Genomic DNA, 242,842 nt, shown 5'->3' on the forward strand with positions numbered 1-242,842 from the left:
TACTGAGGTTTATTAACATCTGGAGTTTGACCTAGACCATCAGTGTGTGGCACTGGTAGCGAACAGGATTATGATGTGGCAAGGGGACATTCTTATGTGCATAAAGAATTCTTGGACTCCTTCCTGCTAGGGATTCTTGGATCCCTCAGAGATGGGTGGGGGGGGGTTATGAGGAGGGGTTTCTTGCTGGTTTTTGAGTCTTGATGGGTAACACCCTACCCATGGGGCAAATAGCAGTCAAATCAGAACCGGGAAGTGATGTGGCACATGCACGTGAAAAATGATGGGTGGGGAATATTAACCCAACTAGAAAGGAACTTGGGAGAGGTGCCAGGTCATGTTCTGGTTCAAGCCCTTCACTTGGCACCTAGTTTGTGTCAACTCAGTGGCCCACTCGGTAAAACCCGTGCCTCTGAGAAGACCTATGGAGTTAGGGGAATGAAGGAAGTATCTCTTTATTTTTGTTTTTAAACATAATTTGGACCAGGACATGATGGGGACTGTCCCTTGGACAACTGCTTACTCATGGCTCTTGCATTGCTCAGCACTCTTCATACCCTGGATCACGCCTTTCATCTTGAAAGCAGCTGATGGTGTCAGCACATATTGCTGATGTGGTGGAAAAGGTTTCTAACATGTACTTGGTGTTTTCAGTGCAGCCTGACAGCAAGAAATGACTCCAGGAGCCAGTGCTCAGCCAGCAGCTGTAGCACTTCACCAGTTTGGAAGGAAATCTGGAAGTGCCTGGTCTTGGAAAATCACTGTGGTCACCTGCCTTCTGCGATCATTAAACTTCATGAAGGACAGCAGGTTTCTCTCAGACCTTAAACGTGCAGTTTTCAGTCCATTGTGGCTCCCTTGTATTCATAGCAGGGTAACCTTTAGACACTCGATAGCATTAGTCTTCTGTGCTAGTCTAACCACGGTCTGATGAGGATCCAAGCTTAGGGGGACAGTAGATCACAGATGTGTTTATATGCCTCTTGTTGTGAACCCTGAAATGAATCAGTGCTGGATCAGAGTTTTTCAGCTTCTTCATATGAGAAGTCCAGTTATCCCTGACATCACCCTGGAATGACCAGACCACAGCAATGGTCAAGCCCTGGGTCTTCTTCTGAGATGCTGGGATTCAGGAGGCAGAAGGGCCTGTAAGAGGTGTTGGATGGGGATTCCTGTCTGACCACAATAGCTTTATTGACCTACCATGTCATGTGAGAGGTGCACAGTGACATAAGTCGGGATTTATAGTTTGAAGGTAACTATTCCATAGAACCAAAGACCATAGATTAAAGAATGTCCTTCAAGAAACGCTGAGTATCCGAACCCAGGAAACTGTTATGTATGATTTGATGAAATAATTAAGAAAATATGCCTGGTTTCCTTCAATGAAACATGCAAGCCACCTCTAAATGTTCTCTTGTTATGTAGAGATTTTACTACTTGGATCCTAATTTTTCACAGCTGTAAACAGAAGACAAAGGGTGGTGGAAAAAAACAGTCTTAAGTAGGAAGGAAGAGGTGTGTGATCAGAAAACCTTTGGCAAGTTAAGAGGATTAAGAAAGGCCCCAATGTTCTGATTTTAAGTTCTCTGAGTTGGACTAACATCATGGATTAGATTTGGGTGGTTAAGAGGAAGAAAATACCTCATTAAAAAGAAGCAATTGGGTTTAAAGTTGTTGTAAGACAATGGCTGAAACAGCTCAACTGGAATGGTCTCGCTTGCTTAATTCTGGGGTTTTGTGTGTGTTTTAATGCCCTCTCCCACCTCTTCACTCCCAATCTAAAAGCCTGCAGGATTTGCTTTAAAATATATTACTTTTTTAACTTTTCCCCTCTTGGTTTTGCTGTATTTGGGCTGTGTCACACTCAACAGTGAAGCTGGGCTGATGTCAGGGGCCAGGAAACCTTTGTTCCAGGGAGTGTGAATGCTAAAAAGTAGTGCTGAAAAAATAAGAGGCCAGTCTTATTTTTATCCAATTATTTCAAGTCTACCTCTCTCTTCCTTTACAAAAACAATGCTGGATTTTGTACCCTTATTCTTTGTGAGGTAGTAAACTAGCAGTAACTAAGGGAACAACCATTGCAGCGACATTAAACTCTACAAGTTGAGAAGGGGACTCAGGGCTGGGCTCTGCCGCCCCTTTCTCAGCTAAAGCTTTCTGAAAACACACACCAGCAAAGTCATGGGAAGACTGGAGAGGGTCTCCATATTTTGGAGACAGTGGGATAAATACCAATCTGATAGAGCAGGAGCAAAAGCAAGAGCAGCACAGCAAGAAGGCAGCCAGGAGGTTGTAGAGTGGCAAACAGCAAAGCAAAAAAAAAAATGTTAAGCTGTCTCTGTGACCCCCTTTCCTGAGAAATCACCTGACAACCATCTAGAGCTGGTTGAAGGCTCATGTGGCAAGGTTACCCATGATTTAAAGCTCTCGTGTGGCATGTCGACAAGTGTTTAAGCCAACAGCGGAGTTGAATGTGCCATGGCTTGGGCAGGTACAAGTCCTGTTGGCATCATCCCACATGGAGTTCCATCCATGGAGCAGATTAGTCCAAGAGGATGTCAGAAGATGCCACAACATTCCTTGGTTAAGCAGGTATGGGTTTGAAAGGGATTTGTGTTCTCGATGGCAGCAATGCTGAGGACGAACCTTCGTTGACGTGTGTGGGACCTCATGCCCTTGGACCATCTCGCCATTACCTCGGCTGCCTTCTCTTGTGCCTGCCCTTCAACCAGGAAGCTTTTTTTCGTTTTCATACTGAAAGCAGAGCAGCTTCTCTGAGAGAAGCTCTCTCAGCCATAATATCTTGCCAATGGAAAAAGTGACACTAAAAATAAACTTGTTTCGGAAAGAAGCAAAAGCAGCTTCCAAAAATCCCAATCTAAAGAGAAAAAGGGAAAAATACAAACCAAAACCCGCCACCCCAGTCTAGACAGCTGCACTAGGTGGAGGCAACAACAACCAAAAGGAATAAATTAAACTGTGGTTAAGGGGAGAATTTGTCTCCCCTGATTGCAAGACAAAAGAAACCCAATTCCTTGTTTGTAGAAAGAGATGTTTGGGAATTTCTCGGGCCAGCTGAGGGCCTATTAGAGTGATGTGAACTGGAAATGGAGTTAGAGGGCTTTGGCTGTTTGCATGACCCAACTCTGGACCACACACAATATGCAAAGCTTTGACAAGGCGGCGAGAAGTGGTAGGTGGCAAAACCGCCTGTTATTCCACTGATGAACAAAATGCATTTCTGCTGTGTGACCTTGGCACCATCCGCGGTGGTGACAGAAGGAAAAACGAGTCTCTCTCCTTCCAGATGTCCACCTCTGGTTCTCAAAACTGCCCACCAGCTATAACTGTATCAGTAATTAATGGATGCATGTTGTGACCATGGTTTTAAAATCCATGAGGTGTTGGACTTCCCCTTTTTATTCTTCCATCTGTGAGCAAACCAAAGGTGGGGTCCTGCCAGTGCTCTGGGTGGGTTTTGCTGGTTTCAGCTTCATGTTATTCCTGGGTGTTGCGGCTGCACAATTCGCAAAGGGGTTTTTTGCTTTTTCTGTTTCCTCAGGCTTCCACGTACGCCTGTGTGCCACACAAACTCTGACTTGCTTGCCAGCTATTTGATTCGGTGTGGGCAGGATTTCATCCTGTGTCAGTCCTCACAGAGACTTCAATGGAAAAAATTTCCAATATTTGTTTATTTTTTAACTTCTAAAGAAGCAACTGAAAACTCATCTAAAGAAATAGCCATGGTTGTATTCTCAGTTGTCTTTGTCTTCTTAATGGAATCTGTCATTGGTCTGCGTATGATCTGTCTTGTGAAAATGAAAACATTTTCAAGAGAGGACATTTAAAACACAGGAAGGAAATTTAAATGTTTCTGGTTTGGGAACTGTACCTGGAGCCTGCCCTGGGCCTCGGTTCCTATCCTACATCACACATAGCAATGCGAGAACCTACAGGTTATCACACTTTGTGTCTTCTGTCCCAGAAATAGGCAGCTCACAGACAAAAAATGAGGCCATCTTGTCCACTTGTAGTTGTTAAGGGTCACTTGACATTTGGTAAAAGCCCCAGTGTTTGCCCCAGTGTCCAGACTGAATTCCAGTTTTGCTTATTAAGGTTTTTCCCTACACTCATCCCATAATTGCAACTGAACTCCAGATTTTTCTTCACTTTTCCTGCAGCCTCGCACTGCAGAGGGGCTGCATTTCAGTGGTAAACAGAAAGTGGGGTTTTTTGGTATGACCAGTTAGTAAAATAGCTCAAGTACATAGACAGCCAGCTGGAGGGGAAAAAAGAAAAAAAAGAGTTTGCAGTTGGATAATTTATTCACTGCTTGCAAGTTTCCTTTTTCTATTGAATTATTGTTTAAAAATTGGCTTGTTACTATTTTTTAAGGTAGTGGCCAGCTGTTTACAACCAAGCACATATAGCTGATGAAATCCCAGTACCTTGGACCAGGAGATATTTGGTTTGATATCAAACCTGGCTGAGAGTACATGGAGAGTTGTGTTATTTTCTAAGCCCCAGTGAGGGCATTGCTGGCACGATGGGCAATTGCAGAGGTTAAACTCAAGGGGTTTAATGCTCAGAGAGGTTCAGTGAAGCATCCCTATCCATGGCTTGTGGTCTGTGGCAGGCTAGGCTTGTTTGCTTGGCAAGTGGTGACACCACATAGACAGTTTGGGTTGGGTTTGGTTTGTCATCTTCCTTTGTCAGGCTGGTTTTAATAAGCCCTATTGGGGGTTTAGCTTGCTTTCCTGAGGAAATGAACCTGATGTTATCACACCATCTACATCAGTTTACATTCCTTATCCCCTATGATACTTTCTGCACATTATGGTCTGCAAAATACCTGCCAGTATTGGGAAAGCAGTGGGCTAGGAGGGGTGAGAGGTGCATGCTAGCATCCCACCGAGGGACCAGCTGGGCTGTCACTGCACCTTGGGGTGAAACACCAGGGAACAGCAAGAGAGGCAGACATTGTGGGTGCTCCAGCAAAAGATGCTTTACTTAGAATTTGCTCCTACATTGGTATGAAATGACCCAGGACACACAGCCACAGAAAATCCCTGCCTTGATGAGTGCCAGTGGTGACAGGAAAACTTGATTTAAGGTATTTATGTTTGCCTGGAAGAAGCCACGCTGCTAAGCAGCAGATGAGTTCACCTGGCAATGGTGAGAAGCTAGTTAGTGTAAAGGGGAACCCGTGAGGATCTCTGCTATAATAAATCCACCCTGTGCAAACAAAAAATGAACAGGATGATTGGAGCTGTGGTTTTTCCCAGCTGCTTTGCAAACACTGAACACCCCATGAGGTGTGGGAGCCTGACTCAACCACAGCCGGGTTTACTGTGTGAACCGCAGGGACCAGTGCAGCCCGAACAAGGATACGGGCAGATATTCAGTGAGATGTTTCTGTATGAACAGTTGATAAAAGGCATCATGCTATTTCTCCCCCACCTGATCTGCTTCCTCCTCCCCAGCTCCTTTTGATGTTTGCTTTCACAGTGATTTCTTACCGTGTGAAATTCATCCTGGTTTTAATGGTTTGGGGATGATGTGGTTTTTCAGATGAACAGAACAAGGATGTAGAGCTCTGAAAGATGCCTCTGCTCTTTATCAGTGACTTCTTTCAAGTACTAAATGCTTTTTCTTTCCCTTTTTTGTTCTGCAAAGGTGGATTCTTCCCCTGCCCTGTTTACTAATTAAAAGTTAGTTGGTAAAGAATAAGCATATTGTCCCTGCTGTGGTTTGATCTATTGTTATTAGGGCTCTGTGTTGTTACAGATGAGATCAAAGAATTTAATTTATGATAGGTGGATAGGTCAAGTTCAGTCGGCTGCAGCGAGTGCTGGGTAGAAAGCACAGTCAGACAATAATGTCTCAAGCAGTAGCTCAGGCAATAAGCTTTTCCTTATAAATAATACAGCCCCACTTTGTCCACTTGTGACTCAAGAAAGTCAAGCAGTCCTTTGGATATAAATATTTGAGGACAGCTGGATGCAGTCTATTAAAACCCCTCTTCCTTTGCTTGGTATGATATCCACAGGAGATAATATGACACCAGAAGAATCTGAGGCTTAAGATAAAGGAAAAATCCCAGGACCGTGACTTTGTGTTTCAGCCAGCCCGATTCATAGGTTTGCATCGTGTCTGCATGCATGCTGCAACTTCCTATGGTATTTTTAACAGGATTTTGAAATACCACTTGAGCTCGCAGCAAGAATCTCTAACTGAGACCTAGAGTTGATGCTGCAAAGCCTTAGTCACACCCTAATAATAAAAGGGGAATGGGGCAAGGGAGCAAATTTATTGGGTCTGCTTATAGTCTCTTGCTGCAATATTTTCCTTGAACTCTGCTCAAAGAGGAATGGGTTGGATTTTTTCCATTTCATCTTTATTTATTACGCATCAGTGTGCAGCACTGTTATGAAACCAAGAAAGACACCCACCTCTCCCCTATGTCTATGGAAACCATGAGGGCTGGTTTGACATACAAAATGAGTAACCTGGGAGCAGTTTCTGGGCTCCATTATTGGTATATTTATGAATGCATGGCTAATAGATCTGTATACGTGGTACGTGCTTTCCTTGTATTCTGCCCAGCTGGAGCCTGGAAGCTGTTTTGGGTGGGAACCACATCTCCTTGTGCCTGTCTGGAGTGCACTCAGCCCACCATGGGCTGGTGGAAGAGGCAGGGTAGCTTGGGGCTGTGACTTGGCTTATAATGGGGCAAAAAGAGCTTTACTGCCGGCTGCATCGCTGAGCTTTGCCTCTCCATGTAGGTTTTTCTGCCCCAGCAAGGGCTGTGGTTTCTTTAGGCCAGGCAAATTCATCACAAAACAGCAGAGCCATAGCTGTGGCATACATGGCAAATGCAAAATGTCCCTGCTTTAAAAACAAAATCCATTTATCCGTCTTGTTTCACAGTGGAGGAGGTAACTCGTTAGTGCTCTAATGGATGGGCTTCTATGGGTGAGCAGCCTTCATGCCCTGACGTGGCAGCTCAGCTCGCTCGCCCAGAGGGTCTGTGTTTTCTGTGCTGGTGAAGGTTTGGGTTTGATCGGCATCCCCATCTAAAGACCCCAGGGTGCTCTTTCCTGCATGGGGCTTCTGCTCCGGGTCCCTCTTATGTCTTGGCTGGATCGTTCTTGTCCGTGTTGGTGCTAGTTTTAGCTCTTCATGTTGATGCCTCCACCTTCTCTCTCTGTCTGCTCCCGCTCCCAAGCTGCAGCCTCCGTTCCTTGGATGTGCACAGCACTGCTGCCCTGAGCACAGAACATATCTGGCTTTAAAAAAAAAAAAAAGTGGAAGTTAGTCATAAATTGGGATGTTTTTGCAGGGTTATTTTGAAGTTCAGAGCATGGCTGGTGGCGCTGAGGGATGCTCAGGGAGGGGACACCTTGCACCCGTATCTCGGCTGGGCTCCCACCCGTGAGCTGGCCCCAGGAGAGCGACTGCAAACCACGCACGGGTCAGAAACAGTTTCTTCTGATGGTTGTGTTGGAACAGCCTCAGGACTGGCAGCGGTATTTCAGCTGCAGTGGCACTATCACAATATTTGCAGTTCCTAATAGCATCCTTTTTTAGGGACTTTTTTCTTTTAACATTGAGAGGTCAAACCATGTAAGGCACAGCTGCAGCTGGTACAACCCCACGCTGCTGCTTCGTCTCTGGGAAGGTTGGTCAGTGCTGTTCTCTTATCACTTTCTGACTTCTCCCTCATCCGTACCTGCAGACTGATAATCTACAGCTGTGACAGGGCAATATTAGAATATACAATGCCCTCGGGGATTTTTTTAACCCGACAAGAAGCTGTGAATATATGATACCTCAGCACATCCCTGTAAATCTCGCAAGCCAAAAGTCAGATCCAGGAAGCTCGCACAGTCCGGATAAGCCTCGGGGATGCTCACACACATTGTGTTGCTCATCCAAGCCCCAAAACTTTTAAAATTTTCCCATTACAGCTCAGTCTGCCAGTCAGCTTGGAAGCTTTAAAAGGGGAACTGGTGGGTGGTACAGTGTCTGTCTTAGAGTCTTTGTTGCATTTACTGCCTCTTCATTTTCTGGAATAAAAGCTTAAGCTTTTATTTCTGGTGGCTTTACAATGTATCATCTTGGAAATCACTCTTCCCCTTCAGTTTACTTAATAACGCTCTCTAAAGTCATCAGCTAGAAAGCATTCGGTGGCAATTACAAGAAATCTTTTCAAACCCCACTCCCCTGTATAGTGAGCAAGAGGGACAAAGAAGATCATTTACAACTTATTTTTTCTGTCTTAGTAAAATAAAAGCAGCCCCTTGAGAGGCATTAGTAACTGTTGAGAACCAGTGTTTGGATGTAGTAATTTATCTTCATGTTTATAGAAACCACAATTAAATATTTTAAAATCTCCAGAAAATTATAATTAGAGATCTCTAGCCAAATTTTTGGGAAGGGAGAATTAAAAAAAAAAAAAAAAAAATTAGGAAGACTTTTAGTGTCTAGGGATTTGTGGTGTTTGTTTCTTTTGACTAATATGTATAGAGTAAACTGCCTGAGTCCCGAGGTGACTCATGGGCTGTGCAGATGGTGAGGTTTCCTCCAGGCTCACGGAGTCAATTGAGTAGGAAGAGATGCTGCGTAACTGCTTCCTGCAGTCCTGTGTCCTCGTCCCCTGCTGCAAAAACCATAGGGTGTGTGAAAACCCCTCCTGGAGACCCAGCTGCAGGAACATTGGGTTTTCCAGGCAATTACGTTTTTTGGGAAGCTTGTGCTCTGACCTAATGTGCATGAAACGAGATTAGTTGGGGTCTTCTGCAGGCTGCCAAGGTGAAACCAAGCAGAGGATGCAAGTGTGTGGGAGGAGAGGGGCTCTTGGAGGACAAAGTACCTTCTTTCAGGGTCAAGTCTCCCAGAGCTGGTTCCTACCTGGGAGGGGTTTTGGTGTGAATAGTGCTCTGCCTTCCTTAAAACCATGACAGCTGAGCATTTGTCGTCTTCATTAAGATCTTCAAGAAGCAGGAAAACCCCAAATAAACCAACAAACAAAAAAACAATGCACAACCAAATGCTCCCTCCAGACCTTTTGTAAGTTAATCCATGGCTGCTTGAACAAGGTGCTACAGAGCTGTGGTCACTTCATCTGACCTCTTTGGACACCAAACTCACCTCTCATTTAACTGTGTGTTACCCAGCAAGCTGCAGCATCCTCTCCCTTGTTGTCCTGATGACCATTGGTTCTGAATGTAAATATCCATTCGCTGGTCTCATGCTGCGGAGTAATTCCCTTTATGCACGACGCAGGGAATGAAAGCTCCCACCTACGTGATGCTCAGCACAAGCTGTGGCTGATCAGATCCAGCCAAAGCGGACGGTCACATCACGTTAACTCTGGTTGAAGTCATCTGCTAATGGTGCCTAATTGAAAACTGAGCTCCTGCACAGACCTGGCCCTGACTCTGAGTATTGAACCTTTCTGTAAATCCTGACTCTATTATAGTATCTTTACTATGCAAAGCCTCTTCTTGGCTTGGGGATGAATGCAAGCTTGTAACAGCATGCACTTAGTTATAGATGTAATTTTATTTGCCTTTGTTAGAATCTTTAATATAAAACTCAGTAAAAAGACCTCTCTAATAAAAATGGCTCAGAGAAATAACAATAAACAGGTTTTATGATATGGAAGATGCATTTAAAAAAATGCTCCTAAGAAAAATGATCTTAAGAATCTCAAAAAAAAATATGGAATATGTGAGATATTTTTTTTTCCCAGCCCGCTACAATCAAAGATGGGTGGTCTGCATGCCATGTGAGCTTCCTCGCCCTGGCTCTTGTGGGCAGGAGAAGGGGAGCTGTGCTCTGTCTCAGTAATGAGCCCTGACTGTCCAGGAAAGCATTTATTTTTGCAAAATTAAAAAGGAGCGGGGAGGGGGGGAGTCAATGGATCTGTTTATAACTATATAAAATGGCAGAAAAGTTAACGCTAACATATGTTGCTTCATGTTCCAAGAGCAAAAACATTTGCAGGATAGTAGTCCAGAGCACAGGTGGTAAGTGATCGATACCTTTAATTATTTCTTTTTAAGGGATGGCAGGACAGCTCATGTGAGGGTGGGTGTGAACATACAGAACCCCTATAGGCGCATTACATTCATTTGTGGATACTGTAAGCATTGTATTACATAGACTTAAAGGGTCTGTACCCAGGTACCAGGATCTCTAAAGCTCCTGACCATGAGGTTTTGTTCAGTGAAAGGTGTCCACACCATGTGTGGTGGCTTGGTCCTAAAGGGATGACAGGACAACAGGGCCGTGGGGTCAGTCAGTGGAAAACTGTGCAGAGGTTCTTCTCTGAATCGTGGTCATGGTCACGTCTCCTTGGTCATGCAGAGTGAGCGATGTGACGGGTAGAGAAGCAGTGTTAGTGCCCTTGTGATTGCTGGATTTGATTTAGGCTAAATGGCACAGACCTAAACAGGCTGTATATCTTTCTTTAGGGGTACATATTGATAGAGATAAATCTTTCTTTCCTTAACCTCAAATATTTGATTTGTGATTACTTGTGTATCTTGCAGATTTTGCTGGAAGTGTCCTCTGGTGGTTTCACGACAGAACACAAACTTTTCATTTTTCTGTTGCTGTGAGTGATCAAAACTCTATTTCCTGCCTTACTGTGTCTTCTGAGGGGGTGACTGGGGGATGCTGGTGTGAGATCATCCCCTTTCAGAGGCTGAGGAACTGGGCTATGACACCACAATCTGAATACAGATGAGATAACTGGTAAGTTGTCTCTGAGATATTGCTTCAGGACCTCATTTATCCTCCTTGCCTTCAGGCTCCAGGTGTTGCAAGTTACAGAGTCCTGACATGAAACAGGATTTCCTCAATTCATAAAACCAACAGAAGGGTTGACCACAAAGATCCAGGACCTACAGGTGTTGCGATGATTTGATTTGCAGGGCATGTAGCACTGACGTGATCTTCCATGGAGAGGGAAGGTCTAAGAGCTTGTGGTATCAGGCCCATAGTTTGCTTTCGCATTCAGACCAGGGCCAGGTTCTCCATGACAGGTCAGGAACTTTAGAGCTGGGATTCACAGACTCTTTGCTTCTCTTTCTCTCCATAAGATTGTCTAGGAGATGGTCTGGTGGGACAACAGGCAGGATGCAGATCGCCGTGGCAGGATGGGCTTTACCGGGTCTCTGCCTGTTTTCCCTTGGACCATTGCTCATATTGACATTTTCGTGGAGCACTTTTGATCATGTTTTCTGCCAGAAATGTTCCACCAGAGACTTTGCAAACTGCTCTGAAGAGCAGGTTAACTAATAATTAACAATGCTTTTTCTACATGCATTCCCACAGGACCTGTTACTGGTCGTTTGATTGAAAACATGAATGAGTTAAGCTCTACCCCGTCTCTGCAAGTTAGAGAAATACATAATATTTATCTTCTTCAATAACCCTAGCAGGTTTTCAGAGCACTAGACTGGACACAACACAACAAAACTTAAGAGTTTTTTCTGTTTACCCCTAACTGTTAACAGAGTTGAACCTTGTTCCAGTGTAAATAGCAGGATCCCCCTATGCCACATATAAGGTCACCCCACATCATGTCTCATCTGTGCAAGGGGCCACCTGAAGACCAGCTGAGCAAGTCTGTCTTGGACTGGGTCTAGTAAAGAGGATTGGGGAAAATAATTTGAAGTCTTTCCTCATGTCTTTACTAGCAATATCTGTTTTAAAATCAAGTGAGCTCTGGCTTGGGTCTTTATCTCTTCCAGCTGCAGTGTTATGGCCTGGGGACAGGCACTTCTAGGTGTGAAATCCTGCAAGGAGTGAGTTCATTCTGAACACAAGGGTGGCCTGGCAGTGGGCGATACCATGGAGAGAAGTGGATATTGTAGGAAAAGAGCCTGAACGTTTCAGTTGCAAATACATTTCAAGTTCTCAAGTTTTGAGAACGTTTCCTTGGGTTTTAATTCACCGGTTTTCTTGTTTTTGTAATGGCAATTATGATGATTACCTCACTGCTCTTGGGCTTATGCTGATGGAAGGCGCTGGGGGAAGATCAATCATTGCTCTTCTCGAGGCTTCACCGATAACCCCTGCCCAGGGCTGGATGGAGCTACAAATGCTGCCTTGTCTTCTGAGATGGGAAAGCACTTTTTCCCTCCCTGCCCCCTCCTCTGTTTTATGTATTTTCTTAATGTGTGTTGATGCTATATGTAATTAAAATCCATTACCTTCTTCATTTATTTCCTTTCCTCTGGACTAAATTACTTTGCATCTTTCTTTTTTTTTTTTTTTTTGAAAAGTAGGTTGAGGCTGATATTGGAGAAATAATATCCAATCTGTATTTCTTAAGGTACAGGACCAGTCTGTCAGGCTGTTGGCACAAAATAACAGTTGTTTTATTGTTGGGGTAAGTAAATAAGAATAAGAATTCTTAAGTATTGGCATATGTTGATCCTTAGCCAAAAAGGTCTCTAAAACAATACGTTTTCTATTCATTCCAGAAACCTCATACTCCGTTATTTCTCATTTAATGCTGTTGCCATCTAATTTTGACTGTAGCTCAACTTTTTTAGTGCAAAGCTAATCCTTGTTGTAGTTGTAAACATGTGTTTCATTTGGCCTTGTGCTCATGTGCTAAAGTGACAAAGGCAATCTAGGGTTTCCATCAGAAACGGAGATGTGGAGGTAAGCATTTCGTTCAACCTATTATACTTCATCTTTTATACAGTGAAAATCAGCCCAGTTGCTTAATAGGGAAGAATGTTTTTATAAGCCTCTCTATGCTCTTGTGCTTGGCTTGGTTCCTTGGCGGGTTTTTTTTTTTTAAAGATTGGACACACCATGGAGAAAAAGAACAAGGGAATCCAGGTAAAATCATGAGAGCCATCAGGATCTTATGTAGTGGCTCCGTGTGTGTCTTCTGCAGCTTTATGTGCTCTGCACACCCCAGTTTTTAATTTTTTTTTCTATTTTATTGTGCCTCGGTTTCCCTGTAGGAGATTTACTTCAGTCTTTTGTGAGGCCCTACTCAAAGTGAATCCCCTTTAAAATGAGATTTCATGTAAGAGATCACAGATCAGCATCCCTGAAGTCACAATTCACTTTCAGGCTATTTTGTTAAAAGATTGATAGTTTTTAATGGCAAAATTCAGCCTGACTTCCCTGCCTCTGGTGGGACAAGTGACAGACTGTTTATAAAATAATTTGACTCATGGGGGCCTGGCAGTGACTAAACCCGAGGTTCAAGTGTTGTCTCCAGTCACCAAATTTCTTAAAGTACAGCACTGGAAAACCAGCAGAAACCCCTGAGCCTTCCAAAGGCAACGAGATCAGAGAATGTCAGGGATTAGAAGGGACCTCAAAAGATCGTCCAGTGCAATCCCCCCACTGGAGCAGGAACACCCACAGGAGGTTACACAGGAAGGTGTCCAGGCAGGTCTTGAATGTCTTCAGAGAAGGAGACTCCACAACCCCCCTGGGCAACCTGTTCCAGGCTTTGTCTCCCTCACTGAGAAGAAGTTTCTTCTCAGATTTAAGTGGAACCTCTTGTGTTCCAGTTTGAACCCATTACCCCTTGTCTTACCATTGGTTGTCACTGAGAAGAGCCTGGCTCCATCCTCCTGACACTCACTCTTTATATATTTGTAAACATTAATAAAATGCTGCTAACCTGAGTCAGGTGGGACCAGAAATTCCTCTGTGGTTTCTTTCATTAGGATGGGATATGATATTTTCAAATGGAAGGGATCCACAACGATGTCCAAATGCATCATCTAATCCAACAATTAACATTATTCCATCATAGTGAAGCTCCTGGTTGAAGCATAGATTCATGTTGGCTCTTTTGCTCTGTTAAAAAGTCACCCAGAAATAGGTCAAACAGAGTGAGGAGTTTGGAGGCACAAGGTGGAGTTTCATTCCTGGCTGTGGTCTGCAATGTGCTGGGGGTCAGCGTGGTGGTTGCAAACCGTCACCATGCTCCAGCAGTAATGCCAAAGTCGGAAGTCTCCTGAGGAATTCCCCGGCAGACACAGCTCATGTGCTTGGTCTGGAGTGGGTACCACAACTCCAGCAGCTGGCAGCACAGTCAGAGTTTGTCTGCGCTAAAAGAAAAATAGTTTGCCGCAAAACATTTTTTCTATATTCAAATACACACTTGAGCCACAAACATTTCTCTGTGTTTGTGTATATGCACTGAGTCACAAATTATCTTCTTGCACTTAAATAGGTCCCAAATTCAATCCATACATTTCCAGTCATTACCACCCCATTATCCTTTCTCTTTTTTTGCTATTTTTCTCACCAAGCAGTGGTAAACCCCAGGCTCATTCTCCAACATGTGGTTGATATAAGAGGAAAGGAAAGTTCTTTTCAAATATTAAAATGTTTTTAAATACTGTTTTATAGCAATCATGGTCATCTGCAAGAAATCAGTTTTCAAAGAAGCGTTTGATGGATTGACAATCATTTGAGCCTGGGATGAGATGAAATGGTCCAATTCAAGCCGGATTAGGACTCACTGTTCTGGAGAGCACATGAGTTTAGAAAAGACTGATGAAGCTGAGTTTCAAAACTACCAATTTGGCTTTTGAAGGGATTCAGGCTGGCAATAGTAAAACAGAGTTTTATACCACAAAGTGGTCACCTTGGTTTGACAATGATGGAAAATTGTGGCTGTTTGATAGTTGTTGGACAGCCTGAAGCATCTACACTACAGCGTTTGTCACCACCTTTAGCAGAACCATGATAGGAATCAGGGTGAAGAACTGAACGAGTCTTGTGGTGACCAAGACTAGAGAAGACCTTGTTAGATGGCGTCAAAGAAACCTGGACAAGCGGCACATGGAGAGCTCACCTTGGTGGGGCTGTGGGGTCAGTTCAGGGCTCTGACATCTCGGGTGGCCAATGCAGACTCATGACCACGAAGTCAGTTTCTATAGGAAAAAAAACTCCTTTCTGCCTTTAGATCAGTGCATTCTGCTTGGGAAACCTCATCATTTTGGTGGGTTTTTTTGTCTGTCTGTGTTTTAATTTTTGTTTGTTTGTTATGTTTTGTTTTTAATAAGGCAATTTTGTAGGCACTAATGAGACCTGGGACACTGGACATGAGGCTGTGTGCGTCGTGGGTGTCTGCTTCGGGAGGACCAGAGCCAGCTGACAGCTTCAGAGTATCTTCAAAGTCTGGAAGAAGGTGACATGCTTTGTACAGAGGGCGGCAGTAAGAGAAATGATAAATGCATTGGACGAGTCATCCTATCTTTCACTGGACCAAGGGACAAATCCAATCGTGACTTCGCATCCTCTTAATTAAAGGTCTGAAGTTTTTACTACTTCCACCCGGTATTTCTGGTGCATTTCTTATATACTTTCCTGTAACAACGTTTATTGCTCTCAAATGCACACAGGATGTTTGTTTCCTGCAGATTTCAATTTATGGGGGTTTTTTCCATTAAATATGGATATTGTTTTGTTTGTATATTTAGAAAACTGTCAATATTAAGTTTCAATGTGTTAAAAGGGAGAAACTGGGAAAAAAAGAAAACACCTTCGTGGCTAGAATTCATCAAGTTCTCAGCAGAATGGTTGCATTTTGAGTTGCTACAGTCGTGGTGCCACGTGGCTGGTGTACCCACAGTATGAGCTAGCTGCTGAATTTTCCATCATTTATGTTGTCTTTACTGGATGTCTGGGTTCAGAAGCAGCAATAACTTGAGGTTGTTTTGGGTTTTTTAGGTGTCTTGGATTTTTTTGTTTGTTTGTTTGAATGCTGGAAAAGGAACAGTCAAGGCTTTGGTGATCAAGAGCCAGCGCTAGTGCTGCTTTAAAAATCATTCATGCTTTTCAGGTGTCCAGCTTCCACACTGCTTAGGGCACAAGGGGAAATGTAAACATTGTTCTGTTATTCAATCTACTACATAAGAGCATTGAGTCTGACAAGGCTCCAGGTACCCCCGTGTCCTGTCTTTATCGAGATCAGACGCTGATATCCCTCCCCAGTGACACAGAATCTGGCAGGCTTGTTTTCACTATAACAATTGCCCACTGTAAATGTTGGTTACGCTTCTTCGTGCCTGCCCTGCCGGAGCTGCTTCCAGGAGCTTCTTTCTGCATTTATCAGAATTCAAGCTCATAGCAGTTGTTTTTTCTTTTTTTAAATACCGTTTAAGTGTATTTAAATGGAAGTTCATGTGTGCGCTGTATTTACTTAATCTGTATAAGGATGGAGGTGGTTTCAAGTATTCTTTTGAACCTTGTGTCAAAAGCCTGTCCAGACATTCTTTTTCTTTATTTCTTTTTTATTTTCCTCTAAGACAGATATATGTAGTATTAAAAATTGTGAAACTTCTTGATAGGGCATAGCCCATGTTGGCTGAGGCTGTTTGCAGAGCCCAGAGCTGGCTGCAGAGCACGAGATGAATTTTGGGTTGTGCCACTGATGGACTTTATGCTGGATGCAGAGCAGATAACAGAGCTAAAAAAGCTGAAAACGCTCATTCCAGAAACTATGTACACACCTAGGGCCTCGGCAGAGGAGTGATGAGTGCAAGGTTTGTTACTGAGAGCAAATCTTGGTGCTTTGATTCTTCCTTGATCTTCTTGCAAGGAAAGCAGAGCAGGAACCATTGCCCCCATCCCGACCACCCGTTTGCCATGCTCTGCTTTTGGTGATCCCTGACAGTGAACACGGTTCAGATTTATACCCAGCCCAGCAAAGATTGTGAGGTCAGGTCTGGCAAATACTTATGGTCTGTCTTTGCAACAACATAAGTGTGTTCAAAATGCTAATTTAAAGATGAGATATATATAAGAATTATAAGCAGTAATAAACGTGCTCCAACCCAGGCAGGAGAGAATTACTTCTGATCAGCTGGCAGAGCTGGATTTAGAACAGGACTCTGGACTTTGGTGTAGTTTGAATTAAGCTGGGTATCTGCATTGTATTATTTTTATAGTCTCTTCCCATCTGACAGAAATCTCCATTTCTTTGCTAACGTAAAGCGTATGACTGTGTTGTGTTCACTGTACATAGCTCAGACAAGAAGAAGGCAGCAGTTCTGCTGCCTTCTATTCATGGAATAGTTGTGTCATGATGGTTCAGGGCTCCCCAGGCTGGTGGATGTGATGGTCCATCCCGGCATCTGAAGTGAAACAACTCCTTCCCAAAAAAACCTACCTTCTATCTTGCTGGAACGAGAAACCTTCTCCACTGGCCCCAAAAGCAGCAGGGAAGCATTCCCATCTTGAGCAGTTTGCTTCTCTTTACTTACCTTTGGCCTCAGGGTCAGGAAACCTTAATAATTTCCTTTTTATTAATTTAATCCATAGTTCCTAATAATTACCATAAATTAAGCCTGCTGGGGGGAAAAACACAGCCAATAAACTACAGAAACTGCTAGCTTTATTTGGGTGACGTCATTACCTAGAGGATTGTTTCCTGTAGGTCAGTCCCTTGGTTGTTGTGATTAACTTGAGATCAGACCCAAAGGCAGAGTTTCCCGTCCACCTTTTAAACGAGGCTCAGACGTGCCAGGAATTCTGCTAGTACACAGGGTCCTGTTAAACGCTTAACCTTGGTGTGAAATGAGCTTATTCCTGTCTCTGCACAGGTACCAAATATGTCCCAAGGACCGTTTCTCTCTGGTTTGAATGGACTCGTCTGGAGAGACTGGTTTGTTCTTCCCAGCAGCGTTTACACTGGTGAGGTGACACCGTATGGATGCAAATCGCGCGTTACCTCCCAAGAACAGCAACAACAAAATCTGGATTTGCAGTGGGGAAACATATAGTGTTATTTTGCAAAGAGACTTCTTTGGTCCTCCCCAGCATCGCCTTTGGAAATTGGGCACTCAGAGCATGATGAAGAAAGTGGGAACTATAACAAGCTCACTGGTGGGAGGTTCGTTCTGGGAGCCCGTGGAGGCCCCACTAGTAAAGGGCTGCTGGTTTCCTTTTCGAACTGGGCTGAAGCCAGGCATTCCTGAGTGGCACCGGTCCTCCCAGCGCTGGAAAGGAAACATTCCCGTTTGTGAGCTGTGGAAGTGCACGCTGAAGCCAAAGGTTACCAGGCTGAGGTGATATTTTTGCATTCCTACGATGTCTTAGCTTTTTAAAATTAAATTCTTACAACATGAGGATTTAATCCCTTCTGGTATATACGGCGCGTGTGTGTGTATGCTTGTGTGTGCATATATATATATATGTATTATTTTTTTCCTACAAAAATTTCATCAGGCAAGTTATTTGTGTTTTTGAAAATTGGCTTAGATACAGGGTCAGAAACTTTCCCCCCAGCGCCAGTGGGTTTGGGGTTTGTGGCTGAATAGAGGGTCAAGTTTTAGGGTTGTACTGGAGTTGAAACTAAATCTGGGGTTGAGAGCCACAAGGGATGAAGTCTGTTGCATTGTTCTTGAATTATTTTTTATCAAAAAGAATGGAAATAAACAGTTTTCCTGTGCCCAAGTCTTTCAAAAGCAGAGTTCTACCACATCGAAAATGGTATTACGAAAATTAATGGTTCCCAATATGGAATTGCATTCGAAATCCAATTCCAGAAGGGTAGGTTTGGAGCCATAGACTAAAAATTAAGCTCCAGGAAAACAAAAAGCATTTTGTTTATAGCACTGTGATGGGTGGAGGAAGAACACAGACTGTGCCCTGCTCCTGCTTAGCAAAGAGTTAGAAATCACTTGGGACCAGATAGGTGTCCAGGATGGGGCTGCCAAGTGGTGAAGGCAGCTGCAGGCAAAGCCCAGGGCTCCAGAGCAGATATTCAAGCCCAGATTTACTTAAATGAAGCCTTGGCTTCAGAGCACGGGCTTTGTCTCTGGGTACTTTGAGCCTGCACGCTCTCTGCCCCGCTTCTGTTGCCAAGAGATGAAAGTAGCGGCTTTTTCTTGAGGGGGGAAAAAAAAAAAAAGGCTGTGATCTAGGATTTTTTCTTCTGCTGAGCTGCTTTGCCAGTTTTTAGAAGGTCAGACCTTGTTGCAGCCTTTCCATACTTAAAAGGGGCCTATAAGAAAGATGGGGACAGTCTTTTTAGCAGGGCCTGTTGTGATAGGACAAGGAGTGAAGGTTTTAATCTAAAGGAGGGGAGAAATTGTTGTCCCTGAGGGTGATGAGACCACGTCCCAGGTTGGCCAGAGAGGTGGTGGATGCCCCATCCCTGGAGACACCCCAGGCCAGGCTGGACGGGGCCCTGAGCAACCTGAGCTGGTGAAGATGTCCCTGCTCATGGCAGGGGTGGCACTGGGGGAGCTGGGAAGGTCCCTTCAACACAAACTATTCTATAATTGTATGATTCTAAACCCACCTACACTGATGCCCTAGAGAAAATACCCACAGCCTGCTTCTGTTAAGCCAAGGAACCTGCAGCTCTGGCTGTGCAAAGGAGGCGGCACTGCAACCTGATTTGCACCGTTGGGTGAATGTGAACCAGGCTCACAGCAATGGGCAATAAGTGCTAAATTGCTCCAAGCCTGGATCTAAGTTTTAAGCATTGACCTTCTACTGAGTTTCCCTTAACAACCTTTCTTTGTCATGCTGGGGAATCACAATATTTCATTTCTGTGAAGGCTTTTCTCCACTGGAGCATTTACCTTGAGCTAAAATCTGTGTTAATGCCAGGGAAGAGCCCTTGCATGTGTTGCTAAGAAGACCTGGACAAGGCAGGTTTGGCTGTGTCCTGGCTGAAGGTGTCTTGGAGCAAAGATGCTTGGCTGCAACAAGGGTCATGGTGCTCCAGGAGCTGGTTCTCTTCTCTGCAGCTGGGGACATGCCATAGACCAACTGTCAGGGCCAGCTCAGGTTTGCGCAGTGATGGGAGGTGGTGTCCTCAGCTCTTCCCTTGTGTTGGCTCAATGGAGCCAGAGTGAGGGAAGAAAATGCAGTTTTTGCTCAATGAAGGTATCACTTTTCGGCACCACTTTCTTCTTCAGAAGAAAAATGGTTCCTCTAGGTCTTGACATCTGCTGCTATTTAAAGGAACATCATCATCACCAATCCATCTCTCCCAAGGTCTCAAGGTATAGAAAGCCTTATTCTTCCCAGATTTGTGATTGAAAACAGATATTACATGATGGTATCCTTTAAAATGCCATGTCAGTGATGGGAAGCTTATTAATTAGCAGTTTTGCAAGACAGAAGGTGGCAATGAACAGGGGAGGGCAGGTGGGAGATTTTAGGCAGCATTTAGCACCCCAGGGCAGATTGGTGGTGGCCACCAGTGGACACCCTGCAAGAGGAACCTGCAGCCTTCGCAGCTCTGTTATTTGCATTATCTGGGAATTCCCTCATGACCTGCAGTGGTTTTTCTGCAGGCTCTGGTGAATGACTGAGTCAGATGAAGGATTTCCCAGGCTCATACCCCCTCTGCTACCTGTCACCCCCATCATACACCCACGTGCACACTCCTACAGTCGTGGAACCAAGAGAGCAATGGGAAAGTGCACCTGGAAGCTTCTCAGAGGGTCCAAGTTATGGAAAAAAGCTTATAAAACACCTCCTTGAAGGCTGTCTCCTGTGAGAAGTTGTGTGTAGCATCCATCCTCACCCTCTGCCAGATGGCTCATATGGGGTGAAGGCTACAGCTCCAGAAACGCTGGTAGGGAGCAGCCAGCTCCTGCTCTGTATTTAGATTTTACAGGTTCAGTGCTGATGGTAATTATTTCTCCTAACCTCAAGCCACTGAGAAGTGAAGCAGCACTCGGAAGCCAATAAAAGGAGGCTGCTGTCTGTGTGATTAGCCTGTTGTTCTGAACTCCGCCTTTAGCGATACCTTGTGTTACTTAAACGTTTAATTGCTCAGCTCAGTGCAAGGCGAGCTGCTCCTGCCTTCCTCCTCTCCCCTCCCTGCCCTGTGCGTGCACCCACCCACCCACACAGCAAATTTAATGACTTTGCTGATTGCGAAGTCATTGAGCTCGGAGCTGGTTGGTTCTGTTAGAGTGTTTTGGCCCAAAGACATGGGCCTCCGCCTTTGGGGATGTTTGAATCCTTTCTCTTTCCACATCTAAAACATTCATCTTGTGTGTTTTTGTCCTTAGGAAGCAAATCCCTTTGAAAGACGTCGGGAAGGGTTCAAAGCCACGGATGCGACAGCGCTCTGATACTGTGTCATTTTTATCTTCCTCTGCAGGCTCTCAGCAAATAAACCTTTCAATTACCAGGGCAATAAAAAATGTCAAGGGTGATTAAAGATGTGACAGCTGGTGCATGTATCTCTATGCAGTCAAGTCCTTCAGGTTTTCCTGGCTCCCACTGGGACAGACTCTCCCAATATTCGTTACGTGTCTCCAGTGCTCCCCACAGTCACTGTTTGAGCAAGCGGAGGTGCTGAGCACCTGGCAGGATTCGGTACAAATTCAGCACAACACTGCAAGCCTCATATCCATGTCAATCTGAACTGTGTCCCTCCCTGCAGTGCCGGGTGTCCTGCCTGCCAGCGAAGCTCCGAGCATGTGGTCCTTATGCAGTGCCTCAAGTATTTGTTACATCTGGTATGTTTTCTATGCAAAATGATTTTTAATTTTTTTTTTTTTTTTTAAGAAATAAGCTTTTTTTAAACAGACTAAATTTTTACTGGGGCACCTGGTTTTGCAAATATTTGAAGAAGCTGAAATTTTTTCATTCTTGGTAGTAAAAATAACCCAGCTTCTTGCCCACTACACTCAAAAACTATTGAGCAAATATTAAAGCAGATAATTTGAGGGGTTTATATAACTGTTTTTATGGTACTGAATGAACAGAACATACTTTTCTCACTAGAACCGGCTCAATATCCCAAATCACAGTTGCTCATTTGTTGGCTTATGGAGAGCTAAGTGATTTACACCAGTTAAGAACTTACCACAAAGTTTCAATAAACCTTTGAAAGCATGAACCAGAAGAAGAGGAGCTTTTGTTTTCCTTCTGAGGTATTCATATTCTTGTTAATCACTATGCACGGATTCACTCCATTGCTATTTTGAAGCATGAGTGTTTAACCAGCCTCCCCTGGGGCACAGAGCAGCTCCAAGTTTCCCTGGGCACATTGAAGGGACCGGAGGGAATTCGGCCCCAGGGATGGGGGTGAACCCAGCCACTGCAGCTGCTTCAGGCTTTTTCCAGTTGCTGCTTCCTGCGAATGGCCGTAAGGTCACAGGATCTGGCTTGTGTGTTGCTTTCTGACCTACCAAACTGTGATTTATCTATTTTTTTAAAAATTTTCTCTTTTCTGTTGCACTCAGATATAGGTTTGACAGAGGCTGAAAGAAACCCCCTGGAGCAGAGGAATTGAACCTGCATCTCACATCCCAGCTGAGTGCCCCAACGAACGCGTACGGTACAGAACGCTAACACAAATGCTTTTTTGGGGGAGAGGGATGGTGCTGGTGGAGGATCTGGCTTGGCCCTTGGGGGTCACAGCAGCCATAGCCCTGGACAGTCCCACTTTGCAATCTGGCCTTGTGCCTGGGTTGTGAAAGGGTGCTGATGGGCAGATAGGTTGTTTTGGTCTTAATGTTTGTCCCACAGCATTAATTTTTTTAATATAATAATAATGGAAATGCCCACAAGGACAAAGTCTTGAGATATTAGTTTTATTTAGATTTACTTAAGTAATGCTGGGCTTGAATCTGCCTGCTTCTGATGCCAGGGTTTGTGTAACCCTCCACTGCCTTTGCACATAGATCTATACACATCTGTGTAGTCACATGTACAACCTTGAATATATATATGTGTGTTCGAAGCCAGGCTGGACAGGGCTCTGAGCAACCTGATCTGGGTGAAGATGTCCGTGCTCATGGCAGGGGTTGGACTGGATGAGCTTTGAAGGTCCTTTCCAACCCAAAGACTTCAATGATTCTGTGACCTCTTCAGTGAAACCTTACAGTGTCCAGTACTCCCACAGCACAAGCAGGACAGCTACGGATTTCAAACATTCGGTCTGAGCAGCAGCAGCCTCAGGCTCAGAGGAGCTGCCCAAGCCACTTCTCCCACCAGCCTCGGTAACCCATAGCTGTACTGGATCGCATCATTCTAGAAGAGAATGAAGCTTTGAAGACAGCAAGGGCTGAGGCATCCGCCGCATTCCTTCTCGATGTGTGCTAGTGGTTGGCTGCCATCGTTCAAAACCAGATGTCTCCTCTCCAATTTGAATTCTGCTGACTTGGAATTCCTGATGTTAGGTCTTCTTCTGCCCGCTCCTGAGGGGGGTGAAGAGCCCAGGTTCTCAGATGTCCAGGATGCTATGACCACCCAAGGACCCACGCACCTCAGGTGTCCTAAACCAGCTTGCTTTCCCTTGGTGTTACTAAAGCAGAGCTAGCGGGGTCAGAAAGATCAACGACATCGTAAAACACTTCAAGCGTATTCCTTTGCCTCGTGTCTTGGCTGTGATGGTCATTTAGTGGAAGTCAGGCTTTAATGTCCACAGCCCTGGTCTGGTTTTCCCATTGATGACTTTTCTTTGACCTGCTTCCTTGGTAGAATGATGTGGTTTTGTCCTTGGTTCAATTTTGTTCCTCTTAGAAAGTGAAAAAATTGTTAGAATGCACATTTTATTTTGTTTTGTTTTTCCTTTTACCTCTTTATTTTTTTAATTATTGCTTTACAGCTTGTCATAAGTATTCCAGAGTATCTTACAATGATGTTGTCTGAGGCTAAAGGGTTGATCCAGTTTCTGCTTGAGCAATGGACATTATTTCCATAAGTTCGTAGCAAGGCACAGGGAAGGCAATGGGCAGCCTGACCAGCAGTGCTGGTGACACCAGCGTGTGAGTCCTCACAAAGAAGAAACCAGGGATTTTCTTCTTATCACTAGTTTAAAAGTCAAACTTGGTTTTGTTGCTCAGCTGCACATGCAGAACAATTTAGCTTTCCTCTGTGATGCTGTCCTTCCACCCCCATCCCCTGTAGATTTTGCTCTGAATTTAATTCATTTGCAGCCCAGCCTCTGGTAGCCAGGGCAGAAACACTGGCAGAGACAGCACGTGAGACCAGGAGTTTTCCCAGAAGGGCTTTGATCCTGCAAAACGCTGGGGCATTTGCTTTTGGGGTTGAATGCTGAGCTTTTCTAAATGGAGGGGGCACCTTGTCTCAGCTTGTTCTAAGCAAGATTGGCATCTTCTGAAGCAAGTTAGGAAGACTGAAAGGAAGTTGTGTCCATAGAGCCGACACAAGTATTTGTTCTCTCTCCCAGCCCATAAGTACATCATGGTAATTCAGAGGAGCAGCACGTGCCCATTTGCAGAATATGTGCTACAGAAGAATTATCACTCATGAGAGGAGATATGTGCTTAATGCAAAAAATAACGTGAAATTGCAAAGCTGCTCGGTGAAGCCCATAGCTGAAGCACGTTGTGATACCCCTGGGTAAAGATCAAACTGAAAAGGACTTACCGACATCTGATTCTCCTCAATTTAAGTTGGATCCAAATCTAGCAAAAGGGCATTTTTATGTCTGGTCGCAGTCCAAAAAGATATAGCAAAATCACCTGGAGTTACAAATGTGTTGCAGAACCTGTCCCTAATCATATTAAGAGCTCTAAACTGTAAGGCTCAATTGTTTGCCAAATGAAATATTCTCCTCCGGTATTTGCAGAAAGGAATTACAGTCTGTGAGTAATGTTTTTCATTTGGTATCGAAGTACGGTTTCTGTTTTATGAACCCAATCCTGAGACTGGAGAAGGAGTCATTAAAAAGGATTTGTTTTGTTGGGGAATAAGAGCAAGGTTACTCTATCTTCACACCTACCTTGGGACTGGGATCCACGGACCTGCAAACCAGTCACTTCCAGTATAGGCTGGCCCACCAGTGTGGGTGCTACCTGACCTGTGTGAAGCCATGCTATTGGTGTTGGGTCTCAGACAATGTATTTTTGATTCTCAGTTTCCAGCTTGGCTTTTGAGCCCTTGAGGTTCACCATGTCAAGCTTTCTTCTGAAGTTCTGAGAGAGATGGTGGTCGTTGTTGGATTTGAGGTTTTGCTTAGAAGAATGGGAAAGCCACATAATCACAGGACTCTGATCTCCAGAGCTTAAATTACAGCCCTGAGGATGCAAGACTCATTGCAAAGGTGCCTGACACCTGCGCAGGGTGCACTGGTGTCCCTCCAGCTGCTTCAACACGTAACAGTGACCAATGGACTCTTGCTTCGAGTGCCCCCAGCCCTTTCTTTCGCTCTACTCTGATATTAGCAGCTGTTGACCACCAGCTGTGGCCTCTGGTCTGCAGGTCACCCATGATTTGTGCACGAACTCCTGGAATCCATATCTCCTCATAAACTGATTAATCAAGTGATGTGAAGCTCTTGCATCAGGCTGGGGAGGGAACAGTGAAATCCAAGAAAGCAAAATATTCATAGCACCAAGTCAGCTGCTGAAAGGAGAAACAAGGGAAGGTGATTCAGAGAGCTCCAGCCTTCCAGCCATCAGGGACATACCCGGTGCAGACTTTGTAAGTGTGAGCCCAGAGCTGTGGGAGCTCAGTTATCTCCGGCAGACCAGGGAGATGCCATTTGCTTAAAGCACTGCACTTAATTACGTTTGCTCTGGAGGAAACACTTGTTGAGTGTCGCTCTGTGTCCCAGGGGAAGGGGAACCCAAACTGGTGTTACACTACCCCATATTTTAAGCTATGGGCAGGAAGGATGATAGAGAAGTACTGTAATCCCTAAGGAAAATGGTTGGACTCAATGATCTTGAGGGTCTCTTCCAACCAAAACGATTCTATGAAAAGCAGAGCTGTCCCTCCCCGGGTGCCACGGCCTGTCCCCGACGTGCCCCTTCCTCGTCCTGGGGCCGGGGGAGCAGCCATGCCCTGGGGATTTTGGCCTGACTTCTGGCAGTGTCTTAATATGCCCCAGCTGGCAGCAATAATTGGCGAGTTATTAAATAACTGTCTGCAGTGACATACAATCTGCAGAGCACTGTACCAATTATTTTTCATTTGCTTCCCTCTATCTCAACGTGTCTCTATCTACCCATCCTACCCCGCTGCTGTTCCCATGAACAATTTACTGTACTGATTGTAGGGCAGCAAGATCTTCTGCAACAAAGAAACTACTTTATTTTCTGCCATGGTTAATGCCCCAATTTAATGAGTCCCTCATATCGTTCTCACCACCCTAAATTAAAGGGTAGCCTATGCAATTAAACTGTTTAGGTTTCAGAATGCCCCTCTCACAGTTATCTGCAAAATGGGTTGAAATGCAGCTGCTACTAATATTGCTCGTGTTAAAACTGGCAAAGGAAAAACCACTTTAATCTCTTTATTTTTAGTAGTGTGCCTTTACTTTCAATTAAACTAATTATTTGCACCGTCTTGTTCCTGATCATTGTCCCATGAGATTTTTCCTAGCCAGGAAATATTTTATGCGATACATAACAGTAGATGCTCAAACCTTAATGTTTGTGTCTTTCAGGAATGAGGAGAGAGCTGGGTTTGGCAGCCAGATCTTAGCCTAATTTACACCAGCATTAATCCAGAGTAAAGCTGTAGTTTGCAATGGATTTACTCTAGATTTAAGCTTTGTTAGAGGAGAATTTGCTCTTTTTTTTTTTACTTTTTTTTTTTGACATAAGTTTAATGAGGAAAAGAAGTTCCCCAAAAACCTTCTCCCCAAATCTCTTCTTTGCATCTGGAGCCTATTGCTGTATTACCAAGGGTCAGGTAATAACCTGCATCGATAGAGCGTCCTCAAGGACCCCGGGGTTCTTTCCATCAAGATTTGCATCACCCATCCCTGACATCCAGCCCACTTGGGTTGAAAAGCAGCTGCTCTTTGAGGAGTGGAGAGAGGTTTATCACTGCTTGGTTGGGAGCAGAGCGGGACAAACTGGGGGCTTGCACCCACAAATCCCTCCCAAACCCACCTCATGCTCTGTGGGATTTTGTCAGGGTAAGGAAGGTTTGGGCGAAAGAAAAACACTGAAATAACAACCAAGGGATGGGAGAGAGTGACTCTGTGATTATTTTTGGGTGAAATGTAATTATTCTCTGGATTTAGGTGAGTCAGTGGAGCTGCGGATCCCAACCTTGCAGCACTCACAGGGGTCAGGGATCTTTGCGGTGACAGCAGTGAGTCATATACATTGGCTGGGACGTTCTCTCCTCTTCACATCGGTGTGAGCAGAAGAATCCAGCCCAGCAGCCTCGTCCTCTGAAGCACTCGCACAGGTACATGCTGTCGCATTAGCAGGTTTGTCTCTTGTAGGCTCCAGGATTCAGATTTTCTTTCTTCCTTTTGTCCCCAAAGTGCAAAACTGAAGCATGAATAAATGGCATAAAAAGAGGTCTTTTCTGCAGAGAAAGGCTCTGCAGAAATCCAAGCTATTATACTTGGGATGCATCCACAGTGAAGTTTCTTCCTGCTCCAAACCTGTCAAGTTCCAATATTCATTTTAATGATCTCATTGCATAAATAATGGAAAGCAAAACAATACATTCAATAGAAATGAGATTAGAAATGGGAGGGGAATAAATTACCAATGCAAGGGTCTGTAGTTATTCCAAGGAAGATAAATCTCATTTTTAGTGGTGTCCAGTGAAACAATGTCTTGCTAAGAATAAAACAAAATAAACCTGCTTTTGTTGATAAATAAAAATGTGAGGCAGTGACAGGGAGTGTTTTTTAACACTAGTTGGGTGTCATAGTATCTTGAAACTAATGATACCTGGGTTTTATTCTTGGCCTTGCCGCTGTCACTCTGCAGTAAATCATTTAACACCTTGTGCTGAAGTTGCAGCGTAATCTGGAAAAATCAAATTCCAGTGAACAAATGCACAAATGACATCAGTGTGTGACTCGGTGAAGTTGTCATTGCCAGGTTTCTACCTCAATAGGATCATGAAGCTGGGAGTGCATAATGAATTGGAAGGTGCAAATTAGTGTCATTTCAGCTTCAGACTATTGTGGGAAAGGCTGTCACTGGGAGGGGTATTTTCATTTAGGACTGGATCTTGCATGGCAATGAACCTCTCGTGTGTCTCCCAATGTAGACAAAATGCCAGTGATGGCTTGAAAAGTTTATCCTTTTTTTTTTAATGTGTATTAGGTCAGATTTTCTGTCTGCGGGCAGCAGGAAGTATGTTTGCACTGCAGAACTCCCCCCAGGTCCTTTCTTCATCGGGTGCTTGAGCTGCATCAAGGAAGGACCATGTCAGAGGTTGATAAGAGGGACTGAGCTGCAAACACCCACCAGCGCAGCAGCTTGATAACACCACCACGTTTGCTCTCACCTAATCGAAACCAGATTGGCCTTTTCCATCCTACACCTCAACAACTAGGAGGGAAGCACTGGCCTGAGCCATCATGGATGGGGTGAAGTATCCCCAGAAAGAATGTTCCCCTGGGAACTGGCACGGGCTGAGACAGGTTACATAGAGCTGCACAAAATGCTGCCGCAATCAGCAGCCACGTGGGCTGGAGCTGGATGGTGGCTGACCCTTCTAGCTGGGGAGCTGATGATTCCCTTCAGGGTTGCATCATTAGATTCAAACTGAGTCATTATGAGCCGATTTGGGAAAAAACGTCAGAATTCCTCACTGAGGAAACAGCTGGAGCTGTTGCAAGAGCCTCCTGTTGGGTAGGTGCTCAGAGGCATGGCCAGCACCTCACAGCTGGGGCCATGAGCGGTTCAGAGACACTGAAACCACAAAATGTGCACCTGTGCAACCCAGCGACAAAGCCCCAACTGCTGTCAGCCCCTTTTCTGTGGCCAGACAGTGAGATTCTCCTGCCCTGCTCCCTGTCTGCTGCCTCTGCCAGGTGGGCATGACCTTGCACAGCTCTTCGCAGGGTGGGTCTCTCCAGCCATCAGGAAGAGCACGTTCAGCAGGCACAGTAGAGGGGCTGGAAAGGGGTTCAGCATTTATCTTGGAAACCCAACCAAACTGCATGGCTGGTATCATCAGCATTTGGGCTACAACTCATTCTGCAAAGCCACTGCTGAGCCACTGCAGGATTTCTACCCCAGTATCACAAAGTATTGTCTTCAAAATGTGAGGTGAGGACAGAGAACATGGTGCGAAGGATGGCTGAAGGTTTCAGAGAGTAGCAAGAAAAAAAGAGCTTGAGGAACAATCCAAGATCAACACTGACACACTTATCTGATCATCAATAAGCAGAGATCAATTATTCAGGATGTTTAAACATGTACTAGGAGCGCATATTAACATCAGCTTGATGACTAAGACAACAAGAGAATGGAAACAGACGGGATGGGTGGATACAGGCCTGGTACTTGCCTCTGCAGAAACATTTTATTCCCAAATAATTGCTGTGATAGACCGAGCTGTGACCACTGAACATATTTGTTAATATGTTTATAAAGATGTGAGGCCTGGGTGTTCACTGAAAAAGAAGATGCTGGTGTCTTTGCAAATAAAATAAGCAAATGCTTGCCTAATGAGGGAGAAAAAAATATTCACAAATACACTGAATGATGGGGAAACTCCTGAAGAATTAAATATGGTGAAGCCCCAGTGGGGTGAGCCAGCAGGTGGGCAGTGAAGATGAGACTGGACAGACTCACTGAGCTTCTCCTGTGTGTTATTTTCTAGGGTACTCCACACCATGGATGGTTCATCCTGGGTGAAACCTCCACCACCTCAGAGTGACACACCTGGAATGAGGAGACTTGGAGGAACAGAGAGAGGTATATGGTAAAGAAGAGGATTTCAAATACAGGGCTCGGGGCATCACTGTCCTCTCATTACTCCTGCCCCACACAGTACTTACTGTGGGACTGGGAACAGAAAAAAAAGGCTTTGCATATCTGAGGAATCTTCTTTCCTTTTTTCCCCAAATTCCTGGCAAAAAGCAGCAGCTCCCAGTAGGGTCAGTTGTTTGTGTGAGGGAGAAACTCAGTGAAAACGTGGTGAATTCAGGTATAATTTATTTCCTTCGCTTCCTTAGCAAAACAATGTCTTACTACAAATAACTGTGTCCCCCCAGCCTTGTTCTGTCCTGAGTGATGCTTAAACTGTCAATAATCATAAGGCTGCTGTCACAGTGCTGCTCAATGGGGTTGACAGATTATATCTCTAAAGTCCCTTTATTGGACCTTGTTCCCAGAAAAGCTTGCAAATTGCTCTGATCTTACCAGACAAAGGCGTTGCTCACTCTCCGAGTCCTTGGATACCCTACACAATAAGGTAGGAATTGGTGAGAAATACCTGAGATAAAATATCCCTTACAACATCAAAGTTCCTGATCTCTTAGCTGTCAGCTGCGGGTATGTGAAAGTCCTGACAGGCTGAAGATAGAAGGAAGAGATAAAGCAAAAGAGAAGAGAGGGGGGGAAATGGATAAATTCTCTGAATGAAACGTTATATCATTGGATTTGGCACAAAGATTTCAGCGCAACGGGTCTATACAGTGAGCCGGGGTGCGGGCGAGACATGGGGCTTTCGCCTTTTGAAACAAATAAGCAGGAACTAACACCAGGCAGCCAAGGACAGATCCTGATCTTTGTTACACCAATGGATAAAGAAAGTAGGGATAACAGAGATCAGGATATGGCTAAATCATGATTGTACAAACCCCGCATCTTCCCCATCTCCTTACACTCAGCTCTTGGTTGGTTTTTCCTGGTAAAATGGCTGAGGTGGGTCAGCTACCAAGGGGGAAATGCTGGTGTAAACTAAGACACTGTCTTTTTGCCATCTTTGCTCTGTCCATTCAATAACAAAGCTCCCTGCGGAGGCTTGGCTTCCCCAGGTTGTCCCCAGTAGCTATGGCGGGAGAGCTAGGGCTGGACTTTCACCCAACACAGCCCAACCTGAATGAGTAACCTGCTTGCAAAACCCCAGGTTTTTGGCAGTAAAGATACAGTTAAGTCTGAAATCATTTCACTGAAACACATTCAAAGAGGTTGAGCTGCCATAAGGTCCATCTTGTTTGTTTAAAATCCTGCCCTCTGAAGCTGCAAAGACTGGACAGACCTTCCCTCTGCCCACGACTCCCGCTCACCTAATCCTCCTCCCAGGACTAGGTTTTAGAGCAGATCAAATACCTTTAGGTTCTTAGAAAGGACTGGCTTTTGGCAAACACACAAAATACTTTTGTCAAATGACATAAATATTGCATGTTATTTGCTGCCTTGCCAAAATGCAAACACACACATGCACTCCTAACTAAGCAACATACTTTAAAAGGTAAGGTCATTGCTTAGAAAGAAATATATAACATTTTATAAATCCAAATTGATCACGCACTGTGTGTGTTGAAAATATGTACAAAAATGGGACCCCAAAACTCCATTAAACCACTTCTGAGACAATACATCACTGCACCTTTATATTGCACAGAGGGGTTTAACAACCCTTCTCCAGGAAAATATTTTACTAGGTAACAAAAAAAAAAAAAAAGGTTATTGAAAACACATATATTTGATACTTTTGGCAATTCATTTTACTACTTGCATTTCCAATTCATTGGTATAGTTCATGAAAAAAAATTTTTTTGCGGTTGGGTCATGTTATTATTTCTCTAATTTTTTTTTCCTACTTGAAAGTCACAATACAATTTCTTTCTGCGAAATGACAAATAAAAAAGTTGCTTGCCTGCTTTGGTGATCCTGTAGATGTTTTAGCAAAACAGGGTCTGCTGTAAGTGTAGAATACACACAAACATGCCTACAGGAAATGATGGCATCTTTGTGCATTTCTGTATAACTAATGTTATATCTGAACCAGCTGAAAAAGAGCGAGGGGAAGAACTAGTGTGTTGAATCTTATAAGGAACAAAAAGAAGATATCGTTTACTAGGCAATATTATTAAAAAAAAAAAAAAGGATAATTTTGCATCAGATCACCCCAACTGCCCCTCAAACTGCCCTGCCACTCACCTGTTGCGTGACTTGGATAAATCACTTCAGGTCACCCTCTAGGACGTCTCTTCTCTTGGCTGGTGTGAACCCAGCTCTGGCTGAAAGCCTGGCTTGGATGTGGCCTGCCCACAAACAGTCCCAGAAAAGGACAAAGGAATGGAGAGGCTAACAGCACATCCACACCACAATCCTAACTTAGGTTTGGATTCAAGTCTTCTATTTCCTGTTTAGAGAATGACTTTTCACCCAAAGCGGCTTGTGCTTTAAGCTCATTTTAGCTGGCTGTCATGGAAATGTGGACATGTGCTGGGCTTTTTCTACACCTTGGGCATTTTGAAACAAACCTAAACCATAGGCATGACCCTTCAGTGCCTACCCAAAATCCATCCACCCATCTCCCTCCTCACCTGCCACTTTCCTTCTCGTATCTCCAGGAAGACTTGAATGGAAAGGCTCCATTTGCTAGTGTGCAAAGAACCAAGTAACTGATGTCCTTGGAAGCACTGGTGACATGCAAACCTGGTGACAGTAGAAGCACAGAGCCACTTTGCAGGTTGTGGCTCCCCAGGGTAGTCTCTGATTCCCGAACCCAAATACTGGTCATCTGTGAAGACCAATACTGAAGATCCACATGAGGATTTCTGCTTATTTCACAGAATCACAGAATGTTAGGGATTGAAAGGGACCTCAAAAGATCATCTAGTCCAATCCCCAAACTTGTTCTGGACCATGTGTGTGCTTCTGAAGAGATTCTCACAACACCACAGGTAAGTCTAACCTTCACTTTGAGAGAGATACTGTAAGTACCCATGAACATTATGTGTCTTTATTTGCCTAGAGAACAGTGATTTGTCCATTTTAATTACTTCCTGTATGACACATTTCATTAGGTCGCAGCTTCCTACCAGTTGATCCTTCTCCACACTACATGTGTTTCCTGCTATGCTTGTAATTATGACCTTGAAAGCCCATCAGCAAAAGTGCCATCAATTTGAAAGATTTATGAATCTCACACTTCCCCTCTCTCCTCCCCCCAGAATTGGAAAGCCCACTCTGTAGTTTTCAGCACACATCTATCATTACACCCTCACGGGTCTCAGGTAAATTAGCAACCTGATTCTTTTCCCTGCTGTCACTTAGAAGAAAAGGGCTTCTTATTTGCCATCCAAGGAAAAGTACAGTAAACCTAGAACTAGATAAAAGAGAAGTAATCAAATATATTTAACTGTACTCAGCCAAATCCCATTATTTGTATAGATGTTAGCTGGTGCATTTGAAGAATTAGGATAGTCTGGTCTCTAATAGGAAATAATACTGTTTGATTGAAAAGTGCAATTTCTGAGCTAATATTCTTCTACTTACCTAAAATTAGAAGTTCATCTTTATCTATATATATATATATATAGATATATATATGTATGAATTACCATGGTAAGTTTGGCAGATATTAAAAAAAAAAAGCTTACATGTCCTTGCTCTTCTGCTAAGCCTGTGCTTTTGGGGTGAACACAGCATCTCTCTGTTTTTCTTTCATAGATGGGAAATGCCTTCTCAGTGTGTGAAGTTTCCTTGTGTTGTCCTTGTCTCTTCTACGTGAAGGAAGTGGGGAAAATAACTTTAAATAAGTCACCTCCTGCATATGAGAGAAGAACAGCTTATGGGGTACAAGGAAAATGTTCAGGGAGACTGAGCAGCCATGGCAAAGGAACATGTTGGGAGTATCTCATGGAGATAATAGCCATGGTGAGGGGTGTGGGAGAACACAGAAAACCTGCAGCTGGTTCTGGGACCACAGGTTTTGAAAACATATGGAGAATATCACTGCAGTGCTTGTCCCAGGGGTGGTCCTGCCCTTGGCAGCTGGCTGTGTGGGGAAGGAGGAATGCGCCACCTCTAGACGCCGCGATGGATGCTCCCACTCACAGGTACCTTCCCCTTCAGAAATTCCTCCAGTGCCAAAACACACAGAGAACATGGATCAAGACTGATCTAACTGAGAAATACAGCAAAATTGCCTCCTTACCCTCATTCACTGGACTAAGTTATATTTTCTCTTCCCCTGTGCTAACAGGTTTTGCTGTGAAATGGTTCAATTAAGATGTTCCAATGCAAGCACTGAAATTCAGGTCCACAAATCAAGGAAAAGTCTCCCTTGGACTGTGCTCATGCCAGCACACAGGTTTTTTCAACTTGATTTTGAGCTCAGAAAATTCTGGTTTGTGTGCTAACCAGTCAGGCAAGTGACTGTGGCTCTGCAGGTAACTGGACGTAACAAGGTGAGACACATTTTGGTCCCAGACTCAAGTTTTACCTCTCTCAGATGAAACATTACAACTCAATGTTGTGTCAGTACTTTGGGGAGAAGAAGGAGGGAGACAAGAGTCCCCACAATGTTTCTTTGCATGCCTGAGTCAAATTACCCTCCCTTCTGCGGGGCTTCTTCTGAAATAACAGATCTTACTGTAACCAAATATTGCCATCCAGGAAAGCCATTCTGCAACCAGCAAGGAGGCTTCTTCCTTCTCAGCAGCCCCTGAAAAGGTCCTTTGTTCTCAGGCTGAACACCTGGAGAGTGTTATCAGCCGTGGCCTCTCTGGGCCGGCGCGCTGAGCAACTGCGACAAGACCCAGTGGCATTGGCATTGAAAGCAGCACCTGGGAGCTGCTGGCACCCAAAAACCAGGCCATCTTGGCCATTGTGTGTTCAACTTTGGGATGCTCCCTTCTTCTGTGGGGAGGAAAACTGGCTCAGCCTGTGTTTTCTTTCTTTTCCCATGCTAAAATGGACAGCCTCACTCCTAATGGTCTTTAGACAACCCTGAGGAGAATCAGAGAATAGTTTGGGTTGGAAGGGACCTTCCCAGCTCTGCCAGTGCCACCCCTGCCATGAGCAGGGACATCTTCACCAGCTCAGGTTGCTCAGAGCCCTGTTCAGCCTGGCCTGGGGTGTCTCCAGGGATGGGGCATCCACCACCTCTCTGGGCAGCCTGTTCCATCACCCTCAAACGGAGGTGACATTTGTGTAGAGAACAGAGAACAAGCCTTAGGCAGTACCATGCCTTTCCGGAGAAACTGGTTATGCGGGTGGCAGAAGGCTGACACAGAGCACCGGCATCCTGGGCACATGGTTTGAAATGTCACCTTGAAGAGTACAAGGTGGAACTGTTGATTGGCACAAGGGGTAGGGCATCTGCCAGAGGAGGACTCGCCTGATGTGACCCAGGACAAGCCTGCACGCCAGGCTGGCCTCAGGCACAGCTTTCTGCTCTGTCTGTACAGTCAGCACCACTTCTGTTTGTCTCCATAAAAAGACAGTCAGACCCATGTCTGCTCAGAAACTCAAGGAAACCCAACAAATCCTCCCCAGCAGGTATTTCCCTGAGGGCAGATGGTCCTTTTCTATACACCTGATGGTAGAACTGTGCTGTATAAACCATCACTGCCAGCCAAATCAGCTTAAAAACCCAAAATGTGTTCATTCCTTCCCTGTATTTTACATGATTAAAAGAAAAAATCTGCACAGGAGGAGAAAACCTGGAGCGTCAGAAAGCAGGAGTTGTCAGGTGTAGATCTTCCATGGGGTAACCTGGAGAGTTGCCTACACCAGCTGAGTCTGTGCTGGATCTGTGAGGATTTTACCACTGGCCTCAGTGGAAATTGTATCTGCAACTTTTGAGTTCTTTGGCAGGTCCAGGCCTGTGGGCCTTCCTCTGCATGTTGATTTTCCCACTAAAGTCGCAGGCTGGACAGCCCACATCACAGAAAAAGAAGAAAGAAAAAAAATCATCCTTTCCTGATAATCCAGATAAAAAGCTGACTCTTACAACGGAGTCATGTTCAGGATTTCACCAGTGCCTCATTGCAGAATGCAAAACTCTGTGTAGTATTAGTTCTGGAGTAGTTCTGTCAAATACCGAGAGCAAATTGCATAAGGTGAGAAGGGGTAGACCACAGCTAAAGCTTCATCCTCCACAATGGCAATTCGGGGTTAATGCCATGAGTTCTTCCATACATGATGGCATAGTTTCCTTTTTTTTTGTTTTTTAAAAAACTGTAGCAGCAAAAAAGCAAACATTTCAGAAGGTTCAAATGAGACCCCTGAGTGCCCAAGCTGAGTCTCTGTGAGGCTTAGATAAACTGACAAAATAGCATCCTGCAAAAGCTTCACCTGGGACAAACCGCAATTTCTGTGTTCTTGTTCAGGCAGTTTGTAGCATACGAGTCACTTTAAACCTTGGTCTCCGTCCAGACACCAGTACCAGCTCTCCCATGACTTCATGTTTGCGTCTCTTTCTAATATTCCTCCCTTTCTTCCTCATGAAGGGAAAATTTCCAGGTTTGTTCCTTTTAACTTTGTTCGTGGTAGCGGTCTTGACAGAAGGACTTAGTGTCTATTTAGTGTCTTTGCAAGGAAAAGGCAGAAACCTCTCAGTTACATAAAAGTTTGTATCAAAATTCAAGAATCCGGATTAATTATAGGAGACTTGCCTTGTATCATTCAATTTGTTTGAATAGCTTTAAAGATTAAGCAGATCCAGGGCCTAACAGAACCAGAGCCAGTAAGACAATAGCTGAGATTTTCCTTTGAAACAAAATATACAGGTGGTTTCTGTGAGTTTCTGTGTCTATCTGCCTGGCTTTTTTATTTTTATGTCGTATCCAATATCACAGAACCTGGCAGTAGAAATCATATAGCAATTTGTGAAAGCTTGTTGCTGTTCTAGGTATCATATAGTCTGTTCCACACCAGCAAAGACAAAAACCAATGCCTTTACTCCTCGAGTATTCATTCAAAGGATAATGATCTCTGGTAACAAAATATTTGGCAGTAGCATTATTTAAAATGCACAGAGGAAATGTTTGTCCCTAATTCAAGGGACTGTGGTCACACAGTCTCTTTTCACTTGGTATTTAGCAACGAATGCCAACGGCTAATCTGCAGAAAGACCAGGAACAGAGTTGTTTATCACACTCTATCCTCAACCAATGCCATTGGAAGGGAGAAAAAATTAATTACTTAATTTCTTTGTGGCCGGAGAACTTACAAACTCTGTGTTATACCCAGCAGGCTGCAATGGTCCCTTCGGTAAATATCTAATTAAGTGGCTGGGGTGGGTTTTGTTTTTTCTTTTTACCGCATACTTCTGTGTTTTAAAATCCCTTTGCATTAAACGATTTCTCGAGTTTTCCAAATTTCTCACACGCAAAGAGGGAAGGTAAAAAAAAAAAAAGCAGAGGGGAGATTTCAGTCGTGGGAACAGGAGTCAGAGACGGGGATTTGCAAAAGCTAAAGGCAAATCCTCCCCAAAACCTGCATCTAAAACACCGAAAACCGCAGGCACGATCTGTCTGGGACCGCTGGCTTTCTGGAGGGGGAGAAATCAAGCCAGCCCGAGGGCGATGTCCGCGTTGGGGAAGGGAGGTGGGTCGGCCCCCGAAAACCAAAAGCGGTTAAAACACTGCGAAGGACTCGGCCTGGCAGCGACCCCTCGGGAAAGCGACTGGTTTGCTTTTAATTGTGCAAGTGCGGAATTTGGGAAGTTTTATCGACATCCCCCAGCCAGCGGGTGCCCTCGGCCGCCCGGCACCGCCAAGCCCCGTTTTTCCCCTTTGTGCCCGCAACGAAAAGCGCTGAGCGGTGTCAGCCGATCGTACGATCGCGCCCGGCCCTGTTGGGTGACGCTGCAACGGTGCCCAAGCGTCCCCGGGATGGGGAGAAACTGCCCCGGGGGTAGTGGGAGAGGAGCCGAGCATCCACCCCATCCCGCTTCTCTCCTTTGGGAAAGGTGCTTGGCTTCAGCGGGGACCGCAGGGAGGTGAGAAAACTGCGGATCTCCTGCCGAGAAAGCGCGGAGCCGGCGCTCGGGGAAAGCTACCTGCTCCAGGGAAGCGTCTCGCCATGGGGACTGTCCCAGCTGCTGCCCACCTCGGTCCCAGCGGCCACCGCCTCCCCGCAGCACCGCTGCTTCTCCGGGCACCCCGGGGACACCCCTACCCTCTCGGCCGAGCTTAAACTCGGCGAGATCAATCGAATTTTTTTCAGTCGAGCCAGGTCGAGGTACCGGGGCTGGGACTGGAAGGGTCTGAGCCCTCCCGGGAAGACCGGGGTCAGCTCCGCATCCTGGCTCAGCCCTGGCTGCCGAGCGCACCGGTCCCGGCCTCGGGGATGCGGGTCGCTGCCCGCGGGGACTAAGCCGGGGCCGGAGCGGCTCCTCCCCTGCGCCCCCCGATCTCTCCTGCCCCTTCTCCCTCGTTAAGAAAGTGTTAGAAAGTTGCTGAAGTGCGAAATGAGCCTGCGAAAATCTCGTTGTCCTCATTAAACTCTGACAAGGAGGATGACAAGAAGCAGCGGAGGGGAAACAATGCGGGCAGTGTTGGGGAGAGCCCGGCGCCGGGGGCAGCCTTTGTGCCCGCCAACAAAAGCTCTTGTTTGCATGTGTTAAAGTCCATTAAACCTCGGCAGCTCCAGGTGCAAACGCCAGCCCGGAGCGGCCGCGGAACCTTCCGCACCCGCTGAGCGCGGCGGCAGCACCGCGGCTCTGCCCTCAACCGCCGGTATTGTCGGGGCTGCGGCCAGGGACACGGCCCGGGCGGGGTGTGCACGCCGAGGCCCCCTAATGAGGGCCCGGGGCTGGCTCTTCATTAACAGGCGTGCAAACCTGGGTGGGTTTCACTCTCTCTTTTTTTAATGTGTCCCCAGATTCGTCTGTCCGTCGCCTCGCCGTTAGTAGAAGCGAGGGAAGAAGCTGCTGCGGGAGGACGGAACACAATGTCGCCTATTGTGCTGCTCACCCCCTCGCCGGAGGGGACACGGATGGGACCCCGCAGCCCAGGGTTGTGGATGTGGACCTCGTGCGAAAGAGCCTGGCAGACATGTGGTGCGATTTGGTTTGATCAGCTGTGGCTCATCAAGGTGTGTCGAGAGGTTGTAAAGTTGAGAAATCCTTATAGAAAGTACCCTCAAGGTCAGGAAGAGAGTGGTTTTCAAACTTCTGGTTCAAACAGCAGAATTCAACCCATAAGGTGCAAAAGAGTGAGATTGTGCAAAGACTAATCACATCAACAACAACAAAAAAGCCTTGCACAGGTCAATGCCTACAAAAACAACCTCACCACCGTGCTAACGTTTCATATAACTGGCACAGCGCTTTGTCCAAGAAAAAAAGTATTTCCAGGTTCTGTTGCAACAAGTCCACATCGCTTTATCCCCAGTGGTTCTGCCTGGGATCTGCCCCATGGCTATTTTAAAGTGTGCTGTTAATAATGATTCATTGCAATTGATAGAACTGGGAGACTTGCCTTTTATTTTGCAATTAGACATAAAGGCTCTGATCTGGCAAATGCTGTGCACTGTGAGCATGTGAGTAGCTCTGCTGAAGTCATTGGGACTGCTCATGTGCTTAACATTAAGCCCGTGTGAGTTTGCAGGATCAAGGCCTGAGACAGGATCTTCTTTAAGGATATTTGTTTACCTGTTCTGTATTTTCTAGATTCGTGACTGTGCCCTGCAAAACTATTTCTCTGGGAAGACCTGCCATGGCTGGAGTCAGCTGGATGTAGCTCACAAGTAGCCTTATGAAGCCAAATGGTTCTTCTCTTAAACAAAAATTGTTTGCAGGAGCTTGATTTGGAAAGACATGACGGCACTGGGTACATTGCATTGCAGACTGTTCAGCTGTGTGAGCCTGTGTGTACTGAGGCGTTAATGCAGAATTGTTGGGCATTGGGCCCAGAACAGATGTGATGATGAGTGAGAGCAAAGAGACAGGGAGGAAGGAGCAGAAGCAACACATTTTAGCCTCAATTCAAGCAACCACTGCTTCCAAAACCTGGGCACCAGCCCCAAATCCCTCTTATCAAGAGAAAGTAGGAAGCAACATGATCCATGGAGAAAACAAACATATTTGTTTTTCCATTTGCCAATCCTGTGAACAATAGCTGTTTGTAGGCAAATAATCCTCAGGTCTGCATCACTAGATCAATGCAGGAAGTGGTTCCCATTGGCCCAGCAGTGCCAACACACTGAGTGGTTTGTAATGAAACAGGTCCTCGAACTTCTTCACAGCACAGACACTATCTTTGTAGGTTATCGTGCACTTGCTTCTGTTTCTGCTCCCACTCTCCTCATCTTCCAACACTAGGCCTGGCAGGGGGAAGCAAAGGCAAGAGGAAACAGAAGTTGTTTTAATATAAAAGGCTTAAAAATGCTCAGCTGTTTGCTATTTCCCTGCCACTAACTTTTCCAATTAACTTCTGGAGCCAGGCAAATTAAAGGGAAGGCCAGTCCTTGTACGCACTTACAGCTTAATACCTATGATATGCGTGAAGAAAATTAATTGGGGATTTTGCTTCATGAAGTAATCACAGTGCAAACTATAAAAAGGCTGCCTTTTATTTTGAGCTGCCAAAGTCCTGGTTTGCATGATGATTTTGTGTTTAGGGTTACAACTGCTTACACAAATGGCATCTCACAGTATCTCAAATGTCTACTCATCTTTACTGATAGATTTTGTGGAGGTGGAAAGGAATGGAAAAGATAAATTCTCCAGGTGTATTAAAACAGAAGCTCTAACTTACACAGCATGAGAAGAACGATAGAAATAGTGGGAGAGTGGTGAGTTCATGGGGTAAGACTGCTTCCAACTCCAAGATTTATCCAATGCCTACAGCCCTTCTCCACTTACATCATTCAGCACAGCCCAAGTAAGGTTGGATTAACTTTAAAAAAAAACACATAACACATGTAATTTCCAAAGGATCATCAGGACAGCCTGATTTTTTTTGTGAATACTTCAATAAATAGCACAGAACTTGTCCTGGTTTAAAATGGCAGACTTTTTCATTATTTTTGTGTCATTTACAATGTCTTTCACAGCTGAAGGCAGCAGCTCAGTTATTACCATTTCTTCTACTTGTTTTATACGGCAGCTGATCATGTTTGGCTTCAACGAACTCAGCGAAAACCTGTGTAGAACACAAACTTTTAAGCTGCAATAATTACCATTTGATAGCTATGTAATTGTTTAGGCAGGTAAATAAGGAAATAGGTGCCTTTGTTACTAAACAGCTTCTTACTATATCTGAAGGACTGTTTCTCCATGTTTGTATTCTCTGTGCCTGCAATAAAGAAGCCAGCCAGGTAAAAAGGGACCAGGTTAAGGGAGCTCACTAGACCCCATTTGTTTCTGAGGTCTGGAACGGATCTTGGGATTTTACAAAATATTTGGAAAAATGAATCAAAACCAGACCCACTGGCAAAGCACTGTCTTGCTCCCTTCAGCTGGCCAGCCCATGTAAATTAAACCATCCATTACTGCTACCAGGGAGCCTGCAAAATGCCAATCGTCTCATAGTTCAAAACAGTCCATTCTGCTGCTAATCCATATCGTGGTGAATTTGATCAAGAGTGATGAAGGTTATGATTTTTAAGTATGCTTAGAAAAAGGAACTCAAACCCTAGAAAGTGACCCACAGAAAACTGTTACAGGAATAGTAAGTTTACAAAATCTGGCACAGAAAAACAAGAAAATTTCCAGATGAAAGTCACTGAGAAGCAATGCCCAGTCAGCTGCGTGTTCTACCTTATCTGGGTGTTTAGGTGGGAAATTTTCAGACCCAGCTTGTTGTGCAATCTCTGCCGCAGCTCAGTGGGAGCTGAGCTCCAAATGCTCATCATCTAAAGTAGGTGACTCACATTGGGAATCTAAAATTATTAAGATACTTTTTAAAATCCATCGCTGCCTGCCTTCTTTCCTCACTGATAATACAGGGTCAGCATCCACTCAAAATTACTGGAAAAGGAAATGCTGCATGTGAAACACCCAGACACTGCTGTCATGAGCACCATGGAAAAACTGTATGGAAATGAATAATTTTGTACTCAAAGCACAGCTTGAATAACAGGCAGTAAAAAGCCCCGTTGCTGCACATTAAACAAGAGGAGAATAAATCATGAGGGGAGCTGCTCTCTCAGGAGCAGTGACCATTGCCAATGCGGAGTGAGGGGGATGCCCATAGGACAAGGGCATGGGTAACTCACAACTCATCAGGATGCACAAAACCAGGCAAATTCTGATCGCTCGTAGCTGTTGAATACTGGATTGTACAGCCTCAGCAGCCTTTTCTAGTATATTGTTTCACACACATATTTATGTTTGTGTGTGTATGTGCTTCGGGGTATGTGTAAAATCAGCAGAATCAGCTTTGGCTCTGTGCCACATTAACCACTCTACACAGCTACGGGACTTTTGGGCAGCTTGATGCATAGACTGAGGTCTAGATGCAAAATATCATTGAAATATCAACTCATCAACTGGCACAGCAGCCCTTAATGGCTGTGCCACTGCTGACTGGGCAAACCACAGTCCTGTAGGCAAATATCTGACCCTCTGCCAAATCTGTCTTCATCCTTGGGGCAGGACGCCAAAGATGTCTAGAAACCATTCTCTCAGGTATCTGGAGATGTCTTCGCTGATCCTCTGGATACAACGCCCTGCACTCCTAGTGTGGAGTGTGGAGCCAGGACATAAGATGTGTAGAGAAGCAGAGTGTATCTGGAGGAGGAGTTACCACCAGCAATTGTCCCTTCGTTATGGTTAAATGAGGTGGATAAGTCTGAGAAATCAATTTCTGCAGAGACCCTTAGCAGGTAGGGAGACTGCTACATCACAGGATGGACATGTCCTGTAGCTGCTCTTGGCACAGACAGACAGATGGGCACAGAAAAGCCTGGTCAGGTCTAATTCATGGTGGCAAATTCAAAGAGTGTACATGTCTGTCCCAACAGAGGAAAGGCAGTCTTTTGCTGGCTGGCAGAGAAGAGCTGGTGTACACACCGTCTGGAAACCTTCTGTGAGATATGGTAGTGCAGAGAAACGCAGCACCAGGGAATTCACAGCTACCGCAGTCGGTGCAGCAGGTTGCGGATACATCTTGCAGACATCTCTGCAAACACTGCTGCAAGAGTAGAACATCACAGGGTGACTCAATAGTAATGTGACCTTTCATTAATAGATGCTTTTCCTCTCGCGTCTGTTTCTGACACATTAGCAACAGTTACAAACTTAGGTAAAACCCAGTTTTTCAGTGCTTCTGTTTGAATGGTGCAATAGCCTTCCCGGAGCATGGGAATGAATATAAAACATCTCCCACTTGTTCTGATTGGGAACTTGCTCATGTTTTTAGGGCATGTCCTGCTGAGCTCCCCGTTAAGCAGTCTGGAGGAGTGAGCATTCCCACCTCTGCTGATCTGATACAAGAACTGGTGACAAAAGACACATCTGAGGCTGGTGGAGTCGTCCCGCTTTGTGGTAGGACTGAGTTTGCCCAACCAGGGACCAGTCAGTGTCCACAAAACTTTTTGACGTTGGAATGTTTTGTTACTCTTCTTGTGATGTTACTAAGGGAAATATTGCACACAGCTAGGTGTATTGGTTAAAGTTTATTATTTCAGCTCGTTCATGTGTCACTGACTCACAATTCATTCACTTCTAACAGTCTTTTTTAAAAGTCTTACACATCCCCAAACCCTGCATGTGGTACTTTCCCCTTAGATATATCTCACAGTGCCCCAACATTAACTTGAAGAAGCAACAATGCCTAAAATAATTTTCTCAGGAATGTCTTGTAAAAAATCTTCCTCATGAGAGATAGAAGACAAAGTCATTCCACATGAGACAACCCACTGGAATGACTCTATAGACACAGCTTGTCTTGGAACTTATTCATCTTTCTCCTCATACAGACATTTTGTCCTCTAATTACAAGAGTACTTCCCACTTCACCTGAGTGTTTCTGTGGGTAAAGTACAGACAGAAATGGATACGTTCTATCAGTATTCTGTCATTTCTGTAACCATTTCTTTCTTGCTGCCTGATATTCAAACTACTATTGCCTGTAGTGTTTTGATACATTATGGTAAGAACAGATATGGCAAATTATCAAAAACCCAAAAGAATTCTGTTGCCAAAAGATTCCACTAACCCTAAAATGGATCGGTGGGCCTGTCTTTTCCAGAGAAAATAGACAGAAATGTCTTCCATGTCTGACTTTGACTTGCTGAATCCTACCAGTCACTGCATAGTTTTCTTGATGACATCTAAGGATAGCTTGGAACCAAACTCCTTTTCATTGGGACTAGGAATATGTTGGGACTTGGTTAAGAGATTCTTCTAGCTTTGATGCTTTTGTAGCTTTTGTGAGAAATAGCAACTGGACAGTTAAAAATGGGCAGCTTAGAAATAACCACCTCTGCCTTTGTAATGTATCCCTTTACTTTCTGAGAATGCTCTTTTGATTCTGCCATTGCATACAAGGATGTTCCCACAAATTATTTATGATGGAAGCACCTTCCCATCTGAAGAGAAAATGTCATCTTTCTACTGCTAAGTAGGATGAGTACTCTAGTATTGACAGTTCAACAGAAATTGATTCAGTGATTTCTCTGGTAAAGATATGGAGATTGTGTGGGAGAAAAAAATCTTCTTTCCCAAACCAAGCACCATCAGAGAGGTTTTCACCTGGGCCCAGGACCTTCAAGAACACCCCGCAAGCTGCAGGAAGCGGGGTTTGATTCATCAGTGGTACTTTCCCTTCTGAATCAGCACTAACTCTTATGCCGCTATGATATCACAGACTATCTGCCTTTGGAAGCACATATTTTTAAGCATTTTAATAGCAAAGTGCTGACTATTGCTGGGGATTACAAATTCTGTGGAACATTTTTTCAAGATAACTTCTGGCATCTTGCCACTTGTTATATGGAAAATATGTTGTATTATCTTCCATGTGTGTGTGGGTGTAAGGGTCTCCTAGTGTCCTGGCCCCCAGCCTGCAAAGACTTACACATATTTTATTCAGAATGAAGTTAAGCAATACATAATGAACTTGTCCAGGCACAGAGCCTAGATCTGTCACTTCAGACATGTTCCATATCCTTGAGGACTTCTTGAAAGACAGCATCTTTCTCAGTGTTCAGAGTATGCTACTATGAACAGTGTGCTGGAGGCTGACGGTGTGGGGCACAAGTATATCGGTTACTCATGGCTGCAGAAGTTTCGGCTGAAGGGCCTGGTCCTGCCTCAGTAGGCTGAAGTCCTTTGACCGGGATAGTCAAACTGGGGTGGTCAAACTGGCCCCGAACTCATGTATGCACGCAGGGTGTGGAGGATTTGCTGCGAGCCACACATCAGACATTTGATGTAACCCTCTTTCCCTCTTTTCTTGGTCAGCCCTGAGAAGCTTTGCAGGGGCACCAGGTGAAGGATGGGGTGCAGCAGTTGGGTGAAGAAGTTGTGGCACCAGAACAGCAAAGAAACACCCTTGTAGCTGGAGGCAGAGGGTGTAACGTGACAATAGAGGGGTGAGACCACCAGACAGTCCAGTTCCCCACACCATGCCTGGGGAGGGTGAGGGTATTCCTGTGGAAACCCCCGAAAATGTCCTCTTGTGACTGATGGGACACAGCGGGCAGCAGAGTGCACGCCCTCCCATGTCCACCCTAGTGCCACTGCCTGCTTTCTGATAGAGATCCACCATAGCGCTGCTTTTCCAACTGGTACCGTGTGTTCTGGTGTCCTGCACAAATGTGGCAACTCTCAGTCTAAACCAAACCAGTACCTTCAGTAGTCCCTGGCCCTGGTGCCTGGGACATAACTGCTTGGGTTTGTTAACAGTGTGGGGTGAGGAACAGTCAGATGTGACACTTTTTGTCCAGGGTGGCTGCTCTGCTCACTGCAACGAGGCCCCCTCCTTCTCTGGCCTCTTTGGGGGAGAGGCTGAAACCTAATGGCCATCTCTGAGGGGAGCACTGAGTGGAGGAGAACTGAGGGGAGCCACGAGGGGAGCACTGAGGGAAACACTGAGGGGAGCCCCAAGGAGAGCACTGAGGGAAACGACGAGGGGAGCCCCAAGGAGAGCACTGAGGGAAACGACGAGGGGAGCCCTGAGCGGAGCCCCGAGGGTTTCGCTGAGGGAGCCGCGGGTGCCGGCACAGCCCGCGGGCGCCCCCCGCCCCGCGAGCGGCCGCGGTGCCTCGGCGGGGCGTCGCCGCCCGTTACCTGAGGGCCGCGGCGGGGCGGGGCGGGGAGCGAGGGGAGGGGCGGGGCGTGGCGGTGGCCAATGAGGGCGGGCGGCGGCGGCCGGCGCGCGCCGCTCTTAAGGCGGCCCCGCGGGCTGTCAGCGGCTAGAGGGCGGCGGGGGCTCGACGGCGCGGCCATGGCCGCAGTCAACGGGGCTGTGGAGAACGGGCAGCCTGACAGAAAAGTGCCGCTGCCGCGGCCCCTGCGGAGCCTGGAGGTGAAGTACACCAAGGTGAGCTGGCGACGGGTGGTGGGCAGCAGGCTTTGCTGTGGTGTTGGTGATGCTTGATGGAGCCAGGCTAGTGGTGAGGTGTTACTTTTTTTAATAGAAAATTTTCTCCTTCATTTTTTTTTTTAATTCTTGCTGCCATAGATGGTAGGCTTGTAGGGTGTAAATGTGATTGAGTGACTGGTGCAAGCAGATGACTGTGGCATTTCTAGGGAAGCTGCAGTCACCTCAGTTCTTAAAGCCCATTAAACTATCTTTGTGTTTTTGTTTGTTTGTTTGTTTGTTTAAAAAAAACCAAAATAAAACACAAACTTGTGAGGGTGCCCATGGGCCCCTCTCCCTGACAGTGTCAGGCAGTGGTGCCACGCTGGCCTGTCCCCTCCCGCTTGCCCTGCCGCCATCTTCCCACCTAGTGCTCACAAGCCGGCACTATGTTAGTGCTCAGTGAAATCAGATTTGGATGGGGTGAGCCCAGGCAGAAGGGCTTTATATGTGAGAAAGCCACTTGCCTGGGTTGTGTTCAGCCATCCCTGGCCTAGTGTGGAGCTCTGGGAGGGGGGTTCTGTGTCAGGGGCTGGGTTTGTGTCCTGGAGGGCGCAGGGAATGTGAGGGATGGCTGGTGTCCTGCAGGAATGGGCCTTGAGAAAGGGATCAGTGATGGGGTGGGGGCCACCCCACAGCTCCTGAAGAGGAGTGGTGTTCGCACATGTCTTGGTCGCTCGCCATCCCGTTGGGGCTGCTCCACAACCACCCCGCGGGACAAGGGGCCAGGCACACACGAACCTGCACCCACCCTCCCTCCCTCCATCAAGCTTCTCTTTAAACTATTCCCCCCAGCCTCTCAGATGTAACCTAAGGCTCCAGAGCCCGATAACTCTGTACTTTGGAGCTGAGGCTGGCGCTGGTGCAGAAATCCCTGCTCCCTAACGCAGCCGTAGCTCTGCTATAGCCAGGTCACTGTTTGTTCCGCATCAGCCTGACCTGCTGTCTTGTGCAGTAGGGAAAATATCTTGGCTGGTTGCACTGCTGGGCAGCCTTGACTAACTATGTGGCTGGGCTGAAAGAGCTGGAGGGCCTGAATGAACATATTAATTACTGTTACATTTCTGTATTAAGTATTAAAAAAAAAGCAGAACTTGAAGTTCTGTCTCTTGCAGTAAGAAGGAGTAAACAGCAATAGCTTGTACACTGAGGTGTTGATCTGAAGTACTGAAACAGGTTAATAATTAGTAGCAATTACTGGACTAGATTAAGGTTAACATCCTAAATTTATCTGCTTTTTCTTTGTAAGATAAACTTATTTAGCAGCAAATTGGATCTGCAGCTGCTGATTGCAGACGGCATAACGCTGCACAAACAGCTCTTTCCTGTGTCCAAAATGGACCTGGCCATTGGAGTTTTTCCTAAACATCCAAACATTCTGGTTTTATTGTTATTTTTATTGTGAACGCTTTTTAAAATACTCCTTTGGGATCTGATCCTGCAGTCACGTATGTTTTAAAATGTGTATTTTTTGTTCTCCAGAGTTTTGCCAGAGACTCTGTGCACTACATGTATCAAGGTACTCTCTTAACAGTGGAAATCAATATTAATTAAAAGTGTGAATTTGACATTCGATCTGATGCTCCTGGTGCATCTGAGGAAATAACGAGCAGCAGTCAGTTTTCATAAAACCGCGAGGGGTTTTCTGCAAGCTCTGAGTTTCACCAGATGTTTACAGCTGACGGCACACTTTCCTCTCCTTAGCGGAGATTTCTGTTTTTTGGTTCTACCAGTTACGGGCCTAGGGGAGAGGAAAACATTTTCAACAAAGGTCTTACTTATAGAGCAGCTTAATGCTTGTCATGGATGTGTGATGGAAGTGATCTGTCCACAGTCCTGTGTCTCAGATCCTGGGTGTGAAGAATGAACCACCAATACGCTGTTCTGTTTGATTTCAACTCCTGGCACCGAAGACTTGGGCTATGTGGTGTGATTCCCAGAATGATATCAGCATATATGTTACATTTAAAACAGCCTGATCCTGTCACTCTTAAGTTTTACTACTTCATAGAGGAACATTGCTTTCCTAACCCTTTCACATAAAATTAAAGTTGAATGCAAAGGAAAAAGGGTATCCTTCCCCAATCTTTAGTTTGATGCTGTAATTTTACAGCTCCTGTCATATCTCCCACATATATAATGTGACTTTCTTTCTTAGTAGAACAAAGGAAAACCGAAGTTAATGTGTTATTTTATTAATATATATTTAAAATGCAGTACTCAGATAACAGAGGTAGTTTGGGAGCATTAGTGTCAAGTTAGTTAATATTTCTAACATTGTATCTTTTCTTGTGACTTCACTTGGCAGCTTTTTGGGCAAAACTCTTCTTTCCCCGCGCCCCCCCCCGCCCCGCCCTGCTTCAGCCTGTCTGAAAAAGGTAGATCCAAAAGTGTAGCTTCTATACCAGTTACATCTCGGATGCTTTTTGCAGAAATAGTCAGGAGAAACTCCTTTCAGGAAAAAAGCTCCCCAAGGGAAGAAAACTATGACCCAAAGCAGTGGAAATTCCAAATGCAAGGGATGCAACATTAATCTCCTGCTGGTGTGTAGAGACTCATAAACAAGATTGCAAATATGGACGACTTCCAAGTAAAAGTACTAGCTTACAGCCGCTAACAGGCTACTAAAGATTACTTCATCTAATCTTATTTAAAGTGTATTTATAAAATATAACACTGCCAAGTTAGATCACAGTGTGGATAAGTTGCATGTTGAATCAATTAATTGTATATAGGTATTCATGTTCTGTTTACAGTGAGTAACAACACTCTAGTATTTAATGCATTTTTCAGTTACGCAACACTGGGACTGTTTGTTCTTGCTCTGGAAATGCAATATTTTGAAACACTTAAATCTTGTCACAAATTACTCCAAGTGACGTGGGAGGCTTGATCTGGCCTGTGACGAGGGATGGTGGGGTAGAACTGAGCCAGTACTTACCCTTCAGTGCTTGTGGGGGGACAAGTTGTGAAACTAGCCCAGGGCAGGGTACAAGCAACCAAGTAATATTGTACGTTGACATTTCGCTTGTAGCATGTAACAAGGGGCTACTTTTGCCTGAACCATACAAGTTTCTTATGGTGTCTGTTTGCTGATCCCATGGAGATGTATCTCAAAAACTGTTTCTTGTTGCTGAACTATGGTGTTATACTGTGTGGGCCCCATCCTCTGTCCTTCTCTTGCTCAGAACTAACTGGGTGCATGAAGATTTTTTTTGTCTGTTCTTTGTCTCAGGTTCCAGTTTGGATAAATGCTGTCTGTATTGCAAACATGTCACAAACATACCTGCCTTTGTCATCAGTGAACATTGAAGAGCCCCAGGCCCTTTGAGTAGTACTTGTGGGTTTTTTGTGTTGTCTGCATCACTTTTTTTTTCTTTCTCCTCCCTGTTCCTCTCCCCTTGCTCTCTATTCAGATATTTATTAACAATGAATGGCATGAGTCTACAAGTGGAAAGAAGTTCCCCACCTACAACCCTTCAACACTAGAGAAAATTTGTGACATTGAGGAAGGAGACAAGGTAAGTGTTGTTGGAAAGGCAGTGCAAAAGGGAGTTTCTAAGGGACTTGCTTTTGCAGGGAAGCACACAGAGGAAAAGCTGTCTTCTAACAATAGTGTCCATCTGGCCAAACTGTGAGCTGGATGTCTGGGACTCTAGATGTGCTGTTTGAGAATTACACAGGGTAGGTGGGATTAGTCCTGTCCATCTCAGAGTCACTTTCCCTGGTAGGAACTGCTGCTGAGGAATGAGATTCAGCATTGTTCTTGCGTTACAGGGTGGAATAAAGCAGCTGATCTGAGGAAATAGCAATAACGGTGCATGCACATCCCTGACAGAACTGAGGCCTCATATTGGTTGTGATTTATACTCCAGCTGCATGGCAGCGTGCTGGGGACATTGAACTGCAACTTGCCCTTTTTTAAACACAATCAACAAATAATCTGAGTGCTCAGGAGACGCAGAGCTTGGTCCTGTAAACACCGCCTGCTTTCTGCTAGAGATCTGCCGTAGTGCTGCTTTTCCAACTGCTGTTGTGGGTTCTGGTGTCCTGCACAAATGTGGCAACTCTCAGTCAAAACCAAACCAGTATCTCTTAATAACTTCAGTAGTCCCTGGCCCTGGGCACCGCAGAGTAGCCTGGGACATAACTGCTTGGGTTTGTTAACAGTCTGAGGTGAGAAACAGTCATATGTGACACTTTTTGTCCAAAACAGCTCATGACATATGGCCCATCTGGCCTGATCTACGGTAAAGAGCTGGCTTTTTGCAGTATGTCACGGGATAGTGATTCACAGCTTCTCTGCTGTACCAGGGCTTTGGCTGCTCATTGCTGTGGGCAGTGTGGACATTTCTGCCTGTATTGTGGTAACTTTCTCTTGTCTAAGCTAGTCCAGCACTTGTGAGGCTCAATGCATAGTTTCCAACCAGGTAGCTGGTTTGTGGATCCTTCCCTAGTAGGAGTGATACTAGTTGAGCAGGGACAATGTGTTTTCTTGTGTTAGAACTATGTATAGAACCTGACTTTTCTGGAGATGGGAGAAAACTTGATTTGCAATGTGAGTCACCAGCCTGCACGCAGATGGTGCATAAGTAAGGTAACTGTTCTTTTTGGATGGCACTAAAGCAGCCCTTGGGAGACTTATTGCCACAGGGGATCTGTGCATCCATGGAGCAACTACAAATTGAGGCAGAACCAAATATTATGTGTAATTTCTTTATACTACCTGGATAGGACACAACTGTTTAATTGCAGTGGCATGTAAACTGTAGAGTTGAAAGTTAATTGAAGCAACTGCACTTTGCTAGGCAGAAACCATGACGTTGCCATTGTTGCCTGAGCTAAGTGTCTCCTCAAGCAGTTACAGAGCATTACGTGAGTATGTCAAGCCTGCTTCTTCATGACTTGGTAAAAGAAAATTGTTATGCAGAACTAAAAGGCCAGTTTTGCAGCTTGCCTCCTTGAGACTCGTCCCTACCTGAATTCAAGAGCTGCTTTCAGCTTCCAGTTTGTGGGAGAGTCCCTGTAAAACTTTTCTTGGGGCCAGTCAGTGGAGTGCTCTGCCCGTGGCTACTCAGCATAGGTGCCTGCTACCTTGGTGCACAGAATAATTGCAGGCAAGAATATAAGGTAGATGCACCTGGGGTGCCAAAAGCCTCTTCTTCCACCCCTTTACATCACACAGATTTAGAAAAAGAAAAAAAAATTTTTTTACTCTAAGTGGGTTTTGTTCTGTTTTTTTGTTCTAGTTAGAAGGCAGAATCAGATGAGAAGCACCCCAAACTAGCTGTTTTGTTGCTGGTGACACTTGACCATGTCCCACTGTCCTCTGGGCAAACTGAGTCCCCTGACACTTCCTTTGCCCTCCTTGAGCATCCCCTCCTAGGTCTGTAACTCCAGTCTGTTGGAGGTACTACAGAAAGCGATCAGTTGTGTTTAGTGGTGCTTTCTGGTGTCTTGGCTGTGCTGGTCAGTGTCACCACAGGGGTTGTTGTTCCTGGTCCTGTCTCTGCCTTCAGCTGTGCCATGCCAGGGCTGGCTCTGCCTTCACAGCAGGCTGGTACCAGGATTCCACTTCCTGAGCCCTGAACAGAAACCTGCCCCTCTCTGGCTGCGCAGAACATGTTTTGCTTAGCCTGCACATGAGGGGTGGGAATTTAGCAGCTGATATCTCAGCAATGACAATGTAGTATGGTGCTGGACAAAGCTTTATGAGGCTAGGAGCAGAGGTTCTGCTGTTTGTTCTCTAGTTACAGAACTTAAGATAGAATTGCCCTTGATGAGGTCATTGGGGGATAGATCACAGTGTGGATAAGTTGCATGTTGAATCAATTAATTGTATATAGGTATTCATGTTCTGTTTACAGTGAGTAACAGATAAAGAAAAGTCTTGTGTGGAAGTAGAAGCACTGAAAATAAACCAGCAAATGCTTCCACTGGATTCTTGGAGGCTTTTGGCCTGCAAGATAACGGCTTGGTGTACGAGTGTCTGCCAGGTTGATAACAGAAAAGGGATAACTTACTTCATTAGACTTCATTGGATACTATGGGCTGTTAAGATGCTGCTTGTAGTTGTTTTGAATGCTGGGTGTGCTCCATCCCTGGCATGTCTCCTTGCAGGCCAAAACAGAGCAGTTATGCACACTGAGAATAAAGCAGAGCAAGGCTTTTGTTTGTTTGTTTTCAGGTGTCTTTCCTACTCACAGAGCCGGTGGGGTGATGGTGTCCTCTGTGCTCTGGAGTTGGCAGGAGAGAGGAAAAAGGGGCATGATAGAAGTGGAGCTGTGATGAGTAGGACTGGAGGTAGAGGAGGAAGGTGGAGGAGGTAGCTGAGAACAAAGAACGGTGTAAGTTTGTTCAGGGGAAAATGGTATGCGGTTGTGTAACTGGGGGTTGTATCATAACACAAACATCCAGGGTGGGTATGAAGGTTTGCAGACATTTCCCAATGCTGCAATGCTTGACTTTGCAATCTTAATATTCTCTTAGCAGAGCTTTTTATGTAATACTCAATAAATCTATATAGATCAGAACTGAGCACCAGGATGCATGAACCTCCTTCTACTTGCGGTTTTGTATACCACAGTGTGTCCCTGGCACCTTGACAGTTACCAGTCTTTGTCACGCATTGTGCCTACCTATTGCAACACGCCTGCAATGAACACGCCATTTAGACTCCCCTAATGCCTAGTCATAACAGGATGGATTAAGAATGGCATTTCACCCTTCCTGAAGAATTTCCTTGTTTTTGCTGGTCTTACAGGCCTATTGATGCTGTGCAGGCTCAGAAGATCTCACTTGGTAGTGCTGCCCCTCAGGGTGTTTTGGGAAAGTCTTTCTGCTTGTGTGATGGTGCCTGTAGTGTCCAAGCCGCTGTGTGTACCCAGTGTGTCTGAGTCAAGAATGAAGACAACTAGTATTTGCAGGAGCTGCAGCAAGGCTCAGGTGGTCCCAAGTTTAGAGGATGGGGAAGAACTGGGCATGCACTGAAAGTCCTTGGGCATCTCATACCTGTTCCTGGGAACCTCTGCCTCGCCAGCACCCTTGCTTGACCAGAGCCATTCTTAACCCCTCATAACAGCACAAGTTTCCTGCAGTGGTTTCCCCATCAGTGCCCTTCCAAACGGTTCTTTTCCTGGCAGTATAGGTCAGACTTTTAAAGCTGTGTAATCTTCTTTTAAGGAAAAGGAGCCAAATTTAGTGTAAGATGCCATTTCAGTGGGTGGTGACTCCCTATTTTCTCCATTAATTTTTGCTGTAAGAAGGCAACATGTCTTTCTGGAACATTTTTCTTGATTGAGCACCACACATGTCCTCATGGGGGGAGAATGGCTGGACCTTGTTGGATCAGTGCAGAGGCTTACTTCATAACTGTATCCAGAGGAGGCTTGAGATAAGACATAAATGAGAGCAACTGGTGAAGTGCTACAAGGAATAATCAAGGCCTGCAACCCTCCCTCCTTTCCCACCCCTTTGAGCCACACATTGCTGTGAGGTACAAGTTCTCCATCAGCTGAAGTGAGGCACGGGCTGTGCCAGACATTACATAGAGCAGGATTCTGTCCAAAGCCAGGGTGAAGCATGCTTTATGTATGCTTGGGGTACAATATTGGCCTCATAGATGTTGATGGCAGCATTCCCATTGACTTCATTGGGTCAGGAGGTTGCCCTTGGCTTCACGTTTTTAATGTATGTAGGGAGGAGTCCAGGGCATGCTGTGGCCTGAGCAAATGCACGAAGCTTCTCTAGGGGTGGTGGTGTGGGAAGAGAGGGAATTTGCTGACCACCTGAGTAATAACTTGGGCAAACAGAGTTAGATTTGGTCCAGAGCACAGTAAAGCAGTTGGGAGATGACAGGAGAGTGGTGCTGTCTGTGTAGGTGCAATGCCTTTGTCATAGCACTAAATAACAAAACACTTCCCATCTGGTAGAAATGTTCTGGAAGGGTGATCTAGGATCTAAGGGAGCTTTTTTAGTGTGTTAACTGTTCCTGGCAAGGGTTCCAGTGGTACTGAATGGTGGGCTCTGAGCTCTGATTGTTCCCCTGGATAAAATCACAATCTCTCTCATGGGTAACTTCCCTTCCCACACTTGTTTAGAAGAGGCTGATTCATGCAGGCCAATGGCCTGTCACACTTAGGGAACAGAATTGGGATCTTGTTTCTCCATCTCCCCTGGTGTCACTTACACCCTGTATCAGCAGGAACATGATTCTGGATTATTTTATGAACAAGGCAGATGTATAAAATTACCCTTGAAAGACCCTTTTGGTACTTTGACCTCAAGGTTGTTGATGAGCCCAGGCCAAACCTGAAAAGTATTGCAGGCTTGAGTCCAAGTCCAGGAGTAAAATGGAAGTGGTTTTGTCAGACAGCTTGGTTTGAGCCACCACAGTGTCGTCTAGGAAGCAGCAGTAGGGTCTCTGTGCCATTGTCCAGCTCATTCCTTGTAACTTAAGGTTTTTCCTTGTGTGTGTGGCTGCTCTAGCCTGATGTGGATAACGCAGTGGAAGCAGCGAAGGCAGCGTTCCAGAGAGGGTCTCCATGGAGACAGATGGATGCCCTAAGCAGAGGGCGACTCCTGCACAAGCTGGCTGATCTTCTTGAGCGAGACAGAGTCATCCTGGCAGTAAGTACTGTGATTGATGGGAAATCCAGCAGCAGTTGGCTGATAACTCAGCTCCTTCCCTCTGATTTTGCTGCATCAATATCTACCTAATGTTTTTCTTTCCCTTCATGAAGGGCAGAAGAGTCCATGCAGGAGTCAGGGCTCATCTTCCTCTTTCTGCGGGATTATTTTAGAGGCTTTAGAAGGAGGCTGTTAGTTCTGCTACGTAGTAGATGACTTCTCCAAAACTTTAGCTGGTTATTGAAATGATTGCAAATATTAATACTTCAATTTTCAGACCAATAAACATTTCTTAGTTTAACAGTCTTCAGTGTCCATAGCTGACTTGCAGGTCTTATCTTAAAAACAAAGCAAACGTAACAAAATAAAACAACAACAAAAAATAAAAAGAAACAAATCCCAAACAACAAAACCCCAAAACAAGTAAAACCCCAAAAAACAACCAACAAAGAAACTCTGAGCAAACAACAACAGAGACAAAACAAACAAAAAAAAGACCAAAACAAACCCACCCTTTCTTTATTACAAGATAACTTATTTGCAAATTGCTTCCTTTAAAATGGGGGCTGGAAAAAGAATCTTTCTCTTGCTGGATGTCATCCAAAGTTTAAGATGTGTGTAAGTGAGAACTGTTTCTTTCCCTACTGAATGTACTGGCTCAGAAAAATCTCTTTATAGCCATGAAGCTGTGTTAACTTGGACTTCTGTGCTGAAGGACTATTGCTAATGATTCCCTACCCTGTACTGAAGGAGTCCTGGTGCAAAACAAGGGGTGTAGGACCCAAGCCAAAATGTGCTGCAGTTGGTAGAAGTCTTTAGATTCTATGGGCCTTGGACATATTCCCAAATTGCACCCACAGATCCTAGCATCTCTTAGCTTACAGCTGTTGTCTGTTCATACCGAAGATCTCAGACCTGAGCACTCACTAGTGCAATACTGCATTTTGACTCTGCTTGTCTTCAGGGCAATGGCATTTATGACATTCAGTGCTGTTAGATGTGCAAGTTCCTGAGCTGATGTCCCACTGAGGTCAGTAGGACTTAAAGTACATGGGATGTGCTTAGGAGACTGTATTTGAAAAAGTATTTTGAGCAGGGTCTCTTTCCCCAACACTGTGTCTCTTAACCACATGACATCCTCCAGTGTCAGGAGGGAAAAAACTAAAAAAAAAAATCCATGTCTGAAGGCAGTTCTGGCCAGAAATTAAAAAGCAATTAAATATGTGTGTTTGCAAATAGTCTCTGTTCATTTTCTGCTCACTTTTTGATGTGACTCCAGAGGACCTTTCTTTTTATGTAAACCAGGACACTTGTTTCGAGCTTTCTGTTGTCCTTCAGATCTGGGAGGGTTTGTTTGGCATGGTTTTCACTGCAGAAAACCAACCATAGCCACCTTGGCTGCATGCTAAGTAATGACTTATAAAAATCAGTCATTTTAGCAGCCATTCAGAGTGGATAACAATCCTAGTCATTCCAAGGGGAATGTCTGTTTGAGTGCTGTTTGGACCCTAATGTCTGTGGAAGATGACTGGGTATGACTTCATATGTAAACAAAGATGTTTCAATCTACCAAGGGATAGTGCTTCCTTTATGGATGTGCTGGCCATTTGCACTGATATCCCATTTAATGACCTGAATACAGCACAAAGCATTCACTGAACTAATGTCCAGAACAGTGAGAAGGACACTGGCTGAGACTGGACTTTATTTAGAGCTGCTCAGCATCAGCACAGCTTTAGTAAAGCAACTTCTTCCTTGTCTTAGTCTCAGCACAGATCTGAGCCCAAAGGTTACTTTAGCAGAACTCTGTAAAAAATGTGGTTTTTATCATCCTGTGGACAAAAGAGGCTTTTCAGAGGTTTGTTTTAGGGTTAAGTAGGAAAAAAAATAGATTTCCAAATAAAAGTAAAGTGGGTCTGACTGATTTCAGTGACACCATCTGGAATCCAGAACGTCTGCATTGGAGGTTCAGTTATGGTGAAGTCAAGACACTCCCATCCTTTCTGAGTGGTGCCCCAGAGCACAGCCCTGTATCCAACCCACAGCCACCTTCTGGGGGCTTCGGAAGATGCATTTTCATTGCAAACACTGACCATAGCAACTTGTACAAGCATCAGGGTTATTTTGTCTAGTCTCCTTTCTACCTTATTTGTATTAAGAAGCTCATTCCTTAAATATAAGGGGAAGGAAGGAAACCCCATGTCTGCAGCAAAAGGCAAAATAAAGTTGAGAAGGAGTTTCTCTAAAAGCTTTTTTTAAAGAAAAAAATGTTGACTTGCTTGACAGTGCATGCAATTTGTTTTTTCAGACTCTGGAAACAATGGACACGGGAAAACCTTTTCTGCAGGCTTATTTCATTGACCTGGAAGGCTGTATAAAAACACTCCGATATTATGCTGGATGGGCTGATAAAATTCAGGGCAGAACTATCCCAGTGGGTAAGTTCCTTCAGACCCAGTTTCAGAGCTGAGACAGGATGAGGCTTGAATGGGTGGGAGAGAAGCCTGCTGGGAGGAACATGTATGGAAAGATTGGCTTCTGAAAACAGGCAAAACCAGCCTGTATTTCATTTCTATCTCAGGATGCATTTTAAGTAGAGGTGTTTCAAAATTTAAACTAATGGGAGAACAATGTCAATGCCTGGATAGAGCTCTGGAAAATAATGGATGGGCTCTTTTGTTGCTTTTTTGACAGCAAAACCACTTTGGTTTTAAATTCAGACTAATTCTTAAAGAAAAAAACCCACATGTTAACAGGGGAGTTTATTCATCAGGTATCACTGAAATGAATTAAGAGCCTGGAGAATATGAGGTCAGAGGTTTCTAGAAAGGACTGTATGAAGGCAGCAGAGCTCATGCTGTCCTCGATGCCACATGAATGTGGCAGAGGGTTGATGTGGAATCCACCTGTGCCTCCCACTTCACTGACCTTCCTGCATCCCTGGCAGTGCTGGGTCACAGATGTTTAGAGAGATTGTGTAGTAGTTTTTCTTAACTTTTATTAAAGATAAGGTTTAGAGAGACCACGTAGTGCTTTTTCTTAACTTTTATTAATGAGAAGACCTGAAATGTTGACTCCTCAGGAACTGAAGTACTGAATTCCTCGAAGGACCTTGTCAAGTTTTCTCTCACTTGAAAGAGGTTTTGTGAAATATTTCCTGGGGTGCAGAGCCAGAGCAGTCACACTGCACCATTGTGTCAGGGACAGAGAGAACACTTTGGCTCAGCTGTGCAAATTCAAACATGGTTTTGGGGAGACCAAGTTAAGACAATGGATATCCATGTGGCACGATGAGCAATATGGTGTATTTTCAAAACCAGCCTGTTTTGTCCCTCTGCAGAAGCAAGGATTTTGACTGTTTTGTCTTTTATTTCTTTGTCTTGCAGATGAAAATTTTGTCTGTTTCACCAGGCACGAACCAATGGGTGTCTGTGGAGCTATAACTCCAGTAAGTGACAGTGATGGTGCCCTGCATCTCCCCCAGAACTGGCAGAAGTCCTTGTGCACTCCCCATCTTATACTGCAGCCATTTGCTTCCTAGTTAAGTACAGCTGTTTTGCAGGGAACTCCCATCTCAGTGGCCTCATGTAGTTTCTTGTTTTACCCCCATGCCAATTCCTCTTGGCAACACAAAGTCCTCTGCAAGGGAAGGGTGGGTCTCCAGTCAGATGCTCTGTTCCCCTCGAAGGCTGACACCAGTCACCAGAGACCAGTCAGAGCTCTCTGACTCTTGCACTGCTGGGGCAACCATCTCGTCATTACGTGTGCTAGCTTTTTGCTGCCTAGTGCTGATGCGTAGTTTTCAGTTTTAAATCACATCCATTATTAATTACCCCCAGCTGTTCTCTGAGCTTTCTGTGATTAAATCTTACTTGAATAGAGTTTTCTTTTCCTTGATGTCTCATTCTCTGCTGAGAGGACAGTGTGGCTAGTCCTTGGAATACCTCCAGCTTCAGTGTGTGTTGCTTGCTCTGTTTAAACAGACAGCCAGGAAGACTTTACAGCTGCATGGGGGACATAGTTTGTTCCTCTCTGGTTGTAAAATGCTTTGAACATAGTATCCTACAGGCCATGAGGCAAATGGTGGTGTGCCAAGATTCTCTGTTTGGATACTTGCATCAGTAAGAGTCTAAGGAAGATTTTTGACCTTTGGGATAATGTTCTAGGAGAGACTGAAAGAAATGCATGTGGGATATTTGGTTTGCTGGACCCTTGGAATAGCAGGTCTGGTACAGTTCCCAGAGATATCTGGGGAAATTTTGCTTTTTCCTTCAGCAGGGCTGAGCTTATATATCCAGTGATTTAGCAATGTCAGGGTGAGGCAAAGAGGAGACAGTTGGTACTAGTAATAAGATATTTGGCTTGATGTTTTCTGCACAGCTTTTCTGGCTGAACAAGCAATGTGAGCATCTAGAATTTGTGATTTAAAATCAAAACATCAGGTTACTCACATTGATCAACAATTAAAAGTTATCCCCTGGTCACCCTTCAGCCACCTTTGGCACCCAGCAATGCTTTTGGAAACCATCTGTTTAAAAGCCTTCATGCAGGATGCTTTGGAGTGCCACTATAAGGGAAGATAGTAGGACTTCTAATATTTCAGGTTGACCCCATATCAGGAATAGATACGATAGAAAGTACAGAACCAAATCTGGCTCAGGTTCAACACTGTGTTTGTAAAAAGGATGGTGTGGATCAACAAAACCATATCTGTCTTCCATTTACTTAGAACAAATCCCCTTAAATTTTTTTCCAGTTTGATCTCTAACACCAGTCTGTGCGTTTGTATCTTCCTATTTGATTTAAAGAGATTCTGTCACTATTCTGCATATGTTTTCCTAGACCTATTAACAATCCTCCCTTTTTCCTGTGGCTTGACCATATTTAAACTAATGTTCTTAGCAAGGAAAGTTCTTAGAAAAGTGCAGCACATGACTGAGCTTTATCCCAAGGTAGTGTCATGAGACAGCCCTGGAGTCCTTTACTGTTGCTCTCACCAGCCATTCTGCATCGTAAAGCTCCTAATGAAGTTGCATTGCGCTCTGAAAGTGTAGAAAAGTAGTGGAGGTGAGGATGGCTTAAGCTGCAAAGTCAGACCTTCACGAAGGCTTAGGAAAAAAAGACGAATGGATGTGGCCATTGGAGAAGATCACAGAAATGAAATAGGTCTGGGAAAGAGGAGGAGACAAGTTGAAGAACAGCACGTTAGACTAAATTCTGCTTTGTCTCGGAGCTGCTGGGTGAGAACAGAACTCATCTCTTAAAAGCCACGCTGCAAATTTATTGGAAAGTGTCAATTTGTGGATTCCTAACATATTTGGCTTCTTTGTCGATAGCTGAAGGCCCTTGGCTTGACTCTTGACAAGAAGTCCCCTTACTGTTGGCCTGCTTCCATCACCTCTGAAGCAGCATTAATTATTTTTAATGAAGAAATCCTTTCTGCTGCCAAATGACCTTTCTGAGATTCAGTGTAAGCTAGATTTTCCACTTCTTGCTTAGGCTCCAAGATCTACAAATACACATGACCATGAAGGAGATTAGCACAGAGGAAACTGATGTGGACTGGTTCCTAATTCCAAATTAGAAAACTAATTGGAAAGAAGCAATTTACAATTTGAAGGGAGTATAAGACCTCCCCTGGATTTCCATGACTGAATAACCCACTGCAGTTTCCTGGTTATAAACCTGGAATTTAATGATATTATATAACTGCTAACTACTCACCCAATACCTGACACAGAAAAACGAGTTTTTTCAATGAGCCATTGCACCCTGTAATTCCTGCTCATAAAAACACGGTATGAAAGTGATGCACCAGGACACCGCCTGCAAGTTATAGATTTCTGTGAACAGCCAAGATCTTTTACAAAGTGTGATCAAACTCCTGTAAAAAATGAGGTCACATCATGCAGAGGCTTGTCCAACATAGAGGATTAACTCGAGGACTGTCAGCAACATTTGGGATCTTGGGGGGAAACTGAGGAATTTATACTCCGTAGTCCAAACACAGTATTTTAAGCAGCTGCTTCTCTTTGGGGATTCCTCCCAATTGCTTCTGTCTCCCTGAGTTCTGTGAGGGTGGGAAAAATGAGCAGGTGACTGTGCTGGGCTGATCTGACCAGCCTCGTGTTCTTGCAGTGGAACTTCCCGTTGCTAATGCTAGTTTGGAAGATGGCACCAGCGCTGTGCTGTGGGAACACTCTGGTGATTAAGCCAGCTGAACAAACTCCTCTCACGTCGCTGTACATTGGCTCGCTGATCAAGGAGGTAAGGAAATCCAAATGTCCTGGCTAGGTACTGTTCTTTTAAGGTTTTAAGCAGGACTGTATTTCAAATGGGCTATGGGGTTTTTTTAGGTTTAAAGCTGTTAAAGCCCCACAGAGAAAACTGAGAGCAACCTTTGTCTTCAGTCTTTTCCTTCAAAGGCCTCCATGGCTGGCAGTGGCTAGCTAGGAGGTGGCAAAATCACAAAACCTGTCCGTTTTTCTTCTTTCTCAGAAAGCTGCAGAGACAAAAAGTGGTGGTTTTATTCTTCTCCCCTTTATTCCTCTCCTCTCCCCTTTTTTTTTCCATTCTCCTAAAGGAGGGGAAGACTACAGCTCAGTTTTATTAAACAATGGGACAAAAAAGTGTGTGATTAGACAGCAGTGTTGTGTTTGTACCATTTTAAAGTGAGGTAATTCAACCAAGACAGTTTCACGGGAAACAATTCTTCATAATTTCTGCAGTTCATAGAACAATTTAGCTATGTCTGGCCTGTAAAGTCAACTCGATACTGACATAAAGGGAAGATCATAGGTTGGAATTCCAAAATGTTGGTTTAGGGCTTGTCAGGTAGGATCTCAGGTGCCCTCAGATCTATGATTCATACCAAGGTGGTGGGAGGTGCACAGCACCCTCCAGGACTCATCAGTACTTCCTATATCTACAAATGTGACTAATTGTGAGAAAAATTAAAAGGGCTGTAGATACACTTTTGCCTCTCTGCTGGAAAGTCTGTTTATTATGCTCAGTCTAATGATGATGATGATTTTGCCTCTTCTTGGCTTAGCCTGGGAGAAAAGAGAAGGATACACTAATAATTGACACTCATGGCTTCACCATCAGGAAAAGAGTACAAAAATACTACCAGTTAAACATCTCCTGCAGTTAATTGACTTAATAAGATTACACAAGGCGAGTGAGCACAGGGTGCAGTTTTCACAACTTTTAAGCCCTGTTGCAGAACTGCTTTTCTCACTCTGACATACAGTTCCCCAAATACAGACAAAGCATTTCCACAAAAAAAACCCCAACGCATTAAGTTCTGGTGAAATTAACTTTTTGAGCTGAAATTCTAAGATGCTTTTTTCTCACAGTTGTCCTTCAAGGCAGAAGTGTAGTTAGAGCAGAATAACTTTATTTGAAGATGTTCCTTTCTCCACCCAAAATTAACTAAATTCTTTGTGGTTTTTCAGAAGAATAAGTGGATTTTTCTTTTTTAAAAAGCTTTAAGAGGATACAGAAGATGTTAACACACAAGCAAAGCTATGTGTTAGGTTCAATGAAATAATTTTGTGTCAACCAAAATATTTTGGCTTTCCTTTTTGCTGAAAAACAGAAAACTTTTTGGCTAAGGATGACCCAAACCAATTTTTTTTGTTTCCTTGTGGCTTTGCTGCTGACTCCAAACACCATTACTTGCACAGTTTGCCGTGCAGTATTTTCTTGAAAACTCATTAGCCAAGATGCAAACTCTATTAAACTCACTGTTATCATTGTCACATCCATAGAAGAAATCAGACTGCCCTTCCAATTTATGAAAAGTAAAAATATATATTAATATAAGATATTTTCCTATTTTTTGCAAGGTAGCACATGAGCGATTACTTCTATCTTTTCTCTATTAGGAATGAGCAACTGCATTTATTGAGACTTTATATTAAAAAGCCATAAGAAATGAGGTGAACGTTTAATATCCTGCAGTTCCACTGTTAGAAATTGCAGGGAAAACAACTTTGTGCGATCAGTAGTAGGGGAGGGTTAACCTAGAAGCGCATAATCCTTGAGACTCTTCTTTCAGGGAGGAAAACCAGACCAGTAAGTCCTGCACTTCTCACACTAGAATTTCACCTAAAGTTTTGCCATTTGTCTCTTTTGGCAAAATTCGTAGTTGGTTAATCTAGGTTGTAAATGTGGTGGAAACTGGCATAAGTCTGTTACCATCTGCTCTTGTATTCCTGGTTTATTAGCTCCATCATCTAGTGAGGTTTTACTGACTCCTTAATTCCTCTGGCCCCTGAAGTACCACAAATATCAACTTTGGTTCAAAACAAACCTTCATTCAGTTACCCCTCGACTCTGGCTGCACAGCAGTAGCTGGGGGGTGGGGGGCAAGTTTGGCCAAAAGACTCACTCTCTTTTGACTTGAAACTGGGATTTCTCCAAGAACTCACTGAAACTTGGCATTTCCTAAGAATAGCTGTTATTTTCATTGGCATCTACTCCAGCTGGTAGCACGCAGCCATGTTACTGGAAAGTCTGGAAAACAGTGATGTATCTGGTATGGGCTCCTCGTCTGGAAGTCACAGTTCTTAATTGCAAGGAATATAGAGCTTCCTGAGAACTGAACTGCAGCTTTCCAGGGTGCAGATCAGCTCCAGAACATGCAAAATCTCTCTCTACAGAACTATATTTAACCTCTGTTTTAGGTGGGTTTCCCTCCAGGTGTGGTGAACATTGTGCCAGGCTATGGCCCCACAGCTGGAGCTGCTATTTCTACCCATCACAGCATTGATAAAATTGCCTTTACTGGATCAACAAAGGTAGGTGATGAATTTCTCATAAAAACACCTGTTGTTCCTCTTTACATTCTCTTCTAAAACTGCCGTCGATGTAAGGCTGGACCCATGAAATGTTGATGCTTTCTGTATTGCCAACACCATTTCCCATCACATTCCATGTGACAGGATTTCTCAGAAGTGTTTGGGATTTGTCTAATTCAGGTCCTTCTGCTTGTGACAAACCCTTGTCTCTGTAAACTGGGTTTTGCCAAACTGCCACATTTGTATCAGAACTATAAGTAGTAGATGCTCTAACATGAGGCAAGACAGTCTAGAGGAGAGGGTGGCCATGACTTAACATCATGTCATTGACCCTGTGGAACTTCTGGGCAAGTTTGCCTGCCAGTCCTGCCCTGCAAGTGTGTGCAACTGGAAAACATGTCAGTCAGAGCCCTGAACAATTCTTCCTTGGCTTTAGTTACTTCTGAGGAACTAGGACTTAAATAAAAAAATGGCCCCATGCCTGAGGCTTCCCCTGCTGACGTGGATGGGATTAACATTCGAGACCTGCACAGTAAAGCGCCTTCTCTTCACTTTTCTTCCTGTAAATAGCTACGGCTGCCTTGCTTAGGAGAGGGCTGGAAGCAAGGCCTCTGCACTATCAGACACCTACAGCCATCCTCTTCTGTACTCACATTGGAGAAAGAAGTGCATGGTTTGCCCTAGTCCACAGAATTAAGCAAGGCTGTGGCATGCAAATGCATTTATCTCCAGTAATCACTGCTGTAGATTCTCAGACAAAAGCTTGCTTAGAAATGTGAATGACTTTCCACTCACTGCTGTAGATTTTTCTTGAAATATATATGCACCCCTTGAAGAGGGGCAGTGTCCAAAGAATGGAAATGCTGACACCAATGGGTGCAGATGAGGCAAATATAGTCTCTTCTCTTTCACTTCTTTGAGTAACATTGTTCTTGTTGTGCATTTGTGGATTTAATCCATTCTTACGTCCATCCTCATAATTGCAGAGTGTAATCCAATTGTATGATGATGATGAATTACCTTGAATGGTATTTTTTGTCGGTGAAGGTAATGCAAACACTCAAAAGCTGCTGCATTTAACAACAGTACCATCTAGTGGCTTTGTGTACATACTGACTGCTCTGCTTATCCCATAGGAGAAGGTGTGTTAAGCCTCTGTTTCTGTATGAGGACCACTGAAATAAACACAAATGCAATAAAGTAAAAGTTCACAATGAACTTTTACTCTCTTGAGAGTTGGTCTAATCTAGGAGTTTACCCAGATACATGCTTCTCTCCAAATCCTAGATCAGAAACTTTTAGCCCAGATTAGATGCTGGCTCTGTGAAAACAATAGAGTTTATAGACTCATCCAGCCCACATGGGTCTGTTTGGGCTTTTAATGAAAAGGAGTATCCAGTGGATTAGGGGCAGAAGGAAAATCTCAGCTGCTGGAGCCTGTAGGCAAAAAATTCTTATAGACACTGCTTGTCTTCTTAATCCATGGGTGTGCAGGAAACACCGAGGGAGACAGATTCTTTGCTAATGCATGTGTAATTCAGAAGTGTCTTCTTCCCCCTCCACCCATCTGTGAGTTCAGTTGCATCTTCACAGTATTTGCAGCATAATGCTACTGTTTCTGAGCCAGGAAGTAAAGCTAATTCAAAATACATTTTGACTTAATTTTTAAGCTCCAGCTTGAGCTCGGTGCCAGCCTGAAAATACTGAGCTTAGGCTCCACGAGAATTCTCCCATCTAGATTTCTTTCTTCATTTATTAACTTAATCTTCTTTGTCCAGCTAACTTGTAGTAATGCCTCTTGCAGAGCTACATGTATCTTGCAGCATAATTCATCACTTATTTCTGCTGTGTCTATTGACTAGAGATGATCTGCACTGCTAGGTTCAGGAGTCTTGCTTGAGCTACAAAGGCAACCGGTGAGAAATGCAGACCTGTAACTGCCAGCCAGCTTCCCCACGCTTTCCTTGCTCACAGCTCCACTCCAGGTCAACAGTATTTTTGGACAGAAATGAAGTTAAGATTGCCGTGTGCAAAGGTAGAATACAAGAAAACCAATTACAAAATGAGGAAATTCAAATATAAGGTCACACTTAGAAAAATAACCTGCCTTAACAATTGAAGCTCCCAAATAGTTTTAACTCTGGTTCTATCATTACTAAATCATTTTGATGCTTGATCTATGCTCTTCCTGTAAGGAATTCAATTTGTTAAATGGAAAGAGAAATGGCTGGTTCGCTGTTGCTGGTATAAAAAGAAGATAGCACAGTCAGTCAAAATTTGGGGAAAATGATTGATATGAAACAATTTTTCTGTGGGGGAAAAAACCTTAGATTGACATTATTTGATCAAATTCTGGAAGCAGAGTAAATCCTTCTGTTCAGAAGATGGTGGCCAGATAAATTCCACCAGATGGTCAGAGCAGGTTCCTGGGCAGAAAGTGCCATAGCAGAGCTAGACAGTTTTTCTGTTGCCATCCTCAGGTTTTGCCTTGGAAGGAATATGTCTCAGCTACTCTTGTGTGTGGAGCAGCTCAGCCTAAACTAGAAGTAGTTTTCTCCTAAATGTCAAAATCTCTGCATGGCTTTCTGGTATGTGAGTGGTAACAGATAGGAACAGGGAGTTCTTATCATCGTGTTGGCAAGGTCTACTCTAAGAAGTTGAGTTCCAAATTTTTTAAAGTAAAGCTCATAAATCTAGGAGCCCTTGTCGATTGCTGGTGTTGCTCACTAGCCAGCTCTGAGTGACAGATAACATCAGGATGCAGTTCCTGTAGCTCTCTCACACAGTCCATCTTTTCAGATCTGCCTAAACCAAACCTTAATTCTGGGGCTGGTTTTGCCCCAACACATCACAGCAGTAGGAAACAAACCATTTCAGAGTGCTATTCCTGACTTCCACCTGCTGCAGCCACCCAGCAGGCTCTTCTATCCTTCTCAGCATCATACTTGACATGCCGAGTTAAGACTTTCAAGGGAAAGAGCCCATGTCCTCTTTGTGTCTCAATGCTACAGGTTGGAAAACTGATCAAGGAAGCTGCTTCGAAAAGCAACCTCAAAAGGGTGACACTAGAGCTTGGAGGGAAAAACCCCTGCATTGTGTGTGCGGATGCAGACTGTAAGTATTGGCTGCTGTGTTTATTTGCTGTAAAACGCCATGTGGTGCTCCTGTGTGTCTCTACTGGACTCATTTTGCATGTCCTGTTGTGATTTTGTTGCATTAGTGAGTAGCGCTAGGAGATGTGTATAACCTGTGACCACCCAAAGTGGCTGGATAATCTTATGTGGCTTGGGGAAAATTCTTTCCACTCTTCTGCACAGCATGGTGGAAGTTGAAAGCTGGAGGAACTTGTGCCATCTGCTAACAGTGAGCATTGCAAGGACCTGCTCTGACCCAGCTGTCCCACAGAAGGGCATGTTGCTTTTGAAACAATCACTGCTGAAACTAGTTTTCAGGAACCAACGCACAGTATCTAGGAATCCATGTCTAAATTCCCACTGCGAGAAAAACTGGTCACTGCCCTCAGTGAGTCTTTGTAGAAGAAAGTATCGAGGGCTACAGCAAACTAGACCTTGAGACAAAAGGCAGGAAGGGTGGTAGAAATAATAAGAGATCTGGTTTGGGTGCAGTATGAGGGCTTGTTGAGTGCCTGCAATGGGTGTGGACCCTTGTCAGCATATTTTTCAAGAAGGCTTTCAAAAGGGAAAGGAAAAAACAAGTCTGGAAACACTGTAAGGCTGAAACTGTGCGTGTGGTAATGCTTTTCCCTCCTGGGCCGTGTTGCAGTGGATTTGGCAGTGGAATGTGCCCATCAAGGCGTGTTCTTCAACCAAGGGCAGTGCTGCACGGCTGCCTCGCGAGTGTTTGTGGAGGAGCAGATATATCCAGAGTTTGTCAAACGCAGCGTGGAGTTTGCCAAGAAGCGACTCGTTGGAGATCCTTTTGATGCCAGAACTGAACAAGGGCCCCAGGTAACTGTGTGCTTGAGAACAGTTGTTTGGTTTTTCACTGTGTTTTTGTTTAATTGTCCTTGTGTAAATATTATCCTTGCTAATATGGTCCCAGCAGAAGCGCCGAGGGGTGAGTAATGTATTATGGCTTTATTTTTCTCTCTATTTCAAATACCAATTAATCACAACTGTTGAAATGTTATGTTGTAATTTTTTTAAACACAAATGTATTTAATTCACTTCTTATCCAGCTTTATGGAAGGGGCTGTCTCCCTGGTACAGTAATACAAAGCACATCGAAGGGAGCAATAGCAACGCACGAAGGAGTGCAGCTGCAGCAACAGCCATTCAGATACTTGGCTGTGTTGGTGATGACAAGTAGTTAGAGCCCAGGGACTCCTGAGCCCCCACTTTCCCTCTGCTCCTCTGTCCCCTTCCTGATCCTTTGGAGAGGTTTCAGCTGAATTAGAAGGAAGAACCAGGCCAAGCTGCTGTCACGATCAGCCTTGTCAATGCTTCCAGAGCTTTCCTCTTATTTTTTCCTTCTGAAGCCGTCTGAGCTGTGGTGGAGAGCTCTGGAGGAAAATGATCCTTGGGTCATATTTTCTAATAGGGCCACTGTTTGCTACCAAAAATAAAGGGAAAATCCCAGAAATCTGTAGCCTAGGCCTCCTGTTCTCAGTACTGCACTGTGAGGTTTGTTTTTCTTGATGTTATATAGGATCCCTCAGAGAAGGGGTGACTGGTGACATCTGTCTCTCCTTGTCTGGATCTAGGCCCATTTACATATGATTCATATATGGCAAAACCTCATTGCATGTCCTCATGCATGGGGAATAAGATGATGTACATCACTTGTTCATACTGGAGCTGCATCTATCCCTGTAACTTGCCTAGAAAGCTATTTCAGACTGCTCAGCAATCTTTGGAAAAAAATCCCATGCTGGAACTTGCTTCAGCAGAGATGAGCTGACCCTCAAATTGTTTCAGGGTCTGCTCTTACCTTCTGTAAAGGGCTGTCAGCTTTTTGGGTATGTTTGTTTTAACATAACATGATCCTAAATTTTATCCAGCAGTAGCAGTAAGTGAGCTGCATTTATAGTTAGTCCCACCAGGACCATTTTTATCTGGCTGCTCTGACAAAGAAACACTGATTTCATGAGAACAGCCCCTGAAATCACAGGTGTAGTCATGAGATTTTAAAGGGTGAAACACCCTGCAGTGAGCAGAACATGTAGGACTAGGCTGCTTGTTTCAGTTCATCCATGCTCCCAGCTCTTGCCAGGCTGTCAGAACAATTCCCAGTGCTCTGGCATCACAGTTGTAGCTTAATGGAGACTCTTTGCATACAGAGCTATAATTAAGGGTAACAGTAAGGAACAGCAGCATCTGGTCAGATTTTAAATATGGCCCATCGATCCTCTTTGCTTGTTCTGGCTTAGCTGTTAAACTTGTAGCTACGAGAGAGAGCACAGACACACACACCCCTGAATTTCTCTGCATGCAACTGTCAAGCCCAAGATGGGAAAGTGTTGAGAGAGTGAAAGGAAACTCTTAATCCCAAAGGTTTCATGTGGCTGCCAGTGCAAAGGAACAATAACTTCCTCTGCAGCTATGGTTGCTTGCTTTCTGGAGCCTGTGCTGTAAGACGCAACACACAGAAATTCAAGCAGAAGAAATTATGCAGTGTCACAAGACCTTAAAATGCCTACAAATGTAGCGAAAATTAACACCTGGCTGCAAGTCAGCATTCAAATGTAAAGCTTCCAGATCAAATTTTTCCTCTTTCCTGAAGTAACCTGAAAAGTAATCTTTCTTCCTCCTATCCTTCATCTCTGTCAGGCCTCAGTTGCTTCAGATCCAGGTCATTGCTTTCATTCTCCTTCTATGTGGGTCATGGTGAACATACACAACAGCGTTACAAAAATGGCCACATGCTGCTGCATGGATCCCGTCCTGGGATGATCACTGACTTAGAACCAACAGTGGAAGGAGTTGGAGTCCATGATCTTTTTGGTCCTACATCAGCTCCAAGTCCTTGTAGCCAGACAACAAGACCTGCAACTTACAGAGAGTTCAGAAAGTGTAAAAGAGGAGAGTTTCTGCAGTCCTGACTTAGAGCTAGCACTCCATGGAAACAAGCTGCACCAAGGCTGAGCACAGTGCTCTGAGTAGCTGCAGAGACAGCCTGGAACAGGACAGCATGGGGTGACAGACAAAACTCTTCCACGAGAACTTGATGTAAACTAATTGATGTAAGCTAGTACTGGAACAGTGGTTCTGTCTGCAGCTGCTTATTCCTATGTTGCATGGCACAGATGAATTAGACTGGGGAACTGGCTTACTTTGGTCTAATCCAGGCTTTTTAGAAGTGAGGAAGAAAGGTTTTACTCAGGTCAATCCCCTGATGTGGACTGTGCACTGGCATGGATGCTCATGGCATGAGTGTGGGGAAAAAGACTGTCAGCTGCACTGTTGGGTTATGCTGATATAAACTGCACTGCTTTGATCAAAATTAGGTCAAATTTAAACAGTATTAAATTCAAACAGAAATGAGGCATGCTTCTGATGAGACTTCTCCAAAAATCACATGTGTCTGAATGTGTTGACTGGCTGGAATTCAAAGGACACCACAAGAAACCTGAGGAGTGATCAGAACTCTTGGAGTAGAGTGCCAAACTGCAATGCACACCAAGGGCATATTTTTTAAACTTTTGATTTCTGTGAGCTGTATCATAAGAATAAAGTAAATCTGCACAGATGGCAAACTGGTTAACCAGTGCATTATACAACTGTGAAGAACAGACTGCATTAAGTGAGACTAAGATCCTTGTGTACTAGGACGAAGATTAGTTTAGAACAAGACTAGGCTAGTTTTGTCACTGTAGAACCCCAGATACCTGGATTTGGGGACTATAAGGCCTGACTTACAGGAAGAAAATAAGCAATAAGGCTGTGTCGTGACGCTTGCTAGCCAGAAGTTATTCAGCCACAAACCTACTTTTTGATTTTTAAGACGGTGAATATTTTCCTTGGACTGTAGATGTTTGTGTACTTTAGGATTAAAATGTGAAAGTACAATATGTAAGTAGGAAGAGTATGTGTCTCAACAGTGTGTTGGACACAGTTGAGGGGTCATTCCACAGGATTACAGATGCTAGGTTTGGAAAAGGAAAAACTGCTCCTTGCAGTCTTGACTTAAATGAGGCAAGATATGGAGATTTAGGGGTCTCAGATTTTCAGCATTGCAGTGATCCTTAGAAGCCTTCTTCTCTTTTGAGTTAGGTGGACAAACAGTAGAATTTGCTTTACCAGATCATGTGTTTTTAATAGAAATCAATGCTCAAACCATAAATAATATTAGAGTAGGAGACAGAATTTAAACAAAACTTGCAATGTTACAATGACAAACAGTTCCACCCTTGCATGTCATTTTTACAAATGTTTTCTTTCCCCAGTGTCTTTTCATCTAACTATAGTTTGCCCTGCAACAAGTTACAGCTGTATAAATATCCTTGTTTTGTTTTCTGTGATGTGAAGTGGATGAACTGGATTGGTCTGGATCACAGACATGCCAAGATGGAAAGCACTTGCAGATATTTTCAAATTATTTACATTTGGCAACTAAGCAACAAGACAAATAGACAATACGTATGACACCTGCCATACTTACTATGTGACACTCTGTGTCCTACATGAGGGTGCACATTTCCTCATGCAGTAGCTTGTATCAAGCGTTTTCTTGGGTAGCATCTTAACAGATGAGAGAACAAACCGTCCACAGTGTGTATGAGATGCACATCTGTGTGGCAGGAGATGTGCTGTTCTCTGTGTACCAGAAGTACTCCAAGGACACCTTCCTGAAGCTTTGATATTTGTCTAAAAGCATGAAAGCTTGGATTGTGTGTGGCCAGGATTAACTAGGGACAGGATATAGTCTGTAATCTGGAGGAGTCAAGTGTGGAACACTCCATGTAAAAAGTCCCAACTGGCAACTGGCCCTGCTGAAATAAAACCAGATGCCTTGGGAGGGGTATTGAACAGCACAAGCACCTGGAGATACCTGGCTCTCAGAATAACCTCCCAGGCTGCCAGGGCGCCTTGAACCAGTATTGTATTTAATCACCTCAATTAATTTGTCAAGGGTTTTGTTAGTTTTACCTTCTTTTAAAAATATCTCCATAAGTCTTTTACCATCTGCAGTGTGATGTGATGAGGCGTTTCATTGCTTTCATCATGCAAATAGCCATATCTGACTGTGTGAAACCTGACAGTACCTGCAGTACCTGGCTGTATGTGGAGCACAAGAGAAGGACCAGTACTGCCCAGAAGTGCTATGCGCTGCTCCACCTCTTCCCAGCACATGACCCACTGTGCTTCTGGAGTATGTGGTATCTCCTCCAAGTCCTGGGGCAAGGCCGCAGGGCTGTGCGACTTCAGTGACCTGTGTCTGAACGGGCCTTTCCCCACCTCTACTGAAACCCCTAGTTTAAGGGCTAGTAACACAATAATACTTGCTATCACATATATGGCATGCGTGGGGAGGAGTTAGACAAGGTTGGTAGTTATAAAGGAAGATATGGCTCCCTGTCCAGAGAACCAAAAAACACTGGGATGGTACTAGTCTCGAAGATCCATACAGGTGATTCTGATTTTAAAAGTATGGCATCAGTGCAGTAGTTGTTCTGAAATCACACCACTAATAGGGCTTATCTTTGAGGCTGTTCATATAGTGTTTGTACATCTGCGGAAGGAGGTGGAGACAGAGCTCGCTGTGTTCTTCCAGCTGGGGACAGATCACTGTGCCTGAAGCTGCACATTACAGCAAAGTTGACTTAATACTCCATAAACCCTGACTCTCCCTCCCTTGCACTGGTTCTGTTGCTGGTTAGATCCCTTGCTGAGCCCAGCAAAAATGCCCCTTCTCAGCTAAATAAGTGCATGGAGAGGGTCAATAAGTCCCAGAGCTAGAGTGAAGTGAGTGATAGGGGTGCATATCCAGGACACAAAGGATGGGGAAGTGGGGACACTCCCTCCATGTGGCAGCAAACTATTAGATCAGATTAAACTATCACACATAACTCCACCTTCTGGTTTTTGTGGCTCAGGGCTATGGCCATGTCCCATCTTTCACCCTACTTATTGCCTGACTGCCATATCACAGAATGAGATGTAAAATTACCTGGTTTGACAGTGCCCTGCAAATGTACCCCTGGGCCACATACCATGACTTCAGTCTCTGGAACAGTGATAATAAAGCTGCTGCTGTCTGTTTCTTTTCCTTTTGTGTCTGACAGATTGACCAAAACCAGTTTGATAAAATCCTGGAGCTGATAGAAAGTGGGAAGAAAGAAGGGGCTAAGCTGGAGTGTGGGGGTCTTGCCATTGAAGATAGAGGCCTGTTTATAAAACCCACTGTGTTTTCGGAGGTCACTGACAACATGCGTATAGCCAAGGAAGAGGTACCGTACAAGTCACCTGAACCTTTATGTGCATTTACTGCTCTAAATGGGAAAGAAAATATGTATTGTCATGGTTAGAAGGAAAACCTGAGAGAGGAAAAGAAATTTCACTTATTTCACTTACTTAAGTGTCCTAGTAACTGCCTAATGCTGAAATCCATCCTACTAATGACGTGTCTGCAAGGTGAGCTTCAATTTCGAGTGTATGTGCATGGCAGAGGGGAATTGTAAGAGGAAAGGGAGGAGAGCAGAATAGGCAAAAACACTGCCAAAATGTTTTAGCAACAATTTTTGTGCAATTAATAGCTGTCTGCCAGCCCTTTCTAATGCTTTGCTGCTTTCCTCCATTTTGTTTGTTTTTCCAAAAGGGAAGTAGCCCTGTGAGTGTACTCACTAGAAAATAACAAACTCAGATAAAAACATAATAGATAATACTACCCTAAAGCTTTTGGGTCTCACTTCAGGAGAACTTGATATAATGCAAAATACAAGCACACACCATACCTAGATACAACTGCTCTAAATGCTGGTTCTGAATAAGAAATAGCCGTGATGGAAGGGTTTCTGTCTGAATCCTTTAATTAAAATACATATGCTTACAAATATAATTATAAATATAATAAAAATAACTGAAACCGTGGCAGGCTGGAGCAATTCTATGTATTTTTTGCCCTGAAGTTTGAAAGTTTTCCAAAGACAGATTTAAGCTCTCCCACTGTACACGGACAGATGGTTGTACGAGCCATTGGCTCTTATGCACCTCCTACTGAGTGGACTTGAAATTGCTCAGCTATGGCACACGCTGATTCAAAGTGGCAGAGCAGAGGATAATGTGTGTTCTTCCTCCACTACTTTGTGAAAAGGATTTGCTTTATTGCAGAAAGATGGGACAAGAGCTCTGGGACATGAAGCTGGTGAGGAGGGAAGGAATAGCCTTGCTATGCTGCTGCTGAAGAACTTTTTTCAAGTAGCCTTAACATCTGAAATAATCCTAAATTCTGTTCTCATGGTGAAATCTCCTGAGGCTGACCATTTTTTTTTCCTATATGAAAACATGGTCAGAGCCAGCAAAGCACAGATCTAACACCCTGGCTTTCATTATTCATATGCAGAAAAATGGAACAAGCTGCATGTGATTAGATACTGTGATATTCCTTTGAAATACAAGTTAATCTACTTTTTGTCATGTTCCCCAATGGAAAATAAGTAGTTGCCAAAGTCTAACTGGCACTTGTATCTTACAGTTTAATCTAACGCTTTTTATGGGGCTTCTTACTGTTCACTCCTGGCAAAACATTGAGATGTGTCAGATCTGCCACAGAATCTCTAAGGAACCTGTGAAAGATATCAGTCAGACTGGGCATGAGTTACACTCTAAAAATAGAGGGGAATAAGAGCTGAAAATCCCATGACAGGCCTTTTTTTAATGAACTGACTCCAAATCCCAAGTCATGATTCGTGAAGCTTATCCTGGTTCATTCATTTACAGTTTTGTTGCAAATGCACATTCATCCTTTGCCTGGGATCAAAGCTCCAGTTAAATACCTGGATCTTCCAAAATGAAGAAATTTAGAAACACTTTAATGAGCCTCAAGGCCAGGCAAACTGCTTCATCTGGCCATCAGGGTGGCACAAGTGAGACTGTATCTCACCTTCACGGGGGGGTTATTGTACTGTAAGACCATGCAGGCCAGAAAAAGGCCCCCACCTTTGATTCTGTGCTTGATGAGAGACCCCTTCCCAGAAACTGGGCTGTATAATATTGTGTATCCCTGCTACCTTATACTGGCAACCTGGGAAGCCAAGTTTGTGGTCAAACATATATGTGGTAAAGGTACTGCACACAAATAAACTGCGTGCAATGATGCAATTGAAGTGAAAACCAAGGAAGAAAACTTGCAATGCTTGAAATATATTAATTACTTCTTGAGTATGCTCGTTGAGTCCAAACGGAGAGTTGTAAATGGAGTGAGGATGAATCATTTGAAACTTGTCCAGATCCAACTCTGCTTATTTTGATTGGTACAGATGATCTGTTAGCTGTCGGATCTTAGCGTACATTATAGCACATTACTGTACTTCCTTTGAAGTCAGTTTAACTCTGTCAGTGACATCTGGAAGGTTAAGATGTGACATTTTAAATAAAGCATCCAAAAAGCACCTGATTCTGATTACTTCAAAATTACCATGATTAGCAAAGGCTTTCTTGTACTAATGTTTAACTGATACATACAGATTTTTGGGCCAGTTCAGCCAATTATGAAGTTCAAGAGTATAGAAGAGGTCATAAAAAGAGCCAACAGTACTGAGTATGGACTTACAGCTGCAGTGTTCACCAAGAATTTGGACAGAGCATTAACACTGGCTTCTGCTTTGCAATCAGGAACTGTCTGGTAAGCAGAGTGGGACCAGAGCATGGGCTGGGATTTTGTTTCCTGGGAGGGGAGAGGGATGTATGATTTGGAATCATGTGTAAGTGCTGGAGGTAAGATGTATTAGTAGTCTGCTTAGTTCTTGATATTCTCTTCAGAAGCAACATCCATTCTTCAAAATAAGGTGGTGAGACCCAGGCAGTCTGGTGGGAAATGGCTGCTTGTTCATTCAATCGATGTAGTCCTTCGTCTGGAAAACTCTGAAAGTGTAGTAGTTGTAGTAAATTCCACCAGACAAAATCCTGTATATAGAAAAAAGTCATTCTTATGATCCCTAGGTAGCATCAGATGGAATCTTAGATGCACACATCAGTATGGACAGTAGATGGCATCACACCACTGTTGGAAAGACAAGTAGCTATTTTTGCTTACACAATATTAATACCTTGTTTTATACTAGAAACATTTTAAAGATGGAATCATGATTTTTTTTTTTCCTACTAAAGATAAGAATTTGATCTGGTGTCTGATTTGGATGCATACACAGGACTGATTTCAAGAGCTGGTGCCAGAAGAGCCTGCCTCTGAGTAATCTTTAGATAAAAATGGGATGTGGGCTTTCGAGGATCCATGTCCTGTACATATGTGAAGGGTCAGTCCTTCAGCACCAACATGTACCAGGCTCTCTTCAGTCATTTGATCTTAATGAGATGCTGAGGAACTATCTGCATTAGCTTTTCCTACCTAGCGGTCACAGAAATGGGGCTAGCGCTTTCGATTTACTGCGACACAATTGTCTAATGCAGCCCAACATTTTCTATAGATGGAAGTGGATGGTGGGGCCTGCATGTGGATGCTTAGACAGCTTGCTGAGTAAACGCGTTCACTTCAGAATGTGCTTTGTTAAGCTAGGGAATAGGCTGGACTGTTTATTTTAAGCACAGCTCTGATTATGGCATAAATTGCAGCTCAAGCATGAATGTCTTAGCCACTAGAGACTATGAAGTGAGATGTGGGTCAGAATGAGTACCAGCCAAATGTTTTCTGTTTCTGTAGCAAAATAAGATTTTATTGATAAAATCTGATTTTTCAAGAGAATAAGCTGTAGAAAGAGAAAACTGAGAGACTTCAGCCTTTTTTGTATTGTTGTTGTCATCATCTTGCTTCTCCTTGGTATTGAATTGTCCTTTTACAATGGATGTTTTTATTGTAGGATCAACTGTTACAATGCCCTCTATGCACAGGCTCCTTTTGGTGGCTTTAAAATGTCAGGCAACGGTAGAGAACTGTAAGTTTTGCTCAATATCTTGTTTATACGTAGTTGGTGAATGCAACAATTGTGACTGTGAAAATATTGTTGAATTTGCTTTCAAACTGTCAGATGTGAGACCGTAAGCGAGTGTCTTCAGGAGTGCCTTAATCTGTTTTATAAGCTCTTAACTCTAGTTAATTCCACTTGCAAGCATTTTTCCTCACCAATGTAGATTTTTAGATCAAGGGAGAATTATGGAACCTTGACTGAGGACACTGCTATCCACTCCAAACATCCTCCACCTTTATATGGTGGTATCTGGGCCTCCCTTGACTGCTGTATCATTGCTGCTGGTTGGACCTCTTCCCATCTCCCACTTTCCAATGTTGGAACTAGAACAAAGAATGGTCTTCAAGATCATTCTACCTCCCATGTTCCAAGCTTCCTACTAAGTGATGGCAAGATCCTCTGTCCCTTTTCCCCAGCCTGACCTTTTGCACCCGGTTACCAGACATTCCAGCTCTCATTAGTTACTAATGCAGAAATTTTTATATCAAGATTGCTCTGTAATTTAGACGTAGAGCTGAGAAATTGACTTAAACCTTAATTTTCTTCATGTATAGGAGAGAGGTGGGTTTTACTACACCATTTAGAAGACCTTTCAGAGGAATCTAATGCACATTTTCTTTCAAAAGACAGATTTATTTCCAGGAACCATTTCCAGTAGCTATTCTGGTGCATCTGCTGCTCTGAGACATTCAGATACCTCACTTGCTAAGCACAGTAAACGAATGAATCCTCAAATGGGACACATGTATTGGGACCTTATGGTTCACTTTGCCTGACTGCCTGGCTAATTAAAGGGGTTTATCCCTTGGACGAGGCATGGGAATGGAGCCAGTTTCCACCAACCAAGACATAACGCAGTGGTGGGGTCTGTCATCACTATGTGTTTCTGGAGCAACTGTGCCCTCTTGATTATATGATATCTTGTAGACAGAGGGTTACTTTCTGTGAAAAATAAGTTAAACAGAGTTATCAGTGCTTAGACACTCATTAATGTTGATGTTTCTTCAAGGGGTTCTCAGTTTTCACTAGGCAGAGAGTCACAAGGCATCATCTTGTGGGTTACTGTGACCAAAACCATTCCATGTTTCTTTTACAACAGGGTGTAGTTGTGTGTACTTATGCGCATGTACTTAGTAAGTATTTGAAGTGGTGGGCCAAATTGATAGCTGCTGTAACCTAGTTCAGGTCTGTTTTTAATGGCCTGATGTCATCTACAGCAGCTAAAACACAATTGTATAGAAATCCTTTATCTTAGGGAAGTACACATTCACATGCTACAACTGTTTGTCCCTTTCCCTCTTCTCTCTTCTTTTCCAGTGGTGAATACGCTTTGGCAGAATATACTGAAGTGAAAACAGTCACCATTAAACTTTCCCAGAAGAGTTCATGAAAACAGAAGGCCTAAAATGCTGACACTCTGAATGTGACACATGGGGGACGTGTTCAGAGCAAGGGGGAGGGGAGGGGTAGGCAGGAAATGGAAACACCTGACTTCATTCCTATGGAAACACTGAATCTACTGGACTCCATTTTGTCAACTGGCTCTTCAAAAACTGATTTAACGGACCCTCCTGGAGTGGCACACACTGGCACTGTACAAGTCCACCTGTCTGCCACCTGTGACTAAAATGCTGGTTGGTCACAGTGGTTGCAGGACATCTGCTTTCAAACTGTGCCCCTGAAGGACGTGGATATTGATGGCATGTTAGAGAGACTTCTGGTACCATTAGCATGGACTGTTAAACACCTCTTCAGAGACCGATGGGTTTCACTTGGCATAAATGGACTTGAGTGGAAGGGCTGATACAACTTGGCTGAAGTTGGAGTTTGTGTGGAGACTGCAGCTGGCATTTGGGAAGGGAGGGCAAGCTTTCATGGAAGAATCTGTAAAGAAATTCTCTTTGTAAGAGCTATCTTTGTCTCTCTAAAGACACACGTGTTCTCCGTATTGGTGAGATTCTAGCCCTGAATTAGATTTATGGAAGTTTCCTAGAGGACTCCTTTGGGGCCGGTATTTCACCCAACAGAGCTGGATGTTAAAGTGTCCTTTGAACCTGATGTTTTAGTGTGCACACATTACAGGTGCTGCAAATGCAACTTACTGACTTGCTAACCCTTCTGATTATGAATGAGTCACAATTGTATCTCAAACCTTCACTACAGCACTTTTCGCAAGAGGCTTTTTGCATAAACTGTGCTTACCGTGATGACACAGAGTTGAATGCTAAGCATGTAGTATGGTAGATAGGCCACAGAAAACATCCCACATTGGTCCTTCTGTTCTGGAGGGGGAAGCAGAAGAGCTGCAAGCAGCTGTCCTGCTCTCTCTTTCTCTGTGTGAATGTGTCTTCATTTTTTGAGCCAGAGCTGTTATTATGAGAGTAAAACTTACAAGCTCTTCTCACTGCTTCTTCATCCTGTATGCATGTAGCTTCAAATAATCTTCTGGAAGTACAGTATGAAAAGGCAGGTGCTCCCAAGCACACACCAAGTGCTGAAGATGTGGGTGTACAAACAAGTTGCCATGGAATAAGCTACAGCTGGACTTAAATGTCTCAGCAGCTTCACAATAATTGTGCTCGTGTTACCTGAATAGCATCCACAGCTGTCACACCAAATTTGTGCCTTAGTATCTCCTGCAGTAAATTTGCACGCCCAAACATTACTGTGAGATTAATTACAAGCCATATGCTGTCTTCAGTTCTTGTGTCCACTACTTTCCCTCCTCCTCCTGATTCTGTGCTGGAGAACCGCTGGCAAATGTATGGGAAGCTCTGTGTCCAGAGGGGCTGTAAGTGTGTGGGAGTTAGTGGTGTCCCTGTGTTAGGAAGTTTGGCTGATCTTGCTGGGATTGTCCTCTGACAGCAAATTGCTAGAGGTCCCTTCTGGCATATCAAGACATTTCCATGGAGCACTGGTAAAGATTGCTGTCTGGAGTTTTTCGGATGTCAGTGCTTGAAGCAGAAATGCAACCTCTGTTCTCTGATGCCAGCAAGGATTTAACTGGTACCCTCCTTTCCTCAGAGATACACCCTGTCAGTAACAAGTTCTGTTGTGTGACTCCACCATTTTTTTTTTGAGGGGAAAAGAAGGTGAGTGGTGATAAGTAAGGTAAAAGTTTGCATGAGCCTAAATGTCCTTATTAGTGAACGTTGAAATTGCACTTCAACACAGCTTAACTTCTTAAATGACATACCTCCAACAGTCGCATGTAACTGTCCTCCCATGGGCGTGTGAGACAGGTAAACCTCCCCAGCCAGTGAAGATAGTGTCCTCCTTTCCCCACGAAAGGCCAAATGGGAACATTGTAAATAAGTTTATATTTTTGTACAACACTTAGAGTGCAAACATCTTCTCAAACATTTTACTTTTTCTACTCGACGGATTTCTAGGGCTGCAGTCAGACAGTAGGGAAGAAAGGCAAACAGTAAAAAGCTGGCTATCTTGATGTATCTCTGTATTAATTTTTTATAAACAGTGGTTGAAACTGAAATAATCTGAAATTCTTCAAATCCTACTATTCTGGTTTTATATGCATTATATATATTTCAACTCTTTTTCCCTTACCATGTTTTTAAAAAGTTCAATGTATCTCTTATTGTATAAATCAGGGTTTGACTCTACACACTGAATTTTCTAAGTTATATAACACTAGACACTAACTTTAAAATAACCCTGTAGAGGGTATATATTCTTTCGTTGCACAGTAAGGCTTTCATATGAAATATTATACTACTTTTTTTAAAAATAAAGAACTATATTTATAAATTAGGATACAGTTAATCTAATGTATTTTTATAGCTAAAGGTACATGAAAACACTATGTTTAAACCTCATGTATATATTTAGACTATGGGTATCTTTTTGTAATAGTTCTTTTTCCTAATAAATGTTTAACTTTGCAACATGGTTTCTAAATGTCAGATATTGATATTGCTGAGAAAGGAAAGTGGGGGATCAGGAGACTTCTATAGACTTTACTCATTTTAACAGAGGAGTAACTTGGATACTTTTTTATTTACACTGATTAGTGCCTAAAGATAAATCCATCCGCTCTGTTGCCTGTCACCTCCTTACATAGGCCAAGCCAAACTCCTTGAATTTTCTACTTGCTATCAGTGTCACTTATAAGGTTTGAGAATTTAGAAAGTGGAAGGCTGGAGCTAGAAAGGAATTACTGTGAGTGACATAATCAATGGAGACATAAGCCACGAAGAGCGGGATGAGATTTTGGGGGGGAAAAAGAAGAGAAAAAAAAATAGCTTGAAGGCATGGCGAAATTCTTGCTAGAGGAAGTCTCTACTAAAACAAAAGAAAAAGGTTATTTTATTGGGTTTTCAAACAATTGCGCTAAAAAAAAAAACCTGTAAAAAGGTCTGGGTAAGAGCCAAGCTGGGAGGTGTGAAAGACAGCAGGTGGAAAAGGTGCCAAAAGCAGGTAACACTACTGTGGCTGCAGCTAAAAGCAGATTAATGGGGACTCGAACACAGGTAAAAGCACCAGTGAAGACCCATCCTCTCTATGTCTCCAGCGTCACACCAAAGAAACCCCCTTGGCAGATCTCAGGCTGCAGCGGCCGTTTGATGAATGGATTTGGCTTCTTCCTTCGTCAAGCAGTCCTTGGAGATTCATTTCTTGGTATGGGCTGGGAAAGAAAATTAAAAAAATAATAAAGTGTATATGATTCATTAAATCATCGTGAATAACAAAAGGTGTGTAGAAATTATGTTTTCTTAGTAGACCAAATAGGTGAGGAAAATAAAGCAGCACCAGGCTTGCTAGAGGTTCCTGGTACCTGGACATGACTGGTTGGTGATGGGGAAAAGCTGCAGGCAGCAGTGATCCGCCAGCCAGAGCACAGCATGGCTGACACCCGCAGAAGGAAGGGGGCAACCAAAGAGCAGCAAACTCACTCCAGATCTGAGGTAGAAGCAACTTTCAAAGAAAGAAATCTGGAAACAACTGTTACAGGTAAGGTCAGGCCCCTGTGGAGAAGGGGAGATGGGTCACAGTGCCATGTCGGTCAGAGCCAGGTTGATGCCTTCACCTGGAGAGCTACATGGCAGGTGCTTGTGAGGGTGAAGCCAACGAGAAAACCCACTACAGCCCCTGCAACTCCCACAGCCTTTTTTTTTCCTGAAGAAAACCCGAAGCACTAAAGGCAGTGTAGGAGCAGGCAGACACACCAGTTGCTGATGGGTGAGGGCGTCCCGGGTGGGGAAGGATCCCAGGAGAGCGGCTGCCATGTGCCCTCCTCAGCAGTGCTCTGTGCCCAGGGCCTGGTGGCGGGAGAGCTCTGCCCTGGGGATGAGGACGAGGGGCCGAGCTCACCCTCAGCCGTCCCCGCCGGACGCGGAGCCGGGCGGGCCCTGAGCGGCCCGGCTGGCGGAGGAGGCGCCGTGCGGCTGCCCCGCTCCTTTTCCTTCCTCCCGCCCTCCCTCCGCCTCCCGCGCCGCAGAGCGAGGCGGGCAGGCGGCCGGCGCCGGAGGAGGCGGAGGAGGCGGCGGCGCGGATGCAGGGACCCCGCCAGCCCCGGGACGCCGGAGGTACCGTGACTTCGCTGCCGCTTCGGCCTGGCCGCCCCGCGGGCACCTGCCCCGCCGTGAGGGGAGGCGGCGGGGTGGTGGCTGCTGGGGCACGTCGGGGCTTTTCGTGTGGAGAGAGGAGAGGGAAAAGCTTTTTTGTTTAAAAAAAAAAAGTTCGGAAGGAACTTTGCGGGGCAGCGGGCGGCGGCGGGCGCTGCCCTCCCCGGTCCGGCGAGGAGAGGAAACACTTGGGACTCGCCCTAAAGAAAAATCGGTTTTATGTAAGCGGGGCCGCGGGCTCGGCTGGCAGCGGTTCCCTCCGGGTTCCCCGCCCCGGCCCAGGGGGGGCCCAGCGCGGCCTCAGCCCCCTGGCTGAGCTGACAAGCAGGCAACACCCGAAAAGTGACTACAAAGGCTTATGAGACACCCCGAGTCGGGGTGTGATGGCTTATTTCTTCTCAGCCAGCAGCTGTGGCGTGGGGAGAAAGGGGCTGGTTTGCCGCTGTCTGTGTGGAGCTCGCCAAGGGACGAAGGATGTGTGTCCCTGTTGGGTCCAGGTTTGGCTTCACCCGCCTTGTGCCATGTCAAGCGGGTGAGCCCGCAGCGTATTTCCATCCCCACGGTGTCGTGGGCCTCTCTAGATCCGTGGTGACACCTATCACAGAGTCTGGCCCAGATGAGCTTCTCAGAAACAGCAGGTGGTTTGAGCAAAGAACTGAAGTTTTGGCAGATTTCTCGAGAAGCGATCTGGGGCAAACCGTGTTGTTTGTGGATGCCTTGCTGCATTTAGGTGTGATGCACGAGGTGAGTCCGGATGGGAAGCGGAGAGGATGTGGTCGGTGTGCTGGGATGCTGTGTGAGGGTTGTCAGCAGCAGGTCTTGGGACAGAAACTGGGAATGTGTGAAACACGATGTAAATCAGCATTCAGGTGTGTTCTGCCTGGCCTCCTCCTTCTGACTGAGTTTCTTCAGATCTCTCTCCCTAAATCAACTTAAAGCATGATATTTGCATGTGTTACATTTGTGTGTATCTTGCTTAAGGTAGAAGCACTGTAGGGGCAGTTTTTATTATATACATAAAGTCCTGAAGTATGGAAGTACTGCTAACATGGGTGCTGTGTGGCAGTAATGTACATAGCTACAACATTTAGTGTCCTACTTGCAGTTAAAGGGAACTGATTATCAAAACCACACTACTATTTTTCCTGAAAATTTTCTTCCTTTCACTATATATGAGGAAAGTTTCAGCCTGGGGAATAAGCTGAGTAGAAACCTGAAAATCAGGAATGAGTTGGTTTTCAAGCCTCTGTGGTCCACACTGTCCCCCGTGCAGTGTTTCTTGCACAGTCGATGTGAGCACAGGTGGTGTGTCCCCGGCATACGGCAAGGAAGTGCCTCAGAAACTGGCATCTGCTAAAAAGGGCTCATCTGTCGGTCTATGCATGGGGAAGTATTTATTCTTACTGTAGCTGCTCAGTGCATTTATAGCGAGGGTGCTGGGGAGGCAGCAGCTGGAAGCATCACATCTACTCCATGTTAAGAGTTAACAACCTGTACGATTTTTGGGAGGTGTGAGAGCCTCCCCAACACCTCTACCTGGGGTACTGTACCTGTGAAGTGGTGGAGATGTGGGATCCCGTGCCTGCCAGTGTGGCAAAGGGAGGCTCAGTCCAGGAGCCAAGCTCACTCTGGTAGGAACTCAGCATGTTCCAGGGCAGAATTCGGTCCTACAGCAGCATGGCCCAGTTTACTGGTTCATGGGACAGATCTAGGCTTAGGTACCACCTCTCCATCTCAGCCTCCTGCAGCAACCCACAGCTTCCCCTCCTTGTACGGGTGAAAACTGTCAAATTCAACCTCTTCCATGTCCCTGACTGGTACTGCATTGGGATGCGAGAGCTGCCAGAGCCTGACCCGGGAGATTAGGGAGGAATTGATGCTCGGCAGCTCAGGCATCTGCATCCATCTGGAGTTGTAGCCATCCTGTGGCAAAGGACGTGTCTGGCTGTGGGGTGTGTGTGGACATGCTTGCATATGACCTGGCCCGGGTCACTCAGTCTGTGTCACTATTTGCCATATGGCACCCAAATTATTTTTCCCACCTCTGAAAACACTGAAGAATCAAACCACAGTCTGTGGCAGCACCCAGCACCCGGATTGCAGGGTGCGGGGGTGTGCGCAACGCTTGGGGTGTGAGTTTTGGTTCCTGCTGCCAGGCACTGCAAATGAGGGGTCATCAGAAACTGAGTTTTGCTGTAAGCACACCTAAAACTCAAATATTTGCCTAGAAACAAGTGATGTAGCATGCACTGATTTTTAACACTGTCAGTTGGTGATTAAATCCCTACATAATGAGGGAGGAGGTCAAAGCTTGCTGGAGAGTAGAGATGGATCAGTATATTTTTATACTCTCCTTGGCCTTTGATTCCCAACTCAGGAAGTGAAATCTGCTTGGGGAGAGTTAGGGATATTCTTGGGTCTTGCTGGCAGAAGTGGGAGGTGGGTTCCATGCTTTGCTGAACTAGAGGCTGCAATCACAACTTCAGCATCATGCACCAGACATGAGAAAACTTTATTAATAAAGAGTCAAAGGTGAGGGGTACCATGTTACATCTCAGAGGCATTCACTGACTGAAACTGAAAGCAGAAAATGAAGGAGTGCTGGTTGGGCACATGCTGCAAATTCACCCCTAGTTTTAACGTCTGTGGAAGATACATTGAAAGAGAGATTACAGGTGTGCAGCTTTGAAGAGGTAAGGAGTTGGAAATGCCCTGGGAGACTGAGCTGTGCAGTTTTCTGCTGGCTGTTACGCAAGGCAGCTCAGAACAAGCCAACCTTTAAGAGCTCCTAAGGGCCTGATTTGCCTCCCTGAACGTGTTTGAAGAAGCCTGATGCCTCTTGGGTGGCAGAGTTCTGTAAAAGGACTGGGGAAAGGGGACAGGAGCTGCTGTGTTTCTTGTAGCTCTCTTTTCTTTCCTACAGAGGATTGTCTCAGTAACCACGTCAGTATTTTTCAGTTTCTCACAGTGGAGTCTTGCAAGAGTCACAGTCATCTTTGTGGATGAGAAAGGTTTTGTGGTTGCATTTAGGATTTTTCCAACTGGACTGCATGGTTTCAATGCTCTGCCTTTACATCGGCTTGTGGAGAACCTGAAACTGCAGCTGTGATCCCTGCCCACCCCCCCATACCCTCTCCCCAAAGATTCAGCAGCTTTGGTGGAGAAAAACTGGGAACATTATCTTTTCTATAGTGGAGACATTGTTAGTCTTCTCTGCTAATTCACATTGTGCTCTTAACAAAGCTATTATGAAAATAATTGTATTTATATTTGCATAGGATGGTGAGTGGCTTTCTGCAAAATAATATTTGACAGTTGTGTTAGAGTGCAGAGCAATAAGCATCTTTCAATTTCTATACTAGAATGATTAATTTGGTTTACTGTTTATTTTTAAACAGGGTAAAAGATGTTTCTTCAGGATGGTGCTTACCAGCAGTCACTCAGCTCCTGTGTTTGCTTGACAGAGATCATTCAGCTTTGACAACGCTATTCAGTTTTCAGTGCTGCAGAAAGTTTGTCTGTTGGATCTTCACAACCGTGACCCAGAATGTACTGGTGTGTGGGAACTGAGGAATCCACTGTTTGCAGAGAGAGCAACATGGATCCACAAAATGGTAAATAGGACGATTTATTTTCTTTCCTGTTCAGATTGGGAGCAAAAGGTTTTAAGAGAACTCAGTGGCCAGCTGTTGCTGAGTTTCAATGATATTTAAATATATTAAAGAACTTTCAGTGATTTGAACCCTAATCTTTGAAAATCTACAGTATAGAACAAGTAATTTTGCTTCCAAGGAAAATGATGTTGAACTACTCAGGTGATAAGAATAGCATTTCTCTGAAGACCAATTTTCTCCAAAAGCCCACGGAATTAGTCAATATATGTATCACAGCTCACTAGTTCCTAAATATGTTTTTCAAGATCTGTGCTGTTTCAGTATGTGGATGCAAATGTGTTCCCAGCCACTCATACAGTGTGTATTCAGGGTATGAAAGCTGCTACAATCAGAGCATCGTTTCTCAGGCTGATCAGATATTAACTTGCCCTAGTTTTACTGTCAGCTTTGATTCAGTGGCTTGCAGTGATTTATTGTTGGGCTGGATTAGGAGGTCTGTGTTTATGTAATGCAATAGATCCATAAGTGGAAATTTCCCTTTTAGAAGGGATGTATACTTCAGGTTGCTTCCTGTTAAATTTTTTTCTGAACAGCTGAATTATTTTTGGATGAATTTTAATGCTGAAACCCTCAGCTTCTAGGCGCTGCTACATTTCTCTGAGTCAACCCCCAGTTATGTTTCTGCATCAAGAAATAGCTCTCTGGCTATTGTATAACGGTATTCCCCCCTTGCAACACGCAGTTCATTAAGAGGCAGCATCTGCGTTTTAAGTGTGGGATGAAGGTGTGTTTGACGCTTTGTAGTGAGTAAGCAGGCTTCAGTAGAAGCTAATGTGTTTGCAGCCTTATTTTGGATTTTATCAGCAACTATGAAGCAAAACCTGGTAGTTTATTCAGAGGCCGCCTTATCTTGTTTGAAGACATTTCTCACCAGCATCACAGGGAGCTCTGGGGACTCTTTCCTTTCTCCGTACGTATTCTGCTTTTTCTGTAGTACTGATTTTTCTGTTTGTTTTTGCTTTTATTAATTGGCTTTGTATTTTTCTAGAATAATGAGGAGCATTTGGTTATTGAATATTCTTTGAATTCTTACATTCTGTCCTCTGAGTTTCTCTCTGGAAGAAATTATCTTCACTTGAATACTAAGCTATAAACCATGAGAAGAATTTTAATCTGCACTAATGATTTGCAAGTGTTAAGAATTGTTAAATTTTTGTTCTGCAATAGTGATTTGACAAGTTTTTATCATTGTTTAAAGATGCAGTAAATAAATTAGTTCATGAGTGAATAATGAAGAGAAAAATAAAAAAGGTATGTTTTCTACATTGTGAGTTCAGTTTTTCTTCTGAGAACTTTATGTAAATATATTCAGTTAGACTAGTTAACTGGAAGCATACAAATCTCACTGGTATATCTCTTCTATGCTTACATGTCTGGGTTATTTCATTTGATAAGCAGTGTTGGAAGACTGGCAAAGGCATCCTAGGAGAGCTTCAGATCCAGTACTGCCCTGGTGGATTTGCTTTTTATAAGCATATTTTACATGTTTAAACTCATTTTTATTTTGGGATTGTTTGAGTCCTGTCAAGAATAATTGTCATTAGCTAGCTGGTCCACTCCCTAAGTTAGCCGGTCCTTGTTCTGCATTCGGATCCAGTTACACATCTTGAGCACAGGAACGCAGTGACTCATTCAGCCTCCACATCTGAACCTATTGTTTACACGCATTTATTAACAATGTAGATGTAGCCTCCTGCTTCCATTCAATCGGAACCACTGGGAAGTGGAGTGAGATCACAGTTAATTTCTTTAATGCCAGCGATCTCATTAGTGCTCACAAAGCTCGCAGTCTTTAAATCTTAAGATTTTCAGGGCTTTTTCCTGACAGCTGTACATTTTTCCAGGTCTTCATGCGTAGAGTAGGTTTGCAGCATCAGTGACTCTAGACAGCAAATGTAACGTGATGGAAGGGCTCACCTTACTGTTCGTGTCTGCTGTTCCTCTTGGCTGCGGCAGAGATCTTGCCTGGATCCCAGCAGGATGCCCAGTGACCCTTTGAGCAGCCAAGCTGTGTTTCAGAACTGGACCTTATCTGCCCCCCAGGGACGGTGCTGGGCTTGACTTCATGATGCTCGTGACCACCCACTGGTCCACAGAGAGGATTTGTCACTGGAGTGCAGTCAGAACCTCCCTTGCTTCCTCAAGCCCTGCTTCCCCTCTCCTAGATTTTGTTCATCTTGTCCTAATTAAAAGCAAGCAAGGAGAGATATGGGGGTGGCTGCAGTCTCTCATGAAGCATGGGTTTGGGTTTTTTTTTGATTTGGTTAAAAAGCTCTACATAATACAGAGGTGACATAATGTTAATCTCATAGGAAATACGGTGGAAGCCCAAAGATGTCACTGTATAGATGTGTAGAATAGAATAGAGATTCATCTCCTTTCCATGGGCTGCTTGATTTCTTTGAATCTTACGAAATTTTTCAGCTAGGATTTAATTCTCATACGAGTTCCTAGGAGGCAGTTCAGCAAAGATGTAAGGAAGCAAGCATTGTCTTCTGAAATGTAAGGGTACTTCTGTTAAGGAGCTTATTGCTCTCTTATTGAGATTTTTATTCAAAGTCGCAGAGCGTTCCTATACCACTTGTGTGTGTCTCGGAGGTGGAATTGGATTATCCTTCAAACACACCAGAGGGTGTCTCTTCTCTCCTGCTAAATCTAGAAATGAGCTTTGAAAAGGGGTGTTATGTTGTAATGTATATAGCATTACATAATTAAGGACAACGATGCCAGAGATAGTTGTTTGAAATTTTATAGTAGCTTTACAGTTATTAACTAAGTGAACCTTCACAACTGTTTTTTAGGCAAATCTGTTGTAAGCTCGTGACTTTCCACTGTCCAGGCACATGCAGATAGACACATGCAATATGCCTGGAAAAGGGATCTAAATATTAAAATGGGGCAGCAAACAAGTAACAAGAATATAATGACCCAAGCTGGCATTTGGAGTGGACCAGAGGCTTGAAGCTGTGCTTCAGAAGTGCTGCGGTGGCCCTGCAGCTCGCAAGGCTTTGTGTTTGATCGGAAAGAGGTTCCCCATGGTGGTAACGACCTTCACAACCCTGCCTGGGCCGTGGCCCAGCTCAATACTGACTCGGAGGGAAAGCTGCAGCCTGCACCGCTGCTTCCTGAACTGCAGAAAAGCCTCCAGCGCAAGTTTAACTGGAATAGTTAAAGAGTCATTTTAACAAGAGAGACTGCTCAGGAGATAGTGTAATTTTATATGGAAAGTTTCACAATGGGTTGTGTGGTGACAGCTTGGGGTTAGCTAATAGCAAATGAAACGGCTTATTCTCCTGGGGCATTGCTTTGTGCATCCAGTGTTTGCATGAGGATGGGACATCTCCAAATGTGACCAAGGCCTTTGTTGTAGGACAGCGATTTGAGCGGGTGACGGGATGAAGGGATGGAAACTTTTGCATTTCTCTCTGTTTTGTACTTACTGGGTGACCTGGGCCTTCCAGGCTGTCAGTCTGGCAGTGTGAAATCCACTTAAAAAATAGAAGTCTACAGGAAGAGCCTGACTTTACAGCAGTAAAAGCAGGCAGAGTTCACCTGCTCCGGGGTGTGCATGTACGTGGCCTCCAGATAAGATCTTTGCTGTTGTTTCCTCATAGTTCTGCCCAGTTGATTTTGTTGCCTTAAATGTGAAGGGCATGAACTTGCATTTGGTTGTGTGAACATCTTTGCTTATAAATTTTTCCTACTGAATAAAGGAGGAAGGGAAAATCTGCATTGGCAGGACCCCTGATATCACTTTGTTCCTCATGAAATCACCATTTAAACCTTAAAATCTTTACATCAGCTGTGCACACGGGGCCAGGGCCAACAGCTGAGGTTTGGGGCACGTTGACTGAGCCCCGTCTGTGTAATAGGGAAAAAGTACTTGCACCCACTCTCCTGCTTTTTCCATCCACGTGTTACCCTGCAGTAATGTTACCCTGGGCCTGCTGTGACAAGGAGGCCATCTGGGAGGTGATGCGAGCGCACAGAGCACCAGAGATCAGCAAAGTGTGCTGGTTGCTTGAGCTTCTGTATAATTGAGACTAAATGAGCCTTGAAGATTTTCTGTTTTTCTTCCTGCTCGTTAAGCTGTGAGTTAATTTGAGTCCAAACAGCGAATTGAAAGTATTCCTATAAGAAAAAAAAAGGGGGGGCGCAAAAAAGAAAACAGGTGTCTGACATGAGTTAGTCTTACTGCATAATGCCCTGCAGAAGGAGAAGTAGAAAATGCAAGGCAGGAATAGGAAGTACCACTAGTAAAGCGGTAATAGGCTTGTATTTTTAAACATATTTAAATACACACTTCATACAGAAGTGGTGCAATCTCACATGGGGCCAAAAGCTAACGCGGAAGGCTGGTCTGCAGAGAAATACATGTGGTTAAGCCGGCTCTCCTGGGCAGACTGTAGCACAGCTGCGTGTTGAACCATCGCACTGAACTGAGCCTGGATTTCCAAAAAGGCCAATGTATGCTGGGGCATTTACAATTAGGTGCCTAATTTCAGACACTCTGAACTGATTTTCAGAGTCTGGATACTAAGCAATGTTCCTCAGACACACCCTTAGGAGATGTCCTGTGTATTTTGAAACAGAGGCAGCTGGAAGAACCATTTGTCTTTGAAAATGTGTTCTAGTGCATGTGTAAAGTGGTAATTTGGCTTGTGAATGCTGTGCCACTCGAGAGTTAAGGGAATATGAAGGAGTGTTTATGTCTTAGTAGTGGCAGGACCAGTTTTTTACCTGATACTACCATCGGAGCCAGTGTACTCTTGAACTCAAGGGCTGGAACAAGGAGGGCAGAGCTGCTGGGAGTGCCAGCGGTGCGGTGCAGAGCTTGGGAAGCTAATTGAGCAGAGTCCAACCTGTGGGGCAGTTTGATTTAGGGACAGTAATAACACATTGATCTTTATCTGTGCTGTATCTGGCATTATCTGCTGCTATACAGCTTTATTTTTCTACCTTCCAGTTTTAAACGTATTGGTGGGTTAATACATTGAAATGTAATGTGTGACAGCTCTGTCAAGAAGCCTAGAGAAAAACAAAGATAAGGTTATAAGATAGTAACAAAAGTTCTTGGCCCATAGAACTTGTACACAGGGACTCCTTAACGATGTTACTAATGTGTAATTATAAGGTAGCTCTCAGGTGTGGATTGATGCTGTGGTCATTAATCAGAATTGTTGTCCTCCGTGTCAGTGGGAAAAAGCAATTGATAGTGCTCACACCAACTCAGTCTTTACCAGGCCTGTAATTGATTTATTGTTTTGTCAGTGATGTTGTAGGAGATTTTATACTTGCATTAGAGAAAGTGCTATGAGTTTATTTTTTTTTATCTTTTCCAAAGCCTATGGGGACCTCATCCAAAACCCATTAAACTCTCTACGCTGACTTAACAGGCTCGGAATCAAATCTTCAGGGATCCTGACAGCATTAAGTCTGTGGCTTGTTTGTTTTTCATTTCTCTGATCGATACAGGGGCTGCCAGGGCTCTGCTTGGCAGAAGGCAGCTAACTGGGGGGAAATGTTTGCATTGCAGATGAGGGTGTGGGGGATAGATTTTGTACCATTTAGCTCCCAGTCTGCTGTATAGGTGAAGCCTGTCCCTTAATAGGTTCCATTTCAGATTTTACATCATTAGGCTGATATTTAATTCCTTTCCTTAATCCAAGTCTGTGTGTTCATTAGTGGGTCAGCCATTGCTTATTTGTGTTATATATCACCACAGCAGCAGCCCTTTTATGTAAAGTGCTGATAGTTTCACAACAGGAGTATGTCCATGCTTTGAATTTGTGCTTTGCTCTCACTTAAAGGGAGGACTGACTTTAGAAGTTTGAAAGAATTAGGGAAGGCCCTCAACATTCAAAAAGCCCTCCTGCAGTCAGGGGGGCTCTGGGGGCCAGCAATTTCTGGTTTAAAAAGAAAAAAAGTGTGTTTTGAGGAATAATGAGCTGCCCTTAAATCACGTGCAGCTACATGCGGGCAAACTCGGTGAGTCTGATCCTGAATCTGAAACAGAGTCAGCAAGGACGTATTCAGACCATGTTAAAATATGTCAGTTTAAAAAGATTCTCATTGAATAATAGCAAATTGATGTAGCAAAATCTTGGGGGTTATGCTGCAGGTTTTGCAAATACCCAACCCCTTGTAGCATGGAGGATGTTGGTCTCTTCTCCCAAGTAACAAGTGATAAGACAAGGGAAAATGACCTCAAGTTGCACCAGGGGAGGCTGAGGTTGGGTCTTGGGAACAGTTTCTTCCCCAAAGGGCTGTTGGGCATTGGAACAGGCTGCCCAGGGCAGTGGTGGAGTCACCATCCCTGGAGGGGTTGAACAGACGGAGATGAGGTTCTCAGGGACATGGGGTAGTGCCAGGGGTGGGTGAACGGTTGGACTTGATGACCTTAAAGGTCTTTTTCAACCAAAATGATTCTGTGCTGCTGTGATGATTGGCCACCATGTGCATATTGGAAGAGAGGGAGAAACGCAGTGATGTCTTTGTAGATGATATGTTTTTTGCAGAGACATACATACCTGCTGGTGAAGGCACTAGACAGTCTTCCTTCACCTGAGCTCTCCCAACATGGGTACTTGTGTAGGTGGGATGTGTTGCTCCAGACTGGTAGGACTTGGGCTCTGCCACAGAGCTGCATGGAACAGTGGGAAATCTGGTGCAAGTCCTCAGTTTTTTGGCTCTCCCTCTCCGTTCGGGGGGGGGCAGCAGATCTGTGGTGAGCTTCAGGAAGTTCTCAGTCGCAAAGACAAGCTCCATGTTGTGTCATCTGAGGGTGAGGGAAAGGGTCAGTCTGCTGCAGGAAGGGTGGGAGGAAGGCAAAGGGTGAAAGGAGCAGGGCCCTGGGGTTGGAAGCTGGAGGAACAGTTGAATTTCATTTCTAATAGTCAATATGTGCCTCCCAAGCATAAAGGTTGGCATTTCGTATACTGCTGGGAAAAGCTCAGTCCTGGGCTGTCCACAACTCCTTTTCTGTGCATAGTTGAAAATCGTGGAAAAATAACGAACCAAAGCAGTGATTCAAACAAGAAGACTGGATAAATTTAGCTCAAATATTCTTGGTATGTTTGTGGTCGCTGTGGAAATTACATCACCACTTGTTTTAATGATCAGAATATCGCTCGGAAAACTGGCATGGCTACCCAAGAAGAGCTCAAAACAAAATCTTTTAAAAACATGTATGTCTTTGGAATTGCTTGACCTGCAGTTAGTTGGTATGGGGGTTATTTGTTTTATTCCCATCTTGGTTAAGGAGTGTTTTGACTAGAGGTTATTGCTACTTAATAGAAAAGCCACAAGGTTCAGAGCTGATACACTCTGCAGTGTGATTATCTACTTCACATAAAAATTCTGTCTGGGGAGTAAGATTCAAAGAGTGCTGGTAATTGCTGAAGCTCAGGCCTCCTCCAGAATCTGCCTGCATGTCTTTCTGTCTTGCACATCAAAGAGCCTTTGAAAATGCTTTTATTTTTGCATCAAACAGGAACTCTTTTTTTTTTTTAAATCATAACACTAATGGACAAGATGCCTTTTCAGATCTCAGATGTAACTTGAGTAACAAAAATAGTCTAGCTCCTCAACCAGGCTTGTAATCATGGTCACAATTCTCCGATGTTTTGCACCTCAGACCTTTCACAGGATGGCAGGAATAAAAGCCATCAAATCAAAGTCATTTGCATGGGTTGGACCAGGTTCTCAGATGCAGTGGATCAGAGTTCATTGAGGTCAGTGAGAAGGGGATGAAATGTGCCTTGCTTAATTTTTCTGTCTACCTTGGAGGCACCCTCTAAAAGTGCTGTGGGCTGCAGTGAGTTCACAGCATATACCTTCGTTAGAACACAGCAGAGTGCTTGTCTTCCCTCCACTGAAATGAATGCCGATATTCCCAGATATTAGGAAGAAAAAAAGAAATTCCCTCCATTCCCCCTTTCTGCAAATTCAGGCACTTCTGCCACTTGTAGGTTTTGTCACAAGTGAGGGAAGGTTCAGTTTTTTTTGGTAGCTGCCATTAAAGCTTTGGCAGCACATCACTACACAGCCTGATCCAGGACCAGCACCGTCTTGGCCAACAGCAGAGGTCTTTTCATCAGGTTTTCTCTCCTGCTCCAGACACAGCTGTTAAGGTAATCTTCCTGCTGAGATATTCTGTCCTGGAAACCGGCATCTCGGAGGATCTGCTTCTACTTGCATGGACGCTGGTGGAAGTGCTCACATTGAATTCAGCAGAAGCTGGAGTGGAGCCTCACATTCTCCACTGTTTTGTGGGTTTTTTTCCTTTTGCAGACTATCTCATTCATCTCTTTCCTCTGATGCTCTTCCCAGCTCTGCACTTACCTTGGCTCTGCTGTTGCCAAATTGCCCATTCAAGTCTCTTGATGCTAACCATATCCAATATCTTGATTGCATTTTCTTTTCCTCTGCATGCAACACTTTTACTTAAACTAATCTAGAGTTGTTGTCTTGGTGATAAATGGGAAGTGAGGATAGCAAAGAGTATGGTATTTTATTAGACTACCAGACACAGTTAAAGAATCACACTGAACTGTGTCTAACGTGTACTAAGCTTGGATTTTGCTGCGTGGGGTGTTCTTCCCCTCAAGTCTCTTGAAAGGCTTCTTCCCGTTGATGTCTGCTTTTTCCTAGATCTATCAGTTTGTTTAATAAAAGAGACTCTCTGTTTCTACGAATGTCCCTCAAAGTAACCTGTGAAGCCATTATCATCTCGTGCGTTATGGCTGCTGGTGCCTGGTAGCTGGGTTAACTTTTACATGTGTGTGAAATGGGAACGGAGGCTGTAGGACTGGAAGGAATGTGTGGGGCGGTGTCCTGGTATCACCCTCCTAAACCATATGGAAGGCCTGTTTTAAGTGAGTTGGGGTGTCTGTTGCTTCTGCTTTTTCTAGAACACTGTTCCAAAGCCTCATTTCTCCAACATTTTGAACCTTCTTGTAATTGGCAGCCAAAATGTGTTCATACTCTGTACATAAATAGCTGTTTGCCTTCCCTGGTGTGTCCCTCCAGATGTATTTCTAGACAGTACTCCCATCCCCATCCAGCCTTCGCTTTTCCAGGCTCAACAAGCCAAGCTCTTTCCATGTGTAGTCTTGTATTAGACTGTCCATTTCTTTGATTTGTCATTTCCACCTCTTCCAGATTCTTCTTATGTTCCTTGAACATGATAAACTGGAGTAATGCTAAGTATTTTGCCTTTTTAATTTTATTTTTTTTTGCCCTTTTTTCCTCCTCTCTGGCCAGCCATTCTGAAATCTTCATACATACAGGTTCTGTACGAGACATCTGTGCTCCGTGGGGAAGGAAGGGGGGACACTGGTTGCCATGCAGGTGGCGGAAGATGCCCAGGGCCCCTCCTGTGTGATGGAGGGATGGAGATGTGGGCTTTCTGCTGTGGCCCAAGGGGACCTGATGGAGCAGCTCTGAACTTCATCCAGCCTCTTTCATCAGCTTGCTCCAGGGGCTGGACAGACAGATGTTGGCTGCTTCCATGCTTTGCTGTTTGACCAGCAGTTGGGTTGGAGAGTCCTAAATGGGTTTTCCATTTAGGAGGGTGTTTACATGCGTTATTAAAGGGAAACTTAAACCTAGGAGTTGCTCTTGTCAACTCAGGCAAGCTGTGGAATCACTGGATGTGTCTTTGGTGGAGACAGTAGAGGACTCAAGACTCAGAAGGGACCTGAGCAGAGACCTTGAGCCCGTTCTCCCCTTGCACGCACATGGAGGGTCTCTCCCTGAACTCTTCCAGACGTAGCTGGGGCTAAAAGCAGTTGGTTCCTTCTAAGCTAGCTTTAAATATGTGCCTAAAGAAGATGTAGCAAGAGGGGGCTGGTCATAACTTGGTGCTTCCCCATTGTGAATAATTAATAGCCTTTTTTTAGAAGAATGTTGAGCAAATTATTTCTTTGAAAGAAAGAAACAATGATATATGGAAGTTTTGCCCTTCTTATGAAAGCCTTGAACATTAGGAAAAAGGAAGAGTTTCAAAAGAAACCAAAGTTAGCCATGAAGTTTTATTTTACAAAGTTTCAAATGAAATCCAGTCTTGGTTTGGTTTCATGGCTATAATACTTGATTCAGTTGGACAGGAATGGTCTCACTAGAGAAACCTTCATCATTTAATAATCTTCTCTTTCCAGCCATGCCTGGAAATGAACACGAAGAAAATCCAAAAGCATAGTCATACTTCTGTGTGCTCAATGTATATCTTCCAATTTAAAATTTGGAAAGCGAGAGTGGTGTAGCTGGCCCTGCATGCAAAAGCATATTTCTGAATGATTCGAGCTGTAGGATTGGAACCGAATCACTGAGGCCAAATAACAAAAATAGAAACTTTAACTTAACGCTGAGTCATTTGTATTTTAAATATGGCAGTGGGCTCTCTGGCCATTAGGAGCTTTCTGGTTCCTTCATTCTCTTTCCCTTGGGGATGGAAACTAGCACAATCATTATTCTCTGTGGTCTTTTTGATACTTTTCACCCTGAAGAGGACAGTATAGGAGGATTGTGGGGCCTTTGTCTTGTTCTTGGCAGAGGTCAGCCCTGTCCCGTTCTGTCCCTGCCCGAAGATGAGGACAGTGTCTACTAGGGATGATGGTGCCTTCACAAAACCAGCTGTTGTGGCCACTGATGCTCTGAGCACTCCTACAGTTCAAAAGGGATGAACACGTTCACATGAAGCTGCGTAGGCTTCAGGTACTCAGGGGAGAGGGTAAAACCATCCCTGTCATTGACAACAGCCCAGTTTGTCATGCTGGCACATCCAGGACCATCATATGCAGTAGCCCCTGTTCCTTTTCCGTGGATGGCTGCAGGTATCGGTGATGATGCTAAAGTGACCTTGTGCATTCCAGTGGGATTTGTACACTGACATGAGGGGTTTGCTCTGATGCTCATATTCCAGCGTGTGTTTCTTCGTGCTCTTTCTAAGCTCATTGCCTTGTAATAGCTTTGTGTAGCCTCTTTTGTACATCAGCAAAATGAGAATAACCAGCTTGGTTTCATTTGAATTTACTTGGACAATGAAAGTTATTTCCAGAGTCCTGAGGATCTGGAAGGTGCACTCACAAACGCAGAAGCCCGGTCAGATCTGGTAAAGCTTTTCAGCTCCAGTTTAGTGTTCGCTCTGACAGACAGATTCACACAACCATTCAGACATCTGTGATTCTGCCCTCTAAAGACTGCAAGTCTCACTATTTGAGTATTTATTTGAGTATTTAAGGCTTTTCTGTTCCCTCTCTCCCCATTTTCCTAGATGATGGAGAAATGATTGTGTAAGTGTAGAGCTAAAGCTTTTGGAGGCGTCTGTTTTTTGTAATTCAGTTCTGGAGCTCCTTAAAAAAGGCAAGAGTCCAGAGCATTTTTCAATCCAGGACTTAATATTTTCCTTTTAGGTTAGCATTAGCAAATATTCTTTTTTTCCTTGCAGGCTAACAGTGTTTCTAAATAGAACATTTCTAATGGCTCTGGTGATAATTGGTCACTTTGCATTGCTGTACCTAAAATTGTCAGCATGCCCTTTACAAGATGCTGTACGCTTGCTGGAAAATGTTTAATGCAGATCAACACTTGGCATGCGTGGTACTGGCAAGTAAACAATTTAAAAATAATTCCAGATTATGCAGTGACAATGAAAAAGATCCCTTCAGTACTGGATTTCTTCTCTTTGAAGCATTCTTCTGTGTTTCAGATCTGGTCTTTTGTAGGGTTACAAGTTTCCTTTTGGGGCCGTGAGCATCAATTGTAAACTGTGTTGTAGGTGCCGGTTTCTTTTGTACTCAACACATCATCTTTTCCAGCGCCTTGGCAGGCAGATCTTAGTGCAGAGCCACTGCTTTAATAGGCTGAAATAATGGATGTTTGGGTGGAATGGAACCACAAAAAATAGGCAGAAAAAGTGTGTGGAGGTTTCCCTGTGTCTGGAGAAGCTGGCATGTCTCGTAGTGAAGAGATATTAATCAGGGTCAGAGGGACATGGCCCAGTTCAGGCGTGGTCCCTCCAGTGGGGATGCTGAATTTCCCAGATAAACCATCCCATCATCTCTTGGTTGGATTTACCAGAACATTCTCTCCTTTTCTTCTCACAGGGGGTTTTATAAGTGGTTCTCACCTTTTTTTTAACCCTGGTGGGGACATTTTATAGCGAACTTGGTTGGACTGTATGTATTTTGCCTAAATCTGGGAAAAAAGTGAAATAGCTCTTGGGGTTCTTGCTGCAGGACCCTCCTTGGTGTGGTTCTGGGCCAGGTCCAGGCTAAGAGGCCATGGGGACCATGCTTACGTGAGCAGGAGGGGAAAACAACTTCCCTCCTGGGGACAGACCTTGGTTTATGACTGTATCTTTTAAGAACTGAATGAAATGAATGAAATATTTTTTAAGCAACAAATGCAACCCTGTTTTGAAGCGTCAGCTAATTAGAGAAGGAACACAAAATGTATCTTGTTTCATGAAGCATTTTGAACTACTTGGGCTGATTTAAAATTTTTTTGATGAAAGAACCTAGGGTTTTGTTTTTTCTTCCTGGATTGGGATGGGAATTATTTTTCCGTATCTCAAAGATTTCTATCAGATTGAAAGTTTTTTCTTACCCATCCAAGCAGAAAGTGCAGTGTAGGACAGATCCATCAGCCTTTGAAATCACTGGAGGCTTCCCATCGGTTGTTGTTCAGTTTATTAATCTAAAGTGTTTCAAAGCAACAGAAGATATGTGAGTCTGTTGCAGAGACTCAGAAATAACATGGCTTTCAGTTAGTTTTGCAAACCAGCCTGCCAAAGCTTCCGCAGCGTAGTATTGAAAATTATTCAGCGACGCTTGTGAGTTTTTAAGCATTTGGAGGCATTGGCTTTAAATATTCAGCACATTTTAAACCTCATCTCTGTCCCATTTTTTTGTTTGCTCTGTGGCACCGCTCAGAAGTCAAAATGGCAAAAGATTAAGCTGGTAAAGGTTAGAGCTGTAGCCATCTGGTGCTGTTGAGGAATTAATGTCTGAGCTCAGCCTCCCTGCCCACCCCCATCCCCAGATCCTCTCTGAACCAGAGGCTTGGATTTCACCCTAATGGGACATGGAGATGAAAATAGCTGTCAAGGCTAAAGTGTAGTAGTTAATTCAGACAAAGGAGCAGCCAGCAAGCTGAAAGTGACCGCTGCAAGAGCTGCTGGTGCCGAAGCAGAGGTGGGTGGTTAACAGTGCAAGGAATTAACAGCTTAATTGGGCATCGGTGAATGGGATGCTGTGTTAGAGTCATCGCCTTGATTTGCTCCCGTCTCTGGAAATACCTGCACACATTATGACAAGGTCAGTAGCAGTTCTAAAGTTTTATGATCTTTATAATTCTGTTTTGGAGTCAGAGTTAGCTTCCTGCCCTGTTTTATCTTTTGTCCTGTATTAAGCATCTCTTTGATGTCTTTCTCTACTAAATAAAAATATCCCAGGTAGTTGCTGAAGAACTCCTGCTTTATCAAAGGGACTAACGTAGCAGTTACAAACTCTGTGAGGCTGTGTGTCAGAGGCAGGAATGCGGTGATTTGGGATGCGAAGATGACAATCATCTATACAGTTGTGCTCTTTTGTTATGCAGCCGATTGTTGATTCACAGCACTGACCTTTTTCCTAATAATGCCACACTGTCAGTTTAGAAAGTTTTGATTTTTTTTTTTGTCACCTACTATAATAATAGAGCCTGAGGCAGGGTATAACTATCTCCAAAATTCTCATGATAACCTTTATTATTCATAAGACTTATATTGCTTCTCTGAGCTGGGATAGCAGTCAGTTGCGCTTGAAAATTTATATTCTTGCAACCTTTAATGGCAATAAAATAATACTGGTTTTTTTTATTGATTACTGCTATTTACATTGGAATATTTTTAAAGAGAAACTTAGTCTTGCCCTTAGCTTTTGTAAAGGGCTGTTACACTAAAGCCACGCTTGGAGGCTACTTCCAAAGCATAACATTGAAATCAGGAGTGGGAAATATTTCTGAAGTTAGTTGCTTTGATACAGGCTGTTAAGTTGTGTGAGAAATAGATAAAGGATGCATTTTTAATGTCATTCTTATCTGCTTTCCTGCTTTAAGCTCAGAAGAGGGGTGCTGATTTGGGGCAGTGGTTTCAGAGGAGCCTGTGCCAACACAGGAACTCTGTCCCAGATCTCTGTGCAGTAAAGCAGAAACTAAAGGAAATCAGAACAGGTGGTGTAGGAGCTTCTGGAGTTTCTAGTAGCCTTTTATTACAGGAATATCCAAGAGTTCTGATGGAATAATATAACCTGCTGTGCTGCACTGTCAAACAGTAATGTAGACCCTATTGTGCAAAGTGCAGAAGATGGTTTCTGAATCTGTACAATCTAAGAATTAAAAGCATCCAGGCTTAGATGCTCATCATGTTGCATGATCAAGTCCAAAAACAGATGTTTAGTATTATTCAAGTTCAGTATTGCGGGAGGGGACCCTATTTTGAAAGCCACAAAGAGCTCAAGTAAAGAGCATGAGGTTTGTAGGGTTAAAATCACAGGCAGAATTTCTTTGGATCTTGGCCTAGATTTTTTCTAAAAATGGCTGATGCATGTATTGGCAAAACTTTATTCCCAGCCTACATGAACGCCAGTACTGATGATAGTTTAGTCATGCATCTTGTAGAAATAAAACAGTCTTTAGTCACTAGAATGTAATTTTCCTCCCCTTTTTTTTTTCCCCTACCGGTGAGTATAAATTAAGCTTATAAAATATGCTGCTGCTTTTTTTCCATTTATATTTCAGAAGTCAATGTATCATTTCTTAAGTCATCAGGAAGTCTGTGAACGGGGTAATTTGGCTGGTGAGGTACTTTGCTTTGCAGTGGATGGTTCTGTGTTTTTTGGGAATTTGGGAATGGATGGACCCACCTTCTCTCGTTTAACCTTTGACAGCTCAAGTTAACTTTGACACAATCATGTGAGTACAGCTGTTGGCTCAGGACAAGGTGTTTTATCATGCCGTATCTTACCAGTTTTGCTCTTTTGGGGCTTGTAATTGGTTCAATTACAAGATCATTTTTTGCTGAAGACCCTTGGCAGCTTTTTAACTCAGGTATTAGGCAGGTGGTCAATTTACTCTACAGAATGCAATCATAGAAGGAAATTTTGATGACAGTTACAAAAGAAACTAGAATGTTGCGTAGCATTATCTTTCTGCCAAGAATATTTGAACATAAACGTATTGGTTTCGAACAGCAAAATTGCCCAGATTTCTTACATTCAGTGAAGCTTTTATTGATTTCTACTTGATGGATGTTCAAATGTTCAAAACCGGGCAGTTTTGGTTAGATCAATAAAAGCTCTTATTTGCCTAAGACAAGACTAAAATTGAGTTTAGGGACTAAAATTAATATCCCACAGACTGATTAAACTGCCAGCTAACTCTGGGAGCATGTGAACTTTATGAAGCCAACCATTTGTGTCGTTCCTGTTCCTGGAGCGCCCCGAAGTCTCCACCTAATGTCCGTGAGCAGACCGCGATGGTTGATGGCCAGCCCACGTTCTCCAAACAGTGGCGCTGGTAGCAGTGGTTGCAGCTAATCCGTGACACTATGAAGGACTGAAGAAATTTTGAGGGGGCCCAAAACTGTAAGAGGAAGCATGACACGTTAGCCAAGTAGTTTCATGAAGTTGTCATTTGGTAAAACACAGAAGCTGTCTTGGGATTAGGGTTCAGTTTGTGGAGTTCCTTCTTCTCTCAGTAACAACATTGTGTCCTTGTGCTGGAGACATCTGTAATAGATGAGGAGGTGACACCAGGATATTCCGGATCCCAAATGAGTCTCTGACCATGAGATACTCGTACCTCCACCTTCCCTGGCCATGATTTATAGAGAAAGAAATATGGCCCTACTCAGTTCTTTGACAGAAAGGATGCGCCTCCACGTTTGGAATGGCTGCAGATGTGGGTCTGGAGTGATAGTCCCCAAAATAGGGATTGAAGCTGGAAGGAAGTAAAATTTGTCTTTCCTTTCAGCATTTTCTTGTAAGCCGATTAAAGTTGTTGTGCTCTGTCAGCCCCGATTTGCAGAGCTTCCTGCTCAGCTTTCCAGCTGTTCTGTATCTCCAATGTGAGGCATTTTTTCCTCCTAGGGAAATTCCAGCGCTTCTCTCCAGGTTCAGGATTTCATCACAGGGGAGGCTGCATGTTCCAGTAACTGCAGAGTTTGCTGCAATCCATACTGCTGGATTTTACTGAGTCCAGTCTGAGTTGTTTAGACTGGAGAACTATTTTACTTTAAAATTCTCTCTTCTATCAGCCTTTAAAGTTACTCGCTTAAGAATCGTTTGCATTTCCTACCTTGGTGTCCATTAAAAAGATTAAATCACGTGCAATATTCTTAGAGATCCCTTGCAGGTGGGGGCGTCTGCTCTGAAAGACTGAACCAAATCCTGGATGAATTTCTTTTCCCAGGTATCCCCTAAAACTACAGAATTATGAAGGCACAGCATCTATTAACATGAACTCTGAGGTGCTGTTTATTATGCTGTAATTTAACACCACATTCATCTGCGTTGATTTCTGCTGCTTGTCCTTCTCACGTTCAGCATCATCTGAGAAAGGTTATTGATGTGGGCACATTTTTAATGGCACGAATCTCTGGAGCCGTCTCCGATGTCTGAGTGATTTGAGCTTCATTTCAATAATTGATGAGAACTGTTAGTGAGAATCTATCGGTGATTCAGGCTGCATTATTCAAAGATATTTACTGACAGTTATAGATTGGTCCAAATGTATTTCTTTTTTCCAGGCTGCATTAGACTAAGCCCTGCATGACATATGTGTCTATTTGAAAAACAAAACAAAACAACAGTCTTGTTAACCTAAGTGAAAATCTGTGGGTTTAAGGACTCTATTTAATCGTTGCACATAAACAATAATAATTAATAATGTTTTAGCAGGAAAAAGTGAGTATGAAACAGTCTCTTTTCAAGTGAAAAGTGCTTCTTTTCTCTGGCTTGCATGTTGTTTGGGAGTGGACCTGAACATCTTACCCTAATTCAGTGACTTTCCTGCAGTTTTCCCTGTCTCAGTAGTTGAGAAGTGTGGGGGGGTGAGACTTCATGGCTGCCTGTTCGTTAACCACCCACCACAAGCATCTTCTCTAATGGTTTGCAGCTTTTAATCTTTGACATGTAAAACCTCTTCTGGCTCCTAACAGCGTTGAAAAAAAAAAAGTCTAGCCTAGGAGACTCTCCAGGATTGATCAGGGTGACGCTGGGCATCTTCCATAATCTCCTTTTACTCTTTTTCTCCAGAATAAAAATATTCTTCTTATTTTTTTCCTTGTACATTTGTTGAGGTGGATTAAGCTCTGGTTGAAAGTTCTGGAGAAGTACAGGAGGGTTTAATTAGGCTGTCATCAGGAGGTGAAGTGCGACTGGAGCAAGGCAGATTATACCAGAACATCCTTGCGGGTCCTGCAGACACCTTGAAGGTGCCAAACTTGTGTGAACCCTTCCCATCCCTGGTCCTACCGCAGGAGGTCGAGCGCGGCTGCGGAGCATCCGTGTCCGTGCGTGCGGGAGCTTCACACCGTCCTTTGGAAACCACCTCTGGGAGCAATTGGGGAACTTGCCGTCCCTTTTAGTTTCATGTCCCTGTTGGAAAGTACTGTAACATATTATCACTTTCTTGTATCAGACGACTGAGTGTTGAGGATTTTTTTTCTTCTTTTTGTAAATTGTGGGCAGTAAATATTCCACTGAAAATAATTCACCCCCTTTTTTTGTGTCCAGGATGCATTGATGCTGCCTCTGTGTGTGCGTAATAGACAGGCAATTCTTCCTAACCTCTCTTTTCTGTTTTTATTGCAGGAATTGTGGACATGGGTGGCAAACAGTCCACAGTCGGCGAAGTCTCCATAATTCAGACACCTGTGACAGAAAGCATCCAGGATGCTTACAAAGCCGGAGACACCAGTAAGGCCCAAGAGTTGATAAAGTTGTCATGTGAGGAGACTGCGCTGCAAGTGGAAAAGGTGGGATTAGGTTACTACTCTTTCTCAGACTTCATTGGGAAAGAAACCAAAATGTCAAGCTGCTGTCTTGTCTTGTTTCTCATGCAAAAAATCCATTTGGTTATGTATGTGATGTCGGTGCTGCAGGGTCCCAGACATGGCTGGTTGTGTGGGGCACTTCAGGAACATTTGCTCAGGGACGGTATTTGCCCTTGAAAGCACTGATCAGAAAGAAGAGACAGACCACAGGAGCAGCGTATGTAAGGAGCAGGAGGCTGTGCAAGCAGGGCTGTTGGTGCTGTGGTCACTAAAATGAGGAAATATGTTTTTTTCCCTGTGAAAAGGAAGCATTTTATAGATGTAGCAAAAAAAACAATATTCCCCCATCAGTACAAGGATGGTTAATGGCCCCCTGGGAAGATTTTGCTTCTAGTGTTTGGACCTATATCCTCTGCACCAGCTTAGTGTTTTGGCAAAGTACCTGTGTGCCAAGTCCAGGCCTTTTGGCCTTCTCCAAACTGAAAATACTGCACCTTGTAGCAGAGCTGTACAAATAGTTTTCCATTCGATCCATGAAAAACAGTTTTCATTCACCATTCCATGCCTTGGGCACCTTTGTGGTAGAACCATGCAAAAAACTATAAAGTACACCCCAACAAATTAATATAATATATGTATCAACAGAAATGATCATAATGTCTACTAGTGTTTATGACATTCTCAGTTAACCACAGTGACGGTGGGTATGCATTTGCATGGGCATAAATAAAAATACGTAGCTCTAGAATTGCTCTCTGTCTCTGCCTCCTCCCTTTACAGAGAGTTTATTTTGCCGTGTTTTCTTTGCCAGTGTCAGCTTTTAGGTATTGCAGCAGCATACGGAGATCTGCAGGCGGTGAGGTATTTACTGAAGGAAGCTTTAGTGGTGTTACCAACAGAACCTAACGATGACAATGCAGCTGTGGTGGCTGCGTATTTTGGACATAAGGACATTGTGAAAGAGCTGCTGGATTCCCTGCATGGTAAGCCTGTTGCGTTGCCTGTGCCTTTCCTCAAGCTTTTTGGTAGCTGTGTGCTATAGCTTCAAGCAGACATTTATTTTTTTCGCATCCCTTGAAAGAAGATGGACTTGGTCAAGGGAAAGTGCTTGGAGAGATCTGATCTCTTCTGCTGTGTTTGAAGAAAACTTTCCCCATGGGGGAAAAACACATGCATAAAAATATTCCATGTTTGCAGATTGGAAGTGGAGGAAGATGCCATTTGGACAATTCATTCCCATCAGCCCTCACAGCTGGGTAACATCCCAGACCCCACAGAGACAATAAGGGATTTTCAGGAAGCAGCGTCATCCCACTCTGCTGATCCAGCAGACACAGCGGTGCTGGGAGTGAGAGTGCAGCGGGACTGTCTGGCGAGTAATAGTTTGGGTGCTCAGCTGGCAGCAAGCCCCGTGCTCTCTTGTTGGCAGTTTGATTTGACTTTCAGAGGAATTCCTTATTTAGAATTATAATTATATTTTATTTACATTTTATTTAAAAAAAAAAGATATATAGCAGAACAGAGACATTTTTAGACCCAGACACAATTCTTAAGGCAGCTGTGGGGGGGGAAAAAGAGCATCGCTCTGAATCAGGACCAGGATCTGCGTTTGGATCCCCTGTCACTCTCTTAGTGTACCACGGGCATGGTGACTCTTCTCACCAGGACCTTCTGTGGACTCTGGGTCCAGTGGTCCTGCACAGCAGCCAGGGAGAATCACTGTCTTGACCTCAGACGCTACACTAACCACAACAGCTAAGCTGGGCCCTTGTGGTATTTGACCTGAATACAGCCCTAACTCCTCACTGGAGATATATTCTTGCCAGTGACCTCAGTGAGAACGGGAATAACCTGTTGGGAAACCTGCTTATTTGATGGTCTTAAACTGTTAGAGCACTACTAAGCAAAAGAAACGTTCCAGTTTGGGGGATGCAATTAAATGTAATATTTCTTTCAGCCAGAAAGGAGGCTGACAATGGTGGCTTTGTAACCTAGCAGCAAAAATTAAATTATATTGATATAATACTCTCAGTAATGAAAAGTGACTTAAGTAGTTTCTGGAAACAGCTCAGTTTTGAACTGACCAAATTCCCTTAAACTCTTTCTTCGGGAATTCAAGACAGGTGCTCGTACAAACAGCAGCTTTCAGAAGTTTTTATGCAGGATTTTCCATCTATTTCCCTGGAAGTTACACAGAAACCAATCACAGAGCTTAGGAATAAATTGCATGAATTTGCAATTTGGCTAATGCACTGCAGTGATTCTCTCTGGCTCAGTGGGAACTTCTTGTGGCTTACAGCTGAAGTGGAGCCTGTTTTTTGCAGCATGGGGGTCAGTGGTTTTAGTCAAGTTGTTAAAAATGCAAAGAGAGACATAATTTCTACGTGGAGGAACTGGAAAAAAAAAAGGTTGACAGGTAAACTTGGGCTTGTGGACATTTCTGTAAGTATTTCAAAGGGGAAGTGAATTTGTAAAGTAAATGGAGGAGATGCTGTGAGTCAGGGAAAATTTGAGGGCTGCTTACTGGTTGTGGAAATAATCCTGTCATGGGCACTTAGCTACATGCACAGAATTATGCAGACCTAGATGAAAGCAGTGTTCTACAGGCAAAACATTAATTCAGCAAAAAATACCAGTTTGGGAGTGACTAAAACATTAGCAAATTAATGCAGAAACCAGAACATGGTATTTTAGTTTTTAGCCTTAAATGGCATCTGATAGTAAAACTTCATCCAAAATGAAACAGTTCAAGGGGAAATGAAATATTTTGTGGGAGACTTTAGCTTGCAGTGAAAACAAAGTAAAACAATTATTTTGTGTTGTCTGGCACATTTATTTTTGTTTAATTCATCAAGTAGCATGAAAATTCGACTGGTTTTCCCCATTCTTTGTATCCCCCCTCATGAACTTGAAGAAGTGGCCTATTTTGGATATTTGGATCTAAAGTCTGTTGGATCAGTCTGTGGATGCAAAGACGGTCCCAGTCACCCCTTGTCAACTCTGCTTGTGATTTAGATGGTTCATTTTTCCGCTGGCAGCCTCACAGGCATTTTTGAAACCTCCCACTGTTGCCAGCTTATGCATGATTTGATCAGGGACAGTCAAAAAAAGTTCGCTCATGAACTGGGTAGGTAATGAAGAACAGTTAAAGCTGAAAAGTTTGTGCCTGAGCATGTTAGGGCTCGTCCGTAACACACTCTTACAGTGCAGTCAGCTCCTTTGTCCACAGGGGCTTCACCCTGTGCCCTTTGCTTGCCCATTATTTGTGGATGCCTCGTGCACATCACAGCCTGGTGACATCAATTAAATTCAGTATCTTTTCAGTAGGTCCCACTACTTGTCAACAACTCCTGAACTGGATGCTGGCCATAGCCTGCCAGCAGGGACATCTGGACATAGTAAAACTCCTGATTCGTGCGTACAGCGCTGACCCAGAGAGCTGCGCAGTCAGGAAGAATGAGTTTCCAGTTCTTATACGGTTGCCCCTATATGCTGCTATAAAGGCAGGTATGTATTTGCATGCTTCGAAACTGCTTCCTTTTCCTGCAACGGTTTTTAAAGGTTGGGTTGAGTTATTCCCATCTGTGGAGGTGTCACTGTGGACTGGCTTGCCTGGAATTGTTCTGGATTTCCGGAATAATTATTTCCAAATAAAATTGGCTTTGAATCTTGTGACTTCACCAAATTTAAGTCAGGGCCTTTCTAAGTGAGATTACTGTAAATGTCAAGAGGCTGAACTTTCCTCTTCAAAGTCCTGGGGAAATGACCCTTCAAAAACAGAAATCTTGCAAGTAAAAGCGTTATTGTTATGAACGCTCTGGCACACATGCTTGATTTAGGCTGATTAATTTACACTTCAAAACACAGCTGTGCGTATAGTTTAATAGGATGGGAAAAAAGAGGAAAAAGCAAGACCCTGGGCCAGTGCCTTTACATAGTGTCTTTGCTGTTTCACTTTGACCAAACTATATCCTGCTCCTGGAGGAAACAGCCTTTATACAGTTCGGTTCCTTTTTTGCACACCCCCATGGTTGTCAGAAGTGGTTATTTCCCAGGATTTCTGTTCAGCTCATTGTTGTTTCATTTACATGAGGAGAAGAGAGCAGACAATCTGTCTTTTCTCTGAAGGTAATGAAGATGTAGCTGTGTTTTTATTGCGAAATGGAGCTTTCTTTTGTTCCTACATCCTAATGGACAGTCCTGAATCCAGCAAACACCTTCTGAGGAAGTATTTCATTGAGATGAGCCCGCTACCAAGTGGTGCTCCAGCAAAAACAGTAAGTAGCCATTTATCTGTCTGAAGAGACCTTATTTTAAAGGAGCATCCTGTTAATAATTGATATTTGTCTTTGCGTACTGTGTCGCTGATGATTCTTCTTCTCAACTAAGAGCCTTGTGGTTTGCTACCCATTTAGAGAACAAGCTGTGAAAGTGGCTTTTGTGCCAGCGCTGAATTGCAAGGTGTAAAACATGAGGCATCATTGTGCAAGACGCTGCATGCAGCAGCTTCCACTTGGCAATTTTAACATCAGTGTGAGAAACAGGCGTACGCTGTGGAATGGAAACATTGACTTTGTGCTCAAAGTCTTCCAGAGAAATAAGCGCTACCACAGGCTTCCTCTGTGACCCTGGGATAATCGCTTCATTTAGGTTTCCATAGTGTGTTCTGGTTGAAGGTAACGCCACAAGCTCTGGGCTGTGCTGGAGGGTTTGCATGGCACGGAGCTGAGCGTGTAAACCCTTCTCTTCCCTTTCCTCAGATAGCACGGATACAGCATGTACAAAGAGGCTCGTGTGGCTTTTTAACATGGAGCATGAGTAGAGCAAGCTTCTGTCTGCTCTAAGTATCTTCCCTGCTTCAGATCCTCGTTAGTTAAAGGTGGCTGGCAACCTTACGGTCACTCGCTCAGGACAGATTTGCCTCCCTGGAGCAGCGTGAAGAGTATCGTGTGTGATCAGATTGTGTTAGTTTAACTGCACTTGTGCCACAGAAGTGGCTTTTGATGTGACACAGAGTCCAACAAAAAAATAATTGGAGCCTTTTTTAGGTTGGCAAGAGCTCTGTTCGCTACTTAGCCACTGAGAGCCTTTGGACAGTTCTGGTAGTTCATTTGCATCTCTATTTCTTCTGCTGTAAAACAGAGAGATTTAAACTCATCACATCTCACAGCTGTTGGAAGGCTTAATACAAGATGATGATGCTTTGAGATCCACAGATGAATGGCATCATTTTCATGCAGGGTATTATTACATTTTGTTATTATCCCATATCTTTGCATAACTAGGCTATATTCTTCATTCTCTTAATCTCTGTTTTCCAAGTCTCTTTTATTCAGAACTGAAAAATGTCTCATAGCACCCTCTGTTTCTGCTTTATAGGGAAGCACATAGTATTTCCTATTATTTCTACTGTTATCCAGCAAGTTAGTTATCAGACATTTTTGTTTTTCCCCTCAATATGTACATTAACAAACGTTGAAGAGGAGCATGAGAGCCCCAAGGTTTCAATAGTTACCATTTTCATCAGGTCATAGAAATTGTACAGTGAAAAATTGTGAGGGAAGCATTTTGATCAAGGGTCTGTCTGTGTGAATCCCATTGCCAGTTGAGTATCTGTGTGCTCAGCTTGAAACATTGCAGGGTGTTGATTTTGCTTTGGTGTTAAGTAAAAAGAAGCAGAGGGGTTTTTTGTAGTGTTACGAACTTCTCCACTCTCTGTTTTCCTGCCAAAACCCTGTCTCGACTGATTCTCAACGATACTGTGAGTGTCAGGGACCACAGTCCATGTATGTCAGCTTGACTTCGTTAGTTTCAATCAGCAGAGTTAGAGCCCTCCCAGTGAGATTCTTAGTTTAATTGACAGGTATACAAAAGGAAGGTAAATCTTAAATGTTTCTGGATGAGAGCTGGTGAAACTACATGCCTCTTGGAAGAAAAGAAATCCAAATAACTGGATAATTTAGCTTGAATAAACTCGGAATAAATGCTTGAATCACAGGGAAGAGGTCTGTTTTCCATGTGAACTTGCTGGCAATATTTAACTTCGCTGTTGTAAAAATGACTCAGCGTTGTTGTCACACCCTGAGTGAAGATGAGAGCAGTCTTTAAACATCAGCTCATTGCCAGAAGGTTCTGGTTTAAAAAAAAAGGAAAAAATACCCCAAAAAACAGACCCAAAATCTCAACCTTGATTCTTCCAGTAGCTGTTTATTTTTAACGTGGTTGCTTATTTAATGCTTTCTTTTTGAATTCATTTCGGCAGGCTGGGCCAAATTCAGGAAGACTTGTCCCAGTTTGTCTGCAGAGCTCAGGTCCCTCAGAAGTGATAGTCACACATCCTGATAATATTTTAAATGCAATCTCACAGCAGCTGCAGACAAGCTGCCTGACTGCTTTCCTCATGTTTTGTAAGGTACATGAATCTAAGCCTGCTTGTGTAAGTGCTGCAATGCATTTTGCACTGGAAGGAAGCATAAAAAGGATTGTGTGGAGCCTGCGATGTGCATGGCAACCAGCTGGATGTCGGAAAGTCTCTACTCTTGGCCAGAAGAGATCAAGCACCGATCGTTTCAGAATGAGCCCAGAACCTCAAAAGGATTTGTCCCATCTGTGCTATCTCTGGGTGAAAACACTGCACAACTGATTTCCCAGTAGGAAATGCTACCAGCTGTGCCCAAAATGTGGTTGGAGAGCCGGGTATAGCTGCCACACCTTCCAGCATTGATCGCCCTGTGCGTTGTGCTGCCCTTTCTGAGACAACAGGAGTTACATCTCACTTTTCTAAAATCTCTTTCTCCTTTTTTGTTTGTCTCTGGCATAAATATATCTCCACAGCAAACCACTGTCTTGCTAAAGAGAGGAAGTGCTCCGTTTTTACAGGAACAGGTAACAAATGCAAAAAAAAAACCCCAGTAAAGTGGCTGGGCACAGATTTCAGACTTCGATAGGTGTAGTCAGCACAGAAGTAAATGTAGCTTTCCAGTATGTGCAGTGTGAGATATGTATTTTTTTTCCCATTACAGACCAGAAAAGCACTTTATCTGCTGCATTTTCCCTAGGAAATGTTTTGCTGATAGTTTTATACATGAGCATGCAAATGTATATGCATGTGATCCTCCTCTGATTTCTTTATCCACTGCCTAGCAAATCTTAGTTACATCATCATCAGTAAAGAAATCTGCAGCATTTCCACTCAAGATTCACAGCAGCATTATTGATGGAGGAATTAGATCATTGGCCTCAGAATATTCTGTCTACGGCAAGAGCAAGGTTCTGTTGGGTCATGTCACATCAGTTAGGAGGAATGTACAACAGGCTTTTTTAATCACCTTACCAAAAGGACTCAAATCTAAGTCAGTTTGTTTTGTATTTGTAGTTCATCATTCACCCAAGAACAGCAGGGTTTCTTGCTTCTGCACAATTTCCAGTCCCTTGCCTGCCTCAGTGCATCCCCTGACATCACGGCAGTAGAAGATTTCCATTTAGTTTTCAGGATTTGTATTGAGAAATTCTTTCCTTGGCAGGAGAGAGCAGTGTGCAGAGGTTTTCCATGCCCTTCTGAAGAGCAATAAGCTGCATGGAGTCAGGCTGTGCCCAGGAGCTGCCAGGCTCTGAACACTGTCCCTCTCTCGTCTGAGCACAGAGCTCACCAGCCTCAAGCTGATCGCTGGGCTCTGCGGTTTCAGCATCGCAGACCTTGGGCATTAAAGAAACGGGCTTTTCTGGCAACATAGTGGAGACGATTAAGGATGAGTTGGGGAGGAAGTCCCCTCTCTTCGTGGCATTGCTGTCAGGTTTTCTTTTGCTTAATTACATTTTCACTGCAGATTGTTGAGTCAAGTAAATCCCTAAGGTAACTCCACAGAGGTCGTGAACACCAAGGTGAATTTGCTCCACTGTCCCCACGTCAGACCAAGGGGCTTGGTTGATCCTTCAGTTTTAGCAGTCGGGCAGAAGACTTCATCCCTGGAGGTATTTAAAAGACATTTAGTTGTGGCAATTAGGGACATGGTTTAGAGGTGGACTTGGCAGTGTGAGGTTTATGGTTGGACTCAATGATCTTAAAGGTCCTTTCCAACTGTCAGTCCCAGGCTCTGGGTGAGGAGGAGGATTGAGTGCCAGGAGATTCAAAAAGCTGCTTAGCAGATGAGGACTCCTGCCCATCATTCAGAGCAGGTTTTGGATTCCACGATCTGGTTTTAGAAATCGCTATCTGAATTCTGCAGGTATCTTTCTATCACACTAAATCCCCGAGGCCATGGCTCTGCATTTTTGAGGTAAATGATACACAGCAATCTAAATGCAAAATAGAGGTGAGTATCGGCCTGAAATGGGAAGCAGCAGAGAGGTCCTGCTTGCACCCACTAAAAGCAAGCTGTAGATCTTAATATTACTGCATTGGTCGGTGTACTCAAGTACTTTTTGTACTGGAATAAGAGCCTGGGCCTGGTGTTTGAGCATCATCTTGAAACAGAACAGGAGCTGAGGGAGGGGATAAACACTATCAGTTCTTTTTCTGTTTTGTTTGGGCTTGGTTTTTTTTGCAGCTTTGTTGGGAGCAGTTTGTTTAAGGAGGAAGAGAAAAGAGGGAGTTGGAGTCTGTAGTGCATTTTTACTCCCGGCTCCCCAGGGAGCTGTTGCTGTCCCATTATACAGACTGGCAAACAGAGTCTATGTAGCCTGAAACAGTGATGGATATCACATGGCGGATCTGGGGCTCGGGAGTCTGAATTCAGGATCTGAATGACAAGCACCTGCTTCTTCCTGTGAGGTGGAAACCAAACGAGCAAGGCAGCTCTCCAGGCCCTCGTTCCCATCACTGCCAGAATTTCAAAGCTCTGTCTTGTTATGTGATTATTCTCTCCATGACTGTAGGACCTGTTGATAGCCTTTTGCGTGGAATATTTGCCCAGATTTTTTGCTATAATTCTCCATTTTCTTTCTTCTGTTTGTTTAGGTAAAATATATGAATAGTTCAAGGAGTCAGATACTCTGGTCATAGATGCGTATCTTAGGAGAGGTGCTATGGAGCATCCCACTTTAGATTAAATGCTAAAAGATGTTTTAGAAAAAGCCTATGTGTTTATACTCTTTATTACCATAAATCAAAACGGCTTGTTGTCCAGTGATGTAAACAGGCTCAGTCTTGGGCTGTTACAGGTGAAGAGAAAATTACAGAGAACAACATACAGAATTTAAAACAAGAGTTTGTAAGCAGGAACCTGTTAAATGTACAGAAAATCTAACAGTAAAGCCAAATATCTTTAGTGACAGTGTAAAAGCTTTGCTGTGTAACTCCCATCAGGTACTGTATATTTTGCAGTAGCAGTGGATACTCTGCTTCATTTGATTCCTTGTTGCTACTGGCTTGCTGTGTTTTATATGGATGCCTTGTGGCATGATGGTGGATGTAGCTTTAGACAAACAGCTTGTGCTCCCTGCTTTGGTTTCCCTGGTGATACAATGGGCATAATATTTCCATTCATATTTGTAGGGATGTCCTGAGGCTTCACTAGTGAACGTTGAAAAGGAATATGTCTACACTAAGAACAACTACTTTCAGTTTCTAAAAAGTGCAGCTGTTCTTGCGTACTCTTTATTCTCCTAGAGATCTGAACTGAGTGGTCTTTATTCCTTGGACTTCTGAGTCTCAAACAGGCATTTGAGATTGACCTTTGTTTCCCATTTCTTTTTCTCCCTTCCCAAAATATATTCCTTTAAATTTTAAATTTGGGATTCAAAATCGGAAGTGCTAAATACTGGCAACTGGATAGCAAATTAAATTTGCTGTTGGGTCCTTGCTGCCTCCTGGTGGAGAATTAACAACCACTTAATTGAGGCTGTCTTGGGGATGAGTTATGTCAAAAACACTGAGCTTATGAAAACATTTTGGGACTAACATTTTAAAAATGTGTATTTTGGATCATAAATCTCCTCGGAACCTTATTTGCAATGAAGTGATCTTGAAAATTAAGGTTTGGGTTGTTTATTTGCATTGATGACCATTATGTGTTTGTGTTTTCTTCTGTGTAAACTGAAGCCTGAAATAACTAGTTATGCCTTTCACAACAAATTCTGCTTTTTGTCCAAAAGAGGATAGAGTGACTTCCCTGTCTTACTGTAAAAAGCAGCAGAATATTATCTAGAAAGAAAGGAACTGCCAAACGTCTCTCAGATGCTAAAATATCTTCCTAAATTATACTGAGTGAATTTCTGTTGTTTAGAAGTGCTTTACAAGACAGTGTTTGCCTTTCCTTGCCTTTCCCAGATATTCCTTTGCAAAACCTAAAATCTCCCTGGAATGGTTTGGCTCCTTCTGGTTGGAAAATTTAAGATGGAAGAGCAGTTCCTGGGCATACATTGTAATGATCATTCCAGTAATAGGCCTCCTCATATGAATCCATTACTAGACTCAGCAGACCTGTCCCTGTCCTCTCTAGAGGTGCACAGGCAATGATCATCGAGTGTTTCACAAGGCTTCCTCTGTACCCCCGGCCTCTGGTGGTGTTTAGAGTCCCTTGGAAATCCGAGTAGTGATGCTGGCCGTGTCCAAGAGACAGAGATGGGGTTTGGGCCACAGAATCAGGATATAAGATGGTTTTCCATGATCCAGGGAAACTCACTGTGCATTGTTGGATGAACAAACCGTGAGTCGGTCCAGCTCTCGGCTGAAGATGCAGGCAAGGGCAACTCGCCTGTCATGTGGCACGATGGAGCTGGTGGATGGGCGGGCAAGGAAGTCCAAGTCCCCTGCTTGTGCTCGCTTGTGGTCCTTGAAGTGAGATCATGGAGCAGTTATATGATGGGGGCTGCTGATATCCAGACGCAATTTAATTTCTGAGTCAGTTTTATTCCTAGAAGCAGATTGGAAAGTGAGCAAAATGTTTATGGTCTGTGCTCTGATCTGCCAGATTCCCAGTGGTGTAACACAGGCCAAGAGCAATTGGGATTTTACTAACGTGGTTTTCTCTTCTTTCTTTGACATATGCAGGCTCTGTGTGTGAACTGGTCAAACCTCAAACTGCCCTGGGTGGATCTGGACTGGCTGATCGATATCTCCTGTCAGATAACTGAGCTTGATCTCTCTGCCAACTGCCTGGTGTCCCTTCCATCTGTGATTCCATGGGGCCTGATCAACCTCAGGAAGCTCAGCCTGGCTGACAATCAGCTGACAGAATTACCCAGCGTACAGTCATCTGATGAAATCATATGTACAAGGTGTGTGCACTGGATGCCTACAGCAAACTGAACCCGTATGGAGAGCAGGTGCAAATGAGTCAGTTGTGCTCATGTAAAACTGCGTAAGTGAAGAGCACATGCAGGAGTGTCTTGATTTATTTTCTCTCTGCTGCAGGATTTGCTCTTTTGCATTCTCAGTATTTCCAAGTTAGTTTTCAGGGCAGTTGTAGGGACTTTTATTCCTGTATTGTCTCATGTTGCTTCTGCTTTGCTACAGTTCTGGTGAGCCTCACTCCTCTAAGCCCTGAGCTACCTCAGATTGACATTTGTTGTCTCATATAAATTATCTGAACTGCTGTCCATCCAGACCACTTCTCTCTGCTCCCTGGAAGGGTTAATTTTCTAAATAGGGTTTTTCGCTTTGCCTTGTGAGAGCACATTTCAGCTGATTTCATTCAGACCTAAAGCTGTCCTGGTAAAATAGTTGTCTATGGCAACAGGAGCCTTTGCTAGCCATTTATTCGTGCCTGACTGAGTATTTCCTGTACCCACAGGTTACTTGAGGTTGACGTATCAAGCAACAGGCTCTCTACTCTCCCCTCTGGATTCCTACATCTTAAAAACCTTAAAAAACTCACTGCTGCTAAAAATTATATGGAGAAGTTATTTGACGAGGAAAACAGTACGTACAGTCCAGTGTTACACTTGCATTTCAGGGCCTGATTTGTAAGGGAGAACCCAAATGACTTAAAGCTGTTTTTATCTACAGACACTTGGTATCGCTCAATCCTTTGTTCAAAGTACCTGAAAAGGCCAGATTATTTGTTTTATCACTCATGAAATCCTTTGGCCCTTATCTAGCAAGTATTCAGCATCTTGCTGGATCAGACTGCTGTCACGCTTACACCAAGTCCACAATGTTTTGTGTTTTCTAGCAACTAATTGGATTGGCTTAAGGAAACTGCAGGAGTTTGACGTCTCTGACAACAGGTTGGTGGAACTTCCAACGGTTTTTCTATACTGCTTCAAGTCCCTAAACATACTGAATGTTTCCAGAAATCAGCTGAAAGTGTTTCCAGATCCCTGGGCCTGCCCCTTGGTAAGTCAAACTGCTCTGGCAGAGTCAGAGGCTGAAAAAGCTGTTGAAACAATGAAAAAAAATTTACTGTGATGCTTAGGAAGCTGTCAGATGTTTTAGGTTAAAAGGCTGTTCTGTTTCTGTAGAAGTGCCGCTGCCTGGTTTGGTTTATGAGTCTCAGATCAAGTCTTTTTGAGATTCTGCCTTGTTGTGTTGATGGCGTTGGTGGAAGACTTCTAGAAGCATATGTTTCATGAATGTATTCCATCAAAGCCCATTGCATCCTGGGTGCATCAAAAGCAGCATGATCAGCAGATCAGGGAGGTGATTCTGCCACTCTGCTCTGCTCTGGTGAGACCCCACCTGCAGTGCTCCGTCCAGCTCTGCGGCCACCAGCATAAAAAGGATGTGGACCTGCTTGAGTGGGTCTGGAGGAGGGCTGTGAGGGTGAGCAGAGGGCTGGAGCACCTCCTATATGGGGACAGCCTGAGAGAGTTGGGGTTTTTCACTCTAGAGAAGGTTCCAGAGAGACCTTATAGCAGCATCCAGTACCTAAAGGGGACCTACAGGAAACATGGGGATGGGCTCTTTGTCAGGAAGTGTAGTGGTAGGATGATGGGTAAAGTTTTGAACTGAAAGAGGGTAGATTTGGATTAGATATTAGGAAGACATTTTTCACCACAAGGGTGGTGAGGTCCTGAAGAAGCTGTGGATGCCCCATCCCTGGAAGTGTTCAAGGCCGGGTTGGACAGAGCTTTGAGCAACCTGGTCTAGTGGAAGGTGTCTCTGCCCGTGGCAGAGGGTTGGAACTAGATGATCGTTAAGGTCCCTTCCAGCTGGAGCTATTCCATGATTCTATTAATTTTCTTGATAGTTCATATGAGCACAGAAGTATTGTTGGGATCATTTTACAGAACATTCAGCCTCCATTCAAAGTTAACTTTGCCCAACCCCCTGGCTAACTAGGGCATTTATATCACCCGTCACTGTCGCTTTATTCCTCATTATAAAAAGGGCAGCAGAACAGCGTATTTTAGTGAAGTGTTTGTTTTAATGGTTTAAAAGCAAGTGGGGATGATTTTCAAAATAACTTTTGAAATACATTTTGCCCACCAAAGCATTTGCCTATCAACTGTCTCTCCTTGGCAAGTCTTCCTCAGCATGCACAATAATTAATCTAGATCAAAATATATAAAGAGATCATCTGGAATAAATGTATTAATTGTTTGAACATCTGACAGCTGATCTACCTCATTATTTAAAGAGATGATTACTACTCTCCGTGTGGGGTTTTTTGTTGTTTTTTGTTTTCCAGAAATGTTGCAAAGCATCTAGGAACAAACTGGAATTCCTACCTGATGCATTGACTATTTTCTGGAAAAATCACCTGAAAGAAGTGGATTTTTCTGAGAACTCACTAAAAGAAGTTCCACCAGGACTATTCCAGCTTGAAGTAAGTGTCATTTCTTCTTCCTTCACAGTACTTCCCTTAATACCTACTCAGATCTCCAAGCCACAGCGGTGGCTGCCTGGTTAAGGCAAGAGACCTGCTTAGAGCCAATGAACACAGCAATCGCACAGAGCCTTCGAGCAGCCCGTAATCCCCTGAGTAGCTACATTTTGCCCTCACCTGGTGTGATACAGTATCTAGTTTTTGACACAGGTCTTCTGAAAGCTCTTTGGATGTCTGTGGTTTTCAGATTTTTGTGAATGCTGTTTGGAAGACAACCAGTGCATTGTAGCTGCAAGCTCCAGCCATTGAAATATAGATGTACTCAAGTATGCTCACAAGTAGTTGTGTTTTTTTCTTAATCTGGCACACCAGTGTTGTGTTACTAAGGATGAGGGTTTCTGTGCTGAAAATAGCATGTTTGAATGCCCTAAACAATGTTAGTTGGCATCATTCTTATCTTTAAACTTGTGCAGATTAAATAATTCTTGCCAGTGGACGTCAGAGATCCACAGTTTTACTTCAAAATTCTTCAGAATTTGTGGCTTCAGATGGTTTCAACATGAAATGAAGCAGAACTTGGGGGTTTCCTCCAAGCTTCCCTTCCAGATTGTGAAAGTCAAGGTCGTGGAGATAGAAACAGAGGTAAATCTTTGTGCAGAAGTTTCACCGTTTTCATGCTGGCCTCTCTGGGAAGGATGCTGAAGAGATGGTTCACATCCACGTCCAGTTTGGACCTTGCAAGTCTGCTGCGAAGGTGCCTCTTGCATCCTGCCTGGAAGAGGATTGCTGAGGGTTGTTTGCTCCCTCAGTTGTTTTTAATAATCCCTGCAGATTTCACTTTGCTTCCTGGTAGCCATTTGTTTTCAATTGGCATTTCTTCTGAAACAAAACGAATCCTATGGACTATTGTCTCCAAAACTTTTTTGTTTTTCCTGAACACATTAAAAATAAGCCCAGTGTGTGGGAGCTACCATGACAGATATTACACACCAGATGGTGCTTCAAGGGCATGTTTTATTGGGTGCTGCTGCTCAGAGGCTGCAAAGGGATGTGAAAGCATCAGAGGAGACCTTCAGCATAGGTGATGATCTGTCTTCAAAGTCAGTGAGCTTTGGCTGCCTTAAATAACGCCAGTTCTTATCTGTATCTTTTCAGCCTTACCTTCATAAAATAAATAAATAGCAAGCATTTTCAAGCCCCTGAGGGCTAGAGTGTGGTGAGCAACTAGAAGGTGAAAGCCCATGCCTAGATCAGGCCTGGCTTGGGCTGCTCCTTGGTTGTGGAGTTTGTGTCAGGGTTGGTGGCTGCAGCCACACTCCAGCCCTCTCCACGAGTAGAAGTGGAAGGAGAAGAAATGAGAATTAATGTCTTTGTGTGCATAATCGCTGAGCAGCAGCGAAGTGTCTTCTCCCTGGGAAAAGCTGAAAGCGGGAGAGCACTGTGGCTTGAAAACATCTCTGACCTAGGCTGGTGGGTCCTATAGTTTGTCACTGGCCTTTGCTTGGTTTGTGGAGGGGTCTTAAGACCAGGACCACCTCGCAGTCACTGGTGTGATATAGAAACTAGAAATGTGGTGCCAAGGGAGGCAGAGGTTTTCTCAGCTTTCCTGTCTGTTGCCTTCTAAAGGAACCAACTGTTCATGCTCCAAGCTATGTCTTAGTACTCTAGACTAGTTTGCTTCTCTTGCAGAGACCTGACCTTCTCTGGGTGGGAGTATTCAGGTAAGACTGGTCAGCTTTTCCACATCATGAGCTGACCCAGGCAGCCTGATCTGGATGCTGTGGTTTCTTCTAATCTAACGCACCGAAGCCCTTTTTGTGTGCTGCGGCCGTAGGTTTGAAGGAAGTTGTCTGGTGCCGCCACTGTCTCACTTCTGGAAGCACCCACTGTCTTCCTGAAAGGCAGCAAAAATGGAGAAATTAGATATGAGACAGAAAAGGCAATTGCAAAACAAGGGCTAGCGATCTCCAGAACTACAGTCCTGAAGAGCCACAACCAGTTGAAAGTCACTAATTGTCCCCCTGCGGAGCAGGCACAGAAGTGTCGCGTATGATCTTGCCAGGCTCTCAGCTCTCCTGGAGAGTGGCCTTTGTCAGCGTTCCTGGGGGACACGTAACATGGGTATGGTTGACTGAAAATGAAGCACCCTGGCTAGACCACACAGAACAAAGTCAGTGCTAATTCTGGAATGTGTGGCCTCCCTTTCCTCCCACCCCCTGCTCAGGGATATTTCAGGGTAGAAGTCTGAAGCATTGTCATGGAACAGGCCCCTGCTGATACTTGGAGAGAGCTCGAGAGCAGGCGCCGAGGCAGGACGGGGTCTTCCTTCCAGTGGGAGGTTCAAGCCAGTGGAAGATTAATGATGATAAAAGCATTGGCTGTCTAAGGCGTGAGTGGCAGGGAGGGTTTTTTAGTTCGCAGGCTTTTCCAGCCTTTTCCTCGAGTGGTTCACTCTGTATATCTGGAGTTTGACATTTTGCCTTCCCCAAGTCCCACCAAGGCCCGGTGCTGCTTCTCCCTTATCACTAGAGGGAGCATGTTGCGTGATAATTGCCATTCCAGCAACTGCTGGTTGTCAGTCGCTTGTGTCTCATGGATACTTCATATTTTTCCAGTCCGAGAAAAGGGGAGGAAGGCCAACAAACTGGCTTCCTGGGACGTTGTTAATCCTGCTTGATGAAAAGGGGCATAAACCTTTTATATTATGTGGAGCACATAAAACATTTAACACACTTGAAGCTGAAGTCTCTGCTGGTAAAAATATGATTTCCATGGGGTATATTTCATGAATGCCGCTGTACTCGTGGCACGAGGTAATTCAGCTCACGTTCTGCTTATGGAGTTTTCATGGAGGGGACTTGCAGAATAAGCTTGCTTATAAACTCTACATAGGAAACTGCTTTTCAGTGACAAATTGGATTTTCAATCAAATGAAAATGATCATTTGAGCCTCCACATTATTTTTAAGGGCAGATGGAAGAGAATAAACTTTACAAATCTGAATAGGAACTGCATTTTTTTCTTTAATATTTCAGTTACATTTAAGGGAGAGCTCGTGTATTTAATGTTGTTAATGGTATTTGCATCTGAGTCCTATCTCTATGTAGTGTCAACTGCACAAATCAGCTGCACTTCTCGTTTTTAAAATTCCTGTCACTGGTCTGAGGAAAAAAATAGGGAACTTGTATGAGTCTTGGAAATTTAATGTAAATCCTTTCTAATTTAATAGACATGTAATAACACAACAATTACAAATTTTTGTGAAATAGGTCACATTTTGCGTGTTGGTCTTATGCATATACAATAGGTGTAAGCATCTGACACAAGCTTGTATATATATATATATATATATATATATATATGTAAAGAAAAAACTTCTCATCTGTACGTGGCATATTGTGTAGGTAAATCATACTGTTCTTTTCCATTTGGAAAGGTTTCCTCACTGAAAGTAAAATGTCCTCTTAAATGAGTTGTTTCCAATTGAATCTGTCAGCAAGTAGACTAATTATCTCCCAGAACTAATAGTGGTTGTTGCTTCGTGCAGAAAATATTCTTGCTGGAGACGAGAAGTAAATGTTTGTATGCTAGGCAGCACGGACAGGATGTTCTGATGAATAACATGTACTTTCTTAATGTTTCTGTTATTTAATAGACATGCTAAAAAACCTCTTTCTGAGTGTTTGATGGACTCTGTCTTCTAACTCTAGGCTATTCCTCTTGTAGGCTTTGGTGTCCCTGAAGCTGCTGGGAAATCAGTTAGTTACGTTGCCTTCACAAGATAAGTGGAATTGCAAACAACTTAAATCACTGGATCTTTCAAAAAACCAACTTGGGAAGTAAGTGTTTCTTTCAAATTTTGTCTGAGAAAACAAAAGTTGAAGATATAATAGCACACCCAGTCCCTCGTGTAATACAAAGAGTGTCAGTAGTGAATTAATTACCTGCATAGAAGGCATTGATATCCACATACTGTGTTCCTAAGTATATTGTGTGTCTGTGACAGTGATGTATTATCCTTTACTGATTCTTTGGGCATTTAGCACACTATATAATTTATTAAATGGGTAGATTACTGATAATGGCAGTCTAATTTCAGAGCATGTACAAATTTCTTTAACCCAGTGTGTGGTTCATCACTACAAATACTAGTTTGTGGGGAGTGTATCTTAACCATAAACCATCTGACTGGACTGCAGTTTGTAGTTAGTGTGGGAGTATTGTTTTGGAAAAAATGAAGAATCTTTGGTTTTTAAATGGAAGTGCAACCAGCTGCAAGTTCGTAGAGAAAACTGATGTTAATAAGGTCATCCAATAAAAGAGTGATGTTCTTCTATTTAAAAATTACAATAGGGCTGTTTAATGTAGAGAGTTAAAGGTCCCTTATCTTCTTCAGAACTGCACAGAATTGTGTCATACTCCTGTTTTCCCATTTGGCTACCTGTCCAGCAAATTTTCTGGAGTCCTTACAAGTTGCTGTGTCAGTTGCTAAATACAAATTACTGGGTTTTTTTTAATGTCTCAGTGCATTTCCTGAGTTGTGTTGTTGGGTCATCTTGTCTGAGATGCTCTGGTGAGAGCAGGGATTGGCCGCAGGTTGGTTCTCCAGCGCTTCTTGTGAAGCTTGTTCAATTTGCTGTTTGACAGTCCACTTAACCTTGACACCCATAAAGCCGGGGGTCAAGTGCTCTTGCCCTGGGAGCTGAAAGCGCTGCCTTGCAGAGCTCTATTCCTTTGCCAGAAGAAAACCGTTGGGCCTGGACAAGCATTGATGGAATCTAGCTCTGTGATTACACAGCAGGTTTCAATCCCATCCCTTGAGAGCAGACAGGAACCCCTAAAAGCTCTGCTGTGGATCCCACCACGTCGAGTGGGGCCAAACCCTGCACCACGACACAGCTCCAGCACCGTTCTGAACTGCCCCATCCAAGCTCTTTTTTCCACGTTTTGTTTTGCCTGCAGGAGTGATGAGGGATTTAAAACAAAGCGGATTCCTTTTTTCACCACGAAGAACAGGGTGCGCGGTGGCCCCGAGGCAGGTAAGGTACACAGCGGTGCAAGTGCTGAGAGTGCCAGGTGAGCTGTGTAGCAGCAGGAATCCGTGGGGCTTGACTGGAGGGAATCTGTGTAAATTAATCTGCAATTTTAAGTGCAACAGCATTTAAATTTAAGACAAAATACATTTAGATAAAGTGTTTCTAAAGAAATGGCACAGCCGGTTGGTACCATTGATACAGAAAGATGAAGAATGAGTGAAACTCATTTCTTTCACTGAGCTTTTATTGTTTCCATGAAGTTCTTTTTAGCCAGAGTACTAACCGTTATGTTGAAGGGAAATTAACCCATAATTAGTCTTATTACACATAGGATTGTTTCTCTTGCTGAATTTGTAAACTGTATGTTTTCCTCTGTCTCTCCGATTTGCACCTGCAGTTTGGGGCAGGGCAGAAATGTTCTGTATTAGTGCACATGAAATCCCAGAGAGAACCAAGGCACATCTGAAGATATTTGCGCTGCTTCCTGCTCTCTAGGGGGTTCATCTGCATTTCTTTTTGTTTGTTTGTTGTATTTTAAATCGTTTGGAGAGCTTTATCATTCTTGGCTGCCTGAAGAATGGCTTGATCTACAGCATTCTTTGCAAATCGTGGAGTCAAATAGAGCTGGTGCCTTCATGGCACACATCTGAGCAGCTCTCAGCTGCTCGTGGGAGGGAGAGACTCCTGCAGCAAACACTTTCCTCAGTTCCCCCAAAAATTCCGCACGATCTCAGGTCAACGTGAATAGGTAGAACTGGGAAATACACCATAGCTGTAGTTTAGAAGTGAAGGTCCTAACCTCTGATCTGCTCATCTAAGAGGCAGAGGTTCTGCCTGGACCTCCAGGCAAGGCTTAATCCCACCTAATTTTTCTGTCTGTGGAAGAAGAGGCTGCTGTGCAGTGATTCCTGCACGTGCACCCTGAGAAGAAAGGGTTGGTTTGCTTCATTTTGCAAGTAGGAAATGGAAATAGAAATGCTGTGATGTCGGTGAAATCCTGAACACAGAATAATTGGAAAAGGAGTCTGAGTCTGGTGAATCTGTGGAGACTGACATATCCTCAGAGCTTCTCCATGACGTGCTACAGCAGCATTTCCCAATGGGGAGAGAAGGGCAGGAGAAAGGCAGCTAGAAGCATCTATAAAAGGGAGTTGCTGTCCTAGAGGAAATTTCTACGTGCTGCAACCCCACATAACCCTTCTACGTAAAGGAGAGGGTGGACTCCGCATTAGTACCATTTGAAAAGCCTTGACACATAACACCCCGGTGCAACTTGGAGCTGCCTCAGGTTGCAGGAGGGTGCAGAGGAGCCCACCTGGCTGGTGCCGTGGTTGAATAGCCACAGAGACAGAGCAAAGCCAGCTCATCTTTTTCTCTCTGTTCCTATGCCAAATATAGCTTGGTGATACTAGAGGATGTGGCCAAGAATTTAGAGAACATGAAGAGAAAACAGAAGCTGGAGTACAGCAGATGCTCACAGAAGTCTTCTAGTGAGGTGGGGGGGAGGTTTTCACATGATTTCACTAACAAAGCTGTTTGCTCAAGTCTAGATTATTTAAAGCGAATAATTTATAGATGCTCAATATACTTGATTGAGAAATCTCAAAATAACTTCTTGCACACACACGTGGTGTTGGTGGCGTCTACTCATCCAAAAGTATATTTTCTAGATGGGATTTGTTTTAATTTTTCTACCATTCTTTAAAAGAAGAATCGATCTCAAGCCAGAGAAATCATAAATAACTCATGAATAAATAACTACAATTCATAAACACTTCGAGCTTGCTTCCAGTATAGTACACTCCTTTCTGCCTGGAACTCTTTGGTGAATTGAGAGTATTTTAGGTGTTTGCTCCTACGTGCCTAAGAGGGACTAAATATGTCTGTGCCGAGGTGTGTACTGAAGAGGAACAATGAAAAGTTTAAGTCCAGTGATGAGCCAGAAAGGAAGTGAATTGAGTCCATGAATAAGCCTGCTGTTCTAAAATAATCCCAAAGATGATTTTTTATTTGAAAACTCAAAGGCGGACTGTGACACCCTGCTCACACCAGGCAGTCCTGTCACGTATGTGAAACACCCTGCAGACAGTGAGACTCTATCTCACTCCTTTTCTGATCATAGCTCAGGCTTGAAATGCTGTTAATATTAGAACGGGGGAATTTTTAATATTAGAACTGGGGAATATTCTCCTGAGAAAACCTCTTCTATTTCCTTTTTTTTTTTTTTTCTTTTTTTGGCTAAGTCTAGTTACAGTTCCTCAAGTCATCTCTGTAAGGGAAGAAGATCATGGTGGAAGTGCAAATGCCCCGTCCTTAAGGAAGCGTTTGTCTCACATCTCAGGGAGCTGCTTCTATTGACCATGGAAGCAGCGGATGGTGCTGGTTGTACTTTCCTAATTAGAGACTCAGAATATGCTTGTCCCTCTGTGGCCTCATTTTCCTTGACTTGAGGATGCTTCCTGGTAGATACATCTGACACTCTTAAGACAGCAACACAATTCATGGTAGCTTTTCATGTCACTATCCCAGGAGTAATTTGTGGAGCGAAATGATGCTCTTTGGAACCAGCTGAATTTCCCTTTGTTTAAGCCTTTCCAGCAGCAGCAACTCAGCCTTGCAGTTATTGCTGTTATTGCTTGGGTTGCTCCCAAAATCCACTCGCTTCTGCTCAAACGTGTAAGAAATCTGAAGTGCCCCAAGACCTTGCAGTCTAAAACAGAACAGAGGGGTAAATGCAAGCAGTGCTTTAGAGGCAACGTAGCTGAGCAGTCTGCCAGATGCAGTTTGGGTTTTCTTCTCTGTCATTATTGACATGGATTCACTGTAAATTGCTCCAGGATGCAACGTGGTGGGGGCCTGAACATAAATTCTGACCAGGTTCCGGCTTTCCTCAGGCAACATGGGAAAGAAGAAATGTTGGGAACCACTTGTGCCCTCGGTGTGCCCTTTCATTGCCAGCTGTTAGCCTGGAATTACCAGCTGTTCAACAGCAAGAAATACAATGCCACTTGTCCTCTGATGTATAGTCATCTTGGAAGGCCTGGAGTTCTTCCCTCGGCACTCCAGCGGTCCTGGAGATTGTCACCTTCCAACATGTGCATCACCATGATCTTAAAAATTGAGATGTCAGCATTGGTGTTTGATCACTGGTGAAGGTCGTTTGCTTTTCTGCTGTTGCTTTGTGGTGGTTCTTGCCAAGAAACATGACCTCATGTCCTGCCCGCAAAGTTAAGGTGAAGGCTCTTGGTCCAAAGCCTTGGTGCCTGTTGTGTTTTAAAGGTGCAATTTGTTTCCTATCTTGTTCCAGGTCCTTTTTTGGAGTTCCCAGCATTTCTGAGTGATTCTCTGGAAGTCCTTTATCTGAACGACAATCAGCTGGACTCTATCCCGCAATCCGTTTGCCTTCTGAAAGGTTTAACAGAGCTTTATTTAGGAAAGTAAGTCTGTGTCCTGGAAAAGCTATATGATATTATTTCCATGTTGTTTTAGTGACCAGTCTTCTGTGGAGCCCCACCCCAAATGTCCAGTGCTTTTGAAGTCAAAAAGCTGGATATAGTAACCCCCTTGTTAGAACTGTGCCCATCATTTGCTTTAGATAAGGAGGAAGCTGGCCTTTTGAATTAGGGAAGATGATCTAATGCTTTGAACAAGGGCCTGGGAAGATAATGTGCTTCTAGTTCATTCTGGCTTTTTGCTGTCAGCTTCTATAGTATTAGAGTCAAATAACTCATCATTTTTGCCTTTATTTCTTCAACTATCCAGTAAAGATGATTACACTTGTCTGCCTCAGAGGATAAATTGAGGTTATACATCACTTTTAGGATGGAAATTACTATTAAAGTGCTGAGTAGTCTTATTAAAATGTTAATGGAAGATTTTTGCAAGGAGAGAATAGTGTAATCTGAGAGTCTGTGAGAGCAGCTACTTAGACACAAAGCCTGGTTGTTGGTAGATTTATTTGTTTTTGTACAGTAACCCTGGTATCCGAGAGCTTCCTCCAGAACTTGGACAACTGGCTAATCTCTGGCAGCTGGATATCGAGGAACTAAATATCAGTAACGTTCCTGCAGAGATCAGAAAAGAGGGTAAGGCTGATCCTCTATGTTCTTTATTAAATTAACTGAACATATAATAAAAATCGCTTCCTTTTAATGGTCCTGAACAGGAACAGACAGTGTGCACCCAAGCCCTTGTTGAGGTTAACTGGGATTGTGTAGGGAAACCTCCTGCACATATTTGCAAGTTTGATGATCAATGCTAAGCTCTGGTTATATGATCAATTTAGGATAGATCATGTGTTAAATTGATGATTTATAAATGCAGTATTTCATTTGCAGTATGCATGCCAGGTGAATTCCATGGCTTGCTTCCTGAATGTGTATATTTTAGTGTACGTAGACGGCCTTTCTAAAGACTCAAGTGTTTAAGATCAGCAGTTACAGTCACATTGAAGTGACTTTATTGTAAGCTGCAAAGTTTTTGGACAATACTGTCTTTTTTTGTGTATGTTTTAATAAGAAAATCCTGTGGGAACAAAGTTATTAGGAATTATTCCTTCTCCAGCACACTGTTGAAGCCTAAATCTAATTTTAACTGGAAACATAAAAGTAGAAGGAAAAACTGAGTATTTTCCAATACTAAATTAGTATTTTATGTTTCCTTTGAGCTTCTGAAGCATACGAGCCACAGCATTTGTTTCTTCTTACAGTGCTCCATTGTAGAGGCTCGAAGCAGTGACCTTTTTCTGGGGTCTCTGTCTCAGGTTTGTCCACTGGAGGTTTCTTTGTTTATTCTCTGGATTCTCTCAGCCCACAGCGAAACTGCAGGGAAAATATTAATTCAGCTGATGTGTCTGCAGCAGTAGGTTTTGTGCAGTTGTGCTGTACATATGTACATTTGTAACTGCTAACCACAGATAAAACCTGTTCGCTTCCCACCCTGCAGGCCCTAAAACAGTGCTGGCATACTTACGAGCGCAGCTCCGTAAAGCAGAAAAGTGTAAGCTGATGAAGATGATCGTCATCGGTCCTCCACGACAGGGAAAGTCAACGCTGGTTGAGATCCTACAGACAGGAAAGGTCCCTCAGATGATGCACAGTGATGCCACCATACGTACGACAAAATGGGAGCTCCCCAAGCCAGTGGGACACAAGGCAAAGGTGAAAAACAAGTGTAGATTCTTAGCCCCAGTGGGTTGTTTGGGCCCCACGGTGTCCCTTTTGGGTTGAAATCACCTGCCCTTTTATAAAGAACATTTTCCATTACCTGTGAGCCAGACCTTGCAAGTGACATGTCTTTAGCTGTCACAATTCCACTGTTTCATCTCCAGTTGTTCTAGAGGACAGTTCTGGTTTCCTGAGCACTCAACTTTGTATCCTGAGTAGAGAGCCATGTGTAGACTGTCTAAATTCTGGCTCTCCCAGCTCACATGGTTTTTGGACACTAATTCTGAGAGAATGTTTTAAATCAGCTTTTCTTCAGCAGATTTTCCTTTCAATTTGGGCCAGAAAAAGAGACATCAGTACCTAAAGCTGGACTCCCTTGATATCACAATTGTCCTAGGTGAGGAAGGTGGGTGGAAGGTAGGATGCCTGACCTCTGCTATGATCCAGGGGTGTAAGTCATGCCTTAAACACCCAAATCTCAGATGGCTCATTCAGGGAGTGTGTCAACTCATACTGAACTCATTTGGACAGCACTGAATTCATTCAAGAATTCGAGGGATTTGTGGGTGGCCCTGTCCACTGTCTGCCTAGTAACGCAGGGATTAGAGCATGAAGAGTTGGTCCTGAGGTCTTGTCAGAGCTGAGCGTGCACAAACACATGGCTCTCCCTTGCTAGACAAGAGCTTTGACCACCAGGCTAGTTTGGAAGGGATGGAGGAGCCTGCTGAGTTCAGCTATTCTGCAGCAGAGTGCCAGGCCAGAGAGAGAATGAAAAGAAGCAAGCATGGCCTGACTCTTTAAAGAGAAAGTTTTGGTGGAAGAAGGGATTTGTGGGTTATGTGTTGAAGCACAATTGAATAAAATAAAAACCTAGACAGAATTGCAGATGTGGAGTGGGATCAAGATGTTAAACAGGCTTTTGTCCCTACCTCTGAGTCTCTGTCTCTCCATACAAGCACCCACAGCTGAAGGTCTTTTGGATGAGCAAAGCAGTCCTGCTGCTGGTTAGGGCTTGGTTTAAACAATATGGAAGTTCTTCCAGCTGTTTCTGGGAGACTTCAGACTGGAACTATGCTGGGAGATCGGAGCCCAACTGAAATATTTAGCTCCTTGCTGAAATTTCGTAGGGTAACGTGCCGTCTGGGACCAGTCAGTACTTGGCCGGGCCCAGTAAGCAGAGCCCATGCGGTGTTACATGATGCTCTGAGCTGGCGCAGAGTTTGGTTTCTCATCAGTCACAGGCAGGGCCAAATGATTAAGGCACAGACTCTAAAGGAATGTAGGTGCTCCTGACTGCAACTGGGAACCTGGATGTCATTTAAGCAGAGATCCGTGCTCCCTCTTAGTGCTGTGGTGGGGCACAGGGAGGAATGGATGCTGAGGGGCTTGGAAGAGAGCCAGAACTAGACAGGCATCCATTTACTTGTTCCCCCAAAAATTGTTGAGTCTGACTGTGGCTGTAATTCTGGCCCATCTCTACTGTGACACACACATCAGAAGCCTCTGAGCAGTGTGCAGGAGGTGTTTATGAAAGGCCTGAGAAGTTTCCCGTCTCCTGAGCATCTATATTCTGCTTGGCTTAGTTAGGGCTGAGCTCAGTGGAAGTGATTTCAGCAGGGGGTTTCCTGTTCCCCATGGCAGCGGCAGATAAGTAGCTTCAACGGTCCTGCCGACCATGGTGCAGACGGGGATGAAACAGTTTCTATTCAAGATGCAGTGAAATACAGGGCTCAGAATGAGACCCTTGTTTGTACTGGAGAATCCACAGCATTAACTGGAGATTTACCAGCATCAAGGGCACCTCTATCGTTTTAGCAGCAAGTAATTAGTCTTGATTTCCTGTGGGGAAGTGGTAGCCATGCTTAACAATTGCTTGTTGATTTTTTTCTTTCCTGGAGGCACAATTAGGACATTGAAACCCTTCTTGTGTCATACATTATGCAGGCGTAGGTTTATACTTCAGCTATTATCTCACTGTGATTTACTGCAACCGTTTGATTTGAACACTTCTCTTTGTCTAAGTAGGTTGATTCAGTGGAGTTCAATGTCTGGGATATCGGAGGCCCAGCAAGCATGTCTACAGTCAATCAGTGTTTCTTCACAGACAAAGCATTGTACATAGTGGTCTGGAACTTGGCACTGGGGGAAGAAGCTGTGGCAAACTTACAGTTCTGGTTGCTGAACATTGAGGTAAGAAGTCACTGGTGGACCCTGGGGTATCCATTTATCAAACTGTAGCTCAGCACACAGATATATGATATTACAGATTCTATTTGGTCTGCTTTTAAAATCTCCTCAAGCTATGAATTTTGCATAGCTTTTGGAATTAATTTTCCGTTACACTGTAGGCGTATTGCTATATTTAATGGTTTAAATTTATCATTTGCTTTGTTCTCCTTCACACACATCAGAGAATGTAACAAAAGCTGATTTATAAACCCTTGCTAAGTAAGGCTGAACATACTTATTTTGGAATTAGTGTTTGACCACACTGCGCTCCAGGGGGGGTTGAAGCATTTTCTTTCTTATGTGGCTTAGACACACATTAGTCTGGAGGTTATATTTTTAACACTTTAGATTCAAATAATCTAAAGAGTATCCTCCCAGGCAGCTCTCAGCTGGGAGAGCTGTCAGAGCTGCAGAGAATTCATTGGAGTTGGTTGATTTCGATAATTCCATGTTCATAATTGTTTTGGTAAATATTTATTATTTTATATCTACCTTAACATTACACAGACGGAAATAGGCTCTAAGCTAGTGCCTCTCAAAAAGGAAACAACTCGATGTTACAAAAATATTAGCTTAATAGTTAGCAGTTAAACCCCAAACTAGGTAAGAAAACCAAAAGCATAATTATGATATTTCAAAAATGTATGATGTGCCTGTGTCCTTAATACATCCCAGCAAGCACGCAGTAGCATCAGAAAAGATACAGAGAAAGACAAACATGATGGTTAAAAGTATGGAAAAGTTTCTGAGTGCACAGCAATTAGACCTCTTCATGTTGGGAAAGAGGCAGATGAGGAGAGCTGCACGTAGACTTGCCAGGGGTAAGGAGGAAACCACAAGGGAGCCTTTGTTCATGATCTTTCACAATAGAAGAATCAGGAGAGATCAGATGAAATAATGAGATGGTATCTTTGAAACAAACAATAGGAAGGATCCCAAACACAACAGATTGCTAACCTGTGGCATTTATTTGAGCTACAGTGTGCTGCGGGTGTCAGAAGTTGAAAAAACAGACTGGTGGAAATAAAATCCATCAAGCGTTATTAATTCAAATCTACTGTCTCATGCTCAGGAGGTCGGTGAGCTGCAGGCTGCTGGATACTGGGAGAAAATGTCTGCTACCCTGTACCTGTCTCTTTATTAGTCTCCAGGCAGAATATTGGGCCAAGTGGGCTCTTTGGTCTGAGCTGGTACTCCTGTGTCTGCGCTGGGTTCCAGTTTGGTGTCACTCAGGTTTGAGATTTCAGTGAGCATCGCAAGAGAGAAATGGACTGACTGCAAATGAACATATATGTCTGCATCTGAATTTTCTTCTGTGGTCAAAGCCATTTGGACCCGCAGGCTGATCCCTGCTTAAGTCTCTGCAATCCTAGTGTGTTTGGCAGCGTGTTCCCTGAAATACAGATATGTTCCAGTCCTGTGATAGAATCATGGAAGGGCTGGAAGAAACCACGAGGTCATCTAATCCATTCCTTTGCACTGATTCAGGATTAAGTAGATTCAGACATTTCTAGCAGTTTATCTCACCTCTTCGTGTACCTCCAGGGAAAAAGTTTATGTAACTTTCCCAGGTGTCCATTCCGGAGTGTAACTGGCCTTTTTTCTGGATATCCAAGTTAGATCTCCAAGCTATAGGTTAAGCTAAATTCTTTTCTGTTGTCTGGGCGGACTCGTAGCAACTTAATACCACATGGCAAGTCCCCTTATGTTAAGCCTTGATGTATTAAACCCAAACTGACAGTTTTCTGCTCTGCAGTAGCTGCAGATGATTAAGCCATATTCTGCAGGAGAACTTCGGTAATACCCAGACGGCTTGCTGCTGTTGTCAAGATGTCACAACAGGTTGCCTCTATTTTATATATAAATTCAATTTTATTAATGTATATTACTACTCCCTCTTAAATGTTATTCTTTTTCTGGTGTCACCACCAAATTTACCACGATATAATCTGGATGAGATCATTGTCAGTGTTTTCTCTCACAGGCCAAAGCTCCAAACTCAGCGGTGTTAGTGGTAGGAACACACCTTGATTTAATCGAAACTAAGTTCCGCGTTGAGCGGATAGCGACGCTGCGGGCCTATGTCTTGGCTCTCTGTCGATCCCCCTCTGGATCCAGAGCAACCGGCTTCCCAGATATCACATTCAAGCACCTCCAGTAAGTACTTGTGCCTTTATGAAGCTCAGTCACTCTATTTTGTCACTTTAAACATTTTTGTAATAATCTCCTTGGCAACGGAACTGATTTAAAGACATGTCAGCATTGCGTTTTGTCTATTTTTGTCTGAGATAATGTAGCATAATGAGAAATTCAGTGTTGCTCAGGGATCTGATCATGGATCTGAGAGCTGGGAGCTCCAAAGTCGTGACCTTGTCCTGTTTTAGTGTTCCTGCTCCACTCAGGTTTCTCACCGTTACAATCGGATACAGTTTATTAGTCACACAGAGAGAAGGTACAGATTGAGTAATTAATGCTGCGAAGCGTGCCTGTTATAGGGTGGGTTGTCTGGGGTTTGTTATGGGGAGGCTGCATGGGAACGCAGCTCACGTGGCAGTGGTGGCAGGATGGGGGGGGGACCAGCCCCCGAGACCCTGGAAGCCCCAGCCTGTGCCATCGAGTGCTCCAGGGATGATAAAAGTGGTGCTGCTGGGGAAATCGGTGTCTGTCAGGCCACGGGGTCTGACACCAGAAGGCTATTGGGGAAAGGAGGTTTCCTTGGCAGGGAAAGAAGCATTTGTCAGCCAAGGGAGTGCACAGCATGGGGGGAGCGTGCATGCAGCAACCTGCTACCAGACAGTGTGGCATCACCAACGCCTGGGGCAAGAGCAGGTGGCAGCTGGCAAGTAAAGAAGGGCCTTGCAATGTCCCCAACACTTTGCATCTGCTGCCTGGCAAAGTCACCAGCAGACCTCCCACACTCTGTTCTGCAGACACAAGCGCTGCGTTGGGCATCCCAGCTGGCTCCTTCCCGCTAGCAGGGGTACCAGGGACCCCATGTGAGGCAGAGACTCACCATGAGAAAGAGAAAGCTTTGTTCTTTGGTCTTCTCAAGCCTCTTTTCCCATCACCACGGAGCATCCTGACATGATCTTTCTCAAGGGGACTTGCTTTCACCCCCCCACCATGTTCCCCTTCTCCTTCCTTTACCCCTGCATTTCCTTCCAGTCAGAGTCATGCCTGATTTCCTACATTCCCCGGCATCCCAGTGAGTAAACGCTTCCCAGTGCCACTGATGGCTGAGGTTTAAGATCAAGCATATTGCTTTAGAAAAGGATTTTCTGTCTGCCACAGGAACATGTGTAGGATCAGTTAGAAAGACCCTTTGTTGGGGAAAGTGCAGGAGAACTGTTCTTATCCAGCCCACAAAAAGACCAGAAATAGTAGGAGCTGGAGAGAGCAGGTTTTCAGCTTTTAAAGAGATGAGGAAGGCCAGCCTTTAGGATCTAAGCATCAATTCCCAGATCACAGGATCCAGCTGAGAAAGGGCTGGAACGAGGGTGGGAAAAGGTGTCTGGTAGTCATCATCGTGCCTCTTTGATCTGAGGCAGGGAGAACTGGACTCGTGTCCAGCGATTGCTGGAGCACAGTGTTCTCCTCCTTTCTGCAGTCCCTTCCAGGATATGTGCAGCACCAAAGGGAAAGAGGGTGATGACTTTGGTCAGTCTGCCAGGGAAGTCCCCAGAGATCACAGTGCACAGGGGACAGAAGAGCAGGGCACAGCGAATGAAGCAGGCAGAGCTGAGGTTGGCCTAATATATCTTTTCCAGACTTCTCTGTGTTTTTCTCCGAAGCTAAAAATGCTCACTGACAGCCTTCCTTCCATTCATCTGACACAGGAAATTTAAAGTCACTGATAAGAGAAAGTGAGCCTGGAAAGAAAGCCAGTGTGCTGATAAGGTTCGATAATCCTCACCCTTGCATGACTTTTGCAGTGAGCTCTCATGTAAGACTCTGGAAGGCCTCGATGGACTCCGACAGCTGATTTTTCATGTCACTTGCAACATGAAGGACGTCGGCAGCTCAATTTGCTCACAGAAACTTGCGGGGAGATTGGTGAGAACTCTGTTTTTAGTGGTGATCCTTACTAAAGGGCGGCTTTTTTTGGTCTTGGTTTTGGGTTGGAAGGTGAACTTAAGGAGCTGTTGTTGATGCAGGAGGCATGTGAAGTCTATAAGATACTATCTTGCTTTGGGAAAAGACAGCACTATAAGATCCCTGTAAAGAGGAGATGACTTAGCCAGTTCATCTCCAGCAGAGTGATCACTCTCTGATACTGACCCTGCTGTTTTTCGTGTGGCTTGCAGATACCAAGAAGTTACCTTAGTCTTCAAGAAGCCGTCCTTGCAGAACAGCGTAGAAGAAGTCAGAATGATGATGTGCAGTATTTAACAGACAGACAAATAGAACTGATGATTGAGCAAACACCTGGAAATGATATCAAAGACTACGAAGACTTACAGACGGGTAGGTCAGAGCAGTGATTTATTGGAAATCAGTATGTGTGACCGATTGAAATGTTCTATGAATAACAAAAATGCGGGTTAAAAAAAAGCCCACGAGATAATTACTGTGCAAAAAAACGAGTTACAGAGTGCTCTACACCTGTGTAGAAGTCACTTTGGAAACTGGTGAGATATAAAATTAGTAGTGGAGCTTTGGGGACAGGGCTGGGAAGTTTGGGAAGTTTCTAGGATGGTCTGAGGCTACTGCATTTTTTTTTTTACAAGCTTTTTCCGATTTCATTTCTGCTCTGTGAAGAGTGAGGGTTGCCATAGTTTCAAGGCTGTCTTCTCTGTAGGGCCCCAGTCCTGTGGTCTTTATGGAGGCCTTGCTCTGCGGGAGCTGAGAGCCCTTCCCTGCGAGGATGGCAGGAGGAGGGTAAAGGGGAGGTGTGATGGGGACAGAAACCCTGACTGTAAAGCGGTGAGATGTGGGTTTTACAAGTGGAGTGCCGGATAGCAGCACTCCTCAGATAAATGTTATTCTCTTGGCTTGGCTGCGTGCTGGCTATATCTGGAATGCATAAAACCGCACAGACTGCCTCATAATCTGATTCATCTGCACTGTGGTTTCCTGCTGCTGGTCTATTGCTAATCTACAATTCTTTATTTTTTGCAGCGATTAATTTTCTCATAGAAACGGGTACACTACTGCATTTCCCAGACACAAGCCATGGCCTGAGAAACCTCTATTTCCTTGATCCCGTCTGGCTCGCGGAGTGTCTACAGAGGATTTTCAACATCAAGAGCTCCAAGTCTGTAGCTAAGAATGGAGTTATCAGAGCAGAGGATCTCAGGATGCTGCTGGTTGGGACGGGCTTTACTCAGCAAACCGAAGAGCAGTACTTCCAGTTCCTGGCCAAGTTTGAAATTGCACTGCCTGTGGCCAATAACAGGTATGTTCATAATTAGGGAGGCTTAGCTAGGCTGGAGAAAAACGACCTTTTGATTGGTGGATATTACCAGGCTTTGTCACCATGAGTAGTTGTCTTGACAGGGATCTCGCTATGAGAAAATATTTGAGTGCGTTAAACAGTGTAACGGCAGGCACCCATCCATTTGGACTGGATTTCCTGGCACGAGCGTCCTTTGGTCCCAACGAACTAGGTTGAAAACTTTCCAAAGCAGGTCTTTGTTGCTCCGAGGCTGGTGACAGGCTCAGCCGCCAGCACGGAGGGACAGTGACACCTCCGGGGATGTGGCCAGGAGCAGGTGGAAGCTGGACATGCTCAGCCGGCACAGCTGCGCTTGAAAGAAGGTGTGAGGTTCCTGCTGCTGGGCCTCAGATATAGGTGGGCCAGAGTCATCTGTTCACAGTGAAAGATCCTCACTCCAGAGTATGGCAGAAAACTTTGGGTCATCAATAATTATGTCAGCCCTGCAAGCAGCAGTATTGTATTTCTACTGAAATCAGGAAAGTGCAGCTTCAGTAGCAATGTGGGTTTCATGATTTTTAGTATCAATAGGTGCTGATCGATAGTTTTTCTAGAAATGGTCCAGGAAGCCTCCTTCTCTTTAAATGTTAATGAGTCCTCCTCCCCTCTGCTCCCTGATCTCTTTTCCTCTGGGCAGAGTTCCCTGCTATTTTTCTCTCTCCCATCTGCTTGGCGACAGCCCGTTGTTGCCTTACTGGTGAAACCATAGTTGTATTGCACTTTCACCGTGGCATTTGCATTTCACTTCCTTGCCCTTCCAGGCCAGCGCGGCTGCATCGCCCTGAGCCTCTCGGGAGCTCTGAATGCCAGCACAAGTGCAGCATTCTCTGTGCTGTCATTATGCCTGTCACTTATCCAGTCCCGGATGCCAACAAATTTTCTCAGGCTTAACACAGATAAAGCAGCAATGTTTCTGCTTAGTCCAAAATGCCTTTTGGACTCCTTGTCGCTATCTGCCGTTTTTCTCCAAGGCAATTGCATTGTCTGTGCCTCAGGAACAAGGAAACTACTTTTTCATGGCCTGCCCAATCTTTTTTAGAGCAATCCAAGCCACATTAGCAGAATATTCTTCCCACTGATGGACTGTAGCTACAGCAGGTTGGATTAATTTAATGTACTAGCCAGACACAGAGCAGTTATTTGTTACTGCACTTCTGCTGTTATTGTCTAGATTGCCAGATAGGGTTTCTGTGCAGTCGGTAGAGAAAGCAGCTGCCAGTTTCTGCTCTGAAAGGGTGGATGGGGGCATGTTTCACGTATTTTCAAAATTTGCATTGGCTGTTGTTCAAGAGCATCGAATCGCCATCTGTATTATAATCCACTATATAGTTGTGGTGCAGAAGGGCCTCACTGGTCTTCTTATACTGCTAGACCCTTTCTTGGATGTGCTGAGGAAAATTTATTAGCTGTCATATGATGTGTTCACTGCCTTTATAGAGCAAGAACTTTCAGTTTGATGCACTCCACTTTTCTGCCTAAGGTGCATGTAATTTAGCTTTGTTCCGCATGTTGAAATAGTATGACCATTCTTATTTTAATTTACAAGCAAAGAAAAAAATTTATCAGTTTTAGATTCCAAAGATGTTTCATGGAACAGATAATTTGATCATGTAAAATGTCATCAGATGTTATGGACTGTGACATATGGAGAGAGCTGTTGTCTAGTGATGGCTGATATTTTCTGAGCTGATATTTCGGGTTTTACAGAATACTGCAGCTGCTAGAGAGAAAACGTGATAGGCTTAAAGCGTTGGATTTGAACCCAGCATTAGTTCTAGCTGTGTGTCTGGTCCCTGCCACTGTTACTTTGGTCAAGTCCCTTGGCCATTTGCCTCATTGCTGTCATCATGCCCGTCAGTGATGAGCCCCAGATGCTGACACATTTTCTCAGGCTCAATGCTCATAAAACAGCAGTGTTTCTGCTTATATAAGCAAATAAGATTTTTTTTTATCGTATAGGCATCTTGGATTGGTTTTGGTACAGAAGAATATCGCTATCAAGAGATTTATTGGCAGGTATTGAAAGCCATAAGCTCACAGTTTTCAAAGCAGTTGTAGTCTTCCAAAAGGTTTTAGCTTCCCAAATACTAAAGATCGGGACAAATTAGTAATCTGGGTTTACTGGGAAATCTGAAAATAATTTGAAACTTTGTGGTCCTCTTCACCAGCATGACCATGTTACTTCTGACCAGTCAGACTCGGACAGCACTGAGTCTGCTCCATGCTTGGGCGAAGAACCTAGTAACTTAATTGCAGGAGGTGTCTGAGATGGCAAGCGAGATCTCTGCTGGCATCAGTTTGCCAAATGAGCTTTTGCCCCTGGAGTTTGTCAGGGATGTGGCGGGGAGTCTGTCAGCTGCAGTACAGAGCAGCTGGAAACCCCGTCATGCTATCCCAAAAGATGCTCTGGTTCTAACAGCCAGAGCATCCCAGTCCCTGCAGCCTGCAATTGCCTCATTGCCACCTCCTCTCCCCACCTTCTGGGCTTACTGAAACTGAGCTATTGTAAGTTGGTTTTGCATTTATCTTCTGTTCCACGTAGAAGCACAGCTGTAATTCTCTGCTTACTACCAGGGCAGAGCAGTAAAGATAGTAAAAAATGAGTCCCAACATCATAGCTGTTCTAAAGACTCTTATATTTTAATGCATTTAATTTGTGATTACACAAACATCCTGCTCATTACATCAATTTTAGCCCCGTCCAATAGCCCTGGCTGAATTATGTAATGTCTGTTTTGCCTCTGCTTGCTTCCATAGTGTAAATGAATTTCTCCATGTATTGCTGCAGTGCCTTTAGTCTAAAAGCTTTTTTATATGCAGTAGGCTGTGCCATTAAAAATCTCTTTGGAGACTGAATCGCCTTATTATCCGCTAACAATGCACTCACTGTTACAAGCTGTAGCTAAAATTTGAGCTGTTGAATTTGATGTGTTTCAGCTACCTCCTCCCTCATCTGCTTCCTACCAAGCCAGCGTTAGATATCCATGGGCTCTGCCACCACACCACAAACACAGTCCAAAGGGTCTTCAAGATGAGTTTTGTCCCGGTTGGCTTCTGGCAAAGATTCATAGCCCGAATGTTAATTAGCCTGGCAGAGATGGACCTCCAGGTAGGTTACTATTATCTCTCTGCAAGCAAAAGAAGACAGCAAAGGTTGTTGTTCAGTCTAAGTGTAAGCAGGTGTCTTTTCACACTCAGCTTGCTTCAGTCACAGATTTCAGTAACATTTTTTGAGTAAATAGGGAGAGATGAGACTGTGCCATCAAATTCTGATTCTGTTTTCGCAGTAGGTGTCATTTAGAACAACATATTGGCACCGAGGTAGAAAGCCTGCATTCTCCACAGCCTCTTTATAACACAATCCTCTGGAAGGTCTCAGTACCTCCAGCGTCTTCCAATTACAAGTAATTGGAGTTCTGCCTGCGGCTCTTGTCCATGACTGTTGCACTGGGCCAGACTCTGCTCTTGTGTTTGCCAGTGGAGATCTGGAATAGCTCCACCAAAGTCAGCTCTCTGAAGCTATATGGGTTTAAATGAGAAGAAAATTACAGAACCATTGCCTTAATGGGATAATGAGTGCAAGCAGGCACCCTATTAGCACAAGTGGTATGCATGTCGTTAAAGTAGTGCTTGTAAGGTTCTGAAAGCTAAGTGAATTTTGATGTTGTTACAGACATGCTTTTTTGCTGCAGCAGCAGCTTATATCTGAAAACATAGCCCTACTGGAAACTGTGATAAATACCTGCAAAGTATTTTTAGTAGTACTCTGATATCTTCTTAACAGCTGTCCATTTAAACTGTGTTCTCTCACTGATGTACAAAACATGGAAAACATGATACCTGTTTTTGGAAGGTCCTCTGTGTGCCAGGTTTCTTGAACCATGTAATAACTTTACCTGTTTTAATGGACTGTCTTGGCAACCCCTTCCTTACATCCTCATGGGCACTACATAACCCCAGAGCACCTTTGCTGGGGATCTCCTCCAGTCCTTGCTGAGGTGAATGGAAAGAATCCCAGACGCCAGACCAGTCTGCAGACAAATAAACGTAAGGGCAGCGAGTACAGTGGAGTTCTGCAGATGAAGTCTTCAGTTTTAAAACAAAAATACATTTTGCTCTAAGTGCTGGTTTGAAGTGCCTTGGAGAAAAGCCATCTTCCTCCCACTGAAACAGGTGGAGAAGTTAACTCTCTACATTGAGGGCAGTGTTAATCATTCACTAGAGCATTTAGTTCTTCTTTAGGCTTCTTTAGACTTTTGCAAATGCAGAATTCATATAACAAATGGCACAGTTATAAGATTAGCTTTGTTCACTGATATGAAATTGTTCCTTTTTGGGTGGCATGGAAAATATTTCCATTGCTACAAAACCAACTTTTAGTGTGTGTATTTTCATTCCATCACAAATTTTTTTATGAGAACAAGTTGCTCTTTAATGGAAGAGGTACGATAGCATCTGTGAAGTCCAAAAAAACAAGTTGCCTTATTGCTCAATTAAAAAAGCATTCTTATGAGAAATTTCAATGATTTAATGATGTTCATGCTTTTCTGCTTGTTTCAGCTTTTTGAAAACAAGAAGAACACAAAGACAAGAAACAAAAAGGTCACCATCTACAGCTTCACAGGCACTCAAAGGAACCGCTGCAGCACGTTCCGAGTCAAAAGGACTCACACTGTTTACTGGCAGGAAGGTCTGTTCGTTACCTTTGATGGAGGCTATCTTAGGTAATTTGTGTTCGTAATGCAGCGTGCATGACAGGGGACTCATAAGAGTGTATGAAACACATCATATGAATGGAGATGAATGGGCCTGACTCATGCTATATGCTCACTCATCAGTAGAAGAGGAGGCTCTTCTAATATTCATAACTCATCTGGTAACAACTGGTGACAACCATGATGAATAACTGATTGATTGGCAGTTCTGAATAGGTCGACTTTATGTGTTATTGTAGCCACAGATTTAAAGAGACCTGAAACCAGAAAGCAATATTCAGAGCAGAAGTCTTTGCCAGGGCAAAATCATGCATGTTCACATGCAAAGATTTCCTTACATCATTGAGTTTTCCACTGAATCCTAAAACTTCACCACTGCGTGGCAGCAGCTTAGATCAATGGAGGTGCTTCTGTGCTTCAGACTGTGGGCAACAGGGGCTATGGACAACTGGTTTAAGCTGACCAAGGCAGAATGTCTGCCTGGAGAAAACCAGCTGTCCATGTTCCTTCACAAATGCAGAGAGCAGGTGGCCACTTAAACCAGTTCCTGGCAAGACAGGGAGGAACCACTGGTGCTGGTTGTGTGGTTGGAGACCAGTGACTTTCCTGAGTTCGTTTAGACAGTCTGTGGATGAGCAGAGCCAGGGACCCAGACATTGCAAATCACAGGCTGGCATCCTTAATTCTGGACACTAGTGATGGTCATATTGTATCTCCTCATGTACTTTGGAGAGTTACAGAACGCAGCTCTATGTATTAAAGCTTCTTTTTTTTTTTGGTGGGAATTGCACAAAAATTGTTATGTTCATGAAGTTTTACAAGCACTTTATAGAAGCCTATTTGTTTATTATTATTAATAGTACTATTATCGTGCCACTGAAGTTCTATTACTGATTTTTAGAACTCCTAACCCTTCATCAATCTGGACAGAGCATTTTTGTCAAAACTCTCCATTGTTCCCTGTCAAGGCCAGAGTTTTCTCTGGGTCTGACCTTCTGTAGCATTTACCAGTTGTGAGCAACTGGCACTTCTGTGCAAGAACTCGCTTATGGAAGTCATTTGTAGAACAGACTGAATTGAAAACCAACCTCAAAACTAGATTGCTTTTTATTTTGGTTACTTATGAACTATGTCTTATTATGTAACTCAGGTTTCCTGCGAGAAAGTAAGTTGTTTGACACTGATGCTTCACAAAAGCTTCATGCGGCTGTCTTCTGGCTTTCTCACAGTGTTGAGTCTTCTGATGTGAACTGGAAAAAGAAAAAAAGTGGTGGAATTAAAATCATTTGCCAGTCAGAAGTCAGAGACTTTTCAGCAATGGCATTCATCACGGATCATGTTAACTCTTTGATAGACCAGTGGTTTCCTGGTAAGAGAACTACTGTAATTTTCTGTGCAGTATTATGTCTTTTTAACAGAAGGTTCTTTGACAGAGCTCTCCAGGTGCACGATATTGTGTGTTAATTGAAGACCCCTCAGGCTCTGACAGTCTCAAGCCAGTAAAGTTTGAGAAAAGCTGGTAACTTGCAAACAGATCAAGGTTCTTTGTCAGCACACCTTGGTCTAGACATTGTGTCTTTCAGTCTGTCAGTCACAGCAAGCGCAGGTGAAACATGGCAGTTCAAACAGGACCTGCTTCCCCATGAGTTCAAGAGATTCTTCCAGTGCTCATAGCAGGGACAGGATTTGGCCCAAACTACTTGGCACTGTCCCTTGATGGCAAAACTCACTTTGGCATCAGCTGGGATCAGCATTTGCCCACCATTTCTAACACCCTATAATTTATAAAATTATGATGTGGGAGGCATGAGTGCATGTGATACCAAGGACTCTGTGCCAAGGTAACTTCCTTGAGTCCTGCAGTTGTTTTTCCGCTGATCAGCACAGATCCTGCTGTTACCCAGCGGGCTGTTTGCAACTCCAATACACTTTGTTTAAAACCAAAACAAAATCTGAAGTGTTTTTTGTAGTCCCACACTGGTCTAGAAAACAGTGCCAAAATCTCTTAATTGGAGGCTCTCCCTGCATCTTCACATATTTGTGTCCTGGCTGTTATGAAGATAAAAGAAAATTTTATTTGTCTTTGGATTAAAATAATGATAATGTTAATTACTGGAGCTGCTGGGCAGCCTCGTAGCTGCTGTTCTTCTCCACAGTCATGCCCTTTAGCATACGTGGTGATCGCTATACGCAGCTCACACAGATACCCAGCAAGTAAGAAGTTCTCTACAATGCTTTATTCACATACTTCTAATTTCTGCTGGTCCTGAATATATTTTACTCACAAGGCTGTATGTTCCCTGTGACCAAAGCAGAGTACCTGTTATGTCACCAGTCCTGTCTCCTCAGTACTGTCCCTGCTATTTTTGTATACTTTGCAAAAACATATTTTCTTATTCCAGTCAGTACAGTGGAATAAACTGCTGCTTTCATGACTGTGACCATTTTCAGCTAGTGGACCAGGTAGTGACTGCAGACATTTGAATATGCTAGAATCACAGAATAGTTTGGGTTGGAAGGACCTTCAAAGCTCATCCAGTCCAACCCCTGCCATGAGCATGTTCACCCAGCTCAGGTTGCTCAGAGACCAGGGCATGTTCCTTCGCAGTTTGTGTGTGTTATGTTGTTTTCTTTCGCTTGCTTGCTTTGAAGCACTCACAGCCACTGAGAGCGATGGCACGTTGCTGATGGAGCAGTACGTGCCCTGCCACATCTGTGCAGCTTCCAAGCCAGAGGAGAATGAGTGTGGCGAGAAGACAGAGGACGTGCAGTACTTCAACATGGAGGACTGTGTGCTGACTGCCGTTGAGCTGGACTACATCACGTGTCCTAACCACCCTGACATCCCCGTTTCTCTCCAAGAGCTGGTCCCAGAGCTTTTCATGACCGATTTTCCTGCCAGGTAATGTTATTTGATAGCCCTTTGTTAAGTTGCAGTGTATCTATGTAATTCAGTTGGATTTTTTCCTAAGTCATCTCTTCTAGAAGAACATACTGACCACAAGAAAAAAAACCATCCTCTCCCAATCCCTACTCTGACAATTCATCCTAAACTGCACTCCTGGTGGTCAGCACACTTGCTTAGACAATCGCTGTGTGCTGACCCAAGTCATTGCTTCGAGATCACTGTGGTACCACGTTAAAGTCACTTTTAAAAGCCACAGCTGTCCTGTATTGCGCAGTACTCTGTCCAGAGCTTTCTGCAGTTGGAGTCTTTCTGGCATCCCAGAAAGAAGATTTTAATGTGGCAAAACCAAAAGGAAGTGCTGCTGCATCACAAGATTGGCACCGAAATCACCTTTAGTTTTGAAGAGCCCATAGGTGAGTGAATTTATATAGATGTCACAGGAGAATTCACATGGAGTTGAGGCTCCTGCTTGGCTGAGGGCTGTTCACCGTGTTGTAGTAGTGTGGCAGCCCTGAACAGCTGAAACGGCTCTTCCCTCCCCATAGCAGCACTGCCAAATCTTTAAGCTGCTTAACTGCATTCCCAGATGGATTCAGTCTTATACCCTTTATTACTTAGTGTGTAGAGCAGGAGACCTCTTGACAGCTGACAGGACAGGAGACCAATGTCTCTTTTGGTTTACGCCCTTTCAGACCTTTCTGTGCCTGATGCAGAGTTGTGAGACCTCTAAACCAAACTGTGTCCTGTCGGCTGATGTCAAAGCTTTCTGAGCTCCCACTGGCCCCTGTTCCTTCCTTGAGGTCATTTTACTGGGCAAACAAACACCCCATCAGCTCGTCACAACGTTCCTCCCCGCAGTGCTATCTCCTAGAGATTTATTTGACTGGTGCGAGGCGAGTGGAGATGTTTGAAGTGTGAACAGCTGTAAAAGTAGTCTCTGGAAGAGTGGGGAGATGATGAATTGCAGCCTGGGAACAGTAAGCTGATTTAAATAATCAGGTTTCAGAGTGTGGGGCTGTTCATAAACATCCTGTCCTGCCTCGGTGGAGAAATGAGGAACAGGAGGTAAATGAAGCAAAAAAAAAAAATCATTAATACAGATAAATGGTACAAATATCTGTACCTGTGTCATCTGCTTGGAAAAGAAGCTTATGTGCTTTCCAGACCTATTTCATTCTTGCGGGATAAATTTCCACAGTAAAAAGCCTTTTTGCTTATTTGCCCAATTTACTTTTTTTTCTGCAAGAAATCTGTTGTACATGAGCCAGCATAGAGTACATTAAGATAACCAAGGTAGTTTAGGTGATCCAGTCCTGTCGGTAGATAAGACAAGAACCTGTTAGGGATTTGTGAAAATGGAAATCTCATTAAAGACATCAATTTACAGTGTCTTTGGGGCTTTTTAATTAAAATAAAAGTTTCAATCTCTTTTTGGCAGACTATTCCTGGAAAATAGCAAACTGGAGTGCAGTGAAAATGAAAACAACGTTCTTGGCCAGGGTGGAAGTGGGACCGTTATATATAGGGCACGATACCAAGGAAAACCGGTGGCTGTGAAGAGATTTCAGATTAAAAAATGCAAAGGTTCTCCCACTTCAGCTGCAGGTATAGTACCTGGGATCGGTGTTGGGAATCAGTTCTTGCAGCCTGCGACCTCAAGCCAAGACCAAAGAGCCTTCGCTCTCTGCAGTGCTGGCAGCACCTGTTTAAATACAGTTTTGAAATATATATATATAGCAAAATTTATGTGTTTCCGTGGAGGAGGAGGATGCATCTTGAAGAGTCCGATGTAGGTTGTTGACACAGGGTGCCAAGGCAGAGCCCTTGACTCGAGTGGGAGACAAGATTTCATCTCCTCTTCCCAAGCTATCTGGCAATGGGAAGTGCGGATTTGCATGAGTTTGCACTGAGGGCTTGTGGGTCTCTGCCTTTCGATAAGTCTTTTAGTCTGTGCCAGCAGCAAATTGGAAACCTTTCTCAGCCTGACAGCTCCTGCAGGCAGGGATAGGTTCTCATCCTGCACAGGTTTCCAGCAGAGCCTCAATCCATGGACAAAAGAAAGGGAAAAGTGTTTCATTTTCCTCATTTTTGTCAGAGAAGGATGCAGTGAACCCCTGAGCTGTGGAGGAGGCCAGCTGCTGTCTCAGTGACAAATCACCTTTGGAAAGACCAGACCTGCCTGAGCAGCCTGTGGTGTCCCATGGCAGAAGGACAATTACTGTGAAGGGTCCTCCTTCTGGCAGGGCAGCTGAAAAAGGATAGGAAGGCTCCTTCCACCAAAGGGTCTGCAATATGACATCCACACCCACAGCTTTAAAAAGCAGAATGTGGGTTTTCCAGAATCATCCAGGTGATACATGAGAACAATGTGTGCCAGATGCAACTTGAGGGTGGTATTGAAGGACCAGGGGAGCACTTGCTTCCTCAGGCAGATGTATATAACCTGCTTATAGCCAATGCCAGTAAGTGGCTCATGCATCCACGTGAGGATGCAACTTAAAGCCCTGTTGTTGCCATGACTCCATCAGATGCCGTGATTCTCCGTGATTAGCACCTTCCAAAGAATTTCTAACTGGGTTTCTCAGGTGGATCATGAAAAGGGGTCTATGTGTCTTGGCAGATACCATGCTGAAACACTTGAGAGCCATGGATGCCATGAAGAACTTCTCGGAGTTTCGCCAGGAGGCCAGCATGCTCCACTCGCTGCAACACCCCTGCATCGTCTCCCTCATTGGCATCAGCATCCACCCGCTCTGCTTCGCCCTGGAGCTGGCCCCTCTGGGCAGCCTCACCACCGTGTTGTCTGAAAACTCCAAAGGTAAATGCGGGGGCTCCGCCTGGGAGAGCTCACTCTCCGAGTTGTGATAGTGACAAATGGTCAACAACATTTAAATTATTGCTTGATTTACTGAAGGGGATTTTTTTCCAGACTAGGGGAAGTGGGAGGGATGGAACTGCTCTTCAACTGTGCCTTTGGGAACCTTGTAAAAACCGATGCTCAGGATTTTCAAAACTGCTTTGGAGATCTGGATATTCAATTTCTTTGCAAATTAATAAGTGCATCTCACTTCAGTGCTTCATGAGTAGTGCTGTGCTCTTCCCCTTGCAGATGAGTGTCTGGCAGTCGATAAATTCTCTCATAATTATCTGTATTTCTGTCACTGTCAAATGAATGACACTGATTCCAAGATAAGTTGAGGCCATCTGACCCTCTTGGTACCTTGGCTTTGTGTCAACTTTCAGTCAAACACTAATTTTCACCAAAAGATTTAGGGATCTAGAAGTGAAAGGGTTTTAAAAAAAATATTCTAATAGAACTGTCAGAGGTTTATAGTAACACGAACGGTGTCATTTCATATTGTGGGACTGAGTGATGTTTTAAAAGATCGTTTGTTATTGCTCTGGAGTTTAAAATAGAAAGGTGGGAAAAATTGGTTATTGCAATAACAAGAACTGAAGATAGGTTGTTCCTTTGTGCCAGGGTCTTCTTTTGTGCCGCTGGGGCACATGCTGACACACAAAATAGCGTATCAGATTGTAACGGGCCTTGCCTACCTGCATAAGAAGAACATCATCTTCTGTGACCTGAAGTCAGACAATATTTTGGTGTGGTCTCTGGACGTCAAAGAGCACATCAATATCAAACTCTCCGACTACGGGATCTCCCGGCAGTCGTTCCACGAAGGCGCGCTTGGCGTGGAAGGCACGCCAGGGTACCAAGCTCCCGAGATCAGGCCTCGCATAGTCTACGACGAGAAGGTAACTGTGATGTATCCATGGGGACAACCCCTGGGTGACTGTGGTGGGTGGCTGATTCACAGAATCATGGAATAGCAGGTTGGAAGGGACCACAATGATCATCTCGTCCAACCTTCCTTGGCAAGAGCATGGTCTAGACAAGCTGGCCTAGTACCCTGTCCATCTGAATCTTAAATGTGTCCAATGTTGGGGAATCCACCGCTTCCCTGGGGAGATTATTCCAGTGGATGGTTGTTCTCATCATGACAAATATCTCTTATGTCTAATTGGAATCTCCCCACGAGTAAATTGTACCTATTATCACTCATTTTTTCCATGTGACTCCTTGTAGAAAGGGAGTCTCATCTTCTTTGTAGCCACCCTTTAAAAACTGGAACATGGTGATGAGGTCTCCTTTAAACCTGCTTTTCTCCTGGCTGAACCAGCCCAGTTCTCTCAGCCTCTCCTCATACGGTGGCTTCCCATGGATCATCTTTGTGGCCCTTCTCTGGACCCTCTCCAGCCTGTCCACATCTTTTTTGTATAGCAGGGACCAAAACTGAGCACAACATATGAGGTGTGGCCTGACAAGGGCTGAATTCCCCTTGACACGCATGGTGACACGCACCAGCTTTCCCACCACGGCCTTCCTTGCTCTCCTCTCCACCCACCAAGGGAGGTTTTCCCTTGTTTTTCTCTCTCTGTTGCTGGCTCTAGGTTGACATGTTCTCGTATGGGATGGTCCTGTATGAGCTGCTGTCCGGTCAACGGCCCGTGCTGGGACAACACCAGCTCCAGATTGCGAAGAAACTGTCCAAAGGGATCCGTCCTGTCCTTGGGCAGCCAGAAGAGGTGCAGCTGTATCGCATGCAGGCACTCATGATGGAGTGTTGGGACACTAAGCCAGAAAAGGTACGAAAAAGCCCTCATGAGCAGCATTTTCTGGTCTTGTAGCTACAGATATCTGGTAGCCCTCTTCATGCAGAAGAGCTGAGCTTGCTCTCAGTACAGCAGAACAACTCAGTTACTCGTTTACCCCTCCTGCTGATTTGGCCCAGAGCTTCTGTTGACTTAAATGAGAGTTTTATGAATGAAATGATGGCAGATTGGTGGCCTTAGACAGCTGTGGTGACACGAAGGTCCCTCAACGTCAATGGCAGTTAGGCTATTGACTTCACCAGGGCAAGACGTTACCCATAATTTCTAGAAACAACTTCAGTATCATGCTGTGAGTGTAACTACAAAGTCTTCAAACACCCTGAGATTATAAAAGGCAGTATGAGGGGGGAAAAAAAGGGTTCAAAGTACAAGAAAAGGATTATGCGGCATTACATTTTTTCATTAATTGCAAGTTGATGTTTCAGAGCTGCTGTCCTTCAAACAAAGGTCAGCTTGACTCAAAAACAGCTAGACACTGTCATGACAGTGGATCAGCTTTTAAAATTCATAAACCTGAAGAAATCAGTCAATAAAATGTGTAAGAGAATCACAGACCAAACCGTGGAAGTCCAGAAGAGGTTTGGCTTCAGTGTCTGGGATACAGAGGATGCCAAGAACCAGTGAGGAGGGATGTACAAGGAGAATTAGGTGTGGATTGGAAAAAGTAGCTGAAGCGTTTATTAAAGAAGACCTACTTCTTGGGTCTCTAGCTTTAATAAATGCTGATTATTATGATTCTTTTATTTCATCTGGACCTCCAGCTGTCTTGTGTGACATATGTCTTTCTCTTCTCCTTTCCCCACAGCGTCCACTGGCTATTTCTGTGGTAGGACAGATGAAAGATCCCACCTTTGCAACATTTATGTACCTTCTGTCCTGTGGGAAGCAGTCTTCCTTCTTCTGCTCCCAAGGACAGGAGTACACCGTGGTGTTCTGGGATGGGAAGGAAGAGACAAGGTGAGACAGCTCATATTAGTAATTTCTTTTTTCCTTTTTAAGTGAAAATCCTTCAGCGTCTTCACTTATGCCTCTGGGAGGGAGGTAAAGAAGGTGAAAGTGAATTTGGGTGAATGCCAAAGAGACGGTGAACACTGTTTTCCCAAACTCTTTTAATTGGGAACAGTGGTTGCTTTATAAAGGATATTTAATGAGCTTAACTCTGCTTCAGTTAATATGAGGAGAAGATTAGGGCAGTGTAATGATTCACACACACAGGATGAAGCATTTGCACATGAGAACAGACGTGTTCTGCCTTTCCTAATGAGGCCATTTAACACTAAACCTTTCCTAATTGAGATTGTAGTTCCACCTCTGTTCAGCAAAGCAATTAAGCACATGCTTAAATCCTACTGAAATCATTGGGAGTTAACCACATGCCTGAAGCTGTGTGTGCATCCAAGTGTGTACAGCCAGTAAAATGTGCGCTATACTGAATAGGCATGTGCTTTAAATGTTATTAAATTGTGACTGAGATGATGGTATTTTCCTCAGCCACATGTGACCCAGGGCTAGTTAGGTTTATTTTTATGGATGTTACTGACTTTTATAGCCCTGATCTTATTTGGAAGCATTCACAAACTGATCTGAAATTTATATTAATGTGTTCATTATTTGCAAGCATTAACCTAATGGGAAAGATACATGATTTGTTCATGAGCTATTTGCTTTGCTATTTGTGGTGCCTGGTCAGTCGTTCAGTGCAGACAGTATAACTATTCCTGCTAAAACTGGTGAAACACATGGGACTCACAGATGTATTTTGAATACGTGGATGTTGTCCAAATATTCACAGCAATATATCTCAGTGAATCTGCTTCCTGACTGGACAATCCACTTGCTGGAGACTGCTGAATAACAAATTACTTATATGTGACAGATTTCGGGTTGCGTAATTGCTTGTGCCACAGTTGGTGAAACATCTGGGGCTCACAGATGTGATCATGAATATCCACTTATTGTTCAAACGCCCAAACCCAATAAACTTCCCCTAACCCCAAACAAACAAAATCCTTTTAGTGACAAAAAAATTAATTAGTCATAATTATAAATTATTTTATGGGGCTACACATCTTCGCTCTTATTTGGAAGGATCGTGCTCTTCTGTTTATGTACTAGAATAAGTAATGAAGCCAGATAACGCTGCGGCAGTGGAGAGCCAGCACGTGTTCTCTTGAGAACCTAATGGGCAAGATGGGTTCAGACCTCCCAGCTATTAATTACTGCTGTTCAGCTGGAGCTCTTTGTCTCACAGCTGAATTATAGTAACAGACCACATAAGTTCTCCTAATCCATTTCCATGCAAAGTTTAAATCTTTGCAGAAGCAGTTGCATATCTGTCCCCTGAGGAAGAGCCGTGGCACATCTGTCTTTCTCTTCCTTTCCAATGACCGTTTGGAGGGGGTTAGATCCTCGCAGCATTGTCCGGATCCGGACAGTCATGTTACGGCTTGGCCAAAAGTGCTGAGTACCATCCTGTAGCTGAATGTTGGCTATAGGGAATTGTTATTTGCTCCTTTCAGAAACTACACGGTGGTGAATCCGGAGAAAGGAGTCATAGAAGTGGAGAGGATGAGCTGCCCAGGAATGAAGCTATGCTGCCAACTAAAATTTCAGAATGCCCTCTGGGCTGCCACCGAGGTGAGTGTCACCTGAGCCTCAGTGTCCTGCTCAAGGGGGACCTTGTTAGGAAAGACACAAATGAAGAGAAAGAGCATCTTCAGTTAGTTAAGCCAAGAGTGTTTGAGACAATGGGTGTCTCAGATGAGCAGCATGACTTTGTATCTGCCGTCTCCGGGTGTTTTGTTTCTGCCTGTAACTCGGCTGATACCTGGATCAAAATCCTGTGTCCTGGCGTTCAAAACGATCGTGGGAACCTCGACTTTCTGAGGCAAAACTCTCCGGGTTTTAGCATATCTGTACCCGGGATTTCATCTGGGAAATGTCCTTATCTGTAAGCGATAAAGGGAAGCAGTGAAAGAAACCATGCGGTTAAGGGTGGGAATTTGAAAGAGGCCTGAGGGATTTGAAAGCTGGTGGGAAATGGGTGCCCAAGTTTTGTGTTCACTGTGGAAAACTGCAGCTAAAATGATAAAGAGAGATCGTGGCTGATTTATCCCTCAGAGCCCTGTCTGCTCATCCAAAAGGGCTGTGTTAAGCGTCAGCCAGTTCTGACACAATAATTTGACACAAAACAAACAAAAAATATCTGAAACCAATTGAAATGTTCCTGAATTTCAGTGTTTCAGAGAGGAAAAGAAAGACCACACTTGCTGAATAAATAATTTGTGTTGGTTATTTCATTCTGCCCTAGTGTGGATTCTGGAACTGAGAGTGTAGATATTTTTTCCCCTATAGGAAAATAAGGTACTTTGCCAAATTGAGGTAAAGTTCAAATATTCTTATTTTTTCATAACAAGAAATATAGAAAAATTACAATACAGAAATCTTAAAGCATTTTACATCCCATCTTCTTGGCCAAAATTAAGTATGTTGCTGTTCTCCAAACCGAGTGTTCTATGTCAGTTCAGTAGATTTACGGGTTGTAGAGCAGGTGTAATTCCACATAAAATGTAATGCTGGCTTTTCTTGAATTGACGAATTAATGCAAAATAACATAAAACATGTTTCAGTTGTCCTGACACACTTGAAATCTGTTTGATTTTTTGGAAGAATTTTTTTCTTTTTAAACAGAGTCAGGATTGTCAGATGCTACTTTTAGATGTGGTGATAAAACACCTATAGTGGTGATTTTGGTGTCTCTTGGATAGTGCATGTACTGCCCACAGCTTGTTCTGGGGAAGGCAGAACCTGCTCGGTACCTGCAGACAAAGCAGATGTTCTGCAGGGAAAACAAAGAGAAATCCAGGGTTTGGGTGTTGAAAAATACAAATAAAACCAGGTTTTGGACCTAATTTGATCTTGTTCAGGTATGAAAATAGAAAAAGCGTGGAAGATGATTAAAACTTACAGAATTTTATGTGTTCTTTTATAGGACCAGAAGATTTCTGTGTACGGGTTGCAGGGCATGTGTCCTCTCAAGACTCCGCAGAAGGGTTTGGACACTCCAGCTACTGTGAGCTGCTTTCTGGTGATGCCTGTTGTCAAAAAGGTGAGGAGGAACCTCAGGGAAAAGGGACATTACTGAGACTGAGCCACCTGCTGCCCAACTTTGTGCAGCTTGTCACTAGTTGGTGTTGAAGGACTTTGCAATGCCCAGGAACATTTTGGCAGCAGGAGGAGAAGGTTTCCAGGTTTTTGTGCCTCTGCCAGGAGACAGAGGTGTGGGCAAGAGCCTGAGTCAGGGGAACAAAACTGGCACTTCCAAACCTGCTGGGAAAATAGTCAAAATGGATCAAATTCCTCTGCGCGGAAGTTTTCCAGCTGTGTTTCCACATCACTGGAAGACAGGGGTTTAGGCTGATCAAGCAAAGTAGAGGGGACATGAAACAATAATTAGAACAGAGATTTGTTAACCACTAATACAGGACTTGGGCATATCCTAACTCTGGTACCCACTTTTTTCCTGGTGTGCGAGCATGCGGTCATTTGTGTGCACAATCAGCTTTAAATATTATCTATGCTGAGCCACACTTGTCTTTGGATTTAGAATCATAGAATCATTTTGGTTGGAAGAGACCCTGAAGATCATCAAGTCCAACCATTAAATGAGAATGTTTTGAATAAGAACATTCAAATAATGCAGGCAATCCAAGTAGTGCCTCTTGTGGGTAACAACAAAAGTCATATACTATTGGTCTAGGGCTGGAATTGCTAACATGCAATTCCTGGCAAGAGAAATCTTGACATGACTGCCTGTTGCGGGCAAGTATTGGGAGATGTATAAAAACTGTTTTTGGACTAAATTACCTCCGGTTTGCTTACAGCCACCTCAAGTAAAAACATATAATTATGTTCCAACATTATTGTTAGCTGTGTCGGTTTTGCAAATGCCAGCAGACTGACATGTGTCTAAAAGCTCAATATGGAGCAGCTCTCGGAGCAACAGGGGAGCTGTTTGATGCCACATTCTGCCTTATTGTCCACTTCTGGCTCATTTACTGGGACCACGGCATCGCCGCAAACCGAATCCGAGGCAGATGGTTAGTGTGAGGTGCACTGCTTCACTTCCAAACATGGTCTAAGCAGGACTAAAGTAGGGCAGAGATCTAAAGTTGGCACAGGAATGAATTTCACCCTCTGGGAGGCTGCATCCGTCGTTTTGCTTTGGCTCCCAGACCTGCAGCATTTCTCCACCGTGCAGTTTCATTTCTGATGCGTAGGGCAAATTTCTTTTTCATACTGCCTGAGGTTTTATCCAGGACAGTCGAACGAGTCTTTCACTTTCAGCTTTTCCACTGTCCTACAGCTTGCAAAGCCATTCCTCAGGGGTTACGAGTGGCTTTATGTCTCCTGGTTTCTATTTTCAGTTTGTGGCTTGCCTAGAAAATGTCATAAATAATGCCAGGCCCTACAATAGTAATATTGAGTCTAGACACCTCCCTTCCTCCCCCGACCCTACCCAACCTTCCAGAAATCCACATCCCTTCGGCGCGCTCCTTAGTTTATTGGACTTAACTTTTTCCTCTCTCCTTTCTATGAATGAGTTTGGCAGTGAAATAGCCAGAGCAGCAGCCGGAGGGATGTGCAGACCAGGTTGGCAAGAAACTAAACCATTTTTCGAAACAGCTAGTTCCTCCGACAAAGCGAAGTGGAAAGCTTACACTGTCAAATGCACTGTACGGCGCAGCGAGCTGCATCGGAGTTATCACACAGTCATTATTGTCCGGTGGAGGAGAGAATTGCTCGCATTTCCCTGGGAAGAAAGCTTTTAGCTGATGAGATGTGAGGTAACTCGCAGTCAGAGAACTGCCGAGGGACGGTGCTGGGAAGGGGAATTCTTTACGACTGCCTTGGGAAGACTGATCCAAAAGAAATAGTTTCCAAAACTCAGCTTCTCATCCAAAGGAAGCATCATGGAAATTTAAAAGCAGCGGAGAGGGGCCCAGAATCTAAAATTCACCCGCCATGGAAAAATCTTGTACAATTTAAGCTTTTTTGTTGCATGCTTTGTGTCACCAGTCATTGTTTTTGGCAAACAGTAAAATTTTAAGTAAATTTCCTTTGAGAAAAAGAAAAAAAAACCACACACAAATAAGCAAGCAAGTTAAAAAGAGCAAAACAAGATGCTTTCTGAATTAGTTTGCAGCATTCTTACACAGATAACCTGAGGGAGACAGAAATCTGAATGGGTGCGAGCCCTCTGGCCTCTCGCAGAAACCTGGAACCCGCGCAAACAAAAGCTGCATTTAAAGGCTGCAGCCTGCTGCTGCCAGCGGTGCCAGACCCTGCGGGGAAGAGAGGAGGAGGTGACCCAGGCTGTGGTGTCGGGGGATGGATTTTTAAGTTATATTTATTTTGTTTTAACCTGCTCCCGGCGGCCGAACCTCGCGCTGTCCTGAGCTGCGAGGACGGGACGTCTGGAGCCAGCTCATCCCTGCGCATCGCACACCCTCGCGGCCCCACTCCGAGCCCTTCCTCCCTGGCACAGCGGGGCTTCTGGCAGGACGGACACTTCAAATGCAGTTCTGTTGCTCTGGTGTTTTTGTTGGCTCTTCGTGGAGCCCAAATGTTGAAAAATGAATTCTGAGAAAGTTACTTAAGGTTTCTGGAGGCTGCTGCCCTGCCTGCCTTTTGGTCACCGTTGTAATACCCTGATTTTCAGAGACTTTTGCCTCACTGCACTGGCACTGAATAACGTCTGGTGAGTCGGTGGCACCTGGGCGTGGGTGGCTTTTGCCTTGCGCTTGTGTGAAATGGGTCACTGCCTGGTTTCAGTCGGGCAGGTTGAGGACATTTCTCAACATTTGAGTTCCCACTCCTTGTTTCTTAAACAGAGAGATAACAGTGGCTGGACAGAAACAGGTCCCAATAGCCAAGGCGGTGAGTAATAAGTGCCCCAAAGCATAAAATAACTTCCAGATTTGCTTCCACTGTTGTGCTGTTCCAGAGAGGCTAGAATTTGGTATTACCAGTAAAGCTGGGTGGGGATCATGGACACAGTTCTGACCTGTTATGGTGCCGATTGCCCAGTGCCAAGGAAATTTGGCCTGTGAACCCCAAAGGGAATCTGGATTATGTTCTGCAGTAGCTGACACTAATCAAAGAAATGAAAATATTCTTTGTATGAAGACTATGCTTGGATCATTCAGCATTTTCAAATTAAATGAGACAAAATTATAGCGACCTCTGAAAATTTTAGTAGTGTCCTGTGTCATGCTAGGAGCAGTTCAGGTTAACATACCCACATTATGCTTAATTTCACACGTTTCCATTTCAATTTACAGTTTTCCATTTTTAGTAAGAAATACCATTGCAGGGTCCTTTGGACTGCAAAAGTTGGACCATTTTCACCAGCGAAATGTGGGCTGTTCTGCTTCGTTTTGTTCTGTTTTAAATAACTGTACTCCTTTCCAAAGAAAAAGCAACCCAAAGCCCAGCTTGTGCAAAGCATTACGCCGTGTTCCAACCTATTGATGCAACTCCCTGGCAAACCCAGATCCAGGAGCCCCTGCACCAGATCCACATGGCAGCGGGGACATGGCACCGAACGCTGCGGGCCGCTTGGGTTTCTTTTAATTAAGTGCTTAGAGAATTGGGACTGGACTGAGTCAAAGTCCAAATCCCATTTCACAACTTTCCACTTGCTTCCCTGGTTTTTCCCATTACAGTAAAATTCTGCCATGATTTGGATTAGTCATACGGGCTCAGCACACTCATGGTTTTACTCATACTTTGTATACAGAGAGTGTCTTTTTGTCCAAGACTCTTAATGAACCTTGCTAACAGTGCTATCGGTTAAAGTAATACCCCTGCGATATCTGCCCCTTGAGACCTGTGAACAATTGAAGATACTGATTTTAGCCTCTACAGGTCTATGCATCCTGGGAGCTGCTTCGAGGGCTGGCACAACCAAGATCCCTGGAAGGGCTCGGGCTTTTCCTTAATTTGTGAGCAGCAAGGGGTGACGCTGAGTCCCCGTCCCATCTCGCAGAGGTGGCAGCGTCGCTAGCATCCCGAGTCGGCTCAGCTGTTTGGTTTTGTTCACTTCGCTTTGCTTTAGTCCGGCCAGACTGTAACAACAGCAAAAGTGCCCTGGGCAAAGGGTCTTGTTTTTTTAGAATTTATTGCTCCATGGGGAGGAAATAGAAAGGCCTTTGAGGTAGGTATTGTTTTATCTGCTTTACAGATGAGGGAGTTTCTGGTACAGACCCAAGGTCACGGGGAGTTTTGTTCCCCAGAGATCCATTTCCCAGTCTGTTGAACAGCATTTTGCATCGCTGCGATGAGCTGGAGGGGCTGGAGAACCAGTGAGCTGTTGCCTCACCAGCTCCCGTCCATGGGACGTGACCGTGTCTGTCGCATCAGTGTTGCAGAGCGCAGCACCAGAGCTCGGTCTGGCTGTGGCTCCTGCAGCCGACACATCTGTGCATTTGGGGTTGACTTTTAACTACCTGCAGAATTCCTCTTGGCACTTGGCAGCTGCTTTGCTGAACTGCTGCTGCTTCTGTGCCCTTGCTGGGACATCTCGGAGCTGCCGGGGACCCCAGACCCAGAGAATGGCCCTGGGAGGAGCGGTGCAGTCAAAGCAGTAGATCTCAGATGCAGAGTGATCACTTTGTGCTCTAGTTTTGCAAAGGGATTGTCTCCCTCTCTTTCAATTTTTACTGCATTTCTTCCACTCCTCCCCTACCTATGCCGATAGCAATAGCTTTTACTCCTTTTTGGAAATGAGCCGCGTTTCTACAGCTGGATTCCTAGGAACACGATGGCTGTCTCAGAATGTACTCCAGCTTGAATTTGTTAACCTTTGGGGCAGGCTGCCAGGTCCGTCTGTCCTCCCTTGCCAATGAAGAGAGAGGTAATGCTGGGTGAGAGGAGCATGGCCCTGCAGCAGCTTCTCTGTAATGACTTATTTTTATATTGCTGTTATCACTGAGCCATTTGGGGTAAGTTACTTGCGTATTTGCAGGATTGTGAGAGGCAGCCAGAGCCTTTGGGATTGAAAGGTCTTGTATTACAGAGAAGTAAAAAATCTGGATAGCAAATCTGCTGTCTTATTTTGCAGAACTCTTATGTGGTGCTGGCCGGCTTGTCAGATGGACTTGTAGCAGTGTTTTCGGTGTCCCAGGGCATCCCAGGGGACAGCTGCTCCTACCTGTGCTCCCACACGGCAAACAGGTCCAAATTCAACATTTCTGACGACGACCCCCGGCAGAACCCCTACCCAGTGAAGGCCATGGAGATCACCAACAGCGGCGCGGAGGTCTGGTACAGCAACGGCCCTGGCATCCTCATCATCGACTGCACCAGCATGGAGATCAGCAGGAGGCTGGAGCCCTTCAGCCCCCCCTCGGTGATCACATCCATCGCCTGCAACTCCGAGTGCCACGGGGAGGAGGTGGTGTGGTGTCTGGACGATAAGAGCAACTTCTTGGTGATGTATCACGTTACCACCTACCAGCTTTGCGCCCGCTACTTCTGCGGGGACTGCAGCCCCCTCCGAGACATGTTTACGATCCAGCCGCCTTCAGCCACCATCCCGGCCACGGCACCTGTAAAGCACAAGGCGATGGAGAGTAACCCGCTGGCGGACATGAGCATCATCTACAGCCCGGAGGTCGGCACCCAGATACTAAACCACCAGGACTCGCTCACAGATTATTGCTCTGTGTCTTCCTGCTCCTCCTCGCCTCCTAACAGGATAACCCGCTGCCCGTCCAGCCTACCCAGCTCGCCCACGAGCTCTTCCAGCGCACTGCTTTCCACGGATTTTGAGGAGTCTGACAAATTTCATGAGCTGAAGCCTTCCCTGGACCATGACGCTGTGCCTGAAGGCGACAATGTGCAGCATCTCCAAGCTGTCAAGATTCTTCCGGTGAAAGACCTCATATGGATCCCCAGGTGAGTGGGGAACTTATCAAAACAACTGCGTCAAAAATCTCTCTTGCGAGATCAGCTCAGGCTCACTCAGGAGCTTGGCATTCAGGATGACTCAGTATGATTCACCTGCCCAGAAAGTCAAGTTGTCATTAAGAAGTTTTGTTCCCAGTACAAGGCTATGTCAATTTTTCTACTCCTTTTTAACAATATCTAGTGTTGGGCAGAATGGCCACATCTCAGGTCTCGCAGGACAGAAAGAGAAATGTGGGTGGGAAGACTCGGAGCCGTTTCCCAAGCTGCTGAGGGAACAAAGAACAACGGGCAGTGTCCTTGCTCAGACACAACCCTGGCAAATCCCATTGTCTCCTCTTGAGCTGATGGAAACCACTGGCAATCTGATTTTGCCTGTCACAGGGAACGTAGAATGTCCCGTGGTGGCATGGCAGTGCCCCTGTCCCTGCAGAAGGTCATGTAGCACCTGAGTGCATGTGACATCTCCTTCGTTTCTCTTCCAGGAGAGGAGGGGACATCATCGTGATCGGCCTGGAGAAGGAATCGGGCACGCAGCGGGGCAGGGTGATCGCGGTGCTCAAGGCCAGGGAGCTGGCTCCCTACGGGTGAGGCTGACTGGGGCTCTGTCACACCAGTCTGGGGGTCACAAAGGGACGGGGGTGCAGGGGGTGGGTCTGGGGGCTCTTGGGAGCTTCCCCTCAGCATCCAGCAGCATCTAAGAAGCTCCCAGCTGGAGGAGACATGTTGCTGGTTGTGCAATAAGCCACGTGCATGTTCTTGTAGCATGAGAAATGGTGAAGGGAAGACACCACCACCACGGTCCAGCCTCCAAAAGCCAGAGAGACCAAGCACCCCTGTAACGAGACAGACAGAACCGTCCTGCACAATGTGATAAACATCAGTGTGATCCTGCCTGGTGCTGCTTCCCGCTGCTCTGAGGGCACCTGGCAGAGGGTCGATGGAGCTTGGCAGGCTCGGGCCCCGCGTTCAGAACAAGAGCTGTATTTATGCGGCACGGTGCTTGTCTGTGGCTGCATTCACGTCCGTCAGGTTGACGTTCTGGCTCTAAATGACACCTTTGTGCTGCCGGCAGCCACGGGCCGGGGGAAGGCTCCTGGAGCACAGGGGAGAGCAGTTATATACGTTAATTTAAAACGTTTCATACAGCGAACCAGAGTCCAAGTGAATAAATAGCTGCTAGAGAGATGGGAGCGTTGCTGCTGATCACTTAAATACCAGTCTGGGATTGTACTATTTATGTCAGAACAAATGGAGGTTAAGCACTGCTAAGGATTATAAATGATCATTTATTACCACTGGGCAAACGCAACAGGAGATCAAAGTGCTCCTGCCATGGCCTCTACTTGCTAACTGCGTGTCTTTATCACTTAGTTGGGAGTGCAGTGTTCTCTGTATTGCACACAGGTACTCTTAGGTTGATTTTTGCTTTACCCAGATTAAGTGTGGCATTAAGGCAAGGTGACGTGACCACCTTGGACTTGCCCTGCTTTGCTGCCTGGCTGGTCCAGGCACAGTGGACTTTCACCTGCCCTGTTTTACCAGCAGGATAAAGAGCAGCTGGTCAGCAGCAGACAAAAGATTCTGTGGATTTAGCAAATCGGGAGCTTAACAGCAACCTCAAAATGTCACAGCAGAGTTAAGCATCCACCTGCATGTTTACACACCTGAATCCATTTAAAAATCTTCTCACATGTCACTGAGCCGCTTGCTTTTGCAGTGACATCATTTTTGATCCCTCTCTTTGTTATGTTCTCCTTCCTCGAGGGTTTGCGGCTTATAAAAAGAGCTTCAGTAGCTGGAAAGGAAAGCTTGTGAGCCGGCGTGCGCCGGGTGAGCAGCGGCGTGCGGCGTTAGCAGAGCTGCTCTCCGCTGTAATGCCCGTCTCTGCTCTTTCTCCCTTCCCCAGGACGCTGGTGGATGCTGCTCTCATAGCGAAGGACACGGTTGTGTGCTGCTTTCAGAACGAAGACACAGAGTGGTGCCTGGCTGTCTGGAGGGGCTGGAGCGCCAGAGACTTTGATGTTTTCTACCAGGCCTATGAAGAGCTGGGAAGGCTTGAAACCTGCATGCGCAAAAGAAGGTAGTGCTTGTGGTGCTGGGAACCGCGGCTGGACCAAAAGATGGATGCGTCTTGTTCTGAGCATGGCTGGACTTGGAGACATGGCCCTGGAGAGGGAAGGGATGAGGGAGCGTGGGCAGAACCTGTGTCTGGTTTGCTGCTAATGAGCCCTGCAGGTTCCTGAGACTGGAGCCTTTTGGGTACTGAAGAGATGGGTGTGAGCAGAGCAGGGACGAGCTCGGGAGCTGCAGGATGAGCTGGGGAGCTGGGCCACCCCGCTGCTCTCTTGCTCTGCCACGCGCTCCCCTGCAGGAGTTGAGAGCAGAAGGTGGAGGTGGCTGCAGTTCTGCTCGTGCCTCTATTTCAGATGAGATGAAAGGAAGACATTTTTTATAATGAGGGTGGTGAGACCCAGGTTGGCCAGAGGTGGTGGATGCCCCATCCCTGGAGACATCCCAGGCCAGGCTGGATGGGGCTCTGAGCAACCTGAGCTGGTGAAGATGTCCCTGCTCATGGCAGGGGTGGCACTGGGGGAGATGGGAAGGTCCCTCCAACCCAAAATATTCTACGATTCTGTGACTTCCAGTTTCTTCTTCCCCATTTTAAGTTCCTTCCTCACCATCAGCATGTTCTGGCTGCTGCTGCTGCTTCTATAGTGCATCTTGTCAGCCAGGAGAGCTCTGGTCACCTCATGCCTGAGCAGGTGATGGTCCCCACTGTCTGCTGGCTGGTGGCGGGTGTCACTGGGGGTAATTCACCCCCAAAACGCATCTGCTGGGGCTGCTCTGCACACCCCTACAAGCTTGTTAGAGGCTACTTCAGGTGTAGCCCCTGTTGTAACTGCTGCGTAGAGACATCCAGGTGTGAGAACCAGCAATAAGCTTTGGCTGGCCACTGTGTTTCTGGTTCCTATAGCTCTCATGGGAGGGTGTTACTGTGAGAGAGCCCAAAATAACCTGCCAGTGATCCTGCACGGTCTGGGGCAGAGAGTGAGCTGTTTAATTGTGCTCTTGCAAAGTCAATTGTAAATGGAGCTGATGATACAAAGCAAAACTACTGGGTTTGACAGATCTGTCCTGGTGTAAGAGAAAGGAGTCCTGTGACCAGGAAGGCTCACGAGCTATCTTTGCTCCTCTCCTCTTGGTAAATACACTCCGTAGTATCGGGAACACAATAAGCTTAATTTGCCTGTGTTATCTGTGCAGCTTCCACTCACCACAGCTTTTATTTTATCTTCATTAGTGGCCTGGGATGATGTATTGGCTCTGAATACAATTGCACTTAGTTATCCCAAGCATGTACAGCAGTGTAAAAAGTGAGCCTGGCGAAGCACCCTGTAAATGGTGTACAGTTTGAACAGTTTGCATTTTGGACCTTTTTTTCCCCTTGTGTGAGCATCGGCAAGGCTGGCCAAGGCCGAACGGGCAGGTTATCCCTCTGGTTCACATTTCTGTTGCAGGCTGCTAAAATACCCTTCTGCAGAAATAGAATGTATCTTAAAATAAACATATTTCCTCCCCACAACGACACTGCCTTGGTGGCACTTTTTATGGGTGGCCCATAACCTGCGTCAGCTCCCGGGTGTTTGGGGTTTGTGGCGTCTGATTTAAAATGTGTCTCCTTGTGATGAGCGTAGCTCATTGTAAAGGGGGTTTACAAGCACCTTTCCTGGGCTCACCTTCTGACTCGAGCTCAGCTGTGAAATTGCTGCATCCATGTCAGGGCCAATTAACTGCATTTCATTTCCCTGCCCCGTCACCCACCTGCACACCCCGTCACCTGAGCTGGGGTTCAGCCACCTCAGTCACCTTCTCAGGGTGCCAGACCCCTTTTACACGCACGTTCTCTTTTGTGACCCATCCTCAGAGCCCCAACAGGGGCTGTAAACCGGCTCGTCTGTCCGTCCAGCTCTGCAGGTTTTCTCTGAGAAAACGCTCTCTGGAAATGCCACGGCCGTTCCTTTTCACCCTCGCCAGCCACCTCGGGATGTTTGGGGAAGAGGGATGGGGGAGAAGCAAATGTCACCGCGTGGTGGCCTGAGAGGTCCCTGCTGCAGGGGTGGGGATTGTGTCCCGAAGCCTCCTGGGAACAGGGGGTCAGTTCCCAAACGGAGATCCTGAAGGTGCTACTCTGGAATCAGGACAAAATCCCTCCCTTTGGCAAACCCCAGACCTCGTCAGCACAGGTAAGCCGCGCACGTCTCGGGATTCAGTCCCCAGGGCCAAAAATAAAGAGAAATTAAAACCAAAATCCCAAAGAGCCCACCAGTTCAATTAGTTTAAGTAAGAATTTAATGCTCGTTCCCAGCTCTCCCATCAGCAGCACCTGTTCTGCCTGAGCCCCAGGCGCCGCTGCTTCAGGTCCCCGTTATGGCGCTTGGCCCGGGATGGCTGCGCCTATCGCAGTCCTCACTATTTTATTTCGGCTTCTAAAAATAAGCCTGAGCAGGGGCCTGGAAGGGGGTTATTCCTGCAGAAAACAGCTTCATTTTATGTTGTCAACATCAGCTTTCCCCCAGCCTGTCTCAGAGCAGCAGGAGCACATGGAAAGGGTTCAGTGCTGGGAGGGAAGCGGATGCTCCGAGATGAGATTAACCCTCCCAAACCCGCAGCAGGATGGAGGTGGGTGCTGGGGCCATTAAACACTTGCCACTGGGATTAATTGAGCCATCTGGGTCAGACCCCAAACCCCCCAGCTTGTCCCCTCCTGTGGGCAGGGAGCCTTATGCTGCACCCCTGGTGGCTTTTGGGGCTTAAAAATGCCGTTTTCAGCTTTATTTTTCCAAAAGCTGGATACCTCAATCTTTTTTTTTTCCCCCTTCTTTTCAACATGCAGAAGAAAAATATCATAATTGAATACATCAGAACAAAACCCACCTCTTGTGCCCCAGTGATGAGTATGGGGGTAAGTGGGCATTTATTTACACGTGAGCTGGATGCTCCTCCAGCCCCTGCTGCACGGAGGGCTCTTGCCTTCAGGGTAAGGAAAAAAATAAGGTGAGGTATATATACACATATATGTATTTTCTTAAGGGACATGGGGAAAGAGGCAGCGCTGGCTGCTTTGTATTCTGCTACTGACTGGACAGAGGAAATTAATTTTCTTTAAGCCAACTTTAAAAAGACAGGAAATATGGTGGTTATTTCAGGCTGTCCGTCTGTCCTTGCTCACCCTGGGCCCGTGGCGGTGGGATGGGCAGCACCGTCTGGCGTCGGTGGCTTTACCGGCACCGTGGCCTGGGCTCTGGTTTACCGTGGGCAGGTGGAGGTGGCTGCTCCAAAAGCAAACAACCCTTATCGCACCCGTATCGCAGTGCGTTTGCTTTGGAAGTTTGTTTTATGGCCCAATTACTTTAAACTGTGCCCTTTGCATGAGCCCTCTTGTTGAAAGTCAATAAAGCACAAAGGCGTTTGGTGGGGTTTTTTTTGTCTTCCTTCCGTAAAACGGTTGGCAAGAGGCGCAGCAGGACCCGGGCAAATCCTCCCAGCCCCACGGGGGGACCCCGATGTCCAAGACACTCGAGCCCAGTGGAAATGTTGGAGCCGATTCAGGTCAATTAAAGATTTTTTATTGAATTCAAGTGTGAAAGTAAATACAGCCAGCCCAGTATTCGGTCTGTTATTTTTTTGATGTTAATTCAATTTTTTTCACTCTGTTCATAAACGTGATTTAAAAGGTGGTAGAGATTCCTGGGCAGGAGCAGAGCTGGGAGATGGGTTTTGGAGCTTGGAAAGGAGACGGACGCGTTTCTTGCACCTGGGAAAGCACCGGCAGCGGTTTGGACGTGAGGAATAAAAGCGCTTCTGGCAGCAGCCACCAGGTGAAATCCCGTAAAAGGGTCGGGGAAGGAAGCCCCGCGGGATGCGGCTGCACGGCAGCTCCATGTGCCTTGGCTGGCACATTGCGTGAGTCTCCAAGCCTTGCCCGTGCCCCACAGACCAGATGGTTTTGAGCTCCAGTTGGCAGCAGAAACTCCTGAATTTGCTCCAGTCAGTGCAATAACTCATGTTGAGAGTGCGGACCAGGGTACAAACCTGTTTGTTTAAAATCGGCCCTAACGTGAGCAACATCCCACCAGCCCAGGAACCAGCACCTCCCAAAGCAGAGGAGGAATGTGGGGGGAGCTGGAGGCATCTGCCCCAGCGAGGCACCAACCTGCTCCCTGTTTTTAGTGCCGCCAAAAGCTTTTCTTTCCCAAAAAAAAACCCTGAAACGAGCTTGCTTGTGCAAGCGGAGTATTTTTAGCAAGTATTCATGCGAAACAACTTGGGCTAATAATTTGCAATGTAAAGTTAAGACTTGAACAAAACCTCAGCCTAAGTGGCTTTGGGGGCAGCGAGACTTTCTTGCTGATGTTGCTGGAAGGAACCGTCCAGCCCGGGCCAGGGAAGCTGCGCGGAGCCTCTTTTGTTTCAGGGCAATAAAACCCCACTGAGCCTAAAGGACCAAAACTTGAAATCCTTCCATGGACTGTGACTCTGCAAACTTACATACATATATCTTTAACCTGTAAGTAGCTGCACTGAGCACAACGGTCACCGAAAGACCCACGCTCTCCTCAGCCCTTTGCTCCTTTTTACTGTTGCTGACCCTTGAGCAAACGCGCCACTGGGAGGGAAATGCAGAAAACAGGGGCAATAAATGCAGCTTCCCCTGTCCCGGTGCCTCTGCCTGAAGTTTCATGTGCAATTTAACTCCAGCGGCTGATGAACGTTCATGAACAAAGAGCCAAGCGCAGCCTCAGCTCCAGGTGATTCTGCTTTTACTGGCTGTTGTGGGCTAAAAAATCCTATATAATAATAATTGTTAATAAATACAGAATAAGTACAGGGCTCTTCCCCCCCATTTTATGGTAGTTTTTCAGGGTTCATATTCTTCAAGATCTTTTCTGCAGCTTTTACCTGGACTTGCCTCCCCAAACCCTTTGTCGGCGGTGCCTGCGCTGGAAGGAAAGGGCCGGACTGACGCAGACGACACCAGGAGCTCCCATTGCAAATAAAAACTTCTTTATTGCATCTTAGAAGCAAGTCTTAAAAAAAAAAAAAGAAAACAAAACAAAAATAAAAATAAAAATAAAAAATAAAAAATAAAAGAAAAGAAAATATTTTCCATGCACTGAATCCATCCAAGTACCTACATCCTTGGGACTGTCACCAAAAAACGATGAACATTATAACTACGCTAGTTGCAGTTCATATTCCGTACACGTGTAAACATGGTTATTTCTTCTACTGGAATAGCAATTACTCCATAAGATCCCTTCAAACATGGCAACAACCTCAGCATCGGGTTAGTTCTCTGTTCCTTCACCTGTCGCCGCTTCCCAAAGAGCAGGCGAAGAGGAGCCGAGAGCAATGAGACGAAATGGTGCTGGAGGATACGATAGAAAAATAGATTGTTTGCTGGTCTGTCTTCTCTTTTGTTTCTGCTGAGCGGGATATTTACAGGTAGGTCGGTCCCAACAGATGGTCTGCATCGATGACAATGTCCACTGTCTAAGTCTCGGTGTAGAGGGTTCCCTTTCTGGCTTTAAGGCACTTTATTTTGTATGTTTTCTCTTACCTTGCTAGGTGTTAATTCGCAGGGATCATACGTTCCTCGTGTTCGGCCTCCCCATCCCCAGTTCCTCTCAGGATACCAAAAAAAATTCCTAAGCTTTACTGAAGTCATTCCAAAAATGTCCAAGAAGTTTGGGGAAAAAGATCCATGAAAAAATATTTTAGAAAGTAATCTTTGGAGATCATTTACTACAAGTATGATGTACACTACCTTATCAGTGAGAAGATGCAATACATTCCTTATATATATATATTTACACACACACATATATATATATATATATAAAATATTAAAATGACTAACAGATATTCAAGGAAAGGTCAAGAACCTAAACCAATGGATATTAAATAAATTAACGGTCTATCAGATACGGAAAAAAAAGTAATCCCAAAACAAAACTAGTAATCAAATGTAATAATTGTTCCCATTAACATCAGGTAACTGACTGAAGGAAAGCGATGCCATCAGGTGACAACACTCGGCACAGAAGATTCATCAAAGTTCTCATCAGGGGGCTCTAATTCGCGTTTCCCGTCCCCATCCCCTCCCTCCTCGCGCTTCGGTGTTTCTGGATCACGTCCCGGCTCTAGACAGGGCAGCGGTTGAGGATAATACACAGAACCCACCACGGATTCTTAAAATATTACGTCCATATATGGACCAAATATAAAAGACAATAATTTCTAGCAGGGCTACTGGGATAGCGGGTTGTGCTTTACTCTCCTCCCTCCCTCGGGGTCGCCTGGCCGTGCTCAGGGAAGCGTGGTTTTAAACTGAAATCATCAGCCATCTGCAAAAACAAAACATAAAGAAACAAACCCAAAGAGCGGCCCTCCTGCCATTAACACCCTTCTCACCGCCACCGCCATTTGTCGTGTTCTAACGCAATTCAGAAATGCCCGGCTACCCTTAACAAAAGGAGCGGAATCTCTGCAGGGCAGGAGTCCCAACGAAACATCGAGCTTGTCACTCGGCGTCACACGCGGTCCCGGTTTACAGAATCCCAGCGCTGCAGACAGCAAGGGAAAAGGTGGGAAACAATCTTTTGTTCATCAGGAAAGTCTAATTCAAGTCAGACTTCTGCTGATTGGTCAGATAACTCTAAAACAAATCTTTTGTTTGAAGGCAAATATCGATCACAGTTTTGTTCAAAATCAAAACCACATCAACAACAAAAAAACCAACGGCCTTGTTCTTCGCAAAACGAGCGCTTTGTAAGAAAACAACGATGGTTTCTAAAATATATCCTGTGTGATCTTTCAAAAGTGAATTATCAAAAAACATTTTCCCAAAAATAAATTAGATAATTAAAAAAAAAGTCTCATCCAGCATAGCTGGACATCAGGCTGTCCTCACCGAGCCACTAGTATTGCTGCTTTTCCCAAAACTGGGGTCGTTTTTTTCAAACCATATTTCAGCCAGCTGCTGTGTGGACCCATAAGTTGAAGCTTTGGACCCCAAGCACATTTTGTATTGTTTTGGATCAAGATTAGGGTCACAAAACACAGGGTGATGCACGTGGACCACTCCAATTTCTTGGCTTCGGAAAGTTTTTAAGCCAGCTTGAATGACTTTGTTAAATAGGTCTACGTCTTCAAGGCCCCAGCCTTGGATGGAGACATCAAAGCCACCGGCTCGAAGAAGATCACCTTTGTAAATACAGGTAATGCCAAAGCCATAGTTCCTCCAGAAACCCGTTTTCTGGGTGAAGGCAAAATGATTGTCACTAGGAACTTTTCCACTATAAACAATCTTTGGATCATACTGGCTAAAAATGATGGGAAAATACACTTGTTGACCCAAAACTGTATTGGCTCTACACCGCTGGAGGAACTCTGTGGTAAACACCAAGTCAACATCACAGAAGAAAAGTAAAGACTCGTTCTGGAACTGAGAAGATCCGACCTCCAGAGCCAGGGCCCTGGAGAACTCGCCCGACACCGGCAGGACCTGCATGTCAGCCTTGGGATACTTGGAGCGGTAATCTCTCATCAGATCGATCTGCTTCGCTTTGTCAGGGTTGGAGTTGGAATCGAAAAGCAGGACAACCAGCTTGACGTTCTGGTTTGGAATGAGGCACGTCTTTTCAAAATTCCCCATGAATCTCGCGAACATGTCGAACCGTCCTGAGAGAGGAATCAGAATGTTGATCTTCTTGTCTTTGAGTTCCTTCCTCTCTACTTTCGATCGGCTGAGCTGGAAGGGAACGAACATCTTCAGCGAGTTGGAGAGGAACGACAAGGATCCGGAGTCCTGGTTGATTTTGCTGGCCAGCTCTTTGGCGTCCATCTCTTCGTGCTCCAGAAACTGGATCTTGCTGAACGTCTGCTGCAAGTACGCGTGTCTCCTCACGGGGACGGTCATCTTCTTCCCCTTATGCTTTTTGTACAGAAGCAACAAGTCAAGAACGTACTCTGCTCCATACATGGGATTTACTCGGCGATAGCCATACTGGATTTCCTTGAAATCGATGATCCTCCCCCGGGTCTTAGCGTTGGCGTTGATCATTTCCATGACCTGCATAACGATGTCATCCAAGGCTTCGCGCTGAGACGAGTCCATTCCTCTGCGAGGCGGCTGCCCGTCGGCACCCGAATACAAATACTTCCCTGTAAGAAACTCCCATTCCAGGATTTCTTCCCGGTGGCGGGGCTGGAACCGCATGAAGGAGGGCGGCATCCCCAGCTGCAGGTCGTCCTTGCGGATTTCGGTGTTGCTGTATTTGCTCATCAGGACGATTTCCCGGTGCAGCTGCACGGTGCGGTGGCGCAGCTCGGCGATCTTGCGGCTCAACATGTAGCTGTGCAGCCTGTACTGGTACGGGGGGTTCTTGTTGGGGTGCAGCGTAATGGCTCTGTGGATTTTGCTGTTCCTCAGGTCTCGGATATAGCCTTTTTTGTTCTGCTCGTAATTTTCATAGAACAGCTGCTGCATCTAGAAGAGAGAAAGGAGAAGTCAGCGTCTCGGCAGCGCGGTACCTGTCAAAGTTCGCCCCCACTGGGAGAAAATTCCTCCCCGCTCACAGGGCCAGGCGGCTTTCTGAATAAGCTGTTCTTGGGTTTAGGCACAGGTTGTAGCAATACCAGCTGCTATTCAAGGAAATTAAGAGGATTATTCCTTGTAAACTGGTGAAAGAAACATCTACCGTGGATTTGGGATTACTACAGCCCATTCTAGAGATACAACTGTTGGCCAAACAACTGAGCAGTAAGTAGATTATAAACTCGTTTTTTCACAACACAGCATCACCAGGAAAAAACACCATGAAGCGTTCACTACAAAATTCTTACTATTCATCTGCTTCCCACGAGCTTTAATAATAATAATAATAAAGAACAATAAAAATGTTCCTATATCCATAGTAAGTAAGTATGATGATGCTTCTTCCATGACACCCAAATGCAGTTCAGACATTAAAAATCCAGCTTGCTGAATGTCTTAGTCAAGATGTCAGATGTGTTATCTCAAGTGCTGCAAGGCAAAGCGACAGCTCCCCCGTCACTTTAAAATGTCAACAGAAAATAAAATGCACCTGAGATTCCCAGCAGCAGTTCCACAAGGCAGGTAATGCAGCATACATATGTAAGCTAGAATAAAAGCATCCTTTAAGTGGAAATTGCTGTTTCAAAAGAAGAAGATCGGGAGCTAAGATTAGATTCAGAAGCCTTTGGAACTGAAGAAAAGGAACTCAGCTGCAGTAGCTGATGGGAAAAACAAAACAAAGCAAAAAAACAGGAGCAAAAAAACCCCTCAAGGCTCAAGTTATACGCCAGCCTAGACAACGGACATTTAAAAAGACCAGGAGCTAAATCTATGTCACAACACGAATGTCATCAACCTGCCAGAGGAGCTGATATGACAGATTCATTCCACACAGGATCCAGCCTGCGCTCCTGGCAGCAGAATTCGCAATAGGTAATACAGTCAATAAAGCACATGTAAAAAGGTATGAAGATTAGCAAAGAGCTCAAATCCAAAAGACAAACAGAAGAGAGAATGACTCAAATGTGATGCTTCTACCGGCTGTCCAGACCCAGCAGCAATCCTATTTTATTAGGCCTTCAGTTGCGTTTTTCCCATTATTGTGGACAGCCACTGAATCTGAGGGATAAACGCACACCTGGATTTCATTGCCGCTATCTTAACAAACCAGATGTGCGCACGCTGGAACCTGAAATCCAGCGTATCGCTGCGGACAGCACAGGAGCAAGCTGCCTCTACTTGGATTTTAATCTGAACAAACGTAATTTATTGCAAAGTTATCTAAATCAAACGAACCTTCTGCTTTCCTGAGAAACGTGTTTTTCCGCTCACCCAAAGACTGTTCTTCATTTGTACCCTATATTGTTTCCTTTACTAATAACACTTTATTTTTTGTCCACTTTGAACCTCTCTGCTTCTATTAAGGGCTCTAGGAGACCTCAAATCACACCCACTCAGTCCTGCTATCGCAATTTTATTACAATGGAGAGATCACACAGCAAGAACAAGACCCGTCCAACACGACCCGACCCACACGTATATTTTTACTGATTCCAGTGATCTACCCTCTCTAACACTACATATATACATAAATATATGTATATGTAAGTATTAGATGTGTATGGTAACAGTCTGGAGATTTCACTGACATTTTAACTACAATTACAGGCACAGCCTTTCTCAAGAGTATTGTGGCACCAGATAAAAATTCTTAAATCATGTCATTAGGCAACTATTACTTAAAGGAAAACTGACAATAGGACTTAATTTCAAATTTTGTTTTGAATTTATACGAAAACAAAATCAAGACCACGCAGCCTGAATGCATTTATTCCAAAATCGCCATCTAGGGCATTCTGAATTAGCTAAGAGAAGCAGAAAGGCTTTTAGATTACACAACCAAGTTTTAATAGGATACCGATGGGTAGGAAAATGTTATGAAATTCCCAATGGAAGTAAAGATCTGAACCCCTAGTAAACGGCCTTAAATAAAATTAGCAAGTGTTATTTTAAAGCTCTGGCTCACCGTGCAGGAGTAACCTCTTAGCTAAGCTGGGTAACTTCGGAACTTTTAATACCACTTCTTGTCCCTTCCGAAAACCAGCTCACTTTGAAAACTGAACTGAAAATAAAACATATCTCAGCCAGACTTCTACTGGTGCTTCAATATAAAGCCATTTACAACAGAAACATCTATTAACGGCCACTTTGCTGCAGCCAAGAAGGTGACAACTGTCACAAACCCCTCGCCCCCACCAACCCTGCGGTGCCACTAATGAGAAGCACCACAGTAGCCGGGCTTTTCTATAATCCTGTTTTTCAGCAGACTGCCTCGTAAGGCTGGCACTTTCATTGTTTTTCCGACAAAGTCTCCCCCTCTCCTATTGCATCGTCCCTCTCGTCTCCTTATTGAGCGGCACGGGACGTGCCAGCATCCTGTGCCCTGAGCCCCATCCAGGAACAAGGTGCACCCCACGCTGATAGAAAACACACAGAAAGGGATCAGAAGGGGTTAATCAACTCCCTACAGAGAGTATAATGACTTACAAACTATTTTTGCACAGTAGCATGTAGTGCTGTACATGAAGTCCAAGTGGGCAGCAGCCAACTGAGCCGTTTAACCCCTCGCGGGCCGAGGCGCCTGCGGACACTGACCGAGGTGGAGGTGTCTGGGGACTTCCCTTCACGACAAGGAGCCCCACAGGGATTGTGTTTTCTCTCCAACATCTACAAAACTCGAAAGAAATGAGCAGGTACCTCCATACAACTTGACAGCTCCACCAACATTAATTGGCTTAAATTATGAAGGTGGCGCTAGTCCTGGGCATCGGGTTCCATCACGAACAAGGGTAATGCTGACTATCACCCATTGCTGCTAACGTAGTTTCTACCTCATTTGGGTCTAAAACACTACATTAAATGTCACCTATTAGCACACACGGGCTTTTGACTTCATACAATGCTGGAAAGCCATAAGGAAGGCCAAAAAATCACAACTACTTCTTGTGTACAGCATTAACAGGAGGGTGGGAGAAGTGGACAGAGAAAGGAATAGTTGTAATTTATTTGTTCCTCCCGCATAGCAGCCATTAGACACACACGTGGGGAGCGACACAAGCCCAGAACACGCACGTCCCAAACAGACGTTACGTGCAAAGTTCCCCATGCCCATTACCAGACTCCTGCAAGCTGAACTCTTGCAAAATCTGCTTTTAGCGAAACAGGTTTCTCTATGATTCTTTTAAAAAAGAAAAAGAGCCTTTCACAGATATTAATTTTGCAATGATTATATTCTAAGCATGCTTTATTCTAGTGCAGAGCACTGAGAGCGTAGGGATACAAAGAAGCGCCACTCTTTATTGACCGCTATTTACTCTAGACCTGTTGAAGCCTTAAAAACCCTAATGTTCCCCAAACCATTAGAGACTGAATGTTTAAACTGTGGTACAGCTGTTGTGGGCACCGCTGGCGCGTGTCCAAACGACCAACTGAAAGGAGAGAGTGTTACGTTCTTCGTTTTAAATGAAGAAGTCTTTTGCAGGCCAAAAAAAAGTGTACTGGAGAAAATGGACTTTACAAATAAGACCAGTTTATGCAGAAACTGGCCTGCGGCCACGGATTAGCCCCCGAGGGCTTTCTCTCACAGCTCCAGATTGTGCTACTGTGGCCCAGAAAACGCAGCCCCACAAGTCTTATGAAAAGCAATTGCGGAGAAGACACGTTGTATGGCAGGCTTCGAGATGCCCAAGATGTGCTTCAGATACAAAGTCAAACTAATGAAAAGCTGGAAAGATGGCTGATGTCACCTCATGTTCCTGTCGTTTGGTCGAAGCTAAATGAAAGATGTTCTGCACCCACATGCCAAGTAACTGCATGAAATAATTGCAGCTGCACTAATACAGCTTTGCCACTTCGGAGCGATTAACCCAAAGAGATCACCGGTTTTCTTGCTTCTAAATCACTGATATAGCTAAATTGAGAACATATTTTGCAAGTACATCTGATGGAAAGGAGCAGTGAGTCTTTACTTACTGATGATGTGCTCATGGTGGAGGGGGAGACGGTCACGACTTCCCTGGATACAACTCTGTGTATTCAGCGTTCTTATTAACGTTTAGCTTTCCATTTTAAATCCCGATGCTTTACGTGTGATCCCACAGCTAACCCCCGACTGGGCAGAGATACTATGATGGAGACAAACATGGGGAAGTGATGCATAAACACTGATTTCCAGTGAACTTGGCCACTCGATCATCCCTGTAACCTCCCCAGTCGCCACTACAGGACAGGCTGCGGGAAACCAAACCCGGCGCTGGGAGATCAGACCCCTCTCTCAGCTGAGAAGTGAAGCCCTGAGCTCTGGGGCACGATTAAATGATGCGATCCTTCAGACCAGTTACTCCTCACACAGATTTCATCATGTACCACCGGTTTGCATTTGCTTTGTTTCATAAATTAGAGAAGGGCAAGAAAATCAGCTGGACATCCCGAACAGCCCGTACTCAGAGTTTCCATAGCAGACTGCTGGAGGAGCAGCAGATCCAGCTGTGAAATACTGCGACCTCTGAGTGCAATAACTCCAGGCACGCTCTGAAGCAAGAAGTTTATTTTATACAACACAATTGCCTCTTCTTATATGATACTAAGTGAAACAGCGTCTGTCTCAAGAGCCTCGCAGTGCCTTCTGCACTGCTCTCCTCTCCAAAGTATTCGAGAAGGGAAGCCAAGTATCTAAAGCGAGTTTCAAGCAGAGCAAACTCAAGGTCATTGAATTCTCAAGGAATCTGTGAATTAGGAGAGTTACTGCTGGAGTTCAACCTTTTGTTAACATTACCAAGTAGCTGTTTAATTAAACAACTGTCCTTCTCCCAACCCTTTCTTGTTTAAGCAAGCAGAAGAGCTTAAAAATTACTTATTCATTTGCAGTTTCTCAAACCAAGTAGCCTTTAAAGTATTCCCAGCTTGGCAACAGAAAGAAGAAAACCTTCAAAAATGAATCTGTTTTCAAAACTTGCATCGTGTACTTCACCTCTGACCTTGAGCTTGACGATCTCATTACACAAAACCTACACGTGGGAGCAATGCAAAGCATTTGGGAACTCACTGAGATCCTCCAGCTATGAAGGAGTGAAGTTTCCTCCTCCTGGCCCTGCATTCTCATCTTACCCCTGCCTTAGCTTCATGCTCCTGGTCTAAACGAGGACACAGGAACCTGGTCTAGTCACAAAGCGAGGATTCCTTCCTCAGGTCTCCCCTGCTTTGGGTAAGGGGGCTAAGCTGGATCAGACCTGCTGCGTAAAGAAAAGAAAGACCAGAGCAATCACATGGCACTCTCAAAAGAAGAGAGCTGCTCATTCAGTGAAACATCCTTCCCCTTGGGTGTATGGGGCACACACCCTGTGACCTCCATAAAGCCTGAAACTGCTTCTCTAAAGATCTATGTTTTTAGAGCATAAACCAGAATATAACCTGAAAGGATTTCATACCTTAGGAGTAACCAGATAAAACAGAATATGCCATTTTAGGATATTTAGATTTAACTGTGCAAACCTTAGGAGATCTGGATGCAACTGCAGGATTTTCTTCCAAAAGGTTCTGATTTAACAAAAACTAAAACAAATAAAACACCACTATTAACATATTAACAAATGTTCTACTCTACAGCTGTTAAAGAAGCAGAACATCATAGATGTTAATGACTAATTATCATTGCTGCTGCCTGAGAAAGTGTGATCAAAATTTGTTTCTAGCGTAATTTCCAAATTACGAGCCCTGGTGCAAACTGCTGTTCTGCACATGGCTCTCCCTTGCTCAAGTTAGAGCTTTGACCCGAGGGGCAGATGATTCAGCTCTCCGTCTCCAGCAGAGACGCGCTCACTGCCTCTGTCCCACATCCAAACCAACCCGGAACACAGCGACTCGCTGCTGGTTTGTTCCTTTAAAGGCCAGAGTCAGGGATGATGCCAAATTACTTGCCCATCAAATATACTGTCTGAGGATTCCTTTTCCTTGTTGTCAACTCCACGCTTTCAGGCCCCACAGTACAGGCAGAGCACCAGGAAAACTTGGTTTTCATTACGACTTTCAACAGGCCCATGGAAGAAAGAGCCACAGCCTTGGAAGTCAGCATCTGCTCTTTCTCATGCAAAGTGTGAGGATTTTAGAGGAGCAGCACATGACCCTTGGAGGGTAGTTTCTTGGAGATGATAAGCAGAAAGCTTCTGACACCCTGGCACATACTTTTTGGATGCTGGAAAAGAGGGATGCAGTCTCCTCTGAGCAGAGACTATAGAAGAGAAGACCTCTTCTGGGCCGCTGTGCGATTTTCCACCATGTGTTTTCAAGAGGCAGTAATGTAATCATTTTGAAATACTTTTGTCCATGGAATTAAAAGATTCCTATTTGGGACCTACTTTCCACTGCCAGCGGTTTTGTAGGAGTTGTGAGCCATGATGGATGATGAGCCTTTTTGGTCCCAAAACACCTGGCAAGGCCACCACAAGCTGCTGCTTACAGGGTGGTGGAGAAGAAACCCTCTGCTTGGAGAAACTTCAGCTGCAGCCTGGGCATCCCCGCCTCATCTCACGCTGGGTTTACAAGAACATCTTTTTTTTCTTCCCTGTTGGTGGAAAATAAGAATGAGCCATTCAGCTCCCTACAAACTCCCACAGTACCAGTGCCCGACACAGACGTAACATTTGTCACGCAGGCAGATGGTTTCGCTGCTCCTCTTTCACCAGCCTGCGAGCTCAGTTCGGTTCTTCATCTTCAATCTGTTTTTTCAGCCAGAGCCACCACTTTCTGGAGCTGGTTTGAAGACCATCTACAAGGGTCTGGACTCAATCACAAGTTTGTTTCACACGGGGAGCAGCACAGGGTGACAGCTTCCAGGGTTCACCAAAGCTGCAGAGCATTGTTCTGATGTGTGTGTTTTAAACACATGCACTTCTTTTTTTTATTTTTTGCCAATATGTTTAATAATTGCTTAGAGGAGGGGAGGGAAATAAAGCCACAAACCCTTGTTTTATGTGGAGAAGCCACATGTTTGAGTCAGCCCATGAAGATGCTACAGCTGAGCCCTGGGATAACGCAGTTTCTCGAGGCTGCGATGGCAAAGAGCATCGTGCGGTAACGCCGCCACAGACAGAATTTCCACAGTGAGATGCCATGATTGCGAAAGTGTTTCTGTTGTGCTTGTATCATTACCACACAGGACTTAAAGCTGAGCTTAAAGGCAAAATCTGCCCTTTGTCTCATCACAGGAAAACATATGTGCACCATCCAGTGTAGACGTGGCACTGCCAAAACCATACGATGACAAGGTCTCTGACTCAAAGAGTTCTGACATCTAAAATACGTGCAATACACAGTGGTTTGGTGATGAATGGGGGAACCAGCAGAGGAAGTCTGCCCATTCAGAGGGCTGATGATCTCTCAAGAATTTGAGTTTCATGCCCTGTACATCAAAAGCCCCACGAACTGTGCATTAATAGGTCTAACTACAAAGGTCACCTACTTTTATTACTTGCTTTGCTGGAATATTAGGGATAATACATTTTAAATAATGCATATTTTAGGAGAAAGCAACAATTAATGCAAACTGGAGCCTCATCTGGATAGGGTTTGCTGGGTGGGTGCAGATTCAACACCCTGAAAAGTAGCAAAAGGCAGCAAAAGCACAGCTGCACATGCGCAGGTTTGGGACCAGCCCATTCCTCTGCAGTTCCATGTATGCTCTGAGCTTGAAGAAAGGCAACATCTTTCTGTGCAGCCACAGCTTTAATTGTCCTCCTGTCAGTGGAATAACTTTCTCATTATTAAAAAGAGCTGTCAGGCAGACTGGCATTTCCCTCCGCGCCGTGTCCAAGTTAGCCCGTTCGTTCAAATATGGTTAAAGATTCCACATAGCGTTGCTGGCTCACTGTATATGGTCTGAGGTTTTCTGGAAGTCTGCTGTCTGGCACAGTTTGGAAAAGTAACAAGCAGTTTTACTCTGCAGTGCTCTGTAACCAAGTGCCTCTTGCATTACACATGGTCTGTCAAACCAAGGGTTTCACCTCCGAGCGGGTGTGTTTAAGCTTTGCTGATGTGCACCATCCATCATCGAGCTTTGGCAAAAAAGAATATTCAGCTGCTGCTTTTGTAATGACCTAAATTAAAGCCGGAGATGCAGATACCGATAAACCCAGTTACGCTGAATGTAAATGCATTAGCCACCATTAGAAATGTAACGGCAAAAAATAAATTAAACGCTGCCTGAAGTATTCCCAAGCTTGGTGAAGGACGTGCTATTCACACAACACACTGAACTCCCTTTAGAACATTAGCCATGCACACATGAAGAGCTTTTTGGTCCTTTCCTAGGGTTTTCTTTGTTCCTGTGCTCCTGATCTGGAAGACCCTTTGTTCTGCCGGTTGTGAGCAAGCTGCCACAGATGCAGTTTTGGGAGAGCGGACCCGGCTCCAAACCTGTTACCTGCAGCCACTGCTGCTTGGTCCCTCCATCCCCCAGCAACCTGCAAGTCTCTGCTCACACCCACCTACTGCTTTTTGTCCTCTTCCTTCCCCCTTGAAGGCTGCAGCGCCTCTGGATTCGGAAACTAGGCAGCTTGGAGGAATTTTTCCATTTTCATTAGTGACCTTCCCTTACCCAAACGACACTTTCCATTCATCTGTGAGACAAGCGGCAGCGGGAGGAGCAGGAAAACATGATCTTCTGGGTGGGTTTGACAGTGGGTCAAAGTCCCATTGCTTCAGGAAACCTTGCGGGGGCTCGATGCTGCTGAGCACAACGGAGCACAGCAAGGAGGGAGGAAAAGTCATTGCTGAGAAAAGCAGAAGCAGCTTCAGCCAACAGATGGAGAAGACTGGTAGAGTTTGCAGCTTCATTCACCAAACAGCGATGCCTTGTCTTCTTACGACCCATTTTTAGTTGTTGATTGAGGACATTTCAGGGATTTGACTCATGAATAGCAAATGACTTAGGTTGGGTTTGCCAGAAAGCCTTCTCCTTGCTGCAGGAAGGCAGGGCTGCTTTCAAGTAGCTCCTGAACCAAGACAATTTACAGCCTGACAGCTTAAAGCTGCATTGAAAAGGGTACTCGTTTCCTTGGGGCATTATAAATCGCCGCGGTTCAGACGCAGACGGGCACCGGTCCGGGAGGGCAGGGTGCATGGATGGGGACTGTGTTCTTCTGCTGTCCCACAAAGGCACATCCACGAGGGAGCCAGAGCCCTTCAATGGGGCTTTCAGAGGGACACACAGGACTACTTTCTGCGGCATTTTCCTCAGTGCTCTTCTGAGATACACGTGTCATCTGAGCTGCAGTTTGTTCCCCAGTTCAGTGCGGTTTTGAGCTGGAGCTAAGGGCTCCGACATGGACCCGATGAGCACTTCGATGTGCTCCCAGCCGACAGCAGGCTTTAAACACACTGCTGAGAGCAAGTTTTTGCCAAGAGGCTCAGCTGGTGGCTGCTTCCCACCGCTGACTCAGCCCTGGGGGTAGCACATTGTGTCAGAAAGCAAAGGTGGGCACTGACACGCTATTTGCATTTTAGAATAGCAGGGCCCTTCAACACAGCTCATCTGGCAGGGCCTGGAGGCACCCGGAGAGCTGCGGGTGGGAGGAAGGCTCTCATAAGGACATCATCTGTCACGGACATTCTCTACAGCAACAACCTGATTTGGGATGCTAAATTTGGCATTATCAGTATTTTTCTCTATAGTCTACAGAAAGAGCTATGCATGTACCCCAAGATTCTCATTTCATGGCTGTTTTTCCCACCACTGTTTGGGGATTTTATTAATGAAGTGCCAGCGGGTCAGTGTGGCTGGTGCTGGATGACGCTCTTCACCAAGCCGTGCCTGGGCTGCCTGTGCCTTGATGCGAATGCCAAAGTCAAATACAATCCATCCACCCACCCAAAACAGATGTTAGAAAGCTGTCTCTCTCCAGCGGTCCTCTGAGGTCTGGCCTCCTCTCAAATGCCCAAAGGGATAGTTTTCGTTTTTATTTTTAAGGCAAAGGTAATACGTTCAAAGGCTTTTTTCTTTTTGGAGAAGGCAAATCTACACCTGGTCCAGAACTGCTTCTATATACACACCAGTGACTAACAGCACTCTATCTCTGAGGGAAGCTTGACCTCTTGGCTGACAAAATAGTTGTTTTCTATCTTCACAGAAATTTTAGCAGCCAATTCAGAGGAACACAGGTGACAAATCCAGCCAAATCTATTTAGTGTGCCATCTTACCATTCAGCAAACTGTCAAAACAGAACTCTTCTTTCCCCTTCTGGTATTGCATCTGCTTTCTACAGGCCTTTAAGCGAGAAGAATACAGAGATGATCTCCTGGGCCTCTTGCTCTCCATGGAAACCATTATGGTATTTCCCACAGATAAAAACAGAGAGAAGCAAAGGATGAGCAACGATGGAGTGAGAGCAGACAGGAGAAGGCACAAGGGCAGACCAGAAGAGGCAAGCTTGCTGATCCACTGGGTTGTCTTGTAGCACTTTTTAAGCAAGATGCTCCTTTCAGGCACTTTATGTCCTAAAAAAACCCCAAAACATAACAGCAGTCCGTGTTGCGCAAAGATGCAAGATGGAAAGCATTATGCTAACCTTAAAATGTAGCCCAGGGGCCTGGTGCATCACAAACTGTTTACTATTAGCATTATCCAGAAGAGCACTGCAAAAAATGCATTGCAGGATATTGAAGAAATCTATATCCGGATATTAAAGCTAGTATTCAGTAAACTGGTAGGAGTGACTAGGGTCAGGCCACAAGCTTAATGAAGTCTAGGAAATAAAGCACCATGACTAATTTGAAGCACATTAAAAGAAATCACATACAAACTCCACCAGATCCACCAACTCAGAAGGGATACTTCTGTGCCTTACTTAGGACGGGCAAGGAGTCAGACACGTGATTTACACAACATGCTGTATTGCTCATCACTTCGATTTTCAACAAAAAGTACAGAATGTTCTAGAGGTCTGGGATTTCACATCTAGGAGATTTCTAAGAAAAAGCTTTTATGGCTGGATTGGCAATGGCATGGCCCAAAGCTGCAGACTCAGCACACTTGGTGCCTGCCTGACGCTGCCTTCCTGCCACACAAAGCAAGATGAGCATCCAGGTTTTGTGACCCGCCAGCAGAGCCACAGCGTCACCTTAGCAGATTTGCCATGCCATTTGCAACCAGCCAAGAAGCAGATCAAAGCAAGTCTTTCTGGCGCTGAAAGTGCAGGGTCCCAGGCTCCTCACAGGTTGGTTTTTTTTCTGTAGCGTAGCCCTCCCGTCCACTTTGAATAGGAAAGAAACCGCCTGACTCATTAAATGTCAGCTTCTTGGTTTTGTCAAAGGGCTACAATACACTGGAAAAGTAAAACAACCCCGCGACATCAAAAAATACACATCAAACCCCAACCCTACTCAAAACACCCTTCTCATCTTCATCCTTCAGCCAACTCCCACTCAGCACTAACTGAGACTGGAAACTGTCCTGAAAAGGACATTTCCTGAGCTGCTCTGCCCTGGTTTTGCTCCATGTTCCATAGAAGAGCAACCAAACATGGTTCACGGGCACGAGAACGCGTGCAGGTAGAACAGCGGGTGACTCACTCAAGGTGGCAGTTGGAGCTTTATCGGCTACAGGGCATCACACAGCGGTTCTGCACAGACACCATGCGTGATAAATGCCAGCCTGGAAATCTCCCTACAATAAAAGAGATATACTGGAGACTTTAACAGAAGACAGTAAGGGATCATAGCTTACCAGAGTAATTGGAACTACTGCTAATAATTTGTGCCTTGAGTGCTGCAAAATGCCAGAAAGTATGGTAAACTGTGCGAACTCACCAAGATGCAGGTTTGTGAGAGATGCACCGATTCATGTCATTGCTGAACAATGTCAAATCCAAACATCAAATCCACTCCACTGGTGAGTGAGCTGCCTCTACTTCAGGTTTCTTTCTTCACTTGCAAGTTACAGAAACCATGACCCTGACCTAATGGTCAGGGTTTCAATAGCATGAATCTCTTGGTCATAACCATGAAGAAAAAATGATAATAATCTGTAAGCCTCAGTGGCAAACAAAATAAGGTATTTTTTTCCCTTTGACCACTAAATAATTATGCTTACATCATGCTAAAATTAAAGTCTAGGTTGTGCTTTCTGCTATTAAAAAAAATAATAAAAAAAAGAAAAAGATCAAACTGTCCATGTATGTGAAATTATAAATCCAAGCCATATATAACCCAGACCAAACTATGTAATCAGGACATAACAAATGGAGTTTAATACTCAGAGGCAACCACAGCTCTGGAAGACATTTAAAGGAATATGTCAATTTTCCTAGGTACTACACCAGGTTCTTGGCCAGACATTTTTGATTGCACTGTACTAAAAATATAGTCCCGGTTTCAGAAGACAAAAATCTTAGAAACATGACGAAATGCAAAAGGTAATTGCAATGCACCGCTGAGCTATTTTATTACATTATCTAAAATCTTTAAAGAGCAGATTAGCTCACAGAGCAAACATTCTGGTTTCCCTGATGGTTAAGTCCTGGCATTGACAGAGGCAGCAGAAACAAGGGTTCCCGAAGCCAGGGGAGTGGTGCTAGCGAGTTCTGCAGCAGGTTTCCTCGGCAGAACCGGCAGCGCTTTCCGTCAAAGAACTACAAGGAAGAGCTGCAGCCCCTCTGTAAACACAGAGGGGGAAAACGGCTGGGAGAGGTGTGTGACCGCTTGCCAAGCCCTCCCGAACAAAACTGCAATAGTTAAACAGTTATCGGCATTGTGTGGGTCTGACTACAGATGTAAAACTTGGGGGAGATGATGTGAAAAGCTGCTGAGGGGTTTGGAGGAGCCCACAGAGCGCATTCAACGTGGTCAAGAACTGCCTCCCCCTTATCTTCCTTCATTTCATCCTAACTTCTTATCTTCCCAGAAAGAGAGAGCACAGCGCTAATATGATGATGCTGTAAGAACTAAGGTTGCCCAAAGCTGGAGACATTTAACTCTTAAGAAAAGGTAAGAAGCACAAAACCCAGCAACTGTGGCTATAACAGGAGGGACTCCCTACATGTGCAACAAATAACACACTTCAGCGGATGAGATTTGCACTACACAAATCCCTGTTTACCTAGGAAATCCGTATTTACAGTGGCCGCAGTTTTGTTTTCCTTCTGCTCCCTCTGCCCTCCCACCTGTCAGAACCAGCAGTGGCGGGATCGCTCCTGCAGCCGCGCCGGCATCCACAGCCCTTCTCTTCACCCTCTGCCCGGTTAGTCCAAGAAATGGCTCTAGTTATTCAACAAAAAGCAGGGAGACAGGCATTAGTCTCTGTTTGTTGAGGGGAAGAATGATGACTAAACAAACTCCTGTTTCCTTTGTGCGGTTAGGCTCAAAAATTAAATAACTGCTCCCTTCCTAAAGCACAGGGGAAACCTCCAGGGAAGCTGCATGCAGGTGGATCCAGCATCGCACGGGATGCAGGGAGCAGGAAAACATCTCTCAAGAAAGGAAAATAGAGGAGAAACATCAAGGTCTTTAGTTAAAAGTACAGTGTATCTAGATGTTGCTACCATCTAGCATATGACATTGCGGTTTCTTGCTCTATAAAAGCCAGTTTTAATCCTGAAGGCTGTCTCCAAGCGGCAATTTAAATGTAGGGTTTCAAACATGGTATTATAAAACTGAAGATTAATTTTAGACAAGACTGAACAAATTATATTTTGAATGTTATTTTTCTAAAATGTACAGACTGCCATAAAACATAGTCAGAGAAACTACATCCAGAATACGAGGTGTCAATGGTCAAGCGTATCCTCATTAGAGGGTGGCCAAGTGATATTTATTTAAAGTGTTATGCACTATGAATTAAACATTTATTTTGTATCACCCAGTAAAATATCTGAACCTCATTTTGGCAGCTGTGCAAATTCTACCCCAACTGCATTGACTGACTGTACTTCCTTTGACTTTCACACAGTCTCTCTTCTCGTTTTAAGAAAAACCTAAAAATCAAGAACACCAAAAATGCAAACATTCATGTGTCAACCCACAGCATGCAAAAGGAGCATGAAAGCAGATCACCCCTCAAGACATCATCTTTATTAAGGTCACAGATGGAATTACAGTGTGATAATTAAAGTCTCCGGAGACTTGGCAACCTCATCCTGTGAGAGTGACTCTTCCAAAAGATCTGGGAACATCAACTTTCCGCTCCTGGATCAGTGGCTTGAACAGGGACCATATTAAACATCATTTTGGAGATCTGACCATCCCCCTAAGGGAAAAGGAGCCTCACAGGTTTTGACCAGATTCTTCTGCCCAAGGTGGCTAAAGCCAGAGATGACAGCCTGCAAGAAACTCGTGTCAGCCTGCTGTTAACGTTTACCCAGTCTGAAAAGTGTTGTGGCTTGGTTTTAGCAGGATTGCAAGATTTATTCCGTTTCAAACGCTCTCTGGACCATAAAGCAGAGCAGTGCTGCTGTGTGTCACTGTTTCGTTGAACCAGCGATAGAAATATGCCACTTTTTCTACCTCAGAACGGGCCTGGAGGGCAGAATTAGCCTCTGCTACCCGAGGGACGGCGACGGCAGATGACAAGCTTGTCGATACAACAACTCTAACGAGAAACTGAAATAGGAGCTGTTGACACCTACTGCTCTTGGGCAAAGCCAATTCAAAAGGCACGTTTTGACAGACCAACGTGACTTCAGCGCCTGGCACACAAAAGAATTGTCACCACGTGTCCTGCCCATTGCAGGGCAGTGTATGATGAAGCAGGAGTAACAGGGTGGGTTGTTCTTAAAAAGCAAAAGAATGTGAAAGAGAGGGTTGCAAGCAAGACTGCTGGCATTTGCTTAGTTTTCTTTAATTAAATAGGCATTAGCTTAAGAAGAAAAGGCATTTACAAAGGCCAAGCCACAATTTGAACACTAGGCATGGATGGTTAGTATCTGACAATATGGAAATGGGGTTTCATTATTGATGTAAAGGTGAAACAAGATCCAAGAGCTGGAAACAGGGGCACCACACTGGCAAAGCGGCTCAACTTTTCAACAGTCACCAAAATGGAGAAAGTGGGCAAGATAATACACTACTGCCCAACTACTCAGACTACTCAGATTAAAACCCTTTTGTAGAAAATAGATTTTAAATAAAGTTTCCAGGAGCTGATGTGCAGCCTGTGTGCACAGAGCATCCTGCCTACTTAGATGTGACCATCCCCTCTGGACCAGGACCCACAGATTCTCCGTTTAGCTCATTACTTTATGCAATTGTCTTTATCTTGCTCAGCTTGTTCCTACCACTCAGTCCTGTGTTAATAAACTTTTATATTGGATATTTTGGAGCTTCAGAAGTTGTCCATCAGGATCAGGGAAGATTTGGTGGTGTTAAATTTATTTGTGCCAGCAAAGAATACTGGTAGAGGGGATCAGGGGGGCATGGGTGCTTTCCTCTGAAAAGTTGCTGAGCATCTCACACAGTCCTTTTTTCTAAGAGCTAATGCTGAAGGTCACTGTTCGTCATCAGAGCTGGTGTCAGGAATAATTCCTACCCCAGGACAGATGGGAGGCAAATCCTTCGCCCAGTGTGTTCTCCTACTTCGATGTGGGATATGCCTCTCTTAGGACCACTTAAGCACCTCTCGCCTAATCAATCATCTGTCCATGGAGAAGATCAGGAATTAACCTCCCTCTTGTCCCCCCCGAGCAAAACTGGATTAGGCTGAAATTCCTGAGTTAATGCAGAGATACCTGGGTGAAACTTAACAGCCTGTGATGCACACAAGATCAAATGAGCAAAGTCCAGAGGGGACATGACTTAAGTGCTCTACAAGCTACAACTATAAGCGCAAGCACCGCCTGCTTTTCCAATTGCTTATATTCTGTGCAGAAAAATAAGATTTAGAGCCGTGGCTGTGGCTGCAAGCGCGGTGGATCCGTCTCAGCCGCAGCACGGATCTGCCGCCCTCCCCACCGCGGCGGTGCCAACCACCAGCATCCAGTTTCATAACGAGTAGCGGCCCAAGAGCAGCCAGCTCCGGGCACCGCCGTGCGCCGCGCCTCGTGGAAAAACCATTGTCAAGCGCCGTGCAAAGCCAGTTAGTTAAACACTGCCAAGAAGCAGCTCAAAGCAGGCGCAGTCTCCCCATCAACGTGGACAGGCGACTCCCATGAACCTGCAAGGACACAATATTCCCTCCAGACACCGGCAAATCCAATTGCACATTTTATACCGCTTCGGTAATGACACGGATTTGAAGCGATCCAAGCTTCAGCCCCAAAGGATAAGTACTTGAGAGCAGGAACTCCAAGTTAAACTGTGGGCACAAAAAGTGACTTAGGATTAAGCAGCATTTTGCTTTGCTTAGACTGTTACCCTGGGTGGAGCTCAGCAGCTGGTCCAGATATCCCTGTGCAGAACAGCTGGATCCTCTGGGTTTGGTCAGTGCTGGAGACCAAAAAAATCCTCCTTTGATTTTAAAAGAACAGCAGATAGGGAATGCTGACTCAGGATTTTAGCATCTCCCCCCACCACATCCCAGTAGCACTAGAAAGGTCCTGTGTTCCCATACACAGAGCAAGAGGATAAGGAAGAAAATAATTCGGGCTCTTCCAACAGATAGCAGAAGACGCTCGGTGAGAAACTGCATCAGTGCAATGTACCAAACCCCAGCGAACTGTGACTAAAATGCAGCTTGATTTGTGTCCAGAGAGAACCAGCATTCTCTACCACTTTTTTCTCCTCTCACATACAACATCTCAGCTGCTCTGCAATGGGGGAAAGCTCGGCAGACAACGGGATGAACCTCAAAAATAATGAGAAGCAGCAGGTTCAGAACAGGGGGGGAGGGAAGAGATGAGAGAAGGAAGCAGATTACGGACTCTGGCCAAGGATCTACTCATTACATAGAAAGGAGATGAAAGGCTTTACTTAAAGCGCCAACGTCAGTTCAATGTATTTATAAGGATTCAAACAAGTCCCACTGGTGCAGAACAGCCCGAAGGAGCTTTGTATTCGTGTAATTTAATGGCTCTTTGTTCACAGAAGTCAAAAAGCAGCGGTGGATTTCAGCGAGTCCCCAGCCAGGCCCTGTGCGGCTTCCAGGACTAAAACGGGCATCACTGGAGAGCGCACGGAACTGTGGTGGGGCAGCTGGAATTAAAAGGCTGTTGTAAAAGAAATCCTCTGATACGAGCAATTAATGCTATCCTAATTATGTCTTTTCCCGTACTTGCTGCTATTCTTGCTGGCTGCTGACCTGACCAGCCACGAAGGCACTCCTCCCAGGCAAAAATAAGAAACTACAAGCGAAGTGGGGACTTTAAAAATATACTTTTGCCAATTTCTTTTCAACCCAGCGTAATGAATACAAGATAGAAAAAAAACATTCTGCACCCTTTTGTTCTGTGATGTATTTTTATTACTGGCAAAACCATTAAGCTTGAGGTTTTCTTATTTTATCTCTGCATTCAGGGTTTCTTTTTTTTTTTTTTTGGTAATCAAAATGGCAATAGTTTATTATATGCTTTGAGGTTTCCTGCACACAAAAAGAAAAAAAGGCCACGCTACTATTCCTGTCTCTAATTCATCCCTTTTGCTTGCTCTGCTGTGGGAAAGACTTCAAATCATAACCAGCAATTTCGTCTGCCTCCTAGTTACCAAAAATTACTGCTTCACGCACTGGTGATTCACAGACCGAGAGCGACACACATGCACACACGTTTGGTACCAGAACATCCATCTGATGCCTGGCAACTGTAGCTTTCCTTCGCTAAAACAGGAAAGCAAGCCTAAAAAGTCTTCCCGATAAACCAGTGGAAAACCCACAGGCACCTTCAAAGGGGTTTTAGGCTGATTAGTTGGAATAATATTTTCAAGCCAAGAGGATGATAGTGGAGCATTATACATCCTTGAGATACCTTATCTGAAATGTGCCATTCTTTGTTCAACACAGATGTGCCCAAAGGCAAAAAGCAAGTGACTTCTATGAGAAATATATCTGCCAGAATATGTGGTTATTTCTAAGAAAGACACAGAAAGGGAGAGAAAACCCTCCAGCATCAGTGTATTTAAGCAAAATCCCAGCTCCAGGCAGCAGGACGGCCCTCAACCTGTCTGGAAGGGGAACCCTGTGGTAAGACACGGTTCAGCATCCCCCCAAACACACTGTGAATTCTTCCTAACACCAAACTGCATCACCCCATCTTCCACGCAGTATTTGCAGAAGGACACGCTCATTTGCATCCCCAGAACAATAGAGAAATTAACGGAGATGACTGCAATTCATACAGCCTTGTGTCTGCAGCAGTGAAAAGGTCAAACAAATTAAGGCTCTGAATTCTGGGCAGAGATTTCAAGCTGGCTCTCTAACATTTGCAACACAAGGGAATAATTAGAAAACATCCATCAGCTCCATTTCCGTTAGAAAGCCCATTTCTGTTAACATGGTGATGAGCTGTCCTCTGCATAGCTAGATCCGCTGTCAGATTATGGTCAATTATTTCTCCTCAAGTATTTCAACTCACAAAAACACAGACTTTACTTCCTTCAGCTCTCAGATCTCAGACCAGCCGACCACACACAATACCCCCCACAGAAAGAGCCCCAAAACCCCGCCAAGCTAGTGGACCAGCTGAGCCCCTGCAGAAAACCAGCTCTGAGGGACATCAAGGAGAAGGAAATTGTCCCTGCATTAAAAAAAATCCCTAGGTACTTTACAAAAACACCAAGATTTCCATGCTGAACACACAAAACCTGCAGTGCCTCCCTCCTCATAACTGTGAAGCTTTATTCAAACGCTCAGTTCTCTTTTACAAGGAAGCATCCTGCTGAGCCCATAGGGTGTTTTTAGATGGAGGAACAGGAGAAATATGGGACACTGCAGCTTAAAAAGCACATTTCCTATGAGCCGCTCCACGTCAGAGCTTGCACGCCCAGCCATTTCACGCCCTGTGGAGCTGGCACAACCTGATTTTTAGCAGACCAAACCAACCTGTCCCCCCTGGGAAACAGAAAGCTGCTGAGAAGAGATGTGCTGGTTTGGCACTGCTGTGGGACTCCAGGCTTTCGGATCTCACGGCCAAGAAGGACACTGCCTGTTTCTGGAAATCTGGGTAAGGATCCATAAACACGAGCAATGTCCTCAGCTACACCACAAGGAAGGCGCTAGGAAAGATTCAATGCAGGAGCCTCAGCAGCGTGACCAGAAGGAGACAAAATCTGTCACCAGCCACGTTGGCAAGGTAAAAAAAACACATGAACTGAAGAGACGATTTAGTATCAAAGTCTCTACTGCCCCAGGAGAGCTCCACGAGAGAAATCAAGGGGAAAAAGAGAGACAGGAGAAACCCACATGAATGATTTCCTCACCTCGCAGGCAGTGATGGGACACGTGTGCCTGCTCATTACACGGCTGATCCATCTGTTTTCTGCAGGGTCTCTGTGTCAATCATGAACTTGCACTGAACGAGCAACCCCTGTGATGTCCCTCATTCCCTCAGGTACCAAACTTGCTTTCCAGCTCTGGACCGACACAGATCAGCAGCAGAATCCCACCTGGAGCATCGAGCAGCAGAACGACCCAGATCTCCTTGGATCTGGGAATCCCAAGAACAGGCACTTCCACGCAGCACCATCCCTGTGCTGAAAGCATCACTCTTAAGCCCACTTATTCATTAACTTACTCCCTGGCACAGAAAAGCTCAAAACTTATGTCCTTTTTTGTTGTTGTAGCACAGCTGCCAAGGCTAATATTGATATCTGGCCATAATCCTTCCTAACCCCATGGAGGCCTTTGGCAGATCAGCACGTTGCAGCAACAAGGTTTAGGGGTTAATGGGTGCTAAATAAAAAGTACGCCCTCAGAAGTTGTTTTAAAACGTGTTTCTTCTCAAATGTTATGATGACACATCCCACCGTGCCCTTTCCATGCCCTCCAGCCGAGCATGCAGCTGCAGTGCTGCCCTTGTCCCACTTTCCCAGTTTGCATTTGTGTCCCTTTTCCCCCATCTTTTAAAATTCATTTCATTTAAAATGTTTGTTAAGTCCTGGGTTAGCTGAAGCTTCATTACCCAGAAATGGCACCGTAAGAAGAAAAACCCAGACTTTCTGCCTTTGGAAATAAAAATGTTTTGGTTGCCAAAGAAAAGAAAGAGTTACACCCATGTAAAGCTTTCACTTAGGAAGAATTAATACAGCCAACTGTTTTTGGATGGACTGCCAGCAAACTAGAGTATAAAAAAACAAGAAAAGAAATAAGAAGAGGCCCAAGCCCTGTCCTCCCCCATCAGATTTGCTCCAGTTTTCAGCTCCTGCTGGGTTCCTGTTCCAGAGGGAAATCCTCCGTCACCTCTGTCTAGACTACTCACCTGATTTTTTTACTGGAAGAGGCAGTGCTGAAAATTTATATATCATAGTACTGCACACTACCACTCATAAATCATTTGATTCAAACAATGAATTAAAGAGCACTGTTTTCTGATAGTAATCCATTGCCAAAGTGAAATATCTTAGGGGGATAACATATCTTGCACTGTCAGCAATATCTTGGTTTCTCTTTCAATTGCAAAAGCAATAAAATGACTTAGTCAGAAGCAGCACTTCTTTTTCCCCTTAGTCACTCGTAGATAAATTACTCAAAACCAAACATGGCTCCAATAGAAGGCTGGCACTGTGCACCAAAGCAGGACTAACAGACTGTTGGATTATTTTCAAGAATATACCATTTAACTATATTAAAGACAGGAATGAAACTACATCAGAATTAACTAAAAACACAAGAGTTACACTGCAATTGGTTTAACCCTGTCTAGGTATTAGCATTTGCACCTCTTGCTGCTAACATTAACTTTTGTATAAACAGTTCCGACCATAGGTCAAAACCAAAAGAATAAAATACCTGCTTCCATTGAAGTGTCCAGCACATTATTGCTTGCTTACTCTCAAGAAGCTGAGATGCAGCTTCCAGGACCATAAGCCTTTCAAGTCACACAGGCTAGAATCACACATACAAGCTGTATTTTATACACTTACAATATTTTATATACATGTCTCTGTAGCATCGACCGGAGTGAAATTCCCTGTTACGCTATTTCCTTGCTGACCATCAATTCCAACATCCCACCCACAAAACGCTTCAGAAAAAGCCCCTTTTAAAGAGTTAGAAGTTGCATGTGCACTTCCTAGCATGACTTGCTCTCTATACCACAGGATTGCAGCTTGATCCCGAGTGCCTCCCTCGGAGCCAGTTCAGCTGCAGATCTGTCCAGCGGGACACGTAATCTTGCATATAATCACTGCTGAACACATAGCCATACTAGCATGGCTAAATTCCCAGCCTGGATAATTAGAGATTTTATTCCTCTATTGTCCAACTGCAGATTTCATTACAGACTCTATGAATGTCTCTCCTTAACTTCCCTCATAATCATTAGCAATAATTTAGCAATGAAGATGCAGAAGACAGAAATAAGCAGTTAATAAGAAGGGAGCGGTGGCTTTTTTTTTTCCTTTTTAAACAAGTCTAGTGCCAGCATTCATATCCATAAGCTGTATTTTCATGGCTGTCCAGCAAAATCATGTGGAACACGAAAAGAAAACCTGGAGAAATCAGGCTTTGTTGTGCCCATTGGCTTTAACGCCAAGAAGTGATACTGAGCGTACATCTCATTAGCTTGCCGGAGCCTGCGCTATGGATCTGCTTCGACAGCTCTCCTTACGTCGACTCATGGTGCAACAGGGATGCTGTTTTGCCATCTCGATATAAATGACTTGTATCACAAGGCGGTGCTGGACTGTCCGAGGGGCTGACAGCGGCTGGGCTTCGTGACTCATTTCACACACTCGCTTTCCTGCAGCACGCGAGCGTCCCTCGCCTCGGCACTGCGGCGATCTCGCTGCTGCTCTCATCGTTCTGTGCCTTCTGCTGTCCACCCCCTCCCCAGAAAGAGAGCTACAGGATTTTAACATCAACTAGATCAGCAATTCAACCCTTTCTTCTGGACAAAGTAGTGAAATAAAGAAGATTCTCTGTACTGGACATAATTCTCTTCAGCAGCACGAGCTGAAGGAAACGCATTAAAATGCATCACTTGCAATTAAAAGCACACTGGTTAGAATATTTCCACTTTAAAAGTAACAAAAAATTTCATCTCTTAAGTATGTTTCCTTTCCTTCCTCTCTGATTTGGAAGTTTCAGATTGCGAATAATCATTATTCTGAACAACTTGCCCACAGGCGCAGCCCTGCAACTCCTCACAAACCAGGACATCTCAACTACATTCAAAATCCCCAAGTGCTGCTCTAACTTGCTTATCAAACGTCTGATTAAGAAGGCAGTGGAGACAATGAGTCTATGCACTGGTGGCTCAAGTATCACACACTGTTGCTCAATTTAGTCTTTTTTTTTTCTAGTTTACTTCGGAATAAAAAGGCAAGCAGCTGTTCCAGCAGACAGCTCCCGGATTTCCCTGGATGTGCGTCAGCGGTGTGATGCAGGCTGCTGCTCAATCTGGCGGCCATCCTTCAGACAGAAGGAAGGAAGACCGTGGTCATATCTAAGCTACTGAAAATCTTGGACATAATCCGTAAAGTAAGCCAGACAGACAGCTTTCCGTGCTTGCACTTTCTAAAAATGAATCACAAAAAGCCACGACAGTAGATGGAACGGTTTAAGCCAACCAGTCAAAAATAAAGCCAAAGCAGGGCAGCACTGCCAACGTTGCTCCACTGTGTCATTTTGCACTTGGAACACCTTATAAGCATTTGCAGTCTTAAATTAAGCCATCAGTACCAAACTGGACAGTGTGCAGACATTCACCAAGACCATGAAGAAATGTAGCAGCCTCTAAGCTTTGCCTTCTCACATCCATTTTCTCCTTGTGCCTTTTAATAGTGTATTTTTTCAAGCACAGCTTCACCTTTTAATTAACGCAAGATGTACCACCTGCTCAATAATTATGCACCCTCTTCCCTCCCCAAAATATTCAGCTTATCAGTTTCATATTGTAAACCCAAGACACAGCCAAGACGTGACGGAGCTCAGGCTTCCTATGTGAGGGGATCAGGCTTTTCAGCCACGTGATAACACAGCTGAGGCCACGGCACACAGTGGAAATGCTACAAAAGAGATTTACGCGTCCTTGCTGGGAAATCTCAAGAGGAGCAGTATCTGTAGTGGGCCCACTTCTTCCCACAGGGTGTGACAACCTCACGCTGAAGTCAACGAAAATTTGTCATATCCTGCGGTGGAAGAATTCACCCCATGATCTAAGAGGGGAGTAGTAGCTGTCAGTCTGCGCTGATGAGGTGCAGCTGACCCAGGAGAGAAGCCAGACCCCATATACACCGACATCAGCTGATAAACCCCACATTAAACTATTTTGCCCCAAGCGATAGTCTGACAGGGCAAAACCACGTGCTTAACAGGCACCTTCTTTACCACACACGTTGCTGGCGTGCTGAGAAATGCGCACGGGTGTTAACCTAAAAACCTGTTAGGTGTTAACCTGACACACGGAAGAGTTTCTGTCTAGTAGTAGTACAGAGGGTCAAATTAAATCTCACTCACAAGGCAGCAATCTTTGCCAGGACTGCAATGGAGTATCTACGTTGCATGTGAAAACAAGATCTGTTTCGCTTCCTCGCCACCTCCTGCCTAAAAATTCGACCCAGATAACAACATCCTGAAGCTGTCCCCATTGCAGACAAGCTCAGAGATTGTCCCACTTTAATCTCTCACGTACCAGTTCCTGCCTGACGTTCTTTCAGATCAGGATTAAAACATCCTCCTACCTACACACAGAAGGCTCGTCACAATTTAGATTTCAATAAAATGCAACATTAAACCCACCACTGCCACAGCCACATTAAACAGGCAATCTGTAGGTGATTTGGCCATGCGGTGACAGTCCAGATGTTCCCTGTCCGTGTCCGCCTTCCACCCCCTCATGGCATTAGTCACTCCTAAGACATCAGAACAAAGCCACATTCAGGCTCGCCAGATCAGGTTTTGTTTGCTTCAAGACCACAGTGCTAGACAGCTGCTGCACATTTTACCCTGAAGTTTGAGTGAGCCCTTCACAAGATTCCAGAAGCTGTGATTACGAAGGAGCTCTGAAGGGCTCCAGCTCAACCTTCTGCTTGAAGCGGTGCTACTGGCACAGCTCTGAACCTCCTGAGCTGCGCTATGTGGCCATTGATCCTTGCACCATCTCGCACGACCAAAGAGTTTGGTTCCATCATCTTCACAACTGCCCTTTCAAGTAGTTGTAGGTGGCTGTTAGATGACCCCTTAGGTTCTTCCTCATAGGAGGAAACAGCTCCCTGAGCACATCTGTGATCATGGGTTTCTGGACATCTTAGAGGCCTTCTGCTAAACCCTCTTCAGCTTCTCATTGACCCTTTTGAGCTAAGAGGATAATATTTTAGATGCATCTCACCAGTGTCAAGCAGAAGGGAACAAGAACTTCCCTCACCCTGCAGGCCAGGCTCCCAAGGTAGGTAACACACACTTATAACACTCATTTATAGCAATCGCACTCTGGGCTTGTACTCAACCTCCGCCCACCGCAATCCCTGGGGCTTTCCACCAGTACTGACACAGGTTTTATTTCACTCCACCTGCAAAACTTCACATTTTTTCCTCCTAAACCCTACAACCTTTCTGTCAGCCCAGCCTCGAGCAGACTGAAGGTCCTACAAACCCTCCAGACAGGGGATCATACAAATATATTTTTAAGTAAACTAAATCCCCTAGTGGTCTCCTATGCCACCAGATAGAAGTGTTTCTCCTCTGTGACTCACTTTCCACATTTAAAAAGAGATAAATACACATACCCTGACACATGCATAAAAAACCTGGGTAACACAGCACTTCCCTGCCTTGAAGGTGCCGGTTTTGTTTATTAGTAGGCAGCCAAAAGTAACATGACAATATTAACATGTGTGCCTTCCCTTGAACCTGTGTTGTTTCCTGCTTAAGACAAACTGTAAAGCTATCACACAAATTTAAAGCATAAGGGTTATAAACAGTTCAATTTGGAACATTTTTAGACTATATTTAAATCAGCCTTTATGTAACCGGAGAAAAATAGGGCAGTTTTGGCCATAATGTTTTTCTCCCCTGTAAATAGGCATTTAATCAACAGAAGACAAAACATGGCATTCCTGGAAAACCACTTAAATGCTCAGATTTGCTAAGTGAAGCCCTGTTCTTCCTTACAGCCTTCCTGACCTTTGGATAAGAAAGAAATAGGCACTGGACTTCTTTTGAGAACAGCTGTTCAGCTTAAGGGGGACGTGAAGAGCCGCGGTTCCACGTCGCACCCTCTCTGGTTTGGTTGCTGGAGGGCAGGTGCATCTCCCCGGGCAGGGAGCATGAGCTGGATACGTGCCCCAAAGGGATGTGTTTTGACTCAAAGTTCATCCCAGTGCCCTCAGGACGTCATGCTGGGTCCATGCACAAACAGCCACGTCTCACTGTGAGTACTTTGTTCTCATTTATGGCTTCTTGGACTGAACGCTGGTTAAAAGTTCTTTTTTTATCCCCCTCCCTTATCTTTTTTTTTTTAAGGAAAAAAAAAAAAAAAAGAAGATGCTGACACTGCAAGTGACCACCCAGGTTTTCAAAGCACTGCAAGAGGCCAAAAAGGAAAGTCACCCATCAAGCTGCTTGTTATCCTGACATGTCTTTACAGGAGAGGCAGTTCCCACAATCAGTCCTATTTACTGCAGGCTGTAATTTTGCCTGGATGGCAGGATGAACTCCTCGGGTACTGCTCTAGTGGCATACGAATGCTTTCAAGGCAATATTTACCACTAACGAAGACAGGTTTTGGGTCTCCCTCCTGTAAATGTTCAATGTCCATGTGCTGACTATCTGTTTTAATGGACTCACATGATGCTTGTCGGCGAAGAATGTGCAAACACCCACCCTGCTGGGGAAAAATTGTGTGTATAATGGCACTAAAAGAGTGACAGACCTGTAACTTTTAACGCCTCAGCCTCTGTCTCAAGATCACAAGCCCAAAGAACAAGTGCAATTTTACTTGGCACAGACAGGGATGACTGAGCAAGATGACAGATAAAAGGAAGCCAAAAGTTTCAATCTCTTCCGAAAATCTCTGCCATAGTAAACCAATGACAGGGAACATATGGCTCGCAGCCATATTATTTGTTTTAGCTTATTATGCATAGCACAATACACACAGTAACAAGTGCGTGTCAAGATGTGGCCCGTCAAACGTGTTGAAAACATTTACTGGTCTATTAACAATGAAAAGGTTCCCTGCCCTTGTATTACACAGACAGAGGTTTACCGCATGCAACTCAAAATTTGAATGCATTGCCCAATTTGCAGCCAACAGCCCCAAGTCTCAAATGTTTTATGAGCAAGCAACTTGGACTCCTTCTCTGGGATACGTGTGAGCAATTTCAATTGGAGTTGCATTCGTACATCCAACGGGCAACTGTCGGCTGCAACAGGATTGCAAAAGGGTTGCATTTTCCAGTGGTTTACCAACTGGTAAACTCCAATCCAAGGGATATTTAAGAAGCTTCAGTAACTGTAAGAGAATGCAAGAGGCAGGGAGAGACCTCTAAATATCAGCTAATCCCACCACCCTGCTCAAAGGAAGGCAACTAAAGCAGGTTGCTCAGGACCCTGCTGGCAGTTGGGTGTTGACTGTCTCCAAGAATGGAGACTCCAAGACCTCTCTGGACACCTGGTTCCTATGTCTGACCCCCCCTGCAGTAACAAAGTTTTATCTTCCATTTAAATGCAATTTCCTGTATGCCAGTTTGGGCCCATTGTCCATCATCTAGTCACTCAGCACCAAGAAGAAGAGGATGGTTCCACCTTCCTTAATAACCCACCAGGTATTTATGCACGTTGATGAGATAGCCCCAAGCATCCTCTCTCCGGGCTGAACAGCCCCAGCTCTCTCCACCTTTCCCTGTTCATTAGATGCTTCAGTCCTCAGACCTTTCTCCAGGCCTGTCACATGTCTATGAATCCCCCTAGTTTTTATTCGCACTCACAAAGCCACAAAATCCAAACGCAAACAGCTGACTCACCAAAGACACGTGGTAAAGCCCCAAGTGTGCCCAGAACCTCACCCATTGCAGTGAGTTGTTTGAAAAGGCCACCAGTGTAGACACCCAAAAGGTCATTTTCTTCGTATGAGGAAAGTACAAAGCTCAGATCAGATATGGATCAGAAAATCAGCCTAACGCTGTAATCAATATAATTAAGTGGACTTTGAATCACTGAAGGAAGAGTACAGGAGGAAATAACACCGTAAAACAACATGTAATGACGTTAGCACAACAATTACTGTGTTCAGACTTAAAATGAAACAGCAAGGTAACAAAGATGGGACCAGCCAAATCAAAGCTTGAGACAGAATATTAAAAAAACCCTCAAACAATCTTAAAATTGTCTCACTTCAAATTTGCATTCTTTCTCCCTGAGAAGATGATTACAACCTCTTGATCTCAGCAAGCGAGACAAATTATATTATTGTGATTAAAAATCCAGGTCCTTCTGCGCAGCACTAAGTAGGACACACATATTGTGCTGGCCCCTGCTACAAAAGTGCCGGAGATCTAGAGAATGGCACAGCAGCAATTCTTCCCTGAGATTATCTTGGTTTCCGGACACAAAAGAGTTAAAACCATAAGCTGCTATGACTTAGGAGACGCTCAGCTCCTCCACCCAGAGTGCAGAGCACCATGCTGACCAACATAGCAAATCCAGAAGCAGTTCTCCCAGTGGTGAAATTCAATTGCATATGCCCATTATTTGATTTCTAGCTGCATGCGTAACAAAATTAAAAGGGGAAAGGAGAAATCAAGTAATTTTAACAAAACCTAATTGGGAAGGGAAGCCAAACAAACTACCATCTCTCTCCTTTTCAATAAAAGCTTCCTCTGTCAAAGCCTTAACGTCTTGTAAGTGGATGGCAGCAAATCCATTTAAAGCTTAAACACAGAATTTCATTCTTCTGTGCCTGCACAGCAAAATAGATCATTCTTCCTTTGTTGTGCGGGAAGGATTTGGGCTGAAAACTGGCAAGAAGCAAATTTTAAAGCTGGGTCACTACTTCCCCCTACTTTTTCATCCTAGTAGGGTCTTCAGAAGCAACCTCCAATTTCAGTCAAAGGAGATTAGGGAGGGGTTCAGGAGCTGCACAGTGACAAAACCAGAAGTGTTACCTGTAATAATTACTAAGAAAGACTTTCATGGTGTTCCCATAGGAATTAATCCTATATTAGTATTTAAAGCATGACCGAAGCAAATGCTCTTGAAGAAATGATGGGAGGAAAAGTGCTAGCAGTTTGCCACTGCAATGCACTAATTGCAACTTAAAAAAAGAACAACAACAATGAAGAAAGGCTGACACCCTTAAGGAAACTGGTCTGTCTTGATGACAGGGTGAGCTCAAAACCAGAACCACTTTCTTTCCCTAGATATCTTCTCAAGTGAGTAGCAAGCCCTACCTAGGTTTTTACAAGTCTCCAAAACTGTACCCCCTTCTCTACAGCTTTTTGGAAATAAAGCTGGCAACACAAAGCGCTCTTAAGTAAACCATATAAATTATGAGGCAATAAGATGTGAAGAGTTGTTCTCAAAATTCTGCCAGGTTTTTCTGAGTAAAGACAAAGTTTGGCACCATACCAAGCCCTAAAAAAGCAGGAAAGCGTCGGACCAAATTTTAAACTGTATCTTGAAAAGATTAGAAATATCAGCCATCCCCTTCGGATCATTGCTTCACAGCAAGTCTGAACAAGCACCTTCTGAAATGAAGTTGGGTAAACTTCAAACAGCCGCAGAAGCCAGAGCTTAAAGGGCCACTGTTCCCTCTGCAGCAGGGAGGACGAAACGCGGCCCCACGTGCGTGCACAAAGAGCTGCACCGCATGGGGCTTCACTCAGCTACGGCCCTTCGCTCGCTTCTAAACCAAGAGGCAGCCAAAAGCAGGGAAGAGAGGAATTACATGAACCTGAGTGCTACTTTCAGTGGAACAAAATCCTACCTAAGTGCTGTGGCATAGCAAGCATGTTGAAAATACGGGTCATGCGAGATGTGCCACCACCAGAAAGGTGAGGTCTAGAGTAAGTCTCCCTTTAAAACCCATTATTTCAAGAGAACTTACAGATTTCAACACCACTCTATGCAGAAATTGCCATCATCAGTCTCCTTTTCCCTGCCAATATTCCTCAGCCTTTCGTGTTGTTTTTTTTCTTTTAAAAGAAAATGTACACCTAACACTGCATTTCTAAACACTGGACATTGATTCCAGTCTCTACCAGTCTGTTAGAAAGCTGCTTCTAGATTCATTCTCAAACCACTTTAAAAATCTGGAATGCTCCCCATGTCAGGGAAGAGCACAGAGATCCCAGTCCCTTCACAGAAAGCTCAGAAGTGGAAAAATCCTTTGAGCAGCCATTTGGATATTAAAGAACAGGCCAGAGAGCAGAACATCTTATTCCCTTCGATTCACAACAGAAGGTGAATGTTGTTTTCAAGATGCCAGGGAAAATGCAACCTGGATTCTAGAGTTTGTATGGTGGCTTTGAGATGTGAAAGCAGCTTGCTCAAGGGAAGAAATAGGATTTTTAGATCTCATAGAGCTAAGTGCATTTATATCAGTTACTGTAGTCAATGTGAATAATCAAATGCTTCAAAACCTCATGTTACAGAATACTGCAAAGAAGTTTGGGAGAGCATGCATGGAAAGAACAGGAAGACTAATAGCTAATAAGAGAGCTCTCCAGTTCCAATTTCCTAAAACTGATGTCCTGAGTACTGCTGTGACAGCAAAAATAACAAGCCTTTTTTTTTTTTTTCCCCTTTCCCTGTTAGCAACAGCTATAAATGTCATCAACAGTACCAGCAGGAAACCTCCACAGAGGGTAGGATGTGAAGAAATAAGATGCTTGCTTGTTTTAGAAACCATTAAATTTGCCGTTTCCACTGAACTCCTACAGTAACGTCTTCCTGAGAAGTTCAGGGACTCAAAAAATAAAAAGAAGCCATCCTCGCAGAAAGAGAAACTGCATCTGCAGCAGAGGAGTGAGCAGCGACAGTCCTGCCCATCTCCTGAGGACCCTTCCACGTCTGATGGGATCGTGACCGGCCAGCGCGGGTGGTGGAAGAGGCCAAATTCCTCTGGGTCAAGAGGCGCAGAAACTGAAAACTAAGCTCTCTGTCATCACACACAAAAAAAAACCCATCACCAAGATGGTTTCGCAGGAAAGACCTCACAGTCAGAAGCACCCTGCTCTCACATTCCCATGAAAAAGTCTCCCTGCTCTGCCCAGATGCCTAAGAGGAAGGAGCACGCTTTTCGAAATGTTATTTCTGCCGTCAGACACACTCACACCGTTGAATCCAGCCTACTGCCTTTTTATTTTTCTCAGAGATACTTCTGTGGAACTGGAAGTCAAGGGGACATGGAAGCTGAATGACAGAAGTGCCTGTGATAGCTTTAAGTGTGCTTGTTAGGGTCTGTGGACTGAACAAATCAACTGAATAACAGAGAAGTACAATTAGAATCTTTTCTAGCAAACGCATTTTTGAGGCCAAACCTACTGCTGGAAAACAGCAGCATTCAAAAGAGGCCTGTGCAAACAGCATGAGAAAAATCTGATGCCCCAGCTTCTTCAAATACACAAACTTTTATATTGGAACTCTCTGCAGTCATGTGGCATTTTTCCCTGACATTGCCATACAGGTCTGAGCCACACAGAACAATTCGGGGTATTTACAGCCAGACTGACTTGAAATGCCTTAGCTCAGGTAGCAGGAGCTGTTTTACTCTGGGAATTGCCCACTACGAACACAACAGCCACAGCCTGTTTGTTTCTCACATCTTCCTACTCAGGCCGCTGCTTTTACACCGCCCTCCAGCCTGCACTACAGATGTCCCTACAGGAGCTATTAATTGTGAGGTTGCAACTACCCACAGTAAGGGGAAAAATTAGATCTGTCAATGAGTTGCCAAAGATTCAATATAATAAGACAGTAGTGCTACTGAAAAGCAGACCATTGCATGCTTCAAAGACAGATCTTTAGAAATTGTAGGTAGTCAGATCCAGCTGATACATGCCATCATTCAGCAGGTTAAAAAAAATAGTTTAAAAAAAGATCTGTCTGATAAACTGCAGATTCTGGTACGCTGTCACTTTGACAAAGATCACTTGTTAATGCAAAAAAAGCAGTGCAGCAAGAGCAAGAACCAGCTCCTCACAGGGTGTTTAATTCTGCAGCGCATTAATGGAAGAGAACAAACCCAGGGCTGTGCTAACCTGTCCACATTCTTCCTTCCCTGCACGTTGTGAATATGACAAAATACATTTTGTTTTAAAGGTCACTATTTGTTATGAGAATGTTAATGGCTTCACAATCCTTGAAGCAGCACTTCAAGGCTCACCTGCAGAAAGTGTTTGAGAAACAGTGGTCAAGAATACGATTTCTCAGCTAATACTAAAAACCTAATAGCTGAGAACCTGGACATTTCACAGTATCCATGTGACTGGAAGGAGGGGACACGCTGGCACAGCCCATCTCCCGCCGATGACAGAGCAGCCCCAGGCCCAGTGCAGGCTGGAGTCGCACCCCTTGCAACATGCCACAGTATTTTGGGAGCTATTTTATTGATGTGTCTGTTCTCCAGGGATTATTGAGTCTGCTGGCAGCGAATGCTAATCATGGTACACCACCTTGTAAAGCAGGCGAGGAACTGGTGCTACATTAAATTAGGAGCCACTGGATAAGACCACGTTTCAGTGCTTCCAAAAGACAGGAACGTGCAGCTAACTAGTGGAAAAAATAAGAGTTTGGTGGATAACGGCATTAAATAAAGCAAAGATTTCTGCAGAAATGTGTAACAAGAGCTGTAGGTAACACTAGATGATGATGCAGCAGAAGCTCCAGTAACTGAAAAGCCCAGCTGCATTAAAAGGGACAAAGGCAAAGCAAACATCTGCTGCAGGACTAGCATCGAAATAGACTCTACCGAGACTTCAAAACGAAGTTAAGTTTTCAATAACTGAAACTTTAAAGGCCTCTGTATTGTCCATACTACTTCACCACCCACTTCAATAAAGTTGGATAGCATTTCCAAATCCATCTTCATGATTTAAAGGCTGTTCAGATGTGTTATGGAAACCTGCCTAATTCGCCTAGACAGTTTTGACAAATCCAAAACGGAGTGTTTTAACATCCAGTGAGGAAACATTTTTCAGGAGATGTAATGGCTTTTATTGGACCAACAGATACAAACAAGAAGCCCAGGGGCTCAGAGGGCAAAGAGACTGACAAGCTTTCGGCATCTAAGTCCTCTTTTCCAGTCTGAAGAAGGGCTGTTGGCCTGAAAACCTTTCTGCTCAGACTAAATAATGTAAAAAAAATGGGAAAACTTGGCTCCTCCTCTAAACCTCACTTCATTCGTATCCTTAAACTGTCAAGGCTTCAACATCACTTTGTTAAATGATGAATACACCTTTGGACTGTGTATTTGAATACACCAAAAGGTTTGTAAATCCTTTTTATATACAATGAGAAAACTTAAATCCGCATATGGGAAGTGTTATTAATAATGTCATCTCTCACCAACCTTTGCTTCCTTGTCCTACAACACAATGAGCCCTTTTATTGTTGCCTTGTAGCCTGGCTGGGTTGGGGGAGGCAGCGCCTACAAAACTTGTCACCACACGCATGACGTACTGGAACATGCTGCTACCCCCAAAGAGGATGAAAGAGGGAATGCACAAAAAGTCATTTTGGAGTTGTGTTGGGAGAAACACGACCTCAGCGTGACGCACCTCTGGAATTTCCCTGCTGCACCTGGGGACTGCAGCGGGGCAGAGCAGACACCACCGCATGTTCTTCCTGTAGGAAATGCTGCAGGACCATGAGAGGAGCTTGAGGCAGCGCAGGTCTCACCTGGCTTTCTGTAGGCATTGCGCAGCCTTTTAAAGGCGATTGTTGCCTTATTGCTGGCAACATTTGAATTGCTGTAATCTAATCACCACCAAGGACTGTTTTAGGAGCTGTACTAAGGATTTTGCTAGATACAAGAAGCTCACAAATATCTTCAAAGGTCACTTGTAGTGATTTGAAGCCAGTGAGGGGCCTGGAGCACAAGTCTGATGAAGAGCGGTTGAGGGAGCTGGGGCTGTTCAGCCTTGAGAACAGGAGGCTGAGGGGAGACATTATCACTGTGTACAACTGCCTGAAAGGGGGCTGTAGCACGGAGGGTGTTGGTCTCTTCTCCCAATAACAAGTGACAGGACAAAAGGAAATGGCCTCAAATTGCACCAGGGGAGGTTTAGATTGGATATCAGGAAAAAATTCTTCATGGAAAGACTTGTCAGGCATTGGAACACGCTGCCCAGAGCAGTGGTGGAGTCGCCATCCCTGGAGGTGTTTCAAAGGCGTTTAGATGAGGTTCTTAGGGACACGGTTTAGTGCTAGAGTTAGGTTATGGTTGGACTCGATGATCCTGACAGTCTCTTCCAACTGAAATGATTCTATGATATGTCCTGGGAGGGTTTCACATTATGGCCACCACCACCGAAGATGTGCTCTACTAGCAGGAACACAGATACACCGTCCTGGCCAATTACTCCTGGAATTTGGTCACCTTATGCAAAGAAAGCAAATGATCATACTGCCAGGAGATCCTCTCCAACAATTAGGCATGGTTAGATAGCTCAAGCAGCAAGAAAACAACATAAGCACTGTGACAAGTGGCTTCTGCAACTTCTCAGATGAAGGAGCAGAGACCACAGCAAGCTACGGCTGAGGGACGGAGAAGGAAACCCAGAGCCGTGCCCATCCTTGTGTCTGGTCTCACGCCCGTGCTGTTCTCAGAAAAGAGTCTGATCTTCCTGCCAAGCAGCCGCTTCTGCTTCCAAGGCGGGACGCAGAGGCTGCCCAGCGTGACGGGGCGGTCGGGCACCCAGCCTGACTGCGTGCCACACAAACCAGCGAGGACCGCAGCGCTCCAGTCAGTGCCAGAAATCAAGGCTGCAGCAGACGTGACTCTAGGAAACATCTCCGAGGTCCTTACCAGAATATTCACTTGCACCCTGCAGAAGGACCCAGGCAGTGGAAAACCGTGCCAGGTAGAGCCAGTCTGCAGTACAGCTGACCACCCTTAAATGCTTGGAGGACAACCACGAATAAAAGAAACTCAGATATTTTGAACACCAGCTTCCCTCACTCCTCTCTTTAAAAATATGAACCAAAACCAGATCCAAATATGAAGACCTACAGGCTAATCTAGTACCTTAAATGACAGAGGTCAATTTTTATTTTAGTATTTTACTTTCTTTTTTTCTGTACCCCTTTGTAAAAAAGCCTTAAATAGATGCCTGAGGTCTCCTGGGCTGTTATTAACAGCAGAGCAAAGAGTCTTTGAAACACACACCCTGCAGGGATCTCTGCACACGTATCCAATTACATACATTCCTATTTCCAAAGTTTTTTCCTGATAAGTGTCTGGAATAATCTGAAATTTCTGCAGCATGTAGAACTTCTGGAATTAATTTATATAAGCATCTCCAGCATTTTATGAACAAGCCTTTACAAAGAGGAAAATTAGAAGATAAGGTCCACTGTCCAAAACAGGTTCTAGACAAGGTTTTGCTGTAAAATTCCTGTATGACTTTTGGGAAAAAGTCCATTCCATAGAATGGAAGTTGGAAATGGAAACTGGACAGGTATAAGAAACTGCTCTCCCATGCATCTAGTAAACCAGATTAAAGACCGTATAAGCGGTATTTCAGATCAGGCAGAGCCATTTCTAACCCATGAGAGAGCAGATTTGGGGAGCAATCAGAAATGGCCACTGTCAGAAAAATCCTGTTTTATTGACATTTGGCAAGACCTGAGAACACGTGCTGGAGTCAAGAAAAGGGTGAAATAAATAATTTTTAAAAAGGAAAAGAAGAAAGAAAAAGAACATGTCAAAAGATACTTTATTACCACGGACTCCGAGCCAACTGTACAACAAGGATTTGCAGGAAGCAGACAGCTCTGCCAGACAGCTGTGCGAACTTCACACTCATCGCACAACCAGCCTCGGCTCTATAACCACCTCCAGTGCTACCCCAAGAAAGATTTGCTCACAATCTGCAAGTTAGAGAAAATTCTGTTTATAATTTATAGTCTTGGGATGGCCGAAGGTGCTCTCTTACCGCAGATGAGAAGCTACCAGGCTTGGCAACAATATATATATATATTAAAAAAAAAAAAAGGATAAAATAAACACACAAAAAAACCCAATAAAATACCCAACCTCTCTCTGACCTCCAAAATTAACAAAGCAGAATTAAGGTGACACACAGCAGGCAAGTCCAGGCAGAGCTGAGAGCACTGGTAAAAGCTAACAGCTCAGCATCACTGGGCAGCAGTGTCTATAAAGCACACACGTACATCTGGAAAGGACAGACGGACAGAGAGGGGCTACAGACTGATAATAAGCAGATGAAATCTAATCAAGGAAATGCAGATCCTTCCAGTGTACTTTATCCTTTAATGTGGTGGCCTTGCAGACTGAACGCTGCTGTTCGCAAACATGGAGTCTGGGTAAAGAACACATGACTTTCCTAAGCTTGACCCTACAGAGACAGAATATCACACATTATTGCCCCAAGCTTTGCATTTCAGCTGTGGCAAAAATTAAGGACAGAGGAAAGGCACTACTTCAGCTGGGTGCACATTCTTAGAGAGTTTTGTAACTGATGGTGTAGCAATCCTACCATTTTTAATCACAGCTGTGGGGAAAGGTAATTTATTTGCCCATTATGGCTTACAACTGGGAAATATTTATGGAACGAGCAGCATGTTAGCATGTCTTTATTTCCAGCAGTTAAATGAGGCTGGTAAGAGTCCTCCCTAATATGGTGGACATTCGTTTCATTGCATGAGACTTTGTGCTCTACTTTAGGATTAAACTGCCATAGGGGGATTTACTGATTTAACTGAATACTTGCTTTCTGAGAGAGAAATTCCAGGTGTCTGCTTCTCAGCTCTATCTAGCCATCAATACAAGCCAATTTCAATTTCAGGTTTCCTGAATGCCTGGATTAAAAGAAAAAGAGGTGAAAATAAGAATCCATTTTTTCCTGGGGGAAAAAAAAAAATCAGCCAAGACAACAACAACAACATAATAATAATCAAGCAACATTAAAAAGAAAAAAGCATGTGTGTCTTCCTAAAGATATTGAGGAGTCCCTTCTGCTCAGCCTTTTTTAGTCCCAGCTTCCTCAAACACACAAACTTGTCCGAGGCTGCCGTGCAGAAGGGACTGTTGCGGCCCTGCCTTTTGTCTGCTGTCCAAACTTGTTCGATCCTCTGAGTAGCTGCAGAATGGAAATGAGGTTGAAGGTTTAGCAGCGCAGCCGTCGCTGCCCCGGGCAGATGAACACCCATAAAGCACAGGAAGGTGAGCTCTGTCTCTAAATAGAGTTCATCAGATCAACAATCACTTTCCATAGTGTCATCATGTTCAAGCATAAACATGCTTATCTTTGTACTTAAGATACAGAAAAGGAAAAGCACTGCTGCAAAAATCCCTGTTTCATGTCTGATTCTGTTCCAGGAGTTATAATCCCGAATGGAAAAAAAGGATTAAGGACAACAAGTAACTACATTCTGTCTTTAAAACTCCAGCATTTGGAAAAGTCTATGGGATTGCATGCATTAGTAAAATTTGGGGGATTTTTTGCTATTTACCTTTCCATAAGGCAAAGTAATACTATTTATTTTAAGGGTTGCAAGACAAGCAAAAAGGACAGTATTATCAAGTCAATACTATACGAATACGTTCCAACTACAAAAATCATTGTTAACAACAAATTTTTAGGAAACATCTCCTAAGCTGTTGACTTTTCAGAACTGTTTTTCACCAAAAGAAGCCTTCAACTTCAATATTGACTTCCATGACACCAATTTAACAGATATGATGATCTACCAAATCCTTCCCTTATTCCACGCGAGAAACAGAAAAAAACCCACAACACAAACAGAACAAGCAGTGCACAGCTGGATCAAACACCGGCTTGTCTTCCTCAGAAATGCCTACGGCTTTAAAGCCAAGAAAAGATGATTTGACTGATACCAGAGGTAAAAAAAAGACTGCAAAAAGACACACGCCTTACCTTCTGAAAGAAGGGACATTAAGTGTCTACAAAATTCTTGAAAAACTAACTACCACAGGAGTGCTCAAATCACAAAAGTCTTTGACTTTGTCGAAAGCCTAATTCAATTTAAGCTGTTGGTTTAAAACTAAATACTCAGTTTGTAGACAAGAGGGCTTCCAAGGGGTGACGGGAAGGAGAAGACGGCCCTTCCCTGGCAGGGCCAAGCAGCCTTCCACACCCACCTTGCCACACAAGCCACACAGGGGTCAAAAACCAGCACTATGGGTTAAGCGCAGTTTAACCAGCCATGTGACTATTCAAAACATGGAAAGGTTTCCTACAGGAGGAAGAAGAAACACAAATCTGACAAAAACTCCTGAATTCATCACTATTACTGATCACCAGAAAAATGAACAACCTAGGCACTGTTCTTAAACCATTAAACACCCATAGAAAAAGCACATGTGCCTTTCCATCTTTCTCACCTGCATGCATCTAGCCCTAAGCCAAATTTCTTTAAGAAAGGAAATTAACTCAATTAAATTTAAAAAGCTCTTGGCTTTGCGTTGCATTGTTCAGATGTTCCCTTTCTGCTGCAGTGCCCTTTGGAGTGCTGTAAAGGACAGGGCAGGTTTAAGGAGAGGGAACTGGAGAGAAATAAGACAAGGTGTCTGATTAAAAGCAACCCAGACCCATTCATAAATTCAAAGTTCAACTGACAAGATTTAGCACTGCAGCCTGGTCAAGGAATTTTCCCACTGCATACTTCATGTTCCCAGGACACAGGAGGAGGAGGAAAGTCCAAGATCTGTTGGTGAAAACCAGGAGATAGCACACACTCCAACCATTTGGTACCATGCAGAATACTGTTTGCAAAACCAACCAAAATTCAGTGAGCAGGTGAGAACTAATGCCACTGACCTGGCATTTCTTTGTATTTCCTAATATAGGAGGGTCCCTTTGGTCTGTAGTCTGCAAATAATCTTTTCTCTCTGAGTAAACTAAAGACACAATCGCCAACATCTCAGAAGCACTTTCATAAGCTTAAGATTGATATTACTGGAATACAGACATTTGGATGCCCCTTTCTTTTCCTACTATGAAAAATAATCCTATACCATGAAGCTTCATTAATAATGGCCTTAAAATACAAAGCACTAACTTTTATTAAAGTATTTTCACATACCAGCAGGAAGGGCAATACCTGAATCTGCATTAAGCAAAGGGAAACACTGCAGATATAACCCTCTCTCACCAGCAATTAAAGAGGCTCTTCATGGAAAAGCTGCCCTTTACAATGTTTGCCCTACTTAGCATTAGCTCTCAATCAGTAAGAGGCAATGCTCCAGAGGGTGGTAGGAATCCAAAGGAAAATATTAACAGGTAGAGAGTAGAGGTTGAAGGCTGTTAAAAGAGCTCACAAGATCCTCCAGGCAGCAATAAGAGGAGGAAAATGGGTTGAAGTAAATGGAGCGCCACTTAGTGCAAAGGACGGAGATGAAACACTGCAAATGCACTAGAACCAAAAGGAAAACGGCTCACAAGTCACTTGGTTGCAGGGAAAGACTGAAAAGCACCAGAAACTCAAACCTGTAGAGAAACGTGTACACGGGAGAAGATGATCTCAGGATACAGAACAGCGATACAATTTTGGAAGAGTAACGCTCTTTAAGACACCAACATCACCAACAGCAGCAGTGACACAAACCCATCCGGGGGGGAAGGCTCTGGAGGGAGACAGGGGAAGAAACCAAAAGGTGACACCGAGCCGGTAAAAGCCTTTGCTCACGTATCTCATGAAAAAGAGAAGCTCACGATGCTGGAAAAAAAGGGTCAGAGGAACAGTTAATGTATTTCATCTCGTTTTATCCTGTTGACGCAGTGAAACCAGATGACACGCATCCAGAGTTCACAGGCCAGCTGGCAAACAATTCGGACGATTCAGCAAGACAAGGGGCGGCACCAGAAAAGAACTTAAGAACATAGACATATAGCAGCCATGCTGCGCCTGAATAAGGGCCCACCTGGGGAACATCTTGTCTGACAGCGGGCAGCTGTGAATCCCCCGGGAAGCGTCCAAGCGGCCGGGCAGATCCAGGATGGTCCTTGCCCCCATCCAGCTTTCCAGTTTGAGGCAGACAGCAAAGGCTTTCCTGAGCTGGAGATTGCGTTTGGACCATTTAATAGCCCCTGATAGACCTTCCTGCAAAAGAGGAGCTGTAGGTTTTTTTACATCTTACAGTGTGAGCTCGAAAGCAATTTAATCACCAGCACAGCAAAACGTTATTGCTTTGGGATATATTAATGGTATCCCCACGTTCAGGGCTAGGGAGCTGAAATTGTACATTTACTCCCATACTGCACCCTCCGTAGATGTTCCTGCCAGAAAACTGGCTGCAAAACTAGAGGAGTTAGGGAAAAAGCCAACACAGCAAGAAAGTACCCAAGCATATGGGACAGATGGACAAAGGAAAGAGTAATGTCATTAGTTTGAATGGAGCCAAGGTAGGATCTGCTAAAATATTTACAAATATTTGTAAAGCAATAATCTAGATGTGAAGGGACCAGTTAACAGCATAAATAAGGTTCTCTTCTCTGATCCTAAAACAAGACACTATGTGGTTATAATGTGAACTGAAAAAACAGATTTTGCAAATGATTAATGAAAAAGTCACTGAAAAAGTGGTTTATATGCACAGAAATGTCTGGAACACAGCCCTCACAGGACTAGCAAGGAGAAAGCTTTGAGTTCTCCCTTGAGATTTTAGGGGAGAGAAGAGGTAAAGATTACAGACATCATCTCAAATCTCATTACTCTTTCCTATTACAAAAACACCCTGCCTCACTCCATTTAGGAAGTTTCAGTTTTACTGCAAGATTATTTTTTCCTGTTACTTTTCCCTATCTGTACGTCAAAGCCCATACCAGACGCCCAACACTTCGGCATGATGGTATTTCAGAAATTTGTGCATAGAATTAATGCATACTTACAACTCTGGCATTTTAGATCTCAGTTTACCTGTCAATGTGCACAAGATACCTGTTAATTTCCTTAATTGTGCAAGTATCAAACCGGTCAGTTGTACAGAATGACCCCATGAACCACAGCTGTGTTTTCATTTACACCTGCCTTACAACACCTGATACACTTCAAAACCAACAATGCTCAAAACCAATTAGATTTATATTGGGGTTGCTCTATTGCTACATAAATAATGGAAAAATTATCAATAGACTGCAGTTCTCAGACTATCAACATTTACTGAAAAACATGCAAAAATAATTAAAATTGGGTAGAAGATTTGTGGTTGGAGCCAGTTTAACCACCAAAAAAGGATTTTCAAAGGATAGGTCCACGTTCAATACAGCACCGATACCAATCAGGGTTGCCTGTTCTTCAGAAAATACTTCCCGCACTAGAGAAATAAGGTTCTTCGGTCATTATTTGCATGTCTGAATTAACACATGGCAAACAATGCAAAAAAACCCAAAGTATTTATCCAGGGGGTGCAGAAAAGTATTTCTTCAAGTTACAGTAATCTTGGAGACTTAAAGGTTATCTGTGCAGTTTGTAAGAAATGTCATGTATTAATGTATGGAGTAACTTCAGTAGTTTTATCTGAGAACATTTTTCACATTCATAATTTCTCATTTATTTTCTCCACCTAATTTAGCCTCCAAACATCAAATCTAATATCCTAATACTGCCACGACAGTGCTGATCTCTCCTCCTGCCAGTGGACACAGCAGGCAAAACAGGTAACAACCCACAATAAAATCGCTTCTCCTACCTTTACAAACATAAAATTTGCTCCCTAAGTTCCCATTTCTTCCCAAATCACAGTATATGCAAGATATTATTGACATCTCCGGCACGAGATCTTACATGGTTAATAAAAATGAGACATTTTACAGCTTGACACCCCAGCCTCCTTATTTATGAAGGGCTTTATGCATCTCAAAGGGAGATTCCCAGCTAGATAATGGAAGAGTCATTACTGGAGCCTAGTCCTGCAAAAGCCCAAGACACGGGGCTTTAATGTCCTGCTAGTCTTCTGTACAGAACAGTTATTTTGGGTAATTACAGAAATTGTAATAATGTCTTTGGAGTTCCACAAACTTGAGCTCACTCGAAGACGTGTAGTCTTGCAGGCAGAAACTTTTGCAAAGGGCATTCAATTTATTTTAATAAAATATTTTGCTGAACAACAACATCCTTTAGACTTTATTATTTTATTGTAATACTTGAATGTAGTCCCATACAAGATTTCTAAGCCTAATCTTTAGCTGATGTAAATCAGCATAACCTTGCTACCCGATCATGTTACACTCATTTACATCAGAGGAAAATTCAACCTTATGCCAGGTCTTATTTAGAAGTAGCTCTTGTAACTCATTTGTATTTCACCTTCAGTATATTTCTTTAAAAAAAAAAAAAATCTGAAATGTTATCTGATACAGTGCTTGCTGTTTTGAACTGAGCTCTTTATTATACCAGAATTAATCTCCTATTGTGTACACATTAAAGACAGCTCAATCCAAACTGATTGAGACATGTCTGTAGGAAGTTCAAGAGAAACATTTACAAGTACAAAGCTGTTTGCGCACAAGGAACCAGAGTGCAAAACCAGCCTTTTTGCTGCAGAACAGATGAAGGACAAAGGCCTCAGTACAGTCCATGAGCACTGGGGCCACAAGAAGTGGATCAGAGCTTTTCCTCCTGCTCCTTCAAGTACCAGCTCTTGGAATTAGTCTTAACTCTCCAAACACACAGAGAGGTTGTGGACCACATTTTTAGTTTGTGAAAAGCAGCACAAGAACCCAAATGCCTCCGGTCACTGGTGTCCCTGTGTGTGTATTTTGTGCTGGTACGTGAATTTTCAGGTGTTCACTCAAACACCCGCAGGCTCAGAGCCAGTTAGTGCTCTCCAGAGATGAGAAGACTTCGCTCTCTTCTTGGGAGGGAACGGTCTGTTCCTCAAGCAGGCAAAAAGCAGTGAAAGCCAGAAAGAAATCAAAAAAGGTCTTAAGTATGATAAAATACTAAAAGCCTGTTAGCTACTGTGCACCTCGGTTTTCAGTGACGTCTTTAGTGCAGCCTCCACGTTTTCAAGTCCCTTCTGTTAACCGGGCGTGATTAATTTCCCTTCAGTTTTCCAAGCCTGCTTCTGCTCAGAAGCCAATTTAGCAATTAAATTAATCGTCAAATATTTCTTGCCAGAGAATAAAAACTGAGTTTCACCTCGCCTGGGCAAAACACAATTCCCAAAGGATCTGAGAAGTTAATGAGCAGAACAGTTACAAAAAAAAAAAGTAAAAACTGGCAAATCAGGCAGCCAAGAAAGAGACAGGAAGTGACAGATTTAAGAAAATACCTCTAAAGTAGAGGAAATGAGTCGTCCTTTAAGAAGAAATCATACATATAAAGCACATAAAACAGAGTATTCTTTGTAGACTTGACTGAATAAGGAAAAAAAGATTTCAAAAAGGCACATCCTGAATAGTATTAAAAGCAAGACAACTTCAGTGGTTAGCCTAAGATGGAAATTTGAACAATTTTCAAAGCAGTGGCCAAAACCTGTCTGTAAAAGAGCGAGAAAGAAAAAGAAAAAAGGAAAAAAAATGCAACTAAATGCACAAGAGGAGCGAGTCAAGCCATGTTAAGCAACGGGAGCGCCACTGCAGTAGGCTACTCTGTGCACTGCCGGTTAAGTCCTAAGGGTGCTGGTCCTGAATGGATAAAAGGAGGTTTTTTTAAAATACGATATGAATAGGCCTGTCCTGGGAGAGACATGCTGAGAAATGCTCAGATGAAGTTCTCCTCAACTGAGAGGCTTCTTCAGTGAGTTACAAACTGGAGGCCTTGGCTTAGCAAAGGGGCTCGATGCATAGCTGGAAGGGTAATAAAGATGCAGCTTTATCACACACATGACAGGCAGTTCCCAAACTCACAACAGCAAGATTGCCCTGTTGCACCCACCAAGCTCACAGATACCAGGGAAGGCATTAAAGGCTTTGTTAGGTGACAATGACATTTTAAAAAGGAAGCTCAAGCTAAGTACAGCCTTGTTTATGCCAAGTTAAGTCTTCCTTAAGCACTTTCCTTACAAGCTAGTTGCTATAATGCTTGAAATGTCATATATAAAAGAGCCTTATCTGAGTACAAACACCTTACAGAGAAAGTTTAACCTCCGAGACTGTGTGTTCATCCCTACAAAAGAACATTCATTGTCCAGACATGTCAGCAAGGTTCTGCTGCAGGGGAGAAGGGAAGAAAATGGCAGAGGGGGAAAAAAAGTATTTTTTTATATATATATATATATATATAATCTTTACTCCATTTTATAACTGCAAAAAGCATTTCTAAGACATTTCTGAATAGCTACAATTTTCTCTTTCGCAATAACTTTATCTCATTAAATATAAATGTACCTGGACCCGATTATTTTCTTTTGAAATTATTCAAGACTTCTTTCACTAGATAGATAAAATTAGACCAATTAATAAACCTAAAAGCCTTCTGTCACAGGATTTCCCCCAGAAGGACTTTAAGAGCAAATTTAGCACTGAACTACTTCAAGCAAGCTCAATGCCTGGTTTTCTCCGGCTATAAAGGCAGCAGCAGTTACATCGAGTAACAAGCCTGCTACTGTAATACATCACCCATGGCAGCCTAACCGGCATGATAAAGTGTTTGCTCGTGAGGGGATTGTGCGGCCAGTCCAAACAAAGACCACTTCGTCTTGCATTTCCTTGAAATTTTTCTTTAGAAAAAAAAAGAAAAAAAAAGAAAAAAAAAAAAAGAAAAAAGGTCACTAAAAAGCTTTTTTTTTTGTCCTTTTTAAAAAGAAAAGAGCTCTTCCCTCACATCTTCCCTCACATAACAGAGAGCTGCCTGCCTGCCCTTTCAAACACCTGCTCTCTTGCAGTCTATCCTACGTATTTCATTCAGTTAGAAACAAAATAATATTATAATCACTTGGGGTTTTATTACTGTTACCTGGAGACACTGCCAGCAGTTTCCTTCAGCAGCTTGCTGAGTGGATGAGATTTGCAGGGAACCTAAGTCAATCAAGCCAGGAAGGTCATCTTTATTGCAGAGAGAGAAATAAAGCCTGGATCAGCCTCTTAGGTTATTCCACCCCTCAGCCCCATCATTTCCCCCTGCTCCTGATGGCTCCTGTTCCTCAGAGCTCCCAGGGAGAACCTGTAGGAGAACCACTGGGAGAGCATCTCCCCACCACCGACTGTGGTACACCTTCTCCCTTCCAAGAAGCAGGGTTGTAAATCTGTATCTCTATATCATCTCTATATCAATCATCTATCACAAGTGCAAATCCCTGATCATTCCAGTACTTTCCCACAAACAGAGGAGAGAAACAAACAGAGTGGTCTATCACCTCTCCAAGCTATTATTTTGTTAAATTTGCTCTGGTTTGGGCAAGCAGGGATTTACCCACCAGATGAAGCCCTGAGCAGTGGTAGTTCTGGTTTGAAATGTACAATCCACAGACGAGCATGCGCCTGTGCTCTCTGTACATCCTTATGTTCTAACTCACCTTCAGATCCTACGACTTTCCTGCTTCCACTGATATTAATTACATGGCAATGAGTTTCCCGGGCTGCACAAACAGCAGACCGCTCAGCCTTGACTTTCAACCAAAGTGCCAGGAGACAAGAAGGAAGGTGTGCTTGGCCACCAACACATATCTTCCCTTTCACCCTTTCGGGAAGGCCGGCATGACATCTGCTGTACCCCATACCTGGGAGGTTTGCCATCCCAGCCTGGTCACCCAGTACATTTGAGTCCCCACTCTTGAAGACCAAAGGACAACTGCCAAAAGCTGGCAACTTAGAGCAAAGGTTTCAACCTTCCCAATGCTACCTGCCTTGCTCAGACATCTTCTTACAACCACAAGCCACAGAATGGCTTATCCCCAGCCCCAAAGGGCTGGCCCACCTCCTTTTATGGCTGGTGTTTCCAGTGAGCCCAGGCTCACCCCAGCAGGGCTCCTACACGGGATCCACCCTTGATCCCATGGGAGAACCAAGGTGGTCACGGCAGCACACATGGGAGGTGACAAGGGGCAGATGAGAGCTAAGGGGGACCCAGAGCAGCCAGCTTAACCAAAAGGAAGCTCTCTTAACCAGCCAGGAAGCTCTCCTGAAGATGAGAAGCTCTCTCTCTCTACCAAGCTGGTTGTCTAAATTGAATTCGGTTTAACTTAAAACATCATTTAAAATGTCTGCACCTATTCTTGTGGTGTTCTGGCGCTTGCTATACCTCTCTTAAATCTCTTGGCAAGTGAGCTTTCCAAAGCAAAGGCTGCAGCATGCAGCCCTCTGCTCTTTCTGCACAACACACAGGCTCCCAGCAGGGACACAGCAACCCGTATGGGATTACAGACTCCATGTCGGAGTGGGTCAAACGCACAAGGAACGCACTCCACGCTGTCAGTCTGTCACCTTCAGCCCAGGACTGCTCTCGGGGAATGACAAAAAACCCAAATTGAATCATACATATAACTACAGCACCACGGGCCAACACGGATACCGCCCTAACAGGATCTGGCGCCAGCAACTCCTCAGGCAGGATGGCCTCAAATCCACCAGGCAACTGGATCTAAGAAGAACGGACAATCCCATGGTTTGTTTGAAATGTTATAGAAGACACAGGTTGAATGTTAATCAGAAAGAAAAAAGTACTGATCATCAACATATCAATGGGCTCCGTTTAGCTTTCTGTGCTCATTATTGTCTGGTGTGAGATGCAAGACTGAGTCTGTACGGATATTTCCAAGTTTCAAAGTTATAACTGCGGTTTTATTCCCAAAGGCTGATATAGAAAGGACTGCAGCAACTCCACAGAACGCTTAAAGATTTAAAAAGAAAAAAAAAAACCCAACACAATAGCATCATCCAAGTGACAGTGCTCAGGAACAGGGCCTGGAATATTTTACAGTGATTCTGTTATATTCCAGCACACGCAAGGACGTGAACATTTACTTTGGCTAACCGCAGAGCGCATGAGCATGCACAGTTATATGAAAAGGGGTGCTTTCCAATACAGTGTGTGGCAATCGGGGGAGTCTAACCAGAATATTAAGAGATAGACATATTTTATTATTATTTACCATCAAGGCACCACAGGAACCACTGCAGCTCCTTTTTTTCTGCATATAATCATTATATAGACAAAACTGGCAACAACCCCAAACTGGACGTGGCTTTTCTGTCTCACCACACAAAGAGAGGCAGATACAAAGACAACCAGTGATGTTATGTTGGCTACCAAAGAAAACAAAATCCAAGCCACTGTTCTTCACTGCACACTCTCTGCTTGGACTGGAAGAAAACACACTCTAAGAAGTCACTTTCAGACCTCGTTTTTGGATGAAGAGTTGCCTGTTTTGCATGGTAACTAGGCATGAAATTGCACCAGCTACAATGCAGGCTGCTCAGTGTTTTTTTTACATTGGCTACCAGTCAGGCGCATGAGTGCTCCGACTCAGATGTAACTCGGATGCCATGCCAGAACGTGTCCCATCAGCACCACACTTGTCACTTTAGCACAGGATGGTTTTGCTGGCATGCCAAAGCAGCTGAGGCTCAGAGTGCATTGCTTTCTTGGCAGGTATTCCTCCTTGCCTAGGGGAGACAGACAGAGAGGAGTTCTGTGTCTAGAAAAAAATAAGATTATTGTAGCCCATCAGATATAATTTCCGGTTTTAATGATTAAAGCTGTGTCACAGCAAGAGCCAGGGGAAAAAGCAGGTTGTTCCTTACCTTGCACCTTGTAATGTTTTACTGTTTACTTGCACTTATTTTAGACCAATTTCCTTTCTGACAGCATATCCCAGTTCTTCTCCACCTTCCTTCACTGTGTGCCCAGCTCTCATACTCTCATTAGAGAAACTCCTTGCAACTAAGGTTAAGCACATTTAAGGTTCACATTGTCCTCACACTCCTGAAGGAGACAGTTTCTTCAGCAACTGCTTCTCCTCCACTCTCAGCACTTCCAACGTCAGCTTTTATCACTGTGCAAGTGTGAGCACCCCAATTTACACGTGCAGCCAGACTCTCCCTCATGGCGAGAAACTGGTTCACTTTGAGTAGCAGTTACAAAAGGAGTAACATCTGCTCTGTAACTGCTCAGCAGAGCGTTGCACAAGAGCAGTTACTTTAGCCAGCCTGATATTGCAAATGCCAAAGGAATTTGGTTCCTTCATATCTCTACTCACGGGACCTCTGTTTAGAATATTTGAAATTACTTGGAGTCCATCACACTAAGAAGACCCCCTCGGGTTTCAGCCCAGCTTTCTTACTTTCATCACCTTCCACCCTCAGGACGTTTTTTTCCCCATTTGCCAGCAAAGAGTCTCACTTGCACCTCTGCACACTTGGCTCCCCCCAGCTTTATTAAGAAATCATCTTCAATGAGTGTTCTGGTTCATAAAGGCTGATGGAGAACCGCAGGTTTGTCTCTGCAGGGCTCTTATTCATTAATTCGGTGATGCCCTCTGGGAACTGAAACAGATTATTTTTGCAATTTCTACCTGTGACTGCACCTCAGCAGTGGGGAAGGGACATTTCCTGAACCCGCTCTGGGAAAAGGCCCATTCCGGCAGAAAATGCAGTTCTCCCTCTCCGTCCTGAAAACAAGTCTGCTCCTGCCTCCCCTCACTTCAGCCCTGACGGTGGAATTTTAATTGAAGTGACTGGTGAAAGAGGGGAGGGAAGGTGTGGTTTGGCTGCAGGACACAGAGTCAGGACCTCTTACCCTCTACACCTTGCCCTGACAGCACCTCCTCCGTGCCCTGGGGATAACCCCATGCCATGTAGGGAGACAGAGTATGAGAAAGGTTTGCAAAGTGCTTTGATGCTGAAGCACAAAATTCTAGACCTGAGGTAACAGTTCCCTCAATGTACTGGGAAATCAGGTTCCTCTAAGTTTCCCTGCGAGCAAGGTCAAAACCACACTTCTTCTAGCTTGCTTGGGAATGACAGCCAGTCTAAAATTAAATCAAAAAGTAACTTCTCACCCTCTTGTGAAAGAGGCCACAAAAAACCTAGATGAATCTTCAAAGCCTAAGGAGATCTTCACCAAGAAAGAAATACTCCCTGGAGAGGAGAGCAAGTTCAGGCACGTGTTCACAAGCCAGAGGCAGGTGCTGAAGCCAGGACAGGGCAGAGCTGCTGCTCTTGAGGGACTGGGACTCGGTGACGGAACATCCCACGGACCTGCCCCAAGTCACCTTTTGCCACAGTCACCTACCAGATTTCAGTATTTATCCATGCTAATGGAGCAGAAGAGAACATCAAAGCAAAATAGCTTAAAGGGAAACAGGGCACATCCCTCTTGTGCTCTTGCTTTTTCCCATGGGACTTCTCATGGTAATTGGACAGAGAGTTGTTTTTCCACCCAAACTCTACTTTGAGTCAAGAAGCCAGCAGTGACAGTGCTATTTGGGAATGGAACCGAAGAGCTGTCAGCTAGCTTTGTGGGGTTAAAGAAAGCCAACACAGAAAACCCAACACAGGAGCCAGGAGATGGCAAACCTGAAAGCCAAAGGAGACAAACACCAGGGATTCAAAACTCACCAGGGCTTTGTCAGCATACAGAGCCTCCTCTCTCCTGTCACTGCCTCCCTCCCCTGCATTTCAAAAGATGAGTGTGCACTTCTGGACAGGACTGGTTTCAGCAAAGTCTCTTTGTGAAATGGGAATGAGAATACGTGCAGAAGAAAAACAAAAAAAATATCAGGGGCACCATGAGGCAATGGGGAAATTAATACAGAGGCTGCAATAAAGTTCAAAAACTTTAGAAAGCAATTTTTTCTTTCCAGCTGTCAAGTGCCCTGTGAAGGACAAGGGTCCCTCTGCGCTGGTGCACACACTGTCTTTTAAGCCAAGTCTACCTCCGAAACAGAAATTCAACACACTTTTCCCTAGAAAAGGTTCTATTGTCCTGCAGTCACATTGCCAAATTCAGACATTTCATTACAAGTGTGAAACAGAAGGATTCCAGTCCTGCTTTTAAAAGGAAAATCTCCAGGCTGCCGCTCCATCACATAACTAACACCAGCTTTGTTCCGGCAGGAGACAGTAGAGCTCCCTCTCCTCTGAAGGAAAGGGAGGCAACATATAAACAACATATCACTGTACATCCCAGCCTCGGATCCTGCATACCTCCAGGAGTAACCAGCGCTCACAGGCTGAGGCACCTCGGCAGATGTATGGCCAGGCAGCTATAAAAGAGCCTTTGTGCTGGCTGAACAGAAACAAGGCATTTTCTGTAAGGGAGACGGCCTTGACCACCTAGCAGAATAAACGGGGTTACACATTTCACACTTCCTCTGCACCAGGAACCGCGAGGGTAGATGGCACAAAGCAGACGCTGCAGGCTGGAGAAACGACCCGTTTGCTCCCACAGAGCCACGTCAGGGATCTGGAGGAGCCACATTACAACCAGAAGGACGATGACGCTGCCTTCACCTTCCATCTTCCCTGCTTGTGGTTCCCATATGAGAACTAAACCACTTGATTTAAATGTGAGCAGATCTGCAGTTCAGCAGACACTTGCCCCTGCAGTAGCATCCGTGCAAAAGATCATCACAAATGCTTCTGACTCACCGTCCAGAGCTCCAAAGGCTTTTCATCCCAACACTTAGGCACTTGGCGTCTGTTTTATAGATTCTGAAATACCCTCTTCATCCGCACCCTAGTTTCCAGTTCTGAAATTAGGCTAGTTCTTTAAGTCTGCAAAAGTTATAATGTTATTTTTGGCCTAGAAAAGATAAGAAACCACGTGGATAGTTTCTGCTCAGTACGAGCACATGCAGCAGGGATGCTGCTACCATCAGCAAACTTCAGGATTTGGTCAAGCATGTTATTCCGTAGGATCACAGGTAGCTTCCAGTTGGGCCTGGTAAAATGCAGCAACAGGACAAAGTGTCCCTGAAAAGGCTTTCACAGTGACTACAGCACACATTTCAACTCCAAGGAGTCAGAAAGGGGGAAAAAAGATTATTGGAAAAAGCCAAAGAAAAATTGCTCTGTCCAAAACCTAGGAAAGCCACAGCTCACCAACATTCCCAGGGAAGCAAAAGCCCTGCTGCTTTATGAAGATTAAATTTGCTGTTGTCTCTCCGTTGTTGGGTTTTGTTTGCTTTGTTGTTGTTTTTTGTTTTGTTTTTTTAAACAAAGTTCCCCTTGGCCAAAGATGTTAGGAAATGTTTTCAACAGGAGAAGGATATAAAACCAAACATGTCAGTTAAGTAATCTGTGTTAAGGTTAAACAAACAGGGTAAGGTGAGGTAAGGGTAAGGTTTCTTGACAAATCATCTGTGATAAGGTTAAGCAAATTTCTCTTTTGTCAGGACAGCAAAGACACATATTCAAGGGAGGAAAACTTCTGCTGACCTGGACAACGAATATGAGAGATGTACATTCTGGAGTCACTCTAGTTGGACAAGATTGTTTTCACTCTAGTTGGACAAGATTGTTTTTAGTGAAACATCTGGTCTGAAGACTATATGAAACCATTAGAATAATCTGGGTCAGGCACTTAACCCACTCTGCACCTATACATTGAGGGGGACTGTAAGAAAAAGACTAATAAAATACTCAGACCTAAGGTAGAGACAGTTCCCCATTAAGTATTTCTGCAGAATTACACACCATATTAATTGCCAACAGCCAGTTACTAAGAACTTAGTCCTCATTAAGGACAAAGAACATTGACCTTTTGCAGAGACGTGGAGGAGTGAATTCTCCTGCCCCTTGGGCAAACGTTTTATTCCTCTGTAAGACAGTAACACATATTAAAAGGTATGGTTACAAAGGATTAAGGCAGCTCAGTTAATGCAAACTAGCACTCTCTCCTGCATTCCTCACTAATACAGAGGTGACATGACCAGCCAAAACATGTAGCTTTAATTCAAATAAGGTTTCAAGAAGTTACTGCCAAGTAATTACACCCATTGAAGGCCTGTGAGCAGAGGAACCTTCATTAATACCCTGCTGCTATTCTCAGAGCACTTTTCTAACCCGTCGCAGCAATCTCAAGTGGCAACCACAAACAAGAGCAGGCAACAAGTTTTCATGAACTGGCTAGTGCCTGCACTTCAGAGAGCACACGGACACAGGGCTGAGCATGGACAGTGGGCAAGGACAAAGCACCCCAACACCGCCTGCCTGCTTAGAAAGGCTGGGGCAACCCAAAGGTAGATGAGTTTTCCAATAATGTACTTCTTTCTTTATTTTTCTGATAACATGCTTTTCTTTGCAGCTGGAAGAAGGTGACAGTAGCGCTTCTGGAACTGCAAGCAGCTTTCTGCCACCCTTTTCTGCTTTCTAATGAACTGCTGGCTGAGTTCAAACTACAGGTTCCCATTTATTTCATTGCTAATTCTAGCCTCTGTCCCAGAACCTGTGCTTAATCCTCAAAGAGTACCGGATGCTTCTGAAGACTGCTTCCAAGAACAAAAATACAGCACTCAGCTGGAGCTCCCTAAAGCCATTCAGTAGGAAGGATTAAACCCAGAGACTTGGATGGAGCTCAGATCCAGTGGGCATGACCCTACCTGTGCTCTCTTCATTACACAAGAGCCCAGTGTGCCTCTTCCTAAACCTCCTTCTAAGCTAAAGACTCCAAAGCGCTGGCTCAAGGAGCCTCATCTCACAGCTCTGCTGAACATTTAGGGCTCCCATCCTGTACCGACATGCACTTTCAGCTATAAACCAGAACAGGCACAAAATGAAGCGGTTTGCTCTACTCCAGCGATGTTCCCAGGACATCAGACCAAGGCACAATGCTGCAGTGTGGACAGATCAAAGAGTCTTAAAAAACACTCTGGGTCCTTAAGAGCAATTTCGGTCACATGCAGGATTTGACCCTTTTACCGAAGTCACCATTACCACACAAGTGGCAAGTAACTGGCATGAAGTTCAATTGGTTCTCAAGCGTCCCACTGATAAAAAAGTTACCTTTACTTTTGCATCATTAGTGTAACAGTACTTTAAACTTGCTCAAAACACATCTGAAAGAACCACTGACAACTAACTTGCTTTCACTGAGGACACCAGCAGAAATTCACTTTTATGTAAGAAACTAATCAGAAATAACCAGAACTCAGTTTTGAGTTCTGCAAGGACCCACAAATACACTTTCAACTGAAATATCAGAATTTAAGAAAACAAAACCCATTAGTTCCCCCAACCCTTCCAATTATGTTCCTAACTTCTTTGTGACACATAAAGGTCATTTTAGTCTAGGCATAGAGGAAGATAATCCCCACCCTTCATGCAATCAGGATTTCTGGCAAGATTTTAAGAGGTCTCCAGCTGATAACCATGAAAGTTCACATCACCAGGAGTCCAGATAAGCTTTTAACACAGGAAATTAGTGCTAAAATGTTTTAAGCATTTTAAGGATCAATTTAAAATGGTGCAACAGTCCAGCAAAGTAGAACTCAGTTTGCTGCTCCAAATCAGATGGTTTGAGAACACAAAACAGCAGCAGCAGCTTTTCAGCGGAAGGTGTCTACAGGAAACGAGGTTAGACAAAGCCCAGACAATTAATCCTCTGTGCAGTCAGATTACATACTCAATGCCATCCACAGAGCACCCAGTTGAAGTGCTACCTGCCTGCTGCAGGGACTGGGTGTTCCAGGTTGTCATCTTGCATCTTTCCTGCTCATCCATGAACCAACAGTTCTTCCACCATGGCCTAAAAAGCCAAGCTCCTTACTGACTTATGTTAAGTACACTTATGGTGCACAGGAAAACTAAAGATACACATTTCTCATTAGTAATTGCTGCTGCAAGCTATTAAAAAAGAAACATGGCAGTTACTTTTTTAGAAAAGTAACAAGTAAATATGACATCAAAACCCACCATATATCCATCCATTTAAAAGATCCAGCCTTTGTTTCTTCTTTGTAATAACTCAATTGTTTTTATTAAAAAATCCAAATATTTCTCAAAACACCATACTCCAACTATAACACAGCTAACACTTGAAAGTATTTGAGCTGTTTCTACCATCCCTTTGGTGACCTCAGCTAGTTTATATTAAGCCCCTTCCCCACATCAGCACTTCATTTCTACTTCCCACCACCAAACAAGTCTGGCTTTTCTCTCCCATGCTTACAGGCTCTGACACCTCCATGCTGCCGGCGCTTTAAACTGCTCAGAGAACTTGGCCTTAACAGACTGAGGGGAGAAAAGCAAATATCCTCTCCAAATTTACACAATTAACCCTCCCTCCCCCAAACATCCAGATCACTTTTACCCTCTACATATAGACCAGCTAAAACCTTCTATATTGAGAGTCCCAGCTGAAGACACTTCATGTCCACTTCAGCTGAGAAAGACTTTTTTTTTTTACTGCCTAGTCACACGGTACATTTCACAGAGTTCTGTTTATACAGAGGTAGCCATAAAGTGGTTTATTCCCCACTCTCTTATACACAGAGATAAGCAAAACCAAAACTTGCTGACTCAAAGTTCGATCAGACATAATTGATAGATAACTGACTACATGGGTATTACTGGGTTTTATATTGACTTGATTTGGAGCCTAACCATGTCCTTCCAAGGTCTCCAGTCAGGTAGGATTCACGTACAAGAGGCAGCATGAAGCTCTGATTGCAGCTCAAAGCCATTTCCTCCAAGTACCAACACTCACAGTTGTAAAGTAAAAATCTACTCTTCAAAAAAGGGATGGCTTTCCCATCAGTTCAAAAGAGAAAAATCTATTAAAAAGGTTCTAGTCTGACTTACCTCCCTCTGACTATCCCCACTGCAGCTCAACAGAACAAACTCAAATCCTCAAGTATCTTCTGAGTGCTTTAATTAAGACACTGGGATGATAAGCTATGTTATTAGAGTTCTTTGTCCTGTCATGCAATGAAGGATTAGCCTTTCCTGACTTGTCCTTAAGATAACAACTAATCCTGTTGCCTTCCTAAACTCAACAAGCTGCACAGATCCTCACTTCTAACTCAACCACTGCACTTTGAGATTACAATAATGGGGTAAAAAGTATTACTTCTGTTTGCTGGATTCATGGCTGAAGCTTCCTTAGAGTCTGCATGACACCAAAGTCCCCATTTCAGCAACCCTCAGCTTAGGCATTAGATCAAATCATCCAGCTAACTAGGGATAGATTAACCGTGTGCTCACAAAAACTGGGTCAGTCTCAACCAGCCTCCACAGCCTGGAAAGGCATGTGTGTGTGCACACAAATCACACACACTCTGATGGCCAGCAGAAAGGTGGTGAGATCCACACAACTCAGAGCTGTTATACATGAAAAGTGGTTCTTGATTGCTACAACAAACAAAAAACCTCCACCAACCAGAGTTCAGAAGTCACTGAGAAATGACTTAGTGGCATCAAGTCAGTTTTCCCCTTTTGAAATATTTGGTTTTCGGATATTTAATTATTTTCCGAAGCGAAGGGGCTAGCTTAGGACTTGGGTGCAGATCTCAGATCTGCCTCCTATTCCAAACCCTCCTAACCCACGCCTTGGTTTCACAAACCCAAACTGCAGCTTTGCTCTCTCGTTTGACCTCTCTGCTCTCCTCCTCAGCAAACACTGCTACTAAATTAGCCCACAGTGGTCACACCACACTGCCTTCCCCACCATCGTCACAGACTCCCTGTCACATCAGTCATGTGTTTTGGTCTCACACTGAGCTCCGTGCATCACCTACCCTGCCCAGATAATGCTTTTCTCTAGTCCTAACTGTGTGTCCTTGGACAAAATACCATTCCTTGTTACCTGCATGAAGCTCAATCTCCATCCATCCCCAGAACAGTCACCCACCTACTTCCAGCTTACTCTGAAGCCAAAAAGGCATGTATGAAGTGTTTCAAAGATCAAATTTAGTGCGTAAGGAAAGCTGTTTTATAATAATCCACCATAAAACACTGGGCATGCTTATATCCTCCCTCTCATGCACACATGCAATTTGTATTGTACATTTCTTGAATGAAGAGATGCAATGGGCTGCACACACATGGCAAGATAAGGTATCTGTTGCTGGCAGGGTTTGCCAAGTTCCTATGCTCTGGCATCCAAAAAGAGTACAAGCTAGAAACAGGCTGAATCTCCTTTCTCATTGAGGATGGAAGGTTCTCTCTGAGAAGATAAAGCAAGGAATTGGAGGTTAGCGGTTAACAGCTGCATCTGTCCCCAGCCTTTCAGTTCTGATCAATCGCTGCAGGACCTTTATCTTTTTTTGGCTTCTGGCTATCTTACAGAAAATCATAAACTTCAGTTTTGCCCATGAGAGTCCATTCCAGAAACCGTATGTTCTGGCACTGCCAGTGTACTTGGCAGACATAATGTGCGCTATAAGGGCTTTTCTAACTTCAGTGAATTTCAGAGTAGCAATTATCTTCAATTACTCCAGATGAAAGACCACACAAAATGTTAATTCAAATCCCCCTTCACCCAGAAGCCCCTCTTTATCCACAATCACCACTGCCCTACTTTTTCCCTTGCCAACACCCAAAAGGTTGGACCTGCTCTTCTTGGATGCCCACATTTCCTGATGTCACAGCTTCTTTTCCATTATACGTGGAAAAAAAATCCTGTCTCACTTCAGGACATTTAAGAGTACCTGTTGCTGGTTTGGAGGAAAGCACTGCCCCCTCCACACAGACACAACTGCTGCTTCTTACCTACTTTATCCCACTACTTCAATCAAAACAGAAGGAAAAAACAGACAAAACATATGGGCACTTGCAGCAGCAGCTAGAGGTGCCATCAGCTGCTCCACTGGATCCAGCTGCTTCTGTCACGCTGTAGGACACGAAGCAGCATCACCTGAAAGTAATGGTGTGTCAGAAGGGTTTTATTACTGAAGAAATTAATGGGATATGATTCATTACTGCCATAACTTCTAGCAGCTACCAAGAGCTTGTATTAAAATTACCAGCATTCTTAAGATGGGGATATTAAACACAAATTAGAACAATAGTTCGCAGCAGCTACAAAACAAGGCTGAAACGACACTAAGCTACAGAGGGACTGCTTCATAATTCAGATGCATTTAAAGGCAACATTAGACTCAAAACAAAAACTGAGATCAACAATACATTGGGATCGTTTAAATGACAAAGAAGATAGCTTGTCATCAAAGGTGGAACCTGTTCTCAAGCTGAACAGCCAAGACCGTGCATGGCAGAATAGCACTTCCCTGTGATCCACACAACATGAACTAGAACTACTGGGGGGAGGAAGTGAGAGAAGGAAGGAGACTTAAGTGTGTAAACTTTTCCTGAGAAAAACACCCAGCAGTGTGCCAGAAGTCCTAAACACCAATATTCACTTGAAATGCAGGATCACTTCCTAGCAAGTTCAGTATGAGTCTTTTGTACTCTTCAAGAGAAAGGACTGTGCTCTATATTGCTTCATTAACTGTCCAGCTCCCATCCATAAGCTTCAGAGATCGCACAGCTCCATTCTTTTCAGAATTTTTTTTTCACAATTTTTTTTTCTTCCAGTTTGCTGCTCCACCCTATAGATGGCTGAGTTTTACAGCTATTTGTCAAATAGCAGTAACGGTCTTAGTTTTGTTTTTACAGTGATGATAATCCTTCCCATAAAGAACTTACATTTTAAGAGGCATGTCTCATCTATGACTCACTCGACCTGTGTCAAGTAAGGCAACGGCTACAAGCCTGGTCACAGGAGCCTGAAATCCACCACGGGCTGCAAACTGCTCCTGAAGCAGCAGCCTGGGTGTGTGACACAAACCTCTGCAGAGCCCAGGCAGCTTCGGTTCTCCTCAAGCTTGCACATACTGTTGCCGCTTTTCTGGGGTGAGATGAAGCAGAAAGTCCAAAGAATTGTGGTGTCAATTCCTTTACTGTATTTGCTGAAAAGCTCCTGATGGCAGGAAGAGCATGAACAAATCTTTGCAAGGCTTGAAACGGGCAATAACCGGTGCCCACCAATGAAGTGGTCTAAGAGGCACCGCAGAGAGTAGCGAAGTGACGGAAACACAGGAAGAGGGAGGAAAAAAAGGGTTTTGAGACAGACTGCTGTGAGCAGAAAAAAAAGAGCCAGGCCTGGAGACAGATTTGGGCACACCACCAGAGGCAGAGAAGATGAGCAGCACAGTGAAGAGATTGTGGGATCCTAAAATCAGAGAAAGGGAGCTGTGACAGTCATGGAGATGAGTAAAATGACTCTGGGCATCGAGCCCATCATAAGAACAGCGCAGGAAAAAAAACACACGCTGAGGTCCAGCAGGGCTTTCCGTGTCTGAGGCACTAAGAAAGAAAACAAAACAGCTGGGGTGACTGCAAAGACCTGAGCTCCGTGTTTGTGCTGCCACTTGAGAATCTGCAGAATAGGAAGCACAGGAAGCAAAGGAAAAGTGCGAGGTTTGGGTTTTCTGAGGCCAATGCTGGTTTGTTTGCTGAGCCTCATGCTGTCACTGCTTCCCTTTTGACAGGAACTGTGAAGAACGTGGTGGATGAGCAGGCACAGATAAAGTTTTTGCTCCGTCAGAAGTTCACTGAAATACACTTTTCAATTCACTTACAGTGGCCTGTTGTTTGATGTTCATGAACGTGCAAGACATGGAAAATGTCGCTTTTACACCAAGCTTTCCTAGCACAGCTGTTACGACAGCTGTGTTATTTCATACAGCTATTGCTTTATCTTAAATAAAATACCAGGCACATTTAATCTGGTTGTCTGGCCAATGAGAGGACCAGATCAAAAAAAAAGGAAAAGATGACAGGGTTTTTAATTGAAAAGCCTCAACTAAATGAGAGCGGACATACTCCTTGCAGAAGCAGCGCGCTTTCATCACTGAAACTCTCCCCTCTCTGCAAAGCAGCTGAGCCTTAGCATCTCTCACTCACAGGTTAATAAGTAACATCTTTCAGTTTATACACTTCACACAAACCAATTTTAAGTAATTCAAGGCATTTGGGAGAATCCAGCACTACAGATCATTTAACACAAGCTGATCAAACAAAACTGATTTTGAAAAAGGCCAAATCTCATTCTGTCAGATAGCATTCCTAAGTCCAGTTGTATGCTGTCGTCAGCTATTTCAAGCCAAAATTTGATCATATTGAATTTAGGAAGTCTTTGCCAGTTTCAGGAGGACTGCTGATCTTCAGTAAGTTATCAAATGCCACACGGAACAAGCATTCACAGGGTAAGTTATTTCACCTCAGAGAAAACAATTATGCTGCTAAAAACTGTGGAAAAAGTTACTGACTCTTACAAATGGCTAACCACAATGCTGGCAGTACATAAACTAGTTCCAGGTCTGTACACAGGGAACATGGAAAGCTGCTGTTAGGCCAGAAAGTCTTTATGCACAAAAGATATGAATTAATCACTGCACCTGGAAACCTCCCTCCCCTTCCTCAGAGGCTTCGCCAGCACTGAACTGTGAACTGAAACAAAGCAACGGCTTTTGGGGGCAGAAATTCAGTGTCAAAAGTTTAACACATCTTTGCCAGTGAAAGAGCAGATCAGCAGCAGGATCTGTCATTATCTGTAACCACGGCTCTTCTCTCACACACGCAGAATTTCCCCCTTTACCACATCTCATAAAAGGACAAAGCGATAGTCGCGTACAAGTCATAAATGTTTGTGTAAAAAGACAAACTGTTCGCCTTCTCTTCTGCTCTCAACTTCTCCCTCATTTCAAGGACAAACCCACCAGCATTTTCCCTGGCACGGGAGGAGGAACTGCAGCTCCAGCCTAGCAGGTGTTTTCAATCAGACAGTCTGGAAACACCCAGGACTTGCTTCAAAGCACCCAGTGCACCCGAAGCAGAAGCCCCTTCACCCCTGGGAGGAGTCACCAGCCCCCAGCAGGAACAGCAGCAGGAAACTCTGCCACAAACAGGCTGGGGACGCTCATTTTTTTCCCCCCCAAGATGCCAAATTTCACAGCCACACCAGTGTGGGCAGACCCCGAGTTTCCGTGTAAGAGCGGTGGCTTTTCTCTGCTGACGTCAAGGACCTGCTGAGCAGGCGTCTGCAGGATGGACCTGGGCTGTGGGCAGGCCGGGAGGCAGCTCAGCACGCAGGGTGACAGTGCCAGCCACCATGAGATATCTCTGGCATGGCTGCAGGTTGGGGAAAAAACTGTCACTGTCAGGGCAAACATCTGTCAGCTTTGCGCATTTCAACTGCAGTAAGTCGCACAGGAATTGTATCATCTATTTTCCACACCGACACCATGACATACCCAGCTAAAGAAGATAAAAGAGGCTTGGACAGTCAAGACTGCAGGGACCCATGGCCATTTTGATTTAAGGTTATTCCTTTCCTGTCTAAATAAAAATATCTCTTATGAATGATGAATGTTCCTCCCCTCGCCCCAATGTGCCTAATGTCAGGGTTCATTTCTCTTCTTACTGTTGCACTTCTGTATTTGTGTAGGTCTATCCCAGGGTGACGCTTACAGGAATCAAAGAGTGTAGAAATGGTACAGCTGGATGGTCGAGTTGAGCAGGGAGTTGAGCTCTGGAGGAACCGCTGCACAGACACACGACAGCAACCCCCTGCTGCCAGCCTCTCCCACCCTCTCCTGATATCCCCTAAAACACACATGTTATCCTCCATTCCCCCATCCTTACCTCATAGGACCATACACACTGCACTCCCGCAAACCTCCGTACGCATCTTCCCACTTCCACGTCCTCGTGGGTGGTGTACATCTCTCGCAGGCACTCGCCAATGTGGGGCACCATTCTCCGCAGGACTTCCCGGCTCATGATCACTCCTGGTCCCCCCATGCAGAAGTTCTCACCCGGTTCTAGCGCCAGCTTTCCCATCTCCTCCGTGGTGCCGAGGCCAGTCTGCCCGAGAAAAAGGGGCTCGCTGCTGTTCAAACTCCTGAGGAAGTTCTCTAGCTTGTCCCCTTTGATGTAAACGTCATCATCAGCTCTCATAAACCATTCATATTTGTCCAAGTAGTGGTCATGCATGTATTTGAGCATCATGAAAGATTTCTTCTGGGGTGGGTAGGAGTCATCTACACCTGGAAGCGGCACGATGGGGATGGGAATAGAGGTGTCTGAACCCTCGCTGGAGAAGAATTCAACCTTGCCAGGAATGCTTTTGGACCATGTTCTAGATAGAAAAAGACAATAAGGACTAATTAAGTATGCGAACCAAAGCAGGGAGGGTGCTACCAGAGACCACCCAAAGGAACTACACCTAATCTGCTTTACAAATTTTCTCTTTATATGCCTTGAAGGATTTTTTTTTCCATGCAACTAAGAAATGCAGATAGCACACAGAGCAAATGGTATAACCCACAAAAAATTCTGACATGACAAGCAGCTGAATATCATTTTTGCAGCTCTGACAGAAAAATAATTCAATAGTAGTAGTTCACTAGTGGCAGGCAGGCTTTCTTAAGCACATTTAGTATTGGTGTAACAGCTATGGGTCACGAGATACAGAGAGAAACCAAAGGGAGCCAAGATGGGTGAACAATTCACATACAACTGGATTTAATGATTCCAAAGCTTCCCTGCAAGTAATTCAGCATCATATCCACCTCCCAACTTCCCCAAATCTCAAATGTGCATTCAGAAGTACTGACTTCCAAAGAGTAAATAGATGCAAATTTCACAAGAACTTGTGAGGAATAAAGTATCCTGTGAGAAACCAACCAAACAGCAACTTTTTCAGATGCTACATGGAGAAGCAGGTAGGGCTTCGACAGAAATAAAACACTCCAACCTGTTTGCAACAGCCAGAGAAGCGCAGAGCAAGCAAGCGACACCAACCTCAAACAGGTCTGCCCACTCCAGCAGAGGACTAGTAGAAAAGTAACCCCAAGAGGTGCATCCAAAACACGTAATCTCAACGGATGACCTGCTGCTACCAGCACTGGCACCTCCAGCAGCTTTCCACATACTTCAGATTTGAGTTGAAAGGAACATCACAAAAGAGGAGCCTTTCCTGTGAGATGGCACACAGCAACAACATCTGCTCCACACCTTCCCTGCTCCCCTCTGCCAAATCCAACCCGTCTGTGTGGGCAAACTGGGTCACTTGTGTTGCAGGAAGGATGGTTCCCTCAAGGCAGGCTGCAGAACACTTCACTGCCTCCAGGGAGGATCTGCAATCATCTAACTGTTACAGCCTCGCCATAAAAATCATGAATTTTAAGCTTGCAGTACCATTTTCTCAAATTCTACCTGGGAAAAAGCAGATTTCACGTCTCCACAGAAATTCAAAGAAAACTATTTTTATTAGTAAACCAGCAGATTTTGCCCCTTCTTCTATAGGAGGAGAATATTTTCTAATTATGTTTGACAATTGTGCTCCAAATATAACTTCTGTTCAAAGCTGAATGTGAGAACACTCTTAAGGCACAGGACACAGTATTCCCTCAATGCATCACTGTCACTTTGACCAGATGCCTCTCAACACAGGTTTCTTGCCAAAAGCAGAGCAGATTTTGGGCAGTACAGACCATCTGAAATTTGAAATCTCCAGAATTAGCTACCATACAAAGTCTGAAATGTACAAATATTTCAGGAGAAATATTCCTTAAGTCTCACCGGGAAAAGTAAAGGTATTTAATTAGTACTAACTAAACATCAACTTCGACACCTCAACAGTTACACCCTAGTTCAGCTTTGTGTAATGAATATCACCCAATTACTTTAAAAGCTTTGTCTTCTGGATTTCTTACCGCTATGGGTAGTGTTTCATAGCAAAGGTTTAGATCCCAGCTTCCCCCAAGAGCACAGAGTGAAGCCAGCGGAAACATTCCTGTTGACTTCGCGACAGAGGTGATGAGGACTCATCATCAGTGATGCAATTAATGCACCATACTACTGGTTAGAAAGTCACACCCTGTTAAAGCATTGAAAACTGCCCATTTTAAAATAAGATATGCTCGTATCTTGAACTTTCACTATTAAGGAAGTTCCTCTGTTTATTTGACACCCACACTCCACATAAAAATCACCTGGTCTTTTCATTCAAGACGACACTGTAAATTGCTCTTCCCATATCAACTCCCAATCTAAGGTTAAAAGACTTATTTATTACTTACTACATTCTAATTTTAATATCATAAAGAGAAAAGGCAGAAGAAGCTACTGAGAAATGCAGCTCATCTCATCCACTGTGATCAGTTCCCAACGCGGCTTTAGGTGGACCCAGGACACTTTCCAGACAATCACCAGGTGAAGTTATAATCTAAAGTGTCATGGAAATTTCTGCTTACTGAATTTTTATTCAAAAGCAAACAATGAAGTTTCAAACTTGCTCTCCATATCCTGAAAAATCTGCCTTTGCGATGTTTACAAACTGTGGGCAATGCACGAGGTCTTCTATCACTCCAAGCTTTAGCTCTTTTCCGGACTCTCAAGGAGCAGTCTCTGCCCCTTCTGTTGGTTCCCAGTTTAAATTTACTCCTTGCTCTCCAACCAGGCTTCCTCACCTCAGGACCTCCTTAAGTACTGTTAGAGAAGCATTCCCGTTCAATAAAGAGGGAACAAGAACAAAACGTGTACATCCATAAACCTTGGCTTGTTTGATTCCCAGTCCTTGTATCATGCTAAACCCCTCAGCTCAAGGCCAGTTTGACCCCATTTTATTATGGATCTGGGCCATATTTAAGTTTCATACTAAACCAGAGATATATCCCTGCATACGTCGGGGTCACAACACGCAAAGACTGTGCCCTAACGATAACCAAACCCCAAGATCAACATGCAACTTGGGTCGCACCACAACGTTACTTCAGCCTTGGGATCCCATGCTGACTGTGCCCCAGCTCAGCTTGACTAAGCTGTTGCTCATTTCCTGTGACAACACAATTTCTAGGATGACACGACTCGCGGTGTCGTGACTGTGGTTTTGATCATTTGTTTGAACTCAGACAGACAAAATACGTTCCCACATCGAAAAAATTGCCTAAGTGTCTGTGTCAACGCAAGTGCTGCTCAGCAGAGGCTGAAACAATGGGAGTCGCCATGTGCTGCTCCTTATGTCTAAGCCACAGCTCACTGCTCCACACAGCCCCTTTTTGGGGAGAAATATACAGAACAGTTTGCTCAGGAAACATCTTGCACCCAACCCAAGCAGCGAAACCACAGATTGTAAGATGAACTGTAAGTACATTTTTCTGACCCCAGCTATCAGCAGAACTAAGGACTGGTAAATGCAGGGATTAATTCTGATCAAAGCTACTATTAGGGGTTTTTTATCTGACATGGCAAAGAATCAGACCTGGCTCAATCACTAGTGATCCTGCAGATCAGTGTGTTAACAGCTACGTTTCTTACCCATCCTCCCACGTTCAGCCTAGTTAAGCATGTCTGCTCTCAGGTTATGGGCAGCAACTTGACCCCTTTGGCTCCTCCAGTACAGAGCTACGGTCTCAAACCTCCTGTGGCCCCACCAGCACTCACTCCCATGAGTGGACATTGCCTTCCTCCTCAAGGCTTCTCTAATAGTTAGAGACTTGCAGATTTTATCTGCAAAGTAATCATACCTTGGATAGTAAAAAATATTTTTAGTGAAACCTGACACCTTCCTTCCCCCCAGAGGGACTCCCCATCACCCTCAGTTGTTTAAAGGAAATGTGGTCACAGCGTTTCTGCCACCAGGCTCCTGCACCTGTACTTGCAGAGACCACCTCCTGCGTGGTCATTGCTGGTAGCCTTACCCAGCTTAAGGCCGTCTCAACTCTGTCCAGAGAGAAATATCAGGTTCTGAATACAACTGATACAGGTACTGAACCGGTCATTTAAAAAACACAGCAACCAAACTGCTCTGACAGATCCCAACCTTATCTCTTCTGTGTAATCTGAATCTACTCGGTTAAACAGGAGGAATTGCATGAATCAGGATGGTAAGGCTCTCCGTTACCTTCCCCTTGAGCAGTGCTGAAAGCGAGTACGAGGGTGCGCGACCTGGTTTCTCTCAGCACACAGGGCACGTAGCTCCAACAAACTAGAAGCTACCCTTGACAAGGGAACAAAAGTGCAATTTAAACAAACACATACACAGAAAAATTAGGTAACACTTTCTTAGAATAAACCTTTTAGTTAGGATTGCTCCGATATTGGTGGCTAACAAGTCAATTTTAACATCTCTTAACTGGTTTTGTGCATAGGGTATCCTATGTGTACCCTCACCTGAGCAAGTCACAAGCAAACTGGGTGCAAAGGTTTTATCATGGCTGGTACAGCTTTTTATGCAATCCAGAAGAATCTGCGCACAACAAGAGTGCTAAAAAAAGCCCAGTATTAGCTAAAAAGTGACAACTACTATAGTTACCAAATGTTGTCATAAGTGAGTTCTTCATTTAAAAAGAAGTTTAAAAAGCATAGCTTGGAGCAAGAGAAGCACAGATCTGGAATGTTTTATCTTCAGTTCCCAGTGTTTATTATTTATTTGTATTACCTTGCTCTGCTATCAGCTCTGCAGACTCAGCAGAAGCACAGTCAGCAGTGCTATGCAGACAGTGCTCCCTTTGTAGAGACCCAAATTGGAGATGATTACCAAAAAATTATTTGTTTTTTGTCTGCAGCTTGGGAACCTCCTTTAGTGGAGATGAGCAAAACCTTTTATGTTTTTGAGAAATAGTAATCTGGTATAATTACACTGAAGAAAATAATAATTTGTGAAGAACTCAACAAGGTAACAGACCTAAAAGACGGATTTATTGAATACATGGCTCAGCTAAATTTGATGTTGAATTAGGGTTAGTTTTGCGTAAGCATTTTTCAAGGTCCCATCTTTCCAGCAACGGTTGCTATAGGGGAGGCAACGAACCACAGCTTGGCCAGCAGAACTGAGCACGGGAACCAGCACGCTGCTCCTGCACATGGTGCTGCAGATGACCAGCACGAGAAGTCAGAAAAACATGCTGCTTTTTTAAAATTTCCAGATAGGTTTAAAAGAGCTTGTCAGTTCAGATCTGCATTACAGAATTCAGATTCTGAGGGAGAGCTGCTTTCAAATTTTTGCTGGACAGTGTGGTATCTAGCTTTAATGGAGAACCCAAGCAGTTTCCACAGCTCTTTAGAGTCCTTTGGATTAAACTCCTCCAACTTAAAGTGATGCCAGTTTTCTGTCCATGGTTATCCATCTACCTTCCTTGTGGCAACAGAGACAGAAATGGACCCATCACCCCCAGGCACACAGATACTCTGTGGTTCCGACTGAAATCAAGGCCCAAGTGTCCCAGAGGTCTGGGTGATATTATTATTTCAGGGTATGTAGGTGACTTAGTGCCTCCTTATCCCCCATGCACCAATGCCAGTTGCTCTCACTGCATGTGTTTTATATTGTTCCATAAACAATCTTGCAAATTTTAGGTAACTGCTTACTGCTAGGTGTGCTAAAGTATGTCATACTTTTGCTAAAGGATGTAAGAGCAGGACACACCCGAGTTTTCACTATTGCAATACTGTGGTATGATCGATATGTTGGGCAAAATGTGTATTGCACTGTCATGATGTCTAAAGTCACTTCACACAACCTCCTCCCAAGATTTAAGTGTGCACAGTCCACAATCTATCACATTATCTCATTAGCAACCAGAAAGGACTAAATCTGAATAGCACCCAGTCACCTGAACCAAGGCTCCAAATTTAAAAGAAGCACAAAAATGTGTTTTGTATTACACTTCTGCAGCAGCTAGAGTGGGCTTAGACAGATAATACAAACTCCTCTAGACCCCAAATCCTTCTGGCTGCCTTTCACTTAAGCTTTTCCAAGCACTCAGGTATTTAGATTCCAGTACAGTCTGTTTCCTATAAGCCACCACGTTTGAAACGAAGCCTCCCGAAGAGTGTTGCTCTGCCATGGGAGCAGGACAGCGCAGCAGCAGCCCCAGCATCACTGCCCAGTACTGCCAAACAGCATCTCTCACCATCCTCGTGCGTGTGGCCTCGTGGCACTTCAAAGTGCCGTGGGGACTGTACGGAACTGAGAAGTATTGTGACTGTGTTCCTGCAGATACTGCCAAAGGCCAGCCTCTGACATCTCACCATAAACTGCATTCACACTCATCTCTCACCACGTTTCCCAGGAAATCTAGTCGCTATGCAAAAAAAAAAAAAAAAAGGGGGGGGGCGGGTGTTAACTGCCTGATATTTCTGTTCCTGAGACAGCAGACAAATCTTCTGGGAGATTGCTTATTCCCATCTTCTCCTTCCTGCAGCTCTTTTAGAACAACTCCCCGCAACTGCAAAACCATTAGCACATATTGCTGCACTTTCCCTGAACCCCAGCACTACCTTAACTCCTTCCTGCACGGCTCTTTTCCTGACTCTTCTCCTTTGATGTGACACCAAAGTTGCTGCTGCTGCACTTCACCGGCCTCCTGGAAGGGAAGCTCCGCTAACCCGGCTGTCAGATGCAATAACCACTGAAGCTACAAATCTGCCTTCCGAAAACCTGTGGATCTAAAGCTTATTCTCTGCCTCGCAGACTACAAAAGCATGACTGTTTCAAAGAGCCGGCGTCTCCTGAAAATCCAGCAGGCCCGTTTTGCCTTGCAGTGGTCATTTCACTCATGATTGATGTTCAGGAAGTGGATTGCTTCCCCTCTTGTTAGACCCTATCTGGATTCACAGCAGCAAGGATCAGCAAATGCTTTCCGCTTCAGTCCCTTTTAGATGTGTCTGTAAATGGCCTTTGAGCCACAGCAATTTGGAGGTATTCAGCCTCTGAATCCCTAATTCCGCTCAGCGCTCCAGCTAGCGCGGTATCAAGGCTCTGCACACGCTGCCACCCCGGGAATGCCTTGCTAGCAGCTTCCCATTTCGCTCGCTGTGCCAGCGATTCAGCTCACCAGGATGCTTTGTCAATGTAGTAATCCCAGCAATTGTCTGCTTGAGTACTTCATGGCAATCAAAAGCCATTTAAGATTTCAGGTTTGTCTTCCTCTTCCCCCCTCCCCACCTTCCCCCAAAGATGTCTTCCTGTCACTAGGACATTAGCTCGATTCTTTTACCAACAGAGGGGAGAAAAACGCATCTAGCCCTACCGCAATGTTAAGAGGTCTCTTTATTCGTCCCTTCTGAGAGCCGACGTCATCTCTAGAGGTTAAACCAAAAGAGCAATGCAGTAAAAAGCAACACTCAGATCTCCTTCTGAGGGCTGAAGGAGCCCGATTCCATTAGCCGGATTTGTTAAGTTGCATCTTTAGCCATTTTTTTGCGCGAGCTGATGTTGCAGATATGGTTCTGTAAAGCCAGCTCTCCCACAGCACAGGACTGTTCAGCAAGCATGGGCAAAGCCAGGGACAAGAATCCTTAAGGCTCCACAACTAACACTTATCTCTGGACAATATCGTGATAAATTTCCCTTTCTTGAATTCTTGACATAAAATCTGGTGCATGCCAGACAAACTATCCTGCCATAAAACCTGTTATGTGATGTCCCAACACGACTCCAGCCTTTCTGTATGTTAATGTAAATTACACGGCTCATGAGGTTTGCAATCCAAAATGCTTCAAACCACACAGCGAAGAATACACAACCCTGAAGAAACAGATTCTTTCACCTATTTCAAAGCACCAATCACACACCCTCTGTAACTTAATTACAGGTCTACTGATGAAAGAAGGAATTAAGTTTCCATTAAAACCCTCGCTGGTGGATAATATGTCCAAATTAAGCAATTTTACTGCATTTGATGCTGGTATAAAGAGAACTACCATTTCCCAAAACTGGGGCTGGGCAGGGGAGGAGGAGATGGTCCATCATATGTGGTTTTGCCATCTTATTCTTATTGGCCAATATGGTCAAGTACTTCTCAACCTGGGCAGGCAGGAGATGGAGAAGGGTTTGTTCTAGCGCAAGACTAAAAGGGATGTTGTATTAGAGAAAGATCCGCCCCAGAGCTCCTGGCTGCTCCTCTGATGGCACTAACTGTGCAGTGCTCAATCAGAGCTGGGGTATACCCGAGCTAACATTTTAGCTCTTAACTCTTTTGGATTTCCCAAGTAGGCTTCCCACACAGCCTCCCAGCACTGCCTGCTGGTGCGAATGCCAGAGCAATAAGTATATTTCAGTGCAGAGTTTCTTCAACGCCACAGGCGAGATGATTATTCTGATAGCACTGAGGCTTTGGACTGAAGTCCCGTTAGCGCACGGTGCTCGCAGCAATATCCAGCTACGGCTGGAGATCGTACCATGGGCTACGGCGAGCAGCATGCAGCGCAAAGCACAAAGATTGTCCCTGCTCCAAAAATAGGCGTACTCAGGTAATAAACACATGGCTCAGAGGCCCCGGTTCTTGCATTGGCTTCCCCAGCCCAAAGCTTACAATGTTTCACCAAAACTGACCTTTCCCCATTCAAGCTGTTTTGCTACCTAGTCCAACATCACTTACAGCTTCAGTGAGCACAGGCCGGTTTTATTCTTTGTTCCCAGATGCATTTTTCCGAGTCTCATTCCTAAGCACATGCTCTCGGCTTGGTGCAACGTTCCTTTTTTTCCTATCCAAGGAGATACTGCAGTCCCCAAACTTTACTATTATCAGGCTGTTGGCTCCCTTCAGAAGCAGCCCAGGACTGCACCAGCGTGACGGGGCCATGCCCGAGGCAGAAGCGCCAAGGGAAGCACCTCAACCACCCCGGTGACTGGCGGTGGGTGCCCCCTCGCTACAGTGCGGCTGTCTGCCAGGTACTGACTCAACCAGACCGTGCGAGAGCATCGACGAGGTTCAATTCAACCCCTCACGTCTCCGCCGAGCTGTCCAGGCAGCGGAGGAGCGCTCGGGACACCTCGCTGCCCGCACCCTTCACTCCGGCCAGCGCCTCAGCGCTGCCCACCCTGCAGTCGGGCTGGTGCGGCGAGAGCCGGGGCTGAGCGTCCTCTGAGGGGCCCCTCTCTGCTCGCTCACATTCGCCTCACGGAAAGGCGACCGGTCCCCTGGCCGGCGCGGGGATCCCGGCCGCAAGGGCCCCGCCGTGGTAGACCTCCCGCCCGGGGGCTCCTACTTCAGCCGCTCCTCAGGGCAAACGGCCGTGCCGACAGCCGAGCCCAGCCGAACCGAGCCGAACAGAACCCAGCCGAACCCACCCGAACAGACACCAGCGCACCCGAGCCCAGCCGAAAGCAGCCGAGCGGCGCTGCGCCCCCCCAGCCCTCTCACCGGTGGGCGGCCACAGCACGGCTCCGCAGGTACTTCTGCGCCGTCATGACCCCCACGAAGAGGAAGCTCTGTGCCGGCGGGCCGGGGCGGCGCGGCGGGGCGGCGGCAGCGGGCGGCGGGCGGCAGCCCTGCGGGCGGGCTCGGCGGGGCCGCGCCGCCGCCGCCAGCTCGGAGGCGCGGGGCAGGACGAGGCGCGAGGCGAGCACGAAGCCCAGCACCAGCCCCAGCAGGACGCTGAGCCAGGCGCGGCGGCCGCGGCCCGCCATGCCCGCCCGGCGCCGCGCCGCGCAGGCCCCGCGCGGCTCCTCACAGCGCCGCCGCCCCGCGCTGCGCCGCGGCCGCCAGCCGCGCCGTGTCGCCCAGCGCCGCCATGGGGGGAAGGGGCAGGGACGGGAAGCGGAGGGAGGGGAGGAGAAGGGAAAGGGGCGCCCGCCTCCCCGGCCCTGCCCCTCAGCACAGGCGCTGTGTGCGGCCCCGCCGCCGGTAGCCCCGCCCGGCCGTGGCGGTGGTGGCGGGGCCGCCGCGGGAGGGGGGAGGGAGGTGGCTCGGCCCGGCCCCCTCCGTTCCCGCCGAGCTGGCGCACCGTGGGGGGGGGTCGGGACAGGGACCGAGAGCCGGGCTGTGACCCCGGGACGGGGATCGGCTCCTAAAGCGCCGCCCGGGAGCGGGACCACGGGACAGGGCAGCCCGGAGCAGGAGCAGCCCTGACCCAACGCCCCACCCCAGAACCTCGGCCCAGCTGCCCAGACCGAGGGGCTGGGACAGGAGCATGAGAGGACGTGGGTGCTCAGACTCGGGGATGGAGACTGAGACCCCGGACAGAACCCCAGCCCAGCACCCGGCACTGCGGAGCTGGAACTGAGGCTCCAACCCGGCCCTTCAGACCAGGATGGGACAGTACTGGGAGACTGGTACTCTGACCTGGGACAGGTACCAGCTGCCCATGCCTGGTGGCAGAGGTTCCATCGCTCATCCCAGCACAGCTCATCCCAGTATGGCTTGTGTGGAGTCTGCAGCCAGAAATACACTGGGAAATTCAGGCTAGAGATAAGGAATAAATCTTTCACACTGAGGGTGATGAGAGCCTGGCCCAGGTCACCCAGAGAGGTGGTGGATGCCCCATCCCTGGAGACATCCCAGGCCAGGCTGGATGGGGCTCTGAGCAACCTGAGCTGGTGAAGATGTCCCTGCTCATGGCAGGGGTGGCACTGGGGGAGCTGGGAAGGTCCCTTCCAACTGCCAACTCCTTGCTGCCCAAGCCCCAGACCTGCGATGCCTTGGTCCCCGGTGTCTGCAGAGCCAGAGTGCTGGCACGGCCACGAGGAGCAGCCTCCAGCCCGGGTTTCGCCTGGCACTGATGCATTCGTGCTGCTCGTGTTCTGGTGCTGGGGTGGGCAAAAGCACAGGCAGCTCTCCGGGTTTTCCCACCTTGCTAATTAAACCAATCAGAAATAGGTCAACCTATTTTGATCCAGAAGCTATAATGACTGCTCAACAGAGGGAAGATGTTAGGGGTACCAGGTGAAGATTTATTTTTTCTTTGTCTGCACTAACTCTCCATGTCCGTTTAATCTACTGTGTGCTTCAGCTTCAAATACTGCAGCCCCAAACCCTTGACATTTTACAGGAAAAACCCTCTGGTCTTCAGAGAAGAAACATATCAAGTACAACCCACTGACCTCCTGCTTGTCATTGTGGTTTCTTCCATTTCCTACCCACTTTTGTATGTCCAATTACCAGTCATTCCCATTTTAAAATTTATCTATATTGTGGTGTCATCCACAACAAGCTGAGAAGAAGAAAGTCTTGGTATAACGGCAGCCTGCTCTTGAGCAAGATCTGTTGCAAAAGAGGATGCTGAACCAAATTAATACTGTACATTAATAAGTCAAAGAGAGCCATACATGACAGATTTTGATGATCCTTGTACAGTAAGTGACTGTTACACTTCTGGGAACTAGCAGGTAATATGACAATCTGCTTATCTAACGAACTAGATGATAGGTCCCCAAAAAAATGCTTTCATGTGGTTTTTATTGCTCTCATGATGGTGCAATCCTCATACCAAGGTCAGCACCGATGAACTCTTGTGATGTCAGGAGCAACGAATAACACAGGGAAAGTGCCACTACAATTTATGGTACTAAACAAAGATAAAATGAAATAGAAACTAGAGAAGAAGTACCAGCAATTAGCAGGAAAGAAGAGCAGGAGGTCTCATTTTGGTTGCTCACGGGCAGAACACAGAAGCACTGAGTGAGAGGTCTGTGTGTGGGAAGAGGAAGAGAAGAACTAAATGGTGAAAGAGAGAATGAGAAGAAGACAAGACGGGAGGTGAGGAAAGCCAGGGAAGGACAGGAACACCATCACTTGATAAAAGCTGGCTGGAAGGTGACAGAGTCACCAAGGTTGAGTGTCTTTGAGAGCGGCAGAACACCGAGGAAGGGTTAAAAATGCAGCACTGGCTGGTTTGCAGTGAATATTAGCAGTTTCCCAACAGCTTCGTGTGTACCACAGGCGGAGAAGGGGTTGATGAAGATCCCCAAAAGGGCTCCTCAAAGTTTGACCAAACATTCCTGGGAGCCCCATGATTGCTCTGACAAAGCCAGCACAAAGTTGCGTTTCTGGGACCTTCATCTGGGGAGTGGGATCCACTATCCACCCCAGTTCACCCTATTAAAAAAAAAATCCTTTTTCTGCTTTACTGTCCTTTCCATCCCTTCCACATAGGGAAATCCCCCCAACCACGACTGCAATTCCCTTCCGCTTCCCAGCATTTGCAATGCTTTACTATTATTTCTAACTATGGGTGCTCCGATCCCTTTCTATGAAGCCTGTGCTTATCCTCAGCCTGTGCCACTCTGCACACGTGCATCTTTTAGAATAGAATCATTTTGGTTGGAAGAGACCCTCAAGATCATCGAGTCCAACCATAACCCAACTCTGACGTTAAACCATGTCCCTAAGAACCTCGTCTATACATCTTTTAAATACCTTCAGGGATAGTGACCCAACCCTCCACTTTCAAAAGCAACCTCATCAAACTCACTGCCTTCCCTCAAGCCTGATTGTCATGTCTTGAAATACAGGACACCAACAGATGTTGGAGCTAAAATAAAACGTAAGGCCACTCCTTTCCAAAGGAGGGAGATGTGGCAAATCTGTGAGCAGGAATAAGGTTATTCTCAGCATGCTCCAAATCAGCAATAAAAATCTCCTGATTCAAGGGAAAGCCACTGTGGCCTAAGAATTACAGGAAAAGGCAGAGCTAGCGTGGTTAAAAGGCAGTAAAAAAAACGGTTTGGGCCGAGGAGCTGTCAGTTGGCTTCTTCCCATGAAGAAAAGAAGTTAGTCATCAGAACTGAAAACTCCATGTGAATTCAGCACACATGGAAACGATGAAGCAGAGCAGCACACTCCTGCGTTGGATCTCTTCTGCCTCTAGTTCTCCTTCAGCACATTCCCACCTCCCCACACCTCCAGGGCAGTTACGGGTCCTCACCTCGGTAGGGGGAGAGCAGAGAGCACTCGGAGAAGGGGCAGGAGAAGGACAAGGCACTTCTTGGTGCTGGGATTTACCTACAAGAGGAGACATGTTCAGAGTTTACACTGCACAGTGCAAGATCACACCAGTGAAACGCTGACACATCCACCTGTAAAGAGGGGGTTGCACCAGGAACGCTGCAATGCTCACACAACCTCCCTAAGCGCATCCAAGTGCCACGCTTAATTTCATTTATCATGCCAAACTCATATTCAAAAGTGTTAGGTGAGCAAATGCCCCTTTTTATTGCTCCCACCTCCTCCCCCTGTTCTTGCATAGAGCAGCTGCTGTTTCCACTATAGGAAAAAAAAAAAGAGGGGGGGAAGGCAAATTTAAGGGAAACTTAAAGAGCACAGCTTAGTTTTTCCAGCTGAATTATAATCCTGCCATTACCTGCCTTGAGCGTGGTTTTAATCTGCTTGGCAGAGAAAGGTCATACTGCATAATCACATTGAAGCGCCTTCCCCTGTTAATACAGCTCTTAGTCTCAGTAAATAGTTTACACTATATATTGTGGCTACTATATATTAAAAGGCGTGGCATTTTTCTCATATAACACTGCATAAACATATTTTTATGCAGAATGTTTTCTATTCTACGTGGCATTGCTTGAGGAAATAGTCCACGGGCTCTCTAAATCTGAAGAGGATGCCCCTTGTGTGCGTTCCATCTCCATGCTCCCATCCCACTCACTCCAGTGAGATTAGCATCCGGACCAGCCAGTGAGTCCCCACTGGACTGGCCCACACAGTTAAGATTCATAATCAGATTAACTAAACAGTAATCCTGGTTTTAAACAATGGAAAAGCCAAGTTGTTGAAGCGGTGAGCTGTTTTGTGGGTGTACAGAACAGATACCATCCTTTTTGAACAAAGTAGTTTAATACAAGGAAAAAAAGGTTTCTTCCACATAGGGGACTCTACCCTATAGAGGAAAGAGGGACTATCTTGCATTATTACCACTTCATTTTCCCATCGGTTTGGATCTCCAGTTTTTCCACAGTGATAAGCCCACTCTAATACTTACAGGATGTGCCTTCTACATTAGATATTCTTTACCATATTTTAAAATAATAGTTAGAGAAGGGAACTACTTCCCAAGTGCTTCAGAAACTTTAATTATGAATGTTCCAGTACTTAAATGGATACTTGAAAAACTACCCAGGCACTGGAAAAATGAGCATACTTCATATATTCAAGGTAACAGACTCACGGTGGAAAAAATCTAGCTGGGCAACCAACAGCATTTATCTCTGTCACAGTATTTCCAGCACCATTGCACTTTCCCAAATGATGCAGAAACTCCAGCTCCAGCATCCACTTTTTTTTTCTTTCCTCCCCATCCTGTTCTGGTCCAGCCACGGACCAGTCTCAACCTTTCAGCAGATGCCAATTCAAGGGATGATAAAAGAAAAAAACATATATATATATATATATAAATAAAAAAGCACGATGATGAGTTTCTCCTTGCTGGACCAACACCGCCACCCCACGGCACAGCCCCGCGGTGCAGCGGCCGCTCGGTGCCGGGGTCCGGGGGGTGGGAGCGGGTG

The 242,842-nt window shown here is 44.6% G+C and overlaps 3 protein-coding genes and 3 long non-coding RNA genes across 12 annotated transcripts; 4 read left to right on the forward strand and 2 right to left on the reverse strand.

Moving 5' to 3' along the window:
* The first annotated feature begins 250 nt into the window (after window positions 1–250).
* Window positions 251–29,672, forward strand: LOC110355362 (uncharacterized). Its single transcript, XR_002407990.2, has 7 exons — window positions 251–10,767; window positions 12,353–12,409; window positions 15,069–15,315; window positions 17,610–21,914; window positions 22,227–22,321; window positions 26,987–27,156; window positions 29,542–29,672. It is a non-coding gene; the product is annotated as an uncharacterized LOC110355362 (long non-coding RNA).
* LOC110355358 (uncharacterized) lies at window positions 26,928–38,109 on the reverse strand. 4 transcript variants are annotated; one of them, XR_010475422.1, is made up of 4 exons: window positions 37,687–38,109; window positions 33,278–33,444; window positions 32,219–32,330; window positions 26,928–31,677 (listed from the first exon to the last, which is right to left on the reverse strand). It is a non-coding gene; the product is annotated as an uncharacterized LOC110355358 (long non-coding RNA). The 4 variants fall into 4 exon arrangements; XR_010475423.1 differs by having other exon boundaries at window positions 26,928–27,358; window positions 27,466–32,330; window positions 37,687–38,105; XR_010475421.1 differs by having other exon boundaries at window positions 26,928–32,330; window positions 33,278–33,400.
* On the forward strand, window positions 32,267–34,332 carry LOC135580568 (uncharacterized). The gene is made up of 3 exons (XR_010475424.1): window positions 32,267–32,578; window positions 33,348–33,736; window positions 33,883–34,332. It is a non-coding gene; the product is annotated as an uncharacterized LOC135580568 (long non-coding RNA).
* Window positions 38,110–45,960: 7,851 nt separating the features above from the next.
* On the forward strand, window positions 45,961–80,598 carry ALDH1A3 (aldehyde dehydrogenase 1 family member A3). The gene is made up of 13 exons (XM_065076717.1): window positions 45,961–46,120; window positions 49,576–49,680; window positions 54,647–54,787; window positions 57,096–57,225; window positions 58,174–58,235; window positions 60,926–61,054; window positions 63,478–63,591; window positions 66,603–66,705; window positions 67,375–67,559; window positions 72,836–73,000; window positions 75,236–75,393; window positions 76,586–76,660; window positions 78,011–80,598. Exons 1-13 carry the CDS (start codon window positions 46,025–46,027, stop codon window positions 78,081–78,083), a joined length of 1,536 nt encoding a protein of 511 aa, XP_064932789.1. The 5' UTR covers window positions 45,961–46,024; the 3' UTR covers window positions 78,084–80,598.
* Window positions 80,599–82,107: 1,509 nt separating this feature from the next.
* On the forward strand, window positions 82,108–161,417 carry LRRK1 (leucine rich repeat kinase 1). Of its 4 annotated transcripts, none has more exons than XM_065076714.1 (34): window positions 82,108–82,239; window positions 85,677–85,892; window positions 103,808–103,971; window positions 104,801–104,972; window positions 107,314–107,496; window positions 108,118–108,266; window positions 114,980–115,206; window positions 115,722–115,849; window positions 116,103–116,266; window positions 117,561–117,698; window positions 121,425–121,537; window positions 122,661–122,737; window positions 126,042–126,171; window positions 126,707–126,819; window positions 127,679–127,893; window positions 129,925–130,089; window positions 132,113–132,285; window positions 134,061–134,181; window positions 134,433–134,592; window positions 135,247–135,523; window positions 138,500–138,671; window positions 140,123–140,286; window positions 141,507–141,646; window positions 142,930–143,179; window positions 144,624–144,790; window positions 145,806–146,003; window positions 146,667–146,944; window positions 147,641–147,835; window positions 148,668–148,819; window positions 150,382–150,499; window positions 151,854–151,970; window positions 156,987–157,822; window positions 158,317–158,418; window positions 159,741–161,417. In XM_065076714.1, exons 2-34 carry the CDS (start codon window positions 85,826–85,828, stop codon window positions 159,916–159,918), a joined length of 6,003 nt encoding a protein of 2,000 aa, XP_064932786.1. In that variant the 5' UTR covers window positions 82,108–82,239; window positions 85,677–85,825; the 3' UTR covers window positions 159,919–161,417. The 4 variants fall into 4 exon arrangements, with proteins under 4 accessions (XP_064932786.1, XP_064932787.1, XP_021136442.2 ...); XM_065076715.1 differs by having other exon boundaries at window positions 107,317–107,496; XM_021280767.2 differs by lacking the exons at window positions 82,108–82,239; window positions 85,677–85,892 and adding an exon at window positions 86,688–86,862.
* A 4,636-nt stretch (window positions 161,418–166,053) lies between these two features.
* On the reverse strand, window positions 166,054–238,120 carry CHSY1 (chondroitin sulfate synthase 1). Its single transcript, XM_065076716.1, has 3 exons — window positions 237,747–238,120; window positions 228,238–228,733; window positions 166,054–168,386 (listed from the first exon to the last, which is right to left on the reverse strand). Exons 1-3 carry the CDS (start codon window positions 238,010–238,012, stop codon window positions 166,794–166,796), a joined length of 2,355 nt encoding a protein of 784 aa, XP_064932788.1. The 5' UTR covers window positions 238,013–238,120; the 3' UTR covers window positions 166,054–166,793.
* Between the last annotated feature and the right edge of the window lie 4,722 nt (window positions 238,121–242,842).

The sequence above is a fragment of the Columba livia genome, chromosome 11 (assembly GCF_036013475.1).
Source record: "Columba livia isolate bColLiv1 breed racing homer chromosome 11, bColLiv1.pat.W.v2, whole genome shotgun sequence".
In the NCBI taxonomy this organism is placed as follows: Eukaryota; Metazoa; Chordata; class Aves; order Columbiformes; family Columbidae; genus Columba; species Columba livia.

Bases quoted from the DNA above. Each gene is read 5' to 3' on its own strand.
- ALDH1A3 (XM_065076717.1), top strand. From the start codon at position 46,025: ATGGCCGCAGTCAACGGGGCTGTGGAGAACGGGCAGCCTGACAGAAAA. The intron at 63,592-66,602 runs GTAGGTGATGAA...TCAATGCTACAG, and splicing joins CCTTTACTGGATCAACAAAG to GTTGGAAAACTGATCAAGGA. The intron at 73,001-75,235 runs GTACCGTACAAG...TGATACATACAG, and splicing joins TGCGTATAGCCAAGGAAGAG to ATTTTTGGGCCAGTTCAGCC.
- LRRK1 (XM_065076714.1), top strand. From the start codon at position 85,826: ATGTACTGGTGTGTGGGAACTGAGGAATCCACTGTTTGCAGAGAGAGC. The intron at 134,593-135,246 runs GTAGGTCAGAGC...TATTTTTTGCAG, and splicing joins CTACGAAGACTTACAGACGG to CGATTAATTTTCTCATAGAA. The intron at 146,945-147,640 runs GTAACTGTGATG...TGCTGGCTCTAG, and splicing joins GCATAGTCTACGACGAGAAG to GTTGACATGTTCTCGTATGG.
- CHSY1 (XM_065076716.1), bottom strand. From the start codon at position 238,012: ATGGCGGGCCGCGGCCGCCGCGCCTGGCTCAGCGTCCTGCTGGGGCTG. The intron at 228,734-237,746 runs GTGAGAGGGCTG...TTTTCTATCTAG, and splicing joins CGTGCTGTGGCCGCCCACCG to AACATGGTCCAAAAGCATTC. The intron at 168,387-228,237 runs GTAAGGATGGGG...TCTCTCTTCTAG, and splicing joins AGTGTGTATGGTCCTATGAG to ATGCAGCAGCTGTTCTATGA.